Here is a 288,358-nt window from a genome sequence, read left to right as displayed (position 1 = left end):
AGTATAGCAATTCCTTCTTTCTATATTTCACTGACATCATGTGTTCCTTTGCTACTTTTTGTGGATCCGTCCCAAGGAGGGATAAATATGATAGAGTTTACTGAGGAGTTTATTGAGATTACTACAGAGTTTATTGAGATTACTACCAAGATTAATTTACAACATACTTCTCATGCCCTTTATCAGTTACAGGCTGAACTTGATTCTGTTTCTCATATGGTGATGGAAAATAGATTGGCATTAGATATTTTGACTGCTGCACAAGGTGGAGCTTGTGCTATCATAAATCAATCCTGTTGTTCTTATGTAAATTATTCAGGAGATATTATCAATGATGTTGAAGAATTACAAAAAATATTGAATAGTACCTTGGAAATAGCTCAGCATACTCATGTCCACCAGAGTACTATTTCCTGGTGGGATCCTTCTTCTTGGTTTTCATGGATAGCTTCATGGTTTAACATCAAAGGTTTATGGCAAGTTATTTTGAAATGGATTTTGATTATTTTGGGAATTCTTATTTTTTTTGAAAATATTTGTGCATTGCTGTGTTTCTTAATTTTCTAAATTTTTTAGGAGGTTCTGAGTATTCTCACTCTCTTATCTTGATTAAGTGCAAATCCTTGCTTTTATATATGATATTTGGACTCTTTTAGTATTGCCACTTCAGGGACCATAAAGGAATCATCCCCTGAGAAGACAGGATCCTTTGAAGCAGGCTTTGCTTCTACTGCCTTCAGTGATCCAGAATCTGCACCTGATGGACCTTCTACTTCCTCAGATGTTGTTGTGTGTGCCGTGAAGAACGAATGCAGAGTGTGCAAGCAAGAAACCAGTCGAAGAGTATCTGGAATAGTGTGCTGTCATAATTGTTATGTCTTTTATAGAGAAGTTATGATATCAGCTCAAGTGAGGGGATGTATAACCAATTATCCTTGCCACACTTATGGTAGATGTGAGGATTTGAATTTATTACGTGGGTGCAGATCTTGTAGATATAAAAAATGTGTTCAGGTTGGCTTACGATTGAAACCTAACACTCTTTTAATACATCAATATAAACTTAGGAGTGATTATGGTCCTCCATGCAGAAAGTGTTCTAATCCTTCATTCTATGGCCCTATTGATTCTCCTTGTTGTCCTCGCTGCTATTTCTCTAGTGCTGAGTTTTAGTATTTTTATATATGTTTGTAACTTTAGATTAACTTAAATCAATGTTCCCTTATTAACATTATTAACATTAATATTATGTTTGTAAATTTTGCGCCTCAGTAGGGGAGTGCCCCCTCTGGAATTTTGCGCCTCAGTAGGGGAGTGCCCCCTCTGGAATTTTGCGTCGCCCATAGAGGACTGCCCTCTATGCATTGAATTGTATCCATCTTTTAGATTGTTAATGATCCAAAGGACAAATTTTAGTATTTGTCTTTGGATCAAAGGAGGGATAATGTGAGTGACATTTTCCCCATCCCTTAGTTATAAGAGATTTACTATAGTTTTAAGTGCTTTAATTAAAATAATATTCAATATATTAACAAAAAATAATTGTGCTTCATATAGATTGCATAAGGTTAGTAGGTCAAGTCCTTTTTCCATGTTTCTCAATTTTCCTATGACATAGTGTAGTACATCTTGTGATATCCGCCCTAGGAAATGTCACAGGGTCTGTAGGTGGTCAGTAATATTGTTCACGCCGCTTTACACTGGCCTACTGTTCATGCCGCTTTACACTGGCCTAACAATGATCCACCCTATTGATATCATAGTGCTGATCCCTTGTTATTACTCAAGACTATGTCCTAATTTTAGATAATGCCCCCCCGGGGTATATAAACCTATGTAGTTTGTACTTCTGGGTCTTTCAGGCCCAAAGCCTGGATGACCAGTTTTGTTGAGGGACTGGCCTTCTCTTAATAAACCTATTTGCTTCAGCCTGGAAACTTTGTTATTTTCATTCTTCTGTCGGACTTAAAATTTTTTCTGCGACAAATCTGAGTTTCCTCAATAGTTAAATGCATATGAGGCTCTGATTATTGGAACTTACTAGTTAAGACATTATGGGAGTGGGGCAGCTAGGTGGTGCAATGGATAGAGTACCGGCCCGGGAGTCAGGAGGACTTAAGTTCAAATCCTGCCTCAGACACTTGACACTTACTAGCTGTGTGACCCTGGGCAAGTCACTTAACCCCAATTGCCTCACCCCCTCCCCCAAAAAAAAGACATTATGGGAGTGTTAATTAATATTATTCTGAGTCTGACTACCAGGGTTTTTTGGCTTGTGTTTGGTCAATATTACAGTACTCTTGAACTAGTGAATAGCAGGTGGTGGACTGCCATGGGAAAGGCTGGGAGAATGACACTTTGGCAAGGTCTGAGGTAGGATTCTCCTGACATCCCACCTAGCTGACTGTGAGCCTGACTCACTACAACTGGCTGTCTGCTGAATTTCTGCCTAGAATGAAGTTCTGGGAGCTTGGTCCTTCTTCTTTTTTTTTTTTTTTTTGGTGAGGCAATTGTGGTTAAGTGACTTGCCCAGGGTCACACAGCTAGTAAGTGTTAAGTGTCTGAGGCCGGATTTGAACTCAGGTACCCCTGAATCCAGGGCTGGTGCTCTTTCTACTGCACCACCTAGCTGCCCCTGTCTCTCTTCTTTTGTGGTAAATTCCTATAATCATGTCATTTGATCAGCTGGAATATAATATTGGATATTAGGTTGGTACGGCAAATGAGTTACTATAGTGAGATGCAGCCTTTTATATTCTAACAACTAAAGTGTATAAGAATATGGCTTTGTCATATGTCTGCTGTTAGTTATGCATTTTAAAACTGAATCAGAAAAACCTTAAGAACAACTTATTTGACATGTACTCTTGTCACCTTAAGTCCTTTTGATTTGGGGGTTTCTTTAACCTCTTGTTAAAGTGTGTTCCATCCAGGCTCAAGGCTTCAACATCATGGCAGCTACAGCAAGTGCCTATACATCTCCTCCTACTCTCTGGACCTCACATCTCCTCTCATTCTCCAGACCAGGCCCTTTCCCCTTCACTGTGATTTTTTCGACCCTAGTAAGCTTGAAGCAGTTACAGATTCTTCATCTTCACCCTTTTTCCTTACATATAGAGAAGTGGAAAATGTTATGGGGTTAGGAAACTGGCTAGCTAAAATAAAGGACATGGATCTAGGGTAACTCTCCTTGAGAAAACAGACATAGGGGACAGATAATTCCAGAAGTCAGGACCTCCTCCCCTCATTCCAGTTTCCCCCACACCCCCAAAGGGAATTTTCCACAGTCAAGCGATCACCCCATTTATCCCTCCACCATCCATCCTCTATTTAAAAAAAAAAAAAAAGCTTTTGTCTTTCTCGTGTTTGAGGAGAAGGTATCTCAGAGATGCCTTTCTCCTACTCAAAAGAACCATGTGTCTCTGTGCTATCTCCCCTTGAGAGAAGGTTGACTTCTGTCTCAGTTCCTTTCTCCAGCACCCAAATAGATTTTTTATTCTAATTGGATTTGTGTGCCAGAGGGTATAATTCTTTAAAGAGGAATACCAAAAGACCCCAAACCAACCATTTCCCCCACGGCAGGAACCTACAATGTTACTTGAAACTGGAGTAGCTATTTTAGGGAGAATTGCCCTGGAAGGTAACCATTGGGACCTATACTCATAGTATACTAATAAATACTAGTAAAAATACTAGTAAAAAATACTAGTAAAAATCACATTATGTAGGTAAGAAAATTAAAAGTCAAGAAAAGAAATAAATTTGTTAATAGAAGTAGAGTTATAAAAGAATTGAGATTAAAAAAACCCCCAAGCCCCAAGATCCAGATGAAGACAATTGATCTTTTGATCTTTCTGCATGAACTGATGTGTCAAAGGCAACAAATAAATATTAGCCACAGAAATTGAGTTTTCTACTAAGGAGAACCTAAAGGCATTAAAATGTGGCTCTGAATAGATTTAGAGCATAGAACAAGCCCTGGGTTTGTTTAAATACACGTAAGCAAGGAAAGATATACTTTATTCATTACTATATCATATCTGTAGTCTTCTGCATCTGTTTCCTGCTACACATTTGGTAACAATTTATTTTAAATAGTTATCAGATGGATGCAATAGCAACATTCAATTTACCCCTTATAAAGATAGCTGCATGAATTTATCCTTCTCAATATTTTCTCTTGTTCCCTTAGGAAAATGTCAGTTATTTAACTTCAAATTAACACATTAAATAAAGGCATCGTTCTTCCAAATTATATCTGATCTTTCCTAACAGTTTCTGTTGGAATTAATTGACTGAAATTCCTTTCCCTTTTGATGAGAAATTCACATTTTTATAAGGAAGAAATTATTTTTATTTACCTTCTTGACTTTCTCCTAGGTTTCTTTGGTTTCTATTATAGTTTGAATATTTTGCATTTATGTTGAACTTAATTTGGAAAAATGTCACAAGTATATTTTCCTCATATTACTGACTCTCTGAACCAAGATGAGAGACATAGTTTTTACTTATCAAGCTAAAAAACCCAACAGTTTACAACCTGTTGTTTATGTAATTCCAGCTATCACTCACTCACCACATAAAATTCTCAGAAACAATCATTTTTAACACCAAGACAGTATAGGAAATTTGTGATGATTTTACATGTTGACATTTTATATATTAGGAAGCTCTATCCATAGAGCAAGATACATGATGGGTTGGCTTGTTTGAAATAATAAGACCATTTGAGAGTAAATTGATTAATTCTCCCAAAAAGTTATCATATCATTAACAACAATTAACTATAAAAGTTAGGAACAACCAAAGTCCTGGAATAAACTCCTAGATGGAAAAACATGGTTTGCTTAAGAGCTCAAGTAGATAGCTTGCTGTGAATAAATAAATTATTCATGGCATGAAGTGTAACACATTAGGCACTAATGTTCAGGAGTAGCTAAATTAGCATATGTCTTACCCTTCTTAAAGGAAAAAGGTTCATTTCAAACTTCTGTTTAGTTGGTTGGTTTTTGTTTGTTTATTTATTGATGGACCAACACAAGACAGATTCTGTCCTCAGATAAATTAATTCATTTCTGTCCCTCTGAAAATTCAAAGATTGATCAAGAATACCCTGAATTCAGGGTGGGGGAGTCCTATGGTAAATATGAAGCATTTTTATTTAACCTTTTTCTTAATCTAATTTTTCCATTTCTTGTGATTTCCTTTTTTTTTTTTTTCACCAATCACTTTTTTCTATGGTCTATTGCTTGTCACCCTAAACCCCTAGTGACATCTACTGGTTAATCACTTGTGGCTGGGCTGAATTTGACTTTCTTGCTCCACAAATTTTTGAAAGTCAAAACAAAAATTTAACAAATGCATGCCTTGCATTGAAAATGTAGCCACTAAGGGCAAATAATGTGGCTATTATACTGGGTAGTTTGGTGTGATTTAGGAGCATTACTTTTAATTTGTAGGGAGATTTTCTTGAAATGTTCCAAATGTAGCATTCAAATATTTTACATATTTTGTGTTTCCAATTTATTAAAAAATCCAGGGGCGGCTAGGTGGCGCAGTGGATAAAGCACCAGCCCTGGATTCAGGAGTAGCTGAGTTTAAATCCGGCCTCAGACACTTGACACTTACTAGCTGTGTGACCCTGGGCAAGTCACTTAACCCCCATTGCCCCTCAAAAAAAAATCCAATGTACATCTTATATAATGAACACATTATTAAGCTTTAAGAAATGTCCACGTTAATCACTCAAGAAATGCCAGCTTTCCTATCAGTCTTTATCAGGCTGTACTAATACTCCAAAGGTTTCAATGTGGCATTAGCTGAAGACAATAAAGACCCAAAGGAAATTCATTGTTTTAAGTTACTGATTTCAATCTTAGAAAGTGATGAATCGGGGCAGCTAGGTGGAGCAGTGGATAAAGCACTGGCCTTGGATTCAGGAGGACCTGAGTTCAAATCCAGCCTCAGACACTTGATACTTCCTAGCTGTGTGACCCTGGGCAAGTCACTTAACCCTCATTGCCCTGCAAAAAAAAAAAAGAAAGAAGAAAGTGATTAATCAAAGTTTTTCGGTTCAAGGCACCTGTCACTTCACAAGAATTTGTATCTAGTCTAGGTAATCTCCTTTTACTCTACTACCAGGGTGGGAAATCATGTTCACAAATATTTAACCATTGATTATTTTGGTATAGTAGATTTTGATGATGTTTCTCTTTTAAAAAGCAAAACTTTTTCTTGTTAGAAAGTCCAAGTTCCAAGATGGCAGAGGAAAGGCTGTGACTTGCCTAAGCTCTCCCCAAGACCTCTCCAAAAACCTTCAAATAATGCCATAAGATAATTCCTAGAGCAGCAGAATCCACAAAAGGATAGGGTGAAATATTTTTCCAGCCAAACACAACATAAAAGGTCGGCAGGAAAGGTCTGTTATACTGGGATGAGAGTGGAATAAAACCCAGCACAGGCTGAGCCAGCACAGCCATAGCCACAGCAAACCAAGAGCAGACCTCGGAGCCTCTGAATCAACAACTGCTTCTAGAAACTCAGCCACAGATGGTAAGGGAGTCAAACAATTGACCAGAAGGAGATTACAGGGGTCTCTTTGCTAGTACTGTGGCAGGACTCTGTTGTTTTGCCCATGATCCAGGTCACAGTTTTGGGTAATGGTCCCAGGTGGAGGAGGATCACAAGCACACAAGAGCTTGCAGCCACAGTGGAGCAGGATTCTGTTCATAGTTCCAGGACAGAAAAGAAGGCCTGTGCTTGCTTACAGACTAGAGCACAGGCCAGGAGAGTGGTGAACAAGCCTCTCCTCAAATCCTACCACCTTGGAAAAACTAGACTTACAAATTCCTAGAACTATCACTGAAAACAGTTGCTCAAACCCCCTGAAGCTTGGGACAGTGTGCCCTCCACCCTGGAAGCAGTGCCCCACTTTCACAAAGAGTTAAAAATCAAGAAATAAGCTGGGAAAATGAGCAAACAGAAAAAAAAAATTGCTAACCCTAGAAAGTTTCTATAGTGACAAGGAAGATCAAAATACACTCTCAGAAGAAGATAACAAAATCAAAGCTCCTACATCCAAAGCTTCCAAGAAAAATATGAATTGGTCTCAGGCCATAGAAAGGCTAAAAAAGGACTTTGAAAATAAAGTAAGAGGGTTAGAGAAAAAATTGAAAGAGAAATGAGAGTGATGCAAGAAAATCATGAAAAGAAAGTGAACAGCTTGGTAAAGGAGACACAAAAAATGCTGAAGAAAATAACACCTTAAAAAAACAGACTGGGCCAAATGGTAAAAGAGGTACAAAAATCCAGTAAGGAAAAGAATGCCTTGAAAAGCTGAACTGGCCAAATAGAAAAGGAGGTACAAAAGGCTTTCTGAAGAAACTAATTCCTTAAAAATTATGATTGAGCAAATGGAAGCTAATGACTTTATGAGAAATCAAGAAATAATAAAGCAAAACCAAAAGAATGAAAAAATAGAAGGCAATGTGAAATATCTCATTGGAAAAACAACTAACTTGGAAAATACATCGAGGAGAGATACTTTGAAAATTCTTGGACTACCTGAAAGCCATGATCAAAAAATGAGCCTAGACAGCATCTTCCAAGAAATTGTTAGGGGAAAATTGCGCTGATAATTCTAGAAGCAGAAGGTAAAATAGAAATTGAAAGGATCCACCAATCACCTCCTGAAAGAGATCCCAAAATGAAAACTCCCAGGAATATTAAAGCCAAATTGCAGAGCTCCCAGGTCAATGAGAAAATATTGCAAGCAGCCAGAAAGAAACAATTCGAGTATTGTGGAGCCATAGTTAGGATAACACAAGATTTAGCAGCTTCTACATTGAAGGGCATTCGTAGGGCTTGGAATATGATATTCCAGAAGGCAAAGGAACTGGGATTACAACCAAGAATCACCTACCCAGCAAAACTCAGTATAATCGTTCAGGGGGAAAATGGGAACTCAATGAAAGAGGACTTTCAGGCATTCTTGATGAAAAGACATGAGCTGAATAGAAAATTTGACTTTCAAATACAAGACTCAAGAGAAGCATAAAAAGGTAAACAGGAGAAAGAAATAAGGGATATTAAAAGGTTAAACTGTTACAATTCCTACATGGGAAGATGATAATTTTAACTCTAAACTTTCTCATTATAAGGGAAGCTGAATGGAGTATATTTAGACAGAGTGCACAGGTGTGAGTTAAATATGAAGGGATAATATCTTTTTTTTCTTTTTCTTTTTTTTTTTTTAGTGAGGCAATTGGGGTTAAGTGACTTGCCCAGGGTCTGAGGCCGAATTTGAACTCAGGTACTCCTGACTCCAAGGCCGGTGCTCTATCCACTGCGCCACCTAGCTGCCCCAGGATAATATCTTTTAAAAAATAAACTTGAGGGATTAGAGGAATGCACTAGGAGAAAGGGAAAGGAAGAGGTGGAATGGGGTAAATTATTTCACATAAACAAGAAAAAGCTTATATAGTGGAGGGGAAGATGGAGGAGGTGCTGGGGAGTGAGTGAACCTTCCTCTCATCAGAATTGGCTCAGAGGAAATATCATGCATACTCAGATGGGTATAGTAATCTATCTTACCCTGCAGGAAATAGGAGGGTAAGGGAATAAGGGGGGAGGGGTAATAGAAAGAAGGGCAGGTTGGGGGAGGGGCGGTCAGAAGCAAAACACTTTTGAGGAGGGACAGGGTGAAAGAAGGTAGAAAATAGAGTAAATGTCATGGGGAGGGAATACAATGGAGAGAAATACAGTTAGCAATAGTAACTGTGAAAAAATGAGAAGCAAGTTTGTGATAGGCCTCATTTTTCAAACACATAGAGAACTGATTCAAATTTTTTAAAATAAGAGCCATTCCAAAATCGATAGATGATCAAAAGAATCAAAGCTACCTATAGCCATATAAAAAAAAATGTTATAACTCACCATCAATTGGAGAGATACAGGTCAAAACAATTCTGGGGTACTAGCTCATACCTATTAGATTGCATAATAGGACAGCAGAGGAAAGTGACAAATGTTGTAGGGGATATGGGGAAAATGAGACATTAATACACTCTTGGTAAAGTTGTAAACTGATTCAAACATTCTGTAGAGCAATTTGGCACTGTGGCCAAAGGGCTATAAAACCATGCATACTCTTTGACCTAGTAATACCACCACTAGGTTGGTATCCAAAAAAAAAGATAAAAAACAAAAAGTTGGATTTGAAATTAAGGAGATGCCCATCACTTGGGGAGTGGCTGAAAAAATTGTGGAATGAGATTATGATATAGCACTATTGTGATATAGGAAATGATGAGCAGAATGCTATCAGAAGAACCTGGAAAGACTTACCTGAGCTGATGCAAAGTGAAATGTACTGTAACAACAAAATTTTAAGATGATCAGCTATAAATGACTTAGCTATTTTCAGCAATAAACTGATCCAAGACAACTCTGAAGAACTTATGAAAAATGTAATCCATCTCCAGAGAAAGAACTGATGGTGTCTGAATACAGATTGAAGCATAATTATTTTTAGTTCCTTTTTTAAAAGTTTTTTGGTCTGTTTTCTTTCACAACCGTCTGACTACTATGGAAATGTTTTGCATGACTACAAACGTATAACTTATATTGAATTGCTTGCATTCTTAATGGGTAGTGGGGAGGGAAGGAAGAAGAGAATTTGGGACACAGTTTTGAAAATCAATGTTAAAAATTGTTTTTACATATAATTTGGGGAAAAAATAAAATTCTAAATAAAATTTTTTAAAAAAAGAAAGTCCAAGTTCCAATAAAAAAACCAATGACAATAAATATTTAAGTTCAATCCATTCTTAGAAAATCTTTATACTCTTCATTTGAAGAAGAAATATTAGAAAAATTATCCATACATATATGCATATTTGGATCTATGGAATGTCCCTAAGGATTTATACCAATAAACGTGTGTAGAATAAAAAATGTTGGACTCCATCAAACTTATTCTCTGTTCTAAAAGCCAAGATTTCATTTTAGCATGACCATAGAAGAGGAGTGATACTTTTATGATTTCTTGGTGTTTAATAGAAGGAATGTTTTTATTTGAATTCAGATTTCATTTGGTTTATGGGAAGGATTTGGTAACATGTTCATATCAGTATTGCACTTATCCCAAATTTCCTGCTATGTTGGAAGAACACATGTTGAAACTCACCATTTGTTAAATGGAAAAGATTCAGTATACCAGAAGGTTCTGTTATAAACATCATGATTTTTCTGCAATTTACAAAATATTCTATTTTTATTAAACAATAAACCATTGATTGAACCAAGATTTCAGTTTTAGGTCTCTACTATTTGAGAAGATGAACATAATAGATGGTAATAATAGGTGAAAAGTTCAAGAAGTTAATAAAAATTATTTAAATTTTTTTTAGAGCATAGGCTTAAGGATTATTGTTATGCCTTGCCTTCTTTCTTGTGGAAACACTTCTTGGAACGATAAATGCTCTTCAGGTGGCAATCTTTTGAGATTGTTGGTACAAGTAGCATTTCTTCATTTTATAGATGAGGAAACTGAGGCTAGGTGACAAGGTTGCTCTTATTTAATGACTGATTCAGCCACGTACTGAATCAGAAGGCCTCTGCTTAAACAAATCTTTATGAATTTTAGAAGGAAAGATTTTTGGTAAAATGGAAAAACTTAATTTTGTTTTAAAATTTCTGATTTTCCATCAGAACCTGGGAAATTATATGAACTAATTTCCTGATGTATCATTTATTGCCTTTTATCAGTTTTGTCCTACATGATAATATTCTGCTTTATCACTTCCTTCTAGTAACCCTTTTAGGACCTCACCCTTCATTTATTTTGCTCATTCTTCTGTTTCATTAGAAATGATTTAATTTCAAATTAATTTAATTTCATTATAACTGCATGTGATAGGATAGGACATGTACTAAAGTAGTCCTTACTCTCTGATATGTGAGAATACTAGCTTATTCCCATGACTATATTAAGATATCAATTATGGGGGGCAGCTAGGTGGCACAGTGGATAAAGCACTGGCCCTGGATTCAGGAGGACCTGAGTTCAAATCTCACCTCAGACACTTGACACTGTAATGATTGGAATTACACCACCTGCTGGAGAGCTACTATAGGAAAGCTCCACCATGAGGAGAAGGCATCTGAGGGCAAGCCATGTGGTCAGTTCCTTGGTGTCAGGAAGTTATGTTTGCTCATGGGTACTATCTATCAAAGCTACCAGCCAATCAACTTGAGGAGCCTCCCATTTCTGGGAGGAGGACATGAAGTAGGAAGCAGACGCTGGCGGAGGGGTTCTTCCTTTTTTGGTTCCTGACCTCGCCATGGCAGGTCGGATGATGGGGTCTCTTAGAAATAGTTAGGTCTTTACCTTTCTCTCTGATCCTAATGCTCTTTAATAAATACTTAAACACTTAAATATTCTTGCTAAAGCTTAAAATTTATTGGCAACCACTCATTAGATTTTAGATAGTATAGCTAGAATTTTAACCCCTTACAACACTCACTAGCTGTGTGACCCTAGGCAAGTCACTTAACCCTTATTGCCCCCAAAAAAGGAAAAAAAGATATCAATTATGAAGTCAAAAGATATGAGACTTGTATGAATTGATGTATAGTGAAGTGAGCAGAACCAAGAGAACATTGTGCACAGTGATAGCAATATTGTTTGATGAAAAACTGTGAATGACAACTATTCTCAGCAATACGGTGATACAATCCCCAAAGGACTAATGATGATTAAATATACTATCCACCTCCAAAGAAAGGACTGATATTGATTGAAACCAGACTGAAGCATACTATTTTTCACTCTTTCATTTTTTCTTTTATTCAAGTTTTCTTGTATAAAATGACTAATATGCTAATGTTTTACATAAGTTCACATATATAACTCACATTTAATTGCTTACTGCCTCAGGGAAGAGGGAGGGGAAGGAGGGGAGGAGGGATAAAATTTGGAACTCAAAACTTTAGATAAAAATGTTTATTATTTGAAAAAAAAAGAATACAGAGTCTAAGCTGCAGTAAGCATAAATACCTGTAGCAATCTGAAGCTTCTTGAGCAGAATGAAAATGGGGACTAGAGAAACCTCCACATGAGAACCTTGAAAACACAGAGCTCCAATTAAGGATACGTTGTCAACAAAGGCTACAAATCCTATTTGTCTCTAATAGGAGATCATTCTAATCATACACAGAACTTTTCTGTATTTCTTAGAAGGATAGTTGGAGAAGTCAATTTTGGACTGCTCTGAATTCAAGCTTCACTTAGGCCTTCAAGATGCTGCTTTTTGGTTCAAAGCTATGCAACAATCTGATAAATGAATCTTATTTGGAATGAATCCAAAACACTTTTAAATTTCCCTGAAATATACATAAGTTTTTTTTTTATGAAGAAAAATGTGTTTAGGGCAAAGTTAATTTGTGGCTTTACTAAGTTCCAAATGTTTTTTGGGGAAAATAACTTTGAGATGTGCCAAATCACAAGTGCTTTGGGGCTCATATGTCCCAGATCTTCACTTGAGAATACTTTTTACACAACTATTTTCCCCAGGCAATTCTGCATAGGAAATGTATAATTGTCTTCTCCATAAATAAAAAGTATCTCTAAACAGCATATATTTCATGCCTCCATTAGAAAGCAAAAAGGGAACTTAAACGCAAGTCTTTTGGGCCTTGGTCTTCTCTATAGGACCACCACACAATGAGGTAATAAGTTGTCAAATTCTGACCTACATGGGACCCTTTCCGTTCAAATAAACAATTCTGATTTTCTTGTAAGGTTATACTTCACCATGAGCCCTTGAAACAATAACAATGTGGTAACCAGTCACATAATTTCTTAGTAAAATGTAAATAAACAGAATAAGCAATGAACATTACTGTGTTCTAGTCCCAAGCATAATATAAAGTATTACTTTTCTTCCTGAATAGTAGAGTAACTCAACTTGTCTGATGGAACACCTGTGGTAGGAAGAATAAGACAACTGAATTAAATTATATCAGAAGTTACAACATTCTCATTACATTTGTAAACTAAATATTTGTCCTTTCTTCAATGTAACATACTTGGAAATGCCTATAAAATAAATCAAATATTTGTTTCTAATGGAAAGATGGGGTTTGGGTAAAGTTTCCATTCAGTACACTCAGAACAGTCAGTATTTTGCAAATCTTTTCCAGACAGAGTTGTTTCTGGAGCAGAATTGGGTTCTTTCCATCTGTAGACTTGCTCACTAGCTGATGTGAGAAGTATTAGAACTTTCTTTCAATTTTAGGAAGTATGAAAGAAGACCATTCTTTGAGGTTTGTAGAATCTAATATTTAAGTCTACTTCATTTAGCTGTTAGAATTATCTTATGAATGTCAAACCATTTTTAAAGAAAGGTCTCTGTGTCATGGTATCTTTCATAGAACTCCCACAGTGGTAATGAGACAAAATCTCTTATAGGCCAGTGCATACAGGAAGTTTAAAGGTAATAAAGGGGTAATATAGGGGAAGGAAGGGGAGTCATCAGTGATGCATGTTAACTTGGAAGATGGTCTCTTGCAAATTGTCCCAAGGGTCTGTGCTTGATGTTATTATTTTTAATATTTCTATCAGTTACTTACATAAAAGTATAGATTTTTATGTATCATATTTGTAGATATGATAGGCTGTCTGACTAAAATAAAAAAGCTAAGCTATCTAACACATTGAATGACAGAATCAGGATCTAGGAAGATTTGGACAGACTGAAATATGGGACAGTTCTTAAAGAGATATAGAGATTCTGATGGGCCACAAACTTGATATGCATCAAGAGGATAAATTAGCCTTAAGAAATTAATTAAGATATTAAGAAAGTCAGTGTCTTGGTCTAGGAAGGGGAGAAACCACACTGTACTCTGATTCTTGTCACATATATGAAATATATTCAGTTCTGGGTGCCACAATTTAGAAATGGCATTAATAACCCAGAGTTTATCCAGAATCTTCATAAGAGTATCCAGGCAGGCTTTGAAATGTCATAGTAGTTTAAGGAATTGGGGGGTTTAGAACAAGAATCTAGAGCTGGAAGTGACTTCAGAGGTCAACTAGTACTAACCTTCCATTTACAAATGAAGATACTGGAGACTGTGAAGTTAAAAACATACATAAATAATATGTATTAAAGACAGGGCAGCTAAATGGTGCAGTGGATAGAGTGCTGGGTGTGGAGTCAGGAAGACTCATTTTACCAAGTTCAAATCTGGTCTCAGATTAGACAACAGGGTCTATGATCCTGGGCAAATCACTTAATCCTGTTTGTCTCAGTCTTCTTATTGGTATATTGATCTGGAGAAGAAAATGGCAAACAACTCCAGTATCTTTGCCAAGAAAAAATGAAATGTGGTCATGAAGAATGGAAACTGAAGAACAAAAGAAAATTTAAAGAGAGAATTTGAATCCATGTCCTTTGACTCAAGAGTTAATGCTTTTTCCACTGTACCATGCTATTTAGAATGGAGAAGAGAAGAGGTATAAAGGATATAATAGCTATCTTCAAGTTCTTAAAGAGTTCATATAAAGAAGTGAGATTAGATTTCTATTGAACCCAAAATGACAGTAGTAGGGACAATTGGTAGAAGTTTCAAATAAGCAAATTTAGACTTCAATTTCTAAAACTTAGAGTTAATCTAAAATGCAATGTGCTGCTTTGAAAGGTAGTAGGATCAGGGCAACTAGGTAGCACAGTGGATAAAGCACTGGCCCTGGATTCAGAAGAACCTGAGTTCAAATCTAGCCTCAGCCACTTACTAACTGTGTGACCCTGCGCAGGTAACATTACCCTCATTGCCCCACAAATCAAAAAAAAAAAGTAGTAGGTTCTTCCTAACTGAAAATTTTAAAGCAAAGGTTGGATGACTTTGTTAGGTATGTTAATCAATTAATCCAGCTCCTAGAGGTGATGAAATCAGATGGTACTGAGGACACAAGCCATGATTTCCGTCTTGGGAACAAGGATCACCTCTTTCTCATATCCAGTCAAAAGTCATGAAGGAATTTCAATATTTAATAATTCCTTTATTTTTTTGTTTTTAATGTATAATACCAAAGCAGCATACACAGTATATATAGGAAATTAATTTATATTATGTGTGAAAAATCAAGTCTCATAAGGAGCAAAAAATGAAGAAAAAATAATTTTCAAAAAGTTATTAAAACATAGTGAAGATATAGATGAGTTTGAAAGTTTGTAGTAGGGAGGATAAGAAAACTGACCAAAACTGGTCTTGATTTTCTCATTAAAGGAATAGGTGAAAATATCTGAGAATGAAACCCAAATGTCTCATGGTAATTGCGTGGTGTTTTTATAAATTTTTCCATTGTTATAAATTATATTTGTTTCTATAAAACACCAATAAAATAAAATAATAAAAAATAAAACAACAGTGCTCTCATTTTGGGACAGATCTCCCTCAGACCAATTCGGATATGCATGAAATACCTAACATTTAACCAAAAGGAAGTTTACTTAACAGTAGCATAGAAAGAATAGTCAGCAAGGCTGCAGCACTCATTCAGGTAGGTACAGCCTTCCCCCACTCCAAATCTCCAGATAGAAATTCATCTGGTCAGTAGTGTGTATTTACTTACATGGCAGTAGATCCATAAGGTCTGAAGAATCCCAGCTCCTCGTGGCCTGGGCTTTTTATGCCTTAGGCTCCTGGGAAACCACATACATTTCTTGAGTCCCAGTTTCCTAGAGCAGTCAAATGTGAAGGATGACTGTTGCTTTTTAGGGAAAAAAACAGTCCAGGTTATATGGTAGGGTTATTAGAAACCAAAATCCAACAATGCATTATTTACAAGAAACCTACTTGAAATGAAAAGATACACACAGTGTTAAATAATGTGCTGAAGGAGGATTTAGTATGCTTCTGCTAAGGTTAAAAAAAAAGGAGGCTAGCAACCATGATAATAACACAAAAACAAAAATAAACATAATTAAAATAAATAATCAGGGAAACTATATATTATTATAAAATGCACCATGGACAACAAATTAAAATCAGTACTGAACACAAATGGCATAACATCCAAAGTCTTGATGGAAAATATGGTAGTAGATGTTGTTCTTATCACACTTCTTCATGATTTATTTTTGGTAAGATTTGATTCTTTATATAAGGTAACAATGTAAGATAAAAACACTTCAGATAACTTAGAATTTCAGTCTAATATTATGGAGTTATATTAGTGAGTAAGGGGTTGATCCTTCAGTAAGAAAGACCTGGTTTGATTTCCAGTCTCTAAAGGCAGAATAGACACCTGCAAGTGATTACTTAACCTCCCAGTGCCTCAGATAACTATAACCTTTAAATTATAGAAAGTTGCTATTGTGCATTAGTGGAAGCAGTTTCTGTATAAAAGAATCTCCTAGAATGATGAAACTATTAAACAGATTGCCCTTTTCCTGTATATCATTTCTCCCACCACCACCACCACCACCACCACAAAAAAATCTAAATGAATTTAGAAGTAGCTTTTATGACTTGATAGCAGTCTTATGTGGACAATGGGAAATTAAAAATCTAATTGCCAACTTCCCTTGTTTTGGTTACTGTGATGTTATTGATATATTCTCTACCCTTATACTATAGGAAAAAATACTTATAGCTTAGATTGTGACTCACGTCTAAGGTCTCCCCAAAATGGGGAAAATGAAAGGATTTCAACGTACAGGAAAAATCAGATAAGAGATAGGTATTTATTTCCTATACACAGAAAAGGATCTCTTACATAGACAGAAAGACTCAAAAAATGGTTTGATTAACTTATGAGTGCTGTTATACTCAGAAAACATTGACAGAAACTTAAATAATCCGTGGTAAAATTACTATTATACTCTACTAGAAGATTACTAATCTTAAACATTGGAACATAAAGTAATTTGCAGAATTACTATAAGTTTCAAACAAGAGATTCAGGATGTGGAGATCATCTTGAACTCATAAAGCTGTTCCCATCTCTGAATCATTGTTCATTCAACTAGGACATGTAAAGAAACATTCAACAGAAGAGTTATTCAGAGGCCCAGTCTCAAACTTGACTAGCTGAGACCATGTGCTCTAGCAAGATAATCACATGGTCTCAGTCTCGTTTTCTTTCACCTTTCCTTGAGACCTCACAGTGTCTCTCTGGGAAACCACATGGCTCTTTTGGGAGATTTTCTCCTGCTTGCACTAACTGGCATGCTGAAGCTCTCTTTCTGCTTTCTCTACCATGTGGCCAGAGACCAAGAGACATTAGGGAGACATGTGGTCAATACTTTACTTGTATAATATTGATATATTAATAATATGCTTACCCAAAACTGGTGCCCATAGTAATTATTTTAAACAACACACAAGAAACATTCTTAAAATGGAAATACACATACAGTTAAATAAGGGACTGAAGCAGAACTTACTATGTTTCTGCTAAAGTAAAAAAAAAACAACTTTTTTAAAAAGAGGCAGGTGTAGCAACCATGATCTCAGACAAAATAAAAGTAGACATAATTAAAAGAAATAATCAGGGAAGGTACATTTTGCTATAAAAAGGTAGCATAGACAACAAATTAAAATCAGTACTGAACATATATGCACTGTAATGATTGGAATGATGCCACCTACTGGAGACTTGCTGTGGGAAAACTCCACCATGAGGAAATGCCTCAGAGGCATTGTGGCTTTTCCTTGGCGTCAGGAAATGACGTTTGCTCATGGGTGCTGTCTATCAAGGCTACCAGCCAATCAACTTGAGGAGCCTCCTATTTTCTTGGAGGAGACAGGAAGGAGGAGAGGGAGCCTGCGTGGAGAGCTCTTGGGCTTTTTGGGTTCCTGACTTGATGGTGGTGGCGGCAGAGGACTTAACAGGAAATTTGAGGAAAGATAGGAATGCCAGGCTGTTGGAATTCTGTTCTCAATCTTTTTCTTTCTATTTTCCAATAAACCCTTAAAAACCTAAACTCGTTTTATCAGTGATTTTAGTCAGTTTCCCCCAAAACTGGGGGAACAGATTAGAATCCACATTTAGAATCTTAAATTACACAGAGGTATCTGCAATTCAATCAAGCCAGATCACCACACTGGGAGGTGAAGTCTTTCTTAATGTCTTCTCAGTTATCTTAGGCATAGCATCCAAAGTCTTCATGGAAAAGCTAAATGAGTTAAAGGTAGAAATAGTAAAACTAGGCTAAAGAATAGCTTCAGTTTATCCCTCTCTTACCTAGATAAGTCTAATCATAAAATAAGCACAAAAAAGTTAAGGAGATGAATGGATTTCTGGAAAAGTTAAATATGATAGACCTCAAGAATACTGAATGGGAATAAAAAGGAGCTTCCCTAATCTCAGAAGTACATAGTACCTTCAAAAAAAATTAACTATGAATTAGGACATGAAAACTTCACAAACAAATATGAAAAAGCAGAAATACTAAATGCACCTTAGTCTGAGCACAATGCAAAAAAAATACATTCAATAAAGAGTCTTTGAAGGATAAATTAAAAATTAATTGAAGGGGGCAGCTAGGTGGCACAGTGGATAAAGCACCAGTCCTGGATTCAGGAGGACCTGAGTTCAAATCTGACCTCAGACACTTAACACTTACTAGCTGTGTGACCCTGGGCAAGTGACTTAACCCTCATTGCCCCACAATAAAAAAAAAAAGAGAAGAAAAATTAATTGGAAACTAAATAAACTAATCCTAATTTGGGATGAAGGAACAAATTGTAGAAACAATCTATAATTTCATTAAATATAATTACAACAATTTGTGGGAGGCAACCAAAACAGTATGTAGAATGAAATTTTATATCTCTAAATGTTCGCTTTAATAAAAAAACAAAGGGGGCAGCTAGGTGGTGCAGTAGATAAAGCACCGGCCCTGGATTCAGGAGTACCTGAGTTCAAATCCCTCCTCAGACACTTGACACTTACTAGCTGTGTGACCCTGGGCAAGTCACTTAACCCCCATTGTTCCGCAAAAAATTAAATTAAACTAAATTAAAAAACAAAGAGCAATTCAATGAATTAGTCATGTAATTAAGAAAATTAAAAAAACAATAAATTTAAAATTCCAGATTTGGCAATAAGATAGAAATCTAAAAAGTAAAGAAACTAAAAGATTTTTTAAAAAACTACTGAAATAAAAAATGAAACTATGAACTAGTTCTATGAAGGGAAATTGATGTCATTTGGCCAATTTGATTTTTTTTTTCATTTTGAAATATTTTTATTTAAAGTTTTGAATACCAAATTCTATCCTTCTTTCTTTCTTCCTCCTCCTCCCTCCCTGAGCTGGTAAGGAATCAGATATAAGTTATAAAATTTTTCATAGAAGTAATTTTGTACAAGAAGATTTGAACAAAAAGAAAGAAAGCAAAAATAGCACGCTTCAGTTTGTATTCAAACAATATCAGTTCTTTCTCTGGAGGTGGATAGTATTAGTCCTTTGGGATTGTCTTGGGTCATTGTATTGCTGAAAATAGCTGAGTCATTCACAGTTCTTCATCAAAGAATATTGTTGTTACTGTGTACAATGTTCTAGGTCTGTTCCCTTCACTTTGCATCAGTTCATGTAAGTCTTTCCCGGTTTTTCTGAAATCATCCTGCTTGTCACTTCTTATAAATGTGGTAAAAAGTACGCCAGTTTTTGAAGGACCACCCTTTCGGGGAGGAGATCAATGGCCGTGCATGGGCTACACATGCCAGTCCGGCTGCTAAGCACTCCACTTCCAGGCTTAAAAGGCAAGGAGAGAATGGACGTGGATGCTTTTTTTCGGCTCTCCTTGTTCGCTGGCTGAAGTTTGACTCAGCCCAGCTCGCCGTAACAGCACGTGCTTGACACGGCTCTCCCCCCCAAAAGTGGCCTTGGGTCTTTTGGTGAGTTTTATACAGAATATAGAGTAAGCTTGGACTTAAGACTATTTGTTTTGTACTTCTACTTTCCTATCCCTCTAATCAACATCACCTTGTAATTTCCAAACAATAAAAGCTCAAACTAGAGACCAGAGGCTTCTTCCATTTACTAGTCTGGGAGATAAATATGGGAAACAGTTAAAAGGGGAGGTTAATGCTCTAGTATCCAATTTTAAATCTCACATAGCATAATAGTATTCCATTCCAATCATATACCACATCTTATTTAGCCATCCCCCAATTGATGGTCATTCCTTTGATTTCCAATTCTTAGTCATCACAAACAGATCTACTCTAAATATTTTTGTATGAATAGGTCCATTTTCCTTTTTTTTTTTTTATGTTTTTGGGATGGTTAATTTGATTTTTAAAAAGAAAGCCAAACTTGTTGTTCAATTGTTTCAGTAATACCTTACTCTTCCTGACTCCATTTGGGGTTTTCTTAGCAAAGATAGTGGAATGCTATTTCCTTCTCCAGCTCATTTACTATGACCAGGTGGTATTTATAACAGGAATGTAGAGTTGTTTCAATATTAGGAAAACTATAGGTATATTGACCATGTCAGTATCATAATCAACTATATCATAACAAAAATAAACCTTGATTATATCAATAGATACAGAAAAAGCTTTTGACAAAATACCCATTCCTATTAAAAACATTAGAAAACATAAGAATAAATGGAGCTTTTCTGTATATATGTATACATATATCAGTATACAATGTGTATACAATATGTATCTATGTATGTAATATGTATGTGTGTGTTATGTATATGTATGTGTATGTGTATAAAATCAAGACTAAGCATTATATGTAATAGGGACAAACTAGAAGCCTTCATAATAAGATGCCCCAAATCACTATTATTATACAGTATTGTACTAGAAATTCTAGGTATAGCAATAACAAAGGAAAAAGAAATCAAAGGAATAAGAATAGGCAATAAGAAACAAAACTATCTTTATTTTCTTTTTCTTTTTTTTTGCAGATGATATGATGGTATACTTTGAGAACTCTAGAGAGTCAACTGAAAAACAAATGGAAATAATTAACAACTTTACCGGTGTTGCAGGATACAAAATAAACTCACACAAATCATGAGCATTTCTATATATTATCAAGAAGTAGGAAGGAAGGAAGGAGGAAGAAGTATAAATAGAAGTTCTACTGAATATAATTGAAGACTGTATAAAATACTTTGTAGTCTACCTGCAAAGACACACAGAACTATATGAAAATACTTATAATGTGCTATTTTCTCAAAAACAAAAGAAGAAGAAAAAGAAAAAACTAAACTAGAAAAAAACTTGTTTGTGGGTAGGCCAAACCAATATAATAAAAATGAATATTCTACCTAAATTTGTTTATTTATTCAGTGCCATACCAATCAAATTACCAAAAGAATTACTTTATAGAAATTGAAAAACAATTTAAAAAAATCATTTGGATCAACAACTCAGGAATACCAAAGGAATAAATTTTTAAAATGTGAAAAAGGGTCTTGCAATATCAAATCTTAAATAATACTACAAAGCTATAATCATCAAAATAATTTGGAATTAGATAAGAAATAGAGTGGTTGATCAATGCACTAGTTATACATGTAACAAGCAGAAGCAAATGAGCACAGTAACTCAGTGTTTGATAAACTCAAAGATCCTAGCCATTAGACCAAGAATTCACTATTTAACAAAAATTCCTTGTAAAACAAAAAAGTAGTCTAGCACAAACCAACATTTACCATATACCAAAAAAAAAGCTCAAAATGTGAACACAATTTAGTTGTAAAAGGTGATTATAATTGGCAAATTTTTTATGAGAGCATACAAAAAATTACCTACCAAATCTATGAATAGTGGGAGAATAATCCCAAACATGAGATGGAGGTTGATGGGAGGTGAAAGGGATAATTTTGAATATATAAAATTAAAAAGGTTTTGAAGAAACAAAATAAATGCAGCTAAAATTAGAAGAAAGGGAGGAGGGGGCAGCTAGGTGGCACAGTGGATAAAGCACTGGCCCTGGATTCAGGAGGACCTGAGTTCAAATCCGGCCTCAGACACTCGACACTTACTAGCTGTGTGACCCTGGGCAAGTCACTTAACCCTCATTGCCCCGCAAGAAGAAGAAGAAGAGGAGGAGGAGGAGGAAATGGGAAAGAAATTTACAGTGTTTCTCTGAAAAAAGTTTAATTTCTCATATATGCAGCTGAGCCAAATTTATAAGAATAAGAGTGATTCTCTAATTGACAAAGGGTCAAGCAGTTTTCAGAGGAATGAAATCAAAGCTATTTATAGTCATATGAAAAAAGTCCTCCAAGTTACTATTAGAGAAATCTAATTAAAACAACTCTGAGGTACTACCTCATACCCATCAGATTAGCTAAAATGACAGAAAAAGAAAATAACAAATAATGGAGGGAATATAGAAAAATAGGCATACTAATGCACTGTGAATAGAACCTACTCCAACTATTCTGGATAGCAATTTGGAACTATACCCCCCAAAGCCATAAAATTGTGCATACCTTTTGATCTAGCAATACCATTACAAGGCCTAAACCCCAAAGAGATGAAAGAAAAAGGACACGTGTACAAAAATATTTGTAGCAGCTTTTTTCGTTGTGGCAAAAAAAAAAAATGGAAATTGAACTAAGCAATATACCATAACAGTATATGAATATGATGGAATAGTATTGTGCTAAATGATGAAGGGGATGGTTTCAGAATAACCTGGAAAGACATGATAACTGATTTTGAGAATTAGAACACCAAGTAGTAATTGGAACCATTCTTTAAAAATTTTTATTTTTAATTTATGGAATAAAAAAAGCATTTCCTTAACATACCACAATAAAAAAAGGTGATTGTATATGAAACTAAAAATCTATGTACAACTCACTATTCCTTTCAAATAAATAACAAAATTATTATTTAAATTTCTTTTTTACTTCCCTCCCTCCTGCCCTAGAGGTGGTTTTCATTAGACAAAATAGATAAGACAGATAGATATTTCTTTTACTGATGATTTTATATAAATGTCTTTTTATCAATTTAAGGAAAAATCCATTTATACCAATATTTTCAAGTGTTTTTTAATAAAAAAGAGTATTGCACTTTATCAAAAGCTTTTTCTACATCTATTCTTGGCTAATGAAGCAATATGTCCTACATGACTTTATATTTATAATGAGTATTGTATTCCTTGCCTTCTTTGGGGGAAACGTGAAGGGAGAGCAAGAATTTGGAACTGAAAAAGGTTTTTTTTTAATTAAAAAAAGAAATGCTGACATTTGGGGCAAGTAAGGCTAAGAATAAGAAAGACCTTTCGGGGCAATGAAGGGAACCTATCTGAAGCAGTAATATTTTGGTGAGGTTTTTTCCTGTTACTAAATTTTACTTATCCAACTAATAGAAGTCAAAAACATCCTCTTTGTTGATCACAATCATTAGGTCAGATTTGTTCTTTGTTCTTTAATTTATTGGAGAATGGATTTTGATGTGCACCTGTGTGTATCTGTAAGTTGTGTATAAATCCTGGAAAGAAATTATCAGAGAAAATTGATATAATTGTCTGATAAACTTGATATTGTTATGGGCCCAGAGCATCCCAGAAGTTCTCTGGGGTACATCAAAACACCTTCTCCTTGAGAAACTAAACCAAAAGACAGACACACCTAAAGAGATAAGTGGAACCTTGCTCCAGGACCATCACCCTTCATTCAAGTCTCCTCCACCCCTGGGGAAATAAGATTAGGTGTGGCTGCTGCCTTTGTGTGGTGAGGAGAGAGATCTGCAGCTACCCCTCACCCAACTCCTCCAGTCACCACCAGTGGAGGATGGTCCTCCCTCACTAAGGGAACTTTCCAGTCAGATGGTCACCCCCCTCAGTCCTCTATAAAAGTACCTGCCTAGATGGCAGAGAGGAAGCAGCAAGCTGCCTGAGCTCTCCTTCTGTTCCCTCAAAATGAACATTAATCTCTGGACAGATTCTGAAACTACAGCACTTGCAAAGAGACAGAGAGACACAGTCCTCCAACCAGAGATAATTTAGAAGACTTCAGGAAAAGGTCGGTCTGACTCGGGCAAAAGGGAGGCCCAGAGCAGGGCAACAACCCAGCGCTGAGGGGGTCAGGGCAAGTCAGCAGGAGCTGCGGGCCGCAGCCTAACAACTGAGGCCCATGGAACCTGGTTCAAAAATCTGGTGGCCAAGAAGGACAATGGAAAAACCTACCTGCACCGGCCAAGAGGGCCGCGAACCGGTCAGGCAGGATCAGACGCCGAGATCAGGCACCTGGCTGGCGGAGCGCAATCAGACAGGAAGTGCAGGGCTGGGGATCTCCACACACCATAAAGGCCTCAGAGTAAAAAGTCAGTCACACAGCACCTATACCCCTGCACAAGAAGCCCAAAACAGGGACCCTGGTGCCCCCAGAGCAGACCTCAACTTAAAAAATAAATAAATAAGCTGCGATAATGAGTAAGAAGCAAAAAAGAGCCCTCTCCATTGAGAGCTTCTGTATCAATAGGGAAGAAGCCAACACAAACTCAGATGAGGACAATAGCCTCAAATTGCCTATCTGTGAAGCCTCATGAGGGAAGGTGAATTGGTCGCAAGAACAAAAAGCCTTCCTGGAAGAGCTCAAAAAGGATTTCAAAAATCAATTGAGAGAGGTAGAAGAAAAAATGGGGAGAGAAATGAAAGCAAAACATGAAAACTATGAAAAAAGAATCAGCAGCTTGGAAAAGGAAGCACATAATTTCACTGCAGAAAACAATGCCTTAAAAAATTCATTTGGTCAAATGGAAAAAAAAAAGGTGCATAATCTCATTGAAGAAAACACTGCCTTAAAAAATTCACTTGGCCAAATGGAAAAAAAGGTGCATAATCTCACTGAAGAAAACAATGCCTTAAAAATTAAAGTGGGACAGTTGGAAGATAAGGAATCCATGAGACACCGGGAATTAGTCAAGCAGAATCAAAAGAATGAAAAAATAGAAGAAAATGTGAAATACCTCATTGGAAAGACAACTGATCTGGAAAACAGATCCAGGAGAGATAATTTGAGAATCATTGGACTGCCTGAAAGCCATGACTGGAAAAAGAATCTAGACACCATATTCCAGGAAATTATTAAGGAGAACTGCCCTGATATCATAGAATCAGAGGATAAAATCATCATTGAAAGAATCCACTGATCACCTCCTGAAAGAGACCCCAAAAGGAAAATTCCAAGGAATATTGTAGCCAAATTCCAGAATTATCAGGTGAAGGAGAAAATACTCCAAGCAGCCAGAAAGAAGCAATTTAAATATCATGGAGCCACAGTCAGGATTGCTCAGGACCTGGCAGCTTCAACATTAAAGGACTACAAGGCTTGGAATATGATATTCCGGAAGGCAAAGGAGCTTGGATTGCAGCCAAGAATCTATTACCCAGCAAAAATGTTCATTTTCTTTCAGGGGAAAAGAAGAAAATTTAATGACATTGGGGACTTTCAATCTTTCCTGGTGAAAAGACCAGAACTGAATAGAAAATTCAATCTCAACATACAAGACTCAAGAGAAGTTTAAAAAGGTAAACAGAGGGGGGAAAAAAAGGTTACCCTATTAGGTTAAACTGTTTATATCCCTACACAGGAAAATAATACTCATAACTCTTAAGAACTGTAAATGTATTTGGGCAGAGAGAAGGACTTTACATAGAGGGTATAAATATAAATTGTCTTTGATGTGATGATACAAAAAAGAATTAAGGGGTTAAAAAGGGAGTCTATGGGGAGGAGAGGAAAGGGGAGGTGGAATGGGATGAATTATATCATATGAAGAGGTGGAAAAAAAAAACCTATTACAATAGAGGGAAAGAAAGGAGGGGGGAACATTGTTTCAACCCTACACTCATTAGATTTGATTCAAAGAGGGAATAACATATATGTTCACTGGGATAAAGAAACTTAACTCATTCTTTAGGGAAGCAAAAGGGGAAGGGAAAGGGGAGGGGGACTGATAGAAGGGAGGACAAAAGCAAGGGAGAAAAGGGTAAAGAAAAGAGAGGGGGGTGATAAAAAGGGAGGGCAGATTGGGGGAGGCAGGGGTAAGAAGTAAAACATCAGTGAGGAGGAATAGGGTGAAAGAAGGGGGGGAAAGTACAAAGGGGGTAAATAGAATGGAGAGGAATAGACAGTCAGTAATAATAACTGTGAATGTGAATGGGATGAACTCTGCTATAAAACCGAAGCGAATTGCAGAGTGGATTAAAAACCAGAATCCTACAATATGCTGTTTACAAGAAACACATTTAAGCAGAGAGATACACACAGAGTAAAGGTAAAAGGCTGGAGCAGAATATATTATGCCTCAGCTAAAGTCAAAAAAGCAGGGGTAGCAATCCTTATCTCAGACAAAGCTCAGAATAAAATAGATCTCATTAAAAGAGATAAGGAAGGAAATTACATCTTGCTTAAAGGTACTATACATAAAGAAGTAATATCAATATTAAATATGTATGCGCCAAGTGGTATAGCATCCAAATTCTTAGAGGAGAAGTTAAATGAGTTACAAGAGAAATTACACAGTAATACTATACTAGTGGGAGATCTGAATCTCCCCCTGTCAGAATTAGATAAATCTAGCCAAAAAATAAATAAGAAAGAAGTGAAAGAGGTGAATAGATTACTAGAAAAGTTAGACATGATAGATGTCTGGAGAAAATTGAATGGGGATAGAAAGGAATATACCTTTTTCTCAGCAGTACATGGCACATTTTCAAAAATTGACCATGTATTAGGGCACAAAAACATCATAGTCAAATGTAGAAAGGCAGAAATAGTAAATGCATCCTTTTCAGATCATGATGCAATAAAAATGACATGTAAGAAAGAGCCAGGGAAAAGTAGAATGAAAATCAACTGGAAACTAAATAATTTCATTCTAAAGAATGAATGGGCCAAACAAGAAATCATAGAAACAAGCAATAACTATATTCAAGAGAATGACAATAATGAGACAACATACCAAAATCTATGGGATACAGCCAAAGCAATGCTTAGGGGAAAATTTATAGCTCTAAATGCTTACATGAACAAAAAAGAGAAAGAGGAGATTAATGAATTGGGCATGCAACTTAAAAAGCTAGAAAAAGAACAAATTAGAAATCCCCAATTAGACACTAAATTAGAGATCCTGAAAATTAAAGGAGAAATTAATAAGATTGAAAGCAAAAAAACTATAGAATTAATCAATAAAACTAAGAGCTGGTTTTATGAAAAAAAAACCAATAAAATAGATAAAATATTGGTTAATTTGATTAAAAAAAAGAAAGAAGAAAAACAAATTACCAGTATCAAAAATGAAAAGGGTGGTGTTACCACCAATGAAGTGGAAATTAAAGCAATAATTAGGAAATATTTTGCCCAACTGTATGCCAATAAATTTGACAATCTAAATGAAATGGATGAATATTTACAAAGATACAAACTGCCCAGGTTAACTGAAGAGGAAATAAAATCCTTAAATAAACCCATATTAGAAAAAGAAATTGAACAAGCTATTAATGAACTCCCTAAGAAAAAATCCCCAGGGCCAGATGGGTTTACGGGTGAATTTTACCAAACATTTAAAGAACAATTAATTCCAATATTATACAAATTATTTGGAAAAATAGGTGAAGAAGGAGTTCTACCAAAATCGTTTTATGACACAAATATGGTGGTGATACCAAAACCAGGCAAAGCAAAAACAGAGAAAGAAAATTATAGACCAATCTCCCTAATGAATATTGATGCTAAAATCTTAAATAAGATGTTAGCAAGGAGATTACAGCAAGTGATCACCAGGATAATACACTATGACCAGGTGGGATTTATACCAGGAATGCAGGGCTGGTTCAACATTAGGAAAACTATTAACATAATCAACCACATCAATAAGAAAACCAACCAAAATCATATGATTATCTCAATAGATGCAGAGAAAGCTTTTGACAAAGTACAGCACCCATTCCTAATAAAAACACTAGAGAGTTTAGGAATAGGGGGAGCTTTCCTTAGAATAATAAACAGTATCTACCTAAAGCCATCAGCAAGTATTATATGCAATGGAGATAAATTAGAGGCCTTCCCAATAAGATCAGGGGTGAAACAAGGATGTCCATTATCACCCCTATTATTTAATATTGTTCTAGAAATGTTAGCTTTAGCAATCAGCCTCTTTCAAAAACAAAACAGGATTATTAATGAGAACAAGTTTAAAATACTATCTGAATCACACAAGTGAGATTAATAGAACTAGAAACCATGTATAAACAGTGTATAAATATCTGGGGTAAAAAGGCCCTAGTCACCCAAACCTGCCTCCAGCCCAGCTAGCTCCAAAGAGCTTTACCTAAAAAAAACCAAACAAACAAACAAAAAAAACCCACACCTGAAACCTGCAACTTTAAGGAGAATCCTCTTGCAGTCTCTTCTGTTTTTGTCCAAAGGTCAAACACCAGCAGTTCCCCTAAAATGTCTGCCTTCCTTCCCCATTTCCCTCAGAACACTCTCTAACTAACTGCCTTTTTTTTTCTTCTTCTCCCTCTAACTGAATCTCAACTGTATCTCTAACTGTAACTCCCACAGGAAGGGGAGGGGGCAGTTCTTAGCCATGCTCAGTCTCTAATTGGCTCAGCACACCCACATGAGCTGTCCCCATTATAATCTGGCCAGACCCATGTGGGCATGGGGAAGCTATTAGAGAAGGCTTTAGCTACATAGTTTCAATAAATGTTCCCTGTGGTCAGAGTTCCTCTTGTTTGTTCAATTATCTCTCAAAGTATACGCCCATCCTCTCTTAAGCTTTTAAGCTTACATTTTTTTCATTCTGACCATAATAAAGCAAAGATAGGGCTTATGAATACCCCAAATCACAATTAATTCCTTACAGTATAAAACCATATTATTTTATACTTCTATTTATCAGTTTTTTCTTTGGAGATAGAAAGCCCTTTGCAGTTGATTTAGGCATTTGTAATACTCAAAGTAACTTATTTGTTCCCAGTTGTTCTTTGATGAATATTGCTGTTACTTTACCCAATGTCCTTTTAGTTCAGTAATAGCAATATTGTTAAGATGACCAACTGTAAAGGATTTAACTACCCTGACAATAAGACAACAATCCAAAATAATTCCAAAGGGCTCCTGATGAAAAATACTATCTGCCTCCAGAAGAACTGATGGACTCTGAGTGCAGATGGAATTATGCCTTTATTTTTCACTGACTTTTTTTTTTGCAAGATAGCCAATATGAAAATATGTTTTCCATGACTTCACATGTATAATTGATGTCATATTGCTTACCTTCTCAATGGGTGGGGGAAGAACTAGAGAAAAGGAAAGAATTTGGAATTCAAAATTTAAAAATATGAATGTCAAAATAAATAGTCATTTTTAAAAAGAAAAGAATTATAGTTCTCCAAGAAGAATTCAAATCAAATAATCTGAATGTCATAATGCATCAGCTAATACAAGAAAACTGTCTTGAACTACTTAAACATAAAATGAGGTGGCAATTAAAAGAATCTATAGATTTCTTCCATTTGAAAAAAACAAGACTATAAACTTGAAGACAGATAATAGTTAGAAGTCAAAAATTCAGTTTAGAAACATGTTCTGCAAGTGATCAGAAGAAAGATTTTCAAATTTGAAAGAAAAAAATTTTGAATAATATTAGATTATTCTTCATCCACAGGAAAATGAAAGACAGAGTAGAATAATGTATTCAGAAGGGCATTGGAGCTCAAAATGCAGTGAAAGGACTTATGAATGTTCAATAATAAAGAGGTGTTTGAAATATTATTTTAAAAGAAAACCAAACCAGACCTGAAGAGATTATTTGTTTTTCAAACACCACAGACAACAGAAATGGAAGGATGAATGAATGCTAGGACAGCAATAGCAACAGTGATAGCAGAGAGACCAGTAAGAAACTTTTTTCTAAATGTACACAAGAAGGGTAAAGGCAGAAGTCAGGAGAAAGAACCAGGAGAACATTGTACATAGTAACCAATAGTGTAATGATGATCAACTGTGAAAGACTCTGATTAAGACAATGCTCAAAGATAACTTCAAAGGACTCATGATGAAAAATGGTACTCCTCTCCAGAGAGAATACTGATGAGTGCTGAGTGCTATTTGAAGCATACTTTTTTCACTTTATGCTTTTTGCTTTTTATTGAGTTTATTTTGCAACATGGATTAAAATGAAAATATATTTTGCATGATGTATAGTTAATATCAATTACTTGTCTCCTCAATAGGTGGTAAAGGGATGAGAGGGAGTGAGGAAAGGAGGGAGAGAATTTAGAACTCAAAACATTTTTAAAAGAATGTTAAAAATGAATTATTTAAAAATAAATGTCACAAGTAAAATTCAACAAATATAGATTGAGACAAGTTTTCTCCAATCAAGATAATAGTTTATTAGCAGGGCAGCTACCTATTAAGAAAACAGGTCAGGGCAGCTAGATGGCGCAGTGGATAGAGCACTGGCCCTGGATTCAGGAGTACCTGAGTTCAAATCCGGCCTCAGACACTTAACACTTACTAGCTATGTGACCCTGGGCAAGTCACTTAACCCCAACTGCCTTACTAAAAAAAAAAAAAGAAGAAGAAAACAGGTCAGTGATTTCTTCGGTTTAGGCTATGATCCCGAGCGAAGGACAATTCTGCTTTTATAGTTTTGGGGGGGAGTACAAAACAAAGAACAGAACAGGGTAGGTGAGGAAATAATACAATTGGTTATAGGGTTGGTGACATCATGGGATTGAGGATAATATGATGGCAGAGACACGGTGAACAATATTATTGGTTGAAAGTTGGAAGTGAGGGGCTAACAACCACCTCCTCCTTCCCTCCTGTGACTAAGAAAAATTCATTGTTTGAGTCTACCCACAAGATTAGAGATAGTGAAACAGATTTCTTTGAATAGCAAACCAAACATCCTTGAAGGACAACTTGGTGGTGTAAAGATACTAGAACAGATACTCTTTTGTTCACCCAGATCCCTCAAGGGTAATATATTTCCTTGAGGCAAGAATAGAACAATGACTAGCAGGAGAACTGGATTTCTAAATTTAACTCATTACGGGCCAGCTGAATTTCTACACAAAATTTAGAGACAATGACTTACATAGTTAGAAGACAAAATCAATTATTTGTAAATAGGATTGCTCTTCCCTCTTCTGCAGACAGACCTGACAGAAATTTAAAATGGTTCAAGGTCTGACATATTGCCAAAAGTTGCCCTACAATAAAGCTTCCAACAAAACTCAGCTGTCATGAACCCCAGGTAACAGAATTGTTTACCTTTATACCAAGAAAGTTGGAAAAGCACCAAAATCATCCTGCGGTGTGGGCCCAGGAAGACTTTGAGGTGTTCATGCAGTGAGACCTAAAGTTCTTATGAAACTATCAAAGACCAAAAAGCATGTCAGCAGGGCTCATGGTGGCTCCATGTGTGCTAAATGTGTCCATGACAGGATCAAGTGTGCTTTCCTGATTAAGGAGCAGAAAATTGTTGTGAAGGTGTTGAAGGCACAGGCACAGTCAAAAAAATAAATAAAAAGGATATATTTTTGAATTAAAAAATTGTAAATAGGATAAAAAAAAAGAATCAATTTAATCTTCTAAATAAACCACATTTATAATAGCACTCTAGGATTTGCTGTTTACTTTCCTCATGTTAACCTTGTGACACAGGTACTACAAATCTCATTATCCCCATTTTACATATGAGGAATACTGAGATTCTCAGAGATTAAGTGATTATTAAGTATCTAACATATGATTGAAATCTGAGTCTCCTAACCTCAAATCCAGAATTCTATTATTCCACACTGTAATTCTCAGTTCCTCCTTCCTAAAATGGATAATCAATAGTCAATAAATATTTATTAGGAGCCTACTATGAGCCAGGCATATGCTAAGAGCTAGGGATACAAATATAAAAAGAGAGAGAATCCTTACCCTAAAGGAGCTTACAGTGTAATGGAGGAAGACAGCACACAGAAGGCTGAAACCAGAAAGACGTGAGGAAAGTATTCAATGAGGAGACATGGTGGAGAAAATCAGAAAAGTCTGAGTAGTGAATTCAGATGAGAAATGAGATGTCTGAGTTAAGTTCCCTCCTTAAATGGAGCTTTTGGCATTCAAAAAGACAGGCCTGGGGGCAGCTGGGGGAGTGGGGAGGGCAGCTAGATGGTGCAGAGAATAAAGCACCGGCCCTGGGTTCAGGAGGACCTGAGTTCAAATCCAGCCTCAGACACTTGACACTTACATTTAACTCTCACTGCCCCCACAAAAAAGACAGGCCTAAGCCTGAATAGAGTCTCATGAGACCTTATCTACATGTAAAACAATGTCTATTTTTATGGGACTATGTGACAAAAAGACAGTATGCATAGAAGGAAGATGGGAGGAAGAGATAGAGGGGAGTATATAATGAGCCCTGGTCAAGTTGATGGCTAGCAATGAGGGGAGGGTGACTCCAGTGGTTTTCCAAGAAGAGGGGGAAGGAATTGAAATGAGAGGAGGAAAGTGATATCCTTATTTTGGTGGTGGGAGGGAGGTCCCACTGCTGAATGTTTTTTGGGGTAAAAGTAATGTTCTATCAAGGGAGATGGGGAACTTGTGCTGGGTGTTGTCTGTAGGGATTTGGTCCTTAGACCATTATTATTAGCCTTGAGAAAGGTGGAGTCAACAGTGCCTAGAGGAATAGGAGATCAACCCAGAGAAGCAAAAAAACAATAACATTTTCAAAAAAAACATTCTCTGTATTCAAGCAAAACATATTGATTTCAAAGACAAAAAGTCTAGAGATATTATGGATATTACAGATTATGTCTCCCAGAAGAGCACAAGTTGAAAAAAACCTAAACACATTGGATAGAGCACCAGCCCTGGATTCAGGAAGACCTGAGTTCAAATCTGACCTCAGACACTTGACACTTACTAGCTGTGGGACCCTGGGCAAGTCACTTAACCCCAATTGCCTCACCAAAAAAAAGAAAGAAAGAAAGAAAGAAAAAACCTAAACACTATAATGCAAGAAATAATATAAGAAAACTGCTCAGAACTATTCAATACAGAAAACAAAGTGCCAATTGAAAGAATCACCTGCAGAGACTGGCATTTTTGGAAATAAGAAACAATTGAAAAGAGGAATGAGGGGCAAGCTCTACAAGGCAATGGAAAAAAACTGTTTAGAAGGAAGAATCTAGAATAGCTACCTCAGAAGTTTTTACTCCATGAGGAATTCAGAGAGTAGTGAGGTTATAGATAAGTATAGAGACTATGAACCAGAGAATGAGGGTCTAGAGTAGACAGAAAGGGAGAATGGATAATGAAGAGCATGATGGAGAGAAAACCTCTCCAGCAAAAAATGCAAAAATTAAAGCTTAAAAATTAATGAAAAGGACAGGCTAATAGGGAAGAAAGGGAAAACTACTTGACTAATTAAAAGGGGGGATTAAATAATCAAATAAAAACATGAAAGAAAAAGAAATAAGCAAAATCCCAACAAGAAATATATAAAAAAAAGAAAGGGGAAAGAGTTGGGAGGAGGGCAAAGAGGACTATTGGGAATACAGCCACCTTTTAAAAATGGGATTAGAGGCAGCTAGGTGGCATAGTGGATAAAGTAGTGACCCAGATTCAGGAGGACCTGAGTTCAAATCCAGCCTCAGACACTTGACACGTACTAGCTATGTGACCCTGGGCAAGTCACTTAACCCTCATTGCCTCCCCAAAAAAGGAGAGGTTTAAATAACTGAAATAACAGTGGAAAAGGGGGGAAATCAAAACTTGAAAAATATAAAAAACATATGGAGGAAAATATAAAGCCAACTCTCCTAATTTTAAGTGAGAATGGATTAAGCAATCCAATAAAATGAAAAAAGTGACAAACTGGATAAAAAAATAAAAGCCCAAACATACAGAATAAAAATGAAGGACTGGAAAAAGGTTAATATGCATTGGATGAATCCAGAAAATCAGGAATTCCAATCATGTTTTCAAACAAAGCAAAAACAAACATTCAAAAAATAAAAACAAAGAAACTACATTGTGCTGAAAAGACAACAAATCAATATCATTATGCTACTCTCTCAATGCCCATAGGTTTCTTGCTATCTTTTTGTATAGTCCTATGTTGGATGAATGGACTCACACTATGAATATTTTTTACCACTATTCAGTCAAGTAACCTCATTAAATCTTTTTGGATTATATGTTGGTAAATTAGGTTCATCTATTTCATACCATTGTCTTAATCAAAAGTCCCTCTCTATTGCTCTTTGTGTGATAGACACATAATGTTAATAATTAAAATCTCTTATGTTTCATGGCTTTCAGCATCATAGATTCACTGGAGAAATATTAATGTTAAGAACCCTAAAAATTCCTTCAGCAAATAACCTCAAATCATTCACTCTTCCTCTATTCTTTACTCCTAAACTGATTCTCCATCATCACCATGACCTCTAATCCCTATAGCCTTTAGTATGTCCTTAGGTCATCATCCCCACTTTATCAATCTTTATTATTAGTTTATTATTCAATTAATATTTCTTAAATGTGTACTACATGCCAGGCATCATGCTAAGTTCTGTAAATCCAAAAAGAGGGGGAAAAAAAATTTCCTGTCTTGAAGGAGCTCACAAATCTAATGAACAAACAAAACAAATATGTACAAACAAGATATATACAGGATAAAAGGAAAATAAGTAACAGAGGGAAGACATAGAATAAAGTGGGTTTGGGGAAAACTTCCCATAGGAGATAAGATTTTAGTTGTGATTTGAAGAAAACCAGGGAAGCCAGTAGGTGGAAATAAGGAGGAAGGGCCTTCCAGGCATTAGGAAGAGCCAGAGAAAATGCCTGGAGACAAGAGATGGAACAGCCAGAACATCAGTGTCACTAGATCAAAGAATAAGTGCGGAGGGAAAAGATGTGAAAAGACTGGAAAGATAAGAGGAGGCTAAGTTATGAGGGGCTTTTAAAGCCAAATCAAGAATTTGTATTTGTTCCTGGAGACAATACCAAACCAATGGAGTTTATTGAGTGACGTGATCAGACCTGTACATTAGGAAAATCACTTTGGAAGTTCAATGGAGGATGAATTAGAGTGAAGAGAGACTTGAGTAAGGCTATTGAAATAGTCCAAGGATGGCATGATTAGGGCCTGTATTCAGGTGATAGCAGTAACACAGAAGAGAAATCATTTTATTCAAGAGATATAGCAAAGGTGAATTCAACAGACCTTGGCAACAGATTGAATATGGAAGGCAGGAGAGGGGTAAAAAATAGTAAGTTGAGAATGACAGCTAATTTATGACCCTTAGGGAGTAGAAGGGTGTTTTTGTTCTTAATAATAATAGGGAAGTTAGGAAAGAGGGTAGGATTTAGGGGGAAAGATAATGAATTTGATTTTGTCTATTGTATTGTTTATCCAGTTCAAGGTTTCTGAAAGGCAGTTGGGCATGCAAAATTGGAAATCAGCAGAGAGGTTATGGCAGGATATGTAGACTTCAGAATCATCAGCAGAGAGATAGCAATTCAATACAGGGAAGCTGATGAGATCACTAAGTGAAATGATAAAGAGGAGGAGGAAATGAGATCAGATGTCCTAAGAGAACCCTGTGGGAGACCTAATTAATAGTTACTAATAGGGGCAGCTAGGTGGCGCAGTGGATAGAGCACTGGCCCTGGAGTCAGGAGTGCCTGAGTTCGGATCTGGCCTCGGACACTTAAACACTGAGTAGCTATGTGACCCTCGGCAAGTCACTTGGCCCCAATTGCCTCACTAAAAAAAAAAAAAAAAGTTACTAATAATTAATAAGTTCCACTCTATATTGTCCACATTCCTGAATCTCTTGCCACCTTGGAATATCATCCTCATTCAATGCTTTGCCAAATCCAAACACTGAATTACTCTCAACATGTGCCCCTTCTGCTTCTACTCCTTTGCTGTTGAAATCTCAAATTCCAACTTGACTGTCCACAACAAATTTGGTATCTACTGGTCCCTTGCAAGGCCATCATCATCATCATCATCATCATCTTCCTCCTCTTCCTCCCAGTTTTGAACCTTTAATGCGGAAAAAAATATATAACAGCGATCATACTGATGGATGAAATTTGGAGTCAAATTGATTGTGAGTCGTCCCAAAAGAATTACAAGACTCAGTGACTCAGTTTCCCAAGTTTTATTGCAATACTGTGACGGACCACAGGGAGAGAACCGGAAGAGTGGAAAGGTATCTCTCCAATAGTGAAAGAAAAGACAGTTATATTTATAGTATGCATAAATTGATTATCAGTCTCATTATAATAATCTCCACCTTGGGGAGGTACAAAGGAGGGCCTGTCCTACTCATTATAATATTCTCCACCTTAGGGAGGTATAGGGGAGGACTTATCCTAATTTGGAGTTCCTGGGGTCCTAAGCCAACCCCTGAGGTGGGCACCTTTTTCTATGGAAGTGTGGTTTTGGGGTTTACATGTCATAAGGTGAATCTGGGGACAAATTTGACCTTTTCTGCGCATGTCTTTCTGTTTCCCATGGCTAGTTTCAAAACACCTTCATTTTCCATTTATTCCTAGTCTGAGTTTCTATAGCCTGTCAATTTTGTCATTGTTATATTACCTGCCCCTTTTATGTTCCCGTTATGGGTACTGATTTCTATGGGTATGAGAACTTAGTATCCTGACTTGTAAGTTATCCATTACCTGGGGTCTGAATCCCTTTTAGAGCTTATATCTAAATTAGAGCTTGGGTCTTAGGTTTTTCTATTAACCCTTTTTTGCCTCCTATATCATTCCCCCCTTTTCATATGCCCCGGGAAAAAGGACGACGATCAATTCTTCTGTATCTACTTCCTGCTAAGTGGAGGTGAAGTATGGGCCCACAGTGGGGTTTGTGAATTGAGGGAGATCTAGGAACCAGATTTACAAATGCAAGGACCACAACACAAAATACATGATTTACAAACAGATCAAGGGACAACAGGGACTCCAATACAGAATAAATCTAAGAGTTCCATGAAAAAATGGACAAAGCAAACAGTTGTGAACAGTTTCAGCCATCCAGGTAATCTCTATATGTCAGCTCAACCTTCAGGAGGTGTTCTGAACCATATAGACTCTGCCTCAGGCCAGGACCACATTTGCCAGAGAATATGAACATTCTTCCAATTCCTATAACCCTAGTGCAATAGAATTAGAAACGTATTCTATTACCAATGTTAAATTTGTAAGCATAACCTCATGTTTGCTTACCCAACAAAAGGAATAGTGAGGGCAATAGTTTTCTGGACCCACCAAAGAAAATTATCCCATGTTCCTCTTCTAACTTTAATATGAGAAGAGGCAGTACCATTCTTACTCAGAGATCCAAATAGCCCAAGATAACATATGGGTTTAAGTAGTTGGTAGTTAACACTAAAGACTTATAATCTCCTCCTTGGTATAGGAAGGGGAAATACCTCTGGGACACAATAGAGTGCAAGGGGACCAGGACTAAGGTGGACCGGTGAATGGATCTGGCAACTAATCTAGCAGCAAGGTCTGCTCTGTGATTCCCTTGTACTATGGAGTTGGTAGCTTGGTGTCCTTGGCAACAACATAACAGAGATCTGACTGGGCAGATTTATGATAAAACCTAAAATGCATTACTATGTTCCCTAGTTACCATCCTCCCTCTCATCTACAATGAGGTGGAATTTCACTTTCTTCTAAACCAGAAAAATACCCTGTTAATTTAACCTTATCATAATACCATGTAAGCATTAGCAGGCAGATGGCAAACCTGAATATTAATATACCTTTTTGTTTGACATAAAAAGTGACCACACATTTAAACTGAAAATAGTAAGATCTTACATACTTGCATTGTGCTCATTTCTTCTACTGACTACTTGCTCTGATTATAGAAATCTGCTATAAAAGAAAAAGCAGGGATATGATTATAAGGCCAGGATAAAACATCCTTAGGTCTGTTTGATTTCACGTAAAAGTTACATAATAGCCAATTCAGGGATAGCCAGGTGGGGAAACATTACCTGTTCAGTAGGAACTCAATGAGCCAAAAGGAGCCTACCTCAGATTGAGTCTGAAATTGTCCTCTTGGCTTTTCCCCAGATACCTCCACCTGTAAGCAGCACATTCCCTCTTGTGTCATTAATTTGTGGCATTCTCTCCAGTACTTGGATTACTGGCTTAGCCATCCAAACAATTATACCTGAATTCAAAACTCAAAACAATATAAATTACTGTCCCAAAATATTTTATCTTAAATAGCAAACCTCTACTCTCATGAAATTGCAATGAGCAAAAAAAGATTTACCAGGACACACACACATGTTGCTTGGTTTTTCCTTCCTTCTTCTCAGGTTTAAACTTTATCCTGGTGTAAAGATCAATCATTAGAAATTACTTCTATACAATAAGCAGCTTTATAAATCCTCAACAAAACCATTCCTTGTAACAAGCTCTTTTCTGGCAAGTTTACAAATGTTTAAAAGTCTTGAAGTCCTTTTTCTGTAAAATGATTTACCAGCTTCCAATGCTGTCTTAGAGGAAACAACAACTATACCTGTTTTTGTTTAAAACCATCAATTACTTTGTTTCCAATAATTTTAACACTCATACACCAATTTAAAAGTAACTTTAAAGCTTTAACAGTCTTTTAGTTTTCCAATAAACTCAATTACTCTTTGGTTTCTTCCAGAATTCACAAACCTTGAAATGGCAGGTGAGCACTTAAAGTGGCAGTACACCTTAAATATATTCCCTCCCTTTTTTTTTTTCAAAATTCCAAATTCTTTACACTGTCAGTACAAAACAACACAGTTTTCTTTCTATCTGCTTTTACCAATTATTTAAAATACTCTGGACAGTTTCTTAAGATTTTCAAAACATTCTCACCCACCACTCCACTCTGGTGCTGCTGTGTAGCCAGCCAGCCAGCTGGCTGGGAGTGGGGAGGGGGGGAGAAAGCAGCAGTGCAACCACAAGTCACACTTGACTAGCTTTGAAACTTTTACACACTACAAATAGTTCCTGATTTTTTTTTTTTAGTGAGGCAATTGGGGTTAAGTGACTTGCCCAGGGTCACACAGCTAGTAAGTGTTAAGTGTCTGAGGCCGGATTTGAACTCAGGTATTCCTGAATCCAGGGCCGGTGCTCTATCCACTGCACCACCTAGCTGCCCCAAATAGTTCCTGATTTTTAACCATTCCACTACAAAAGATTTGAAAGTAGCAGCATTTTCAAACCAGCTTTTATAATGTTCGTCTAAGGCTATGAATGCCTAGCAAAGAAGTTACATCCCAATTCCAAATTCAAACTCTTAAATAGACATACACCTGTAAAGATATCCAGAAGCCAGAGACTTCCCTTCCCCCTATATTCAGAGCCTGGCCATCGCTCCAAAAGGCTATGGGGGTACAACCAAAAATTCCCCACAGATTGTACAACATAATTACAACATTTGACAGACACAAAGACATGAGACAACAAGCAGACTAGCAGCTGCATACAGACAAGCAAACAAACAGCCATAAAATATTAACTTCTTCCTGATCAGCCCACTCTGGTAGGGGCTAATCAGGAGGTCTGTTACCTTAAATCTTTCCCTTGCAAATAAGTCATTCCTTTTCACCCATGTCCAATTTTTTTCCCTTTTTTCCATACTTGTAAGGATACACCTGAGGGGTCATGCAGAATGTCTTCTCTCCCTGTCCCTTTAAGGTGGGTTAGGCTAATACTGCACCTGAGAAAAATCCTACCTCAGACCTTGGGGGCCCACCCAATGCGACTGAGGTTTCTGAGCCAAATGAGGGGGTTGCTGTGGCCAGACAGCATTGCAATAAAACATCACCAGTTTTCTTTTTCAGGTCAGTGCTTTCAGACTTGTCCCAATTTATACCTTAATTCTCCTTCTCTCTTTTCCTAATTTGTCAAAATGCACCCCAAACTACCCTAACTTCCTGACCTATCCGTAACCTCCCGGAGGTTACCAACACTACACCTGTGTCCGCGTGGGTGTCCATTAATTAACTGCAAAGAACCCAATCCAGGGCATCCCCCAGATTTCTGGGTCTTGCCAACAGGGCAATTCCCTTTTTCCCTTCTCAGAAAAAAGGCAAAATCCCTCAGGATAAATCACTTGATCCTAGATCAACAAGAAATACCCCCGCTCCATTTGACAAGCTGGCCGGACTCCCAAATGAGCCAAAACCGAAGTGTAGGAGTTAAAGGCAGACCCCAAATTTACCTTAACAAGATCTCACCCCACTGCTTTCAAAAAAGGAAAAAAGAGTTTGAGTCTGGTTGGGAGCCAGATGATGTAGGCAGAATTTGGGGTCTTAGGTTTTTCTATTAACCCTTTTTTGCCTCCTACATCAATACCATCCCCCAGGGCTCTGTGTGGTCTGGGGACAAGAGGTGGATGGGCTGGGTGGATGAGAACTCAGCCTGGATGATGGGGGGTGCGGGGCATTGGAGCTCCAAGGCCTGGGATGTGGCCTCTTCATCACTCAGCATCATGTTGGGGGTCCCTCAGTTGATGGGGAAGAGGCGTCCGGATTCTGGACACTGCAGGGTGCCCTCAACCACCTCTATCTCTAACAAGACATAGTGTACCTTCCTCTGAAACTCTTCACACCTCTGACAGCTACCAGGACAGCTCAGACAGGTGTCCCAGGCACTCAGCCATTTCCACCAGCACTGTCCACTCCATCTTGGGGATCATGCACGTCACAAAGTTCGAGTTGAAGTCCACAGAGCTCACACAGATCTAGGTGGCCTAGATATGCAGCAGGAAGCGCTGGGACCCCACCCCATGCACGTGGGAGCTCAGCAAGTTGTAGGTCATCAGCTTCAACCCGGTCTGTGTGTGCACCCACACCAGAACCAGAACCAGAACCAGAACTGGAACCAGGTTCCTTTTAATCTTCTCTAACTGATCCTCAATCTAACTCCCCATAGTGGCTGATCTAAACTTTATCTACTCTTCTCAAGCCTTACTTCTTAACTTCTTTGTAACATTTGACACTCTTTCCTCCTGAATATTCTCTATTTTCTGGATTTTTGATATTTTGTAACACTATTGTAACTCTTAGCTACCCTCATATCTGGCTGATTTCTTCTTCTCAGTCTCTTTTCCTGGATTGAGGCTGTGATCCATGTCCCATGTCTAACTGTGACTATATCCCAAGGCTCAATACTGGGTTCTCTTTGCTTCTTTCTATATACTTATCACTTGATAACATCATTAGTTCTCATGGATTTAATTATTGTCTCTATACAAAAGACTCTGGGATCCACTTCTCTCCTCAGCTCCAGTTACCAACTGCCTACTGGATATTTTGAAATTCATGTCCTATAGATATGCCAAATTAATATGTCAAGACTTTGGATCTCATTATCCCCCAAAACCAACCTCTTTTCCAAACTTCCCAATTTCTGTCAAGAGTAGCACAAACCTTCCAGTTACCCATCTTCTCAATCTGGGATTTACCCTTGAATCCTCACTCTATCTCACCCTTCATAACCAATCAATGCCATATCTTGTGTCTACCTCCACAAAATTTCTTGCATCCATCTCCTTCCCTCCACTGACAGGGCCACCACCCTAAAATAGACCTCATTACTACCCACCTGAACTGTTACAATAGCTTTCTTGAGATTTTCCTCCTTCAAATCCCTCCCCTTTCCATACCACTAACAAAAATATGTTCTAATGCACAGAATTTCAATAAATGCCACTGGTTCATTATTGACTATAGAATCAAATATAAATTCCTCCATTTGGCATTTAAAGTTCTTCACAACTAGGTCCCAACCCACCTTTCCAACTTTATAATATTTTTTTCCTGAGGTCTAGCTGAACTGATCTTGTTGTTTCTCCCAGATGACCCTCTCTCTCATCACCATTCCTTTTCACTAGTTGTTTTCACAAGCCTATAACACAATCTCACCACAACAACCATCACCTCTTAGAATGCCTTTTTTCCTCAGTTCAAATGCTACATTCCTGATCTCCCCAGTTCTTAGTACCTTCCCTGTTAAAATTAGTGTGCATTTATTTTTTATATTATGTTCCATATGAGAAACACAGAATTTTCAGTTTGTGTGTGTGTGTGTGTTTTCTTTTGTTCTCTTTCTTCTTTTACAACATGACTAATACATAAATGTTTTGCATGATTGCACATATATAATCTATATCAAATTGCTTACCATCCTAGGGATGGGGGAGGCAACAAAAGGAGGGAGAAAATTTGGAACTCAATTTTTTTTTTTAAATACGGAACGCTTCACGAATTTGCGTGTCATCCTTGCGCAGGGGCCATGCTAATCTTCTCTGTATCATTCCAATTTTAATATATGTGCTGCCGAAGTGAGCATGGAACTCAATTTTTAAAATAAATGTTAAAATTTTTCTTTGTGTATAAAATAATTAGTAAAAACAAAATTGTTAAAAAATAAAAAACTATTTTTAAAAAGAGAACCTTTCAAAATATATGCTGTTGATGACTCTCCTATACATCTGATCATGCTACCCAAAACAAAATGGAAAGGAGCATAGCATAGCAGCCCTGTTGCTCCATTCTTTTGTTTATAATTCATTTAAAGCATTCCTCAGTAGCTATAAGAACCTAAACCTAATATTTTCCAGGCAATATAAGTTGTAAATTCTCCTCTTGTAATGTAGATCACCAGTAAGACTAAGTTAAATAGAAACCTCCCAATTCATTTGTTACATCATGATTGACACAGAAAATACTCAGCCAGGTACTCAAGGTGGAGAGAGAGTTTATTACGTGCAGGCCCACAGGGGATCAGACCTCCAACAATGGGCTCCAAGTCTTGTAGCCCACTTGGTTATATACAAAAAGAGTAGACATGTTACCAGCAAGATACAGACAAGTGTATCAAACAAGGATGAGGACAGTGATTTCCTTACAAAGAATGCATAGTGGTATAGTCATCATTACATGAAAGCAAGATACATACAAATGTATCAAACAAGGAACAGGAAAGCAAGACACATACAAATGTAGCTATAGCTGGAACACAGCAAGCCAGGGCCCATCTGAGACAGACAAGTCCAGAGGCTACATGTTATTTTCCACATCACATGAAGTATGTTGTTTGTTCAATAGGATGGTTCTAATAAAGTATTTCAAACACCAAATAATTGCAAAATCATGCTTTGATTTAAAAATAAATTTAACCAATTGCCATAATTATATCATAGAATAATGCATATTTAAATACATGCCTTGCCTTGTGGATCCTAAATCCTTCCAGACACACTACTCCAAAGAAATAAGTATCTTGTCCTCTGGTAATTTTTTTTTCTTGTGTAAGCTCAGTAGTTAGTATTCATTGAAAGCGAGGTAATGCAGTGGATAAAGCAATGGCCCTGAAGTCAGGAAGATTTGAGTTCAAATCCATCCTCAGTCACTTACTTGCTGTGTGACTCTGGACACTTCCACTATATTTCCTTCAGTTTCCTCAATTGTACTCTCTCAGAGAGTGGTTATGAGAATCAAATGAGATAATATTTGTAAAGCACTTAGCATAATGCTGGGCATGTAGGAGTCACTATATAAATGCTTATTCCCTTCCTTTCCCCACCCCACTTTCATTGAAAGATGAATAAAGCTTAGTCCAAAGCTTCCAAGAAAAATATGAGTTTGTCTCAGGCCATAGAAGGACTTAAAAAGGACTTTGAAAATAAAGTAAGAGAGTTAGAGGAAAAAATGGAAAGAGAAATGAGAGTGTTGCAAGAAAATCTCAGAGTGGGGAGTCAACAGGTTGGTTAAGGAGCCACACAAAAAAAAATTTTGGGGGGCAGCTAGGTGGCACAGTGGATAAAGCACCAGCCCTGGATTCAGGAGTACCTGAGTTCAAATCTGGCCTCAGACACTTAACACTTATTAGCTGTGTGACTCTGGGAGAGTCACTTAACGCCAATTGCCATACCAAAAAAAAAAAAAGTGGGTGAATGACAAAAAAAATTCTTAAATAACATCTTAAAAACAGACTGTGCCAAATGGTAAAAGAAGTACAAAAAGCCAATGAGGAAAAGAATGCCTTGAAAAGCTGAATTGGCCAAATGGAAAAGGAGGTAGAAAAGCTCTCTGGAGAAAATAACTCCTTAAAAATTAGGACTGAGCAAATGAAAGCTAATGATTTAATGAAAAATCAAGAAACAATAAAGCAAAAGCAAATGAAAAACAGAAGGCAACGTGAAATATCTCACTGGAAAAACAACTGACTTAGAAAATACATCCAGGAGAGATAATTTGAAAATTATTGGACTATCTGAAAGCCATGATCAAAAAAAAAAAAAGAGCCTAGACAGCATCTTCCAAGAAATTGTCTGGGGAAATTGCCCTGATATTCTAGAACCAGAAGGTAAAATAGAAATTGAAAGAGCCTACCCATCACCTCCTGATAGAGATCCCAAAATGAAAACTCCCAGGAATATTATAGCCAAATTCCAGAGCAGAGAAAATATTGCAAGCAGCCAGAAAGAAACAGTTCAAGTATTGTGGAGCAACAATCAGGATAACACAAGATTTAGTAGCTTCTACGTTAAAGGATTATATATAGGGGTGGATAAAGCACCGGCCCTGGATTCAGGAGGACCTGAGTTCAAATCCAGTCTCAGACACTTGACACTTACTAGCTGTGTGATTCTGGGCAAGTCACTTAACCCTCATTGCCTCAACAAAAAAAAAAACAAAAAAACAAACAAAAAAAAAGGATTATAGGTCTTAGAATATGATATTCCACAGGGCAAAGGAACTGGGATTACAACCAAGAATCACCTACCCAGCAAAACTCAGTATAATCCTTCAGGGGAAAAATGGGAACTCAATGAAAGAGAAGACTTTCAGACATTCTTGATGAAAAGATCTGAGCTAAATAGAAAATTTGACTTTCAAATACAAGACTCATGAGAAGGATAAAAAGGTAAACAGGAAAAAGAAATCATAAGGGATATTAAAAGGTTAAACTATTTACATTCCTACATGGTGTGAGATTTAAAATTGGATATTAGATCATAAATCTCCCCTACTTAACTTTTCCCTAATTTATCTCCCAGACTAGTAAATGGAAGAAGCTTCTGGTTTTCTAGATAAAGCCTTTATTATATGATAGTCACAAGGTGATGTTGATTAGAAGGATAGGAAAATAGAAATACAATACAAATCGTCTTAAATCTAGGCTTAGTCTATATTCCTTATAAAAACTCACCAAACCGAAAAGGCCACCTTTGGAGAGAGAGAGACCGTCTGTGCCACGCCGTCAGGAGTCCCGCCAAGCAGGCAAAAGGCTTACTCTCGTTCTCTCCACCCCGGAAGTCAAAAACCCGGCAGGCAGTCTGACATGCGCAGCAGGCGGACTGTACCCAGCAGGCAGACTGACATGCGCAGCAGGCGGACTGTTCATCTCCTCCCCAAAAGGGTGGTCCTTGAAAAACTGGCGTCTTTCAGTTATCCTAACCGACTGTTAAAAAAACTTTCATATTTTACCACAATGGGAAGATGATATTTGTAACTCACAAGAACTTTCTCATTATTAGGGCAGGTGGGTGGTGTGTAAATTGAATATGAAGGGATATCTTTAAGAATAAAATTAAGGGGTGAGAGAGGAATGCACTGGGAGAAAGGAAAAGGAAAAGGTGGAATGGGGTAAATTATCTCACATAAAAGAAGCAAGAAAAAGCTTATACAGTGGAAGGGAATATGGGGGAGGTGAAGAGTAAGTGAACCTGACTCTAACCAGAATTGGTTCAAAGAGGTGTTGCAAAAATTTCTAAGTATGATGAAGGAAAGAAACAACAAAGTCTCCAAGGTGAAGAAAATAGGTTTATTGAGAGAGGTCGGTCTCACAATAAATCTGGTCTCAAGCAGGGATAGGTCCTGAGAGACCCTGCGGCTTAGAATCCAGGGGTATTTATACCTCTCCGGGGCTTACAAATTCTAGACAAACTTCTCTCAAATTTGAAATCATTGGTTGATTAGCCAAAATTTGCTCTCTAGCCACTAGCTTTGTCATTAGCGGAGAATACCACGATCTGCAGACTATGATGTAATAGATGTTGGCTAGAAGCTACAGATGATGGCTAGAGATGGTTTCTAGCAAGACTTGATGATCATACAGCATTTCTAATTATCCAACATTTGCTGATCATCCAACATTGCGATTAGCTCTATTATTCACTTAATCTACAAATAAAATATCTAGATATAGAAATCACAATTTTTAGTTAATATGCTGATTATTATCATAATTAAGGGGTGGGGAAAATCTCATTCACAGAGGGAATAACATACACACTCAACTGGGTATAGAAATCTATCTTACCCTGCAGGAAAGTAGGAGGGGAAGGGGAAAAGGGTGTGTGTGTGTGTGTGTGTGTGTGTGTGTGTGTGTGTGTGTGTGTGTGTGTGTGTGATAGCAGGGAGAGCAGTCAGAAGCAAGACACTTTTGAGGAGAGACAGGGTGAAAGGAAATAGAGAATAAAGATCACATGGAGGGAATGAGATGGAGGGAAATACAGTTAGCAATAACAACTGTGAAAAAATTTGGAAGCAAGTTTGTCTGATAAAGGCCTCATTTCTCAAATATATATAGAACTGAGTCAAATTTATTAAAATAGAAGCCATTTCTCAATTGATATATGATCAAAAAGATATGAACAGTTTTCAGATACAGTAATCAAAGCTATCTATAGTCATATAAAAAATACTCTAACTCACTATGGATTAGAAAAATGCAAGTCAAACAATTCTGCAGTACTAGCTCATACCTATGGGACTGGATAATAGGACAGCAGAGGAAAATGACAAATGTTGTAGGAGATATGGGGTAAATGAGGCATTAATGCACTGTTGGTAGAGTTGTAAACTTATTCAAACATTCTGTACAGCAATTTGGAACTATGGCCAAAGTGCTATAAAACTATGTATACTCTTTGACCTAGTAATACTACTACTAGATCAATATCCAAAAAGAAATAACAAATATTTATGGCAGCTCTTTTCTGGTGCAAAGAATTTGAAATTGAGGGAATGTCTATCAATTGGAAAATGGTTGAACAAATTGTGGGATGTGATTCTGATGGAACACTATTGTGCTGTAAGAAATGATGAGCAGGATACTCTCAGAAAAACCTGGAAAGACTTACATAAGCTGATGCAAAATGAAATGAACTGTATATAAAGTAATAGCAATATTGTAAGATGAACAGCTGCGAATGACTTTTCTATTCTCAGCAATACAATTATCCAAGACTACTCTAAAGGACTTATGATGAAAATGTGATCCCTCTCCAGAGAAAGAACCAATGGTGTCTGAATATAGATTGAAGCATATTTTAGCTTATTTTTCTTGAGGGTTTTTGTCTGTTTTCTTTCACAAGATGACTAATATACACAAGTATAACTTATATTGAATAGCTTGCCTTCTCAAGGGGGTGAGGGAGGGAGGGAGGAAGGAAGAGAATTTTGAGCACAAAGTTTTTTAAATGGACATTAAAAGTTGTTTTTACATGTAATTGTGGAAGAATAAAATTCTAAATAACTGAAAAAAAGAATAAGAATTAGGCAGATGGATGCTAATGACTCAATGAGACAACAGGAAGAAGTAAAGTAAAATCAAAAGAATATAAAAGTAGAAGAAAATATAAAATGCCTCTTCAGAAAAACAACAGACCTGGAAAATAGATCCAGGTGAGACAATTTAAAAATAATCGGACTACCTGAGGGCCATGATAAAAAAAAAAAAGAACCTAGACAGCATACTTCATGACATTATCAAGGAAAAATTGCTCCAATGTCTTAGATCCAGAGGAAAAAATAGTCATTGAAAGAATCCACCAATCACCTCCTGAAAGAGAACCCAAAAGGAAAACTCCAGGGAATATCATTGCCAAATTCCAAAATTATCAGGTAAAGGAGAAAATACCACTAAGCAGCCAGAAAGAAACAATTTACTTAACAAGGAACAATGATCAGGATTAGACAGGACCTGGTAGTCTCAACATTAAAATATCAGAGGTTTGGGAATATGATATTCTAGAAGGCAAAGGTACTTGGATTGCAACCAAGAATGTACCACCCCATAAAATTAAACATAATTTTTCAAGGGAAACAATAGGAATTCAACAAAATAGGGAACTTTAAAACTTTCTTAATGAAAAGCCCAGAACTGAACAGAAAATTCAAGCTAAAAATACAAGACTCAAGAGACGCATAAAAAGGTAAAAGGGGGGGATAAAAACATGTTATTCAATAAGATTAAAATGTTCATATCCCTATAACTCTTGAGAACTGTATCTCTATTAAAGCAGATAGGAGGAGTACACATAGACAGAGGGTGGGGGTATATGTTGATTTTGATGTGATGATATAAAAAAAACTTAAGGGGTGACAAAAAGGATTATACTGGGAGAAGAGGAAAGGGAGAGCAGAATGGGGTAAATCATATCACATGAGGAAGCACAAAAGACCTTTTACAATAGAGGGAAATAAGGAAGGAGTGAGCATTGTTTCAACTTTACTCTCATCTGATTTGACTCAAAGAAGGAATAACATACACACTCATTTGGGTATATAATTTTATCTTACCCTATAGGGAAGTAAGAGTGGAGAGGGGAAAGAAACAGGTGGGGTGCTTATAGAAGGGAGGGGAAAACCAGGAGGCAAAAGGGGAAAGAAAAGGGAGGTAGGGCTGAGAGGAGGACAAAACTAGGTGGCAAAAGGGGAAAGGGCAAAAGGAAGGTGGTGCTGATAGAAGAGAAGGTAGACTGAGGGAGGTGGTGGTCAGAAGCAAAACACTGGTGAGAAGGGACAAGGGAAAAGGAGAGAGAAAAATATAAACAAGGGGGAAAATATACAGTTAGTAATCATAACTGTGCATATATGATACAGAAGAAATTAAATTAGTTACAAGAAGAAATAGACTACAAAACTGTATTGGTGGGGGACCTCAACCTCTCAGACCTCTCAGAACTAGATAAATCTAACCACAAATATAAATAAGCAAGAAGTTAAGGAGGTGAATAGAATTTTAGAAAAATTAAGTATGATAGACCTCTGGAGAAAAATTAATGGGGATAAAAAGGAATATGCCTTTTTTCTCAGTGATATATGGCACCCACACAAAAATTGACCATGTATTAGGGCATAAAAACCTCATGGTCAAATGCAGAAAGGCAAAAATAGTAAATGCAACTTTTCCAGATAAAATTATGTGTAATAAAGGGTGTAAGGAATTAATTGTGATTTGTAGTTTTTAACAACCCCATCTTTGCTTCATCATGGTCAGACAGAAAAGATGCAAGCTCTAAAAGCCTAAGAGAAGATGGGTGTGTACTTTAAGAGATTATGGAACAAACAACACAAAGAACATTTATTGAATCAAAGTTTCAAACTAAAGTACCTAACCCCCACCTAGGAGTTCCCCCATATCCACATGGGCCTGGCCAAATTATAATGGGGACAGCCTAGGGGGTATGTTATACCAATTGGAGACTCAGCATTGCTATAGAATCACCCTGCCTGTGAGAGAGGCAGGAAGGGGGAGAGAGGTCTCACAGAGAGAGACGGTGTAGGAAGAGGGAGAGAGGAGCTGGTGTTTTTGATCTTCAAACCTAACCAGGAGACACTGCAAAGCTGATTCTCCTTGGAACTATAGATCCCAGGGGGTGGTGAGTTTATGTTGCTTCCAGTGAGGGTAGCTGAGGAAGCAGAGCTTACTCGAGGTATCTGGGGCCTTTTCACCTTAAAGATTTAGAGTCTAACTATCTCTATCCCCTTTCTCATGGTCCCCAGCTTTATTAACTCCATTTGTGTTGTAAATTTCATTATCATTAATAAAACCTGATTTGTTTGTGAAAAAGAGGCTGTTAATATCCTTTCTTATTAGTCTCGGAGACATAACTGGAAAAGACTCAGTTTGGAGAAGGGGAAACTCTGGACCTAGAGGTCCCCCATTATTTTCCAAACCCCAATATTATGGCAAGCTGCCCAATTAACTCCCCATACTAAATTTGGCCTGTACAAGGGCCATGGAAAGATAGACCAAAACTTAATTGGAAACCAAATAATCTCATCCTAAAGAATGAGTGGGTCAAACAAGAAATCATAGAAACAATTTATTACAAGTGTTTCTGATAAAGGTCTCATTTCTAAAATAAGTGAATGAAATATATAAGAATACAAGTCATTCCTCAATTGAGAAGTGGTCAAAGGATACGAATATGAAATTTTCAGATGAAGAAATCAAAACTATCTCTTACCATATGAAAAAATATTCTAAATCAATATTGATTAGAGAAATGCAAATTAAAACTACTCTGAGGTACTACCTCACACCAATCCAATTGGCTAAAGGGAAATGATAAATGTTGGAGATGTGGGAAAATTGGAACACTGATGCACTGTTGGTGGAGCAATTTAGAACCATGCCCAAAGGGTTATAGAACTGTGCATACCCTTTGATCCGGCAATACCACTGCTAGGTTTATATCCCAAAGACATCCCAAAAATAAGAAAAAAAAACCTATTTGTATAGGTTGGGAGGGTGGAAGAAAAATTTGGAACTCAAAATTGTACAGGGAGCAGCTAGGTGGCACAGTGGATAAAGCACCGGCCCTGGATTCAGGAGGACCTGAGTTCAAATCCGGACTCAGACACTTGACATTTACTAGCTGTGTGACCCTGGGCAAGTCACTTAACCTCCATTGCCCCACAAAAACAAAAAACAAAACAAAAAATCTTTACAAAAATGAAGAATGTTTAAAACTATCTTTACATGTAATGGAAAAAAATTAAATAAAATACTATTGAGCAGGAAAAAATCTTCCTACGTTTTTCTTTCCCACAAAAAGAAAGGAACATACTAGAAAGATATAGAATTTGTGGTGTTTAGAGTCAAAATATTGAGATTTGAATTTTTAGGTCTTCCAATTACTTCTTTGTGTGACTTTGGAGAATTCACTTAACCTTTCTTTGCCTCGATTTCCTTTAGCTATATAATAAGGACATTGTTCTAGATGACATTAATTTATTTTCTAATTCCTATGGTGTTGTGTTAAGACCAAATACCACTCTCAGACCTGAGCTTCAGATCTACCAAGTCCCATTTTCCCTTCAAGCATCCATTAAAGGGCTCTACTTAGTGAGTAAATTAGTGAAGGAATAAGGCCTTATCCCAATTTAATAGATTATTTACTTTTATTTTCTTTTGCTCATCATTCCTTCATATCTGGCAGGAACATAAGTACATATTATGCAATATGGGAATATTTCTATAATCATTTTGTAAGTAAAATTGGTTCATATTGTGAGAGTTGGAATGACACCCCCTGCTGGGAGGAACATTGTGAGCTCTGGCCTGAGGGCAAGCCATGTGGCTTTAGTGTCCAGAAGTGACCTTTTCTGGGATTTCAAAGGTCAGCTCAGTGTCCAGAAGTTACTTCTGTAGAGCCACCTGTTATACTTGTCCATCAGAGCTGCCAACCAATTAGCTTGGGGCTATGTGTGTGGACAGCCTTGTTTCTGGTTTCGCAGGAGGTTTCAGGAAGAAGCCCTGGAGGAGAGCTCTCTTGCACCCAGGACCTTGTGTGAAGTGGAGCAGAGATGCTGGCTCCCTTAGATAGATAGATGAATGAATCTTGGCCTCTTTCTCTCTGATCACTAGATTCTAATGCACCTTAATAAAATGCTTAAAAGTCTAAACTCTTGCTAAAGCTTCTAATTTGGGGCAACCATTCATTAGATTTTAGACATTCCAGCTAGAATTTTAGCCCCTTACAATATCAGTGTATCCAGTTTTGGTTTGTACATCTGCATTCTTACTCAGACTTTGATCTCCTTGGTAAAGCTGTACAAAAACTAAGAAGAAAAATACCCCTATTTTTCCTATATAGCATTCTTTTTTCTACTCCTTCAACTTGAGTTTGTACATAATTTAAGTTCCCAGAAGATGTCTGCTAGGGTCCACAATCCTAAAACCAAAGTTCATGAGCCCTTTTAAGTGTACTTCCAATAAATAATCAGCTAGTAGTCACAATTAGCTCTTTTTTTCCTTTTAAGAATTCTTTTTTTTGCAGGCAATGGGGGTTAAGTGACTTGCCCAGGTTCACACAGCTAGTAAGTGTCAAGTGTCTGAGGGCTGGTGCTTTAACCACTGAGCCATCTAGCTGCCCCAGAATTCTTCTTAAATAAATATAATATCTTTAATGGTTCACCCTTTTCCCTTCTTTCTTTAAAATAATAAATATTTTTATTTATAGTTTTGAGTTTCAAATTTTGGCCTTCCTTGCCTCCCTCCCCTACCCACTCCCTGAGAAAGCAAGCAATCATATATGCATTATACATTTGCAATTATGTAAAACATTACCATATTAGTCATTTTGTACAAGAAAACTTAAATAGAAAAAATTGAAAGAAATAAAGTGATGTAACAATTGGAATGACGCCACCTAAACTCAGTCTAAACTCTTGCTAAAGTTTATAATTTATTGGCGACCACTCATTAGATATTTTAGAAAGACTAGCTAGAATTTTAGGCCCTTACAGATGGTGACCACAAAGAGGAAAGCTGAATCTCTGTCTTCTGATCTTCTGGTTGGGTAAGATTTCCCCTACCCTGTCCTCTTAAGTTGGAAAGTACTGCTAAGTATCGGCTGTTTTCGCTTTAAATTTTCAAATAGTTCTTTTAAACTCCCTAAGTACACTGTTCCTGATTCTAGTCTGTTTAACCAAACAAATGGACAATGAGATCATGTTAGTGCTTTGTTTTTGCAGATTTTCTATTTTTATTTTTATTGTTGTTAGAAGAGACAGCAAGGTGCTCACACAAGGGAATATAAATATTCCCCCCTCTCCCAACCATGCCTTTTCAGAGAAACCTCTGACTCCTGCAGCTTTTCCAAATTCTAACACTAATTGTTGCTCTAATTTTGCATGCCTGGAGGCAACGGCCCAGCCTCTAAAAGCCTTTAATTCCCTAGAAGTGAGGGAAAGAGAACCCAGGCTTGAGTTTGAAACCAAGCCTGATTCAAATTGCCCTTCCCCTCCTTCCAGGACCCTACCTCCTCCCCCTCCTCTGGTGACACGTCCTACTCCTCCACTCTCCTCAGAGCATGCGCAGCTTTCTCTACCTACATTTGCAGCTTCTACTCAGTTACCAGAGCAGTCAGGCTCTTCCCCAGCCTGGCTGTGATTCTGACTCGACCTGCTATGGTTCTCCCAAACCAACCTTAGAAAACCCTTTAAATTCCAGATATGCTTGTTTTATTCATAATTTTGTTAACCTGCTTTTGTCTTTAATTAATAACCTTATAAAGCATTTGTATTATGAAAGGACCGACAGACAATATAAAGGGGTAAAAAAACAAGAGACACTAAAGCTGAATAAAGATGCACAAGACAAGCCTCATCATCATTGTTCAAGACTCTGCTTCTTTTGCCACGGAATAGTACATATTTTACAGAAATGTAGAAGTAAACAGCAAGGTATTAATGAGTATTGGGGACTTTAGATATCAGAATCAAAAGTGTTCTAAATTCACTCAGAGAATTAATGTCAGTTCAGAGGTTACATAGGATTTCTATGCTATTACATCCACATTTTTAACAGTATGGGTTTATTTTCATAGAAATTTTCATACTTTTGAGATTGTGTTTTATACTTAGCTTAAAAAAGGAGAATATTTTTAAAAGCTTTTTATAGTAATGTGATCAAGTTTATATTTTGTAATACTCTTATTAATGTTAAGTTCATATTCATTTAATATGGTTTAATATTATCAGTCATTTACATTCATTTGATTTCCCTAGTTTGAATTTCATTGTCTTTTATTCTTCCATGTGTATTTTGTTGTATTTGTTTATCTCTATTTTAAAACAATGCAAAATGGTTTTGATTTCATAATACAAGGTTAATTCTGGGAGTATTGTGCTCCCATATTCTGAGTTGTTTGATTTTGTTATTTTTTTTTCTCTCAACTGATTACTTGATTGAACTCTATAATGCATTTCCCTGGCAAATTGGTTGCCATGGCAAGTGTAAATTCATTCTAGAAGTATTATTTTTGATAATCATATTCAAAAAAAAGAGGGAAACATTTGTAAAAGTTTTCTTTTCTCAAAAAAAAAGTTTTCTTTAAGATTATGTTGTGTGTGTGTGTGTGTGTGTGTGTGTGTGTGTGTGTTTTGCGGGGGTATGGGGGTTAAGTGACTTGCCCAGGGTCACACAGCTAGTAAGTGTCAAGTGTCTGAGGCCAGATTTGAATTCAGGTACTCCTGAATCCAGGGCTGGTCCTTTATCCACTGTGCCACCTAGCTTCCCCAATTGTGTTGTGTTTTAACTTGTATTTAAATATGTTCTGATTTTTTTACAAAAGTAATTGTATACTTGGTTTTTAAAAAAAAGAGGTATTATTTGAGCAACAAACATTTATTTTATTTTCCAGTTATATGTAAGGGTAGTTTTCAACATTCATTTTCATAAGATTTAGAGTTCCAAATTTTTCTCCCTCCCTCCCTCCCTTTCCTCCCCCCTCCACAAGATTGCAACCAGGTTATATATGTATAATCCACAAGTGTTCTTTTTATAAGTTCTTTCTATAGGGGTACATAGCAAGCTTCCTCATTAGTTCCTTGGGATTGTTTTGGATCATTGCACTGCTGAGAGTAATTAAGTCATTCACAATACTGCTGTCACTATGCACAATGTCCTACCAGCTCTGCTCACTTCACTATACATCAATGTTCATTAGTATTTCCAGGTTTTGGGGGAATCATCCTGTTTGTCATTTCCTGTAGCACAAGACCATTCCACTACAATCATATAGCACAGCTTTTTCCATCATTCCTCAATTGATGGACATTCCCTTGATTCTCAATTCTTAGCCTCCACCAAGAGTTGCTATAAATATTTTTGTACAATTTCCCCCCCTTTTCTCTTTTTCATGATTACTATTGTTAACTGTTTCCCTTCCATCCTATTCCCTTCCCCATGATATTTATTCTATTATCCATCTTCTTTCATCCTATCACTCTTCAAAAGGGATTTGCTTCTATCTGTTCCCTCCCCCACTCTGCCCTTCCTTCTTTTGCCCCTCTCTCTTTATCCCCTTCCCCTCCTATTTTCCTGCAGGGTTAGAGAGATTACTCCACCCAATTGAGTGTGTACATTATTCCCTCCTTGAGCCAATTCTAATGAGATTGAGGTCTTTGAGCTAATTCTGATGAGTATTAGGCTCATTTACTGCCCAGATTAAACAGATTACTCCACCCAGTTGGGTGTGTGTGTTAGTCCCTCTTTGAGGCAGCTCTAATGAGTTTAAGGTCTTTGAGCCTTTTCTGATGAGTGTAAAATTCATTTACTGCCCTGCTCCTCTCCCATTTCTTCCCCCACTCCATAAGCCTTTTCCTGTTTCTTTCATGTAGGATTTCACTTCTGCCCTTCCCCCTCCACCAGTGAATTCCCTTCACCCCTCAATTTTACACCCCTTCTGAGAACCAGGAGGTAGGCTTGAGTAGCAGTGACCCAGGTGGGGGAGGGGCACAGCCTCATCAGAGCTAACAACCACAACACACAAAGCTAGTTGATTAGCAAGTTGGTCTGGGGTCCTCTAAGGACCAGGGAACAGGCCAGGCAAGTGAAGAACCTGATCCTCCTTAGATCATACCACCTGGGACTTCTTAAGCTTGGGATACTGCAGCCTGGAAACAGTTCCCCACTTTAAGGAGATTAAAGTCAAGTAAAAGAAAGGCAAGATGAGCAGACAGAGAAAGGTGAGGACCATAGAAAGTTTCTTCAGTAACAAGGAAGACCAAGGGGTACCCTCAGAGGAAGATGTCAACATCAGGGCCCCTATATCTAAAGCTTCCAAGAAAAATATGAATTAGTCTCAGGCCATAGAGGTGCTCTAAAAGGACTTTGAAGATAAAGTTAAAGAGATAAAGGAAAAAATGGAAAGAGATATGAGGGTGATGCAGGAAAGACATGAGAAAAAAGTCAACAGCTTGAAAAGTCAAATTGGCCAAATGGAAAAGGATGATGAAAATAATTGCCTAAGAATTAGGATTGAACAAATGGAAGCCAGTGACTTTATGAGAAACCAAGACACAATAAAGCAAATCCAAATGAATAAAAAAATAGAGGGCAATGTGAAATATCTTCTGGGGAAAACTGCTGACCTGGAAAATAGGTCCAGGAGAGATCATTTGAAAATTATTGGTCTACCTGAAAACCATGATCAAGGAAAGAGCTTAGACACCATCTTCCAAGATATCCTCAGGGAAAATTGCCCTGAAATTCTAGAAGGAGAAGCTAAAATAGAAATTGAAAGAATCCACCGATCACCTCCAGAAAGAGATCCCAAAAGGAAAACTCCTAGGAATATTATAGACAAATTCCAGAGCTCTCAGGTCAAGGGGAAAATATTGCAAGCTGCCAAAAAGAAAGAATTCAAGTACTGTGGAGCCCCAGTCAGGATAGCACAAGATCTAGCAGCTTCTACATTAAAGGACTGGAGGGCATGGAATATGATATTCCAAAGGGCAAAGGAAATGGGATTACAACCAAGAATCACCTACCCAGCAAAACTCAGCATTATCTTTCAGCAGAAAAAATGGAACTTTAATGAAAAAGAAGACTTTCATATATTTGTGATGAAAAGACCTGAACTGAATGACAAATTTGACTTTCAAATACAAGACCCTAGAGAACCATAAAAAATTGGAGCTGGGGGACATATCTGGGGTCATACAGTGGGCGACTGTCTTGTGTCTGAGGCTGGGTTTTGGCTGGGATCCCCTGGGTCCAGGTGTGGTGCTTTGTCCACTGTGTCACTTAGCTAGGTATTATTTGAAATTATTGCATAATTGTATATTATATTCTGAGTCAAGATACATTCATATTTTTGCAATCATTACTATACTCAATTTTTTAATCCATATGAGACTTGGATTATGGGAACTTATCATTTAAGACATTAATTGCCTTCATTCTGAGTTATCAGATGCCAGTTGGCCAAGATGCCAGCCAATAGAAAGAGGAATACATGCAAGAGCAGACACTGAACTGTCACATGAGCAGAGACATGCATGAAGTCAAGGTAAGGCCAAGGGACCAGCTTTTGACAAACGTTGAGGTTGGTTTCTCGTGGTTTAATTTTTTTCCCCACAATATTGTACAGATGGCTAGAAGTTTTCATCCCATCCATCTCATTCTACACCTGGCTTCTATGCCCCCTCCTATATGCCTGATGCCATGGATGTCTCAATCCCATGCATCTGATTAAGTCTGACTCAGTTTCCTCCAATATGTTTGGTGGCATGGACATATATCCCATCAACCTATTTTAAGCCTAGCATACTGCATGAGCAGTATATATTGCTCAAGTGTGGGAATGCTCATATCCCATCATTTCTCTGTTCTTTTATGGTAACCCCCATAATTATCTCAGGTGTCATGATAAATACAGTGTTGGATTTGGCCTTGACATCTGTTATCAATTATATTAGATTTTTAAATTTCTCATAATGGCATGAGGATAATTAGGCCAATGATGCAAAAAGTGATGAAACAAAGATAAAAATTATTTTTTAAAATTAGTATCGCAACAATTGTCTTCTCAATTTACCCTCCACAAGGGGGGACTTTAGTAATATTAAGTTTTAGAGAATGTTTCAATTTTTGTTTTATTATATGTTTCATGTGTAACAACTAAGATTCTGAATTCCCTTAGATATGTTTTTTTTTTATTTTATTTTATTTTGATGAGGCAATTGGGGTTAAGTGACTTGCCCAGGGTCACACAACTAGTAAGTGTCTGATGCCGGATCTGAACTCAAGTCCTCCTGAATCCAGGGCTGGTGCTTATCCACTGCGCCATCTAGCTGCCCCCTTAGATATGTTTTTAAGAACTCTCATTGTTTGATTTGATTATTGACAAACCTATTTTAAAGTTGTGTTAAACTCAATTTTGTAGGAAATTTTCCTGTCTGATTACCAGCATCCACACATCAACCCCTGAAGAGACTTCCATTCCATGACTACACCCAGAGGACATCCCAAGAATCATCTGACTTTGAAAGACTTTACATGAATAGTTTTGTTTTGTTATTACCATTTGTAATATGTATTCTCTGCAGAGGCCCTCCCTCTGCAGGCCCATGTCAAAGCGCCAGTTCATGAGGTACCGCCCCTCTGGACAAAATTTCCCCTTTCTCCCTTTTCTATATTTTTTGTTAGTATAGGGTATTATATTCTGTTATTTTTGACTGTTTCATCAAGGAAACACCCTGTGTTTCTTGACAAAAAAAGGGGGACTGTAACAATTGGAATGACGCCACCTGCTGGATATTTACTGTAGAAAAGCTCTGCCATAAGGAGAAGGCCTCTGAGGGCAAGGCCATGCAGCTTTTCTTTGGCGTCAGGAAGTGACGTTTGCTTGTGAGAGGAAGAGGAGGCGAGACTGGTGCTCTCGCTCTCTTTCATCTGGACTCTCAAAGAGAGTAGAGCTAAAATGTGCTCTCCCTTTGATAGATAGATGAATCTAGGCCTCTTTCTCTCCACCAAATTTTTATTCTCCTTAAGAAATGCTTAAAAGTCTAAACTCTTGCTAAAGCTTATAATTTATTGGCGACCACTCATTAGATATTTTAGACAGACTAGCTAGAATTTTAGCCCCTTACAGTGAAAAAAGAATACTTCAGTATACATTCAATCAATATCAGTTCTTTTTTTGGAGGTGGATATTATGCTTCATCATTTGTCCTTTGAGGTGGTCTTGGATCATTGTATTACTGAGAATACTTAAGTCATTTGCAGTTCTTTATCAAACAATATTGATTTCACTGTGTACAATGTTCTCCTGGCTCTGCTCACTTCATACAAGTCTATCCAGGCCTTTCTGAAATCATCCTACTTGCCATTTCTTAGACCACAATAATATTCCTTCACCATCATATACCACAGCTTGTTTAGCCATTCCCCAATTGATGTCCATTCCTTTGATTTCCAATTCTTAGTCACTACAAAAAGAGCTGCTATCAATATTTTTGTACAATTAGGTCTTTTTCTCTTTGTAGGGGGGTGGGGAGATGTCTTTGGGATATAAATCCAGAAGTGGTATTGTTGAATAAAAGGGTATACATAGTTCTATAGTCCTTTGGGCATAGTTCCAAATTGGTCTCTAGAATGGCTGGATCTTTTCACAACTCCACCAACAGTGGATTAGCATCCCAGTTATCCAACATCTAATATTTTCCTTTTTTGTTATATTTCCCACTCTGATAGGTGTGAGGTAATACATCAGAGTTGTTTTACACAATTAGCTCTTAACAAAAGCATTTATAAACATGATATTTTATATATATTTGTATATATATAATATGTTAAGAACAGTTGCTATGAAACATTTCTCCCCTAAACTTTGGGTGCCTTCTTCCAAAATTGTACATGATATCCATGGGAAGAGTGTACTTATTCTTAGAATACAATGGTAATGAAAAACATAAGGCCTGGAAGACCTTTCTCAAAGTCCTCATCCAACTCCTCATTGAATGGATCATCACTATTGGGTAGTTTGTTCCTTTGGAATTCCAAGATTTGCTCTTTACCATAGTCTGACTCCCTTCTCTGCTTCCAGGTTACGCTCCTTGAAACTATCTCCTCCCTCTGATTACTCTCTGATTAACTTTTATGAAGTAATTTTACTTCAAAGGTGTAAGAACAACCTAGGGACATAGTCCCTGACACTCAGGGCATAAAACCACACACATACCACCTCAGTCTCTGGAAAGGGGAGGAGATCAGTTACACAGCTTAATTTAGATCCTATAGTCCCACTTAATTTAGACTACTACAGTTCTGAAATACTCCCACCAAGTTCCAAGTCCAAAGCCTCCCTTGGGCTTAAGTCCCATGTACCCTGGCTTCTCAGAGCTTCCATACTGGGGTGGGAATATATCTGATTCACAATCCTACCTACAAGGCTGCCATGGCTTAAGTTGGACTCTGAGGACTCTACCACCTCTACCTAGAATTAAAAAAAAAAAAAAAGATAGATAAAAGAAACCAGAACAAAGCCCCAAGCCTGTTTCTCAAGGCCACATGGGCCTAAAAGGGGTTGGGATTGGGGGGAGGGGGGGCAGAGTGTAATGTAGTCCTTCCTTTCACCCACTTCAAATAATAATTGCCATTCTATGAGTGTACAGGACCTTTACCCTATTTGGACACAGATGGTGAGAGAACACAAAGTCTAGGTCTCCTGACCAGCCAAGTAATTAATGGATTGGGCTTTCTTCATCCTTTCAGCTGTAGCATCTTTTAGGCAACACAGTAATGTTGCAGCCTGTTCCAGCTCCATGACCAATGGAAAGTGGCTATTTCCCAACCATGTGATGGCGAAACACAGAATGTCTCCTCTGGTAACCAGGTCCCTGATTTCTCCCACATGGGTTCCCTCCATGCCAGGTGATACTGTTTGTTAAGTATCATTTAATCCTTAAAAAATTATGTATCATTTTGTATAACAAATAGTTCCTCAGTCTTTTTAAAGGAAAAAAAAATCCACATTCTATAAGGAGCCTTCCCCAATCCCTCTTAATTCCAGTACCTTCCCTCTGCTAATTAACTTCTATTTATCCCATAGATAGCTTGTTTTGTATATCTGTTTGCATGTTGTCTTTCTTTTAAAGGAAAAAAAAATTATGTATTACTTTAAAGTGAGAAAAAATTAAAAGAACATTTTAAAGTGTTTTTTTCTTTACTTATGGGCTGTGGAGAGGAAAAAATGCTATTTCAAAAATATATTATGTTACTAAAATGGAAACTTTTTTTCTCTTTCTGGTATGGGTTTTCTAGATAATAATCTTCAAGAACCCCAAGCCAGGACTCCAGCACTAACCCCCTTATTCAGTAAGCAAATGAAACAACAAACTTCTGAGGCTTCCATTACAAGAACTGTATTCTAATCACATATATATTTTGAATTTATTGTGGAACATGGTATAAAATGAGATGTGGGAAACTTATACAATATTGAAAGTGTTGACATATGTGGGGAATAATCCTAATTTTTGTCAGACTGATGCCCAGTCAACCTAGAAGTTATTATCAAATAAGGAGCTCTTTCCTAACTAATTTGTTATTTCAGGTTTATCAGATATGAGGTTATTGAGTGCCAATATTTGATTCTCTATTGATTATTCATCTCTTCCATTGATCTGTTCTTTTTCATATTGAAGCATTACCAAATTATTTTTATGACTACATTGTATAATATAGTTTGAGATCTGAAAAATAATTTCCCATTATATTTTAGATATTTTATTTCTTTATATTAATTTTCCTATTATTTTATCAAGTTCTTTAAAATACTCTTCATTTTATTGATATGACATTAAAATAATAAATTTGGGCAGTATTTTCTTATTATGTTGGCTTAGCTCAGCCATAAGAAGTGAATATTTCAATTATTCTTTATTTCTTTAAGTATAACTTTGTAATTGAATCTATATAAGTGTGGGGTGCACTTTGGTAGATTTATACTTTTTCTATTATTTTGAGTAGGATTTCTCTATTATTGTCTTTTTGTTATTTCATTATTATGTTTATTATTTTGTTATTATTATTCAAAAATCCTATTTATGCTTTGAGATTTATTTTTTAGACTATAAATTTGCTAATGCTAACAGTTGTCTCAATTTGTATAGATATAAATCTTTGTGGTTCCTTTATTTATCATTTTTTATTGAGTTATGATCTATAAAGTATGTTTTTACAGTTTCTGCCTTTTTACATTTATTGGTCAATTTTATAGTAAAAGTTCCATATGACATTTAGAAATATGCATATTGTTTATGAATCCAATTTAAATGATCTTATAAGTTTTTGAGCTCTAGTTTCTATAGCATTGTATTCACTTCTATTGCTTATTTATTTATCTTTCTGTTTAATATGTCTAAATCTAAAAGAGGAACATTAACATCTCTTACTATTATTTTGCTATTATCTATATCTTCTTGTAATTCAGTAAATGTAACATTCATATTGGTTTGTTTTTATGGTTTCTTTTATAATAATTAAATTTATTCATATATTCAAAAAGTCCACTGAAATGACAAGGAACTTTCAAATTAGCTGAGAAGAGCAAGCAAAGAATTATGTGAAAATATCCAAGAAATAAAAACAAATTAGAAAAATGAGTGTATTTAGAAAGGACAGTTATTCTCTATAACAGTAAATTGTCTGGAAAAAAAAGAGAATGATAGAAATGTAATGCAAAAATTAGTAACTTTCTATGGTCAGCATTTTTTTTCTGTTTGCTCATTTCCTCAGCCTATTTCTTAATTTTTAACTCTTTGTTCAAGTGGGGCACTGATTCCAGGGTGGAGTATAACCTTCAGGGAGCATTGTATAGCTATTTTCAGAGATATTTCTAGGATTTTGGAAGTTTTTAGCTCTTCCAAGGAGGTATGTTTACTACTCTCCTGGCCTGTGCTCTAATCTGTAACTGAAAGCATGCTTTTCTGCCCTGTAACTATGAACAGAATCTTGTTCCACTGTGGCTACAAGCTTTGATGTGCTTATGCTCTTCCCTGGCCTAGGACTGCCACCCAAGATTGTCAGTTGGATCTGAATATGGGCAAGACAACAGAGTCCTGTCTCAGTGCTAGCAAAAAGATCGCTGTAATCTGCTTCTGGCCAATTTTTTTACTCCCTTGCCATCTGTGGGCTAAGAGTTCCAGAAGCAGTTGCTGCTGCTGCTGATTCAGAGGCTCCCAAGGCCTGCTCCTGGTTTGCTGGGACTAGGGCTCAGTCTACACTAGCACAGCCTGCACTGAACTGTGTTGCACTCTTATCCTGGTATGACACACCTCCCCTACCATGCATCTAAGTTGTCTTTGGCTGGAAAAGTATTTCACCCTGTCCTTTTGTGGGTTCTGCTGCTCCAGAGATGGTCTTATGGGATTATTTGAAGGTATTTGGAGGGGTGTTGGGGAAAGCTCAGACAAATCACTGCCTTTCCTCCACCATCCCAACTGTGGCATGTAAAACTATATGTGGTCACCTTATTTCTGTCCCAAGTGTAGGGAAAAATTAACTGGGGTTTCTAATATAGTTGTAACTTATAAATCAGAAGTGTTAGCACCAATTCTGGATCATTTATTAAAGCATACCGAGTATTAGTATAAAGAGAACACCTGGCTCAGAAAGTTAAGAAGCCTTCTAGCCTAGAAGAAAAATAGAGCTCAGCCTGTCCTGCTTCTTCCTCCAAGTCCTCTGTCACCAAGAGCTTCTGAGAGAGTCTAACTCCAAGTAACTTCATGTGGAAGCTTTGTCTAGGTCCAGAGGAGAGGTGGTCCTTACACACTGCTTCAAGCTAATTGGCTAGCATCAACCAAATCCATTGCTTCACTTGTTGAGGTCAGAGTTCACACCCTCTAAGAACACACCCTCTTGAGGGTCAGGCAGGTGTAGTTTTAATTGAATTATCTTTAAGTGAGTTAATCAACTAAATCAATCAATCCAATCAACCTTAATCCAATCAACCCCCCCCCCCAGAGGGGGCCTTTGGGCATTCCCAAAACCCTATTATTTTCTCACACACACCCCACCCTCCTTTGGAATTAAGTTTTTAAAAGAAAAGCCAGGTGCACTGAAAAAAGATGTTGATGGTTTTACAATAAGATTAGGAGAGATCAGAAATAGTCTCCATAGTGATTCTATCTTCTGGCCACATATTCCTCTCTCCTAATAAATCTTTTTATTTTACAATATTCATGATGAGCCTCCAATTCTTTAGGTAAACTAGCTTCTCAATCCAGGTCACAAGTCTCCCCCCACATTTTGGTGCTGAAACCCAGGAATGACAGGTAAAAAGGGGGCTACTCATTTGGCCCTTGGATTCCCTGGGTGGGGTGTGCACTGTGCTCTCAACTCTGTCAGTAGCCTCAATTGTGTTGGTTGGGCCCCCACAGTCTGAGGTCAGACTCTACATCCACATCTTCATTTCTCTAGAGTCAGGAGACATCCTGACTTGAGTAACACTCTTCAGGTTTTCATTGGCACCCATTTGGATGCAAATGGGGTATTTCTTGGTGGGGTCTAGCCCAACCCACCATAGGGGACAAGGAGAAAGCATTACCCACTCCCCTTGGGGGTATCCTTTAAAAATGAGAGGAAATGAACTTAGGCAAAAAGAAGAAAGTGATTTTCTATTGTAACAACAGGAGAGAGGAGAATTGAAGTTATACAGGTCACCTGATCAGTCTCTACAACACCTAGAGTAGGCTCTGGTAAGGTAGACTGGAAGAAGTAACCTTCACTATCTCACAATTGTTGGTAGACTGACTACAGGATGGCTTTACATTGTGAACTTCTCAGAGTTTGAATTTGGCATTGGAATGTAAATTCTCTGCTAGGCGTTCATAGCCTTAAATGAACATAGTAAAAGGGGGGGGAGGGGTTAAGTAATTAATATTGGCAAAAGCTCTCTTTTTTATCATAAAAGTATTTTATTATTTTCCAGTGACATGTAAAGATATTTTTCAACATTTGTTTTCATTAGATTTTTAGTTTCAATTTTTCTCCCTCTCTCCCTTCCCTCCCCACTCCCCAAGACATAAAGCAATCTGATATAGGTTATATATTTCTGCATTAGTCATCTTGTGAAAGAAGAATCAGAACACAAGGGAAAAACTTCAAAATTCAGAATCCACAGTTCTTTTTTCTGGATGTGGAAAACATTTTCTATCATGAATTTTTTGGAATTGTCTTGAATCATTGAACTGCTGTGAAGAGACAAGTCTTTCAGAGTTGACCATCACAAAATGTTGCTGTTACTGTGCACAATGTTCCCCTGGTTCTGCTCCCTTCACTCAGCATCAGTCAATTTAAGACTTTCCAGGTTTTTCTGAAATCTGCCTGCTCATCATTTCTTACAGCACAAAATAGTATTCCATTATATTCATATACCACTACTTGTTCAGCCATTCCCCAATTGATGGGCATTCCCTCGATTTCCAATTCTTTGCCACAACAAAGAGAGCTGATATAAATATTTTTGTATATGTGGGTCCCTTTCCCTTTTCTAATCCACTCTTCTATCTGCTTCCATATTATAGGAGCATTCATCCCATTCACATCTACAGTTATGATTACTAACTCTGTATTTTCCTGCATCCTATTTTTTCCTTGTTTGTATTTTTCTCTTTATTTTCCCCTGTACCTTCTCACTAGTGTTTTGTTTCTGGCCTTCAGTCTACCCTCCCTTTCCTTTTCCCTTTTCTATGATCTCTTTGGGATATAGACCTAGTAATGGTATTAGTGGGTCAAAGGGTATGCCCTTTGCATATAGTCCCAAATTGCTCTCCAGAATGGTTGGATCAGTTCACAGCTCCACCAACAATGCATTAGTTAGTGTCCCAATTTTTCCACAGCTTCTCCAACATTTATTATTTTCCTTTTTTTGTCATATTAGCCAATCTGATAGGTGTGAGGTAGTACCTCAGAGTTGTTTTAATTTGCAGTTATCTAATGAATAGTGATTTAGAGCATTTTTTCATGTGGTAATAGATAGCTTTGATTTCTTCATCTGAAAACTGCCTGTTCATATCCTTTGACCATTTCTCAATTGGGGACAAAAGCTCTCTTAATTTGTAAATTAACCCTTCTAATCCTATAAGGTTGAGCTTCAAGACAACTAAAAGGGTGAGATATTATATAAAATCTTAAACATCTCCTTGTGCTATTCAAATTGAGAATTATTTCACTCCTGTAAAACATGCCACTCCCTGTCAGCATTAAGAGGGCTGCACATTTTAACCCCAACTTTTTCCGTGTAAAGTATAGAGCAAAGGCACATACAACTAAACTAAGAACACCCGATTGGTAATTAATCTGTTTTGTTCAAGTTTTTAAAATTCCTAATATTGTTTTAAGGTACTATACTTAAAATGTATAGATATGTGATGGGGAAAATAGGGTAGGGGGTTTGGAGTAAGGACTCTTAGAAATTCCTCTTTAAAGAATTACACCCTCTTGCACACAAATCCAATAGAATAAGATAATAGTTTATCTAGGGGCTGGGGAAGGGAAACCAAGAGAGAAATCCTTGGACCTCTTTTCATGGGGAGAAGGCATGGCACAGAGTGTGGCTCTGAGATACCAATCTCCTTGAGCAGGAGATAGATACTTTTATAGAGGACTGATGGGGGTGATCATCTGACTGTGGAAAGTTCCCCTATTGGGGGAGGACTATCCCACACTGGTGGTGGCTGGAGGAAGTTTGGTGAGAGGTGGCTCTGCATCTCTCAAGCCATCTCTCTGCTCCTCATGCCACAAAGGCAGCAGTCACACCTAATCTTATCTCCCCAAGGGGTGGGGGAGACTAGTTAGGTGTGTTTGTCCTTTGGTTTAGTTTCTCAAGGAGAAATTTCTTTTGATTTACCTCAGAAAACTTCTGGAGTATCCAGGGCCATTCAAATGAGGTACTCAGGCCCATAACAGAAGGAAGGAGGAATAAAAATTGGAACCCAAAACTAGAAATAAAAATGTTCATTACTTTAAAAAAAATTCTTTAAAAATTTTTTTTAAAAAAGAAATATGCTTATGGGTTTTGGGGGGGCAAATTTCTTAACCTTTTGTGATGTATGGCCTTGTGAAAGGTAATTTTGGTCAGAAAACTTTTGACTCTCCAAATTTCCTCCAGGAAAAAAAAAGATAGAACACTGCCTCAGAATAGCAAAAATAAATACAGGGTGAAGCAGATGTCCTCCTAAGACAATTTGGAAAAAACCCAGGAAAGACCTCTCCAGGAGCAGAGGTTTGACCTGAGTGAAGTACAAGCACCTCTGGTCTGACTGTAGAATCAACAACAAGCCCTGGAGGCAGCTGGGTTGAGAGGCAGCCTGAGCATTAAAAACTTTTATCTCATGATGTGGGAGGACAGTTGAGTAGGAGAAGATTGAAAGACTTTCCACTGTTTAGGGATGCCAAGCATAGCTGTGCTGGCCAGATGTGTCCCAGGTTGGGCTATAACAGCACAGAGATAGAGCTAGCACACACCTGGTAAGTTCAGTAGTGAGGGGTGGGTAACCTTTGGACTATGGGCACCTGCAGGAGAGCAGAGTCCCTGGTTTCAGTTCCAGGACAGAAAGGACAGCTATTGTTTGCAGCCACCAGAGAGACCACAAGGAACAAGATCATTTGTGGGACAGTGTGGATGAGGGTCTAGCTATGACTTAGGAGAGCCCAAGTTTGGGCCTGGAAACAGACCTCAGAAAAAACAAAACAAAAAATAAATTAAAATTTCTAAACAACAAAACAAAAAAAAATTTTAATAAAAATTAAAATTAAAATGAGCAAGCAAAGGAGATAGAACTTAAAAAGCCCCTCCTTTTTCAATAAGAAACATCAAATGGCCCCAAGCACAAAAAGAGTTCTTGGAAGAACTTTAAAAGAACTTTAAAAACCAAATAAGGGGGGCAGTTAAGCACTGGCCCTGGAGTCAGGAGGGCCTGAGTTCAAATCCGGCCTCAGACACTTAACACTTACTAGCTGTGTGACCCTAGGCAAGGCACTTAACCCCAATTGCCTCACCAAAAAACAAACAAAAAAAACCCCACCAAATAAGGGAAATTGAGGAAAAATGGGGTGGGGGGAGTAAAAGCATCTAAGAAAATTATGAAAAGAAAGTCAACTAATTTGAAATAGAGAACCAAAAACTTAAGGAAGAATACAATTCCTTGAAAACTAGAATTCAGCAATGGGAAGATAATGATATTCTAAGACAATAAGAAATCATAAAACAAAACCAAAAGGATGAAAAAATAGAAGAGAAAATGAAACATCTCCTCAGAAAGACAACTGATCTAGAGAACAGATCAAGGAGAATATAAGAATAAAGGGACTACCTAAAAATTATGGTAAAAAAAAAGAATCTTAATGCAATATTATAAGAAATTATCAAGGAAATTTGCTCTGGAGTTCTAGAACTCTTGGCAATGCAAAAATAGAAAAAAATTCACCAATCACCACCTGAAAGAGATCCCAGAAGAAATATCTACAGGAATATAATGGCCAAGTTTCAAAGCTCCCAAGTTAAGGACAAAATATTGCAAGTAGTAAGAAAAAAATTAAATATCATGGAACTACGTACAACAAGTATTACACAAAACCTAATAGCTACTGTGTTGAATGACCATAGGTTTTGGAATATTATATTCTGTAGAGCAAAAGAGCTGGGGTTATAGCCAAGAGTAACTTACCCAACAAAGTTAAGTATAATCCTGAATGGGGGAAAAAATGGACATTCAATGAATTGAAATACTTTCAGGTTTTTGTGATTTAAAAAAAACAAAAATTAAGGTAAAATTCAACATATAACATCTAGGAGAAATATAAGGTAAACATTGAAGACTCATAAAGGATTCAATAAGGACAGTGTTTGCTTCTTATATGTTAAAATATTAGTAGTACTCTTATGACCATCATTCATTTTTATTTGGGTAGTTCTATCAGAACTTTCTATCAGGAAGGCTTTGGCTGACCTGAGTATGTTAGAGTGATTCTTAAAAAAATAAAACTGTAGGTGAGATAAAAAGGAGTAATTATCTCATACAAATGAGGTACAAAAGGAAAAATTGATACAGAGGAAGCTAAGGGGAGTGAGGAGGTAGTAATGGAACCTAACTCATCAGAAATGGGTTAAAAGGGGATGGGGAGGGGAAAGAGATAAGGGAGTAACTCTTAGAGGGGTGGGTAGGGAAAGGAATAGGAGGACAAGGAATCAGGTAGAAGTAAAGCAGAAGAGTGAAGAGGGATAGGGCAAATAGGATGAGAAGGATAGTGAGGGAAAATCGGAAGAAGGAAAATACACAACAAGTAATTGTAGCTTAGAATGTGACTGGGATGGATTTACCCAAAAAATGGAAACAGTTTGAATTCAACAAAATGTTGCTTTCATGAAAGATTATAAAAATGAGAGATATACACAAAGATAAAATAAAGGGCAGGAGTAGAATTTATGTAAAAAAAAAAGCAGGGATAGTAATCATGATGTCAGGCAAAGTTAAAATAGATTTCATCAAAAGAGAAAAATAGAGAAACTATATTATGTGTTAGCAATAATATTCGATATTGTTTTAGACCATTTAAAATAACTAGACAGTATAAAATAACTGAGCATATATCTGTCAAAACAAACACAGAAACTATTCAAAGATATACATAAAACACTTTATTCAAATAAACTCAGATGCAAATATTTGAAGTAATATTGTTCATGGGGAGGTAAAGTCAATATACTTTTTTTAAATGATGATTTTACATAACTAATCTACTGACTCAATGTCATCTCACTTAAATTACTAAAAAATTACTTTTACTGAGTTAGAAAAAAATATCAAAGTTCATTTGGAAGGACAAAAGGTCAGGAACTTCAAAGAAACCAGGAAAAAAGATGTAAAGGAAAAAGTTTCAGGAGTACCAGACCTTAAACTATATTATAAGGTGAGAGCATTATTGAAGTGTAAAATGGATAATTTTGATTATTTTAAGTTAAATTTTCCTTGCATAAATAAAACCTATAAAGTCAAGAATAGAAGGAATGCAGAAAATTGTGGGAAACATTCATGGACAATCTCTCAGATAGGATGTGATTGGGTTAGAATATTGCTGTGGTGTAGGAGATGATGAGCTAATTGAACTTGTGAAGGAAGATGCTTATCCATCTTCAGAGAAACAGATGATGAGTGGAAATAAGCATATGTGTGTATGAGTGTATATGTGTATGTGTATAGGTATCTCTGTATAAGTATATCTGCACTTAAGTGCAGCCTTCTTGGAGGGAAGAAAGGGAAAAATAATAAAGTACACAGCAAAGAACAAAAGAAAACCAACAAGGAAGCAAAAAAAAAAATCTGGGCAGATTTGAAAACAATGTGTAGTATTTATTATATAGGTTTTCTTGAAATAGAAATGTATTGTTTTATATTGAATCCTCTCCTATTTTCTGCTGTGTACACGGCAACTTTTTTTCTGTTCTCATTTTGTATTAAAGTTTAAAATTTTTAAAAATTACAAGAAAAAGAAAAAGAAAGATAATGTTACAGAATTCATTCTCAATTTTGGCAAACCTTTTCATCCAGGGTTGTCCTGGAAACAGGTTTTACTGGTTTGTGAGAGCCTATTGTTAAATTTTCAGTCTAAGCATTTATACCTTGGAAATTGACAAATGCACAGGTGAGAGCTTGACTTATTGTTTTGCTGGCTGTCTAGGTTTTTTTAAAGTAATGAAGAAATTTTTAATAATGTAGATTAACCTTAAAAGTGTGCCATGCATTTTTAGAGTACCATTTAAACATTTACCAACCCCTGTTTTTATCCCTCCTCAAAACTCTCACAGCTCTTCTGCTCCACAACATCTCAGTGGAAAATGTTACCTCATATGTTATTGAAAAAATTGAGGTACTTCACAAAGATATCTTTTTTCTCCCTTTCTCCTCATCTCAAATCACTAAGATGCCTTCTGAGGAAGTGGCCTTATTGAGGCCATTTCATCCTGATGTAGGAGGCAAAAAGGAGTTAATAGAAAAACCTAAAACCCAAGCTTTAATTCAGATCTTAGCTCCAAAAGGGAGTCAGACCCTAGTTAATGGATAACTTACAAGTCAGGATGCTAGGTTATCATACCCACAGTGATCAGTACCCATAATGGGACCATAAAGGGTCAGGTTATATAACAATAAGACACAAGACAGGGTATAGAAATTCTAATGAAAAATGAAGATGTTTTGAAATTAAGCATGGGAATCAGAAAGAGACATGCACAGAAAAGGCCAAATTTGTCCCCAGATTCACCTTATGACCTGTAAATCCCAAAAACACACCTCCACTGAAAAAGGCACCTGCCTCAAGGGTTGGCTTAGGAACCCAGGAACTCCAAATTAGGATAAGCCCTCCCCTGTACCTCCCCAAGGTGGAGAATATGATAATGAATAGGACAGGCCCTCCCCTGTACCTCCCTAAGGTGGAGATTATTATAATGAAACTGATAATCAATTTATCCATTCTATAAATATAACTGTCTTTCCTTTCTTTATTCGAGATATACCTTTCCACTATTCTGGTTCTCTCCCTGTGGCCATCCATGGTATTGCAATAAAACTTGGGAAACTGAGTCACTGAGTCTTATAATTTTTGGGGGGATGACTCACAATCAATTTGACCCTAAATTCCATCCCAGATCACTGCCATCATCTCCAGAAGATAGCCCCCTCTAATATCCCACTCTCTCACATATCTTCAATCTCTCGCTTTCTAATGTCATTGTCTCCCCTAGCCTCAAAATTTTCTCTCTACATCCATCCATCCCTATGTCTCTTCTCCTTTTTTTTGGCTAAACTCCTTGACAAGGCTAACTGCCTCTACTTCCTTTCCTTCACTCACTTCTTAGGTCTCTGGTTTGGCTTCCAACCTCATCATTCAACTGAAACTGCTTTCTCCTGTCAAAACTTGACAAAGTGCCAGTGCCATGAATAACTCAGTCCAGTCAGGATGCACAATGCACAATTTTTATTGTAAAGGTAGGTATAGATGTCTAAGGCCAGGGATGGTGTTGGGCAAGACTAATGGAAGCTGTCTTCCAGGAGCTGTCTGTATGAGATGATTATGGATTTGAGTCAGATTAAACTCTGAGGATGGGGTCTGGAAGATACCCAGCCCCGCCCCAGTATAGTTAGTTTAAAAGTTTATTGCTTGTCAAATTCTCACTGTCTCCTTTAAGTTCTATTGCCTAGTGACAGTATTTTTACTTCTGCTCAGTCTCCCCACTTGTCAGCTACATATTAGTTTTGTCTGCAATCTATCATGTGTCAGAACCTCAGTCCCTGTTGAGTGGGTCAGGAAGTTTGCCCACCAATTCAATACTCGGGACTCAAGAAGAAAGGACAGGGTTCGGCACAGGATGCAGCAATTAAGTTGAGACCAGATGTTAAGTGACATGTCTCTTTTTCTCAGAGCAGAATCCCCTTGACCCTAGGGTCCCAACAATGGATTATTCTTTTATTCTTTATTCTATTTCTTTGATTTCCCAACATAGCCAAAGATAAATTTTAACCCTGTCATCCTTCTAAAATTAACACGACTACAAAACAATGCTGAAGCACCTGAGTGACTCTTCCTGTTATTCAAGTTGAATATCTTTAGAGATAGGGGCCGGGAGAGGAGAGTCAGTGGGAGCTGTGAGATCTGAAATATCTGACTGTCACTCCCCCGTTCCCTCTTCCTTCAGTTTGACCTTGTTCCCCCTCCCCTTTTCCCCCTTGTTCCTGGAACACGTATGCATGTCTCCATACGTTGATCATGAGCTAAACACGCACCCTGGGTGAGACAGGATTGGATGTTAGATTGTGAGCTCGCCCTAGTGTGCGTGGGGACTTCCCCTCTGACCAACATTCCTAAAAAAGGTCAAGGCATGTATTAGCAATTGCAACTCAGTCATTGAGTTTGCCCATTCCCATGGGAATGTAATAAATCTGTCTCTACTTGACTTGGTGGTCTCCTCGAATTATTTGGGTAAACTGAGGCAGTTTGCCCCAAACATGTCTATGTTAACATGGGTACAGGATCACTCCATTAAGGCTACTGGATCATGGTTACCTTGTGCTCCCACAATCCACTAGCAAATCACCCTTAGTGATCAAGGTGGCTAGTCTGCTCTGACTAAGGTTGGCTGATCAGTGGACAAAACCTTGAGGCTTTTTATACAGTTTTTAAAAGCGTGTAGTTGTACTTAAGAGGAGAGGCAGGAGCTTTATCTGGGGCACACACAGAGTATGAGCTCAGACAGTGTCTTAGGGCCTTTAAGCTTATCTATATTAAATTTATGCCCAGATGGTAACCAGTAGGAGTAACTATGACTATGCTAACATATGTTTCTTCTTAAATTTTAAAAATATTTGGTTTTTAGCAGTTATTTTCTAAGGTCAGCCTCAGGGACCAACCTTGGGTCTCCTCTTCACTCCTAATTTTTTTTTTTTTTTTTGCGGGGCAATGGGGGTTAAGTGACTTGCCCAGGGTCACACAGCTAGTAAGTGTCAAGTGTCTGAGGCCGGATTTGAACTCAGGTACTCCTGAATCCAGGGCCGGTGCTTTATCCACTGCGCCACCTAGCCGCCCCCTACTCCTAATTTTTAAAAATTTTATTTTTAGGGGCAGCTAGGTGGTGCAGTGGATAAAGCACCGGCCCTGGATTCAGGAGTACCTGAGTTCAAATCCGGCCTCAGACACTTAATACTTACTAGCTGTGTGACCCTGGGCAAGTCACTTAACCCCAATTGCCTCACTAAAAAAATAAAATAAAATAATTTTATTTTTGCTTGAGGTACTGAGGAAGGGGTACATGCCTTTCAGTTACATTCACATGTAATATGGTAGCTTTAGGAAGCCCCATAGATTTCACACTCCAAAGTTATAAATGATGTCTTAATTTCCAAATCAAATGACCTTTCATCATTCCTCATTCTTCTTGACTGTCTTTACAACTTTTGACACTGACAATCACCCTCTACTCCTTAATATTCTTTTCTCTCTAAGTTTTAGTAATATTATTATTTCCGGGTTCTCCTCCTATCTGTCTGAACACTCCTCAGTTTCCTTTGCTGGAGAAAAAGGAGAATGGATACTTTGTTTCAGCTCCTTCTTTTGTTTTCCTCTATCAGGGAATCAGCTGCAGGGATAACTCACCAAACAAACAGAGGACAATCCCTATCTGATGTCTACAATTGAACTGACTTTGCAAAAGTAAATCATTTCTATCCTCCCCCAGCTTTAGAACTCTGCAATTGACAAGTACTCTAAATAACCACCCCCTTTATTATGCTCTCATTAGCTATGGTTCTAATAATTCACTGGCCTGCTGTTTAAATCTCTCCAACAACACCTAAATATTTGATATAAAAAGATACTTACCTCTCACTTAACTCTATGAAGTTTGGCTTCCAACTTCATCATTCAACTGAAACTGAAAACTTGAAATGAAGTACCAGTGCCATGAATAACTTGGTCCATTCAGACCTAGGGCCAGGGATGGTGTTGGGCAAGACTAATGGAAGCTGTCTATGTTAACATGGGTACAGGATCACTCCATTAAGGCTATGGGATTGTGGTTACCTTTTGGTACATTATAATTACCCACAATCTGCTTATGATATTTATCATAGACTAAACTAATAAAAGCAAAATAATGTGTTATAAGTATAACTCATTTTGACCACTGCTTTTTGAAATTTCCTGATGAGAATTAATGACATTTAAACAAATGGCCACATTTTCTATAAGCACCTCATTTTTCTTGAGACTCATCTATTATCTGACTGAAATAGGTCATAGCTCATCAGCTGAATTCATTTTGACAAAGAAGCCTCGTGATGAGGTGTCATCAGTCTGGTGTCAGAACCAAAAGTATTTCTGACACTAATGTGATGGGAGGAAAGTAACCTTTTGCTACTCAGGACAGTGATCACTGAACTACAAAAATAGAACCTTAAATCGTCCTCCATTTAGGGAAGCAGCTATTCATTGCTAAAATGAAAGCAGGGCTCAGCTAGGTTTGTAGTTAGAATAAAACTCAATATTTTGATATTGTTAGGCATATCGACTCTAGTTATACAAAGATAAATCACCACAAAAAATATTTTGACCTAATAGCTAATAAGCCTATTAATGTTTTTGTTACTTAAAACCAAACCAAGCAAATTTAAAAAAAAAAAACTTTTCTCCCTTGAGTATTGAGTTTAAATACTTGAATCCCAGTAGTTAATAAATTGTACCTCTTCCTGAAGAGATAGGGATGAGTGTTGTGATTTTTTTTTAATCGAAGTATAAAAAAAAAATCTATTTTTATCTATAAGTTTAAGATATTTGGACCAAAAGATTTTCTACATAAATAACTACTTTAATTTTCATTAACTATTAAATAATTCATAATTAATTGATTGATCCATTTTAATTAACTATTTTAATATTCATAAAAATTATGTTTCAAAATATTAACAAGGATGGTTCTATGTATCTGTAAATAGTTTGAATAACTAAAGTAGACTATTGGTAAAGCTTGTCACCACAGTGCTCAATGTTTATCCTTTTTGTGGATAAAATAGTTGTTTTTATTAATTTAAAAATCATTCTTAGCTGAAAAGAAGGTGGTAATTTTTCCAAACTTTGTTATTCAACTAGTGCGGCATTGTTTCTGACTGGATAAAGGGTAAATCAATTCCCTGGGATGTATTTAACTTTATTAATCAGTTAGCAAACCAAACAAATTTTTTAAAAAAACAAAACTTTTCTCCCTTGAGTATTGAGTTTAAGTTCTTAAGTCACAGTATAGTCATTTCCTTTATTCTAGGAATTCTAGTTGAATTTCTGCTTATCCCTACCATAGCAAGGATATTCAAAGCATATAGTAGCAATGTTAACTTCAGTAATCACAGACCCTCTGGTCTCCATTTGGAAATGCATCTAGTCAGTATGTCATGGTGTGATGATTGATGTGGTCTCAGGTCATTCACCATGTCTAAAGGACTCAGAATGCTACCTGGCCAAGGGAATTTTTATTCCTTTGTGTAAATAGGAAATCACATCAATTGAGCCAGAGGCCAAATAGAAACAACTGCTAGGAAAAGACAACCTGACCCTTGCTCCATACCCCAGGCCAGTCAAGCCCTGGCTTTGTCATCTTTAAAGGAAGCAGAGAACTCTGGTCCTGTCAAGTATGCAATGTTTGAAATTCATTAACCCACCACCTATGAAAAGGAGTTGGGAGGGGTGGGATTTTTTTCATATTTCTTCTTTGAAGTTAATTATGTTTATCATAATTGAACAAGTTCTTTTTTATTAGTCACTGTAGTAGAGAAATGCATTTTAATTTTATTCTTTTGTGGGTCTTGTTCTTACCATTTATATTTTTGTAGTCATTGTATACGTTGTTCGGGAGGGATGGCTCAGATTATTTTCCTCTATCTTTTGTCATACCTCTGAAATCCTTTTGTTGGTTAAGATTTCATCTCTTAACTATAGCTATAAAAGGTGTTCAATATTCAGGTCATATACTAATTTTTAATTTATTGTGGAATATTATTTAATATATTGATATAAGCCTAATTTCTGCCAGTCTTCTTTCCAGTTTTCCTAGCAATTCTTATCAAATAGAGGGTTCTTTCCTAAATAATTTGTGTTTTCAGTTTTATTGAACACTGGGTTATTGAGTTTCATTATGTCTGGTCCTTCCTTTTCTAGTCTTTTCCATTGATCAACCCTTCTTTCTTTTAAATAGGACCAAATTATTTTGAAGATTACTGCTTTATAATATAGTTTGATGTGTGAAAGTATATTCCCCTATCATTACTATCATTACTACCCTTGATATTCTCAATGTTTTGTTCTCAAAATTTTATATTATTTTATCTAGCTCTGTAAAGTGTCTCTTTGATAGTTTGATTGGTAAAGCATTAAAACTGTAACTTAGCTTTGATAGTATTATCATTTTTGTTATATTGGCACAGCCTAATCATGAGTGTTGAATATTCCTACAACCATGTTTTTTTGTCTAATTATCTCATTTTCCCCTCTGCACTAAATAAAATCCTTCTTCCTCCTCCATTCCACTTCTTGTGCTTGTTAGATAACTTATTTCTGTACATTTTTCTTCCTTCTTAGATTTTTTTTTTATGTTTTCAGTCATATATTCCTTATATTCTCCTATTGCTCACTTTCTGGATCCTTTCTCTTTTTGTTTTTTGTTTTTTGCGGGGCAATGAGGGTTAAGTGACTTGCCCAGGGTCACACAGCTAGTAAGTGCCAAGTGTCTGAGGCCAGATATGAACTCGGGTCCTCCTAAATCCAGGGCCTGTACTTTATCCACTGCACCTCCTAGCTACCTGGTGGATCCCCCAAGGGCTCAACCTCAAAGCTGTTTCAGCTTCCTGCCATCCTGGAGAACTGATCTTTTGGGGTTGGCCCAATCCCTGCTCAGAGTGACTTTTGGGGGTACAGAACTGGCCCCAGCTAGATTGTAGTCCCCTTTTTATTGGGTCTTGTGGAGCCACTACACACACACACACACACACAAAGAAATTCCTTGTAGTTCCTTCTATCCATTAATAGTCTAGGTGAGAACTGCTGTAGCACAGTATTTTTGTTGCTCCAGGAAAAAAAAAAAAGATTCCACTTTCCTTTAAGAGCATTGGGAGCTAATGACAAAGTGGGCGCTGAGTGAAAATTAGCTTTCTCTGCTCTTAGTTCATCAAATTGTTACCTCTTTAGAATTTTGGGTGTCTTTGCCTAGGGAAGCCACTGCAGTTACTTTACCTCTTATACAAATTCTTATTTTGCAGAATTTTTAGAGGTCATGAGGATGAAATAAAATGTCTAGCGCTCCATCCTGTTGGTTCACATTAATGTGAAATAAGGACAAAGGAAGAAAGGGGAGCTCTTAGTGAATAGATATATTTTTCAGTGAAATATGAGGTAAAGTCCTCAATCAAAAGGAGGAACACCATGAGAAGCTTCAACAGAAATGAAAAGATTTGGAACAGCCACTGCAGAGAGTAGAATAGTGAATTAATAAGGGAGGAATGGAATGTTTGCCTTGCAGTTCAGTTTAGATAACATAAATCTGTTTTATAAAAATAATTTAGCAAACCCATTCTTTATAAAAAGTACAAAGATAAATTGTTGCAAAGATGCCCTTTAACAAAATGTAATTTCCCTATTTATCTCTATTGATTAGGTCTAGTTTTGCTTTTGCTTTGTTTGAGATCATAAATCCTAGCTTGACCTTTTTTGCTTCACCTGAAGTACAATAAAGTCTACTCCAACCTGTTATTTTAACTCTGTGTGTTTGTATCTTTCTGTTTCAAGCATGATTCTTGTAAATCACATATTGTTGGATTCTAGTTTCTAATGCATTCTGCTATCCTATACTATTCTATAGTTGTGTTCATCCCTTTTATATTTACAGTTATGTTCATTTCTCTACATACTGTTTTCTTGTATTGTGTTTACTTGTTTTTCTTGTTCTCTTTCTCCCCCACCTTCTCTTTAAGAATGTATTTTGTTTCTGACTCCCTCTTAATCTACCCTTCTTCTTATACATCCTTTTCTCGTAACTCTTTTCCTTCCCTTTCCTTTCTTGGAAAAGATATAATTCTTTACCCAACTTTATGTATATGTGTATTCTTTTATCCTTTAACTAGTTCATACAAGTGAGATTCCGGTGGCTGTTACTCTCCCTTCCTCCCCACACCTTGTATAAACTCCTTTTTATGCATTCCATTTATGTGAGAATTTTCCCAATTGTTTCTCTTTCTTTCCCAGGTCCCCAGTTCATTCCTCTTCCCAACATACACTGTTTTGTTTTGTTTTGGTTTTTTTGAGATTATCCAAACATAACAGAATCACACCCAAACCATCATGGGATGTGGTCATTTGGGGGAATTAATGAATATGCTGCAATTTAAACACAATCCACAACTCTCTTTAAAAGTAAAAATTAATCTCTTTAACACCTAGCTAAATTATTCACTGTTGAAGCTAATTTGAAGTAAAATTCATCAGTCCTCCCTCTTGTTGAAAATGTTTCAAGTTCCACATAGTGTCCATGAGGTGGCAGAAGTGTGCTTTGTTTTAGCCTATAGAGGATTCCCTACCAATACTCTTAACAATTTTTTGAGTTTGTATAGGAAATTTTTGTATAGGTAGACAGACCCACACAAAATAAGCATTTCTAGGCCATGCAAGATAGCAGATACATACTTGGTTGTATATAACACAACCTCAAAAGACAGAGGAAAAATTACTCCCAGAAAATAGAAAATTTTAAAGAAAAAGTACCCTTTGAAACATTGAAAGAGAATCATTATTTTCTAATTAAAAACTTTCATTACTCTGCCCATCTAATACTCATATTTACCCTAAAACAGACTCTGTAATTACTGTTTTTCTGCCTCCCATGAGAATTATTTGTTGTTTGTTTTTTTTTTTAGTGAGGCAATTGGGGTTAAGTGACTTGCCCAGGGTCACACAGCTAGTAAGTGTTAAGTTTCTGAGACCAGATTTGAACTCAGGTCCTCCTGACTCTAGGGCCAGTGCTCTATCCACTGAGTCACCTAGCTGCCCCTAATCTTTTTTTTTTTTTTTTTGGTGAGGCAATTGGGGTTAAGTGACTTGCCCAGGGTCACACAGCTAGTAAGTGTCAAGGGTCTGAGGCCGGATTTGAACTCAGGTACTCCTGAATCCAGGGCCAGTGCTCTATCCACTGCACCACCTAGATGCCCCCCATGAGAATTATTAATGTTATCCATTACAGGTTAGATGATTAAGTTTACAAAAGCTCTTGAGTCTCTCAGTTTCCTGTCCTACAAATGTAAAATATTAAAGTGAGAGTAAACTCCAGTCTTTTCAGGATTTTCTGGCTGTATTTACCTATGCCAAGTAGAAAATGAGCTTTCCCATAAGTCAAGCTTTGTCTTTTTACCTTTTCTCTGTCCACTCATCTACAAGAGAGAATAGGAGAAATTTGGTATTAAAAAAACCAACCATGATTCCAGAGAACTAATGATGAAACATGTTACCCGTCTCTCTCTCTCTCTCTCTCTCTCTTTTTTTTTTGTGGGGCAATGGGGGTTAAGTGACTTGCCCAGAGTCACACAGCTAGTAAGTGTTAAGTGTCTGAGGCCAGATTTGAACTCAGGCACTCCTGAATCCAGGGCCAGTGCTTTATCCACTGCGCCACCTAGCTGCCCCTACTATGCATATTTATTAACAGTGTTGGGGTTTTTTCCATTAAGTTCTCAAAGAGGGCAGAATTGGAGTAGAAGGATGAAATGACATATTTTTGCTGACTGGAAAAAATATATAGTTTAAATTTAAAAAGAAGGAGATAAAGGAGCCTAAGAAGGAAATCCAAGAAAGCTGTTTTCTGTGCTTTAGATGAAATAGCTTCTATTCCCTATCCAGAGAGCATTTTAATTTAATTTAATTTAATAAGACAAAATTGTTCATTTTCACTACCATCTTCTAGATGTTTCCTACCTCAGTCTTCGTTGCCCAATGATTTGACACCATGACAATTATTGCCAAGTTTAGGCAAGGTTATCCTACCATGAATTTGTGCTATGTGCCATGTTTCCATTTTTTTCTTTTAGAATTACATATGTCCCTATATTCTGAAGCCTAGCTAAGAAACTGAGGTGGTGGACCACAACTGTGGTTGTAGAGAGTCTGCTAGTCTGCAATTTGCATCCAAGTTGCTTCAGCTCTTGAGATGCAGGAAAATGTTGCTGTTATTTCCCAGCATGGAATTTGTACCAGGAAAGTTCTGGGCAGATGGAGAAAAGTAGGAAAACTCAATAGTTTTCTAACTCTTCCACAATGCAGCTTCATTGTTTTTCAGTTGTCTACTCTCCAACCACTGGGCACACCAATAGTTAAACATAAATGAAAAATTATAGTCCAAAGTCAGATACAAATGTAAAGACAGATTGTACCCTATTCTAAATGGACTGTTTCCTTCTGTCAGCATAAATAATAAAGAGATGATAGTAATGAGGAAAGTAGAAATAAAATCATTTACAGAAGAGAAAAATACTATTGGAAGATTATATGAACCTATGATGGATCTCCAAGAAATACTGTGTTCTAAACGTCAGACAAGCACTTTCCTCCAGAAATTTAAACTTAAAATGGAAAAATAGGTCGTTTCCACTGTTGTCCTCTAGATGTCTCTCCTACTCAAGGTCAATGTGAAGGAAGATTTATCTTGTTTTGTTTTTGGTTTTTTGTGGGGCAATGAGGGTTAAGTGACTTGCCCCAGGTCACACAGCTAGCTAATGTCAAGTGTCTGGGGCTGGATTTGAACTCGGGTCCTCCTGAATCCAGGGCCGGTGCTTTATCTACTGTGCTACCTAGCTGCCCAGAAGATTTATCTTTATAAGATAGTTATAAAGGATTTTTGGATAAAGGAATAAAATGGCTGTGTGGAATTCTGGTCCTTGGGGTAAACTCCCCAAAGTCATTTCTGCTTTTCACAGCTTCTTATCTTATTCTATGTACTATGTGTAGCCTATGTATAAACAAAGTGTTCAGTAGTTAGGACTTTTCTATATAACAATTATAAGAAGCAAGTATAAAAATGTCATCCTCATTGTCATATAGTATGATACTCTCTATAATAGCATTCACACCCTACAGTATTTACTATTGTCTATTGAAGTGTCCAATTCTGAAAGTTATACAAAGCTGTTCACATTAAGACAGTCTACATGAATAGTAATAAAAGTTGAAGCAGACATGCAATTTGTAAACTCCTCATATGAAACCTAATGTCCCCTCAGTAAATAAATAAAAGTAGTGACTTTGGTTATTTCAGTTCTCCAGAAAGACTGACAAACAAATCATGTTCGGAATTGTGTTGTTATGGATAGAGACAGAATGTATCATATAGTTTTGAATATAATGCTACTAATATAATTGTTGTGGGAATGTCTATTGACAGATCCCAGCCAGTTGTAGAAAAGTCACAAGAGCCTGAGACAAACCATAAAAAGTGTGACAACAGCCACCCACTCCACCCAATAGGACCGCAATTCATTGGTGCAACAATATCACAATGGGTCATTTCAGCCTGAAGGAATTATCTGCAAATCACATTTCTGAGAGAAAAAGCATTAGAGAGCTCATGTTTGGATTCATCTACTGAGGAACTCAGCCCTCTTCAATATCTAGTGGCTAGATATCACTTTTGCCAGAAAGTTCTGTATTTATTTCTGGGTCAGTTTCCTATGCACTGGTCCAAAGAAATTCGGTCTTTTATTACAGATGCCCAAGAGGCAGCATGGAATAGTGATTAGAAAATCAGAGTCTGCCTCTGACACAAATTAGTTATGTGACCTGAGGCAAGTCATTCTCAATGCCCCAGAAAGCCCTCTAATACTCTAAATTGCAGTACAGGTACTGATTGGTAGAACATATTTCCTCATCAAGGATTCTGTCTATCAATGAAACCACATTTAATCCAAAAATTTTTAAATTACACATTCCCAAGAAAGCAGTACCCCTCAAAGGTCATTATTTATATGTACCCATGTGGTGACAAGTCCAGAGTTATTCATATTGCTGGGATTCAGGAAATGCTGATGAGAATTGACCTTAGGCTCCATAGATTTATGCCTGAGAGTATTTTCTGAGGTTTCATAGACGTCTGGTCAGCAGAGAGATCAGTTAGGGAAGATACAATATATGTTATTTTACAAATGAGGATACTGAGGCCCAGGGAGGTCAGGTGACTTGTCCAAGGTAGGATCACAGAGACAGACATGGAAGGAACCATAGAGGCCATCTGGTCTAACTCCCTCATTTTACAGATAAGGAAACTGGGTCTCAAAGAAATTAAATGATTTTTGTCCAGAATCATACAGCTAGTAAGTATCCATGAAATGATTCAAACCCACATCTTCACTCCTCCAAGTTCATTTCTCTATGTATTGCCCTCCATAGTAAGCAGCAAAGCTCAGAATTGAATTTAGGTCCTCTGATTCCCAAATCGAATACATGCTGCCTCCCAAGCCCTCAACTAGCATTAGAAACCACAACCTAATATTTTTAAACTCAATTGAAAGGAACAAAATCTCAGCCAGCTGAATGTTCTGGCTGGTTATCACAGTTAACTAAAATTGGACTATTGAAAGGTCTTTTTAAAGAGTGAGAAGCAAACCACCAAAAAGAAAGTTGATACCAAGGGTTAATTTTTTTTAATGTCTTAATATCCAAGGACTTAGTACAGATTCTCCTACATGTTTTGTGATACTAAATAATGACAGTTAATATTCATAAGAATCACAATGAAGCACAAAATAATTAATTATTAAATCCCAATTACAATACCTTTTCATAGCATTTTTTTTTGTTGTTAGTGAGGCAATTGGGGTTAAGTGACTTGCCCAGGGTCACACAGCTAGTAAGTGTTAAGTGTCTGAGGCCGGATTTGAACTCAGGTACTCCTGACTCCAGGGCCGGTGCTCTATGCACTGCGCCACCTAGCTGCCCCTTTTCATAGCATTTTTAAACTGCTTTCACAAACTTTTATTTGGTCTTCACAACACTCCTGTGAAATTAAACAACACAAATTGTTGTTATGCTATCTTGAAGTTAAAGGTTCATTAAATGACTCCCTCAAGTTTCTGTAGTGAATTGTTCTTCTAGTTCAACCTGTCTACAATATTTTCCATGAACAACTGATAAAAACAGGTATCTCTGTCTTATGCTCTGTAATATTAGAAAAATACTTTGTGAAAGCATCTGTCATAAAATCATATAAGATTTAAACATATGTGTGGGAGACAGATAGTTTGAGAGGAATCTATTTGGTACATTCTGTTCTACTGAGCCAAAAGCCTTTTTGAAATGAATAGACAATAGAAACAATGGGATTTTATATTTTCTCCATCTCTCACACAGTCATATGACTGCAAATGTTGTCTGATGTAGAAAATCATGTGTGCATAGCCAGTGAGGCTTGCTTGCAGAATCTTAAGCATAACCTTACTGACATGTTAAATGAATGCAATTGTTCAGTTATTTGAACATTACCCTTCTTTAGTATTGGGACATACAATGATCTTTTCCAATCCAGTAGCCTCTGTTATGTTTTCCAAATTCGCTAGCATACTAAGTATAGTATTTTAACAGCATCATCTTTTAGGGGTTTATATAGCTCAATTGGAACTAAGGCCCACCTGACTTCATTATCCAGTACGTCCAACTCTAGATCAATAACCATACCATCATGGTTATCAGTGATGTTATGATCTTTCTTGTATAGTTCTTTTGTGTATTCTTCCCACCTCTTCTGCTTCTGTTAGGTACCGTAACAGAATTATTTTATAAGACAAATGTAGCCCTAGTAACTAAACCAGGAAAAGACAAAACACAGAAAGAAAACAATATGTCAATATCATTCATGAATATTGACGCAGAAATTTTAAACAAAATTCTAATGAACAGACAACAGAGATTTATACAAAAAAACCCCATTTCATGATCAAGTAGGATATTTACCAGGAATGCATTGATGATTCAATACAAGGAAAGCAATCCATCAAAACATTCAAAATGACATGATTATCTCAAGTAGTTTGACAAAGCACAACACTCTTTTAGGCTAAAACCTCTACAAAGTTTAAACAAAAACAAAAAGGGACCTTTTTAAAATACCATCAAAATCATCTATCTAAAACCAAAAGCAAGCACTATATGTAATGAGGGTACAATAGAATCCTTTCCAGGGGCAGCAAGGTGGCACAGTGAATAAAGTACAGGCCCTGGATTCAGGAGGACCTGAGTTCAAATCCAGCCTCAGACACTTGACACTTACTAGCTGTGTGACTCTGGGCAAGTCACTTAATCCTCATTGCCCCACCCAAAAAACAAAAACACCCAAACAAACAAAATCAATAGGATCCTTTGCAATAAATGCAAGAATGATACAAGAATGCCCATTCTTCTTACTATTATTTGATATTGTTCTGGATATGCTAGCAATAACAATAGATGAGAAAGAAATTAAAGGAATAAATATAAGGAGGAAACAAAACAATCCCTGGTTGCTGATGGTATGATGATTTACTTGAAAAATTCTAGGGCATCAGCAAAGATACTAGTTGAAAAAATTAATTGCTTCAACAAAGTTGAAGGCTACAAAATAAATCCCCCCAAATCAACTGCATAATATATAATATTATTCTTTGTAATAAAAACAAAACACAGGAGCAGCTAGGTGAAGCAGTGGATAAAGCACTGGCCCTGGATTCAGGAGGACCTGAGTTCAAAGCCAGCCTCAGACACTTGACACTAGCTGTGTGACCCTGGGCAAGTCACTTAACCCTCATTGCCCAGCAAAACAAAACAAAATGAATACAAAAAGCAATAATAGAAAGGGAAATCTGATTCCATATAACAACAAAATACATTAAATATCTGGGAATCAACTTCCTAAAGCACACAAAAGACTTGCATAGATTCAATTATAATGTGCTCCTTAAAAAACTATTTGAAATGGAGATTTCATTTAGGTTCACTTTTGTGTGTGTTCTGTTGTGTTTCAAAATGAAGTGGGCAGGAGCAAGAGAACATTGAACACAATAACAGCATTAGAGGTAAAGTACCTCTGGCACTACCAGATTCTAACCTATGAGGTAAGCTATAGAAATAGAGAGGAGGGGGGGAATCAGAATTTACAAATAATAGTAACTATGGAGAAAATGAAAACTACAGAAATATAAGAATAGTTATTCTGTTATATCTGGCAAGGGTTCTGTGCTAATTTTGAGAGAAGAGGACCATGATAAATACTGATAAATGTGGAAACTTTCAAAGTATACTGAATTACCATTTAAATTTTAATGCAATTTAGAAATCTTTCAAAACCAAGCACTTTTAAAATTTCCGAGCTTATTATGTTCTAACCACAATTCTGAAAAGGCCTAAAAACTAAAGTTAATCTTTAGCATTAGTTAATCATCAACATAAACACAGTTTTGCTTTAAATTGAGAATACAAAATAATGTATCATGTGTTTGAAGGTTACAGATTAATTAGGAAAAATCTCTGCTTTCTAACAAGTGATGGGGTCAAGACAAGCAAAAAGAGTATTAATATATGTGTAATAGGTGTTGGATTAGAGTATATCTCATAAAAAGCAGTAAGTCTGAGCCTTGGCCACTCATAGGGAAACCACTCAATAATAAAGGCCTCAGTGTTTTGGAATGATAGAACAATTCTCCTAACCAGATACTGAGCAGGTGGAGGTACTGAATGTATCTTTAAAATGGAGTGACTTGTTCATACTCTCTTTTCTCTTCCCTTCTGCCCAATATATCAGAAGTCTTCCAATCTCTCTCTGCATACATAGGGGGAGGAGAAATAGTGTAAAGTTGCTATCTAGCTATACTGTCTAAAAATCTAATGAGTGGTCACCAATAAATTAGAAGCTTTAGCAAGAGTTTTAGACTTTTAAGCATTTATTAAGGTGCATAAGAATTTGGTGAAGAAAGAGAAAGAGGCCTAGATGCCTACATCTATCTATCTCAGGGAGCATGCATTTTTGCTCCACCCTCCACAAGAGTCTGGACAAAAAAGAGAGAATCTTGCCCCTTCTTCGTCCCATAAGCCTCCTGTCTAAACCAGAAACATCAAACTTCACTTCCTGACGGCAAATAACTGACCTCCCAAGCCATATGGCTTGCCCTCAGACACCTTCTCCTCATGGCGGCGCTTTCCTAAAGTAACTCTCCAGCAGGTGGCGTCACTCCAATTGTTACAGTCCCCTCTGTGCTTCAAGTGAAGAAACACGGTTTCCTCACATGAAGCAATAACATCACAGATGCTTATGACTAACTAAGTAAAGGGAATGAAAAGAGAGAAAAAGAAATTGAGTGACACATTGACAAAGGCTAAAGGGGGCAATCCCCTATTAGAAGGTGGACATCACAAGCAGAAAAACTAGAGGGGGCGTACCCCTTTAGTAAGTGGACATTATAAACAGTGTATACAGTGTGGAAAAGAAAGATAGGGAAATATCCATTTAAGTCTTTGGAAGTCTTTTCTCGGATGATTCTTGGGATGTCCTCTGGGTGTAGTCATGGAATGGAAGTCTCTTCAGGGGTTGATATGTGGATGCTGGTAATCAGACAGGAAAATTTCCTACAAAATTGAGCTTAACACAACTTTAAAATAGGTTTGTCAATAATCAAATCGAACAATGAGAGTTCTCAGAAACATGTCTAAGGGAATTCAGAATCTTAGTTTTTACACATGAAACATATAATAAAACAAAAATTGAAACATCCTCCAAAACTTAATGTTATTATACTCCCCTAAAACTTAATATTACTACAGTCCCCCCTGTGGAGGGTAAATTGAGAAGACAATTATGATATAAATTTTTTTAAAATAATTTTTTATCTTTGTTTCATTACTTTTTGCATCATTGGCCTAATTACCCTCATGCCATTATAAGAAATTTTAAAATCTAATATAATTGGTAACAGATGTCAAGGCCAAATCCAACACTGTATTTATCATGACACCTGAGATAATTATGGGGGTTACCATAAAAGAACAGAGAAATGATGGGATATGAGCATTCCCACACTTGAGCATGCAGTATGCCAGGCTTAAAATAGGTGGATAGGATATACGTCCATGCCACCAAACATATTGGAGGAAACTGAGTCAGACTTAATCAGATGCATGGGATTGAGACATCCATGGCATCAGGCATATAGGAGGGGGCATAGAAGCCAAGTGTAGAATGAGATATATGGGATGAAAACTTCCAGCCATCTGTACAATATTGTGGGGAAAAAATTAAACCAAGAGAAACAAACTTCAACATTTGTCAATAGCTGTTCTCTCAGCCGTACCTTGACTTCATGCATATCTCCCCTCATGTGACAGTTCAGTGTCTGCTCTTGCATGTGAATCAGATCATGTGAATCTTGTGATCAGATGGCATCCTGGCCAACTGGCCTCTGATAACTCAGAATGAAAGCAATTAATGCCTTAAATGATAACTTCCCATAATACAAGTCTCATATGGATTTAAAAATTGAGGATAATAATGATCACAAAAATGTGAATGTACCTTGACTCAGAATATAATATACAATTATGTAATAATTCCAAATAATACCATTTTTTTACTAAGTATACAATTACTTTTGTGAAAAATAAGAACATATTTAAATACAAGTTAAAACCTAACACAATCTTAAAAGAATAAAAATCTTTACAAAAATAAGCCCATGTTATTGAATTCAAAATGTAGTTTCAATAGCATAAAAGAAACCCTTATGTAATATTTAAACTGACTCTTTTTAATTAAAATTTTTATATCTAAAATACGCAAATAGCATATTATTATATTATACAATATATCCCTATTTATGGCAATAATAAATTAGATTACATAAATATGAGAAAAGAAAAAAGAAAACTTTTGCAAATGTTACCCTCTTTTTAAAAAATATGCTTATCAAAAATAATACTTCTCTAATCAATTTACACTTGCCATGGCAACCAATTTGCCAGGGAAATGCTTTATAGAGTTTGATCAAATAATCAGTTGGAAAAAAAAACAATTTAGAATATAGGAGCACAATACTCCCAGAATTAACATTGTATTATGAAATCAAAACCATCTTGCATTGTTTCAAAAATAGAGATAAATAAATAAAATAAAATACATTTGGAAGAATAAAAGACAATGATATTCAAACTGGGAAAATCTAAATGAATATGAACTTAATATTAATAAGAGTAGTACAAAATACAAATTTGATCACATGAATATAAAAAGCTTTTCCAAGCATTCCCCCTTTTTTTAAACTAAGTATAAAACACAATCTCAAAAGCATGAAAACCCCTATGAAAATAAACCCATTCTGTTAATTTCAAAATGTAGGTGTAATAGCACAGAAATCCTATCTAACCTCTAAACTGACATTATTTCTCTGAGTGAAGTTAGAACACTTCTGATTCTGATATCTAAAATCCCCAACACTCATATCAATACCTTGATGTTTACTTCTACATTTCTGCAAAATATGTACTGTAATGATTGGAATGATGCCACCTACTGGAGACTTACTATAGGAAAGCTCCACCATGAGGAGAATGCCTCAGAGGGCAAGGCCATGTGGCTTTTCCTTGGCGTCAGGAAGTGACGTTTGCTTATGGGTGCTGTCTATCAAGGCTACCAGCCAATCAACTTGAGGAGCCTCCTATTTTCTGGGAGAGGACAGGAAGGAGAAAAGAGGACCTGCTCAGAGAGTTCTCTCTCTTTTTGATTCCTGACTTGATGGTGGTGGTGATGGCAGAGGACTTCACAGGAAATTTGAGGAAAGATAGGAATGCCAGGCTGTTGGAATTTTGTTCTCAATCTTTCTTTCTGTCTTTCAATAAACCCTTAAAAACCTAAACTCGTTTTATCAATGATTTTAGTCAGTTTCCCCCAAAACTGGGGGAACAGATTAGAACCCACATTTAGAATCTTAAATTACACAGTACCCCTCCATGGCAAAAGAAGCAGAACCTTGAAATATGAGGATGAGGATTGCCTTGTACAATTTTATTCAGCTTAAGTTGCTCTTGTTTATTTTCTCTGTTGGTTCTTTCATAATACAAATGCTTTATAAGGTTACTAATTAAAGACAAAAGCAGATTAACAAAATTATGAACAAAATGAACATATCTGGAATTTAAAGGGTTTTCTAAGGTATGTTTGGGAGAACCACAGCAGGTCAAGTCAGAATCACAGCTTAGCGGAGGTAGGGCTAAGGCTGACTGCTCCAGCAATTGAGTAGAGGCTGCAAATGCAGGTAGAGAAAGCTGTGCATGCTCAAGATCAGGACCTGAGGAGGGTGGATTAGATCTCTGGACTTCCCTGGTGGGAGGATCAAGGGACATGGCCATGGGAGGAGTAGGAAGTGGCGCTAGAGGAGGGGGAAGGGTCCCGAGAGGGGATGGGGGCAGTTCTACGTCTCCCACATGGTGCACAGTGGGGAAATCAGGCTTGGTTTTGAACTCAGGCCTAGGTTCCCCTTCTAGAGGCCGGGTCGTTGTCTCCAGGCATGCAAAAGGAGAGAAACACTTAGTGTTAGAATTTGGAAAAGCTGCCTTCTCCTATGTAAATTCCTGAATAAGCTTTCTGGCTTTATTCCACAGGTCCCAATAAATGAAATCTTTGGGGAACTCAAAGTGCAAGATTATTTACAAATTTTTCACTGTTAAGTAGTCAAAAGATCCATTCTCTAACCATTTGTTTTCCAGTAAGCTAGAATATTTTTTATGCCACATAAAATAGTTTGATAAGCCTTGCTTTTGTCATGCCTGGCTGAATTGGTAGCTCGTAAGAGTCCCATGCTGCAATTATTTTCTCAAGGGGGAAGTCCCGAATGATATAAAATGTACTATCTTCCATCCCCTTTCTGTAATTCGCCAATTTCTTAGTGTTCTTAATTTCTATAGTATCATCAGTCCCCTTTTTGTAAATCAAAAATCTCCTCACTATAACACAAAGGAAAGTAAGAAAAAAAAGAAAAATATAACATTTGAATTAAAAAGGACTGAACTTAAACACGAAGTCAATCTTGACCTGGTTGAAAAGCCAGGAGAAGAGGCTTAGAAGGGTAAAATTTAGAAGACTTTTTTGGTCCCACAGACCCTGGTCCATTTTGTAAAAGGGAGCAAGACTTGAAAATAGGAGTCTAAGAGTACTTAAGAGTTAAAGTATATACTTAACCTAGGTGCTTAGCTTTTAAGAGAAACCCAATTTAAAGAGACAGGCACATGTGGAAATAGGGGGAAAATTTTCTTACCAAACTGGAAGATCAGAAGATAGAGGTTCAGGTTTCCTCTTTGTGGTCAACCATCTGTAAAGTTGCTATCTAGCTATACTATCTAAAAATCTAATGAGTGGTCACCAATAAATTAGAAGCTTTAGCAAGAGTTTTAGACGTTCAAGCATTTATTATGGAGCATAAGAATTTGGTGAAGAAAGAGAAAGAGGCCTAGATGCCTACATCTATCTATCTCAGGGAGCATGCATTTTTGCTCCACTCTACACAAGAGTCCAGACGAAAAAGAGAGAATCTTGCCCCTTCATCCCATAAGCCTCCTGTCTAAACTGGAAACATCAAACGTCACTTCCTGATGCCAAAGAACTGACCTCCCAAGCCAAATAGCTTGCCCTTAGATGCCTTCTCCTCATGGCAGAGCTTTCCTATAGTAACTCTCCAGCAGGTTGCATCACTCCAATTGTTACAGTAATGTACTTCTACCACCTGGAAAAAATGGTGAATTTTGAGTTGTTATTATTGTTACAGTCTTTTTCAGTCATGTCCAACTCTTTGTGACCCCTTTGGTACGTTAAGGGGAGATTGTTCTTGGACAAGAGTGGTTTGCCATTTCCTTCTCATTTTACTGATTAGCAAAATGAAGCAAATAGAGTGCCAAAATTAGTGACTTGCCCTGGGTTACACAGCTAATAAGTGTCTGAGTCAGAATTTGGTCTTCCTGACTCCAGCCTGGCACTCTATCCACTGTGCCACCTAAGTACATGTATAAGTTTAGGTAAGTCTGTGTCTGGGCTTTGGTCACTTGGCTGTTGGTTCTGCTTTATTTCTTTCCTTAGTATGAATGACTGAACAGTGAATGATCCCAAGATAAATATGTCTACTCTTAGAGGAAATCTTATGAGTTCAAGAAGTCTAGAGACCCTGGTACCATCAGAGCTGACTGGTAAGAAGGAAAATTCCTGCATCAAAGTGTAGCAAACCTTGTGGGGCCACTCCCCAACTGGGCACTTGCCCTTACAGGTTGAGATCATCATAGGGTAGCTTAATATTCTCTCTCAGAATTCTAGGAATAACTGTGTGGGCTGAGTTTCTAGTTGTATGCACCTAAGTCCTCATCAGCATGTTCCCCATCAGTTAGACTGTTTGATTTAATTGTGCAAAGGAATTTGCTAAAGAGGCATAGTAAAAAAGAAAAAAGTTGGTACAAATGACCACAGAACTAGAGACACACTCTCTTTTTTGTACAAATAATTACCATGTGAGAGTGAGCCCAAATTTAAAGTACAAGGGGTAGAGAATACATATGGAATAGGTGTAACTTCTACTCCTAACCCGACATTCTTTTTGCCCTCATGGAAACCTCATGAAGTTCCCCATAGGCTCTGAGTCTTGCTTAGTGCCCTTTTAGAATCTATGACCTGTGAGGTCAGGTTTTCTAAAGCACATTCCTTGGGTGATTATCATTCTACACCCACTACTGCCACTATCCAGCTTCAGTCACTGTTGTAACTCAAAGATCTCCTGAATTCACAAGGTCATTTACTGAAAAAATCAACTTCAAAGTTGCTACTTGGTCACATACTCAAGTCAATACAAAAAAATTGAGTGTTACCATCTGCCTCTAGGGTGGGATAGATTGGAGACAGGACAGCCATCCTTCCTAGACCTGCTTGGAGGAGTCAACTCAAAGAGGCCTTTTTCACCCAAAGCCACAAAGGAAAGAAAGCAATTGTAAGAACTGATTTGGGCACCCCCATCTTTGGCTGAAGTTGGAAAGCCTCAGGCGCTCACCTCAAACGGCTCCCTGTCCCCCCAGGCAAGAAAGCCTCGTGCACCATGCCCTGCTCAGTGGGGATATGCCCCGGGTTCCTCTGCCCAGTAGGGTTAAGCACGGAAAACCTTGCACCCCACCCGGCTCCTGCTTCATGACCCAGCCGGCCTTGGGTGCTGCCAATGAATTAACTTGGGGGGTGCATGGTCACAGCCCAGCCCGAGGTAAACGGGAGAAAGGAAGGGTTTTAAAAGGAGGCAAGCTAGAGTGAAGGAGTACGTAGAAGACACAGGAGAAAGGAGGGGCACGGTCAGTAGAAGAAGATCGGGAGGAGACTCAGGGATGCTACAGAGAAAGAAGGACCAAGAGAGGACTGACTGAGAAGGGGGACGCTATGGTAGATGAGTGAGGGCAAGGCCAGTGTAGAAATATTTTGTTAACTAGGGCTAATTTTGGGGGGACTGATCTATGGAAGACTAATCTGGGGACTTTTGACTATTCGGCTATCTGACTGCTATTAACTTAGCATGGGCCGTTTATAAAGTTCCACCACACTGCTCCCAAATTGATAAGCACAGGATTAAGAAGGCTCTTAACTAAATAATCAAAGCAGAGTTTATTTATGAGATACTATTTAAAATTAAGAATCCAGGGCGGAGCCAAGATGGCGGAGGAGAGGCTGTGACTCCCACAAGCTCCAGATAAACCCGTCCATTCACACCCAAATAATGCGGTAAAAATCAAAACCCAGAACAGCCTAATGCACATAAGAACAGAGTGAGACTATTTCTCCACAAAAGAGGGCAATTCTGATCACCTACTGATCAGGCTGAACAGCTCAGTGCACGGTCCGGACTCAGCCAGGCACACTGCTTCCAGGGCATGTCAGAGTCTTCAGCACCAGCAGCTTCTGAGGCTCCGATCATGGACTGGTAAGGGGGTTCGGAGGTAGGCCGGGGTGAAGTGGAGGCAGTATCTACTGGAGTTGGGGCAAAGCGCCCTGGTTCAGAACCAGTGGGCTGAATCAAGTGGTAGTGGCCCAGTGGGGGAGGGGTAAAAGCACGCCAAGCTTCCGACCATAGAGAATCAGAGTTCAATCAGACTTCTGTTTCCCGGTCAAAGAGAAAGCGGCTGTGATTACTCACAAGCCAGGCAGGCTGAGAAGAAGCCCAATCACCCCCTGGGCCACACTGTAGCACGAACAGTATGTCCTGGAAGCAGTGCTACACTTTAAGGAGTAAAAAGCCAAGAAATAGTAAGCCAGGATGAGTAGGCAGAGAAAGCAGAAGACCATCGAAAACTTCTTTGGGGGAAAGGTATACCACAATACATCCAGACCCTGGAGAAGCATAAAAAGATAAACAGGAAAAAGACTTCATGAGGGATATTAAAAGATCAAACTATTTATATTCCTGCATGGGAAGATAATACTTCAAACTCATAAGAACTATCTCAGTAAGGATTTAACAGAGGACACAGGTCTGAACTAAATACGAAGGGATGTTATGTTTTGTTCTTTGTGGGGTGTCTTATGTCTGGGGCTGGATTTGGGCTTGGGGCCTCGTGGGTGCAGGGCTGGTGCATTGTCCACTGTGGCACCTAACTAGGCATAATGTCATAATGACATCCTTAAAATAGGGTTGAGGTGTAGGAGAAATAGACTGGGGGAGGGGGAAGGGGAGAGATGGTCTGGGGAGAGGTTGTTCACATGAAGGAAACAAGAAAAAAGCTTATGGAGGGCAGGGGAAGAGGGGGAAGGAATTGGGGAGTGAATGAACCTTAATATCACCAGAATTGACTCAAAGAAGGACTAACATACATACTCAAGTGGGTATAGTAATATATTTTTGCCCTGAGGAAGGGGAGGGTGATAAGGGGGGGCAGAGAGAGAGGGGAAGGAGGGAAGGACAGATTGGGGGAGAGAGCAGTAAAAAGCAAAACACTTTCGAGGAAGGTAAAGATGTTCTGCATAACGGCACAAGTATGACATATTGAATTGCTTGATTTCATAGGGAGGGTTGAGGAGAGAGGGAGGTTGGAACATAGAATTAGATCAAAGACCTTAAACTCATCAGAGTTGGCTCTTGGAGGGAATAATTCACACCCAGTTGGGAGGAGTAATCTATTTAACCCTACAGGAAAGTATGAGGGGAAGAGGATAAGGAAGGAAGGGTGGAAAAAAAAAGGAAGTGCAGAGTAGGGGAGGGGACAGTCAGAAGTAAAACACTTTTGAGGAGTTTAAAAGAAGATAGAAAATAGAGTAAATGTCATGGGAAGGGAATAGGATGGAGGGAAATAGTTATGATGATTGAATATAATGGCAAAACATATGGTACCTACTTTGCTGGGCTAATATGAAGAAAATTCTTTGTCAAGTTTAAGGTACTTTATTTAGGTTATAATGAACAGGATACTATCAGAAAAACCTGGAAAGACCTACATGAACTGAAGCAGAGTGAAATTGTACTGTATACAAAATAACAGCAATAGTGGGGGATGATCTGCTGGGAAGCATGTGGTTATTTTCAGCAAGGCAATGGTCTAATATAACCCTGAAGGACTTATGAAAATGGCAACCCATCTACAGAGAAAGAAATGATAGTATCTGAAAATAGATGGAAACACTTTTTTTTTCTTTTCTTTTCTTTTTCTTTTTTTTTGGTGAGGCAGTTGGGGTTGGGTGGCTCGCCCGGGGTAGGGTGGCTGGTGGGTGTTGGGTGTCTGAGGCCAGATTTGGGCTCGGGTGCTCCTGGTTCCAGGGCCAGTGCTCTGTCCACTGTGCCACCTAGATGCCCCTGGAAACACATTTTAATTTTTTTTTTCTCTTTGACAATTCCTCAGTCTAAAGTTTTGGGAGTTTTTTAGACTATTTTCTCTCACAACCTAGCTAATATGGGAATGTTTTCCATGACTACTCATGTATAATTTATTTTGAAATGCTTGAGTTCTAGTGGGTGGGGAGTGGGAATGGAGGAGGAAGAGAAGTTGGAACACAATTTTTTTTTTAAATTGATGTTAAAATTTGTTTTTACATATATTTTGGAAAATAAAATTCTATTCAATTAAAAAATAATTAAGAATACAGGGAAATAAAATGTACAACCTGACTGCTTTCCTGCAGTCTCTTTCCACTGCATCTCTTTCCCACCTGCTGCACTTTGATCTTCTTGAATACAATAAAGGCCTTAGCCCCAAGAGGCCTTAGGGCACTCAGGTCCTTTATTCTAACTCCTTTTAATCTTCACTTTCTCCAACCTGTACCCTGTGCTGACCGCTTCTGTGCTCTCCGCTGCCTCCTGTTCAGTCTGTCTTCTGCTGCCTTTGCTCCTAGTCCTGCGTTGCTGTTCGTCTCGTTCCCTGCCCCCCCCCTGCCCCCGCACCCTGTCTCCTTGTCCAAACCTCTTCTCAGCCTCTCTCGTCCGTCCTTGTCCAACCAAACCCCCTGCTATCTAACTCCCAGGTCTATATATACCTTTTCTTCTCTCCACTCAAATCTCAGAGCTTCCTGCACCCCCACAGACCAAGCTAATCTGCCAGTCAGGGCTGGGGCTGGGGCTAGGGGGGGATGCTCCAGCATCACGTGCCTCACCAGAGCCAGGCCTGGACAAGCCCAGTATCTCTCGGATCCCTCCGCTCAGGTCGGAGGGAGCTGGGGCTTTTTCCCCCCAGCTGTCTGACCTGGCGTCTTGTACAGCCCACGGGGCTTTTTGACTCAGCTGAAGCTGAGGAGGAGGGGAAGAGACCCTGAGGGCCTAAGGCTTTCTAATCTCAGCCTAAAAGTAGGGTCCCCAAATCAAAATAAATTTCCACATCAGAGAAAGGACCGAGACAGGGAGTGAAGGTGGTGGCAGCAGCCAGCCAGCCACACCCACAGGCGAGAGACGAGGGAGGAGATTTCACTCAGCAGGGAGAAAGTTAAACATAGTCAGGCCATATTATCTTACTTCTCTTCTATTCTTATTTCTTAATTGGTTCACCTCAATAAACCCTGTTTTTGTGTAATTGAAAAGAGGCTTCCTAATCTTTTTCTTATCAGTTTGGGAGAAGCAGTTGGGGAAGGGCAGGCCCTTATAGGTTGGGGGGCTTAATGAACCTGGGGGATTTTTTAAACCCCCAGGCAGACAGGCCCTTACAGATTAGCTTAGGCAGTTAATAGCCCCACAGAGAGCTAGCCAGCTAGCTAGCTAAAATTTTACAGAAATTTTACAGCCACTAGGAGTACTAACCTGGTAAATTTTAAAAAAACCCACTGACTGCCTCCCTTAATTTCAAAAGCCTCTCAAGCCTTAGCATTTTTTCTTGTTGTTTTTTGCTGATCTAAGAGGAAAAAAAGGCCAGTCCATTTTAAACTGTGCCATGACTGAATATTTTTTTTTACCTCTTGCCTTTTTTTGTTGGGGTGTTCTGAGACCACATAATGTCTATTTTCCCCACTGAGTCCATGGTTAATATTACTGGGAGTATTTTGACTAATTTTGAGCCTTATTATGGTAATATAATAATAGCTCTAGTGGTTATAATTTTTCTTCTCTCCATTACTAGTATTCTAGCATGGTATTTTCTCATACAATGCTGGAGAGAGGGAAAGGATTGTAGCCATAGTGGGCCATGTGTTCAGAGGGACACAGCTCCCTCTGCTAGAAATGACCTAAGTTCAAAAACAGATTTTGACCAGTCTTTTGTGTGTGTGTGTGTGTGTGTGTGTGTGTGTGTGTGTGTGTGTGTGTGTGTTTTTAAGAGGCAATCGGGGTTAAGGGCCTTGCCCAGGGTCACACAGCTAGTAAATAAATGTTAAGTGTCTGAGGCCGGATTTGAACTCAGGTACTCCTGACTCCAGGGCCCGTTCTCTATCCATTGCACCACCTGGCTGCCCCTTGACCAGTCTTTAAAATCAGGTCAGTAAAAGCACCCCATGCAGAATGCTATGAAATATACCCACAGAAGCATTCTAGCACCAGCGCTTTCAGCTCAGGCATTTAAAAGTCAGTACAAAACCCCTAAAATGTGTCAATACTGTGAGAGACAAGGACACTTGTTGAGAGAATGTAGAATTAGAAAGCAGGAACTTAGGCAAGTAATGACTGAGAGTCTTAAAGAACTTTTCAGGGGAAATAGGAATAATCATGGAAACTTTTACCAAAGAGGAAACAACTAAGGCAATTACAGGCCTTATTACAAGCAGAATCAAAATAGATATAGATCTTTTCAGGGGGATACAGAGAGGTGGAGTCAAAATAGTTATAGGACTTTTCAGAGAGATATAAAGGAGAAAAATGAGAAGTCATAGACCCTAACAGAGAGAAGGACAGAATCAGAATCAGGGTAACTCTAGAATCCCTTAGAGAGAGACACAGACAGTAATGATGGTGTACAGGGGAGGAATGGACAGTAGACACCGAAAGTTTTATTTTTCCAGATCCTGAATATATAAACCCTCTTATACCAATCCATTCTCCTCCCCAGAGTAACGAACCCCATGTAACCCTCAAAGTTGGGGACACATATTATGACTGTTTATGCAATGCTACTGGGTCTTTAAATATGGTAGGAGTCTCAAGTAAAGCCCAAAGAGTGACAGAATTAACTAAGAAGCAGCTAAGGGCCATTCTGGGAGCCACTGGGTATTGCAGAAAATGGATACCCTCTTTTGCTGAAATTACTAAGTCTTGTAGCTTTAATCAAAAATTCTGTCCAAGTATCTTTCCAGCTGGATTCCCAGCATCTTTCAGCTACAACAGAACTGAAGCAGTCATTAGCACCATGTTCCAGTAGTCTGACCCTCATGTTCCCCCGCAGCCCCAGTCCACTGGTGTTGCTACTCCTGCTTCTGCTTGGCCCCTTTTCAGTTCTCACCATCTCCTTCCATCTGCACCATTTGTAGGCGAAGAACTTCTCCACCAAGAGCATATGACTCTAACTTCTAGAAAGGGTTATTGAACCTTATTGCTTGATTTGTAAGGCAATTAATGAACATATTGAGTCTTGATGATGTTTTAGTTCCTTTTGATAAATTGTTTATCGCTTCAAGTATCTGTTATTGTCATTGTACTAGATAGAGAATTCATGAACAAGATGATGTGGTTTACTTGTCTACTGAAGATTTTGTAATAATGTTTAATATTATCAGCTATGTATATTCATTTATCATTTATATGTCATTGTGACTATGTATACTCTGGATATGGTTTGGGATTATTATATATATTACAAGTATGTCCTAAGTTATGCAGCATAACACGCATTTTTACCATCATATTGTCTTTGGTGAAATTAATATGAGATTTATGAACTATGGAAACTTACCATTTCAGAGACTAATTGCTCTTACACTGAGCTTGACAGAGATGGTTCAACTCCATAATGCAGGCCCTGGAGAGAATATATGTACAGGAGGAGAGACAGGTAAGATGCCCTGATGTGGCTGAGAAAACAGCCAAATACATTCAGGAAGTCCATGGTTTGCTGATGATAGAGGCTATGAAGAGTACAATTGCTGGACATAGTCCAGTTTCTTCCTCTCTCACTCCAAAAATTGGCCTGGTGTCATGGAAGCTCCAGCACATGCACCTGGTTTAACTTAACTTGGTTTTTTTCATTCAGTCTGGTGGCATGGTTAGAATCCATCCACCTGAGGCCTAGCATAATTACTGGATGTCTATGGAACCACAAGATATGGTATGGTAACCTTACCGTAACATTTTTGGGTGTCATCACGGACACATTACTAAATTTGGCCTTGATCCAGACATATAGTGGTAAAAAGTGTTATTGATACCACAACTGTCTCAACTCTGTATTGCATATGGGTATAAGTACGCTCAAAAAGGGGAATGCAATATGCTGTATGTATCAAGTTTAAAGTTGTTCTATATGAGTTATATTTTGAAGAACTTTCATTGTTTAATTTGAATGTTTTGACAATGCTATACTAAAGATTAGTGAAAATCCAGCAGTTCAATAGCTAAAGAAATAAGAGTCCAGAGACAACCAGAATCCAGACCAGAGTCCAGTCTTCCTGATGGCATGTTAACATTCCTTCAAAGACAAGATTTCAAGTACTTTAAATGGACATTTTTGTTTCTTCCTTTATACACCATCTGTAACATGTATTTTCTGCAGAGGCCTTCTCTCTGTCGACATTGTCAAAGCGCGAGTCCATGAGGAATTGCCCCTCTGGACAAAATTTTCCTTTCTTATTTTCCTATATTGTTATTAGCATATCGTTTGTTAGCCTAAGTTATGATATTCTGTTATTTTACTGCTTCATCAAGGAAACACTCTGTGTTTCTTGTTGAAGCAAAGGGGGGAATGTAAGAACTGATTTGGGGACCCCTGTCTTTGGCTGAAGTTGGAAAGCTTCAGAAGCTCACCTCAGATGGCTCCCTTGCCCCCCCCCCAGGCAAGAAAGCCTCATGTGCCACACCACACTCAGAGTGGGGATATACCCCGGGTTCCTCTGCCCAGCGGGAATAAGCACAGAAAACTTCGTGCCTGCCCGGCTCCCTCTGCTCAATGGGCATGCCCAACACAGGGGCTTTATGCCCCAGCCAGCCTTGGGTGCTGCCAATGAATTAGCTTGGGGGTGTAGGCATCAGCCGGCCTGTGGTTCCTGAGAAAGAAAGGTTTTATATTCAGGAGCAGGGGGGGTAGTGAGGAGGTAGTGAAGATGGAGTAAAGGAGGACTGAGAAAGGAGACTTAGGGGAATGCTACGGAGACAAGGGGGAAGCTGACAGTGAGGGAAAGGACTAAGAAAGGAGACGGGGAACAACAGAGCTACGGAGAGTTCACAGTGGCAAGCGAGAGATGCACAGGGAGATAGGAAGCAGTTAAGGTTTTAGGTTGTATATATTTCTTTTCTAAGTTTATTCCATGTCAATAAACCCCGTTTGTTGTTAAATTGAAAGAGACTTTTTAATCTTGTTTTCATTCAGTCTGAGAGGAGCAGTGGGGGAAGGAGTAGGCCCCTTCAGATTGACTAGGCAGTAGGCAGCTAAAAGCCTACAGATAGCCAGCCAACCAGGGGTTTTCTCAGAAAGTTTTCAGATATAATTTTTCAGATTAGCAAGCCAGATAGCTAGTTGTAATTTCTCAGATCAAACAGTTATAAAATTTAACACAATGAAAGTAGTCTTTTGGGTTTTTTTTTTTACTTTTATTTACACAATCAGTATTGGTTCTACAACCCTTAAATGATTAGTTTTAGCTCTGTTCTTGCCAATTAGAAGAGACATTATTACCAAAAATAGGAGTCCCTCAGTCACACATGCTCAGTATAGATAGGACCACTTCCTCTCTTTACCTAAAATGTGTTAGGTAAAGGTTTTATTCTTCCCTGAAAAGCACCAAAGCTGTGCCCCAGACTTGATTGACTTTACTTACCTATTGAGTCTCTCCCAAATCTCTCATAGTCAATCTCTCCTTTTCACTCCCATTCCCATTCCTGCTACTTTAGTTCAGACACTGAATATCTCCCACCTAGATTACTATTGCAATACCCTCCTAATAATTTTCCTGCCTAATAACTTTCCTGCTCTAATATATTATATACCATATTGTCAAAGTAAATATCAAAACTAAAATTTGAAAAGGTGATATTTAGCATAATTTAGAAAACAGTCGGCAAAGTCTGTGATGTGGGGCAGAATTGTGATATACAAATCACTTCAATGGCATTTCCAATAAAATGGGGTCAGTCCCTGCTTGAACTCCTCTAGTGACAGGTAACTCAGCTCAACTCATTTTTGGACAACTTTAGTTATTAGAAAGTTGTTTTTATGTAGAGTTAAAGTCTACTCCCCACACCTCAGTTGGGTCTTACTTCTTCCTCAAGACATAACAATCCTTTTTTTTCCATATGTCAGACCTTTAAATATCTGAAGACAATGAGTCAACAACTAAGTATTCTCTTAATCAAGCTAAACATTCCCGTTTCTTTCAACTATATTTATGTGACATGGTTTTGAGGCATCATTTTACAATTGTTCTAATTTGTCAATGTCCCTTCCAAAATATAATACCCAGAACAAAGCACAATGCTCCAGATGGAGTCTGACCATTACTAAATATACTAGCATTATCACTTCACCAATTCTGGTTTTTATTCCACTAATGCTATCTAAGATCTCATTAGCTTTTCTAGGCAGCTATTGCCATGTACTATTGGTTAACACCGAAAACCCTAAAGTCAACTAAAAATCTAAGGTCTTTCTTACGTGACATACTGTCAAGTTTTAGCTTTTCTACTCTGTATTTTTAATATTTCACTTTTTTTCTGTTCCAAATTCTCTCCAAGTTCTCACCTTCCCCTCTCTCACTCATTGAGAGAAAGCAAGAATAACAAAACTGTTATAAATATGTACAGTCAAGCAAAACAAATCTCCACATTAGCCCCCCCCCCCCCCCCCCCCCCGGCTTTAGCATTCAAAGCTCTTCATAACCTAGTTCCTTCCTACCTTTCCAGTCTTCTTACACACATTCTTCAATTCAGTGATTCTTCCACAAAGAAGACACTCCATCTCTTGGATCTGGGCATTTTCTCTGGCAGTTTCTCATAAAGTTGGAATGCTCTCCCTCCTCATCCCTGCCTCCTGGATTCCCCAACTTTCTTTAAGTCCCAACTAAAATTGCTTCTTCTACAGGAAGCTTTTCCCAACTCCTCTTAATTCTAAAATTCTGTTCAGTTCATTTCTTTTTTTGTTTATTTTTGGGTTAGATTTATCTGAGTGTAAGGGGCATATTGAGGCCCCCTATTATTATAGGTTATTTGGTTTATATGTGTTTTGTATTAATATTAATTCATCGTAATTTCCCTGCTTTATCTCTTTTAATTAGATCTAGTTTTGCTTTTACTTTGTCTGAGATCACAATTCCTTCCCTACTTTTTTTTTTTTTTGCTTCAGCTGAAGCATGATAGATTTTGCTCCAGACCCTTATTTTAACTGCATGCATAACTTTCTGTTTTAAGTATGTTTCTTGTAAACAACATACAGTTGAATTCTGGTTTCTACTCTATTTTACTATCCTATTTTGTTTTATGGGTGAGTTAATTTCCTTTCAAATTCACAGTTATGATTGCTAATTGTTTCCACATTATTCTCTTTTACTTTTCCTTCTCTTTTTCCTCACTCTTTCTTTCAATGTTTTACTTCTACTCTGTCCCTTAAAAAATATCCTTCTTACTCCCTCCTTTTCTGTCAGTCCCTTTCTCTCCAGTTTCCTCAATGGGTGAAATGGGGTTCTGTGCATGTGTATATGTGGATTCTTCCTCCTTTGATCAATTTATATAATATTGTTTAGAATTCTTTTTATTTATCCCATTTGTGAGATAATTTTCCCCATTCTTCCTCTCCCTTCCCCCATCTCCTGGTGTATTCCTCTTCCCTAACTTTTACATTATTTTTTTAAGATCCATAAAATATAATAGAATTATGTTTGGGCCCTCTAATTATACTCCTTCCAACCTTCTATGACCCCTTATGATAATAGATTTCTAAAGAGCTACCTCCCCATATAAGAATATAAATAGTTTATCATTGTTTAGTCCTTTACAGTTGTTTATGTTTTATCTTTTCCCCCCCTTCTCTACCCTATGTTTGTATATCCAATTTTCTACTCAGCTTTGGTTTCTTCATCAGGAATTCTTGGAAGTTTTTTATTTTGTTAATGGGCCATTCCACCCTTCCCCCACCATGGTATTATATACCATTTTTCTGGATAAGCATATTCTTTAAGATTAGATTTTTTGGGGGCAGCTAGGTGGCACAGTTGATAGAGCACCAGCACTGGATTCAGGAGGACCTGAGTTCAAATCCAGCCTTAGACACTTAACAATTACTAGCTGTGTGTCCCTAGACAAGTCACTTAACCCCAATTGCCTCACCAAAAAAAAAAAAAGATTAGATTTTTTTTGACTTCTGGAATATCATATTCCAAGTGCCCCAAATCTTTATATAGTTGTTATTGTTGTTGAGTTATTTTTCAGTTGTATCAAACTCTTTGTGACACCATTTGGGGTTTCTTAGCAAAGCTACTGGAGCAGTTTGCTATTTCCCTCTACAGCTCATTTTTCCTGATGAGAAAACTGAGGAAACCAGGGTTAAGTGATTTTCCTGAGGTCCCACAGCTAGTAAGTGTCTGAAGCTGGATTTGAATGCAGATCATCTTGACTACAGGCTGAGCGTTCTATCCACTGAGCCACCTAGCTACCCAGTAGTAGTGGTTGCTAAATCTTGTGCCATCTAGACTGTGGTTCCTTGGTACATGAATTCTTTCTTTCTGGTGACTTCCAGTATTTTTTCTTTGACCCAGGAGTTCTGGATTGTGACTACAAAATTCCTGGGAACTCTTGTTTTTAGGTTTCTTTGAGGAAGAGACAAGTGAATTCTTTACATTTCTATTTTGCCTTTTGATTTCAAGAAATCTGGAAAGAATGTGTCTAGGCTCTTTTTTTCATAGTTTTCAGGTAGTCCAATGGTTGTATCTCCTCAATTTGTTTTGTATATCAGTTGTCTCTGCTATGATATGTATGTGAGATCACATATTCTTTTTTTCTTCATTCTTTTGACTTTGTATAGTCTTTTATGATATTTTATGGAGTAATTAACTTCTATTTCATCAATTCTAATTTTAAAGGATGGTTTTGTGTGTGTGTCTATAAAATTTTGTACCTCTTGTTCCAAAATTCTAATTCTCTTTTCAACTTTTTCTTTCCTAGAACTTTTTTCTTTTCCTATTTTTTCCTCTACTGTTTTCATTTGTTTTTTCTTTGACCTTTTTAATTAAAAAAAAATGTCTTAAGTTTTGATTTCCAAATTCTATCCCTCTTTCCCTCTTCCCCAAGAAAGCCAAGAGAGCCAGCATGAGAGATAGAGACCATGTGGTCCCTGAGAGCCCCCAACATGGCTACCTGTCCAGGTTTTTTATCCCTTCTGATTTGGGGGTGGGGGGGGCAATGTGGGTTAAGTGACTTGCCCTGGGTCACACAGCTAGTGAGTGTCAAGTGTCTGAGGCAGGATTTGAACTCAGGTATTCCTAAATCCAGAGCCAGTGCTTTATCCACTGTGCCACCTAGCTGCCCCTATTCCTTCTGATAAGAGTTGGGTTATTATACCTCAAACAAATCTAATTGGTTAGCATTATCCAAATCTATTGGTTGACATGACTTGAAGGTGGTCTATATTATAATGAACTCTAGAGATAACTTCAGGGAAAGAAATGCAAAACCCTTCACTCAAGTTGTTTAGGGCAAAGTCCATTATTTAGGTATGGTTTAGTCCTTCAGCACTTTGACAAAAGAATCTGTCTTCAATTCCTTTTGTTACCTTGGGTTTGTCCCAAATGAGATTTGATGAAATCTCTCAAGGACATTGGACTTTCTGGAATAGGGGTGGAGAAAGAAGTGATCCCTGGGTCCACCAAGAAATAGATTATTAATAATTTTTTTCTCAGCCTGGAAAGACTTGTATGAACTGATGTTTATTGAAGTGAGCAGAACCAGGAGAATGTTGTGCACAGTGACAGCAATATTTTTTGATGCAGAACTGTGAATGACTTGACTATTCTCTCTATCTCTTTTTTTTTTTTGTGAGGCAATTGGGGTTAAGTGACTTGCCCAGGGTCACACAGCTAGTAAGTGTTAAGGATCTGAGGTCGAATTTGAACTCAGGTCCTCCTGAATCCAGGGTCGGTGCTCTATACACTGTGCCACCTAGCTGCCCCATGACTTAACTATTCTCAATCTAAAACAATCTCAAAGGATTAGTCATGAAGCATACTATCCACCTCCAAAGACAGTACTAATATTGATTGAACACAGACTGAAGCATGCTATTTTTTACTTTCTTTTTTCTTTTATTCATGTTTTATTATACAAAATTACTAATATGGTCATATTTTACATAATTGCATGTTTATAACTTAAATCTGATTGTTTACCACCTCAGGGAGGAGGGAGGGAGGGAAAGAAGGAGGGATATGATTTAAAACTCAAAACTTTACCCCTTAAAAAAAAAAGGCTCAACCTGCAAAATTCCTTAGGGCCAGCTAGGCAACACAGTGGATAGAGCACTGGCCCTGGAATTAGAAGGATTTGAGTTCAAATCCAGTTTCAGACACTTGACACTTTACTAGCTGTGTGACCCTGAGCAAGTCACTTAATCCCAATTGCCTCACCAAAAAACAAAACAAAACAAAAAAACCTCAAAACTTTAAATAAAAATGTTTATTATTAAAAATAATATTTTTCTCACATTGTTCATCTTCATGCATATTTCCCACAACACTCAGTACAGTACCTTGTACATAGTATATACTCAATAAATGTTGAGTTGAATTTAATGGAGCTGGAAAATTGTAGAACTCAAGTGAGAATCTTAAGAGTTGGAAATGCCCTTAAGTGATCTAGTTTGGATGTGCTCATCATTACCAACGAATATTGAATATCCATTGTATGTAAGACTGCACTAAATTCTGAAGACAAAGACTGAATTAGAGATACCTTGGACCATTTAGTCCAATTCATATCTGAATAGGGATTTCCTCTGCAAAATACCAGGGAGCTCTGGGCCCTCTTCTTCTCCCTCTATACTAATTCACTTGGTGATCTCATCAGCTCCAACAAATTTAATCATCATCTCTATTGCTGATGATTTTCAATCTACCCATAGCACTTTAAACTTCCTGCTAAACCTGCCAAACCTCCAGTCTTACATATCTACTTTCCAGACATCTCAAACTGGATATTCGGTAGAAATCTTAAACTCAACATATCCAAAACAAAACTCTATCTTTCCACCTAAATCCTCCCATTTTCCAAACGTCCTTATTACTGTTGAGGGCACCACCATCTTTCTAATTCCTCAGGTTCACAATCTAGATGTCATCCTCAGCTCCTATCTCTCATATCCCATATCCAATCTGCTTCCAAGGCAACATCTCTCTAATACACCCCCTTCTTTCCTCTGACACTACTGTCTTGGTTTGAGCCCTCACCACCTCATCCCTGGACTACAAGAAATTGCTGATAGATGTACCTGCTACAAGTCTCTCTTTATACTCTAATCCATTCTCTGTTCAGCTTCCAAAGTGATTTTCCTAAAGTGCAGCTCCAACCATGACAACCCCCTCACTCCTTCAGTCAATAAACTCTTGTGGCACCCCATCACCTCTAGGATCAAATACAAAATCCTCTGTTTACAGTTCAAAGCCCTTCATAACCAAGCACCCCCCCCCCATCTTTTCTTTTCTTTTTCTTTTTTTTGCAGGGCAATGAGGGTTAAGTGACTTGCCCAGGGTCATACAGCTAGTGAGGTCAGATTTGAATTCAGGTTCTCCTGAATCCAGGGCTGGTGCTTTATCCACTGCACCCCCTAGCTGCTCCCCAAGCTCCCCATCTTTTCAGTCTTTTTACACTTTAACCCTGGTCAATTGGCAATTTAATTGAGGTACAGCATCCACCTGAACAGAGGGAATGGAGGCACAGTTCAAGTGCAAAATCCAGAAGTGTTTATTGGTGAGTACAGCAGAACCTAATCTGACTGCTTCAAAAATTGGGGGTTTAGAAAGTGGTTTAAGGGGCAGCTAGGTGGCACCACCCCTGGATTCAGGAGGACCTGAGTTCAAATCTGAACTCAGACACTTTATACTTACTAGCTATGTGACCCTAGACAAGTCACTTAACCCCAATTGCCTCACACACAAAAAAATAGTATAAAAGTAAATAGTAGAAAGTGTTTTTATATGGTTTTACAAAAAAAGGGAGGCAGGAGAATAGGAGGAATACAGAATACCAGAACCAGGATGTTTGTGCAAGCTCTCTCCATTTGGGGTCTGTTATGAACCAGTTTGAGCCTACCCTGTGGTTGCTGGCATAGCAGAGGTGTTCTGGGTTCACCAAAAAGGATCACTGGTATATAATACTCCAGTAACACTCATTCCACCTCCTAATTGGCTGATTTTGATTCCCGGTTTATTTCAGCCTCTCCTGGATAATAAGGGAGCTCCCACAAACCATTTCTACATCCCCCTCCCACTCAAAGTACTCTTTAATCCAATGACACCGGCTTCTTTGTTCCACAAACTTGTCACTCCTCTTGGCTTTTGGAAGTCCACTATGCCTGCAATGCTCTTCTTCATCTTCATTTCTGGCTTCCCTGACTTCCTTCTAATGCCAACTAAAATCCTCTCTTCCACCAGGAGCCTTTCCCAACCCCACCGAATTTTAGTGTCTTCCCTCTTTTATTCATTTCCTATTTATGCTGTAAATAGCTTGTTTGAACTTGTTTTGCTTGTTGTCTCCTCCATTAGGCTGAGAGCTCCTCAAGTGCAGGATTATCTTTCTCCTTTCTTTGTATCACCACTGCATAGCACTGTGCTTGGTATATAGTGGGCACTTAATAATGCTCTTTGACTGACATCCCTGGCAAGTGGTCATTCAGCCTACACTTTTATACCAACATGATCAGGAACTCACAAAGCTGTCCACTTTTAGACATTCTGTACTGTGAGTGAGATTTTCCCCACCCCTTAGTTATAAGAGATTTAAAGTGATTTAATTATGATAATAATCAGCATATTAACTAAAATTATATTTATTATATTTAGATATCTTATTTTAATTGTATTAGTAGATTGTCTCTCTCCTTACTACTTAATAATGTCAGATGATACTTTCCAATGTCAAGCATTAAGTAATATCACAAGATACAATATACTGCAATACTATATTTTAGAAACCACGAGTATTATGCTTGACTCAAGGGGGTCATGCAGCTCACCAGTGATATGCTTGATTAGAAGGGGTCATGCAGCAGAATTATGACTCTGTTGCCACAAGAAGGATGATATGAGTACTGGAAAATGCTGACATTTGTCATGTAGGCAGTTTTGATATTTCCTAAGAAGATGCTTTAATTTTAGATACTTTTAATTAGTATTGTACAGAAGCATTCAAGCTCTGGAGGGGTATAAAAATCCGTTGATTTTGTAACTCAAGATCTTTCAGGTCCAACCCCTGAATGACCGGCTTTATTGTGAGGCCTTCTTTCAATAAATTTATTTTCTATGGCTTGGAGACTTTGTTGTTTCTGTTCCTCCGTGGGACATAGAAATTTTCCCAACAGTACTTAAAGAGGTTGTTATCTTAATTGGGAGAGATAGCATACATACATTAAAAATAAATAACTTCGAAAGGCAATATGTTGAAGGAATTATGAAACAAATGGTGAAAAGGACTAGTTTTAAATCTGGTTTTGGAAATGAAGTGAATTCTAAGGGCAGGGAGAGAGAACAGCAGAGCCAAGTTAAAAAGATTCAGGTAGAGTGTCCTCGTGTGGGAAGTGGGTATGCAATCTATCTCTAGAAACAGGAATCAAATGGTTTGTTCCTTACAAGGCCAATCTTATTTCATCCTGAGCCACAGCGAGCTAACAAAGTTCAGTTCTTTCTGCAATACCGCTTCCTTCACCATTTAGGATAAAGGTCTCTGAGGGGGCAGGGAGAAGAGTGAAGGAAACAAGGCCTTGGTGACGAGGAGAAAGGAAGATAGGGTGGCGTTGGTAGTCATGGCGACTAATCAGGCCAGGGGAGGACTAGACCCAGCAAAACCGAGCCCGCCCGCCCCGCAAGTAGAGGCGGAGCTTCTGGAGCCTTCGGTGGGGGCGGGAGCCTTGTTAGAGCACCTCCTCCACGACGTGGTCTGCGTGATAATGGGGCGTCGGATGGAAACGTGGCCTCTGCTGCCTCCGCCGCTGCGGGGCTCGGAGAAACGGAGCTGTTTGTGTATTTTGGACTAGGATTTCAGAATTTTAAAATTCCTGGTGGGAAGGGCGTTGGTGTTAGCTTTGAATGTGTCAGGGGAGCGTTGGGAGTCGGGGCGTAGTGTAAGGTGAGAAAGACGACAGTCGGCACCATGAATTATTCTGGCCAAGGGTCCCCACTGAGCCCGGAGCCTAACGGCCGGGGCGGCGGAAGCGCATGGGAATTGAGTTCCGAAGCGGTTTATAGTAGTGTATGCTGCTACGAGCACCTTTCCGGAGGGAACCCGACGGATGCCGAGGTGACCTTGGCCCTGCTGGGCGGGGATCCGGGGCTGCCCCTGGCGCAGGGCTTGGAAGAGCATAGCCATCACTTGACTCTGGACTCCTGCCTCAGCGATGAGACCTACGACTTCAGTTCGGCAGAGTCGGGCTCCTCCCTGCGCTACTACAGCGAGGGCGACAGCTGCGGCGGCGGTGGTGGCGGCGGCGGCGGCGGCAGTTCCTCTTCCCTGCTGATTCCCCAGCCGACTCAGCAGTCGTCTCTGCACTCGTCGATCTCCGGCGGTGCGGTGGCGGCGACTGCGGGTCCGGGAGAGAGGAAGCGAACCCGCTCGGGCTGCTCAGCTTCCCGGCATCGTTATGAAGTGGTGGCGGAGTTGGGCCCGGAAGAAGTCCGCTGGTTTTACAAGGAAGATAAGAAGACCTGGAAGCCCTTCATTGGCTATGACTCTCTCCGCATTGAGCTCGCCTTCCGGAACCTGATTCAGGTCACTGACAACAGGCCGCGGGCCCTGCGAGGGGAGCCCGCCCCAGCCTCGAGCTCTGGGGAGGAGGACGAGGACAGCGCCTGTGGCTACTGCCGGAGCGCGGTCCTGAGCGAGCCTGAGCTGGAGGAGCTGATCCGCATCGAGCCGGTGTGCGTCCGAGGCGGCCTCTACGAGGTTGATGTCGCCCAGGGAGAGTGCTACCCGGTCTACTGGAATCGTGAGTTCGGGTGCAGGGGAAAGGGAAAGGGGAAAGGGGCGCAATCATTATTTCCAGTCTAACAGGCGTGTATTAAAAAGGTTCGAGCCTCTGAGGATACAGTAACAAAAGGATTTCTACTTATCTTCCCAATCATTCCAACCAGATAAAAGTAGAGGGCGCTGCTTATGCTTTGAAGGGAAAGACTGTGGAACAGGGATATTAAGTTTTAACTTTGATTCCCTTGTGAGGAGAAAAGATAGAAGTGCAGGTTTTATTATCAAGATACCAGGATAAGGTGTGTTTTCTCTATGTGGGAAGGAAAGGCCGATGAAAAAAGACCCTGCTAAGATATAACGACACCTGTGTACCTATTCTCCTTAGCTTCTCACTTGGGGGTAATAATGTTTAACAGATTTTACCATCAACACGTTTAATTCTTTGATCTTGACTGCTTTTTCTGCTTGATCTGATTTGGTCTTATTACTTTGTTTTTGAGGAGCAGTGGGGGTTAAGTGACTTACCCAGGGTCACACAGCTAGTAAGTGTCAAGTGTCTGAGGTCGGATTTGAACTCAGTTCCTCCTGAATCCGGGGCCGGTGCTTTATCCACTGCGCCACCTAGCCGCCCCTTATTACTTTGAATAACAGTGATTTAGCAATATGTTTTAGAGAGTGGGAGGATTTCAGAGATGTGTAAGATGCTCTTCAGCAATAGTGTATTCTAAGAAAGTAAATTTGTGGTGTTGGGTAATTCAATTTAATATACTTTTATTAAGGGCCTTATGTGTGCCAGGCGATATGTAAGCACCAGAGATACAAAGGGGCAAGAGACAGTCTTTGCAGCTCAAGGATCTTACAATCTAATGGGAGAGACAACATGCAAACCTACATAAAGAAAGCTATTCAGGATAAATGTGAAATAATTAAAAAAGAGAATTGAGAAGGGCTAGTGAAGGCTTCCAACACAGTGGGTGAGTAGTCAAGAGTTGAGGAGGATGAGCATCCCAGAATAGCTAAAGAAAATGTCTAGACGGAGGTCTTGTTCCAGTTTTAGGAAAATCACTTTAGTTGCTCAATGGAGAATGAATTGAAGTGGAGAGAGACTTGAGGCAGGTGGACCCACGAACAGACTTGCAGTAATCAAGGCATAAGCTGACGAGGGCTTGGACTAGAGTGGTAGTAGTGTCAGATAAGAGAAGGGGGCAGATTGGAGAAGAGATGTTGCAAAGGTGAAATCAACAGGTGTTAGCAACAGCTTGAATAGAGGGTTGAGAGATATCCAGGATGACTCTTAGGTTGTGAGTCTGGGACTCTAGCAGGATGTTATTACCATCTATAGTATAAGTATAGAGACGGTGATTGGGGTGGGGAAGAATTTAGAGGGAAAGAATGAGTTCTACTTTGGATATATTGAGTTAAGAGTCTACAGGACATCAGTTTGAAATGTCTGAAAGGCAGTTGGAGATTTGAAATTACAGAAGAAAAGATTGGGGCAAAAAGGTAATTTGAAAATCATCAGCAATTAAATCTATGGAAGTTGATGAGATTACCAAGTGAAGTAGTATAGAGGGAGAAGAGAAAAGTACCCAGGATTTAGGACCTATAGGGACACCTGGGGTTAGAGGACACGATCTGGAAGAGGAATTCAGCAAAGGAGACAAAAAGGAGTCAAATAGTCAAAGGAGAAAACCCAGGGGAGAATGGGGTCCTGAAAACCTAGGAGAGAACTAGGATTGAGAAAAGGCCATTAGATTTAACAATTAGGAGATCATGAGTAACTTTGGAGGGAGCAGTGTCAGAATGATAAGATCAGAATTTAAGAGTGAGAAGGCAAATTTTAAGAGTTTAAGAAGAGAGTGAATGGAGAGTATGTCTTTTTTGAGGAGTTCTGCTACAAAGGGAAGAGAAATAGATGCATATGTTAGGGATGGAAGGATCAAGTGAGGTTTTTTAAAGGATGTAGGAGACATGGGCGTGTTTGTGTATACAGTAGGAAATAAACTAATGGAGAGGGAGAAATTGAAAATAATTGGAAGAGTGGGAATATGTTAGAATAAATAAGTTGCTTCCCATTGCATTGGAAATAAAGGGGGGGGAATGTGTGTGTATATGTGTGTAAGTGTATACACACACACACACACACACACACACACACACACACCAATTTTCAAGCAAGTATATTCCAACAAGTTTGGGGAATTGATTTTTTAACACCCTAAAAATTGCATTGCTTAGATAACAAACCTTCTGTCTTTTGAGTTTTTTTCTTAGCACAATGTCTGGCACATAGTAGGTGCTTAATAAATATTTATTGATTGATTGACTTGTGAGTATGCTTGCTCCACTCCAGCTGATCTAACTGCCTTTATTTTTTCTTTGTTGTCATTTCTACTACTCTCATACTGTATATTAGGATGTACTCTGTATAATGGGATGTTAGATTCCATATGTGTTGGCCACATAATTGATGGGAAATGTGAAAAATGATTGTTTGTGACTATTGTCTTAGGGAAATTCACATCTTCCCCCCTTCTTACTATGCTTTACTTTTTTTCTGAGGAGTTTGGACTTCATTCCTGCACCATATCACACCTAGGTGGAAGCTGTGCTGTTCAGCTTAGGTGGGGTCTATGTTCTTTGAATAGATGATCTTATATAGAAATATTTTCCCTAATACAGGGGACCCGCAGTCCTTCATTTCAGTGTAATCCACCTCCAATTATGCTAACCAATTAGATTTGATTGCTGTTTAATGAACCACTTCTTGTCCAAAAGGCATAAAAACCTGAAGTAGCTATGGGGTCTGATGAGAGAATAAGGAGGCCATTTTTGTCAATCTCTTACCAGTCATGATTAATGATAATATACCCAGAATTTTGTCTCTCATAATTTTTTTTATTCACCACAAGAGAATGGTTGTTTGGGTAATCTCATTTTCCGCTATTTTGTCTCTTGTCCTCCTTCCTTTATCATCCTTAAATATTCCCAGGATGGTTGGAGTTTTAGCATAATTGGATATCTTGCCAAGCTTGATGGTTTTTTCCCCCTTTCTACCTCTTACTGTGTATAAAGCAATACTGTTTATAATTTTCCATGATCATAATCAGTTTATTTCTAAGTGTTGTCCTTGGCTGTCATATTTTGTCATTTGGAAGGAAGATATATTTAAAACTGTTCTGAGAAATGGTAATAGTCTATCTATGGTCTATTCTTTTTTCCATTCTGAATTTGAGGATCAGCAGATTGTTTAAGTAAATCAGGTTGGAGTTATAATTGTACACCATTCTTTTTCCCCATTTTTATTCTAATTTGATACTAAATTTGATCTTTGTTTTAACAGTATGATGGTCTGGTATACAGAACTGATTAGAAAATAACTCATATGTGTAGGCAGTCATGTTAATGTATCTTTGGGGGGGGTTGTGTGTTTTTTTGGGGAAGTAGTATTCCATATTTGTCATATCTGAGTCACAGTGGATAAAGTGCCTGGCCAGGAGTCGGGAAGACCTGAGTTCAAATTTGTACTCAGTCATTTACTTATGTGACCCTTTAACCCTGTTTGCCTCAGTTTCCTCGATGGGAAAAATGAGCTGGAGCAGGAAATGGTAAACCATTCCAATAGCTTTGCCAAGAAAACCCCAGATGGGGTCATGTGGAGTTGGACAAGCCTGAAATGACTCAGCAACAATAACATATCAAATGCCTCCAGACTTTAAGAAAGTTAATCAAGGAAATCACATAACCAATCCAACTGGATCCACTACAGATTTCTTATCTAGTTTTATATAGGCTTTTGCCTAAGCTAGACAATCTACACTGCTTTTTTGTTTCTCCTCCTACCTGTCTAACCTCTCCTGAGTATCCTTTGCTAGTTTATCTTGAAGGAAACAAAAAGAGGAAACCCAGAGAGAAGATAATGTCCCAGAGGAGAAGAGGGTAGTCAACTATGTCAAATGCAGCAGAAAGGTAAAACAGGATGAGAGCCAAGAAAAGAACAGTAGATTTGGCTATTTAGAGATCATTGATAACTTGCAGTTTCAATTGAGTTACTAGTGAATTTACTCCGTTGGTTACCTCTAATTTATCTGGTATATATCTTTTATACATAGTTGTTTTCATGTTGTCACCCCTATTAAACTGAGCTCCTTGAAAGCAGGCACTATTTTTTTGCCTTTCTTTGTGTCCCAAGTGCTTAGTACATTCCTTGGTGCATTGAAGAAGCTTAATAAATTGTTTGCTGGCTGTCATATTGCAAGGGGTTTAATTAGAATTTCTATGCATATGACCCCTAAAATCTATATATCTATCTCCCTACCCCCCACTCCATTCTTTTCTCCTGACATCTCCTGGGTGTCCTAAAGGAATTCCAAATGGAGTGTGTCTAGAACTCAAGTATCTTCCCACCCATCCCACTCCTGAATTGGCCTTGAGGGCACCAGCCATCTTAGTCCATGTTTACAACCTTTGTCTTTAATCCATAGTCCCTTCATACTCACACTTCATTTATATCCAGTCACATCTTTTGCCCTATGAAATCCTTTGCATCTGTTTGTTGTTGTCAGGCATGTCCAACTTTTCTTGACCCATTTGGAATTTTCTTGGCAAAGATAGCTGGAATGGGTTTACCGTTTCTTTCTTGAGCTCATTTTACAGATGAAGAAACTGAGGCAAGGAGGGTTAAGGGGACTGAGCCATAGTCACACAGCTAGTAAAGTCGGAAGCCAGATGTGAATCAGAAAGGTGAGTCTTCCTGACTCCAGCCCAGCATTCTACCAACTGGGCCACCTGGCTCCTTGTATTTTTTCCCTTTTCTCCATTTACACAGCCACTTATTCTAGTTAAGACCCTTCTTATCTCCTGCCTGGATTTTTGAATTTTCCTTCTAATTGGTTTTTCCTGTCTCAAGTCCTCTCCTCTAGTCTCCAGTCCATACAACTGCCAAGGTGATTTTATTTAGAGGGCTTATCGTGTCAAAAACTGGAATGCTCCCCTATTGCCCTCAGATCAAACATAAGCTTCTTTGTTTAGCTCTTTTTGGGGTGGGTGGGGGGGAGGGAAGTCAGGTTAAGTGACTTGCCAGGGTCACACAGCTAGTAAGTGTCAAGTGTCCTGAGTCAGATTTGAACTTGGGTCCTCCAGAAACGAAAGCTGGTGCTTTTATCCACTGTGCCACCTAGCTGTTCCCCCCTCCCCCTAGCTGCCCCGTATTAGCTCTTTTAGCCCTTTACAACCTGACCCCAGTATACCCTTTCAACTATAGTTAGAAATTACTTCCCATTCCCACACTCCATGGTCTAGCTAAATTGTCCTTGTTCCTCACACAGGATATGGCCTCCATCTCTATGCTTTATACCCGGAATGTTTCTCTCCTCTCACCTTCACCTCTTAGAACTCCTTGTTTGTTTCAAAACTCTGAATAAGCAACCTTATATGTGAAAGTCTGTAATGATTGGAATGACACCACCTGCTGGAGACTTACTGTAGGAGGGCTCCACCATGAGTAGAAAGGCACCTGAAGGCAAGACATGTGGCTTTTCTTTGGTGTCAGGAAGTGACATTTGCTTGTGGGAGGAAGAGGGGGCGAGGCTGGTTGCTCTCACTCTCTTTTGCCAGGATTCTCATGGAGAGCAGAGCAGAACTGTAGCTTCCCGAGATAGATAGATGAATCTAGGCCTTTCTCTTTCTCTTCACCAAATTCTTATTCCCCATAATAAATGCTTAAAAGTTTAAACTCTTGCTAAAGCTTATAATTTATTTAGCGACCACTCATTAGATATTTTAGACAGACTAACTAGAATTTTAGCCCCTTACAAGTCTATATTGACCCTAATCTTCACCACCTAGATGTCACCCATCCCCCAAAATTTGCTTTGGCTTTATTTGTATAGATCTTGTGTATACATTTATTTCTGAACATTTTATCCCTTCTGAGATAATATCCCTTGAAAGCAGGGACAGTTTCATTTTTGTCTCTATATTCCAATTGCCTAAAACAAGGCTCTTAATAAATATTTGTTAATTGGTAGTCATAATATGAGGCATCTCTGTTGTCTATACAGGTTTTTGGGGTTTTGTTCCTTGAGCTATCATTTACAACTTTTTTTGGTCATGTTTTCCTAAGCTCACTTTTACATGGAAGTCCCCAAATTTCAAATAATGCTGATTTAATTTTCAGCTTCTTATGGGGTTTTTCATAGAATTTCTCTACCTCTTCATCCTCTAAAATATGTAGTGCACAAGTTGCAATTAAGTTCCTTTGTGGCTATCCTTATTCAAGTACTTGTCATTAATAGTGCAATATAATATACTAAGCACCACATGAAATATTTCTTTTTGCCTTTAAGGCCATTTTTTCATTAGCTACAACCTCCTCTTCCTGGTTTCATTCCACGAGAAAGTCAATATTTATCTTATTCAGTTCTTCTAAGAGTATGGAAGTGGTCACCAGACTAGGGTCCCACATATAAAGCATCCTCAGTTAAGTATAGGCTATATAACCAGTACAAAGGCACAGATAGTGTTAGAGGTAGGATTTGAACCTACTACTTGGAGTCAAGAAGACTCCAAGACTCCGAAGCCCAGCATTCCGCTACAACCACATTGCTGTTCATATAGAAAGTATATTTTTAGTAGTCAATAAATGTTCATTAAGTGCCTGCTATGTGCAGGGCACCGTTCTAAGCAGTAAGAATACAAATATGATAAAGTTTCCTGTCTTCTCAAGAGGTTTTCAATTTAATGGGGAAAGATGCATACAAAAGGAAGCTGAAAATGGAGAAGTGGGATAGAGAGTGGGAAGAAGGGGAAAGTTGAGGGGAAGAAGCCATAGGATTATGGGGAAATTGGAATAGGAGGTAGAGTAGGAGGGAAGGTACCTATGCCAGGTGAAGATACAGGGCTAGTGGGATACTTGCATTATTTTAGGTTCACGTGTGGACTGGCAGCTTACGATTTATTTACCCAGCCTGTTAGTCTTCTTTATTCTACATATTGGGAAACATTGGTTTAGATAAATTGGTTTCTGATAGCTCTACAAGGAATTACTGCAAGAAACTTTGTCTTTAAACTTTTGAGTCTGATGAGGAAAGAAAACCATATTTTCCCCAAAATGATCCTTTGTGCCATTATCAGAGTGTTGATGTGGAAGTACTAAAAATTTGAGCCAAAATGACTTTTGTTTTGTGTCAAGTTTGCAGTATTCAGCTCCTTAAGGATAGCTGAGGTGATGAAGGAAGGCAAAGCTTTAGAGCTCAGCTATCCAATCAGATTATAGTGTAAAATATTGGATAGGTAAAATGGCACAATTATATAGAATCTGGAATATGAGGAGTTATTTGGCAATGAAGGCAAAAAAAAAGCCATAGTAAAACTCTTTTAATTGCATAGACAAAATCGGATAAAAGGGACCGAAGAGGGATACAATAGGAGTTTTGTTTCCACCTTGTTAAATTTAGTGGTTGCAAGTGTAACATAAACTTGTGTAAGATTATAGGAAGTTTCCCCAGTTTATCATAAAAGTATTTTTTCTTTGTGTATTGAAATTTTCACCAATAAAAATTTTAAATATAAACCAGTTTAGACAACCACCCTATTACTGAAGGTAGAGCTAATTTATGGCCTATTCTGGCCCCTACCATAATCAAGTGGTCAGCTCTTCAAGTACTAAGGCAGGGTATTCTGTTTGTTTTTTAATCTAGGATACAAGAATTTGGATGGAAAAAAAATTGCATCTTTAATTTCATTAACCTCTAACCTGAAATTTAGCATTTTCATCAATATACATGAAAGACAACCACAGTATTCTGAGAAGGGGTCTATAAATTGCAAGGGCTCATGACATAGAAAAGGTAAAGAATCCCCTGAGACAAGGAGTGTTACTTCTCTGTGCTGTGATTGGGGGAGAGGGGAGGGGGGGAGAAAGCATGGTAGTGTTTGGGGATCCTCAGCAAATCATTCAATCTTTAGTGGCAACATCCTAAAATACTGTAAGATGGGGTGTTTTTCCATGAGAATATATGTCATAATTGTCCCACTCATGCTGCTTTTATTTTCCTGTGTATTACCTTTCTTTATGACTCTATGCTTATGTATGTATGTATGTATCTGTAATTGTGTTGGTCTCTGTTTCACCTTCATTTTCTCCTAAAATCTCATCATTCAAATGTTCTCTCCCGAGTTACTACTGATCTTTTATTTGACAAATTTGATGGCCTTTTTTTCAGTCCTCATTCTTCTTGACTTTTCTATTCAATTTGACACTAGTGAATACCTTCCCCTCTATACTCTTATCTCTAGATAATTGTGATTCTATTCTGCCTGGTTCTCTTTATTCTCTGACTTTACCTTTTCAGTTGTCTTTATTAGATTATCATCCTTGTCATACTATCAACTGTGTATACCCCAAGACTCTCCTCTTCTTGGATCTCCATATGTAGTCCCAATTTTTCCCCTAAGCTCTGATTCTCTATCAACAACTGGGGACTAGACATCTCACCCCTCTTCCCAAACTTGTCTCTGTCAAGTCTTCTAGTTTGTAACCATGGGATTATTTTTCACTTCTCCAAGGCCACGTAAACATACATGCATATACAACATGTACATATATGTATGTTGCCAAATCTTGGTATCTTTCTTCCTCCATATCTCGTGCATCCATCCCCTTCTCTCTATTCAAACAGCCACCTCCTTAGTTTAGGGCTTCATTATCTTTCTCACAGGACTATTGCAACAATTTCCTACTTGGGTCCTGTCCCAAACCTCTACCCCTTCCCATCTGTCCTCAACAAATGCAGATCTGGCTTTCTTTAAAGCCTTTCCCAATCTGACCTCATCTTATCTTTCCAACCTTGTTGCACATACTCCCCTAACTGCATTCTATAGACTGGCCTTCTTTCAGTTTTCACCCCAATCTTCCAGCTCCTATCTCTGTGTCTATGTACTGGCTATCCTCATACCTGAAATGTGCTCTCTTGTCTCTTCTACCTTAGAATCCCTCATGTCCTTCAATGTGCAGCTTGAGCACAACCTTTTTCACAAGCATTTCTTGATTCCCATTCTTCTCCCAATTGTTAATATTCTCTCTCCCTAAAACTACCTTGTATTTATTTTTCTATGAATACTTTATATGGTACCTCACCCAACAAAATAGAACCTGACTGCTTGATTCTTTTTGTTTGCTTGTTGTTTCCCCCATTTGATTATGGTTTCCTTGAAAGCAGGTTCTGTCTCTTGCTTCTTTTTATTTCTCCAGTGCTTAGAATAGTGCCTGATACATAGGTGCTTAAAAAAATGCTTATTGACCAACTGTGTTTTTCTTATACACTATACTCCATCTCCCAACTGTTTTCACTGGCTGTTTCCATATCTGAAACACTCTTTCCTTATCTCTTCCTCCTAGCTTTCTTGCCTGCCTTCAAGTCTCAGCTAAAGTCCTCTTCAAGAAACCTATCCCAGTCCCCCTTAATTTTTGTACCATTCTATTTTATGTTGGTTTGTTTTGCCTTTGTATCCCCAGCATTTGACACATTGCCTAGCATGCATATTCAAAAGAGCTCTACGCCGTCTGTAAAATTGGGATAGGAAAGAGCACCTACCTCCAGAGTTGTTGAGAGGATGCTAAAGATATTTGTTAAACAATTACCACAGGGCATGGCACGTAATAGGCAGTATAAAAATTTAAGCTTATGGTGGTAGTATTAGCAGCAGGAGCAGGAGCAGGAGCAGCTGCCTCAGCAACTTGTAGCATTTAGTTTGTATCCTCAGCTCAGCATCTCCATAAGTACAGTGCATAGCACATAATATAGATGCTTGATAAAGACTTGTTGATTGAGTTGACCTGGAACCTACAGGGCATCTAGTTCAATCTGGTCCTGAATAAGAATCTTTTTTTAATAATACTGCTGACACATGGTTTATCTGGATAGTACTTAAAAACCTCCACTGAAAGGGAAACTTAGTGTATTCTGACATATCCCATTACACTGTTAGGGCTTTTCCTTATATCAAGAATAAATAGCCCACCTCCGCAGTGCCTGCCTTTTGCTTCTAGTTCTGTCTGGGCCAATAGAAGAGTAATAGACATATAGAAGACCTAGGTATGAGTTATGGTTGTGCTAATTACTTAGTATGTAACCTTAGGGGGAAATTACTTTCTCTCTCAAGGACATAGTTTTACCATCTCTAAAATAAGCGGTTTGGATTAAATAATTACTTAGGTCCCTCACAACTTTCCAGTAGAAAGTGCTGCATTGCCATCAAAGGATTTGAGTTCATATACTGTCTCTAGTACTACTAACTGAGTGTCCTTAGACAAGTGGCTGAACTTCTCTTGGCCTAGTTTCCTCATCTGTGAAATGAACAGGTTAGATAAAATGACCTCCATTATTCCTTCCAGTTCATTGCTCCAACTTGTACTTATTGAAGTTTGTTTTTGACCTTAAGTGTTAAGACTTTATTTATCCCTATTAAATTTCATCTTTATAGATTCATTCTACTGTTTTATATTTTTCAGGATGTTTTGGATCTTGTTTCTGTCATCTGATCTATATACCTTTATCTACATTGTTGATTAAAACACACACACACACACACACACACACACACACAATGATAAAATGCACAGGGCAAAACAAAAGTTCCTTAGAGCAAAGCTCTTAAACTGTGGGTCTCTGCCCCATATGGGACTGCGTGACAGAATGTGGAGGTTGTGAAAAATTTAGAAACAGTAAAAGGTTATGTATACCTTTTATGTAACCCATATACTAGGGATTGAATAAAAATTTCTCAAGCAAACGGGTTGGAGTGAAAAAGTTTAAGAAGCCTTACCCTAGAGTACTGCAGACCTTGTCTTCTAAGCTGACATTGAAACATTATAGTGACTTTTGGTGCCAAGATGGAGGAGTGAGAAAGGAACCCTCTGGAGCTCTCCCAAATTTCCCTCCAAAACAATAGAAAATTTCCTCTGAGTTGTTCCAGTAACAGGGAGGCAACTGTACTAGCCTGTCCTGAAAGGTCTGTTTTACCTGGGTGGGAGGGAAAAGTGAGGTCCAAGAGCAGCAGCAGCAGCTTCTGGACTCACAGCAGAGTGCCTGAAGCAGGGCTTGAGCCTAGGGCAATCCACCAGTGAGGCTCTACCCTCCTGCAAACCAGCAGGCCCCCTAGGCAAGTGAGCAGTCTGAATAGCAGGTTGTCCTTGCTGGCCATCCCAGCCCCAGTGAAAACAACCAGGAAAGTTTTGACTCCACTGCTGACCAGTAGTGAAGCCCTGACCAAGGCTGAGCAAACAGTAGGTTCCTGCCCCTGGGGCCTACCAGCAGAGAGATTCTTTTTCCATAGCAAACTAGCAGCAGGAGCTCCAGTCCTCAGGCAGATCTACAACAAAATTACTCCTCCAGGGCCTGCTAACAAAGAGGCCCTGTTAACAGAGCAACCCAATAGCAGGGTACCACCCCTGGGGCAGACCAGCAACAAGATCCCTTCTCTAGGACCAGCCACCACAAAGACTCTGTTAACAGCAGTACGACACCACCCCTGGAGAAGGCCAGCTCACATCTGGGGAAGCCAAAAGGGAGGAACAACCCTCCAATACCAGTCAGAAGGGAAGCTTACTCTACAGAGAAAGCAAGCAGTGAAGCCCAGGGAAAGCCACCAGTAAGACCCAGAGCCTCAGCACAAAAACTTGTGACAGTGCAGGAATAGAGCCCAGTTCTCCCATAAAAACACAAAGTCACAATAAAGGCATAAAATGAGCCCAAAAAGCCCCCAAAAGCTTGACTATAGAAAGTTGCTATGGTGATACGGAAAATCAAGGCTTAAACTTTGAGGAGGACAATAATAACAAAATAACTATAGGTGAAGCTTCAAAGAAAAATGTAAGTCGGTCTTTGATCCAAAAAGAATTTCTGGAAGAACTTTAAAAAGCAAATTAGAGAAATAGAAGAAAATTTGGGAAAAGAAATGAAAGTAATGCAAGAGAACCATGAAAAAAGAGTCAATAGCATGGGAAAAGAGATACAAAAATTTTCAGAGGAAAATAGCTCCCTAAAAGACAAAATTAAACAAATGGAAAAGGAAGTACAAAAGGTTACTGAAGAAAATAATTCTATAAAAATTAAAAGTGAATAAATGGAAACTCAGACATCAAGATAAGATAAAACAAAATCAAAAAAGTAAAAAAAAAAAGTAAAATTTCTCATTGGAAAAACAACTGACCTAGAAAATAGATCCAGGAGAGATAATGTAAGAATTATTGGACTGTCTAAAAGCCATGATCAAAAAAAAAGGGGGTGGGGCCTGGACAATATTATGAAAGAAGACTGCGCTGCTCTATTAGAACCAGAGGGCAAATAGAAATTGAAAGAATCCATTGATCACCACCTGAAAGAGATCCCAAAATGAAAACTCCAGGAACTTCATAGCCAGATTTCAAAGCTTACAGATCAAGGAGAAAGTACTGCAAGCAGCCAAAAGTGAAACATTCAAATACTGTGAAGCTCGCAGTCAGAATTACACAGGATTTGGCAGCTTCCACATTAAAGAATCACAGTGCTTGGAATATAATATACTGGAAGACAAAGGGTTAGGATACAACCAAGAATCATCTATCCAGCAAAATGTATATAATCTTTCAGTGGAAAAATTGATATTTAATGAAATAGAGGACTTTCAAGCATTTCTGATTAAAAAGCCATAGTTGAATAAAAAATTTGACCTCCAAATAAAAGACTCAGGGGAAACATAAAAAGGTAAAAAAGAAGCAAAAATCTTTACATGTAATGGAAAAAAAATAAAATACTTTATTAATTAAAATTTTTTTTTTAAAAAGAAATGGAAAAAAAAGAAGCAAAAAAGAAAACGTAATAAATTTCAATAAGGTTAAACTTTATATTTCGAGGTGACAAGCTAATATTTGTAAATCTTCATATAAGAGCAGTTAGAAGGAGTGTATATAGACAGAGGGTGTGGTTATAAAGGTGACATTGGTAGGACAACATCCCACAAAATAAAATAAAGGATTAAGAAAGAAATTGCATGGAAGAAGGAGGGGGAAATTGAATGGGGTAAATTGTCCCACAAAAAAGAGGCATGAAAGAACTATAATAATGGAAGGGAAGATGGGGGTGGGGTGGAGTGGACAAAGATTAAACCTCACTCTCATTAAGGTTGGCTCAAAGAGCCAACTCATACATACTCAGTTGGGTATAGAAATCTATTTTACCCTATAAGGTAGTAAAAGAGGGACAGGGATAATAAAAGGAGGTGGGAGACTGATACAAGGGAGAGGGACTATTGGGGAAGTAAAGCACTTGTGAGTAGGGAAAGGGTAAGGGGATAACAGTGGGAGATAAACAGGCAAAAAAATAGCATGGAGGGGAAATAAACAGTTATAAACTATAAGTATGAATGGGATGAACTCATCCAATAACAGAAGTGGATTGGGACAGCTAGGTGGCGCAGTGGATAGAGCACCCAACCCTGGATTCAGGAGGACTGAGTTCAAATCCAGCCTCAGACACTTGACACTTACTAGCTGTGTGACCCTGGGCAAATTACTTAACCTCAGTTGCCTCACCAAAAACAAACAAACAACAGAAGTGGATAGCAGAATGAATTAAAAACCAAAATACTACAATATGTTGTTTACAAGAAACACATTTGAAGCAGAGACAATGTAAATGCCTGGAACAGCTGAAGCAAAGTAAGCTAGCAGTTATGATTTCAGGCAAAGGAAAAGCAAAAATAGATCTAGTTAAGAGACAAAAAAGGAAACTATATCTTGTTCAAAGGTACCATAGACAATGAAGTCATATGTATGAACCAAATGGTATAGTATCTAAATTTTTGAAGAAGTTAAATGAGTTACAGGAGGAAATAGATACTAGTGAGGGACCTTAACCTTCCTCTCTCAGAACTGGAAAAATGTAACCAAAAAATAGACAGGAAAGAAGTTAAACGCAATGAATAAAATTCTGGAAGTTAGATGTGATAGATCTCTGGAGACAACGTGGAATGGGAATATAAAGGAATATACCCTCTTCTCAGCAGTACACAAAAATGGACCATGTATTAGGGCAATAAAAACCTCACACCAGATGCAGAAAAGCAGACATAATAAACACATCCTTTTGGGTCATAATGCAATGAAAATTACATTTCAGTAGTGGACAATTGAAAGAGAAATTAAAAATCAATTGGAAATAAATAATTTGATCTCTAAAAAACAAGTGAGTCAAAGAATAAATCATAGAAACAATGATTTCATTAAAGAAAATGACAGTGGTGAGACATCATATCAAAATTTATGGGATGCAGTCAAAGTGGTACTTAGGGGGGAAAACTTATTTCCTTAAGCTGTTATATTATATTAATAAAATTGAGAAAAAGCAGATCAATGAATTGGGCATGCAACTAAAAAAAACTAGAAAATGAACAAATTTAAAACCCCCAGTTAAATCCTGTATGTAAATGTAAATCCTGAAATTCAAAGGTGAGATTAATAAAATTGAAAGTAGAAAACCATTGAATTAATGAATAAAGCTAGAAGCTGGTTTTATGGGGGAAAAAAACAATAAAATAGATAAAACATTGGTTAATTTGATCAAAAAGAAAAGAAAGAAAGCCAAATTAATAGTATCAAAAATGAAAGGGGTCTTCATGCAAATCACAACTTCCATATTACCCATTCTAGGCTCTCTACTTTAGATGGTTTCTTCCACTGCTTTGTAGAGCTTGTCATGGATTCCCCCTTTCCATGTATCTCCTTCTAGAACCAATATCAGTTATTGCAGGGGCCATAGTAGACATTGCCCTATGGACCCCTCTGAAATCTCCTCACTGGGTTCATGCTCTCCCCATTCTCCAGGTACCCACAGGTAGACTTTGAAAGCCCAAATCCTGTAGACTACACCTTCCACAAGGTGCCTATCTTTTTTCATAGACTATCTCTTATCACCATAGGGAGTATTCTTTAGTGGAACCACCTCCCACCACTACCAAAGTAAGGTCTCCTTCCTTTTCTTCACTTTTCAGTCTTTTCTTCTTACCTACTTGTAGGATCTCTTTTTGAGACCACAGGGATCACCTTCCCCTCACTGCTAGCCCTTTAATTTGACCCCCAGAATACCATACATTCCTCTACCCTCTTGCTCTTCTTCCCCACTTTCATGTGCCCTCCCATGTTGTAATGCAGTCCCATTAAAAAAACAAAACAAAAAACATTGATTTCTTCTAGGCAAGGTGTCATCAGATTCTGTTCATAAATCCCTCTCTTCAGTGTTAACCTCCACTACTTCTGCCTTCACCTCAGTATCCTTTTGTATATTTAGGAAAAAAAGGTCTCTTAGCTGAACTTTGCTATATTCTGTCTCTGTTTCTGTCTGTGACTGATGTATTCACTCTCCTGCATATCTGTTGTTTGGTGTGTGGGAGAAGTAAATAATCTCTTCAGTTCTGTTTTTCTTTCTAAAAATGTTTCACATACCTCTCTATCATTGAATGTTCCTCTTCTTTTGTACATCGTTAAGCTCAGATTTGCAGGCTGTATCACCCAGGCTGTATCTTGCACTCTATTAATCATCTGAACATGTGGTTCTATTCCCTCCTACTACTGGGTGCAGAATAGTCTTAATGTTATTTGAATTTCCTTTCCTTTGGATTTGAAGGTCTTTCTCCTGATTGCTTTGGAGAACCTGTGTGTGTGTATTTTCTGAATTGAATTGTTAATCACTATGTGTTTTGTAGTTTGCAGCCTTGTATTTATTTATTTGTTTGTTTATTTCTTGAGGAGATCTATGAATTCTTTCAGTTGGTATTTCATTTTCTATGTTCAGAAGTTCTGGGCAGTTCTCTTGTATCATTTCTTGCCTTATATTGTTAAGGGTTTTTGTCTTGTGTTTCTTTCATAGACTTGTTTGTGTGTATCCTGTCTTGGAGTTCAAAAAGTTTAGTTTGGATAGTGGCCATATTTTCTTTTACATCACTGGTTTTTGTTTCTCTTTTTCTAGATCTTCCCAACTGTATATTTGCATAAACAACATATTTTAAATTTTTTGTCTTGGTGAGATGGTAATATTTGTTTTCCTTTTTTTTTAACCTTTTCATTTTACCTGTTTGCTCTTTTTCTTCCTCTGATCCCCAGCCCCAAGGTGATTTCCTTGGGAGCTAGATCTTGGGAGCCTCTCTGCCTCCTCGCATGCTAGACAATCCGTGGTTCACCGTCCTGGATCTCTGTCCCAAGTGAATTTTGGGTGGCCTTAGTTGGGCCCCCAAACTAGCCTCAGCTGGATACTGAACTTTTACCTGCAGATTTAGTGGAATGCTACTCTTTCCCTTTGTTCCTTAGTTCTCTGCTCTTATACTAGCAGCTGAGCTAGTGCTTCTGGGTTGTTCACACTGTCATTGGCAATTCAGAACTTTGTAGGACTAGTACTTTGGGACCATAGCAGCCTTTTCCTTTTGAAGGTCTGCCCCTATGTTGTCTGTTGCAGCAGAGCAAACTAATCTTTTATCAGCTATAATCATTAGGATGAGAAATAACTGTGATTTATAGTTTGAACATAGTGCCAGGGAAACTCCTGTGTTAGTTAACCTTAGAAGTGTAACTAAATCATTATAAAGTATGTGTCTTCAGTAATGTAAAGTACTGATTGAGACATCATGGAAAGCATAAAGTTAGTACATAGTGACCTGTAAAATGCTGTCTTGCATGAATCAGCTTCTAGAGGAAAATTATTGCATCATACATGAATGGAGAAAACTATAAATACTGTGAATTTTGTATCTTGGAGGTCTCAGACTGTAATGGGTGGACTGTAGCTCCTACCTGGACCCACCTTTGTTTCTCATATTTTCATCAGAGAGCTTTTGTACCTCCTTTTCCATTTGACCAATTTGACTTTTCAAGCTGTTGACTTTTTTCTCATGTCTTTCCTGTATCACCCTCATTTCTCTTTCCATTTTTTCCTCTACCTCTCTAACTTTATCTTCAAAGTCTTTTTTGAGCACCTCAATGGCCTGAGACCAATTCATATTTTTCTTGGAAGCTTTAGATATAGGGGCCCTGACATTGACATCTTTCTCTGAGGGTGTACCTTGATCTTCCTTTTCACTGAAGAAACTTTCTATGGTCTTCACCTTTCTCTGTCTGCTCATCTTGCCTTTCTTTTACTAGACTTTTAGCTCCTTAAAGTGGGGCACTGTTTCCAGGCTGCAGTATCCCAAGCTTAAGAAGTCCCAGGTGGTATGATTTAGGGAGGATCAGGTTCTTCACTTGCCTGGCCTGTTCCCTGGTCCTTAGATGACCCCAGACCAACTTGCTAATCAACCAGCTTTGTGTGTTATGGTTGTTAACTCCGATGAGCTTGTGCCCTTCCCCCCACCTGGGCCACTGCTACTCAAGCCTGCCTCCTGGTTCCCAGCAGGGGTGTAAAATCCAAGTTCTGCCTTAGCACCAGCATAGACCCCTGTAGTCTCCCCCCTGCCCAGGGCTCAGGCCTCTCACCAGACTGTGAGCTTAGTTCCAGATGACACTGGTGCTTCAGCTGATTCGGAGGCTCTGGGGGGTCTGCTTTTCTGGTGAGGCCTTCCTGGGACTGGATCTGTGTCAGGGTGACTGTGGGGTTGGGCTTGACTCCTGCTGTATCAGCACAGTAGCTCCCTCCTTCTGACCTTCCAAGCTGTTCTTGGTTAGAAGATGATTTCAGCACATTCTTCTGTGAGTTTTGCTGCTCCAGGCATTTTCCTGTGGCGTTATTTGGATGTTTTTTGGAGTGATCATGTCATGAGTTCGAGAGCTCACTGCCTTTCCTCTGCCCTGGAAGTCCTGTTTCTCTTAATAAAGGTTGGTTTCTTTGCCCAGAGAGGCTTCCCAGTGTCATTTTTATAGATTGGCACCCCTATTTTAGGAAAATCTCCCACAGGGCTTAACAGATCCTTATTTAATTGCTTGTACTGTATATGTATTATCTTTTTTTTTTTAATTAATAAAGTATTTTTTTTCCCATTACATGTAAAGATAGTTCTCAACTTTTGTTTATACAAGCTTTCCAATTTCAGATTTTTCTCCTTCCCTCACCCCTCTCCTAGACAGCAGGTAATCTGATATACGTTACATATATACACACACACGTATATGTATTATCTTAATGTGTTGTTTTGATGAGAATTTTTGTTAATACTTCTGTTATTCTTTAACTATTCAAACCCTAAATTGGTTAAAAGGAATAGCTGGGTCAACTTCTTTTCTCTTTCTTAATTCTTTGTAATTCTCTTTCTTAATACTTTATACATTAAGAAACTTTTTAGATTAGTTGTTTAAGCTATAGATAGATTAGAAATTTTTTTCTACCTAGAAACATTTAGGTTAGTTACTTGAGCAATAAGCATTTTAAAAATAATTATTAACTCTATTCTCTTTTCTTCTTGGGTGATTTGTGATCACAGTGATCAACTTTTTGTTCTGTTGTGGTTGCAGGATGTCTGAGGAAACTGAACCTATCATCTCTTTCTTCTATTTGCATGTTAGAGAATTGCTTGGACTAGCTATATCCAAGCCATAGATTTATTAGAATTAGTAAGTTTTCTTCTCAAGTAATGAGTGAACTTTCTCCTCAATGCATTAAAAATAAGGAAGCTACATTTAACTCTCCTCTACACTCCAAAACTACATAACTAAGACAGGAAACAATGACTGGGGAAAGACAGCCAACCTGGGGGGACTGCCTATCACTTCCCTTTGTATACAATATCCAGATCCACAAATTTGAGGGAAATATGGACCCTAAACTTCCTACAAATGAGGATACACTAGTTCAATCAAAAGAAGCTCTGAATAGAATTTTAGCAAGTTTCTGGAAATAAGCAAAAAAAAAAAAAGCCCTTGAATCAGTTCTAAGACCGTCTCTGCAAAGGAACTATGAGTGAGATTTTCCCCATCCCTTAGTTATAAGAGATTCACCATAGTTATGAGTGATTGGATTAAGATAATAATCAATATATTAACTAAAAATTGTGATTTATTTTATATAGATTATATAAGGTCAAAAGGTTAAGTCTTTCCTCATATTTCCTAATTTTCCAATGTCAAGCATTAGGTAATATCACAAGATCTAGTAGTCAGCAATGCTATATTTTAATAATCACGAGTGACATACTTTTCTATAAAGAGTTCACGCTGCTGACCAGTGGCCTAACAATGACCCACCCTATTGTTATCATAATGCTGTCATATTTTCTAAGAATATGTTTTAATTTTAGAAGCACAACTAATGATATAATGCTGTACAAGTATAACTTTGGAAGGGTATATAAAGCCATGGATTGTGTAATTCTGGGTCTTTCAGGTCCAACGCCTGGATGACCGGCTTTATTGGGAGGTTAAAACCCTCTCAATAAACCTATTTGCTTTGTTGGGGGACTAACCCTCTCTCAATAAACCTATTTGCTTCAGCCTGGAAACTTTGTTGTTTTCGTTCTTCTGTCGGCCTTAAAAATTTTCCCGACAGAACTAAAAGTTATGTAGGACTTGACCCTGCTAACCCGAAGGATGCCAAAATCATTAATACAGCTTTTGTAAATCAGACATTCTCAGAAATCAAAGAGTTTTTCATGAATAATTGCCCTGGGTGGCATGAGAGAAATATTAGTGATACAGCCAAACTACTTTACTCTTATTGATCATTCTCAGCCTTTTTCAGTTTTCCATCAGTGAATCTGTCCAATACCTGTTTGCATTCACTTGGAAGGGAACTCGACACAGCCTGAATGAAGACAAAGAAAGAACTCCAAACCATACTTGGAGTTAAAAGTTAATGTGGACAACATATTCCATCCTTTGGTGAGATTGTTAAACCCTTAACTGCTCTAACTAAAGACTCTATTCCAGAACTTCTCTCTGCTGTCTGAACATCTGGTGGCAGCTTTAAAGCTCTCTCTTCTTGGCACCAACTCTGAGTCTTCCAGATTAAAATAAGCCTTCTTCCTCCGTGATCTAAAGGGTGTGATATCTCAAGTGTTTGTCCATTATCTCAGACCATCCCTTTAGCCCATTGTCTATGACACCTGATACCTGTCAGCTAGCTGCTATTTACTCAGGAGTACCTCCATGCCCTCGAGTCATAGCAGCTGCTGTATTCTCTTAGAAGATAATCTTTATGGTCTGATTCTTGGCTTCTAGCACATGAGATAATAAACTTCCACTTGTTAGACGTTAGAAAATGTTACTTATCAAGAAACAGTGACAACTGTGAGAAAGAAGTGAAGTCCCCTGAGAAGTGCAGTGCAAAACAGGCATCTGGGGTACAGATGGAACTAGGATGAATCACTGAAACTGGTAAGCTATTAAGAGATTTTACCATTAAACTTGCCCCCCCCTTTTTTTTTTAAAGTGAGGCATTTGGGGCTAAGTGACTTGCCCAGGGTCACACAGCTAGTAAGTGTTAAGTGTCTGAGGCCGGATTTGAACTCAGGTACTCCTGAATCCAGGACCAGTGCTTTATCCACTGTGCCACCTAGCTGCCCCACTTTTTTTTTTTTAACTTGCCTTTTAACTCACAAAGAGGGGCATTTGAGTAATGAACACAATCAACTGAATATGGGGACAGAGGGGGAAGGCGTCTTCTTATAGCCAATCTATATATATTTCGTGATGCTTAAAAAATCTGTGATGTCTAAAATCTAATGTGTGGTCACCTTAAATTAGAAACTCATAGCACCAGTCTTTGGGCTTTAAGTATTTATTAAAGTATATTAGGAGTTATTAAAGAGAAACACGTGGGGAAAGAAAGAGATCTCTACTCTGTCTACTCTGCCTGCCCCTGTCTCCACCAGTGGATTCCTGAATGAAAAGGGTGCTCCTCTGTACATTCCAGTGGAAGTTTTCTGCAGGACCGGAAGAGGGGTGGTCCCCACACACAGCTCCTAGCTGACTGGCTGGTCCATTGATTGACATGACTTACAGGTGGTCTATGAATAGATGTATTCCACCTAGCTGCCTCCAGACTCAATCTTTTTTTTTTTTTTTTTTTTGGGTGAGGCAATTAGGTTAAGTGACTTGCCCAGGGTCACACAGCCAGTAGGTGATCAGACTCAATCTTAACTAAGATTTATTTCCATTTTGGTGTTAAACTGTACAACCACACCCTATTTCACACCCAAAATTCAGGCCAGGTTGAAAGGGAGCTTAAAACTGATTGGGAGATTTACCTGGGTCAAGAGGTGAATTAGGGGAATCTATCTAAAATTTTATATATATCTATCAAAATTTAACTATATCTACTTAAATTTTTGTATCTAAAAATTTTAACTACTAAATTTATTGATTAGAATATCATCATATTTGTAAATTTAAAATCTGAAATTTTAAAGAATTATGAATTTGAAGAGACAGTTTGCATATGTATCACCCTTTGATAAATTTAAATGAAATGAAATTTGAATTATGTACTGTACAAATTTGAAAATTTGATAATTTTGAAATTGAAATTAATTGAATTTTATGTAAAATTTGAAATCATTGCTTTTTAAAATTTAAAGAAATTTGAATGTACAATTGAAATACTTTTGGGAGGGGGGCAGGGCAATGAGGGTTAAATGACTTGCCCAGGGTCACACAGCTAGTAAGTGTCAAGTATCTGAGGTCGAATTTGAACTCAGGTCCTCCTGAATCCAGGGCCAGTGCTTTTTCTACTCTGCCACCTAGCTGCCCCTGAAATACTTTTTGAAATGCTTTAGAAAGCTAGCTTGGAAGAGAATATAACCCATTGAATATTTATTAATTTTTTTCAATAATCTCACTATCTTTTAGTAGCCCAGTTCCTAAGCTACTAAATTTATTTTAAGCAAATGACATCAGTGTAGTCACTTTAATAACTCAATAGCAAAATAACCTCTGTCAGCATTTTGTAATATCTGAGAAATTTCACATAGCAGTATATTTTTAAATCATCCTTGTTATTATCTTGGATATATTATTTAGCCCCAAACAACTACAATGTAGTTTACAAATTCTCAGCTCCATCAATTTTTGATTCACTTGTGGCAATAACTAAACTTCGTTTTTCTTACACTAGGAAAGGTTAAGTGACTTGGCAGAATCACACAACCGAGAATGGTTCTTTATTTTGATTCATTTTTGCTTTATTTTCATTCTTTTTCCTTTTCATGACTTTAAATGTACTACTTTTGCACTTATTTTGAAATTATTGTGTTTATTTTTAGCTGCATGTTCACTTCATTTGACTACAGTTTATGTTCAGAGAAATAAATTTCTTTTTCTTTTCTTTTTCCTTTCTTTCTTTTTTTTTTGTGGGGTAATGAGGGTTAAGTGACTTGCCCAAGGTCACACAGCTAGTAAGTGTCAAATGTCTGAGGCCAGATTTGAACTCAGGTCCTCCTGAATCTAGGGCTGGTGCTTTATCCACTACGCTACCTAGCAGCCCCCAGAAATAAGTTTCTTTAGCTGGTTTAGTTTCATACTACAAATGTTCATGTACTGAATTGTTATTATAATTTTGTTTAATACTTATCCTTCATGTATTCCTATTGCTTATATTTCCCTAGTGATTCAACACTGAGAAGTAGTTACCATCCTTCAGATACTCATTCAACAACTGCTAAAAATTCATCTTTATTGGGGCAGTTAGGTGGCACAGTGGATAAAGCACCAGCCCTGGATTCAGGAAGACCTGAATTCAAATGACCTCAGACACTGGAAACTTACTAGTTATGTGACCTTGGGCAAGTTGGGTTAACCCTCATTTCCCTGTTTTAAAAAAATCATCTTAATTTTTTAACATTTTATTCATATCAATACTATATGTTGATTTTTCTCTTAGGTTTGTCTGAAGGAAATTAGAATCATAATTACTGTCAAAGTATCTAAGTTGCTTTTTAAAAAATTAGCCTTTAATGACTATAATAATTGCCTTTCGTAACATCTACATTTAATCTTGATATTATTCCATTATCTATTGCACCTTTGAGCATAAAAGTTTCCTTATTTTTCTCTTTTGAACAATTTAATTTTACTATTGTCTCACCTGAGATTATCGTTAATCCTTTAATTGAATCACCCTAGAAACAAATCAAATCCTTTTACTTTTCTAATGAACCTGACCACTTGTTTCCTGTTGATGACCCATCTTCCATCTAATCCTCATGTTCCAGCATCTTAGCTCATTCAGAATCACCTGAGCTATAAGCCACCCATCCATTTTTTCAGAAGAAAACTTTATGTAATCTTGTACCTCTGTAGGGAATTGCAGTTTTGTGTCACCTATAGAGAATTGCCCTCTATAGAACTGTATGCTATGCTTAGCCTGTAATGGATCCAATTCTCAATAAATTGAGAAAATGATTTAAAGGGGGATTTGAAAGAAAAAAGATCAGTAATCAATGACTTGAGTGCTTTGCTCTGTATTACCATGCTAATCTTTTATCAGCTGTAATCATTAGGATAAGAAATAACTGTAATTTACAGTTTGAACATAGTCCCAGGGAAATTCCTTAGAAGTGTAACTAAATCATTATAAAGTATCTTAAGTATGTGACCATAATAATGATACCTATATATTAATCTTTATGTAAAATGATTAAAACAAGAAAGTCCTGTAAAGGGTTGATTGAGACATCATGGAAAGTACAAAGTTAGGACATAGTGACCTATAAAATGCAGTCTTGCATGAATTAGCTTCTAGAGGACATTGTTGCACCATACATGAATGGAGAAACCTATAAATTTTGTATCTTAGGGGTCTCAGACTGTACTGGGTTAACTGTAGGGCCCGCCTTTGTTTCTCTTAAAGGTTGGTTTATTTGCCCAGAGAGGCTTCCTGGTTTCTTTTTCATATGAGGTTTTGTTTTGTATTCTTGGTCAGCTAGTGCAGCCTTGCTTCCAATAGTATGGGAAATGGAGAAAGGGTGCTGAATAAATCTCAGGTTTAATAAGCATCAGTTCATGGTGTGGGTTTTTTTTTTCTTCTCAACCTTTTTTAGATTCTGGGTATCCATGGAGAGAGCTGAAATTGCTTTATCTTTGGTGTACAGTTTCTGTTTTTGAGAGGTTTGAAAGGTGTAGGATTAGAGAAAATGTCTAATCTTCCATCCTGTTGCTCACATGGCCCAAATCTCTTTGGAGATTTTCAAGTAGAGTTTGGATCACCATTTATTAGGCGTGTTATAATGGGTATTCATTTTACATATGAGTTTGTCTAAATGGCTTTTGAGACCACTTTCAGCTTTAAATCTTTGACTATAAATAGTGATTTGGCCTTCCCTTGTTGAAGAACTTTTGATTGCAACCTTTGCTGACAGATGGTATTGGTTCAAAAAATTCAAAACTGATTATTTTTAAAAATTAAGTCGTTATTTTATTGTCATAGCAAGAAAGACAAATCCCCTATTACAATAATAAAAAAAACCAAAATTTCTCTTTTGGCCATGTCTTAAAAAATGTTTCAGTTTCAACACCTGTGAGGAGGCACATAGCATGTTTCATCATGAGTCCTCAGGAATTGTGACCAGTTTTTGCGTTCATCATCATTCCTTGTCTTTCTGTTTTGTTTTGATCCATCTTTGATCAAAATCCATCTTCTCACTCTGTCACCCTCCCCTCATGGAGAAGACAAGAATAAACAAAAAGCATTACAATGAGGTAGTAATCCAAAACAAATTTCTACTTTTGCTCCAGAAAATTTTTTTTTTTGTTATTCTGTATTGTGAATTCTTAGTAGCATGTTTCATCATTATTTATCTTGGTCATTAAGCTGATAAGAGTTCAGCACAATAGTGTTTCATTATATTTATATACCATAACTTGCTAATCCATTCCCCAACTTATGGACACCTCCTCAGATTCCTATTCTTTGCCACTTCAAAAAGATATAAATATTTTTTGTATATCCTTAGAAATTTGTTTTGCTTCGGGGTGATCTTTTTCATGACTTACCTTTCCTCTAATTCCCCTACCCCCTCTCTCCTCTCCCTCTTATTTCACTGTTGAGTGAAATGAATGTATTTCTGAACCCAATTCTGTGTGTATGTATGCATGTGTAGCGTCAGCTGCTCCTCCCTACCCCTTCCTTTTTTTTTTTTAATTTAAAATTTTATTTATTTATTTATTTTTGCTGGGCAATTGGGGTTGTGACTTGCCCAGGGTCACACAGCTAGTAAGTGTTAAGTATCTGAGGCCGGATTTGAACTCAGGTCCTCCTGAATTCAGGGCCGGTGCTCTATCCACTGCGTCACCTAGCTGCCCTCTTCATTTTTGTTTGTATAAATATCTATTTGTCCTCCCTCGTTATGTGTGATAATTTACCCTCCCCTTCCTTCCCCTCTTCCTCTCTGTTTCCCTTCTTAGGATCATTAAGATATAACAGAACCAGGCCTTATCTAATTGTATACCTTCTGTGAACCCTGGTGATGAAACGAATCAGAAGGGATATATGTATCATCTCATATTTATGTGTATGCAGTTCATCCTTTATTCGTCCTTCATTATTGTTTATTCATATGTATTTACCTTTTTGTGTTTCTCTTCACTTCTTTTTTTTTTTTTTTTTGTAGGGCAATTGGGGTTAAGTGACTTGCCCAGGATCACACAGCTAGCAAGTGTTAAGTGTCTGAGGTCGGATTTGAACTCAGGTACTCCTGAATCCAGGGCCAGTGCTTTATCCACTGTGCCACCTAGCTGCCCCTTCTCTTCACTTCAGTGTTTGCATTTAAGAGTTTCTCCATAGCTCCAGCCTTTTTATTAGAAATGCTTGGGGGGCAGCTAGGTGGCTCAGTGGATAGAGCACTGGCCCTGGATTCAGGAGGACCTGATTTCAAATCCGCCAGCAGACATTTGACACTTACTAGCTGTGTGACCCTGGGCAAGTCACTTAACCCCAACTGCCTCACCAAAAAAAAAAAAAAAAAAAAGAAATGCTTGGAAGAGCTCTGTTTCATTAAAGGTCCATTTTCCTGGGTAACATTATTTACAGTTTTGCTGGGTAAGTTATTCTTGGCTCTTACCCTTTGCCTTCTGGAATATCACATTCAAAATTGTCTACTCCTTTATAGTAATGCCTGCTAAATTGGGTGTGATCCTGACTGACCCTTCAGTACTTAAATTCTTTCTTTCTGATTGTTTGCATTATTTTTACTTTGATCTGGAAGCTCTGATTTTTTTTTTTTGCAGGGTCACACAGCTTTTAGTTAAGTGTCAAGTGTCTGAGGCTGGATTTGAACTCAGGTCCTCCTAAATCCAAGGCCAGTGCTTTATTCACTGCGCCACCTAGCCACCCCCAACTCTGAATTTTTTACTGTGATATTTCCTAGGAATTTTCATTATGGGGTATCTTTCAGGCAGTAACTGTTGGGTTCAATTTGCCTTCTGTTTCTAAAATAACTGAGCAATTTTCTTTTAAGATTTCTTGAAATATGATATCTAGGCCCTTTTTTTGGTCATGTGTTCAGATGCTTCTTAAATTTTTTTCTCTTTCATCTATTTTCCAGCTCAGTTGTTTTTGCTATTAAATGCCTTCCATTTTCTGCTGGTTTTTTCAGCCTTTTAACTTTGTTTTAATATGTCTTGTATCATAGAGTTATTGGTTTCTATTTAGTCTTTTTGAATTTTTAGGGAGTTTGTTGCTTGGGCAACTTTTCATGCCTGTTTGTCCCATGTTGTTAATTCTCTTTCCAATTCTTTTGTTCATAGCAGTCATTTCTTTTCCAATTTCTTCCTGAGGTGCTCTTATTCCATTTATAAAAACATTTTTTACCTTTAGAAAAAAAACCAAAAAAAACTTTTGTTTCATCTCTTCCAGGAAATTCTAGTTTAGTTTGATCCCAGGTTCTCTTTTTCTCTGAGGAAATATTTGTTGATGTTTTGGAGTCATTCTCATCTTACAGACATGTCTTGAGCATCTCTGTTTCTGTAATTGCTCATTATGGTGGGGTTCTTTTTTTGTTGTTTACCCTTTCTTCCAGCCCACTTCCTGACTTCAGACTTGAGACTGGGCACTTTTGTAAGAAAGGTGTGTGGTGGTCCTTTTACTGCTTACTTGGCATTTTAATTGTTGTATTATTCCAGGATCTCATATATGCTGTGGACCTTCAGTCTTTCAGTGCTCTCAAAGTTGTCTGATCTTTGGCCAAATTTCAGCCTCCTTGGTCTGAATTCTGTAAATTCCTGACTAGGGTTTGGGTGTGAGCAAGAGTAGGCTACTTCTAACTCTGCCCTTATCCACCAGCTAGAAAGCTCTGTTGGCTCATTTAGAGTGGCCAAATTGTGGGTAACCCTTGGGTTTGGTATTCTTTTTGCCTTGTATATTCTTCTGCAGACAGGGCTAGACTTTGAAAGTGAGACACTCTGCTTTGGACATGAAGTCTGAGCCATGCTGCCACTGCTCCTGCTTCTGCTGTTACTGGCTTCCATACTTCTTATTTCTCCATATACCTCCCAGGGCCTTCCTACCCACCAAAGCCACTGCCCTTCTCACTTCATCACTCACTTGAATCTGTGACCCAGGGTTTATACATAGGGAATGACAAAGCTGCCATTTGGTACCCCATCGTAGTGCCCCCCCAGTGTAGTGCCTCAGTGTGAATCTGGGAGTATCCCTGTATAGGTCTTAGATCTCCTCTTGTCCTGGTATCCAGCTTTTCTCTGGGCATTCACGTAATCCAAATGCTGGGTGCTCCTGGCCCAACCCAATTTCTAGGATATGGAGATCTGCTTGCCTGCCTGCCTGCCTGCCTGCCTGCCTGCCTACCTATGTTGAGCTTGGATAAACTTTGACTCTTTCTGGATTTCTCCATCAGATCTCAGGCTAGTACATTCCTCCCCCTCCCCCCCCTTTAGCATTTAATTTTTTTCCCCAATTACACGCAAAAATAATTTTCATTACCGGTCTTCAAAATTTCAAGTTACAAATTCCCTCCCTCTCATTGAGAAGGCAAACAACTTGATATAGATTATATATGCGTAGCCATGCAAAACACATTTCTACACTAGTTATGCTGTAAAAGAAAACAAGCCACTCTCCGCAAAAAAAAAAAAGGTATGCTTTGATCTTTATTCACACTCCATCAGTTCTTTCTCTGGGGATGGATAATGTTTTTTTGTCTTAAGTCCTTCAGAGTTGTCTTAAATCACTGTGTTCACAATTGATCATCTTACAATATTGCTGTTACTGTGTACAATGTTCTTTTGGTTCTACTGTTTCACTTTGCATCAGTTCATTGTGGTAAAAATTATTTGTGGTAAAAAATTATTGGAGTTTTAGCTGACTCATTTGGGAGGGGCCACACCTGGCCCACCCTAAAGTTACTATGCTACTGAGGTCAGAAGGAGAACTCTCCATAGGCAGTTTTGAAGGACCCCCCCTTTTGGGGGAGGGAGATTGAATGCTTGTTAAGAGGAGGCAAAGAGCCGTTTCCAGAACACATGCGCTCGGCTGTACTCTCTCTCTTCTCGGTTTCCTGGTGATGCAAGATAGCTAGCAGACTTTCCAGGTTTTGGTGAGTGAACACAGAAAACCCTGCATTCCTTTGAATTAGCTCAATTGGAAACAATCTGGGGATTGTATAGATTTTAGGTTAGAGTTGAGAGGATTTATCTGTATTTCTTTTTCCCTATTTCCTTATCTTTGATTTTTTGTTAATTTCACCTTTGTTGTTTAATTCCCAAGTAATAAAATCTGATCCTTTTGTGGGAAAGAAGCTGTAAGGCTCCTTTCTTATTGGCCTGGGAGAAATATCTAAAAGGGCAGTTCAGAGGGGAAGGAGCTTTGAATCTAAAGGTCCCTCATATTTCCGGGACCCCAATATTTTGGCTAGTCACCCAATTAACGCTCCATATATTAAATATCAGCCCTCACATCATGTAAGTCTTTCCAGGTTTTCCTGAAATTATCCTGTTTGTTATTTTTTATAGCACAGTGGTATTTCTGTTGCACTTTCTAAATGTTAGGAAGAGTTTGTGGAGATGCCCAATTATTTTATATTGGCCACAGTTATTTTAAATGGAATTTCTCTTTCTGTATGTTGTTGTTGGACTTTATTGGTATTATATAGAAATGCTGATGATTTCTGTGGGTTTATTTTGTGTCCTGCAACTTTGCTAAAGTTGTTAATCGTTTGAAAAGCTTTTTAGTTGATTCTCTAGGATTTTCTAAGTATAAGATCTGCAAAGAGTGATACTTTTATTTCCTCATTACCTATTCTAATTCCTTTCATTTCTTTTTTTCTCCTATTGCTATAGCTAACATTTCGAGTACAGTATTAAATAATAAAGATGATAATGGGCATCCTTGCTTCACCCCTGATCGTATTGGGAAGGCTTTTAGCTTATCCCCTTTACAGATAATGCCTGCTGATGGTTTTAGATAAATAGTACTTATTATTTTTGTCAGATAGTGAGTTCTTATCCTAGAGACTAGAGTCTTTGGGTTTATCAAAAAGTAGATTACTATAGTCATTTTCTACTGTGTTTCCTGTGCCTAACCTATTTCACTGATCAACCACTCTATTTCTTATCCAGTATCAAATAGTTTTGTAGTATAGTTTTAGATTTGATATGGCTAGCCCACCTTCCTGTGCATTTTTTTTTTCATTAGTTCCCTTGATGTTCTTGACCTTTTGTTCTTCCTGATGAATTTTGTTATTATTTTTTCTAGCTCTATAAAATAATGTTAGGTAGTTTTATTAGTATGGAACTGAATAAATAAATTAATTTAGGTAGAACTGTCATTTTTATTATATTAGCTTGGCCTATCCATGAGCAAGTGATATTTTACCAATTTCCTTGATAATTTCTTGAAAAATTATGTCCCCCTCTTTTTTTTTTTATCATGGCTTTCAGGTAGTCCAGTAATTCTTAAATTATCTCTTGGCAATCTGTTTTCCAGGGGAGTTGTTTATCCAATGAGATAGTTCTCAATTTCTTTTACTTTTTCATTCTTTTCATTTTGTTTGTTTCTTGATGTCTCATAAAATTCACTTGCCCAGTTCTAATTTTTAAGGAATTATTTTCTTCAGTGAGCTTTTGTATCTCCTTTTCAATTTGTCCAATTCTGCTCTTTAAGAAATTCTTCTCTTCATTGGATTTTTGTCTTTTTACCTTTTCTGTTTTTTAAGGTGTTAATTTTCCGCAGTATTTTTTTGTGCTTCCTTTACCAACTGTTGACTCTTTTTTCATGATTTTCTTGCATTACTCTTATTTCTTCATCCCAATTTTTCATCTATCTCTTTTACTTGATTTTAAAAATCATTTTTGAGATCTTACATGGCCTGAGGCCAATTCATATTTTTCTTTGAGCCTTTGGATGTAGGAGTTTTAATTATTGGCCCTGTCACCAGTAACTTTCTGTAGTCGGGATTTTTTTCTGCTCTTTGCTTTTTTCCCAGCCTATTTCTCAACTTTTAACTATACTAAAGTGGGGCTCTGCTTCTGGAATGGAGGGAGCACTATCTTGAGCTTCCAGTCTTTTATGTAGCTGTTTTCAGAATTAATTCTGGGGATCTATAAGTTTTTGGCTCTTCCAAGGTGGTATAATCTAGGGAGAGGTGTGTTTACTAATTTCCTATACTGTGCACGGGTCTGTGAGCAACCACAGTCACTCTTTTCCAACCTGGAACTGTGACCAGATACATGTTCCCTTGCAGTTGCAAGCTCTAGTGTGCTAGTGCTCCTCCTTACCCTGTGATTGAGGTCCAGGATTGCAACCCAGCTCCACATATAGGCAATGCAAGAGTCCTGCCCCTGGTGCTAGCAAAGGGACCCCTGTAAATCTCCTTTTGACCAGTTGTCCAACCCCCTTAACTTCTGTGGTCTTAGAGGTCCAGAAATAGCCACTGCTGCCATTGATTCAGTTGCTCCAAGGCCTGCTTTCCAGTTTGCTGGGGCCAGGTCTGCAATGCTATGGCCTGTCCTGGACCGAGCTCCACTCTTATTCTGATGCAATAGACCTTTCCTGCCAACCTTCTAAGTTGTTTTGGGCGGCTGGAAAATCGTTTCACTCCATCTTTTTTGTGGGTTATTCGGCTCTAGAATTTGTTTAAAGTCATTATTTAAAGGTATTTATAGGGATTTCCCTTTACGCTGTTACCTTGGCTCCGTCATCCCTGAAATAACCCTTAAGCTTGTCCTTCTTAGCTGAAGATATAACAATTGGAATTGTGTTTAAATTTACATCAAGGGTTCTTTTAAAGGTAAAGGAAAAGGTGCTTGACTATAAGAGTTGTAGCACTAGAATAGTTACAGAGAGGTATTATGGAATCTACAGAGAGCAAGTAAGTGGCCAGGAGCCAAAGAATTATACCAGGCAATCTCTTCTGGTTTTATCTGCTCTGATACTTAACTTGCTATATGACCATTGGCAAGTCCCTTAATCTCTCTCAATCTCAATTCCCTCATTTAAAAAATGGGGATGATAATATTTGTATTACCTGACTCATAGGATTGTATTGAGGAAAGCAGTATGTAAATCTTTAAGCGTTATAGGAAGACTATTGCTATGATTCACTTCATTCCCTTTGAGCTTTCTTTGTGGCACCCTAGAGCCGTGTTTGTGCTGATTTTCTATTGGTTACAGAGAACTATTGTACTTATATTAATTTTCCTTTTAGCCCTGGTGTTTTTAGTTAGGAACAATGGTAGCAGAGGAGTTATAAGTAGATCTGGATCCTGATATTATAAAGTCTGTACTTGTTAAATGGGGAAAAGCAAAAGGTGATTAAAAGGTTTACATTTAGAATTTACATTCATTAATGTAGAGGTTTAGATTTGGGAGCTTTGGTTTGGGTCTCCAATCTGAGTTCATCTTATCTCCCTTAAAAAGTTGTAGATACCTATAGTTCCTTTGCTGCCAAGTATCCCAACAATCCCTTAAAGAACTGAGAAAAATAATAAAATATTTAGAATATAGAGAATCATTAGGGTAAGAATAGAGGACTTAGTTCCTTTTCAGCAGAGGCAGGGGACTAGGACAAAAGACATTATACTGTGTTTGTTAAATGTTCTGTAAGGCAAGCTCTCTTATCTCTAAAAGTGAACCTGATTGATATCTTTTTTTTTTTTTGGTGAGGCAATTGGGGTTAAGTGACTTGCCCAGGGTCACACAGCTAGTAAATGTCAAGTGTCTGAGGCCAGATTTGAACCCAGGTCCTCCTGAATCCAGGGCCGGTGCTCTATCCACTGCACCACCTAGCTGCCCCGATTGATATCTTTTTTTTTTCTTTTTTTTTTTAGTGAGGCAATTGGGGTTAAGTGACTTGCCCAGGGTCACACACCTAGTAAGTATCAAGTGTCTGAGGCTGAATTTGAACTCAGGTACTCCTGACTCCAGGGCCGGTGCTCTATCCACTGCGCCACCCAGCTGCCCCTGATATCTTTATTAAGACACAAGGAATTTGTTATGGAAGCTGCTGCTACTTGTTGAAGGGAAAGGAAAGGTTCATATGGTTGTGGGGAGGATCATTTAAGGAAAGCATTTTATTAATTTTTTGAATGTGAAATAGGGAAAATATATAATATAGGGAAGAAAATATATAGTATAGGGAAGAAATATAGTATTTAAAGATATTAGTTGCTTCCATGCTAAGACCTGAAAGCTCCAAAAGCATAATGGGCAAGTATGCTGTTGCTGAAATTATGTAGGATAGTGCTGATTCAATTACCAAGGGCACAGTGACCCTAGGTAGGTCATTTAACTTCTCAGTGCCAGTCTACATTGGTAGAACTAGTTCCTCACCAAGAGTTCCCCATGCTATTGTAATTATAGGTCCAGTGAAGTACATGGTGTTGAAAGTGTACATATTGTTCTAGATTAAAATATCTGCTTGGAACCTTAAACTTTTTTAAAAGTTATTTTGATGTCCATGGATTCTAAACATGTATTTGATGTATAGGAATAACACATTAAATTGTAGTTACTTTGTTTATTCTTACTAAGAAGTAGAATGCTAAAATGATATATTCTTTGATTTATTATGTTTCTAGAAAGTGACAAAATACCAGTAATGCGTGGACAGTGGTTCATTGATGGTACTTGGCAGCCACTAGAAGAGGAAGAAAGCAATTTAATTGAACAAGAACACCTTAAGTGTTTTAAGGGTCAACAGATGCAAGAAAATTTTGATATTGAAATGTCAAGACCCATAGATGGCAAAGATGGTAAGACCAATTCAGTTTCTTTACCTATAACATATGTTCTGTGATCCAAATAAAATCATGAAATGAGGGTTTAGCATGTTCTATTATAACCACTTTGTGATTTAGGAGACATAGTATTTATTTTTATAATAATTTCTTATTTAAATATATTTTCTTATTTGCTACAAACTGCTGTGAATTAAAATTTAAACTTACTACTTATATAATAATGGAATTTCTATAACATATTGCAATATGAAATTTGATATAATATGGGCCTTGTTTTAGTACTTTTATCAAGGAGAATTTTTAGTAGAAATACAGAAGGACCTTATTACAGCACAGTATAATCTATCTAATGGCATTATATAGGTTTGGTTTTCTTTTCCTTCAACTGAGCAGGCTTTTTACTCTACTAGTATAGAATATGGTAGACAACTTTTTAATAATCGAAATAGTTTTATTACTTCTATTGAGCTAACTTAATATTTGAATATGTTTGCAAAGTAGAGTGTTTATAATATGATAAGAATTTGTAACATTTGATAACTATTTTGTAACCCAGATTATCATAGCTTGGATAAAAATTTTGGTAATTTAGCAAAATACAACTCTTTCTTTATATTAGTGTTTAAAATACTTCTATTCTATCATTACTGCAGGCAGTGGAATCAGCTATGCTGGTAAGTATACAAGAACAGGTAGATTTAGTATCTTGTAGATTTCTTTAATATTGTTTTCTTGAAGTGTTTCTTCATCCATGCTTGCCTTTCTTTGGGAGGTTCCCTTATAAAACCTACACTGTAAATATAAAATATACTCATACCAATAAAATATCTCTCAAAAATCAACAAAAAGCCCCAGTATATTGGTCAAGCAAAAATTAACCTTGTAATTGGGTTATTAAAATTAATAATTAAAATCAGTGACACTCAAATATTAAAACCACAGTTGGTTTTGACTTGTTTTCCTTGCCCCAAAGCTGTTCTAAGAATCATCCCTTGTGTGTGTGCTTGCCTCGGTATGTGAGGGTATAAGTGTGTGCCTACGGGGTCAAGAGGGGGAAGGAAAGTAGCTTGATCTACAATTTAATGTTAAACACCATTACTACCAACTTCATAGTAGTTTTTCTGTAACTATATAGAAGTTGATTTTTGTCATATTTTAGCTTCATTGGTTAGCTAATGTATTGCATTTGCCTTATTTTCATTTATCTTAAGTTAGAGTTGAAGAAAAGTAATTTATACCCTCTGGAGTTTCTGCTTACTCCATATTGGCAGTGTTATGATTGCAATATTAAGTTTTGAGAATTAAGTGGAAGATTGATGTACCTTTGTTTCAATGTGGGGGGAATATAGGTTAAATCTCAGTAAATGCTATTACAAGGATGAGTTCTTTGTGTAGCAGCCATTTCTGTGTTCCAGCAGATGGGCCATAAAAATAATGCTTTATTGACCTGGATACAGCTTGTCATATGCCATTATCTTCTACAATAAACACTTTTCTTTGGTACTGCTTAATTGTAGTCAATCTGGAATTATAAAAGCCAACTTTTTTTCTTTTTGATGTTTTATTAATATATTTTATTCTATAATAATTTTCCAAAACTCCTCTCCAAAATAATTTTCTTAATGAAATAAAAACCTGTTAGGTAAAGCCCCCTGAAACAGAGATCCCATCGTTTCTCTACCAAGAAGAAAGAAAAATATTCAGCATCAGTTGTCTGTAATCAATATTGATAATTTTATCATTTCTGGTTTTTTGTAGTGTTGTCTTCACTGAATGTATGTCAATTTTTATTCATTTAAACAATATATTATCAACACTCAAGCCACCCAACAAAATAACACAAAATTCAAAAAGATCCAGGAACTTAGAGGAGGAAAGGGATAAGCCTGAAAGCATATATTACCTTCTTTTTTCTCCTCTGTTGAAATCCTTTTTTTTTTTTAACTTGGTAATTCATTATAAGAAGGGTGGATATCAGCTTTCTTTTATTTTTAGTTCTTTCAAATTAGGAATGTGAACATTATAATATATCTCAGTTATAGCCACCAGTGTTTAAAAAGTTAACCCAAACTTAATCACACTTAGAACTTTAAAAAATTTGTTAGTCTTTTGATTATTGTGCTGATTACCTCTAGGCATTTGAATTTTCATTTTTCATTAGTTTGGGCAAAGTCAAACTTTTATTTCCTTCATTGAGAGTCCAATATAGTTTCACTTTAACATGGCAATAAATGATCCCTTTAAATGCATTACAACTGATTTATTTGCCTTTACAACTTTAGAACATTTTAACTAAACAGTTACCTGCTTTAAGAGAGAAAGTATTTGTGGCTTTAAACATTTATTAGATCTCAAAATTCAAATTGACCCTGTTTGGCATCACCATCTGTTGCTTTTGTTTTCTATGGTAACATTGCCTGCCCCAAGTGCATGAATTTCCCATCAATACTATATATATAATATGTAGTATATATTGAATTTAAAGATATATAGTATACAGTGACTATGTTCTTTGTACACTTTCTGGAGTAAAAAACATTTTCTGCCTAAGTTTTTTTTTAAATTTGTAATCCATATTGAAGGCGAAATGAAACTATTTATGTCTATGATTAAGATATAACCGTTGCTTTTATAAAAAGCATCTGAGTATCTAGTGTGTTAAACATGGAGAGAGGGATGAAGTTGACAAAAGAAATAATAGACAATTCATACATACGTGAATTAGCTTCAGAAAATTTTGAAACAACGTGAATGTAAAATAATATAGAATAAACTGAATACATAATTTATGAGTCAGCATCATATAATAGAAAGAGTACTAGATTTGAAAGTCAGAAAACCTAGGTTCAAATCCCAGTTCTTATTCTCAGTGGTGTAACGATTAGAATGATGCCACCTGCTGGAGAGCTACTGTAGGAAAGCTCCGCCATGAGGAGAAGGTGTCTGAGGGCAAGCCATGTGGTCAAGGTCTTTGGTGTCAGGAAGTGATGTTTGCTCGTGGGTACTGTCAAGCAAGGCTACCAGCTAATCAACTTGAGGAGCCTCCCATTTCTGGGAGGAGGACACGAAGTAGGAAGCAGATGCGGGCGGAGGGGTTATTTCTCTTTTGGTTCCTGACCTCGCCATGGCGGGTCAGATGATAAGGGTCTCTTAGAAATAGTTAGATTTTTACCTTTCTCTCTGATCCTAATGCTCTTTAATAAATACTTAAACACTTAAATACTCTTGCTAAAGCTTATAATTTATTGACAACCACTTGTTAGATTTTAGATAGTATAGCTAAAATTTTAGACTTTCCACTGGCTGTCATCTTTGGCAAGTCATTTGATATATATGAGCCTCATATTTCTCATCAGTGAAATTGGTATAGTAATATTTGTACTATCTACCTCAGGATTGTTGTGAGGAAAGTACTTTGTAAACTGTATGTGAACTATTTTAAACTTTCTCTCTCTTTCCCTCCCTCCCTCTCTCCCTCCCTCCCTTTCTCTCTGAAGGGATATGAAATAAAGAGTAGTCGTGGTGGAATTGAATTAAAATCAGTGAAGTTTTCTGGAAGCAGCCTTAGAGACATTTTATTATGTTTTCTTTTTTGGCAGTCTGTATAAGTATCTCAGAACCAGTTGTCACTCTGTCAGATGGGTATAATAATACTTATACCACATTCCTCAGAGGACTGTTCTGAGAAAAATACTTTGTTAACTGTAGTAAAGCACTATTTGAGTAAGCTTTTTTTTTTAAATCCTGAAGAGAGATATGATAAAAAGAGTAATCATAGTAGAATGTTTTTAAATGAAAGTGGTTTACTGGAGAGATCTTAGTGACATTTTTGTTTGTTCTCTGTCAGTCTAAAAAAGTATCTCAAAATCTGTTGTCAAGAGTCTATCTGGTGATCCTTCTATTCAAAATGTCTTATTAGGTGCTATGAGTGTGTATGTGTATATGTACACATATATACATATACATGTATATGTAGCTTTAAATATCTATATAGATTTGCATGCATACACACATAAATAAATGCATAGTTCCTTTCCTCAGATATCTTGAAATAAAATACTATCATTTATGTTTCCTTTAGGCCTTTTCTCTGCTTTGGTTATTCAGGTTCACTTTTGCCCCCAAAGAAATTAGATTCTCTGCCCCCACTCCCACCCCCAATTACCACAGATTTTCTTAATAGTTTCAGGGTAGAGTGAGCAATATGAAGAGTGCATTCATGAAGGAATTAATTGAATAAAAGTAAAACTTGCATTCATATTTAAATAAGATGCTTCATTAAATATAATTCTCTATGAAAGGGAATAGTATTTGATTTGTTTTCATTTTTTGTTATCAAGACCAGAAAATGTTTACTTAGATTTCATGTAAATAAAAACCTAGAAATATGGAGAAATATTTTCTTACTGTCTTGAGGCCTTTGTGATAAAGTAATTAATATATGCTTAATATTTAAGTATTTCAATGATTCATTATTTCATCAAGGTAAACATTCCCTTCTACCAATAAAATCTGAACCCCTTTCTGTTTTATCATCTTTGTGAGTGTTTATTACTAGAAAACCTCATGACCTGGTGGCCAAGCTTTTGGTAGCAAACCTCTCTGATTGTAGTTACACTAGTCTTTTATTACCAAGTAATCAGTCTTTCCAGCTGTCAGATATTATGGTCCATTGATATAGTCTTTAAGGACTTAGAGTAACCTCTGCATCATGATGAGGAATGTAAAAAATAGATGGCTAATTGGAATGATTACTTTCCTCCTTCATCCACGTTCTGATTATTATTACAGGTTCTTGATGTTTTATTCTGTAAGAAATATGTCTCTTCATACCCACTTTTCTAGGTATATGTAATTCTTTTCATGCCAGTTTTCTCTTTCTCATACATGAGAGTGTTGAATCTAGGAACAGGTAAAGGGTTTTTTTTTGTTTGTTTGTTTGTTATGTTTTTTATTTTCACCTCTGAGACCAGGGCTTAACTTGTTCATAATAAGTGGCAGGCTTAAAACGAACAAATTTGCTGTATCTAGTGGTTGGAGTAAGTTAGGTTGTTGGTTTGAAGTGGGAAAGGAGAGGGAGGGGAATTCTTTTTTTTTTTTTAGTGAGGCAATTGGGGGTTAAGTGACTTGCCCAGGGTCACACAACTAGTAAGTGTTAAGTGTCTGAGGCTGGATTTGAATTCGGGTCCTCCTGAATCCAGGACTGGTGCTCTATCCACTGTGCCACCTAGCTGCCCCAGAGGGAGGGGAATTCTTTTGATCAAATAACTGGTACTTTTTTAGTGTCCTCTTTTCCTTTGCTTTGCTTTGCTTTACTTTACAAGAGATAAACTCCTGAAACAGGAGTTGGGAAAACTTGATTTTAGCCATACCACCTTAGACTGCTGAAAGCAGCTTTGTAGAAATCCTGAAACATACTGTGGCTTGCTAATGGCTGTCTTCTAAATGAAAGATAATTATTGTAGATATTTTAAATGAAAGCCTGTTTTACTTTTAGTTCACAAAAAATTACAGAGTTTTAGAGATTGAAGAGATTTTGACAGCTTTTAATCTAACCTATAGCTGAAAAAGTACCCATCAAGGGGTTATACAACTTCTTGAAGAACTCTAGTGAGAGGGAGCTACATTTCAAGGCAGTCCCTTTTACTTTTTAATTGTTCTAATTCCTAAGAAGTTTTCCCTGACATAAAAACAAAATTTTCCTCTCTGCATCTTGTTTCTATTTCTGGCCTTGCCCATAATATCCCTGGTGTCACCCCCAAGGCTTTTCCTAGGTCAAACATGCCCAGTTACTTCAATTAGTTCTAGTATGGCATGGTGCCAAGACTCTTCACTATTCTTATTGCTCTTCTTTGGACTCTCTTCCACTTATCAAGGTCCTTCCAAAAGAAGGGCCTAGAATGAAAGATAGTGTGATATTATGCTAAAGGTGGTCTTACCAGGTGACAGGAGGAATATCACCTTTTTAATCTGAGAAGCTGAGCCTCTTTTAAGGCAATTCAAAATTTTATGTCTTTTGGCTAATCATGCCACTGACTCATGTTGTGCTTGGGGTACATTAAAACACACAAGTCTCTTTCCAACAAACTTTCCAACAAACTCTTTCCAACAGTCTAACCAAACCTCCACATATTGTATTTGTGAAATTAATATTTTGAAACCAAGGACCTACATTTATCCCTTACTACATTTTATCTTAATATCTTTAGTCCAGTATTCTAGCTTGTCAAGATTTTTTTCGGTCATGTCATTCTCTGTGTTAGCCATCCATTCCAGGTTTATGTCAACTGTCTGCAATATGACAAGCATACTTTTATTCAAATAATTGATAAAAAAATTCAACCACATATGGTTAAGACTAGGTAGAGGGGCAGCTCAGTGGCGCAGTGGCTAAAGCACCGGCGCTGAATTCAGAAGAACCTGAGTTCAAATTCAGTCTCAGACACTAGACACTTACTAGCTGTATGACCCTGGGCAAGTCACTTAACCCCCATTGCCCAGCCCCCCTTCCTCCCCCAAAAAAAGACTAGGTAGAAATCTGTCAAGTTTACACTAAATCATTAATGACTTCTCTTTTGACTCTAGTTGAAAAGCCTAAATATTTAGCCTTCATCTTTCCATCTTTTCCATAAGAACATTATGAGATAGCTTGTTAAATGCTTTGCTAAAATCTAAGTGGCCTAATGTATACAGTATTCTCCCCCAGATTACCGGTTTAGTATCATTGACCAAAAAGGAAAGGAAGAAAGTTAGTCTGTGCTAGCCCATTCTCAGCAAATCCATGTTGACTATGATCACTGCTCTTCCCCCTTTTAAAAAAGATAATCATTAAGTATTTCTTCAATCATACATTCTAGAATTATCCCAGGATTCAAAGTCAAACTTACTGAATTAAAATTATTTCTTTTAAACAATTTATATTGATTTCCCTTTTTGGTTTGAATGCAAAACATTTTTCTCTACAGGCATTTATACTATTACAGTGGAGGGAAGGGGAAAATTCATGAGCTAATTATTTAGAATGAAATTATCCTAAATGAAGCACTCTAACCATAATGAAGGTATGAGGGAAGTAAAACAAATAATTTTGAAGTGAAATTTGGAGTGGGAAGGAACAACACGAAATGGCTCCAATACTGAATATTTAGAAAATTGTTGAAATTTATAAAGTATATGTGCTTAATATATCTTCTTCCACTCTCCCTGCTAACTTGGACTCCCCACCAAAACCATATGTTTGAAAAGGCCAGGGGCTAAGAGAGGATAGGATATGAAATATTTGCTTTTGGTTTGTTTGTTTGTTTAATTAATCACCATGGCTGTGCAGGCATACTGAAAATTAGTTTTTGTTATATTTTTGTTAGTTACATTATCTGGATATTTCCCATTAGTTTTCTTAAAATAAATAATGAAAATTAAAATGTGGATGTAGTACTGTTTGTAGATTGAAATTTTTTTTAGTTGCGTATTTTCAGGTTTGCCTTGGAGAGACTTAAATTTGATCTACCTTGACCACTTATCAAATTTTTTCAATGGATTTTTTTAAAGATAGCAACTTATTGACAATAGCCCAGTCATAAGTGATAGATCTTTCTCAATAACTGACCAGAAGGCACATGAAAGAAGAAACATTTTTAATGGTAAAACTTAATTTCACTTGCATGTTTTCTCTTCCCTATTGTGATCAGTGTTATTCTTGTATTATTAATGCATTATTTTTAGCATTTAGCATTTTTAGCATTTTTGTCATGGCTTTTAGCTTTCGTGCTTCTTCAAAATACTGTAGTTAGTTATCTTAGGCTTCATAAGTTTCTACTTCTTTTTAATGACCAAAAAGTTTGAGTAAAATTCAAGAATATATTTTATATGTATAATATTGCACAATAGAATACTATCAGTTTTCTTTTTTTTTTTTGAGCTGTATTTAACTTTTCTTTAATGTTACTTTTAGATAGAAGGGAGTAAGGTTAAAAATCTAACACCTAAACACAAATGTAAATTAAATTCTACATACTCTATATAGTTCATTAACTGAATATGTCAGAAGTTACATAAGGTCAGACTTCAAATGAATTTTAAAATATTTATCTTTTGGTAATTATGTCCAAAAAAACTTTATTAATGGTTGCCTTTAAGGTTTATTTACTGTTTACCAAATATGATGCATCTTTTTGTTGTTTGATTCATGTTTATATGATGTCATTCTTGCCAACATCTTTCATTATGGTAATGATTACATAGTTTGCAGTTTTGTTTTCCATTCTTTCTTATATCCTTTTGCTTATGTAATTGAAATACATAAAAATCTTTGAACAACTTAACTAGTCTTGTGACAAATAAGACTGTCCTTATCTACCATAGAAGGGCTCCCATAGAAGTACTTCAGTCATGCAAAGGTCATCCTAACAAAATGCACCTAGAAGCATCTTACTTTTCTTAGTAAAGCTTTTCTTCATATGTTAAAAATGTACCTGTTGAATTTATAACTTGTTCATCAGCTTTCTACTGGATCATTTATACATATTTGGTAAATGTAAATAACCTTAGTGGGTGGGAAAACATTTAAATCTCTTACAAGAGAATTTTGAACTATACATGAACAAAAAATGACATTCTTTTGTATATGTTATACAAAGCTTCCAAATGCAATAGTCACATGGTTGTTTCTGGCTAAAGATTTTAGATTCCATGTTTACTTTTTGTTTTCTCAATGAAAGCAGATGATATATTTGATAAACATTATGAAGATGTTCTTTTACTTATATAATTATAATTAGATATTATATAAATTAAGCATTTAAATAATGTTTGTCCAATATAACTCATCATTTCTGTCGCCACTACAACAAAAAGACAAAATTAACACCCTCGTTTAAAATTTACTTTGAAGCTCAGTGTTTTTACTTTCTTAGTTGTCTACCACCTCCCTCCCTTCTCCCTCCCTTTGTTCAAATGGAGAGGATATAAGGAGAGTACAGATGCTGCATGTCTTAAACGAAAGCGTTCCCAAGGTACAGTAATTGTAGTTTGTTGCTTTTTTCCTCCATGTAGTTATATTCCTGGCTTTTGGCATTCAGTTGTTTGTTTTGGTAAAGTATGAAAGATTTGTTGATTTGCTTTTTAGGCAAGTAATGTGTGTTTAAATTGTTAGGAACTAGTAGGTGTCGTGTCCTTTATGATTTTTTTAAATCTATAGTTAATTACCTGTAGAAATATTCTCATACATTTGTAAATAAGATGTATGTGATCTAATAAGGGTTAACAGAGTGTTGAAGTTATTGAGACATTTGGGTCAAAGCTACCTAAAGAGAAGCCAATTTTCATCATCCCCCTAACAGTGCTAAACATATCGTTCTTGCATTTTCAAAATTGTAAGTATCAAAATATTTGCTACTAGAGACATTTTGTGGAAACATTTTGATTAGATTAGAAAGTAATTTATGTATTTCGTTTGTTAAATCATTTTCTAAATGATTTTAAAACAAAACTTTTAGAACAAAATATTTGAAAGTTTTCCTTTATATACAGAAATCTCAGTTTGTCTACCTATACTTTTCTTACAAATAAAAATATTCCTAATACAGTTGTTTATGTTAATTTAAATTTTGTCTCATGCACATTGTTAATAATAGCATCATTCGACAAATTTTGTAAGGCAAATGGAAGAAACTGACTTCCACATATGAATTTTATTTTTAAAAATTCATCTGTAACAGGCATACCTAAGGATCTTGTGTTTCCCCAGGAATTCTTTGGAATGTGACATACTAAAAATAAAGACTTTTCTGGTAGCAAATATTGATTCAGGTTGTCTCTTTAAGACTCAGATTGTCTCTTTAAAGCTACTTAATGAACAAGAAATCAACTTTTAAGTCTTAATTGTTTTTGGTTTTTGTTTTTGTTTTTTGGAGACTGGGTCTCCAAATAAGCTAGAAGTGCATTGGCCACTACTGGGCCCAATACCACTGTGGATCAACATGTGAACTTTGACCTACTATGTTTTCAACCTTGGCCAGTTTGTTCCTCCATAGTCTGTCCGCTCTGAATCTCACCATGTTGATGCCAGACTTAATGTAGACACTAGATTGGTTTCAGCATACTGCAGCTCTTAACTGTTGAGCTCATTTAATCCACCAGCTTCAATGGCAGGAATTACAGTTGTGAACTACCATGTCTGGTCATATATTTTTTCTATTGGAAATTCCATTCATAAGACACTGAAGAGCTTAGCCCTGCCACCAAAAAAAAAAAAAAAATCTGCGTGGCAAGTCATTTAACCTCTTTCTGCCTTTGTTTCCTTCTCTATAAAATTGAATTATATACTGCTTCACAAGAATTTTGTGAGAGAAAAAAAGTGTTACCTAGATTAGGTATAAAGAGATCGCAAATACATGGGCACTGCTCCCCTTGGTTACCCCAAAGTATGCAGATTTTTCCTGCTAACATGTCTGAGAATGGAAAATTTTTTAGTCATTCAGAAGATAAGAACTGTAAAATTGCTAAGTGGTAGTATTGTTATAGTCAGTATCTGGAGTTATATGGTGTTTCTTTAGTGCTTATATTGAGCCCTGATGTGGTAAAATAAAGCAATATTTCTTGTGTTTTTCCCCCTATAACAAATATTTAGGTAAATTTAAAATTCTTTGTTCAGTCAAACGTAAATGTTTTTGATGGGACAAGAATTAACATCTGAATTAAATTAAACATCTAAAAATCAGTCTGCCAGAAAGTCACTTTTTTGCTGATAAATAGTAAAAAGAGGGGCAGCTAGGTGGTGCAGGGGATAGAGCACCGGCCCAGGAGTCAGGAGTACCTGAGTTCAAATCCGGCCTCAAACATTTAACACTTACTAGCTGTGTGACCCTGGGCAAGTCACTTAACCCCAATCGCCTCACTAAAAAAAAAAAATAGTAAAAAGAACAAAAATGTTTTGATTTTACTTATTTTTTTTTAAACTTACCTTGTTAGAGGGATCAGACTGGTAGTTAGAGACCAGTGAATCATTGGTACTCATCTCTCAGACTGATAGCTACCTAAAAATGGCTTGTTGAAATATATTTTAATTACTTAATTAACTGCCTCCCAAAAATAGAATTAACTTTCTTCAGTTAGAGAATACAACCTAATAACAAAAAAGTTCCTAAATGTGTAATTCCAATAGGGTAAAACTGTTCTAAATCTGAAATTCAAATCAAAACCTTGCCTTTTCTGGTTATTGTACCACATTTTTTCTTGTCCCATTTTTACTGTATCTACTAAGACAGAAGCTTAAATTACAGAAGAAAATCTATAACATACATTAAAATCCAAGAATAAATTATAAAGATCAAGTTATCATGCCATTAACTTGAATCTTTGCAGGCCTAAGATACGACAATAAAAATGAGATGGGAAGAAATATATGGTACATTGCCTTTGGATTCCCTGAAGGTTAAGAACTTTAAATAATTAACTAATTATTTGTTTATTTGTTTATTTGTTTATTTATTTATTTGTTTGTTTGCTGGGCAATGGGGGTTAAGTTCAGGGTCACACAGCTAAAAAGTGTCAAGGCTGGATTTGAACTCAGGTCCTCCCGAATCCAGGACCAGTGCCTTATCCATTGTACCACCTAGCTGCCCCAGGTTAAGAATTTTATATTTACATAATCAAAGGGGTGAAATTCAGAGAGTGATCCAATTAAATGATGTATCCAATAGTCACCCATTCGGAATACGTGCTAATGAGACAAAATCTTGAGTTTTATGAACTTTTTATTATTTTCCATATAAATATAGTTTATCCTAGTAGGCTTAATGTAAAGGTTGTTCTTTTTCTTTGCAACAGCTATTCATAGTTTCAAGTTGAGTCGCAACCACGTGGACTGGCATAGTGTGGATGAGGTATATCTTTACAGTGATGCAACAACATCTAAAATTGCAAGAACAGTTACACAAAAGCTGGGTTTTTCTAAAGGTAATAGATTTTTTTTCCACTCAACAAATGGAGAGTGTTGTTTTTCCCATTCTTAGAAAACATTTAATGAAGAATTCACATTTTTCATTTATGATAGAGTACTAATATTTATAATTGTTTTCATCCTGTTTTGTTTATTAGTGATTTAGCTGACCTGCAACATAATCTAATATTAAATATTTAAAGAAATATAGCTGAACTAATAACTTTAATACTTTTTTAAATGGTCAAAAGATAATTTTTGTAGAGCTATATGTGGAAACAATATTGTTGGCAAAAGCAGAAAGTTAAATTTTTTTACAATTCATTTAAGAGGTCATTCTTCACAACAATCCTTTCAGGTATGTACTGTAAATATCCCATTTTTTGTGTGAGGAAACAGGTTCAGGGAGGTAAAAAAAAATTCTAAGTAAGTTGAATATGTGCATAGATTTTGCACATGAATCAAGGTACCCAAATTTTAAAAAATTAAATTTGTCCCTCACTGAAATTTTATTCGAGTCAGGTTGTAGTTTTTGTTAAAATTTTCAAACATATGTGAAAAATGTCACCTGTTATAGGTTAAAATATTGAACTTAAGAGTCATGACTTTTCCACAGCTTCAAGTAGTGGGACCAGACTCCATCGAGGCTATGTAGAAGAAGCTACCTTAGAAGACAAGCCTTCACAGACAACTCATATTGTGTTTGTTGTGCATGGCATTGGGCAGAAAATGGACCAAGGAAGAATAATAAAAAATACAGCCATGTGAGTTTTTATGCACATATATCATAATTTCTGTGGTATTCTAAATCTATACCTGATCTCTTAGACTCAAGAGCTATTCAGATATTAATAGAGAGTGTTCCTTCTTGTTTCAAGGTTCTTCAGTACCAATTATGAAAAACAGCTACCTTTGATTCTTAAGGTGATGGAAGGCAGGCAGGGAGGGGCTGTACTTTTATTCTGATTATTAAAGGTAAAACATAAGGCCTAAGACGAAAATAGATTTTAAAAATCAAAGCCTAGAGTCTTTCTTACTGTTTAGGCTGGTATAAATTGAGATGGTAATGAAGGTTTTTTAACTGTAAGAATCAGAAGATTTTTTTCAATCACTATTAAGTTGTATCTAGCTAATTCATTGAAATGTTATAATGGAACTATAATCTCATTGATCTAATTATTTCCTCCACTTCTGTATATCAGAATCATGCCTTCTTATCTTACTAGATTCTTGTTCTCCCTTCCAAAGATCCTTCACAGAGGAATCCACTCAGTATTCTGGAGTCCTTCCTTATAAAGTCTTTTTATATTTCTTGGTACCAGTTCAGCACTCTGGTTGTCCACATGGTATCCTTCTCTCTTGACCTTTTCTATTCATACATTATCGTCTATCCCTTATGCTACCTCTTGTACATAGATCATTTTTGGATTTATGTTGCAGCCAACTTTGTCCTGCACCATACCTATTGTTTATGTTGGAACTTACTTTGTCCTGTCTTACACTTTCCCTCAAATGTCAATTCTGGGGATGATGACTACTTGCCAGTATCCTAGGAAGAATATGTAATGTTATGTTGTGGGGGGGGGGGGGAAGTAAATTTTTTTTTACAATGCTAGAATTAATGTCTAGAGTAAAAATTATTTATTATAACTCCATTTTGAGTTGCCTTTTGCATAATTTTATTACAGAGGAGGAGAGGAAGCATATCCTAAATTCTAATTGTCTTTACATGCTACCCTTATGCCACATATTATTCATTTTAGAGATTTTAAAGCTGTAATTTTGTGTAATAGTGAATGAATTTTGTATGTGTATTCATGCCAAAAGTCTATACATTTTGCCATAGTAATTTTAGGGTAGCATTGATGTCCAACTCTTATTGGTCATCCACTGAAACTTTTTTCAAGAAGGCGACTGAAGTTTTGGGGATGAACATCAAGTTCTTGTCTAGACACCATCTCCATGCCTCCTTTAAGATTTTGGCTTTGGTTTAGATGGTTTGACTTTCGTTTGGAAAGTTTTGAATAGGCAAATTTTTGTTGTGTAATACAGTATGCTATTTATATATTTTGTGTTGGAACAGTCTTTTGAATGTTATACATTAAGAGCATATAGACAAGTGAATAGGACTTGGAATTTTACTCCTAAAATCTAATCTTTTGGCTGTTTTTTATTAACACAACAACCTGTTTTGTCCACCAATTTTTATCTGAAATGAAACTTGAATTTTAGCTCGTTGATGGACTTTTGAAATCATCTGGACTATCCCTTTCACTTTGAGGATAGAACTGAGGACCAGAGAGGTTAAATAATTTGACCTAGATAATAAGATTTAGATATTGATAGAATCCTCATCTTTTGGACCCAGAAAAATTAAATTACTTAGCCAGACTTTTCTAGCTAATTTTGACTGACCTGGGGCTAGAATTTACGTCTTTTCATTCCTAGTGCATTTATCTCTCAACATTATTTTTATTTGTAGCCTTATGTCTAAAAATAATTTCTGCATAATCCCAATATAGATAATTCACAAGAAATTACATGAATGACAATAGTGCCTCTAAGAAAATTCTGAATTTAAGGTTAATTAGTAGGTATTATATTGAATTACATATGTTGTTCAGTCGTTTTCAGTTGTGTCTGACTCTTTGTGACCCCATTTGGGGTTTTCTTGGCAAAGACACTGGAATGGTTTGCCATTTCTTTCTTCAGCTCATTTTACAGATGAGGAAACTGAAGCAAATAGGGATTAAAGTGATTTGCCCTGAGTTACACAGTGTCTGAAGCCAGATTTGAACCCAGGTAGAACACTCTTCCAGACTTCAGACTTGACACTCTATCCACTGTACCACCTACCTGCTCCAATTATAGATGAACATTCCATAAAATCAAAGAATGAAATGGTTATTCTCTCTGGTTTAAACTCTAGTAACTTTAATACTAATATGACAATAAGATAGTAATATCTTATTGCCTTAAGTAAAGGGAAATTTTACTTGTGGATGTGAAAGATCAATTGTGATTTTTAAGAATAAAAATTAGATAAATTCTTGCTTTTAGTACCTTCCCAATCATTGTAACTAAATATTGCTTGCTACTTATTCCCAGTTGATTATTATATAGCATTTGTTTTTACTGTGTTTAGAATAAAAAAGTTAAAAACTTAATATATAGCTATATGCTTTGTCACACTCTGGTTGGACAGTGTGTTAAGTGAGGGTGATAAGGAAATATTGCTGCTTGGGTGATTTGATTTGGAAGATAAAGAATATGCAAATGATGAAGCAACAGAACTAATATTCATATATTAGGTTCATGCTACTAAATATTATGGAAGATAAACAGAAAAATGAGCACTTTCACGTTTATTAAATGGAGGAGATGTTGAGCGATTTTCCTTTTCCTTATTTTTTCTCTTTTCTTAAATTTAAATATATAGGATCATAGAACTAGAGTTCATCTTGTTAAATTATATTACAAATGAGGGAAACTGAGATCCAGGGGGGTTAAATGACTTGCCCAAGGCTGTACTATGAGTGTCAAAAGTAGGAATTTGAACCCAGGTCCTCCTAACTTTAGATACAGTACTATCCTATCTCCCTTTTTTTGGGGGGGGGGGTGAGGCATTTGGGGTTAAGTGACTTGCCCGGGGTCACACAGCTAGTAAATGTTAAGTGTCTGAGGCCAGATTTGAACCCAGGTACTCCTGACTCCAGGGCTGGTGCTCTATCTACTGCGCCACCTAGCTGCCCCACTCACTCTACTTTATTCTAATAAAATATATCCATTTCTTATTAAGAAGTAGTTTCTTGGGGCAGCTAGGTGGCTCAGTGGATAGAGCACCGGCCCTGGATTCAGGAGGACCTGAGTTTAAATCCGGCCTCATACACTTGACACTTACTAGCTGTGTGACCTCAGGCAAGTCACTTAGCCCCAACTGCCTCACCAAAAGGAAAAAAAAAAGGTAGTCTATTGCTATACTTATAGATAACTGAAAATTATTGCCCAGAAGTATAGGAATAGGTAGACTGTGTTATTTTGCTGAACTATCTCTGAAGTAGAAACATAAAAGATTTTTTAATTTCTCCTCTCGGCCGCATAGATTCTAAATAGTATTCCTTGGGTTGTGCTAACTAAAAAAAATAATAGGTAAGTATATTATCTTTAACTCCTTCTACCCTTTATCATTTCCCCAAAAGACTTTGTCATTTTTAAAACGCCATAGATTTCCTCTTATATAATTCAGTCTGAAAGTGGCGAAATGTATGGCATTTTACATGTTTACATTTTTTTTGTCTGAAGTCTTTACAATATACTGTTAAACTCATTTCAAATATACTTTGCCTAATTAAAATTTATTTAATTACCTAATTAAAATTTATTTTAAATATTAAAGATGAATTTTCATTACTATTATAAAATTCATTTAATATCATTTTATGTAATTGAAATCTAATGTGTATTTTTCTCCTTCATTACTGAGGTTTTTATAGCTTTGCAAGACATGTATAACAAGCATTGTTAACATTTTTAAATCATCATAAAAGGAATTATCAGAATAATACATGATTTGTCATTTTAATTTTTGTTTCTACCATAGTTCTAGTTTCATTTTTAATGGTCTATTGTTTGTATGTATATAGAGACATATATTTGTGTTCTGTTTTCTTTTATGATTTTAGTCTAGGGCAACAAGCTAAAATTACCATAGCTTAACCAGCTGAAAACAAACACAACGACTTCTGGGGAATTTTGTCTGTGTGTGCGTGTGTGTGTGTGTGTCTGTGTCTGTGTCTGTGTGTCTGTGTATGTGTGTACATATACCTACAGATATAGAAGTATATATCTAAAAATCATATACCCAAAGAGCAAAGCACAATCACAGACCTTTAGGTGCAATACTGAAATTAAAGGTCTGAAACATTATAAAACAGTTAAAAAAAAAAAACCAATTCATTACATGAACTCTCAATCATCCTCCCCTATCCAGTTCCCTAACAGTTCTACTTTGGGGAGAGTTTGGATTCAAGCATAGTGCTTTCATGTAAAAAGTTTCCATGCAAATTGTTTTATATTTATGTACTTTTATTACATCTAGATAATCTATTATATAGATAGATATATTTATATCTAGTCATCTACATATGTAAAAATATCTAGTAGTCTACAGTAATAAACTTAAATATTGATTAATTTTTAAGTTGTCATATATTATTTTTTCATTATTTTGAGATTACTTTTTTATTCTGCTTTGATTTGACTGTGATCCAAAGGAAGACAATTGTTTTTTAACTTTAAAAATTAATAATCATTTGTTTTCTTCTTCCTTCCACTTCTCCCCAGCCTACTGAAAAACAAAACAAAATCCTTGTAACAAATTTGCATGATTAAGCAAAACAAGTCCTACATTTCCATAACCTAAAAATGTCTCATTCTACATACTGTATCCATCACCTCTCTCTCAGAAGATGGGTAGTATACTTCAAAACTGGTACTCTGAAATTGTGATTAGTTATTACTCGGATTGGAATTCTTAAGTCTTTTACAATTATTTGCCCTTACCTGCTATTGTTATTATATAAATTGTTCTCCTACTTACTTAATTCTGCATTATTTCATTCAAGTTATAACCTGAAATTGTCCATTTCATCCTTTCTTATGGTATAACAGTATTTTGTTATTCAAATACCATATATTGTTCAGCCATTCCCCAGTTGATGGACAACTAATGTATCTTAGTTTCTAATTTTTAATCATATTTAGAAAAAGTACTTGTATAACACTTAAAAGGTTTTTAAAGCACCTTACAAATATCTTATTTACTCCTTAAGACAACCCTTTCAGGTTATTCCCATTTTACAAAAAGAACTACGATAAATATTCCTCCCCCCCCCCACCCCTTTACATATGGATCTTTTTCTTCTCTCTTTGATCTCTTTGGTATATAAGCCTAATAGTGGTATCACAGAGTCAGAGATAAGTACAGTTTAGTAATTCTGAAGTATAGTTCCAAACTGCTTTCCAGAGTAATGATACTAATTCACAGTGTATCCCCCAATAAAAGGCCGAACTCAAGGTCTTCCATCAGTCACTTACATCTGTACTAGTACAAGGCATTTTCCATTTCCTTCTGTCAGTCCAGTTTACCAAATGGAATATAGAGAGCCTCCAGTGCAAAGAAGAGCAACCCTCTCTTCAATTTCAGGTCATCTGCTGCCCCTGTCCTTTTAGGATAGGTGCCTTCCACTCAGTGATAAACATTCTCACACCTGGTCATACCCTTCCTATCCCAATGACTCTGGACTTCTGTAGATCATCATCCAAACCCCTTACCATGTGATTCAAGTCCTCATTCTCATCCCTTTCACCCCAAAGTTTCATCCTAACTCTACCCAGTCCTTCCATTGTGTCCTTTGGAATGCCTATTCCTTAGGCAACAAACTTCCCTTCATCTTAAATCTAGTCCTCTCTTACTCCTTCTATCTACTACCTCTTACTGAACCCTAGCTTCCCCTTAATGACAGACTCCCTGGCCACCCTTTTCAGTACTTCACTCATTCTCCATGGCTCACTGGTCAAGGCAGGGGAGTTGGAATACTCCTTGTTCCCTATTGCCACTTCCAGGTCCTCCCTTTTCACTCTCTTCATTTGAAATTCATGCTATTCATATCTACCACCCAATCAAAATCCTGGTAGCTATTGTCTACAGACTCCTCACCCCTCAGTTTAGGCCATTCCCCTTCCCTGCTCAGTGAATTTTATACCTGACTTAACAATTTTCCTCTCCTCCCCAATTCCTGCCTTCATACTAGAGGACTTCAACATACATATTGATTTTCCCCTCATATATTCAGTTCTTCAGCCTACTCACCTTCCATGACCTACTCCTCCACCATAACCACACAACAATGATAATACTCTTGATCTTGCCATTACCCACAAATGTACCACCTCTGTATTCAAGATTTATGAAATCTCCTTATCTAACCATTATTGACTTTTCACCTCTCCCTCTGCATTCTTTTACATAACTCTACTCTTTGTCTACACCATGACCTCCATTTCCTTGATCCCTCACTTCTCGCCCAGGCCAACTTCCTTGTACTGACTACTCCTATTCTCCCCAACTTGACTCTTCAATGAACCAATTCAAATCAACACTGTTCTCCTCTTTTCAATTCCCCCCCACCCCTATCATCATATCACTGATTACTCCCAGTCAAGCCTCACCTTTGGATCCTACCCATCACCTTCACTTCAGTGAAGATGGAGAAAAATCATGTAGCAAGTTTATGTTACATAACCTCACTTGGGCCTTTACCGCTGCTAGGCAGTCCTACTATACTTACTATGCTCACTGTCCCACTCTCCATAAAAGCCCTTCCAAACTTTTTTATCCTTCTTCAAACTTCCTATTCCTTCCCTTCTCCCCACTCTCTTAGCTGAGAACTTTGCCTCATATTTTACAGAAAAAAAATTGAGGCATTTACTGTGAATTCCCATTTCTCTCCTCTTCCTCATGTATCATTCATGTGCCTTCTGCCACTGTCTCTTCTTTCACCCCTTTCTCACATGATGAAGTGGCTTTTTTCCTTACCAAGTCCAACCCCACTACTTGTTCAAGTAATCATAAGATTTTGAGTTCCTTATTTTTCTCCTTCCCCATCCTCCTCCCCAAGACAGCAAGCAATCTGATATAGCCACTAGAGTGATTTTCCCAAAGTACAGTCCAATGACCTACCCACCTCCCCTAGCCACCGCTCAGCAAATTCCAGTGGAGCCTGGAGGAACAAATACAAAATGCTCAGTTTGGCATTTGAAGACTTTCATAATCTAGCTCTTTTCTGCCTTTTTCAGTCTTCTTGCATCTTATTCTGTATTCATTTGTTCAGTCGGGTCCAACTCTTTGTTTTGTTTTGTTGTTTTGTGGGACAATGGAGGTTAAGTGACTTAACCAGGGTCACATAGCTAGTGTCAAGTGTCTGAAGCTGGATTTGAACTCAGGTCCTCCTAAATCCAGGGCCAGTGCTTTATCCACTGCATCACCTAGCTGCTCCACTGTCCAACTCTTTGGGACCATAATATACCAGGCCTTTCTGTTCTCCATGGAGTTTTCTTGGCAAAGATGCTTCCTTCTCCAGTGGATCACCATTATGACCTGTCTGTCTTTGGTGACCCTAAATGGCATAGCTCATAGTTTCACTGAGTTATACAAGTCCCTCCACCATAAGAAGGTGTGATTCAATCAAGGTTCAAATCACAACAATCAGGGGCAGCCTGGTGGCACAGTGGATAAAGCACCAACCCTGGATTCAGGAGGACCTGAGTTCAAATCCAGCCTCAAACACTTGGCACTTACTAGCTGTGTGACCCTAGGAAATTCACTTAACCCTCATTGCCATTCAAAAACAAAAAAAACAAATCACAGCAACCCAGGAGAGTTTTTTAGACCTTATTCCCCCTACATTATACTCTTCCATCCAGTGATACTGACTTCCTGACTAATCCACCAAGACACTCTATCTTACCTCCAGGCATTTTCTCTGGTTGTCCCCCATGCCTGGAACACTATCTTTCCTCCATTCTGAGTACTGGCCTTCTTTTTTCCCCTCAAGTCTCAATAAAATCCTACTTTCTGTCTTCCCCATTAAGTGTTAGCTTTTTGAGGGCTGGGATTATCTTTTTCCTCTTGTTGTGTTTCCAGTGCTTAGCATAGTGCCTGGCACATAGTAGGTGATTAATAAATGTTTATTGATTTTTGGACTGAGTTGTTGAGTTCCATTGTTTCTGATTGTCTCTGTTTCATTGAAACTTCTCTCTTCCCCCTTCCTCTTTTTTACCACTACCAAATGGTTTTGTTGACTGCTGTTTTATTTTATTTTATTTTAATTTTTTGTGGGACAATGAAAGGTAAGTGACTTGCCCATTGGTCACACAGCTAGTAAGAGTCAAGTGTCTGCGCTGGATTTTGAACTCAGGTTTTCCTGAAATCCAGGGCCAGTGCTTTTTCCACTGCCACCATCTAGCTTCCCCCCCGACTGCTGTTTTATAATATAGTTTGAGTCTGCAAGTCTACATTCCATATTGTCTTACCACTTTTCATCATTTCTCTTGGATAATCTAGATCTTCCTGTTCTCCTAAACAAATTTTGATAGATTGGTATAAGCATTAAAACTGTAAATTTAGTAAGTGTCATTTTTATTTTATTGGCAATGAGCACTGAATATTCCTTTAGCTATTAAGTTGTTCCTCATTTTTAAAGAGCATTTTGTGATTAAATCTGCATATATATTTTATATGCTTTTGTATATATAAATCTGAATATTTTGTAGCTTTTTGAGTACTTCTTAGATTTTTTTACTCATAGAGAAATGCTATTGATTTTTGAGGGTTTATTTTGTTACCTGCAATTTTGCTGAAACTTTTGTTTCAATTAGAATTTTCTGATTCCCTAGGATTTTTTAAAATAAGCCATCATGTCAGCTGTAAGTAAGAGATAGTTTGTCTTCTTTACCTAATTTTTATGCCTTCATGAAATTTCTTAATCTTATCTTATTGCTGTTAGTAGCATTTCCAGACTTATATCAAATAACAGTAGGGAGAGTGGGCATTTTGGTTATAGATAGATGCCTTTTTATGATTTTTTAAAAGCTCTTTCTATGCCTATACTTTATAGAGTTTTTAAGCATAATGAATCTTCTGCTTTCTTAAAGACCTTTCTGTAGCTATCGTGGTAATCATGTGAGTTTTGGTTGTTTCGGTTTTTTATATAGTCAATTATCATAATTGGTTTTTTTATGTTGAACTATTCTTGCATCCTGGTTATAACTCTAGGCCTTGATAAATAATTTCTTGAAAAAATTGCTGTAGGGGGCAGCTAGGTGGCACAGTAGATAAAGCACTGGCCCTGGATTCAAGAGGACCTGAGTTCAAATGCGGCCTCAGGCGCTTGACACTTACTAGCTGTGTGACCCTGGGCAAGCCACTTTAACTTTCATTGTCCCACCCCACCCCCAAAAAAAAGATTGCAGTAGTCTTTTAGACAGGATTATATTTTACTTTTTAAAAACTGAGACAGTAGGACTATATTTGTCTCATAAAATAGGAATCTGCCAGAATACTTTTTCTTGATTTTTCAGAGTAATTTGTGTACTATAGGTACTGATTATTTCTTAGAAGTTGTGAATCCATGAGGACCAGGATTTTTTTTTTTTCTTTGATAATTCATTTATAGTTAGGTCCAAATTAGTGTGAATAATCAATCTGGTGGAATGCTCCCATTATTTGAATTCAGTCTGTTTGTTTCCATTGCTCTTTGGACCATTTTACCATGTTATACATAATTATAACTTTGAATAGTGCAATTTCAAATATGTGCAACTACTCCAGGGGATTGAATTATTTGCACTAGTCAGAACTTCACTGTAGTTCAATTTCCTTTTCTGAGTCTATTATTCAAGATTTCTATTTGATCTTTTATTACTTTAGGTATTTTATGTTTTTTAAAAGTATTCCATTTATATTCTGTTCTAAGTTCTGCTAGCAGGGTAACTGTTCGTGATGTGTTCCTGATCATGCTTTTTAATCTTGTTTTTTGTGATTTCACCTTTTTCAATTTCCTGTTAATTCTTAACTCTTTTTTAATCAGATTGGTTAAGGTTATCTATTTTGTTATATTTTTCAAGAACTAGAATTAACTCTATCAGCTTTTTATTTCCATATCCATTTATTCTCATTTTTTTTAGCATTTTCCCTTTTGCATTTATCTTGTTTGATTATTTTGTTTGATTTGATAATTTTTTGTAATGTATGTTCAGAAAAACTGTATATTCAGTTCATTATATTCTTCTATTATATTTTGCAGCATATATTTTTAGGGAGATAATTTTCCCCTGATGATACTTTAGATGTACTCCTATAAATATGATTTCATCATTATTATTTTTCTCCACATTATTTCTTCTGTGATTTACCCTTTGAAACTACTAGTATCCATTTTTTTTATTTTTTCCATTAAATTTATCCAAAGTGAAGAGAGGAACATTTAAAATCTATTATTTCTAATACTGCCTATATCTTCTTGTATTAAAGTTATTTTTCCTTTATGAATTTAGTTGCTTAAGGTGTCTTGGACATGTAAGATTATATTGATATTGGTTTGTTATCTATCTCCTTTCAATATAATGTAGTATCTTGGTTTATTCCGCTATTTAAGGCAACTAGATGGCACAGTGGATAAAGTGCTGGACCTGGAATTAGGAAGACCTGAGTTAAAATCTAACCTAATCTAGCCACTTAGTAGGCTGGGTTACCCTAGGCAAGTAACTTAAAGCCTATTTGCCTCACTTTCCTCACCTGTAAAAATGGGGATAATAATAGCACCTACTTCACAAGGTGGTTGCAAGGATTAAAAAATAATTATGTACTTTTTTTCTTTTTTTTTTTCTTAAGTGAGGCATTTGGGGTTAAGTGATTTGCCCAGGGTCACACAGCTAGTAAGTGTTTAAGTGTCTGAGTCCGGATTTTGAACTCAGGTACTCCTGACTCCAGGGCCGGTGCCTATCACTGCGCCACTTAGCGGCACCATAATGTACTTTTATTATTATTTTTTATACTTAGGTACTGAATTTTTGTTTTTGCTCTGATACCATGCCTACAATTCTTGCTTTTTAAAAAATTTACCTGATGCATAGTAAATTTTGTTCTAGCCTCTCATTTTCATTCTGTATATGTCTTTGGTTTTTAAATATTTTTCTTGCAAGCAACAGATATGGGTTTGTGTGTGTGTGTGTGTGTTCATGAATTGGGATTTTACCTACTTCCTTCCCCTTTTACTTAAGTACTTAAAAAGCCTTCCCCTTCAACAGCTTTATTTTTATCTTTTTTTCCTTTTTCTAAAAAGGATTTCTTTCCCTCAATCTCTTCATTAATTTACTTCCATTCTCTCTGTTATAGAGTTTTATTCTTTGATTTATTTATTTCATCTTTAGTGTCTGTTATTCCTCATGGAGTTAAAACTGCTAATCTCTGTAATTCGAATTTCTTCTTTAAATCAGTTTCTGTGGTATTACCTTGGGGATGCTGCCCCTTCTCTCCCTTTTTTTCTGTTTTACTTCACTCTTTGAAGTATAAATTCCTTCAAGAGATAGAGATGATAACAAATATTTTGTGATGGTTGGACTTTTCCAGGATCCATGATTATGCAGTCTATTACTTTCCTCACCTTCCCTATGATCATTTTTTTCTTCTTTTCTTCTATGATCATTTTTTTTTTCTTATTTGCCATGAAATCTCCTGAGTTAATGCCCTACCAACCTAGGTGATCTTAGTTGCCCACAGGAGCTCTGATTCCTTTCAACACAAAATGCTACCCCAGAAGTGGTCTTTCTAAGCCCTTAATTCCTATTGATTTTATCTATTCTAAGGACCCCATCTCCCATAATAGAATATAATTCCCCCATTGAAGTGTTCTTCAGTGGGTCTTCCTCCCACCAAAAAAACTGAGACCTCTCCCTTTCTTTTTCCCTTTTCCAGTTCCTCTCGTTGCCACTTTACCCACTTTCTTCTTCCTGAAAGACAAGAGGAACTGTTTTCCTGTTATTGTATATCATTGACTTCATTAGGGTACATCAGACCTTACTCTGTATTTTGTTTCTCCCTTTTTAAGCACCCTCCCATTCCTTATTGTACCCAAAAAAAAGAAAGAAAAGAAAAGAAATTCATCTGTAGATGGAGTCTTGTGAGGCTTAGTCCATGGTATTCCAGGTCTGTTCTTCCACTATAATTTCCATTTTAGGTTCTGCTTTCACCCTTGTCTCCTTGTGTACTTTTTGAAATAAAAATGACCCCTGGTTGTTGGGTTTTTCCCACCTCATGTGTCCTTTCTAGGTTTTTTCTCTTTTTTTCTAGGATAATTGTCTTATTTCGTTAGTTATTGTATTTGTTTGCCTTTATATTGTCTGAGATATTTGCAAAGCATATTATGCATATCTTTTTCCACATTTCTCTTTGTATCAGCTCAAGTAAGTCCAGGTTTTTCAGAAAGCATCCTGCTCATCATTTCTTATAGCACAATAGCATTCCATCTAGTCACACACCCTACTTGTTCAGCCATTCCCCAATTGATAGGCATCCCTCAATTTTCAATTCTTTGCCACTAGAAAAGAGCTGCTATAAATATTTTTATACGCTATAGTTCCTCTTCCTTTTTCTTTTTTGTCTTTTTGGATACAGACCTAGTAGTGTATTGCTAGGTCAAAAGAATATATGTGGTTTTATAGCCCTTTGGGCATAGTTCCAAATTGCTCTACAGAATGGTTGAATCAGTTTACAACTCCACTAACAGTGCATTAATGTCTCATTTTTCCCAAATTCCCTCCAATATTTGTCATTTTCCTCTTCTGTCCTATTAGCCAATTTAATAAATATGAGGTAGTAACCCAGAATTGTTTTGATTTGCATCTCTCCAATCAATAGTGAGTTAGAGCGTTTTGTTCACATGGCTATAAATTTAACCTTTTAAAATCCCTTATGATTTCCTAATTACTTTTGGGGGGGAGGGGGTTGGGGCAATGAGGGTTAAGTGACTTGCCCAGGGTCACACAGCTAGTGTCAGTCCTATTTACTTTTTTATGCTTTTCTTGAGTCTTATATTTGAAAGTCAGATTTTCTATTCAGCTTTGGTCTTTTCATCAATAATGGCCTGAAAGACCTCTCTTTTGTTGAATGCCCATTTTCCCCCTTAGTTTTGCTAGGATGGTGATTGTTGATTGTGGCAAAGATTGGCAAAGATTCAAAAAACAAAAATGTTAATTTTTGAAGATATATTCAGAGGACAGGCAGATTAATGAATGTCATTTTAGAATGTACCCAAAAGTCATTAAAATGTACATATATCCTACTGCTCTTGGCCCAGAAGTATCAAAGACAGGGAATGGACTGATTTTGTACAAAAATATCTATAGTAACATGTTTTGTTGTAACTGAGAACTAGAAACAAAGTAAATGCCTATCATTTGGGGGGAGGCTGAACAAATTGTGGTATGCAAATATAATAGAATACTGTTATGCACCTAGAAATGTCAAACTGAGAAAACCTAGGAAAACTTGTATGAACTGATGCGTAGTGAAATGAGCAAAAAAAGGAAAATAACTTATACAATGCTTAGAGCACCATAAGGTCAAATAATAACTGTGAAAAACTTTAAGAACTTAAGTCACTATGACCTTGAAGTGACCTGAGGTTGATCTTGAATCCCTTTATCACTTTTCATCTCATGACTTCATTGACACATTTCTTACCTTTCTTCTTTTATACTATCAGCCTACCCCACACTGGGCTATAATAGTATTACCCAGTACCAGTAATGTAATCAAAAAAGTTTTCAAACCACATTCCTCTTCTTGAAGCGTATAAGGAGATAGGTGAAGAGGGACAGCATTCTAGGCATGGAAGACAACCAGTTATATGACACAAAAACATGCCATGTATGCTAAACACCAAGAAGGCCATTGTCACTGAATTATAGAGTTCATCACTTGCATAACATTTTTTCTAGGTGGCATAGTAGATAAAGCACTGGCCCTGGAGTCAGGAAGACTTGGGTTTAAATGTCACCTCAGAAACTTACTAGCTGTGTGACTCTGGGCAAGTCACTTAATCCAGGGCCATCTCCAGTCATCCTGATGTATATCTTGTCAATGGACCCAGAAGGCTCTGGAGGAGAGAGTGAGGTTGGTGACCTTGCACAGCCCTCCCTCACTTAAATCCAAGTTCAGTGCAAGTCATGACATCACCCCAACGTCATGGTCCTCTTACAGAATGAAGGAAAAACAAGAGTACATGGAGGAAGGGAGTAAAGTGTAAGAAGATTGAAAGAGGTAAGGAGACCAATCTAAGTATGAGGTGTGGTAGCTGTGTGAGTGAAGTTTCTCGAAACAAGATGTTTTGAAGATAAAAGCTTGTGTGGCTTTTCACCCAGTGCTCCTCTATGCCTGAAATGTACTCTGTCTTTCAACGTGTCCTGTCTTCAAAATCAGCCCAACTGCTACTTCTTACAAGAAGCCTGTCTTGACTCCTCCAATTGCTGGTTCTTCCCCTCTTCCTCTAAAATTACTTTGTATTTGTTGTAACCTACAAGAAGCATCATGATTTGGTAGAGTTAATAAAATGCTTGTTAAATTAATTCTAATAAATGCTTCTTTTGGGGTGGGGCAGGACAATGAGGGTTAAGTGACTTGCCCAGAGTCACACAGCTAGTAAGTGTCAAGTGTCTGAGACTGGATTTGAACTCAGGTCCTCCTGAATCCAGGGCCAGTGCTTTATCCACTACACCACCTAGCTGCCCATAAATGCTGCTTCTTGTTGTTGTTGTTGTTGTTGTTGTTGTTGTTGTTGTTGTTGTTGAGGCAATTGGGGTTAAGTGACTTACCCAGGGTCACACAGCTAGCAAGTGTCAAGTGTCTGAGGCCGGATTTGAACTCAGGTCCTCCTGACTCCAGGGCTGGTGCTCTATCCACTGTGCCATCTGGCTGCCCTCATAAGTGCTTCTTAAATGAACAGAGGAATGACTACGAAATGCCAGGAAGATTACACCTGAAAGACTTCATGAGGAGATGATTTTTTACTAGAGTTTTGAAGAAGAGAAAAACAGTTCAGGTAAAAGAGAATAGTTGAATTAGATCAGTGATAGGTGATAACAATTTATGAATAGAATAGTGAACATTCCTTAGATTGGAGCACAGATTTAATGGGACATAACTGAAAATACCAATTAGCAAACACTTTTTAAACAAGAGGTTGTTTATAACACTGGGTATTAGAGAAGTAATGTATGAGATGGACACTATCCTCATTGCTGTCTAGGTAAGAAATAAAATGGACATAAGTAATTTGGAGAACAGTTGAGTACTAAGTTTTATGGTATTCACTTTAAGTACATTTAATATTTAGAGAAGACAGTTGAATCAAAGCTTTATGAATAAAAGTAGAATTTGAAGGATGAATAATAGTATTTTGAAAGCATTCCAGGTATAGAGAACAACACAAGCAAAAACATAAGATAGGTGTGTATAAATATGTCAATAAGAATAGGTAAAGCAAGAAATGTAATTTCATAGTTTTAAAGTCCAAAGTTGGGTGCTTTTATATAATTGCAAGTAAAATTATAGGAAGAAATTGACAGAACTGTATTACATAGAGCAGTGAAACAACATACCAGAATTCTGGAGATACAATTGAATAGCTCTTGAGAAAATTTATCTTAAAAATTCTATAATTGATAATAGTAAAAGAGAATAAATTAAATGTAAGTTAAGAACACTAGAAAATAAGTAAGCCTAAAATAAATACAAAAAGAAATCTCAACTACAGGAGAAATATCAAAACTTTAAAGTATTAGACTAATAGAACTGATAAAATTTATTAAGAACTAGTTTCTTAAAAAGATGAACAAACTCCACAAAACATTTGCTAAACTGGTCAAGAAAGAAGAAAGGAAAAATCAAATTGCTGAAATAAAAAAATGAAAAAATAAGTAAAATAAGACATAAAAAGAATGACCAGAAACTACTTACAGTTATGTTCTCAAACATAACTTAAACTTTATTTATAACTTTTAACTTAAATTAATTTAATTAAAGCACAGAGGGTATCTCGTTGGGGCAAAAAACACAGAAAGTTGCAAAAAGGGTATAGAGGCTAACAGCATAGAGACAAGGGATCACCCTGGTTATAAAGGCAGGTAGTCTGAGCCAGCAAGGGGCATGAGTCACTTACATAAATTGGAGCTGGGAGCACTCATACAGCATGGACCTTTAGAAGATGAGAGAGTGCTTGGGGTAGGAGTGGGGCAGGGGTTGAAGTTTCTATTTTTTTCATGTTTCTGGGAAAAACAGATTAACTCTTATCCAAATCATTCAGAGTTGTCAGTAAAACTTTAACATCTTCTCAAGATCTCAAAATTATCAACACCATTTGGCGTTCTGTTGGTCTTACTATGGATGTCTAGAATTTATCTGAGATTTATATATCATAGGACCAAAAGGCCCTGACAGCAGTGCCTAGATGTTTTCTATTGATTCAACATATGTTAGGATGTGAATTTTGGTTAATATGTGATACAGTTCATAAATTATGTTCCTTTGATCTTTGGGATGGTTTGTACGTGACTTCTAGGTTCACCTTTGCTGTCTTATTTCCTGCTATTCCCTTTATACTGGCTACTTAAAAACTTAATTACTATACTGACTAAAAGGGGAAGGGAGTAGTCAGGGGGATCAGAACAAGATACAAAAATACAAAATAACTAAAGATTGATAAAATAAAAATTTTAAATCTTAATTCAAGCTCAGAAGAATAAATAAGCTATACATGAACAGTCCAAGGAGAGAGAACCTCCAGTTCAAATGTATTTACAAGTGAATTCTGTCAGAAATTAAAGAATAGTTAATACCTATGTTGTAAAAATTGTTGCCCCCAAAAAAGAGAGAAACCATTCTACCAAACAGCTTCTACAAAAATATGGGCCTGGCATCCAAACCAGAAAGGAAGAGATCTATAGAACAATCTCACTGATTAATAACTATTTTAAGGTAAAATTCTCACCAGAAGCCTATGGCATATCCAGAAAATAATTCACTATAACCAAGTGATGATACAAGAATAGTTCAATATTAAGACATTTTCTATGATTATATGAATAACTAAGCTAACAAAAGCTGTAAGATTATTTCAAAAGATACATAAAAAGTCTTTAACAAAATATAGTGCTCATTCATATTTATATGCCTTAAAAAGAGGCATAGGCCTAGAAAGGACATTTTTATGTGGTAAAAGAATTAGTTTTTATTGGAAGACCACTAGAACCTTTTCCGTAGGAAAAAGGTAAAAGCAAGGTATCTGACAAAAGCATGAAATTCAAATTATAAACATTGGCAAAGAGGAAACAAAATTGTCCCTGTTTGTAGATGAATTAGAGAAGAAATTAAGAAAATAGCTTTAGGTGGCAGAATACAAATATTTTTACAGGATCACTCAACAAACATTTTTTAAGCACTTTTTTACTGGCTGAGTGCTGTCCTAGGTGCTGTAGATAAAAGACAGAACTTAAGGAGTCCTTGCTCTCAAGGAATTTATATTCTGTCAAGGAACACAGCTATCTGGGGGCACTAGAAGACAGGGACATAATGAAAAGCATCATGTAAAAAAGTGGTGCTTGAGCTGAATTTTGAAGTAGTCAAGGTGTTCTGAGAGGTGGGTAAAGTGCTCTTTACCTTTTACCTTGGTTGAAGCACAAGCAACAGCCAATGCTCTTGAGAGCCCAAAAATAAAATAAAGTTAGAAAGCCAGTTTGGCTGATCCATAAAATGAAGGAAGAAGAGCCCAGACTATATTCATAACTCTGCTATTTCTCTGTGAGGAGAGTACCTTCATCTTCCCTCCTCCTTCTTCCTGTTATGCATTATCTTTCCCCATTAAAATATAAGTTCCTTGGGGGCAGCTAGATGGCTCAGTGGATAAAGCACCGGCCCTGGATTCAGGAGTACCTGAGTTCAAATCCGGCCTCAAACACTTAACACTTACTAGCTGTGTGACCCTGGGCAAGTCACTTAACCCCCAGTACCCCGCAAAAACAAACAAAAAAAAAAACCCAACCAAACAAAAAAATATAAGTTCCTTGAGAGTAGGTACAATTTTTATTTCTGCTTGTATTTGTGTTCCCAGCCCTAGCATAATGCCTGGCAAATAGCCTTAATAAATTCTTATTGTTAACTTTAAATGACAAACAAAAGGCATTCACATTTGATAAATAGAGATGATAGGAAGCTGTTGGGATTTATTGAGTAAGTAGATGATATAGCACAGGTCTGACCAGGTCGTGTTCTGTTCTTCCCCCATGCCCATCCGGTTCCCCTTATTCAGTAAACTACTGAAGCTCCCTATTATCTCCCAAGATTAAATACAAAATACCCTATTTTTCTTAAACCCTTCATAACTGATATTGATTGAACACAGACTGAAGCATACTATTTTTCACTTTAATTTTTTTCCTTTTATTGAAGTTTTCTTTTACAAAATGACCAGTATGGTAATGTTTTACTTAATTGCACATGTATAACCTATATCTGATTGCTTGCTGCCTCAGGGAGGGAGATGGGGAAGGGAGTTAAGGAGGGATAGAATTTGGAACTCAACTTTAAATAAAAATGTTTATTATTTATAAAAGACTAAAAATACCCCTTCTTAATTTGGCACTTGCCTGCTTTTTCAATCTTCTATCACTTTAATCTCCATGTCCTCTACAATCAAGTGACACTGGCCTTACAAAATAATCCATTTTTTAATTTATTGCATTTTTACTGGCTCTCTTCCATGTTTTACCCTTACCTCCTGGGTTCCCTGACTTCCTTCAGGACTCAGTTCAAATCTTACCTCCGATTCCGTTAACTAATGCTAAGATTACCTTTCGTCTATCTACCATGTCTATATTTTGTATGTACATAATTGTTTGCATATTTGAAGGCAGTGATTATTTTTGCTTTCTTTGCGACACCAGTGCTTAGGACAGTGCCTTGAATGATATTGTTTAGGAAATTGCTTGTTGAATGACTTACTATTATATAGAGTTACTTTAGCAACTTTATGGATGCTGGATTAGAGAGGAGGGAGAAATTTGAGGCAGGGAAACTAATTAGGAAGGTATTGCAGTAGTCCAGATAGAGTCATCTGAGCCTGAACTAATGAGAGAACAGAGATTGAATGTGACAAATGTTGTGTGGAGGTAGAAACAAGATTTGGCAATTTACTGAATATGTAAGATGAAAGGGGAGGAATCAACAAGGACTCAGAGGTCTCATCTATTATTGAATTAACTAGAAGGATGGTGTTGTCCTTAACAGTAATAGAGGGGGCAGCTAGGTGGCACAGTGGATAAAGCACCGGCCCTGGATTCAAGAGGACCTGAGTTCAAATTTGGCCTCAGACACTTGACACTTACTAGCTGTGTGACCCTAGGCAAGTCACTTAACCCTCATTGCCCTGCCAAAAAAAGAGTAATCGAGAAATTAGGATGGAGGGTTGTGTTTATTTCTGCAAAGAACTCCCTGTGAGGAAATGGTTTCTGCCAGTGAAGATCAAATGATCTTACAGGAATTGTTCAGACAATATGTATTTGTAAGTAACAGAACTTGGACCTAAGTCTTCCTGATTCTGAGGCCAACTCTTGAGAGTACAAAATAAATCTACAAAAATCATTAGCATTTCTAACACAGTATTAACAAAAAAGAAAAAAAAAGATAAATTCCATTTTTTTTTTAACTAAAAAGGAAGATGTGGGAGTTAACCAATCAAGACAAAACACATAAACAAGAAAGAGAAGTAGTTGTAAACAGCAACTCAATATTTGATAAACCCCAAAATATAAATTTTGGGGGAAAAACTTCCCTTTTTAGAAGAACAGCTAGAGAAACAGTTAAAAGAGGAACCTTATACCAAGTACCACACGAGTGCTTAATGGATAGGCAATCTGAATGTAAAATGTCATATCATTTCAAAGGTAGAAGATAACTAGTTCAGAACAGTATAGCTAGAGGAAAAATTTTTTGACAGAAAAGACTTGTGAAAAATAAAATCAACATTTTTGATTATATAAAATTAAAAACATCTTACACAAACTATATCAATGGCAGAATTAGAAATTACATATATGGGGGAAAAAACATTTGTGTGGAATATCACCCATAAAAAGCTGATACTGAAATTTATGGGAAATTGAAAGAAATGCATACTGCCAATAGTCATTCCTTAGTAGAGAAATGGTCAAAGGAAATGAATTTTTTTGAAAAGTAGGATTTTAAACTATAAATGATCATATGAAAGCATCCTTCAAAAATAGTAAGAAAAATGCAAATTAAAGTAACTCCAGGGTTTCACCTTAAAGCATATCAGTTGGCAAAGATGATGAAAGATGACTGTTGGTATTGGTAGCCTATAGGAAGAAGATAGAAGATTTGGTGGAGCTCTGAGCTGATCTAGCCACTCTTCATTTCATTTTGGAATTAAGCAAGACCATTAAATTTAACTGTCAATACCCTTTGACTCAGCAACCTTATTATTTTGCTAATTACTATTCCTAAGAAAATCCAAGAAGTCAATATGTGGTTATACCAGTTATATGTACTCTTTGTAGTAAATCTGAAAACAAGAAGAGTACCCTGTCAATTGGGAAATAGCTGCTATAGTATATGTAAATGACAATCATAGGGAATCAAATTTGAGGAAATAAGCAGAATCAAAAGAACCCAATTTATCACAATGTAAATGGTAAAATTACTAAAAGGAAGTTGACCTGGGCAATTGAAAAATTATTAATAGTCCCAGCAAATAGATAGTGGTAAATATATATTCTCCCTCATAGCAAAGATGGAAAACTACCAGGACAGAATATTGTATACATTGTTACATTCATTTACCCTGTCTTTGTTTTTCATTGTTTTGTGTTATCATATGGGAACTTTCAGTCTAGAGGGTACAGCAGGTTGAAATTGTTGTGGGGAAAATGGGGTAGGGGGTTTGGGGTCCTTAGGAATTCCTCTTTAAAGAATTATACCATCTTGCACACAAAAGCAATTAGAGTAAGATAGTAGTTTATTTAGGGGCAAGGGAAGGGAAGGGAAACCATGAAAGAAATCCTTGGACTTCTCATGGCGAAAAAGGCATGGCACAGAGCATAGCTCTGAGATACCAATCTCCTCAAGCAGGAGGCAGGTAAATACTTTTATAGAGGACTGATGGGAGTGATCATCTGACTGTGGAAAGTTCCTTTAGTGAGGGAGGACCATCCCCCACTGGTGGTGGCTGGAGGAGTTGGGTGAGGGGTGGCTACAGATCTCTCAAGCCATCTTCTCAGGACACAAAGGCAGCAGCAGCCACACCTAATCTTATCTCCCCAGTGTTGAGGGAGACTAGAATGAAGAGTGGAGGTCCCAGAGCTAGCTCAGTCCTGATCTGGTTCCACTTATCTCTTTAGGTGTATCTGTCCTTTGGATTAGCTTCTCAAGAAGAAGGTTCTTTGATGTGCCCCAGAGAACTTCTGGGATGCTCTGGACCTATAACAAAATGATTTTGAGATAAAGCTGAAAGGCATTATTAAAACATATTCTTTTTTAAGAGCAGCCTTGGGGCTCAGAAATCACAAGGGGAATAAGTAGTAAAGCTGGTATTTAAAACCAGATCCTTTGACTCTAAATTCAGTGTTCTTTCTATTATAGTATGCTGCCTCTAACTTGAGAATACAAAAAATATTCCCATGTACAGGGCAACCCTACATTTGGAAAGGAATGTCACTGTTAATGGAAGCTCTTATTCAGTAAAAATTCCTATAGGGCAAGTATTGTTTCATTTCTGTCTTTATGTGCCCAGTTCTTATCACAATGCCTGGCAAGTACTAGATATTTAATAAATGTTTGCTTGCCTACATAATTGATTTTTCCAATGCAATAAGTAAGCTAAATGTACACTTGCAGAATTTTTAGAATAAATCATCTCTGATTAAATTTGTCCTCTTTCCACATTAGGCATTGAATCATTTTTTCCATTGCTTTAATCAAAATATATTAATCCCTGAAATTTAATTAAATCACATTTAATTCAGGAAGCATTTTGCCTTAGTCATTTTATATAGTTTATGTATATTGCAGTTTTCCCACACAACCTATAAAAGAGTTATTAAAATGGAAAACCTATCCACATGTTTTTACATATGTTCATTAAAATTACATGTTAAAGTATTCTACAACATGTGACTGCGTGAAACTTCAGCACTGCTGCTACTTAAAACATTAGTACTACAGTTTCAGGACGTCTGTAGCTTTCCTTTTTAGAAGTAACCACATTGAACCATACCAGTTTCGTAACATCATATAGCAGTAATTTATGTATGTTTGAAGTATTGTGTCAAGTGTAAATGGGTACCACCTCTTTAAAATTATGATTAATAACCACAAAATTAATGTACCCCTTACATCAAGCTTCCTACTTAGTGACAGAAAACATTTATAGATACTATTGAGAACTTGGTTGTGCCATTTCTTTTGAATTTATTTTAGCCCTAGGAAAATTTGTATAAGCCACATGTAAAAGACCTAGGCTCATAGGATCATTGCTTTAGTATTGGAAGGGACCCTGGAGTTCATCGGGGAAAATTAGAACTTCTATTTCTGTATTTTTTTTATCTAAAAGCAAAAGAAACTAAGCTTTAACTATCTTTAATAAGTAGCCCTGGTGCCCTCATTTTGTATGTTATAAGGTCATGTATCACAATATCTGAAAGTTGGAAATGTCAGAGTTGAGGGATTGAACTCTCAAATTGTTCATTTGCTTTTAGCTTATTACAAAGCACTACAAGTTATATGTGCAGAATTAAATTAATTTAAAGATTATGAAATAGGCAAGTAGCCTAAAAAGATTGCTATAAAGAGAGCACACATTAAAAATAATTCTAATAGTGTCAACACAAGCAAACCAACCAGAAAATGACAGAGATAATAGTTCTACTTCTACAGTACAGAACTCTGCATTAGCCACATTATGATGCAAAAACAATACTGGAATAAACAGATCTGACAAGAAGTCAGCCCAAAATATTCATTTATCAAGATTACTTGAAAAATGGATTTACATCTATTCTTATTAATGAATTTCACCCTAATTACATGCTCTGCCTTCAGATAATAGCTAATGTGGTAGTATGAAGCCTTCATGATTAGTAAGACATTTAAAAACTACTTTTGTTGCCAGATGTCCCTTGCCAGAATTCTCATATAATTTTTAAACTTTAAACAGAATTTTCCAGCATGTTTAAAAGTGTTCCAGATAATTACAGTGGGTTTTGTAGTCATTTGTTGAAAAATACAACCATTTCACATTAGTCTGCAAATTCAATTTACTGACATAAGAGAAAATATAAATATACTAGCTGAATTTCAACAAAAACCTTTGAATAGATGCAGCCACTGATGTACTTCTTCCATTCGGATATGCTTAACTTTGTGAGATATCTTTTCTGTCAATGACAGTCACTAAAACCAAATATTGAAATACAATCTGAACATAGAATCAGGACTTTGAATTCATGTATTTCAAAGTTTTCTAAACCAACAGTTTTGAAAATAATGAAACTTTCAATCACAAATAATATTATTTTGTGAGCTAAAATACTTGTACTATTAAAAAGCAAAATAAAAATTATTTAAATTTTTTATATCATCTTCTTTAATTTCTATTTTGCATGATGGTCAAGCTGTCCATGGTACATAATTCATAAATATGCATATATTAAGGGTACTCAACAGTTGTTAATAATAAAAGAAAATAAACATAATAATAATATATAGCCTTCCATGTCTGTAATTATTAGACTTACTCATTTTGTTCTTTAATTTTAACATTATAGTAACTTTTCACCACAAATAATCTAGGGATTTAGATAGATAAGCCCTTAAGATGCACCTATTTTTGGTATATATCAAAAAGCTATGGCATAGTCCCAAGCATTTTTCTTTCTGGAACTTCAAAGGTGGGACCAATCTTTCAGAAGTATTGTGGAGATGTAGTCAAGTGCCTTGTGTAGAATTGGAATAAAAATACAATTTAGATGTCTAAACATAAATATAACATAGAACTTAATAGTTATTCATGTAAAATTTTAAGTCTTTGAAGGAGAGAAATACATTGTTGCTAAAATCTAGGTCCCATTGGCAATATTGCCAATTCAAATTTATTCTTAACCCAAGTTGCAAAATTTCCTCTGTGGGTTCCATTTACAATTTAAAACTAGTATTTGTTACTAAAATGTGATGATTATAAAGTTAAACAAATATATTTATAGAAATTTGCATATAATGTGTTTTCATTAAATCACTATATTCTTATCTCCCCTTCGCCTCTGCCCACTCTTAGTATTTATGATTTGGTGATCCTGATTTCCTGATATATTTTTCTCCAGTGGTCATTGAGCATTAATGACTTTTTAAATTAATAAAATTACTTTTATTACCCAAATAAATTAAGAATATGGTGCTGACATGTGGAATATAGCACAAAACAAAACACCATAGTCTTAAAATACTAAAATGGTTTTAGGAGGTTGTGAGGAATTAAAAATATGTATTTGATTTAGAGTATTTTAAGGAGATTATAATGTCCAGCCTGCACTATTAACACAACAAAATCTTGTTTTTCTAAGATTCCTGAAATGTGATCATGAAAGTAACATTTCATTTATAAAGATAATGCTTCTGACCATCTTAGTGATTCCAAAATTAAATATTGGTCAGTGTCTATGAAAAACTTACAAATGATGTGGAAGGATTTGATGTATTATTCATAAACAATTTCCTTCAAATATAGCTGTGTAAATGTGAATTGAAGATTAGCTAATAGGAAATCTTCTTCACCCATCATCATTTTGGCCAAAGGTGGTTTTAGTAATCTGCAAAAAACCTTCCAAACAGGAATAGAATCCTCTCCACGGCTTGGTCCCCTGGGAACTCAGTATTCCATGATGTGAAGGTTCCAATTTACCTTGATTATACCCCATTGCTTCTGAAAAGAAAGAAGAGCTCTGCGGATTCATGAGATGAGATTGACTTTAATGGCCCTAAACTTCTCCAGGCTTTGGGTGAATTTTGTCAAAACAACCATGCATCTTTAAAAATCAGCAAAGGTTAGTAAATTTATTGATCAAAAGAAGGCAGCAGTATGTGAAGACTGGCATCTCAGTTCTACAAGGACTGACATTATTTTCATTAAAGGCATTTGAATCTTGTATTTGTATTGTTTTTTGGTGTTTGACCATCACTATTGTGAAATCTTTTTTCTCTGTCCATAAGATATTTAGGAAGGAAATTAAGCTCTCTTACTTTGTTGTCCTAATATTAAATAGGGTATACATATCTGAGATTTGTGCTTTGTTTACAGTTCTCTGAGACAAAAAGTTGAATAAAACATATCCAAAACATGTTAGCATTTTTGAAGTCTTTATACAGTTATGTTTCATGACATTACCATACATGGGAAAGGTCATGACTATCTTTTAGAGCAGGAGTTCTTAACCTCTGATCCATGGGTACATTTCAGGGGGTCTATGAACTTGGATAGGAAAACAAAATTGCATCTCTATTTTCACAGACCTATAAATGGAACTTTGCACTTCTTTTGATCTATGAATTTTAAAAAGAACATTTTGTGGAGTCTGTTGCCTTTGCCAAACTGCCAGAATGGCCCATAACATAAAAAAAAGGTTAAGAACCTCTGTTTTAGAGGGGGGAAAAGCTTGCTTAAGATATGGTTCTGGAGAATATCTCTGATTTCTAGAAATATTTAATGCATTTACTTTCCTTTGTTTTGCTTTAATTTAACCAAGCTTTCATATACTTTTAAAATGTGTTAAGTGGCTTAAGAACATTTTACAGAAATGCTTACCTAGCTTACCAGTCTGTTTTTTCCTGCATTATCATCTCTATTATTTAAAAGATGGAAGGTTGTAGAAGTAGAAATTATAAGTGATTTTGTTTAGTGAGTATTTTTAAGTGAAGAAAGTGTTTCATTTCATTGTTTATGGAGTACTTGTACCTGTAAGATGCATGTATGTATGTGTATTTTCATATGTGTATAGACATTATATATACTTCTGGTTTCCCCTTCTCCCTGTGGAATTCTTAGAAGATAGTTCCATTATTTCTTCCTTTTCAGGCCACTCATTTAGAGCCATTCCATTGAAGAGAACTAAAGAAGTGTATTTAGCAACAAATAATCACAGCAGAATTCCAAGTGTAAGAATCCTGATTTAGAAATGCCAACTTTGTTCTTATCCCAACTCTGACTCTTAAGGAGTATAGCCTTGGGCAAATCTTTTAACATTTCTGGGCCTTGGTTTCTTCATCTCTAAAGTAACAAATTTTAACTACATCACCTCTAAAGTTTTCTTACATTTTTCAAATTCTTTCCTTTTCCAAATTAAGGATTTAGCATGTGTTACATAGCGACATATAAGTTTCATGAGCAGTAAGATATACTGCATTATTGTTTATACATGGCAATATAAGCTATTAAACAACTCTATTAGCCACAAGATAACATTTAAATTTTTATCTTCTTTACCAGGTGAAAATTATATTTTTATATGAATATATACAACTTATATGATATATAATGTGTTATTTTGTCTCATTTATAGACATAGAATTAATGATGTTTTCTCAACCATCACTGTAGTTTCCAATTATGAAGACCCAAAGCTTTGAAAATAATAAGATGTGTTGTGGATTAGACATATTTTTAGTATATATTTATGCCTGTTTATCTTATGTGACCATATCAGAAATTATTATAATTGCCATATAGTTTGTGGAATAAGATCAGTTTATTAGAAAGAAAGGTGTGAGTATACACAGTACTAATGATTTTATTCATTGAAATGGAACCCCAATTGTGCTTCAAAGAAAGGTAAATGAAACCAATAATTATATTACTTCCAAATTCAAGGTTGTTGTGTGTTATGTGTGTGTGTGTTTAACATGTTGTCGTATCACAATAAAATATGAAAGTATAACTTTCATGAATAATTGAGAAAAAATTATTTGAAAATCTTAACATTTAATAGTAGGAATCAGTTCCAAGTTTCTTTTCTTCAAGCATCCTACTTTTGAGTACTGGTGTTTATCTTCTTTCATTATGTACTCATACTTTTTAAGAATAAAATCTTTGAAAACACAGCAACTGTTAATCTTGAATACAAATAAGGGAATAATTAATTTACTTGGACATATGCTCATTTTCTTTAAGGTAGCAAACATTGGGTGACTAAATTATCAATGAAATCTAATTGAATACCTTTTCAAATAACTTTTAGAAGTAAGATACAAAAAAAACCTTTGGGCAGCAATCACAAATAAATGGGTTTGGAAATTGGTGCTGAGTAATAATGAGCAACTAAAGTAACTAAAATTTAATTAATAGCTTAATGACATATTTTGAAGGAAATATAAATTTGCTGTGTTTTAATGTTCCATTTGTAACTTAACCTCATGAGTTCCTTTTTCTTAATAGGATGAGAGATGCTGCAAGAAAAATAGAAGAAAAGCACTTTTCTAATCACGCAACACATGTTGAATTTCTGCCTGTTGAGTGGAGATCAAAACTTGCTCTTGATGGAGGTACATTCAGTCTGTTGCCTTCAAGAACCAATTTAGGTGTATCTGCTCTCTGATTTTCCTACCTGGAAATGAATGAGGTCTCCTTCCTTGAATCTCTCAAAGTACTTTTCAACCTCTACATTGCTTTGATCATATTCAAAACATATTCTGGTTATTTGTGAACATGTTTTATTTTACCTGAAAGATTATAATCTCCTTGAGGACAGGGTCTGTGGAGCTTTTTTGCATTTTATTTATGTACACGTATTTATTACCTTCCATTCCCCACCAATTGAACAATAAAAATTAAAAATAAAACTTATAACTAATATGTATAGCTCAGCAATAGACATTGCCCAAAAATTTAGGCAATGGACATGTCCAAAACTATGTCTTATTCAATTTCTCTGGCAGAAAGTAGATTGCATGTTTCATTTTCAGTCATCTGGCTAAGGACTTGATCAGAGTTCTACAACCTTTCAGAGTTGGTTTTTTTTTATAATGATATTATTATGTAAATTGTTCTTCCAGTTTTGTTTAGTTTGTTGCATTAATTCACAGGCTATAAGTGCATGGAGAGTATGGACTATTTATCGAGAACAAATGAGGGAAAGACCACCACTTGGATAAGGAGGGCAAGAAAAATTTCATGGAGGAAAATCATTTGAAATGAGTGTTGAAGGATGGGTAGTATTTTAGTAGGCAGGGTATGTCTTCCCATTTTCCCCTGAAACTGTTTCATTATTTTTCTTATATTTTGTTATATTCCTGTACTGTAATTTGTTTAGCCATTCCCCAGTAGTGGTTGTACTTTAGTTTCTAGTTTTGAGCTACTAGTACAAAAAGAGCTGCTATAAATATTTTTGTACATATAGATCCTTTGGTCTAGTAGTGGTATAGCTGGGTCAAAGGATAAGAACAATTTAGTGATTTGCGGGGGAGGGTGCGGTGTGGTTCAGAATTGCTTTCCAAAAGTCTATAGATTTTAGTTAATCTTTTGAATCTCTTAATACCTAGCATTGCCATTTTCACCATATTGTGCTGAAGAAATGCTTGAATTGAATTGAACCCAGGAGCTGAATAATATTAAACCAAGCATATTTTTTGTTTGTTTTTTAAATAGAAGATAGGAAGGGGGTGGAATTTGAGTTGAGATTTAATGAATGGATAAAAATCAAGGAAGTTGAAGCGATGACCTTTGAAGCATAGAGAATATAAGCAAAAAAAGGGAAAATAATTTGAGGATGATAGAACAGTTTATCTGGTAGGTCACTGATGTGGAAGTTAAGTTCTGTTTTCCCCATTGATGAAGAAATATTTCTTCACATTACCATACCACTGTGATGGTCTTTGGTGGCAGTTAGAGAGAAGTGTGGCCATATAACATTTTCAGTCACAGACAAATAAGTTTATAGCGATAATTTGTATTTATGCGACCAAGTGTGATTGGGACCAGACAGTGGTTCTAGAAATGGTTTATCATAATTAAACACTTTTTTGAGTATAGTTCTAGATGTGACAATCTAAATTTTAATATTATATAGCAGTGTGCCCTCTTCTTAGATCATTGGTCCCAGGAACCATGGCAATATCTATTTCCTTGCAAAATGCAGTGAATTCACTATCACGAGACTTGATGAAGTTAAACTGTCTTATATTCCTAAAATAAGAACATAATAACATGTTAACTTCCTAAGAACTTTATCATTATTAGTTTACATAGACAGAGGGCATGAATGTGAGTCTATGATGTTGAAATGATCTCCAAAAAAAAAATAAAGGGGGGAGAAAGGGGAAGGGAGAGGTATAATGGGGAAGTTTTTCTCATATAAAAGAGGTAGACATGGAAGAGCTTTTACAGTAAAGGGGAAAATGGGGCTGGGGGGCAATGCGTTTGAACTCTCTTCAGAATTGTTTTAATGAGGGAAGAATACATATATATTTATTCAATCGTGTATAGAAATGCAACTTAGCCAGTAGGGAAATGAGAGGGGAAGAGGAAAGAAAGGGAAGGAATGTTGAATGTCAGATTAAGGGGAGGCAGTGATTAGAAGCAAAATAGGCTTTTTTTTACATGACAATTTTATTACATATTTAAAAGGAATAGCAAGTTGTATATAATAGATTTGCAGTTTCATGTACAATTATCCTTTATTCTACTATGTTATGGAAATGCTTCTCTTATTTCTTTTTTTTTTTTTTTTTTTAGTGAGGCAATTGGGGTTAAGTGACTTGCCCAGGGTCACACAACTAGTAAGTGTTAAGTGTCTGAGGCCGGATTTGAACTCAGGTACTCCTGACTCCAGGGCCGGTGCTCCATTCACTGCGCCACCTAGCTGCCCCCAGAATCTTAACATATAATTACTCTTTTGCTCTCAGCAGGCTAAGGGACTGAGGAAGAAGGGTACTTACATTTTATCTTGGTTCTGCTCTGACTCTTCAACATCTATGTCCTCTACCTAGGCAGGCCAGGGCTTTGGCTCCTCATCTTGTCTGTGATTATCTTTTCCAATTCACAACCTCTTCTTGCAGCTCCAACCAAGCTAACTAAGATCTTTCAACTTCTGCAACTCATAAGGTCACCTCCAAGACTGGATTTTATCTTGAGATGGATGCTTAGTCCCCCTAAATCCAGGAAAGAAAAGCACAAAACAGAAGAGGCAGCCAAGACTTTGAATCCTCAGGCTTACCTATTCAGGACATATGCTTTAGCTGCCATGTACTCTTGGTTGTTGGGTAGCCAAGGAAGAGAAAAGGGTAAGTTGTCCAGGAAGACTCAGGTGCCACCTGGAGGATCAAAAGAAGAGAACCAGATAAAGAATCATGCCCTTTTTATAGTCCCACTGAGTCATTATCTCTTCCTGTTCAGTGGCCAATGGTTTCTTCATGCTCAGATCACTCTAAGGACCTAAGTAACACACATAGTTGATAGAAAAGAGCCAGAGAATTTCTGCACATGTTGTTTTCAAGCCGTGGTTTGCCTTCTATTTTAGAACAGAGGGTCAGAGGATTTTAATTTGAGTCTCAACCTAATCACCAAATAACCATTTGTATGATCAAAGATGAGTGACTTTGCTTCAGTTTCTTCATCTGTAAAATGAGGATAGCTATATTTGCATTTTCTATATAAAAGAAAGTTATAAACAGAAAGAGTTCAAGAAAGGACTTTCATCTGGAAAGTGACTAGGAAAGTCTTGATTGGATGATATCACCTGAGTTCAGCCTTGAAAAAGGGAAGGACCTCAAAAGATTAAGATGTGGGGTTGTGATGGGAAAAAGATAGAAGTCATTCTAGAAATAATGTACATGATGAGTAAGAAACTGGGAATGAATGATTAACAGTCTGAAGAATAGTCCAATAAGCTGGAGAGTTGTGTGAGATGAAGATGAAAGATAAAGGTGGAGTAGATTATGAAGGGCTTGAATAACAAGATTAGGAAATATGTGATTGGAGCTTTATAAATCAGGAAAATTGTGGCAAATTCACAGTGGTACATTAGAAATGTTATTTGATTAGCAGGGTTGATGGAGGAGGCTAAAAAGGGTTAACAACCTAAGATCTGAGTTCATAGCAATAGTAGCTAAAAAGCATTAACAGAGAAACTAAGGTTTGAGATCTTATCAACAATACAGTAACCATACGGTTTGAGTCCCTATCAACCAACACTATCAACAGAAGCTTAAACGGTAGCCAGGGACCATAAACCATTAATAGCCATTAACGTTCTTAGATGACAGGAAATAGAAACTGCACCTAGGAACCAGATCTTAAATCAAAGAGATATCCTAAACAGAGAGATCCTTGACAAGTTTAAACATGTCTTTAGAAATGTGTGCAGAAGGACCAAATGTGTCCTTAAAGTTTACCTTATGACGTTTAAACCCCCAAAACCCGCCCCTGGGGAAAAACATACCTATCTTGGAGGATGTCTTAGTGATGGATGAAGCTAAAAGGGTTAACAGATAACCTAAGACTTGATCAATAATAGCTAAAAGGGTTAATAAAGAAACTTATGGTTTGTGGGTTGTTGGTTTTTTACATCATTTTTTTTAAACTTTGTGTTCATCAGTTCTTTCTCTGTAGATGGACTGCAATTTTCATAAGTTCTTCAGAGTTATATTGGATCATTGCCTTGCTGAAAATAACCACGTGCTTCCCAGCAGATCATCTTACACTAATGCTCTTATTTTGTATAAGTGCATTTCTCTCTGCATCAGTTCATGTGGGTCTTTCCAGGTTTTTCTGATAGCATCCTGTTCATCATAATTTTTATATAGTACCTTGAACTTGACAGAGAATTTTCTTCACAATAGCCCAGCAGAGTAGGTACCATATGTTTTGCCATTGTAGTCAATCATCATAACTATTTCCCTGCATCCCATTCTCTTCCAATGATATTTACTCTATTGTCTATGTTATTTTGCCCTATTCCTCCTCAAAAATGTTTTGCTACTGTAATGATTGGAATGACGCCACCTGCTGGAGACTTACTGTAGGAAAGCTCCACCATGAGGAGAAGGCCTCTGAGGACAAGGCCATGCAGCTTTTCTTTGGCATCAGGAAGTAATGTTTGCTCGTGGGTACTGTCTGTCAAGGCTACCAGCCAATCAACTTGAGGAGCCTCCCATTTCTGGGAGGAGGACACAAAGTAGGAAGCAGACGCTGGTGGAGGGGCTCGCTCTCTTTTGCTGATTCCTGACCTCGCCATGGTGGGTCAGATGATAGGGTCTCTTAGAAATAGTTAGATTTTTACCTTTCTCTCTGATCCTAATGTCCTTTAATAAATACTTAAACTCTTAAATACTCTTTGATTTTGGGGGTTTTTTTTGCAGGGCAATGAGGGTTAAGTGACTTGCCTAGGGTCACACAGCTAGTTAAGTGTCAAGTGTCTGAGGCCGGATTTGAACTTAGGGAGTCCTGAATCCAGGGCTGGTGCTTTATCCACTGCACCACCTAGCTGCCCCCAAATATTCTTGCTAAAGCGTATAATGTATTGGTGATCACTCATTAGATTTTAGATGGTATAGCTAGAATTTTAGCCCCTTACACTACTGACTTCCCCCTCCCCCGCTCTACCCTCCCGTCATTCACCCTTCCCTCCTTATCCTCTTCCCCTCCTACTTTCCTGTAGGGTTGAAAAGATTACTCTTCCCAATTGGGTGGGTGGGTGTGTGTGTTATTCCCTCCTTGAGCCCACTCTGATAAGGTTAAGATCTTTGAACTAATTCTGTTTTCTAATTTTTTCTTCCTCCCTCCCTCCTCAACTCTCCCTATGAAATCAAGCAATTCAATATATATCATACATGTGGTGTTATGCAGTACATCTTCACCTTCCTCAAAAGTGTTTTGCTTTTAACAGCTCCCTCCCCCACACTTCCCTTCCTTTTTTCCCCTCTTCTCCCCACCACCCCCATCTCCTTTTCCTCCCACTTTTCCTCAGGGCAAAAATATATTACTATACCCACTTGAGTACATATGTTATTCCCTCTGAGCCAATTCTGATGATAGTGAGCTTCACTTACTTCCCCATTCCTTCCCCCTCTTCCCCTCCATAAGCTTTTTTCTTGCTTTCTTCATGGGAGCTACCCCTCCCCTTCCCCTTCCCCCAGTCTATTCCTCCTACCCCTCAACCCTATTTTAAAGATGTCATCATGGGTTAGCTAGGTGGCACAATGGACAAAAAGCACCAGCCCTGGGCCCAGGAGGCCCAGAGTCCAAATCCGGCCCCAGACACTAGACAACCCACCCTGTTTGCTCCACAAAGAACAAGGATACACAAAAAATAAATGCTTTACAAATACCATCACTTCATATTCAGTTCAGACCTGTGTCCTCTGTGTATTCCTTACTGAAAAAAAGTTCTTATGAGTTGAAAGTATTATTTTCTCATGTATGACTAAACAGTTTAACCTTTTAATGTCCCTCATGATTTCTTTTCCCTGTTTACCTTTTTATAATTCTCCAGGGTCTTGTATTTGAAAGTCAAATTTTCTATTCAGTTCAGGTCTTTTCATCACTAATGCCTGAAAGTCCTCTTTTTCATTGAAGTCCCATTTTTTTCCTCTGAAAGATCATACTCAGTTTTGCTGGGTACATGATTTTTGGCTGTAGTCCCTGTTCCTTTGCCCTCTGGAATATAATATTCCATGCCCTCCAGTTCTTTAATATAGATGCTGCTAGATCTTGCTTTATCCTTATTGGAGCTCCACAGTATTTGAATTCCTTTTTTCTAGCTGCTTGCAATATTTTCTCCTTGACCTGGGAGTTCTAGAATTTGGCTATAATATTTCTGGAGATTTTCCTTTTGGAATCTCTTTCAGGTGATTGGTTGATTCTTTCAATTTCTATTTTACCTTCTGCTTCTAGAATATCAGGGCAGTTTTCCCTGACAATCTCTTGGAGGATGGTGTCTAAGCTCTTGTTTTGGTCATGGTTTTCAGGTAGTCCAATGATTTTCAAATTATCTCTCTTGGATTTATTTTCCAAGTCAGCTGTTTTCCCAAGGAGCTATTTCACATTGCCCTCTATTTTTATTCAATTGGATTTGCTTTACTGTGTCTTGGTTTCTCATAAGGTCACTAGCTTCCATTTGTTCAATCCTAATTCTTAGGCAATTATTTTCATCAGACAGTTTTTTTTATCTCCTTTTCTGTTTGACTTTTCAAACTGTTGACTTTTTTCTCATGACTTTCCTACATCATTCTCATTTCTCTTTCCATTCTTTACTCCCTCTTTCTACATCTTCCTTTTATCTCTCCTACTTTCTCTTCAAAGTCCCTTTTGAGAGCTTCCATGGCCTGAGATCTTACAAGTTCATATTTTTCTTGGAAGCTTTAGATATAGGGGCCCTGTGGTTGATTTCCTCTTCTGAGGGTGTACCTTGATCTTCCTTTTCAGTGAAGAAACTTTCTATAGTTCTGAACTTTCTTTGCTTGTTCATCTTTTACTTGACTTTAAACTCTCCACTGGGGGGCCCTGCTTTTCAGTTCCACTACTGTTCCCACCTTCAGAGGGTCCCAGGTGTTTTGGTTTGAGGGAGGGCAGGTTTTATTCTCACCTGGCCTGTTCTCTGGTCCGAAGATAAACTCAAGCCTACTTACTAAACAACCAACCAGCAAAGCTTTCTGTTGTGTGGTTCTTAGCTTTGAAGAGCCTGTTCCCCTCGCCCACCTGGGCCTTGCCACTCAGGATTTCTTCCTGTTTCCCTGCTGGGGTGGGACAGCCAAATTCCTCCCTAGGTCCCACTAATGCCCCTGCACTTTCCCCCCTGGCCAGCCGTTCAGCCCTCTCACCCAACCACATGCTCAGTTCCAGAAGATGCTGATGCTGTAGCTGATTCAGAGGCTCTGGGGTAAATTCCTCACATACGCTGTGCCTGGGGTCTCTGTCGGCACGATCGCGGGGTTAGACTTTACTCGTAACCCAGCAAAGCCCCCTGTAATCTATCTATAGCTCAAAAATAATCTCAGCCCTTTTTTGGTTTTTGTTTTTGTTTCTTTTGTGAGGCATTTGGGGTTAAGTGACTTGCCCAGGGTCACACAGCTAGTAAGTGTTAAGTGTCTAAGGTCAGATTTGAACTCAGGTCCTCCTGAATCCAGGGCTGGTGCTCTATCCACTGCGCCACCTAGCTGCCCCCTCAGCCTGTATTTTTGTGGGGTTTTCTGCTCCAGGGGTTCTTTTATTGCTGTTTTGGGGGTAATTGTTTCAGGAGCTCTGTGCACTTAATGTCTTTCCTCCACCATCTTGGCTCCACCCCCCAAAATAGACTTTTATGGGGAGCAGGAAGAAAAAAGATCAAAATGGGATGGAGGGGAATACACAGTCATGCGCTCACCTGTAAAATGGAAGTAGATAGCAGAATGGATTAGAAACCAGAATCCAACAATATGCTTACAAGAGACACACTTGAAACTGAAAGACACAGAGTTCAAACAAAGGGCTGGAGCAGCATCTAATGGTTCAGGTAAATTTTTTAAACAGTGGTAATCATGGCTGACTGTTACATGGTTGGGTATATGGTGGCTACATTTGAGCATTGTTAGCCAGGCTGGCAGTGCATGGTATACCCAGCAGGGCTTGGCCGCCAGCCCCTCTGGCTATGGGCCCCTCGCTGAGCTGACAGACTGGTCCTCTCCAGATGGTAGATGTCCTCCCCCAGTGAAAGGGCAACTCCAGTGGAAAGCATAGAGGGAAAAGTTTGCGAGAAGAGTCATGCTGCTATCCCAGGAAATGGATGTAGGATTGAAGATGTGGGAGCAAAAGCAGCAGGAAAAAAGGCAGGAGGAAGAAAAGAAACTGCAAAATTTGCCCAAGCCCAAAGAGGCTTTAATGAAGGGCCCATGAATCAATAAAGCAAACCTTCTCCTCCAAAAAAAATAAGTGGTAATCACCATCTCAGACAAAACAAAAGCAAAAAGAGACCTAATTAAAAGGGATAAGCAGGAAAAGTACATTTTGCTAAAACATACCATAGAATGAAGTGATATCAGAAAAATTTTACAGCAAGTTTCCCTGTTAAAGGCCTCATCTCTACCATGTATAGAACTGAATCAGATTTATAGAAACAAGAGCCATTCTCAGTAGGTAAATGGTCAAAGGATATAAACAGGCAATTTTCAGAAGCAATCAAAGCTATCTATAGTCATGAAAAAAATGCTTCAAATCACTATAAGGTAAATTAAGATAACTCTGAGGTATCATTCACACATCAGAAATGACAAATGCTAGAGGGGATGAGGGAAAATTGGTACAATAATAAATTATTGGTGGAGTAGTGAACTAGTCCAGCTGTTCCAATTTTAAACTATGCCCCCAAAGGACTATAAAACTATGTATATCCTAAACCCAGCAATATCAACTAGGTCTGTATCCCAAAGAGATCCTAAAAAATGTAAAAGAACCCACATGTACAAAAATATTTATAGCAGCTCTTTTTGTGGTGGCAAGGAATTGGAAATTGAGGGGATGCCCATCCATTGGGGAATGGCTGAACCAGTTGTAGTATGTAAATGTAATGGAGTACTATTATGCTATAAGAAATTATGAGCAGGCAGATTTCAGAAAAATTTGGAAACACTCAGATGAACTGATGCTGACTGAAGTGAGCAGAATCAGGAGAACATTGTACATAGTAACACCAGCATTGTGTGATGATGAACTGATATACAGCTTTTCTCAGCAATACAATGATTCAAGACAGTTCCAAAAGACTCACGATGGAAAATGCTCTCCACATCCAGAAAAAGAACTGTGGAATCTGACTGCAGATTGAAACATACTGTTTTCCCTTTTTTTTTTTTTAATTTTTTCTTGTAGTTTTTTCCCCTTCTTTTCCTGATTTTTCTTTCACAACATAACAACATGTGAAAATATGTTTAACACGATTGTACATATATAACCTATATCAGATTGCTTGCTTTCTTGGAGAGGGAAGGAAGGGAGGGAGAAAAATTTGGAACTCAAAATCTTACAAAAATAAATTTTGAAAACTATCTTTACATATAATAGGAAAAAATAAAATACTAAATTAAAAGGAAAAGGACTTAAAAGAATTGGAAATAGATGGGCTGCTTGTCAGTTTAGGAATGATTGAACAGTTTGTGGCAAATGATTGTGCTATGGGAATTGATGAGAGGGTTGGTTTCAGAAACACATGGAAAGACCTAGATTGTTGTGTACAGTAACAGCAATTGTAATGATGATCAACTATAAAAGGCTTTTCTACTCTGATCAATACATTCATCCAAGATAATTCCAAAGGGCTCATGATGAAAAAATGCTATCCATCTCCAGGGAGAGAACTGAAGAACTCTGAGTGCAAATTGGAGTATATCTTTCTCACATTATTTTTCTTGCCTCTAAAAATATGGTGAATATGGAAATATTTTGTATGATTTCACATGTATGATTGACATTTCCCTTTCCTACTTTGTGGTTGAGGAAGGGTTGGAAAGGAGTTAGAGAATTTGGAACTCAATTTAAAAATTAAAAAAAAATTTTTTAAATAATGAATCAAAAATTTGCCCCGTGAAAGTCAGCAGAAGCAAGAGATACAAATCAGAGTCAAAGAAGGTACTGGCATTCCCACAAATTTGATCAGAGCCCTAACACAACATCCCATTTTGGGAAATAAGGTTGGAAGAATGAGTAAACAAACAAAAATATTCCCACATAAGGTGCCAATGCTAATCCAAGACACAAACCCAGAAGAAAAGAACAATTCTAAAACATCTCTAAGCAAAACCTCAAAGAAATTAATTCCTGAAAGAAATTATTGAAGCAAGAGGGTTTTGTTGTTGTTGTTGTTATTTAAATTATTGCAATTATAAAAGGGGTAGGATCACTGGGTCAAATTGGATAGAAAGATAGAAGAAAGAAATCCTCAACTCTTAATTTTGTTTTTGTTCTCTCTGCCAAGGATAATGATCTTTGGGTTAGAAAGGACAGACTGAAAATGCCAAATGGGGAGTTGAATCCCAAAATAATTAATGAACCTAAGAAGAAAGCACTTTAGTTCAAGTCATTAAGAACAGATTCACTGCATCCCAAGATACTGGCAAATAAATAAGCCAGTCTTGGTGATCTTTAAAAGACCAGAGACAACAAGAGAAATTCTGCAGGCCTAGAAAAGGGGAGGTGGTGTTTCAGTTTTCAAAAATGAGAAGAGAATTGTATCTGCAAACTGTAATGAGCTGGTCTTTGATTCCTGGCAAATTCAAGAATATTATTAAAGGGATTGTAATCAGCATTTAGAAAAAGGAAGTAGTAGATCAGAATAATGCTTTATATAGTTTACCTAAGGAGACTTTCAGCATTTGAAATAGTTTTTAATAACTTTGTGGACAAAGATGGATGAGATGGAGAGAGATGTAGGGCTGGGTCATAGATAGAATTAGGTGGATTTGGAACCAATTCAATGGCTAAATCCAAAGTATTGTTATTAAGGGGTCAGTATCAACATTGAGAGAGATCTCTAGAAATATGTGTTTGCCCCTTTTGACATGTAACATTTTTCTTACAGTGGCCTGGCACATAGTAGATGCTTAATAAATGCTTGTTAATTCATTGATTATTCTTTACCTGGAATAAAGCAGCTTACTTATCGCATTTGCAGATGACTCGAAGCTGAGAGGAATAGTCAACATGTTAGTGGCATGAATCACCATGCTCTTGAATCTAATAATTTAATGGGGATAGTTATAAATTCCTGGGCAGCTAGGTGGCACAGTTGATAGAGTTCTTGCCTGGAGTCAAGAAGACTCATCTTCCTGAGTTCAAATCTGGCCTCAGACTCTGGGCCAAACAACTGTATAACTCTGGGCAAGTCACTTATGCCTATTTGCCTCCGTTTCCTCATCTGTAAAATGGGTTAGAGAAGTAAATGCAAACCACTCTGTATCTTTGCCAAGAAATCCCCAAATAGGGTCATGAAGTATAGTACACTACTGACACAACTGAACAATGACATATGAGTTCAATACATATGGGTTCAATAAATCATCTTAACAGATACAAAATGAGAAAAAGATATGGTCAAATCATTAAAGGTTCATCTTCATCAGTGTAATTAGGGGGAAGCTACAAGCTCAAGTCAGGAGAATGATTTAGCACCTGAAAAAATTAATGCATTAATAGAGACCCCATGTCCAGAACAAGTGAAGGAATAATTCCACTTATAATAGATTGTTTTGTCACATGTCTAGATTTTTATGTTTGGTCCTAGGTAACATTTTAGCAAAATATGACAAGCTGATGTATGCTTAGAGTAGGGTGACTAAAATGGGGAAGCCCTCAAGATCATCACAAATAAGTATTGGTTGAAGGAACTAGACATGTTTAACTTAGAAAAAAATAAAGAGGGGGACTTCAGAAGTGGATGAGATATCTTAGAGGTCACCTCGTCTAATCTCATATTACAGATGAAGAAACAGGGGCCCAAAGTCGTTAACTGACTTCCTTAAAGTAATAAGTAGCAGAGCTTGGATATGATAAATAACCAAGTTCTCTGACTCAAATGAGCAACAAGATGATTATCTGGACATTTTCTTCAACCCCATTTTCTCCAATACCTCACAAACTTCCCGAAAATAGAAATTATGTGCCAAAGATAAAGCAACTACAGCTCTTTTCAAGGACACCTAGAATCCAAAGGAATTTTTTCAATCCCTCAAACCCAGGAACTGATACTCATTGACTTTTAGCTCACTCAGCACCCCTTCCCCACCTCTCACACAACCAGCAGCAAAGCTGAACTAGCACATCCAAGTATACAACTTAGACTTCAATCAAAAACCAACCCTACACCCCAGTTCCTCCTCCCATTTTCCAGTACTGTGAGGTTCTTGGCTCTAAGCTGAGGAAATTTGCTCAGATCTCAGCTTGGCCACAACCCTTCAAGAATAAAAACCTGCTGTGACTGCAGCCCAGAAGCACCAGCATCAGAAAGCTCTGAACAGGTGATGCCAGAGGAAAAACTGAGCTGTCAGTGCTGGGCCGAAGAACTGAGGAAAAGGAATCAACAGGTCACAAGGACAGGATAGCATGGAATTGGGGGACTGTGCAGCATTCCATCAAGCCTGAGTGAAAGCACAGCACTCAAGTGGGGCCTGCTCTGACCACCCAAAAGTCAGCTGGGGCAGAGACCTAGGCTGGTGAACCATGAATTAAGTATGACTAAATTAGGGAGAGTGGAGGTTGAGATGCTTTGAGATCCAGCCACCTCAAAAAACATCAGAGGGAAGAGAGTCAGAAAGTAAGTGATATGAAAAATAAGAAAGGAAAAAAAGACTTAAAGTACCAAAGAATTTAGGAAGAAGAAAACAAAGACCTTGACCATAAACAGATAAATCAACAGGAAAAACAGTAACAATGGAAAGAAGTATGGCCTCCAGATCTAATAAATGAATACAGGCCTTTGAATAAATATGACAAAATAAAGGAAAATAGTCCAACAGTTGATGAGATTAAGGACCTGGTAGCATTGGAGGAGAACTTGTTTCCACAATATATGTTCCTGAGTGATTTAAAAGAAAAATGAGAATTATTAGAGCAGAATTTGTGTACTGCACAGCAAAAATAATTAGCAGACCAGAGCAATTTGAAGCTGCAATGGCAAACCTCACCAAAGAAATAGAACAGTAGGTTGAGAATGCAAATACACAAAAGTGAAGGACGACCTAGAAGAAGAGAAGCAAAAAAAAATAACTTTAAAATAAAATATTTTCCCTATGCAAGCAAAACAAAGATTTCAATGACAGCATGCAAACAGACAACCTAATGAGTATAGGATCTCCCAGAAGAACATGCTTAGGCAAAAACTCAACATCATCATGAAGGAAATAATATAAAAGAACTGCCCAGAACCTTTAAACATAGAAAATAAAATTCCAATCAAAAGAATTCACAAATCTCCATCAGACAAAAACCCAGGGCTGAGAACTCCAAGACACATAGTTCAATTTAACAATTCAATTCTGAAAGTAGAAGTTCTACAAGCCGTCAATAGAAAAACTTTAAAATAAAAAGGAAAGGAAATTTGAATGCTGGAAGACTGTTTCACAAGAAGGGAATGGAATAATGGGTTCCAAAGAGCAATGAAGTTCAGGATGCAGCCTGGGGTGACCTATCCTGCAAATCTGACCTTAAGCATACAGGAAAAAAGATGGACATTCAATAATAAAACAGTTTGAAACATTTTTAGAAAGAAAACCAGAACCAAAGAAATTACTTGTTTCTTGAACACTCCAAACAGCAGAAATGGAAGAATGAATTAGATACATTGAGCAAGGACAAGTAAGGGCCTTCTTTTCAAGTGTGTACAAGGAGATGTACAGGCCAAATTTAGTATGGGAAGTTAATTGGGTGGCTTGCCATAATATTGGGGTTCAGAAAATAATGGGGGACCTCTAGGTCCAGACTTTCCCCTTCTCCAAACTGCCTCCTTTCCAGTTATGTCTCCCAGACTAATAAGAAAGGAGATTAACAGCCTCTTTTTCACAAACAAATCAGGTTTTATTAATGGTAACAAAATTTCAACACAAGTGGAGTTAATAAAGCTAGGGACAGTGAGAAAGGGGATAGAGAAAGTTAGAATCTAATCTCTAGGGTAAAAAGGCCCCAGGTACCTCGAGTAAACTCTACTTCTTCAGGTACTCAGAACAACTTGGGTCTGGCAAAAACTAACTCAAACACTAAACTTGTTTCCAGCTCAGCTGGCTTAATGAGTCAGCCTCACTGGAAGGAACACAAACTCCACCACCTGGAAACTGCAGTTCTAAAGAGAATTAGCTTCACACTGTCTCCTGGTTAGATCCGAAGTTAAAAAACACACCAGTTCTCTCAAAACTAGCTAATAGGGGAATTTTTCCATGACTACTCATGTATAACTTATTTTGAATTGCTTGAGTTCTTATGGGTTGGGGGTGCGAATGGAGGGGGGAAGAGAAATTGGAACACAAAGTTTTTTAAAAATTGATGTTAAAATTTTGTTTTTACATATATTTTGGAAAATAAAATTATCTCTAAAAAAAACACGCCAGTTCCTCTCTCAACCTTCCTCCTCTGTCCCTGAGAGTCCTCTCCCCCTTCCTGCTGAGTCTCCAATTGGTTTAACATACCCCTTGGGCTGTTCCCATTATAATTTGGCCAGGCCCATGTGGGCGTGGGGAAACTTCAGATGGGGTTTAGGTACTTAGTTTTGATACTTTGATTCAATAAATGTTCTTTGTGGTGTTTGTTCTATAATCTCTTAAAGTACACGCCCATCTTCTCTGAGGCTTTTAAAGCTTGCATCTTTTCTGTCTGACCATGATGAAGCAAAGATGGAGTTATGAAAACTCCAAATCACAATTAATTCCTTACAGAGACAAAGTGGAGGGAAAAATCTGATAGAGACAGAAAAGGGATTATGGACAGAACCTGGTGGCAACCTCCCTATGGGTCTACATTACAATATGGGGAAGGATAAAAAAGAAGGGGTTGGGGAACCAAGGAAAAAGTGTGTTATAATACCCTTCTAGTATTTAAAGACTACAATGGGAAGAAGAATTAAACGTTCTTTTTGGCCACAGAAGTTGCAACTAGGAGTAACAGATCAAAGGTGCAGAGGAGTTATTTGGGAAATAGACCCCCATAGAGGTCTTCAGGTGAAGGCTGGATAATCAGTTATTTTGAGAAGGTACCCTCATTCAGGTATGGGTTGAACTGAGCAGCCTCTGAGGTCCATTCAAATTGGTGATTCTGTAGTGTCAAGGAAACTAATTAAGAGATTATTACAATACTCCAAGGGAAAGGGGCTGAAGACAGGAATTAACTAGGGTTTTGATAGTTTATATATGGAATGTATATGAGAGGTCAAGAAGATGTAATCAACAGAATCTGTCAAAGACTGTTTCTTCCTTTCCCACACAGCATCATTGCTGCTTGAAGACTTTCCTGATCTTTCCAGTTGTTAATGCCTTACATTTTAAACTACCTAATTTTTAACTATTCTAAATATATTTGTATTTATTCACTTTATGGCTTTGAGATATATAGATATAAATAGATACAGATATATTTGTGTCTCCCAATTAGAATATGTTTCTTGCTAAGTAGTGATTATTTCAGTTTTTGAACGTTTTTCTCCAGTGTCTAGCACAGTACATGGTACATAGTAGACACTCAGTACTTACTGATTGAAGACATAAAGATGGAATGCACAAAATGAGACAGAAAAAAGGCTGGGAGAGGGTAGGTTGAAATCAAGTTATAAAGGACTTTAAATGCCAAACAGTGAAGAATTCTATTTTATCATAGATGCATTTGGGCACCACTAGAACTAATTAAGCAGAGAAGTGACATGGCCAGACCTTTCTTTAGGACTGTTCACTTTGACATTTGTTGTATGTTAGAGGCTTGGGCCAGGAGAACTAATCAGAAGGCTGTTGCAGTACAAAAATGAGGTGATATGGATTTAAACAAAGGAGGTGGCCTTGTGAGTAAAATGTTGTCTACCTTGATGGAATAGAAGTTCTTTGAGTGCTGGGTATATAAATGCTTATTAATAAGTATTTGTTGTTTAATTGATATAAGAAATTGTAGGCATAGGATTGGCACAATTTGGCCATTGGATTTGGGGAGGGTGGTGAAAGTGAGGAAGAATCAAGAATGAACCTTGGTAATTAGGAGAACACTGGTGAAGACATCCACTATTAACAGAAACAGGAGTTTGTAAGAGGGATGGGTTTTGGGGAAAAGATTATATAATGAGTTCTGTTTTGGACCTGTTAGGTTAGAAATGCCTATGGACTATTCAGTTTGAAATATATAATGAACAATTTGTGATATGGGACTGAAGTTCATGAGAGACCAGGACTGGATTGGTATGTCTGAGAGTCACCTGAAAGGAGGTGATTATTGATTTCATGGGAGTAAATTAGAACCCTAAAGGAGAAAATGTTTAAAAACAAAAGAAGAGAGTCCAGAGCAAAACAACTGCTGCTTATTTGAACACAAAGCAATATGTATTAGATTTGATTGCCATTGATATAGTCCTAAGCAATGCCCATGAATATCGGAGTCCAAAGTAAAAAGTACAGGAAATAAAAATAAGGAAAGAAGAGCGATGAGGAAAAAAGTATGTATATGGTGAAGAGTAGCGTACCATCTGCATTTATCCAAGTTGCCACTTACTTTACTTTTTTTTTTTTTTTGGTGGAGCAATGGGGTTAAGTGACTTGCCCAGGGTCACACAGCTAGCAAGTGTCTGAGGCCAGATTTGAACTCAGGCCCTCCTGAATCCAAGGCCAGTGCTTTATCCACTGTACCACCTAACTGCCCCCAAGTTGCCACTTAATAATACCCAAAGCAGTGAACTGCCTACCTCCACTCTATGTGCCTACCAAATACCAAAGCAAAAGCCAGAGTAATTCACTGACTGGTTAGGTTTTTCTAATAGTGTTTGATTTATGACAGTATTCTTTAACTGTGTGGTTTTGTTTTAACGACATACATGTTTTATTTCTATATATTAAGGTTTTTGAATGTTTAACTTGGTCTTTATCTTTATTTACAGACACTGTTGATTCTATTACTCCTGATAAAGTACGAGGCTTAAGGGATATGTTGAACAGCAGTGCAATGGACATAATGTATTATACTAGTCCACTTTATAGAGATGAAGTAAGTATTTTGATATATTGTTCTTTGCTGTTACCGAATAGTGACAAACCATTATTGAGAATTTTAATGCAGGTTTAACACTTAAAAGAGAGGGATTCACCTATTAATAAGTTACCCTTAATGTGGTGATGCACTTTATCCTTTACCTTAGAATCCATATTTTTCAAGTACTCTCAGCTTGTTCTGTATATAAATCTCTCTTGAAAAATAAGGAACTAAAGAAAAAAATCAGAGGGTTATGAATTTAGAACTGAATGGGGTCTTGGAGACCATTTAATCTAACACCCTCATTTTATAGTTGAGGAAATTGAGGTATCAGAGGCAAAATTTGAACCCAGATCTTCCTACCTTACAAAGTTCTAGCACTGACTATGATGCCACTAGTTGCTCTTATAATCTAATTGTATCTCTAATTAGAATTGAAAAATATGGTCTTGAGTATTTGAAACCTGACCTCCATCTTTATACATAGCATTCTTTTTTTGTTTGTTTTTGGGTTTTTGTGAGGCAATTGGGGTTAAGTGACTTGCCCAGGGTCACACAGCTAGTAAATGTCAAGTGTCTGAGGTCAGATTTGAACTCAGGTCCTTCTGAATCCAAGGCTGGTGCTTTATCCATTGCGCCACCTAGCTGCCCCTTTCCCCAAACTGAAAAAATATATTTATTCAGAGAGGAGGGAGAAGACCAAGAATGTTGCTTCTTTGTGCTATTTACTGACTTTGGAAAGCAATTTTAATCTCTTTGGGCTTCATTTCCTTAATCTATAAAATATGAAGATTGTTCTATACAATCCCTAAAGTCCCTTCTGTTGCAAAAATTTCTAAGTCGCAGGGTTAGATGAAGAAAAACCAAAGTCTCCAAGCTGAAGAAAATAGGTTTATTGAGAGAGGTCTCCTGTCTCACAATAAAGCTGGTCTCCGGTCTAGGACCCGTCTTTGGGTCCTAGAACAGAACCAGAATCTGGTATTTATATGACATACAAGGCTTAAGAGTATGTATACAAAAAGAGTCCCCAAGAGGTTAAAGCAGCATAAATACTATTAATTATAGTATTGTCTTCTCATCTATTGATTCCCCATATCACCATTGCTAGGCTACATAACCTCATAACTTCACATTGTGGCAGTAGGAAACTCACCCAGAAAATTTAGAGGAGGCCATCTTGGGCCTAGTTATTACACATTTATGCCACTTGTAAGTCATTTGGTCAACTTTGCAGATTGTTATCAGGGTTTTGCTTTTACTTCTTATTCTACCAGTACTGATTGGTCCAGAGCATTCCAGTGTAGCTATTTTGGGAGCTCTGACCTTGACCCTGATTGGTCCATCCTAACCACAGACTTTAGGAGAATGCTTAATGTATGAAAAGACAAAGTAGTTACAATCTATTCCATATGAGAGCATTTACAGTCTATCCTGTGTGAGAGGAAAGACTGATTCAAGCCTTTACAATCTGTAACTGTAAAGAAGTTATATATCTATCTAAAAGGTGGGGTATATCTCACTTCCAAACTCCAAATATTATGATCTTAAATCTTACAATTTTTTTGTTTTGTTAAATGCTTGTTTGTTTGAGGGGTTTTCTCCCCTTTTTTGGCCACTTAATTACAACTAAACAGAGAAACTAAAAGGAGATAAAGTTCAGTATAGTCAGCCAAACTACATGTAAGTAAAATTAAGTTCCTAGTTTAAGTGAACTCCATAGAACCTCTTAGTTAATTTTATTTAATACAGAGGTTCTCAATCTTTTTTGTGTCACGGACCTCTTTGACAATCTGGTAAAGCCTGTGAACTCCTTTTTAGAATGTATTTTACTGATCTATAAAATGAAGGAATCGCACTAAATCTCTTCTAGTTTTAAAATCTATAAAACCATGAAAGTATCTAATCTATATTGTTGCTACTTTTTCTGTTGATATGAAGCCTCTTTAAAAACTGCCTAAAAATAGTACAATGACTAATGATAGTATATGTCACAAGATATATTTTTTCTTTTCAAACCTTAAAATGCTTTATAAATATGAGTTGTTAACTATTATTAATATGCCTCTATGGTATACTGCCCCTTTCATGAGAGAAAGAAAAATTCAATACTTCTGGGGCTTGGGGGCTCCTTTTTTTTTACCTATCCAGCAGTAACATAGATGTCACTTAATTCTAATCAAGTTTTTTGTCTAATTATTAAAAACTGGTCAAAAATAAAAGTACTAACATCCTTAAACTTCAGCTCCATATCCAAAAGAAATTAAAATATTTAAGGCAACTTTGGTTTGTACATTTGTAATTGCATAAATCATACTTTAAAATTAATATAAGCATGATTTTATATATAAAGTAATAAATTATTATCTCAGGTAAGAGAGCAGAATCTACAAAATGTAAGTTAGTGAGCTCACCTTTAACTCCTAGGAATTTCCTAGAGCATTTTAATAAAGAATGATTAGTGAGCATTTTCAAGAAAGAGAGAGAGAGAGAGAAGAAAACACTGATCCTTTATAGACCATCATGACTACATTAAGAACATATAACAATAATCTATACCTTTTGTTTGGATAGGGTTACCAGACAATTCAAAGGAATACTGTAAATATATTTCCATAGATTTTAGCAAAGAATTTCAGTTTCTCATAACTGTTACTAGGGACAAGATGTGGGGTGGACAATAATATATTTCAGTGGATTTGGAGTTAGAAAACATGGATACAAGCTTTACTTAGAAAACTTCCTAGCTATGTGACCCTGGGAAGCTATTTAACCTCTTAGTCACAGTTCAGTTCCTGGGACTTAATAAATGTCTTAGACATTTTTGTATCTGTTGAAGGAAATCCCACCCTGGTGAAATTTCATTGGTGAAATGGAATAAATTGATGAACATCCAGAGCATTGGTGCTCATGGCATATAAGGATTGGTAGAAGGAACTAAGGTTATTTAGCTTTGAAAAGATTTAAGGAGAATATAATTGTCTTTAATTTTGTGAAAGGATTTGACTTTGCTGAAGTCAAATCAGCAAGTATTATAAAGTACTTGCTAGGAACTGTGAATAACACCCCCCCCCCAAAAAAAAAAGGCAAAAAGCAGCCTCTGCTCTCAAGCTTGCAGTGTAATAAGGGATAAACATTTTTATATGCCACCTCCTACATGACAGGCATTGTGCTGAGCACTTTACAGATCTCTTATTTGATCTCCACCACAACTCAAGAGCTAAGTTAAGGAGATGCTGTTATTATCCCCATTTTACATTTGAAGAAACTTAGGCAGAGGTTAAATGATATGCCCAGAGTCCAGGTTCATACAGCTGGTATCTGAGGTCAAATTTGAGCTCTATATTTGAGGAATAGCAGAGAGGCCAGTGTCACTGGATCACAAAGTCTGTTGAGGAGCATAAGTTGTAAGAATCTTGGAAAAGCGAGAAAGGGACACGTTTCAAGAAGAGCTTCAAATCCTGAAGGAGATGTGTTCAATTGGAAGATCACTTTGATAACTGAGTGGAATGTGGACTAGAGTGAGGAGAGATTTTAGGCAGGTAAACTAGCTAGCAAGCTATTTGAGTACAGAAAGATTTTATTTTTTGCCCAATGTTGCAAAAATAGAATTTGACATAATATGGCAATAGATTGGATATGGGATGTTGAATGAAGGATTGAAGATGGTACCTAGGTTTCAAGCCTGGGTGATTTTACTAATGGTAGTGCCCTTGGCAACAATAAATAATTTGGAAGAGGGAAGGGTTTTGGGGGGAAATGAATTCAGTTTTGGACATTTTGAATTTCAGATATTTGTGGGATATCTAGTTCAAGAAGTTAAATAAATAGGCATCGCATCAGGACTGTGGTTCAGAAGAGAGGTTGGACAAATAGATCTAAGATTCACTGAAGCACTGCTAGGTCATGAGATCAGCAGATGAATCAGTATAAGGGAAAAGAGGAAAAGTACCTAGGACAGAGCCTTGGCGGTCACCCCTGGGTCTATGACCCAGATAAAAATTAAGCAAAGGAAACTGAAGAGTGGTCAGATAGATAGGAGGAAAACCCGGAAAAGAGCAGTGTCATGAAAACCTTGAGAGAAAAGGAGAAGAGGGTGATCAATAGTGTCAAAGGCTACAGAGAGGTCAAGAAAGATGAGAAGTGAAAATAGACCATTAGAATTGGAGATTAAGAAAGCATTGGTCATTTGAGAGAGAGAGCAGTTCCACTTGAATGATTTCAGAAGCCAGACTGCCAGTCTGCAGAGTTGGAAAGAGAGTTAGAGGCATTAATTATAAACATTCTTTTCACTTTAGTGACAAAAGAGATAAGAACTGTAGGAAGATAGGTAGTGATAGGTAGTGGATCAATTTTTTTTTTTTTTAGGATACAGGAAATATGGAATGTTTTCAGGCAGTAGGGAAGCAGCTAGGAGACAAAGAGACTGAAGACAAACAAGGGCATCAGGATGATAGAAGGGACAATTTGCTGGAGCAGTGGGATGAAAATCCTGAAAAATGGATTAGACATTTTGCTTGATCCCAGGATTAATAGGTGGAAGCTGCTTGCACTTTGGTTTAATATAAGGAAAAACATCCTAACCTACAGCTATCCAGAAGTGGAATGGGCTTTCTTGGGAGGTAGGCAGTTCCGCCTTCCTGGGGGACTTCTGAGAAATGCTAGATGACCATTTATCTATGTATGTTGTAGAAACAGTTGTTGTTTAAGTATGTATGAGTTGAAATAGATGCCCTCTCGGTGTCTTTAACTCTTAGATTCTATATTTTATATTTCTAAAGTAAGAGACTGACTTAAAAAGTAAATTTTTAAGGAAGTGAAATGAGGAAAAACTTACTACTCTCTCCTTTCACAAATGGCTGCAAATCTCTAGAAATGTTTCCTTTCTGTAATATTAACAACTCACATTTTATATAGTACTTTCAAGTATGCACAGTACTTACATCACAACAACCTGTGAAGTAAATACTGTAAGAATTATCTTTCCTATTAGCTCTAGTATGCTACCTTGCTTGGGGTCACACAGTATACATCAAAGCCAGGATTTGAACCCTTGTCTCCAGCACTCTTGTTACTATACCATATTGCCTTTCAGGCAGTTAGGAAACATTTATTCAACACCAGCTTTGTGCCAGGCACTGTGCTAAACTCTGGGCTTACAAAATGAGACCAAAGATAATCCCTGACCTCAAGCAACTCATGGAGGGAGTAGGGAGGGAGACACGCAAATAAAATCATTAAAAGAGGGAAGACACCTGAATTAAGAGGGCTTAGGAAAGTTTTCCTGTAGAAGATGGAATTTTAGCTGGGACTTGAACAAAGCAGAGGAAGCGAGGAGGAAGGAGAGCATTCCAGACGTGAGAGACAGCCAGGGAAAATACCTGGAGCCAAGAGATGAAGTGTCTTGTCTGTAGAACAACATTAAGTGATGGACTATATTCTTCTCACCAATGCAATGGTACAGAAGAGTTCCAGGGAACTCATGATAGAAGAGGATCTCCAAATCCAAGAAGAAAAAAAAAGAACTGTGGAGTATAGATGCTGATTGAACCATACTATTTCTTTTGTTTTGGGTGCTGTTGTTTTTTTTTTCTATTTTGAGGTTTTTGCATCACTGCTCTGATTTTTTCTCTTGTAACAGGATTAATGCAGAAATAGGATTAATGTTGTTATGTGTACATATATATATGTGTATGTATATATCTATCTATCTATATGTATATGATATATAGATATAACCTATATCAGATTACCTGCTGTCTAGGGGAGGGGAGAGGGAGGGGAGGGAGGGAGAAAAATCTGAAATTGTAAAGCTTGTATAAACAAAAGTTGAGAACTATCTTTACATGTAACGGAAAAAATAAAATACCTTATATGTAAAAAAAAAAAAAGAACAACATTAAGGAGGTCACTGTCACTGGATCGAAGAGGATTTGCTGGGGAGGGGGCAGTTAGGTGTAAGGTGACTGATGTGGGAGCAAAGCAGAGTAAATTTATGAAGGGCTTTGAATACCAAACAGAAGATTTTGTATTTGGTCCTGTAGACAGTAGGTAGCTGTTGGTGTCTGAATAAGGGTTTGACATGACGTCAGACCTACATTTGAAGATCATTTTGGCAGCTGAGTGGGAGATGAATTGGAGTGGGGAATTTGTGTGTTGTCTCATTAGATTGTGAGCTCCTCAAGAGTAGGGATTGTCTTTTTGCCTTTCTTGTATCCCCAGGAATTACTACAAGCATTTAATAAATGCTTATTGACAGACTGACTTTACCCCCATTGGGAGATCTAATCCAAGTGACCAGAGCCATCACAGGCTGGGAGAGTCCTAGATAATAGAAGTAAGATGGGGAGATGTGATCTTGGCATCTTGAAATGGAATTTTGAATACATATTCTCCTTAGAAATGTTTTTATGCATATGGATAGGTTCTATAGTAGTTTTACAGTAGTTATATTGTGTTTCTTTGGGGAAAATGCATAAAATATAACCTAGAATAAGTTGCCTTGATTGATGAAGGGTAACAAAGAAAAGAAATCAGTGAAATTAATTAGTGGTTTGTTTTTTAATTGCTAGCTTAAATAAAAAGGGTTTTTTTTCCTTATTACTAGACCTATCAGGAACTTCCTCTTACCAATGTAGAATAGCACATGCTCTTGCAAATTATAGTTACATGGGATATTTAGCTAACTGCTCGTTCAGTTACCCTCATTATTATCCCTCTTTCTAGTCTTCAATTTCCTCCCAATTACTACTTGCTTCTTTTACAAACACGCCTAAGTCTTCCTTACTAAAGAGTACCCTGATAACTGTTATGCTATATTTCTACTCCCTTTCTCAGCTGAACTTTTTGAAATAGCCATCTGCAATAGGGGCCTCCACAGCTTCTCCCTTTGCAGTCTGGATTCCAAACTCATCACTTAACTGGAACTTCTTTCTCCAAAGTTGCAGGAGATCTCTTAATTGCCACATCTGATAGTCTTTTTATTAATCTTTCCTCTGAATTTTTGCGACATCATCTCATGCTTTTCTTCCTGACTATTTCTCAATCTCTTTTGCTGGATGATTATTCATATCATGCCCACTAATTGGTTGTATATCCCAAGGTTCTACTTTCTTACTCTTGCCATTCTCTTTCCTATCTTTGGTTCCCTGATGCTCAGGTCCAGAGCTGGGCTATTTTCCATATGTCTTTATATAATTTTCCTCAGACATAACAGTCTTACTTGTATTCTAGTATTCCATTATTTTACTATATCACACTGGCTAATCATTCCTCTATGGGTGGGACTTTTTTGCAAAGACATATAATGATACTATGGAAAACTTCTAATATTTTTTCCAGTTTTCACATTTCTCTACCTATCTGCTTCATTTGACACCATTTTATTCTCCAGATTGTTCTCTCTATTCTGGAATTTTGTGACCTTACTCTCTCCCAATTGTCTTCCTGCCTATCTGATCAATCCTTTTCAGTCTCCTTTGCTGTTTCATCATCCATATCCCGCTCCCCATCTGTGAGTGTTATCAGAGGTTTTTTCCTAGGCTTTTTTTTCTTCCCCCTATATACTCTTTTGGTAACCTCATCAGCTCCCATGGATTTAGTTATCATTTCTATGCATTTAATTCACATGCATTCCCTTGAACTTCGGTTGCACATTATCTTTTGCCATTTGAACATTTCAAACTTGTTGACCTGGAAACATCTCAACGTGCCCAAAACAAAACATATTATCTTTACTTCCAGACATCTTCTCTCTCCCTGCCGCCTTTTTCTTACTTTTCTTAAAGGTGCCACTATTATTCCAGTCCTCCCAGATTTGTAACCTTGACATTATTTCTTTTTTATTATTATTATTATTTTTTTTTTTTTAGTGAGGCAATTGGGGTTAAGTGACTTGCCCAGGGTCACACAGCTAGTAAGTGTTAAGTGTCTGAGGCTGGATTTGAACTCAGGTACTCCTGACTCCAGGACCGGTGCTCTATCCACTGCACCACCTAGCTGCCCCCTTGACATTATTTCCAACTTCTTATTCTCTTTCACTCTAACACACTCCTAACTTGGCACATTTTACTATTTCAACCTCTATAGTATATTTTGTGTCCTACCCCTAAGTACAGATCTGACCTCTCCTCTACTCATTCAACTCCTGTAGCTTCCTGTTACCTCTAGGATCAAATATAAACACCTCAGCTAAGAATCAGAAGTCAGAAAGGGATGCTCATCAATTGGGGAATGGCTAAACAAGTTGTAATATATGGTTGTAATGGAATATTATTGTGCTATAAGAAATGACAAGCAGGATGATTTCAGAAAGACCTAGAAAGACTTATATGAACTAATGTATAGTGAAATAAGCAGAATCAGGAGAATGTTGTGCACAATAACAGCAATATTGTTCAGTGAATGACTTAACTACTCTCAGCAATACAATGATCCAAGACAATCCCAGAGGACTAATGAGGAAGCATACTATCCACCTCCAAAGAAAGCACTGGTATTGATTGAACATAGACTGAAGCATGCTGTTTTTCACTTTCTTTCATTTTTTTTTTGTATTCAAGTCTTTTTATACAAAATGACTAATATGGTAATGATTTACATAATTGTACATGTATAGCCTGTATCTGATTGCTTACCACCTTAAGGAGGGGAAGAGGGATAGAATTTGGAATTCAACACTTTTTTTAAAATGTTACTAAAATGGGGCAGCTAGGTGGTGCAGTGGATAAAGCACCAGCCCTAGAATCAGAAGGACCTGAGTTCAAACCCAGACTCAGACACTTGGCTCTTACTAGCTGTGTGACCCTGGGCAAGTCACTTAACCCCAATTGCCTCACCAAAAAAAAAATTTTACTAAAATAAAAAATATATAAACACCTCTGTTTCCATTTAAAGTACTTCGTAATATGGCCCCACCCTATCCCTCCATTTTTATTGTAGATTACTCTCTACTCTCATATCACATGATGTCCCCAGACTGGATTTTTTCCTATTCCTCTATACATGAGATTCTGTCTCCTATTCCTATGCCTTTACATTGACCATTTTCTATGCCTGGAATGCTTTTCTTTTTTTATCGTTACTTAATAATCTATTTTATTTTGGTGTTTTTTTTTTCACTTGAGAAATACTGTGTAATCTAAAGGAAGAAAGAAATAAATTGATATCACACTGTCTTATTTTTAAGTGCATCATAGACTACTCAGTCTTTCATTATAAATCTGTCATGAACAAAAAATGAAGGGTCTGAGTAGTAAATTAGAAGGAATATGAGAGGTGTTATATTGTAGCTATATTTCCTACTGTGCCAAGGAACGCCTTGTGGAAGGATTTCAAAGCTAGTAAGGACCTTTGAAAGACAAGATATCAAAAGTAGTTTCCCCCCTATTTAAAGTGAACTCATTTGATGTTTGTGAGATAGCGACACTGGCTAACTTTCTATTTTTCTGTTCTTTCTTTAATAATAATGCTGGAATGCTCTTCTTACTCACCCCCATGTCATATAATTCTTTTCCTTGAAGATGCAGCTCAAGTACTACCTTCTACATGTAATTTTTCCTGATCCCCTCAAATTCTAGTACCCTCCTTCTCAAGCTATCTTCTGTTTGACTACTTTGTATTTACTAATATTTATTCTATGTGTTCGTTTATTTGTACTTGTTTACCCATTAAAATGTAATCTCCTTGCCTTGGGATTATTTCATTCATTTTATTTGTGTATCCAGTGCCTGATATATAGTAAAGGTACTTATTCCTTGTTTGTTTATTGATAAGTATGTACCACCAGTGTTCTACAGAAAGATTCAATGCTTTTGCAGTTTTACCAGTAATAAATACATTTACACATATTCATACTACAGTTTTACCAGTATGGATTTTTGTTGTTTCTAATTATTTTTTCCAACTTGGTGGATATGATAGGGTAATCAAAATATGAGAGTTTCAGCAAAATTCATTTTAGAAGAAGAAAAAGAACATCTCTCTGCATCTAAACTGCCCAGTGACCAGGAAGAAGTCCCAGAGTCAATGATAATTGATAGAGTTGTAGAGATAATTCTCCTTTTCTGTTGTATTATTTTGTAGAAAGAGAGATAAGTGTTATTAAAATCATTTGTAATGTATGCACAATCCTAAAATAAGTCAGAAATTAAATTTTCCCTTCCTGGAAAGTTTATTGGCATGTAAACTTAGGTGGCCTCAGATTCAGGAAACTCTGAGATAGTCACTTATCAATTAACTCTTTAAGACAGTAAGTTAGAAGTTACTGATCTATATTAGGAGAGGAATTTCCTTTCTTGTGAGTTTTCAAGAACAGCGGGGGGCTGGGGGGGGAGATGGAATACAAGCAGAAAGTCAGTTCCTCTGTGATAAGGGCATAATCTCAGAAGTCCATTGCTTTCAAAATAGGATTTGGGGAGAAAAAAACAACAGCACCTTACCCTAATTAAATATTACAGAAGTTGTGAGGGAAAGTTTTATTACCACAGAGATTAATGAAGCATTTGTACACGTAAATATTTTTTGCACTTTTCCATGAATGAAAGTAGAGTTCTGCCAACTATGAAGTGTTTCCTCTACTAACTTCATATATGAAAATTTTAAAAACGCTTATTAGTTAGACCAGCCCTCCATTATGACTACATTAAGAGCTTCCTCTCCTGTCACACCATGGCATGGAGTTGACTTTGAAATCTTGAAGGCTATGCCAGTATAATTCAAGGTCTGGCAGATCTACCATAAAAATCTTCAAGTATAAGAGTCAGACTATATATGTTAGCTCAGCTAAGTTCAGATGGGCTGGTTGCTGGGTGAATTTTTTTATATAGGAACTCTTGAAAACCATGTAGAAAGACAACTCAAATAGAAACAGAGAAAACGACAAAATAACATTTTCTTTGCTGTATTTTTACTTATTTTGCTAAACATTTTCTAATTACATTTTTTTTGTGGGGCAATGAGGGTTAAATGACTTGCCCAGGGTCACACAGCTAGTAAGTGTCAAGTGTCTGACGATGGATTTGAACTCAGGTCTTCCTGAATCCAGGGCCAGTGCTTTATCCACTGTGCCACCTAGCTGCCCCCCAATTAAATTTTTTTTTTTTTGGTGAGGCAATTGCCCAGGGTCACACAGCTAGTAAGTGTCTGAAGTCGGATTTGAACTCAGGTACTCCTGAATCCAGGGCCGGTGCTTATCCACTGCGCCATCTAGCTGCCCCCCCCCATTACATTTTAATCTGGTTCAAGCACACTGGGGAGTTTGACATTTTCCATATGAAGAAGTGGACAAAATCATAGATCCTTGGGGGCAGCTAGGTGGCGCAGTGGATAAAGCACTGGCCCTGGATTCAGGAGTACCTGAGTTCAAATCCGGCCTCAGACATTTGACACTTACTAGTTGTGTGACCTTGGGCAAGTCACTTAACCCCCATTGCCCCACAAAAAAGAAAAAAACAAAACAAAACAAAAATCATAGATCCTCAACATATGGATGGTGAAAAGGAATAGTATATCTAAGAATTTAATCTTTCAAGTTTTTTTTTAAATCTACTTTTCAGAAATAATATACAATTTTCCCCCCTCATTTTTATGCTCCCAAACCTTAAGTAGCCTAAACCAAAACCAAAACCAAAACCAATAGGTTTTTGCATGATATCAGTGTTTTCAAAAACTCAAAAAGTAACTCAATTTAGATGTATTACTTTTAACACTGTGGTTTTTTAACTACAGCCTTTTTTAAAACTTTTTTGTTGTATATTTTAAGCTTCTTCAATATCCTTGAAGGCAAGGATGATTTCATTTTTGTCTTTGTATTTTCATTATAGCACCTTGCACATAATAGGCATTTAGTAAATATTTGAATTGAAATTGGAATTAAAGTTTCAGGGGGAAAAATTATAATTAGGGATACATATAAGAGTTTTCCTTCTGACAGTAAATAAAAACAATGTGGAATTATTACTGGAATATAGATAAAATTATTTTGAAAAGCTGTAATACTCCAGATAGCCTGATTATGATTTCTAAGTTTTATTATCTTCCTTTGCATTAAAGAATATCAGCTTTGATACCACAGTGTAAAGCATGATATCATTTTAATTGGCTTTATAATGGTATTTTGTTTTCTTTTTATTTTATTTATTTATTTTTTTTTTGGTGAGGTAATTGGGGTTAAGTGACTTGCCCAGGGTCACACAGCTAGTAAGAGCCAAGTGTCTGAGGCCGGATTTGAACTCGGGTCCTCCCAAATCCAGGGCCGGTGCTCTATCCACTGTGCCACCTAGTTGCCCCCTCTTTTTAATTTTTAAAATTGAATTTATGTTGGAGATAATTGTCATTAGTCTCATGTGTTTGGATGGCATTATGTTCTTGATGTTTGTTCGTTATTTTCTTATTACAAAGAAGATTAAAAACAAAAATTAAAATCAGTGTTAAAACTAACATAGGATTTCTTTCTTATTTCAAACAGCTAGTTAAAGGCCTTCAACAGGAGCTGAATCGATTATATTCACTTTTCTGTTCTCGGAATCCAGACTTTGAAGAAAAGGGGGGTAAAGTCTCAATAGTGTCACATTCTTTAGGATGTGTAATCACCTATGACATAATGACTGGCTGGAATCCTGTTCGACTTTATGAACAGCTGATGCAGAAGGAAAGTGAGCTACCTGATGAACGATGGATGAGCTATGAAGAACGGCATCTCCTGAATGAATTCTATCTAACTAAGCAGCGGTAAAGTAATAATAATAATAGCATTTCTTTAGAACCTGCTAAAGCACTCATTGAAGAGTAGCTATTCTCTTTGAGGAATTTTTTTCCAAAAATTACTCAACTTGAAATTGGCATTGTAAAGATAATTACAATTAAATTTTACGTATATAAAATATCAATTTCTTTATGTTTATAATAAATTCATTTGTCATCACCCTACTTTTTCTTCCTTGGTTTTTACCTTAATGTTTTACTGAGTTAGTTTCTAGTTTCTATGTAGGAACTTTAATGGCATAGGTTTTAAATTTGAAACCTTTTAATGAAAATATGAGTGTTTAAGGAGTGTTTAGAGTAGTACTTCTTAAACTTTTTCCACTAGTGACTTCATTTTGCCCCAAGAAATTTTTACACAACCCCAGATATATAGGTATATAAAATAGGTATACATAACCTTTTACTGTTGCCAATTTTTTTTGCTACCCTCACATTCGGTTATGCAACTTCATATGGAGTTGTGATGCATAGTTTAAGAAGCTAGAATTTAGAAACAATAAATTTTTAAGTTAAGAAATTATATAGAGTAGTAAGACCAAATCTTGTTCATGAATTATAAACAAATGTATCATATTACATTTGTGAAGGTTTTAAAATGTATGTCATATAAAATTTCATAGGTTGAAAGAAATAGAAGAAAGATTGCAAGGATTGAAGACATCAACTATAACACAAACACCTGCCTTAAAATTTAAGGTATGTAAAGAAATATAAAATTTGTATTGTTCATTTTAGTGTGGTTTTTTAAATATCATTTCACATGTAACAAAATTAGAGCTGAGAATATATAGTCAGTTCTACTTCAACTCAGTTATTTATGGCAAAGTCACTCATCTTGGGTTCTGTTAATGCTAATGCTTCGGGGTTATTTATGCCCACCATCATCATATGTTCTGAAGGACTACAAACTAATCTTTTTTTTTCATTCAATAAACATTTTTTAGAGTACCTCCTATATGCCATTGTGTTAGGTATATTGGGTGGAAAGGAATAAAAAAATTATAAGACACTGTTGTACCTGTATAGATTTACCTAAGGTAGATATAACTTCCCTCCACAAAGTCCTGCTATGGAACCCTCTGAATGTGGGGATAACCTTGGATTTTCCATATCCTGGAACTTCCCTCAACTTGACTTTATCCTTATTCCCCTTGCTAAGTTCTTTCTGAAACCTCCATCTTTGAGAGGGGCCTAGGCTGACCATCCTTCATTCCCCTCTTCGCTCTGCTTCTTACTCTGAACTTGATCACCATGTCTTTACAGGTGCTATTCTCCCTCTTCCTGTGCCTAGCACAGGAAGCAGGTTGCCTGCCTTAAATTTCTACAAAACTGAAAATGTTACAAGTATGAGCCAGGCAGTAAACCATCCACTTTCTGAGGACCACTTGAAATAAAGAAGGAAGGGGCAGAAGATCACATCGTTTTTAGATCATGTCTAATTTTTTTTTTTTGCGGGGCAATGGGGGTTAAGTGACTTGCCCGGGGTCACACAGCTAGTAAGTGTCAAGTGTCTGAGGCTAGATTTGAACTCAGGTATTCCTGAATCCAGGGCCAGTGCTTTATCCACTGCGCCGCCTAGCTGCCCCTAGATCATGTTTAAACGTGAATTCTGAATGTGATATCTGTGACCAGTAACCAACAAATGGACATACCACTGAAGGAACTGAATCTTAACAGTCTTGACATTCTCTCTTTAAATGAAGCCAGAACAAAACCAAAGAAACAAACAAAAAGAACTAGCAGCTAGAGATGATCCACAATTCATTCTCAGAGAGAGAAATAAAGGAGTTGGCAGAGTTGATTTTATTGTGTAATGCAGAAGTACTTGCCAAAAGGCCACTGTCAGATAATACAACAATATATCGATTGCAGAGAATGAAGAGGTTTTTGTTTTATGAAAAGTCTGATAATGACCTGCCAAATTTATCAACATAGACTTTAATAGTAGATAGCTTGAATACAAAAATGAGACATATTTTAGAGGATGTGGATCAACTAAAAAGAGAGACCCAAAACTTAGAGATTAATCAATTTCACATCTTTATGTGGTAAATACTTTTTTGAGAAGAGAAGCATTGGACATGACAAGCACTGACGGCTGAGCACTGGACAATGACAATGCTATTGCATTACCTAAAAAAATAAAATTTATACATATTAACTGATACTGATAGAATCATTCCTAAATTAGTTTTCTGTATGTAGTCAGACTACCAACTTGTTAGAACAAAAATAAAAATTAATACAAAGATAGAAGAATAAAAATGAGAAAAATATATCCCCTGGAACTGAAACAATTCAAACCTAACCTAATCAGAACAGTTGGTATATTCAAATGGATCTGTAACCTCATCAGTTTGGTAGTTCCAGGAATGAAGATTCAACCTTCATTCCTTCCCATCTTATGTGACTTTCTTCCTCCCCTAAATTTATTAGAGAAATTCTTCCCCAACATCCTGGAGGCCTTGTTACTTTCTCCTGATATTGTAAGGCTATCAGTGAAACACTCTACATATCAACCTACCATCCTATCTTCTGTGCCTATCATATTTTCCTGATTACATCTTTTACTCCTTTTCTTTAAAAATTCTTCATTGGTTCGATGGTATAGTCTGCTCACCCCACACACCCCCACATACCTCCCCATTGTTCTCTGTATGATACTTGTTTCCAGTTCCTCAGATACTATTTTGTTTCAGTGATAGAATGTTCATATTAAACTGATGGTTTCTGTGGTAAAAACCAATTTCAAAAAAGCTTGGTGGGAAAAGCCATATAAAGGCAGTTAAAGATGAAATGGAAGGAAAATAACAAACAACAAAAGCAGAAAAGATCTGAAAGATTTATATGATAAAGTTTTTTTATTATACAAGAAGAGTATAGCCATCTCACTTGGACTCAATATCCAAAAGTTATCAAAGATGAGAAAAACAGGCGGATTAGACCAAATATATGAGAGGCCTCTGGTGGAATTGACACCATAGTGAGGGCATTGAGGAATAGATTTACAAAGTATCTGAATGGAAGATATCAAAGAAATGTTGGAAAAAATCTTAGACTTTGTGAATACAGAAAAAAAAGAACCAAGAAAATAGCAGCAACTACTGACCTATTCTTCTATTTTCCCATCTTAATAATTTTCTATTAGTAGAAGTAGCCTTTTGCAAATTATATTCCACAGTGGACCATATCTTTACAATCCCATAATTGTCTAAAAGATCTAATGAAGACTGGATCCTGCTGTGCTTATTATTTATTTGTTCATTATAGAAAAGCATTTGATTCAGTGGAGCAAAATGTTGCCTAAAAACTTTCTTCCAACAAAGTATCTCCCATTCTACACCAAAATCATTTTAAATTATATAAAAACAAAGGCAGCCTCTTCTAGCTACCCAATGAGTATAAATATCAAGTGAGGGGCAGCTAGATGGCTCAGTGGATAAAGCACAGGCCCTGGATTCAGGAGTACCTGGGTTCAAATCTGGCCTCAGACACTTAACACTTACTAGCTGTGTGACCTTGGGCAAGTCATAACCCCAATTGCCTCACCACCACCAACAACAACAACAAAAATATCAAGTGAGGCATGTAGGAGATGTGTATTCACCTCAGGTAGATGTTTCCCGTTGTCATAGAGGAATTCCAGTGCATAAAATTGAAAAGGAATTTCCTGTTAATAAGGTCCACTAGACGGGGCAGCTAGGTGGAGGGGGCAGCTAGGTGGCACAGTGGATAGAGCACTGGCCCTGGAGTCAGGAGTACCTGAGTTCAAATCCGGCCTCAGACACTTAACACTTACTAGCTGTGTGACCCTGGGCAAGTCACTTAACCCCAATTGCCTCACTAAAAAAAAAAAATAAGGTCCACTAGATGCTCTTGTTTGCAGATAACATTTTACTTATTACATCAAGGTCCAAAACATTGCAGAACTTCCTTGACAAAATCTATAACCATGCAAAAGAATTTAACCATTCACATGGGAAAAAAACAAGTGGTTAAAGAAGACATGTTTTCCATCAGTTGGATGGACAGACATTTGTGTGTAAGAGGTGGGGCTTAAATCTAGTTCTCCCTAACTTCAAGTCTGTCTCTCTCTCCACTGTGTGACTACTCTTATTTTTTATGAGTTCATACACAGATACATGTACCATAAATGATTTATGTAACTAAATCAAATTGAACTAAATTTTACAAGTGTAGGAAAATTACAAGTAAAAGAAGAAAGACTAAACTATCCAAAAGAGAATACTATTCATCTCGGCTCTCTAAGTATATACCCCATTATTTCAAACTTGGGCTGTAATTTTTTCCCCAAAATCTGGTTTATAAAAACCTGAGAACAACTTAGAATTCTTGTTATTCTCCATGTCCTTTTTTTGGCAGGGGCAGGCAATGGGGGTTAAGCGACTTGCCCAGAGTCACACAGCTAGTAAGTGTCAAGTGTCTGAGGCCAGATTTGAACTCAGGTACTCCTGAATCCAGGGCCGGTGCTTTAACCACTGCGCCATCTAGCTGCCCCCTTCTCCATGTCCTTTTAAAGGAAAACAGTGCATCTTTATATTCAGCATAAAATAGCTTTAAGTAACACAAAGGCCCCAAAATCCTACAATAATTCTATACCAATGACACTTAGACCTAAGCATGAAATAGTATGTAATAGTATATAAGCCACTCATAGGAAAGTTATTTTACTATTCTAATGGAGTGACCATTTTTTCATAGCATTCTAGTAACTTAGGATTTAGAAATAGAAAGAGTCTTTGAGAGCACATTGTCAACTTCCTCAGTTTACATAGATGAAGAAGCTATGGTCAAGATTGGACAAGTCACTTAACCTAAATTTCACAAGTTATCAGTAGCAGAAGTATGGATTCAGACTCAGGTCCTCTTGATTCCAAACCCTTGTTCTTTTCATTACATCCAAACCCTTGTTCTTTCCATTACATCATGTTGCCACCCTCTACTCAACATCTTCTTGTCAATCAATGCTCAATCGTGGATGCCTCCTCATTCTTATTTGAGCATCACTATTACCATACACTCAGAAGCTTCCCTGGGGGTAAAATCTTTTTGATACCTGCATAGAAGCAGTCCCCCAGAAGCAGGTTTTTTCATGTACATAGGCTGACACAAAACCTCTCCACTGTAACTTGCTCTTATCTGCTCATTTATGGACATTTGCATGTAAGGGATAATATGCTCTTGACTAATGAGTTAGAATGGCCTATGCATCATGCCTGCTTCTTTTTTATCCTTTCAAGCCCTCCTTGGAATAAGGGAGGTATTCTTCCCCAAAAGTTATATATTATAGCTCCCCAAGGGCTAGTCATCCAACTGAGTTGGTCTTCAGCTCACTCTCCTGAAGCACATAGAAAAATCACCTGTACATGAAATTAGGAGCTCTCCCATCAACTTTATACTTGTTTGTGTAATAAATGATGTATAGCTTACATGTCATTATCACATGTTATTAATTTCTTACAATAATCCTGTGAGATAGAACAAGATCATTCTCATTTTACAGCTCTGGAAACTAGAATTCAGACAAGTTAAATAACAAGCTAAGTTCATATGACTAGTAAGTGGTAGAACTGGATAAAACCTATGTCTTTGGACTTATAGTCCAATTTGTTTTCTGCTGTGCTATCAAAAATTATATGTGAGGGGCAGCTAGGTGGCACAGGAGATAGAGCACTGACCCTGGAGTCAGGAGGACCTGAGTTCAAATCCGGCCTCTAACACTTTTGACACTTACTAGCTGTGTGACCCGGGGCAAGTCACTTAACCCCAATTGCCTTACCCCCCCCCCAAAAAAAAGTTAGATCTTTCAAAGGACTCCTGTGATATATCCTTTAATTTAAAAAGAATTTCTAATTTGATTTGGGGGGGGGTATATCAAGTTTTTTTGCAGAATTTGCTAAAAGGTATCTATGGTCATATGAAAAAATGCTCTAAATCACTATTGATTAGAGAGGTGCAAATTAAAATAACTCTGAGGTACCACCTGACACCTGTCAGATTGGCTGATATGACAAAAAAGGAAAATGTTAGGTGTGGGAGAAACTGTGGAAAATATGAAACACTAATGCATTGTTGGTGGAGCTGTGAACTGATCCAACCATTCTGGAGAGCAATTTGGAACTATGCCCAAAGGGCTGTGAGGCTATGCATACCCTTTGACCCAGCAATGCCACTATTAGGTCTTTTTCCCAAGGAGATCATGGTGGGGGGAAAAAGACCCATATGTACAAAAATATAACTGCTCTTTTTGTGGTGGCAAGGAATTTGAGATTGAGGGGATGCCCATCAATTGGGGAATGGCTGAACAAGTTGTGGTATATGAATGTAATGGAATACTATTGTGCTATAAGAAACAATGAGCAGACTGACTTCAGAGAAACTTGGAAGGACTTACGTGAACTGATGCTGAGTGAGATGAGCAGAACCAGGGAAACATTGTACATAGTATCAACAATATTGTGTGTTGATCAACTGTGATAGACTTGGCTCTTCTCAGCAATACTATGGTCCAGGATAGTTCCAAAGGACTCATGATGGAAAATGCTCTCCAAATCCAGTAAAAGAAAAAAAAAGAACTGTAAAATCTAGATGCAGAATGAACCATACTATCTCTATTTTTTTGTTGTTTTCTTTTTTGAGGTTTTTCCTTTTTTCTCTGATTCTTCTAGCACAGCATGACTAATGAAGAAATATGTTTAATGTGATTGTACATATATAACCTATATCAGGTTGCTTGCTGTCTTGGGAAGGGAGGGGAGGGAGGGAGAAAAAATTGAAACTAGAAATCTTACAAAAACAAATGTTGCAAACTATCTCTACATGTAACTGGAAAATAATAAAATACTTTTATGGAAAAAAAGAATTTGCTAAAAGATACATGTGTAATTTACTAAAAAGCATATACAGAAATAAACTTCATGAACTTCATACTTCTTTGCTATGAACATTAGCTGAGAAATCTTGTTCTCAGCAGCAGAAATCTCCATGCTAGTTATAGCTCCCAAAGAGGTTATAAACAGGAAGAAAGAAAGCACATTTGTGGTATCACAGACCTACAAAGTCGATGCCTATGCTTTGGCAAATGGCTAAATAAACTGTTGTGTATACATTTAATGGAATATTACTGTCTGGTTAAAAATGATGAATGAAGAATTCAGAGTAACATGGAAAAATTTTAATAAACTGACAAAGAATCAGTTAAGCAGGAATCTAAACAACAATATCACAACAATGGAAGTGAAAAGGAAAAAAAACAGGCAAAAAGAAACTGAATGCTATGTAATTTTAATAACCAAAATTAGGACATAGAAGAACTGAGAAAATGCATTGTTCTGTCTTCCATCCAGAAGTGATGAACCATGAGAGTGGAATATTACATATATTGTCTGGTTTAGTTGATGTGTAGGTTGTTTTTCCTGAAGTTTTTCCTCCCCTTTTTTATTCTTTGATTCAAGGCATGGCTTACTGGGTAGAAGAATGGGATATGGTATGCTTAAAAATTAAGATTAATGTGGAAACAATATATAGGGACAATTTTAATGAAAAACACTATAACAGAATCTCAATGTGGTGGGCTACTCAGATTCCACAATATACAGAAAGATTTTTTTTAACTCTTCTTTTGGAATACTACTCTTTAGTGTTAATGAAGAAAGCAATGAACATGGAATCAGAAGATATGGGTTAGAGTTCTAGCCCTGACACACACAAGCTTTATGTAAGTCAGTAAATCACAGAATTTGAGAGTTGGAAGGAATGTCAGCACCTCATCGATTCTGACCAGTCCACACAAAAGGAATCCTCATTATAAGATACCTGCTAGCCTTTGCTCAAAGATCTCCATGGAGTGAGAACTACCTCTCAAGTCAGGTCATCACACTTTTAAAAAACTTTAATTGTTAGAAATTTTTCCTGATATCAAGTCTAAATTTGACTCTTTGCAACTTCTAATTATTGCTCCAGGCATTCTGGCATTCTAGGGCCAAATAGATCAAGTCTAGCTCCTATTCCTCATGACAGACCTGAAGACAGCTATCAGGTCTCCTATCTTATCTTCTCCAGGGTAAACATGATTAGTCCCTTAAATCAATTCTCACATGTCATGGACTTAAAAGCCTTCACCATCCTGATTCTCTTCCTTTGGACACTTTCCAGTTTATCAGTATCCCTAATCCATGGTAGCAGAACTGAAACCATATTCCAAGATAAAGCACAAAGAAGGAAGAATACAGTGACAGTCAGTCTCCTATTCTGGAAGCTGTGCTTCTCTACTCCTTAATGCAGCTGAAGATTACATTAGCCTTTTTAGCTACTACCTCACATTGCTGGTTCATATTGAGCTTATAGTCCACTAAAACTTCCAGATCTTTTTAAGAATAATTGCTGTTGGGGGCAGCTAGGTGTCACAGTGGATAAAGCACCGGCCCTGGATTCAGGAAGACCTGAGTTCAAATCTGGCCTCAGACACTTGACAGTTACTAGCTGTGTGACCTGGGCAAGTCACTTAACCCTCATTGCCCTGCCAAAAAAAAAAAAAAAAAGAATAATTGCTGTTTAGGGGCAGCTAGGTGGCGTGGTGGACAAAGTACCAGCTTTGGATTCAGGAGGACCTGAGTTCAAATCTGGCCTCAGACACTTGACACTTACTAGCTGTGTGACTCTGGGCAAGTCACTTAACTTCCATTGCCCTACAAAAACAAAAACCAAACAAACAAAAAGAATAATTGCTGTTTGTATATGCCTACTCTTATACTTACAAAGTTAATTTTTTTGAGCCCAATTACAAGATGACTCTGTTATATTTCATTTTATTAGATTCAGGCCAATGCACTAGTCTGTCAGGATCATTTTGAATCCTGTTTCTGCTATGCAGTGTGTTAGCTATCTTTCCCAGCTTGGTATCATCTACAAGTTTATAGCATCTATGCCTTTATCTAAGTCACTGATAAGTAGTCCACTAGGCACCTCCAGCCACCGTGACATTGAGCGATTCACTCTGACCATCCAACCAGTTCTGAATCCATTTGATTGTATTATTATCTAATCCATATTATCTGGTATGAAATAGTATGAAATATCAGAAAGTTTGTGAAAAACTAGGCCCTCGTAGTTTTCCTCATCTCTATTAAAAAATGTCTGGCATGATCTGGCTTAATGAAGTCATGCCCTGGCTCTTTATAATCACTGCTTTTCTTTCTAGGTATTTAACAACTATGTCTTATAATGTTTCATTCTAGAAATTTTCTGGAAAATTCTCTTCTTTTTTTGAAAATTAAGACACTGCCCTTTCCTAATCTTATAGTATTTTCAGTTTTCAGTAATATTACTGATATCATTGATAGTAGCTCAGCAGTTTTATCTGCTAGATTGGCTTTTTTTTCCAACAACCCAAGGATATAGTTCATCTGGACCTTATGACTTGAATTTATGAAAGAAAGCTTGCTTTATCTTGGGTATCAACTCCCTTTTAAGTCATTTTTGATCTGTCATTTCATTGTAAAGATCATTCTCTGTTGCAGAGAAAACAAAATTATATTTGAGGGACATTTTCAATTATCAAGTTATCATGTTCCTATTTACCCCAATAAAGGTATTTTTCCTTCCTTGATCTTCTCTTAATATAATACTTTTTTTAAATTTAAAAATAAAATTTTTTTGTTGCCCTTAGCATTTCTGGACAGCCTCAGCTTATTCTTTTTTTTTTTTTTAGTGAGGCAATTGGGGTTAAGTGACTTGCCCAGGGTCACACAGCTAGTAAGTGTTAAGTGTCTGAGGTCAGATTTGAACTCAGGTACTCCTTACTCCAGGGCCAGTGCTCTATCCACTGCGCCACCTAGCTGCCCCAGCCTCAGCTTATTCCGCACTTTACTATTCTTCACACATTTTTTATAGAACCATACATACTAGGCCATTACTTGCCCATACTTCCATTTTTTTTTTATCTCAGTTTTGAAAACTCAGTGAGTTCCCAGTGCATCCATATTGGTCTTTTCAAATAAATCCTATTTTTCCTCCTCATTGAAACTTTCCCATTGTGTCTTCAGATGTTCATTCTTGAGCTCCCATCACTCCTGGGTTGATTTTACCCTGAAGCATTTTAGTGTACCTATATTTCTTCTCAGCTTTTTGAAGTCAGCTTTAGCAAAATCTCAGTTGCAAATCAGAGTACCCAAATTTCTTCTCCATTTCTGTCTCAAACTCAAGGATGGAACAGTTCCATCCCTCAAACTTTCCATCTTCTTCACTATTTAGCAAAAAGTTCCTTCCTATTAGTAGGAATCAGATCCAAAATACAATTTCCCCTTACTAATTTCTCTTCCTTTGGAAGGATGAAGTATCACTCCCAGATAAATTACTAGCTGCTTTGGTTTGGCAGAAACTCCCAAATACCTGGATAATTGCAGTCCTCCATCATGTACCTCTGTGCTAGGCTTAAAGGTTTTTTCCTAAAATTCTTAGATATCTCCTCTTTCAGTCCACATGCTCTACAGTATATTACAATGGCAGAGTCATTTCTGTTTCTCCTTCCTTTTGCCTTCTTTAAAATATTCTTGTCATATTTCAGAATTTTCTTGTGTGAGTATATCTTTTTTGTTTGGTTTGGTGTTTTTTTTAGTGAGGCAATTGGGTTTAAGTGACTTGCCCAGGGTCACACAGCTAGTAAGTGTTAAGTGTCTGAGGCCAGATTTGAACTCAGGTACTCCTGACTCCAGGGCCAGTGCTCTATCTACTGCACCACCTAGCTGCCCCGAGTATATCTTTTTAATATACAATACTATCTTCTTTTTCCCCATGCACACTTCTCTTTTGCTTATCCTGTTTGTTTTAAATAAGGTACACCCAACTAGAGCCATAATCCAGTCATAGATTTCATTCCACCAAGTCTCAGTGATACTTATGCAGTGAAATTTACCTTCTCCAATTCCTCGTTCATTGCCTAAACTCTGTACATTTCCATTTCAACATTTGATGCAATGGGTTTCTCTCCTTGTATTTCTTTGTGCCATGACTACTTTCTTATTCCTTCTTTCTGTCTAATCCATGGAATCTAACTTGGGGGTTAGACATAAGCAATCACTCATCCTTTTTAGTTTAAAACTTTTAAAATTAGATTTGCAAGATACCTAGCAAATATTTCCAGTGTATTCCATCTCTGACTAGAAATCTGTCAGTACTGTATTATGAGAAATGATCCAAAACCCATTCTCAAATACTTCCCAAATCAATTTTTCTCTTATGTAGCCTTTGTTGTTGTTGTTTGTCCTTCATTCTCAAAGAGGACCATAACATCAGGATGGTGTCATGACTTACAGTGAATTGGATTTAAGTGAGGGAGGGCAGTACAAGGTCACCAACCTCACTTTCTCACCCAGAGCCATTTAAGTCCAGTGGCAAGATATACATCAGGACAATTGGAGATGGCTCCGGATGTTTTAAGGCAATTGGGGTTAAGTGACTTGCCCAGGATCACACAGTTAGTAAGTGTCTGAGGTAACATTTGAACTCAGGTCCTCCCAACTTCAGGGCCAGTGCTTTATCCACTGTGCCACCTAGCTGCCCCTTGTAGCCTTTACTTTCAAAAAGCAACCAACAGTGAAGAAAACACAACATGTACCCTCGGGATTTTTACTTTCTTGTCTAAGGATTATGATTCTTGGTTTTCTTCTGGAAATGTCATTTGTGCCCATGGAAATCACTAAAAATGGGTAGTTGTCATCCATTTGGAAATTTCTCTATAATGTCTTAGGTGATTGTTGTCAAGTCATTTTTTAGTTGTGTCTTACCCTTTGTGACCCCATTTAGGGTTTTCTTGGCAAAGATATTGAAGTGGTTTGTCATTTCCTTTTCCAGCTCATTTTACAGATGAGGAAATTTGAGGCAGACAGGATGAAGTGACTTGCCCAGGGTCATCCAGTTACGAAGTGTCTAGATCCGAATTTGAACTCAGGTCTTTCTGACTCCAGACTCGGCACTCTATCTACTATACCACTTGGCTACCTATATCTTATTACATGCCCCCAAAGACAACAGAACTCTATTGTTTGGGGGTTAAGGTCCTGCAATCAGGAAACTTTAAGTTCAAATCCCATCTCAGACACTTAATTACAAGTTATGTGACCCTGGGTAAGTCTTTTTTTTGGCGGGCGCAGGGGGGGGGGTGCAGGGAGGAAACAATGAGGGTTAAGTGACTTGCCCCCAGGGTCACACAGCTAGTAAGTGTCAAGTGTCTGAGGGTGGATTTGAGCTCAAGTCCTCCTGAATCCGGGCTTGTGCTTTATCCACTGTGCCACCTAGCTGTCCCCAGACAAATCATTTAACCTCTGTCGTAATTGCTTCATCTGTAAAGTGGGAATAATAATTGCACCTACCCCCCAGGGTTGTTGTGACTATCAAATAATACTATATAACACTTTGCAAACTTTAAAGTACTGTAACTATTATTATTTTGTCATTGTTATTCTCTCTGTATCCCTGAGCAGGGAATCATGAATTACTACTACTACTACATTTCTCCTCTGTTCTGAACCTTACTAGATGATCTCTCCCTGGATAACTGTATCATGTTTGAAAGACAAGTGACTTCCCCCTCAGAGCATCCCATTTCCTCTTAATGAAGAACTTCAAATTTATTTTTTTTTTCAATTATCAAGCATTTTTTCCTTCCTCCCTTAAAAGAAATTGTGTGTGGGCAATCCATTAGAAGAGTGGAGTAGCCCTCATAGTCAATAAAAGGGTGAGAAAAGCAGTGATTAGGATATGATCTCAAAAATGACAGAATGGTAGCTATTCAAATCCACAGAAAACCATTCAACATCACAATAATACATGTCTATTCACTAACCACTGATGTAAAATAGGCCAAAGCTGATAAATTCTATGAAGACCTAGGACATACAGAAAAAAACACCAAAAAGCAATGTCACGTTCATCATAGGGAACTGGAATGTGAAAGAAGGAAATCGAAAGATAATTGGAATAACAGGCAAGTTTGGCCTTGAAGTATAAGGTGAAACAGGGCAGAGACTAAGAGTTTTGTCAAGAGAACTTGCTGGTCATAGCAGACACTCTTCTTCAACAACCTAAAAAAATTACTCTACACATGGACATCTCCAGATAATCAGTATAGAAATCGGATTGATAATATACTTTTCAGGCAAAGGTGAAGCTCTATACTGTCAGTTAAAGCAAAACCTGGAACTGTCTGTGGCTTAGATCATTGAAGAAAGTAGGGAAAACCATCAAACCGTATAGGTATGACCTAAGTAACATCCCTTATATGAAGTAAAAGTGATGAATGGAGGCAGCTAGGTGGCGCAGTGGATAGAGCACCGGCCCTGGAGTCAGGAGGACCTGAGTTCAAATCCGGCCTCAGACACTTGACACTTACTAACTGTGTGACCCTGGGCAAGTCACTTAACCCCAATTGCCTCACCAAAAAAAAAAAGATGAATAGATTTAAGAGATTAGATGTGGTAGATATAGAGCCTAAAGAACTATAGATAAAATACTTTTAAGATTGGGGGAGGGGTAGAACTATGGACAAAAGTTTGCATTGTTATATAGGAGGCAATAACAAAAAGCGTGCCAAAGAAAAAGAAGAGCAAGAAATCAAAATTATTGTCTGTTGAGACTTTACAAATAGCTGAGGAAAGAAGGAAAGCAAAAAGGAAAGATATAGCCAACTGAATGCGGAATTCCAGAGAATAGCAAGGAGGGAGGTTTTCTTAAATGAGCAATGCAGAGAAATAGAAGAAAACAATACAAGAGATCTCCTCAAGAAAGTTAGAGCTATTAAATATCAGAGATGAACTGATGCGGAGCATAATACTTCCTACCAGAAAACAGCATGTTTAAAATGCACATGAATATCTTACCCAGTGCCATTAATTGATTTCACAAAAATACAACTTCAGTTGAACCATTGTTGCTGGGGGCAGTTGGACTACTAAGACTGTATATGAGGAGGGCAGAATTGTTTGGTGGCATCAGAGGGTTCCTTGACATTTTCTTCTGCCAGGCAGCAGAATTGAGAGAAGGGAAACCAGGGGGAAGGAGAAGTCTGGCTCAGATCAAAGCATTTAATAACATTCAGGAAGGAAACATGCAGTGAAGAACTAACACAATCATCTGTATCCTGATTTAAAATCTATTTTGGTAAGAAATTTTAGATCCTTGGGTAACATTTCTCAGTATCATTTATGTTAAGTGCTTTACATTTCCCTTTGCCACTTAATAGTCTAAAAGAACACAGGCGTTTTCTTAGTACTATTATTGAGATGGGGGGATCTCTAGAAATTGGCTGAAGGATGTCCTACCAAGACTTACTTTAGGGGAAAATTTGGTTATAATTTATTAACGGTATTTTTGTTCATTGAAACTGGTTAGAGCAGCTTCATATATAGACTGTGTTTTAGTCTTGAAGGTGGCTTTTAAAAAATAATATACTAAAAAAATAAAAATAAAAAATATATACTTATCAATTTTTTTTTTTAGTGAGGCAACTGGGGTTAAGTGACTTGCCCAGGGTCACACAGCTAGTAAGTGTTAAGTGTCTGAAGCCAGATTTGAACTCAGGGACTCCTGACTCCAGGGCCGCTGCTCTACCCACTGCGCCACCTAGCTGCCCTCGTTTCTTAATAGTATTTTTTTCCAAGTTACACGTAAGGGTAGTTTTCAACTTTTTTTAATTTTTCAACATTAGTTTTTATAAGATTTTGAGTTCCAAATTTTTCTCCCTTCTCTCTCCCCTCCCCAAGACAGAAAGCAATCTGATATAGGCTATGTATAGACAGTCACATTAAACATATTTCTACATTAGTCATGTCGTGAAAGAAGAATCAGAACAAGACGGAAAAACCTAAAAAAAAAGTAGAAATAGTATGTTTCAGTCTGCAGTCAGATCCCACAGTTCTTTTGTCTGGATGTGGAGGCCATTTTCCATCATGAATCCTTTGGAATTGTCTTGGATCACTGTATTGCTGAGAAGAGCTAAGTCTCTCACAGCTGATCATCACACAGTGTTGTTGTTACTGTGTACAGTGTTCTCCTGCTTCTGCTCATTTCGCTCAGCATCAGTCACTTAAGCCTTTCCAGTTCTTCATTTACTCTTTATTCATTTCTATGAGCCCTTGTACAACTCTTTGCTATTGAGTCTTCTGTTCCTAGGTCAGCTCAGTTGAACCTCTTCAAACAAAAGTCTTGATGCTGGTATGGCCAGTGTCTATAAGAATTATTGAGGTGGGCCAGCCAAGATCGAGGCATAGTTTTAGAGACAGAGGGCATAGGAATGAGGTAATACAGTGGGTTGGGAGTGTAGCAATAGGCTTGGGGGTTTGAAACCAGAAGCGCCAAGGAGGAGCAGGGCAGTAGAGAAATGGAATTTGGAGCAGTACTGACCAGGGGACAGGGTAAGAACCTTTATATTTGACCCTTACCAGAAGTATTCTAGCTCATATCCAAGAATTGATTTGTTAGGGGGCAAAATAGACACAGTTCTACTATTTTTTTAATATTAGTACTGGACTTTTAATATTGTAACATATTTAGAAGTAGCTATTTAACAGATGACCCTTGATTTACTTTCCACAAGTTAAAAACTTGCCCTCTAGTTATAGTCTTCCCACTTCCATGCATCCATTTAGACAGTTTTATTCTTGAACGTGGTGGTTCCAGGGTTCATTTGTATGTATACTTAGAGCTCTTTGTCTAATTATGTGAGGAATCCTATTCAGCTATATAGGCAGTCTCCAACTCAGGAACAGTTTGTGTTCCTAAAGTTTCTTTTTTTTAAAATTATGCTGAATTTAACAAATACTTCAAAAAGAGAATATTTCTATATTTAAAATATAACCCAGAAAGAGGATTAATATGTGAAACTGTAAATTTCTGTTATGCACCAGCTTGATTTTTTTAAAAACAGTCTAGGGGGCAGCTAGGTGGCGCAGTAGATAAAGCCCCGGCCCTGGATTCAGAAGTACTTGAGTTCAAATCCAGCCTCAGACACTTGACACTTACTAGCTGTGTGACCCTGGGCAAGTCACTTAACCCTCATTGCCCTGCAAAAAAAAAAAAAGAAAGAAAATTGTTTTAAAAACACAGTCTATAATAAATGAAACCTGTTACTTTCAAAAAAGTTATACCTATCAAGGGAACATTATATGCAAAAATGGGTATGATAGACAAAAATGGTGGGGAGATTAAGAAGAGGTAACAAATACACAAAAGAACTATACAAGAAAGATCTCAATATCTCATCCATGAGGGTGTGGTTACCTATCTAGAGCTATACACTCTGTAGAATGAAGTCAAGTGGGCCTTAAGAAACGTTGCTAACAATAAGGCTAGTGGAATGATGGAATTCCAGCTGAGTTATTTAAAACCCTAAAAGATGATGCTATTAAAGCACTACACTTTAATATGCCAGCAAATGTGGAAAACATAACAGTAGCCACTTATTTCAAAAAGATCAGTTTACATCTCATTCATAAAGAAGGGCAATGCCAAGGAATGTTCAAATTACCAAACAGTTGCATTTATTTCACATTCCATTAAGGTTATGCGTAAGATTCTGCAAGCTAGGTTTCACCAATATATGAATTGAGAATTACCAGAAGAGTAGGCTGGTTTTCAAGAAGGCAGAGGAAATAGAGAACAAACTCCTGACATTCACTGGATTATGGAGAAAGCAAGGGAGTTCCAGAAAAAAAACATCTACTTCTGCCTCATTGACTACACTAAACCCTTTGACTGTGTGGATCACAACAAAATGTGGCAAGTCCTCAAAGATATGGGAGTATCAGATCATCTTACTCATCTCCTGAGGAACTTGTATGTAGGTCAAGAAGTAACAGAACTGGGGCAGCTAGGTGGTGCAGTGAATTCAGGAGAACCTGAGTTCAAATCCAGCCTCAGACACTTGACACTTAATAGCTGTGTAACCCTGGGCAAGTTACTTAACCCCAATTGCCTCACCAAAAAAAAAAAAAAAAAAAAAAGATGTAACAGAGCCAAAATCAGAACAACTGATTGGTTTAATATTGTATATAGAATATAACAAAGCTGCATGTTGTTACCTTATTTGTTTAACTTATATGCAGAGTACATTATACAAAACAAACCAGAAGCTGGAATTAAGGGTGTCAGGAGAAATATCAACAATCTCAGATATTCAGATGATACCACTCTGATGGCAGAAAATGAAGAATTAAGAAGTCCCTTGATATAGGTGAAAGAGAAGAATGTAAAAGCTGCCTTGAAGCTGAACATTAAAAAAATAAGATCTTGGCAACTGGTCCCATCACTTCCTGGTAAATAGATGGAGAAAAAAATGAAAGCAGTGTCAGATTTTATATTTTGGGGCTCAAAGACCAATGCAGGCAGCAACTGCAGCCATGAAATTTAAAAGATGCTTGTTCCTTGGAAGGAGAGCTATGGCAAATCTGGACAGCATACTAAAAAGCAGAGATATCACCTTGCTGACAAAAGTCAGTATAATCAAAGCTTTGGTCAAACATAAAGAAGTTGGTATTAGGCTGACGGGTATGTAGGTGTCTGCAGAGTTAAGTCTGTTTGACCAGTTTGTTCCCTCCAAAATTGCCAGTGATTTTCATGGCCAGATCTAATGGCCTTTTTCTCAGTCTTAATTCTTGATTTCTCTGTTTTTCCTCAAATGGCAGAGCCATCTCCTGATTCCATGTCTTTTCACTGGCTAGCTCACCTCTCCAAAGTGCTCTCATTACTCACCTTCAAGAATCAACTGAAATCAGGGGGCAGCTAGGTGGCGCAGTGGATAGAGCACCGGCCCTGGAGTCAGGAGGACCTGAGTTCAGATATGGCTTCAGACATTTGACACTTACTAGCTGTGTGACCCTGGTCAAGTCACTTAACCCCCATTGCCTCACCCAAAAAAAGAGAATAAAGAATCAACTGAAATCCTATCTTCTGGAAAAAAGAGAATATTTCCTATCTCTGTTCCTCCCCCCTTTTTTTATGTGATTAATTTCTAATTAATGATGCATTGTATTTATGTTATTTGCATGTTGTTTTCACCATTAAGAATTCCTTGAGAATCCTCTTTCTATCCCTAACACTTTGCCACATAATTTGTACTTTAATAGGAATGCTTGTTGAATGTTTTTAGAATGAGGAAGATTTGGCAATTTATTGGATATGTCGAATGAATTGAGAATGAAGAATTGAAGATGGCACATAGGTTTACCTGAGTGACTGAAAGGATGGTGGTTCTCCTTAGACAAATTGAAATGTTCACAAGAGGGATGGGTTTAGAAAATGTTTTGTTTTCTATTTGAGTTTGAAATGTCTTTGGGATATTCAGTTAAAAATGTATCATAGCACATACCCAGCAAAACAGGTGGGAAAATGGGAATTCAGTGGAAGAGAAGACGTTCAAGCATTCTTAATGAAAAGACCTCATCTGAATAGAAAATTTAACTTTCAAATATAAGACTCAAGAGAAGCATAAAAAGGTAAACAGGAAAAAGAAATCATAAGGGATATTAAAAGTGAAACTATATGGGAAGATGATACTTATAACTCATAAGAACTTTCTCATTGTTAGGGCAGCTGGATGAAGTATTTTTAGACAGAGGGCACAGGTATGAGTTGAATATGAAGGCATGATATCTTTTAAAAAATTGAGGGGTGAGATAGGAATGCACTGGGAGAAAGGGAAGGGGAGAGGTGGAATGGAGAAAGTATCTCACATAAAAGAAGCAAGAGAAGCTTATACAGTGGAGGGTAAGATGGAATGAGTGATTGGGGCGGAAGGGATCAAGGTTAGGGACTGTGTACAAAATATGCTGAGAGGTATGGAAAAGTTTAGAACACCTACTATTTTCAGTGGGATAGCAAATGGTTAGGGCGGTATAAAAAGATGTTTTTACTACAATGAAAGCATATTTTATATTAGGTAACATAATAACATTAAATTTGTATTAGACCCAGTCAACATGGTTTCATGATTTTTTCAGGTTGTGTTCAGTTTCATGTGAATAGGAATGAAGGGGGCAAATAGTGGGAGTAATCCAAGGTTGAGTTTTGGTGAGGCATGATTGGAGTAGGACAGGGGGGGCAAGAGATTGGAGTGTTCAGGAGGATAGAGTGGAATTGAACTGACACCAATGTGTCAAGGTAAGAAAGAGAGTATAGCCAATGCAAGAGTAATAGCCTAAAAACAAACTGAAGAGTGAAGGGATCAAAGGTAACAGTAAAAAAGAAAAAGGTGAAGGGTTTGTAACTTTCTATATGAGAAAGATAATAATACTTCCACATTATATCTCATACCCAACCCCTTCTTTCTCTTCACACAGTCTTCACCTTAATGTCTAATCACATGTTGTTTGGACTATTGCAGTAGCTTCCTAATTGTTCTCACTGCTTCAAGTCTTTCACCTCTCTAAACCATTCTTTACAGAGCTGCCAAAGTGATTTTCTAAAACTCCAAGTCATTCTCCATTATTTACTATTAATTTTTCAGTTGCTAAATATAATGGCCTTTTCTTAGTCCTCATCTTTCTTAGCTTTTCCTATCCTTTAACACTAGAGGTTGATCTACCTCTTTTCTCTAGGTTTTTGAGACATTACTCTCTCATGGTTCTACTCATCCCTGTCAGTCTCTTTCGCTGAATCTTCATCTAGGTCATGCCCACCAACTTTGAGTGAGTCACGGAGTTCTGCCCTAAGCTTTCTTTTTTCTCTTTCTTTTTTTTCCTCTATCCTCTCACTTGGTGATCTAATCAGCTCCCATGGATTCAGTTATCATCTCATTAAGAATCTAATGATTAGGGGGGCAGCTAGGTGGCACAGTGGATAGAGCACTGGCCCTGGATTCAGGAGTACCTGAGTTCAAATCCGGCCTCAGACACTTGACACTTACTAGCTGTGTGACCCTGGGCAAGTCACTTAACCCCCATTGCCCCACCAAAAAAAAAAAAAAGAATCTAATGATTAAAAAAAAAACCTAATGATTCTCATATCTATTTATCTAGCTAAAGCTCCATTCTTACATCCCCAGCTGCCTGTTGTCTTGTAGACATCCTAAACTCAGTATGGCCAATTTTTTTTTTTTTTTTTTTTTTTTGGTGAGGCAGTTGGGATTAAGTGACTTGCCCAGGGTCACACAGCTAGTAAGTGTCATGGGTTTGAGGCCGGATTTGAACTCAGGTCCTCCTGAATCCAGGGCTGGTGCCTTATCCACTGTGCTACCTAGCTGCCCCAATATGGCCAAAAATTTGAACTCATCTTTTCGTCTGAACCTTTACCCTTCCATACCTCTTTACTATTGTCAAGGGCACCTATCCCCGCAGCCATCCAGGCTGACAATATATATGTCATCATTCATTCCTCATCCTTTCCCACTTATAAGTTGCTAATACCTGTTAGTTTTATCTTTGTAACTTCTCATACATATGCCCCCATCTGACTCTGCTGCCATCTTCATGCGGGCCCTCATCTCCTCACACTCAGACCATTATAGCTGGCTGACTTGTTTCTTGCCACAAGTCTCTCCTTACTTCTCCAGTCAGCTGTCAAAGTGATCTTTTTAAAGAGAAGGCCTATGTCACCACTCCCCAAATCATTAAACTCCAATAGTTTCCCACAGTATAAAATATATAAAATCATGCTTGGCAATCAAAACTCTTCATAACCTGTCCCCTCCTCCTCTTTCCCCACCTTTCTGGTCATTTTATATACCTTACAACCTCTATGTCCAGTGTTCCAATGACACTGACCTCCTTACTTCTTCTGGGGGAGGCGATTGGGATTAAGTGATTTGCCCAGGGTCACACAGCTAGTGTCAAGTGTCTGAGGCCAGATTTGAACTCAGGTCCTCCTGAATCCAGGGCTGGTACTCTATCCACTGTACCATCTAGCTGCCCCCTCCTTGCTGTTTCTTAAACGAGACACTCCATTTTTTAACTTCATGCATTTTCATCCTAGAATTCTCTCCTTTTTCATTTCTGTTTTTTGGTTTCCTTCAAGTCACATCCAGAATCATCTCTTCTACAGAGAAGCCTTTCCTAATTCTCAATTTATTGCCTGCCTTGTTTTAATACATACATTCTAATTTGAATAGATGAGATTTATGCCAGCTTTAATATTCTTTGATTCTGTAAATAGGATCAAGAGCTCAGTCTGTCTTGAAGATTTCTTTTTGTCGAATTCATACTTAGTTTCTATTCTCAAACTGAATTTTATTTGAAAATGAGAGATAACAAATCCAACCAACAGTATCATACCTTTGAAAAATTCTGTGTACAATAAATTTCTTACCTAATTGTAGTTGAGTCAAGAGTCTTGGATTCTGGTACCAGTTCTTCCAATAAATCTTTGTGTGACCTAGAACAAGATGTTTATCATATGTCTCCAAGTTTCAGTTTCTTTATCTGGAAAAGAAGATGGATTAAATTATTTTTCTTTGTTTTCTTCAAATATGATTTATGTAGGATTAATTTTTTTTCTTTTAGGTTGAGAATTTTTTCTGCATGGGATCCCCACTAGCAGTTTTTTTGGCATTACGTGGCATCCGTCCAGGAAACAGTGGAAGTCAAGACCACATTTTGCCTAGAATCATATGTAACCGGTTACTAAATATTTTTCATCCCACAGATCCAGTTGTGAGTTGGAGTTACAAACTTTTTCTCTCTGTAAAATTATTATTGAATAATTGGGACACTTTGAAAGAGACTCTAACTTTACCTAAAATTATATTTGTAGCAATTTTGCAGAAAAGGATTCTTCATAGAATGTATTTAGTTTATTAGATGTAAAGATATTTAGGCCAGAATAGAGCAGCAATATGTTAGAATTTGCAGATTTATGCTATATTTTCAAAATTGAAATTAAAGTTGGTCTCAAGAATGGTAATCCAGCAGTTGTGCGTCATTGACCCCAATTTTTAAATTTGTTGTATTTTTCTTATCATTAACTGAAATATGGATAATAATGGCAGTAAAGACACACAGAAATTCAGAGCTGATGAAATCCAATAAAGGATCTAGCAATAAAATCCATGGCCTGAGAAGCCTATAAAGGCACAACCCACAGTACAGAAAGAACTGGAAGATGGTATTGCTTTTGGTGATCTTGGAATGATCAGGGAGTACAGGATACGTATAGTGCAGGACCAGATATAGCCATGTGCCCTAGGTGTTTTTTAAAAGTGGAAAAGAGAATAGAGTCCAAAAACTATAGGACAATTGAGCTTGACTGTGATTCCTGGGCAAAAAAAAAAAGGATGGTTTATGAAAAGGAAGCAGTGATTACAAAAAGGCAAAATTACTTCATCAGGAATAGGATACACAAGACTAATTTCATTTCCCTTTTTTTGTCATTTTTTAAATGCAGTCTTGTATTCTATTATGCAAAAGATGGGGAGGCATAAACTGAATAGCTAGACAAAATTAGATGAATTCAGAAATTGTTTGATGGCTATATCCAAAGAGTAGTCACTAGTAGTTTAACGTCAGCTTGGAAGAAAATCTGTAGTGAAATACCACAGGGATCTGTGCTTGGACCTGTGATATTTTGACATTTTTTTTCCAGTGAGTTATATAAAGGCATAGATGGCTTGCTTATCAAATTGAGAGATGACCCAAAGCTGGGAGCAGAAATAGTTATCATGTTTTGTGAAATGAATTAAGGATACATGTAAACTTGGGTTCAAAACTTGGGCCTCATACTTGAACTCAAAAATTCACCATCATAAACATAAGATAGTGGAAGCATGGCTAGACAATTTCTCCTGGAAAAATATGTGGTTTTTAGTGTACTGCAAGCTCAGTTTCAGTCACCATGTAATACAGTGCCACAAAGAGCTAATACTTATTTGGCCTGTTTAAAAGTGTTCAACTCTAGGAATTTGATGATAATTAATATTTATTAAGCACCTACTCTGTGCCAGGCACTGTGCTAAATTGGGGGGAAAAGATAATCCTTGCCTTTAGAGAGTTTACATTCTAATGAGGGGAGTTGGTCAGGGATTGGTGGAGAAGCCAAAGTAGAAAATGTAGCCCAAATGAGGGGACCCAGGTGAGAATTAAAGAGATGTATCTCCTGTCTCCCCTCCTTAAATGAATGGAGATTGAAGAGGTCATGGCTCCACCCTCCAATCAGAGTTGCAGCAGGTACTAATGATGTGTAAGTTCCAAGGCCACTTGGATCTTATAAAATGATAAAATTCCCCAATGATGACTTTACTGGTGGATTGATCAAAGAAGTTTAGTGGGAAATGAGGAAATGTCTGATAATCCCACTTGATAATACCACTATACTCTGCCTTGATCAACCCAGATCTTGAGTATTGTGTCCAGCTCTAGTTAACACATTTTAGGAAGAACTTTGACAAACTGGAGGACAACCAGGATGGTGACAGGCCTAAAGATCATTCTGTATAAGGATCCTTTTAAACACTGGAAATGTTCAGCACAGAAAAGGCAAGACTTATAGAGAGGACATGAAAGCTGCCTTCAGGTATTTGGAAAGCTATTTTATGGAAGAAGGTTTAGATTTACTGTGCTTGGAATCTAGAGAACAGAATTAAGAGCCTTTGGTAAAAACTGCAAAAAGGCAAATTAAAGAGATAAGGAAAAACTGACAAACAGCCTTCCAAAAATGGAATAAACTAGTTTGGGGATATTGGGGGTAGGGTATTTACTGGAAGTCTTTAAGCAAAAACTGAATGACCACTTGTCAAGTATATTTTAGAGAAGTTTTTGTTTATATACTGGTTAGAATAGATGTCCTCTGAGATTCTTTTACAGTCTACTGTAACAGAGGCCCAAAGGGTGGGACCTTTGGATGACAGACGCACAGATTCATTTGTATGTCTAGCTATTTGGTAAATCCATCATCCAAGAAATTAGCTACCGGGCAGCTAGGTGGCACAGTGGATAGAGCACCGGCCCTGGAGTCAGGAGTACCTGAGTTCAAATCCGGCCTCAGACACTTAACACTTACTAGCTGTGTGACCCTGGGCAAGTCACTTAACCCCAATTACCTTACCAAAAAAAAAAGAAAGAAAGAAAGAAATTAGCTACCAAGTCATGAATTTTTTTGACCATAGCAACTCATTAAGCTCACAAGTAAAGCATTACCAGTGAAATATTGGATCTTTGAAGTAATGAACTAACAATAATAATAAGATATTGACTAAAGAAAAATTTTAGAAAATTATTTCTGTTGTAAAAAAAAAAGATCTAATACATTTATGGTTAAGAAATGACACAGTAATTCCCCCATGCCCTCACTTTTTCATTTTTACTTCTGTGGTTCACAAATACATTTAATCATGTCCCAGGAGGTAAGAACATTAGAAAACTACAATGGGCTTTGTCCCAAAATTGAAAGAAATGAGAAAATACATTACCCTTCTTTGAAGAGGGAGGGGACTGTCAGAAGCAGCTAATATGTTGATAGCTTGTGCTGAACTTTTTTTTTCTTTTTAATATTCTTTGTTATAAAGTATACTTTGCTGGAGAGGAAGGGTGGAAAGAGATATTCAGAAATAATGTGATATGAAATGAACAGTGTAAAACTTAGAAAAAGAAATTACATGAGATTTTTTTGCCTTTTACAAGTCTGTTTTAGTATACTATTGAATAAAGAACAGTTTCTGTACTAAAAAATTAAATCTTACTGTTATTTATGATACCTTCTAAAATCTTTTTTTTTTAATTTTCTATCAAGGCTTATAGATTAGAGCCATTAATTTTGAAACACTACAGCAACATTTCACCTGTCCAGATCCATTGGTATAATACTACAAATCCTCTACCTTATGAGCATATGAAGCCAAGTTTTCTCAACCCTGCAAAAGAACCTACCTCAGCATCAGAGAATGAAAATTTGTCAGCAGTATCAAGCCCAGTGACTTCACCTGTCATGTCTCGACGACACTATGGGGAATCTATAACAAATATAGGCAAAGCCAGCATATTAGGTATGAATGAATCTTCTCATTCCCTAATTTGAGTTATATTTTCTATAGTGGTTAGGTTTTAAGGCACATGCTATCAAGTGTGCTCTACTTAAGTACTTATGAAAACATATGTTATCCTATTTTCTGTGGCCAGAGTTAATAGTTTATATTGAGCGGCCTCTAGTTAGGTTTTATAGTCATTGCTTCGAAGAATTAATAAAGGTTATCTTCAGAGTTAAAGTTCTGCGACTCTGTTTTACATGTAATCCCTTATGTTTAGGTATGAAATCAAGCATGTCATTTTGTTATAGAAATGAAGCTTTTACATGATCACATTTTAAAGTGACTTGATATACATCACAAATTCAGACTTGCATATTGCTTAATACCAAAATTTTAATGGCACATGCATATATTGCAACAAGTATAATAGCTTCACATAAAACATTTTGAGAAATATTCTCATCTCAGATATAATTTAGTTAGTGGATACTTAAATGAATATGTAAATAAAACAATTACTATATTTCTTTATCTTAAGAACAGTACTTTAGAACACGTTAAACTTTTCATCTTATGCAATAGTAATTGTTTAGAAACACAGTAAGAATTATATTTTTTGAATGTTTATTACCACTTTGGGGAAAAAAATGACTAATATTCCTATCTTCCAGCAGACTGTAATTGATGGGTGGAGCTCTTAACTATTTTGGTGTAGGGTATGATTCAGCATACAGGATGACTGTCTTATTTTTGTGAAATGCAGGAGCTGCTAGCATTGGGAAAGGGCTTGGAGGAATGTTGTTTTCAAGATTTGGACGTTCTAGTAGTTCATCCACATCACAGCCATCTGACACATCAAAAGAAGTAACAGAGGAAGAAAAGAAGCCTGTCACCCCACCAGTCAGCACCACTATGGCCACACAGACCTTTCCACATAGCACTTCTGGCTTTCTCGATTCTACATGTTAGTGCACACTGTACTTTCCTTATTTTTTTTTTTTCAGGGGCAATGGGGGTTAAGTGACTTGCTCAGGGTCACACAGCTAGTAAGTGTCAAGTGTCTGAGGCCAGATTTGCACTCAGGTACTCCTGAATCCAGGGCCGGTGCTTTATCCACTGCGCCACCTAGCCGCCCCCTCCTTATTCTTTTTAAGTAACTTCTTAAATTATTTTTGGGGTAAAATTGAAACTTTAATACTAACAGTTATATTTATGATCTAATGATCATACAGTTACAGTTTAAAAACAATGAATATTTTTTGGTCAATTTGATCAACAAACATTTATTTTCTGTCTTCTTTATACTTGGCATTATGCAATGCACTGCAGATTCAAAGACAAAAATAAAACAGCCCCTGCCCTTAAACAAGCTTGCATTTTCCTAGGGAAAACAACATTTTGAGGAAAATAAAAAACTATGAGGCGAGATGGTAGGACATGGGAGAAGGGCAGGACTGCAATCCATTTCAGTCAGAGACAGATGGGAAATGGCATGTCGTGTGAGACAAGTTTGGCTAGACCATAGAGTATAAAGTAATATATAAAAAGGCTGAAAAAGTAGGTAGGGGGCCAAACAGAGGAGTTTACATTTTACCCTTGAGACAATAGGAAATCACTGGAATTTATTGAGAAAGTCAGACCTTCCCTTTAGTAAAAAAAAAAAAATTCTAGATAGGTTAATTTTATGCTATTTTCCTTTGTAGTTGTAATGTCAAATAGTTGAGAACTTTAGATTAATGGGGTCTCATTGCACATTTCCAATAATAGTAATGTCTAATTGAACCTCATATCATACAGTAGATGGTTTTTAAGGATATGTACAATGGTACTAACAATTCTGCAGTCTATTATAATTGCTTCAATATATGGCATATCTCATCTTGGGTTGTGTTTCACTTCCAATCCAGTCCCCAAGTCTGTTAGTTTCTGTTATTGGTTTAATCTTTTTTTTTTTTTAAGTGAGGCAATTGGGGTTAAGCGACTTGCCCAGGGTCACACAGCTAGTTAAGTGTTAAGTGTCTGAGGTCGGATTTGAACTCAGGTACTCCTGACTCCAGGGCTGGTGCTCTATCCACTGCGCCACCTAGCTGCCTCTATTGGTTTAATCTTACGCAGCCTGACTTTAAGACCTTTAAATCTAAAAATTGAATCTATTCAAAGCCAGGCTTGGAAATGACAGAGCAAGATTTGGTAAGTAGTACTCTTAACTGCATATCAATAAAAGTTGGTTATAGTCATTAGACTATGGATATAGCATAAGATCTAATCTAACTTTACTAAATTAAAGACCCTAACTTTTTCATAGCTGAATTAAACATCAGTTTATAATGAAACTTTAATGTTTTTATCTAATTTATCATTGTCATGTCAACAGTGATTCTGAAGCTTAGCACATGCTTAGCCGTTACTTTTACATGACCAGAATTCTGAACTTGTTTTGGGGGGAGATGGAAAGATTTTGGACCTGTGATCTTCTCAGTATAAGACAGCCCCTTATACTAATGCAAATTAGCAATTGTTCTGAAACTTAAGAGAGTTGCCTTGGATACCAAGGTGAAATGACTTGCATACGGTCCCACTGCTAGAATGTATGAGGGGCAAGACTTGAACCCAGGTCTTTTGGACTCTGAGGTTGATGATTATTATACTACATTGTCTCTGAACATAAACATATAGAAGAGGTGTTCCTCAGTGTACAAATTTGATAAATATTTTAACTTTTAAAATTATGTAATTAAAGTTCTCTTTTTTCCATTGTCCTTTTAAATAAGGAGGGATGGATTCTGAAACTTTGTACCCTGTTATAGTTACAGCAAAAGGGCAAGAAGAGAAAGGACTGCTTTCTTCCTCTAAATTCAATACAAATAGAATTGTTGACTCATAGTTTACAGTATGGGCAACATTTATTGCTATACTTAGGAGCAATAATACAAGATCAGATAATACAATCAGACTTGGAAATGGTTGAATGGTGAGGATTTTCCAAAGGATGTACAATAAGGCCCTATAGTTCCAAAGTCATGAGTTTATTTGACCACATGTATTCCCTACATATATGCCTCACTATAAGGTACTGTAAGCTTATGCTCATCTTTTCTTCTAGGTTTTACCATTAGTTTTAGAGAAAAATGCTTTGTAACCATTGTTATTGTTATGCTATTTGATCAGGGGTTTTTTTGACACATTTTTTATATATTCAGTTTCTATCATTCTTTGGCGGGGGGCGGGGTGAAGCAATTGGGGTTAAGTGACTTGCCCACGGTCACACAGCTAGTAAGTGTCAAGGGTTTGAGGCCGGATTTGAACTCAGGTCCTCCTGAATTCAGGGCCGGTGCTCTATCCACTGCACCACCTAGCTGCCCCCATTGCTATGCCATTTGAATAAATACACTGCTAAAGGAAAAAAGAAAAAAGAAAAAAAAAACTGGTTGGATGTCCAGACTCAGAGAGTAGTTGTTAGTGGTTCATTGTCTACCTGGCAGGAAGTCTCTGGTGGACTTTTTCAAGGATCTCCGCTTAGATTTGGTTTAATATTTTAATCAATTAATTAAAGAAAGGCATAAATGGTATGTTTATCAGATTTAGAACTATGAAGTAGGGGAGTTTAAAATAACACACTACATGACAGAGTCCAGATCCCAAAGGATTTTGCCAGGCTAGAGAATGGGACTACGCATCTAATAAAAAGAATTCAGTAGCGGTAAGCATAAAGTCTTGCACTTTGGTACAAAAAGTCTCTTTCACCAATTATAAGATGAAGGTGACATGGATAGATAACAATTTGAAAAAAATTCTGATTATAGGCTCAATTTGAGTCACCAACATGCTATGACATCCAAAAAAATTTTTTTTTTATCTCGGGCCGCATTAATGAGGGAATTAGCTTCCATGAATCAGGAGGTAATAGTCCCACTCTACTTTGTCCCCCCCCGCGCCCCTTCCAACCCTCAACTTTACCTGGAGCATTATGTTCAATGCTGAAAATCATATTAAGAATATAAATAAGATGGAAAGTATTCAAAGTAGGATGACAGTGATTTTGAAGAACCTTTAGTGAGTCTATGACATAGGAAGATCAGTTAAAGAAACAAGGCATATTTAGCCTTAAGAAAAGAGTCATGCGGGGCAGCCAGATGGTGCAGTGGATAGAGCACCGGCCCTGGAGTCAGGAGTACCTGAGTTCAAATCCTACCTCAGACACTTAACACTTACTAGCTGTGTGACCCTGGGCAAGTCACTTAACCCCAATTGCCTCACTAAAAAAAAAAAAAAAAAGACTCATGACGGGGCAGCTAGGTGGTGCAGTAGAAAAAGCACCAGCCCTGGATTCAGGAGGACCTGAGTTCAAATCTGACCTCAGACACTTGGCACTTATTAGCTGTGTGACCCTGGGCAAGTCACTTAACCCTCATTGCTCCACCAAAAAAAAGAAATAAAGAAAAGACTCATGAGGGATACATCATGTGGAGGAGGAATTAGACTTTATATTTTTGGCCCCAGAAGGCAGAACCAGAAGCAATGGGTAGAAGTTACAAAGAGGAAAATTTAGGCTTGATATTAGGAAAATTGTCCTAACAACCAAAGCTATCCTAAAGTGTGATGGGTTGTCCTGAGGAGTGATAGGCTCCTCCTTGGAAGTCTTCAAGAAGATGCCAGGTGACCTCTAGTTGGGTATCATGAGGATTTCTTTGATATGTGCATTGAACTAAATGGCCACCGAAATCCCTTCTGATGCTCAAATTCTGTGGATCAAATGACATAATGTTTAAATGCTTTACAAACCTTGAAATGTGAATGTTTTATTATTGTTATTCTTACTGTTGTTACATAAAATAACAACAAACTCATTGGTGCAGATCCTAGAGCTAGGACCTTGCCTTAGTTAGCCCCTGTCCAACACTGCCCTGAAGCTAGCTATGGTTAATATTTCTATTTGTCCAGCACTGCTATTTTTAGGGTGTACCTACCTATGTCAGTGTGGCAAAGGAATACCTCAGTTTTGTGACTAATAGCGGGTCTTCAGGTAATTTCTAGGCAATTTATTCCACAATTATGAATTGCAGTACAGCAAATTTTCATAATACTTACAGTATTTGTATAGTTCAGTGAATTAAACTGCTAGTTTTCTTTCACTGGAAATATGAACCCTAGCAGCAAATGTGAAAGAACAAGTTGCTGTTATATCTTTCAAGTGACATCATCATTTTATTCAAAACTATAGTGACCTCTAAAATAGTTATAGCATTTAAAATGGTACTTTACTGTTTGCAAAGTACTTCACATTATATGTATTTAATTCTCACAGCAATCTTGGGGGGTAGATGCTTTTATTATCCCCACTTTACAGATAAGGACATGAGGCAAACAGAGGTTTAGTAACTTGCCTAGGATCATACAAGCTAATAATTGTCAGAGGCCAAATTTGGACTCATCTTCCTTACTCTGGGCCTAGCACTCTCTATACTGCACCATACTGGAATGTTGTGGTAACTTGCCTAGTAAAAAATAGGTAAGCCCCTGCTTCCTAGATAGAAACTCTAAAATGGTATGATGAAACTGAAAGCTGCCTCCAATTAACCTTGGTTTTTCTATAGCAATAATGAACAGTGGTGAATGAAAAGTGTTTTTGTTGTTCATTCATTTCAGTCATGTCCAAGTCTTTGTAAACTCATTGGGGTTTTCTTGGTAAAAATACTATGGTGGTTTGCTATTTCCTTCTCTCGCTCATTTTACAGATGAGGAAACTGAGGCAAACAGTTAAGTGACTTGCCCAGGATCACCCAGCTAACTAAGTATCTGAAGCTGGATTTGAACACAGGTCTTCCTGACTCCAGGTCCAGTGTTCTATCCACTGTGCCATCTACTTATCCCCTTCAAGAATATAATTATATTTTAACAACTTCATACATTCTTCAGTGATCTTGCTTTTAAATTCTTTTAATTGTGCTGCTTTGTCAAGCTATTTGTAACATATTCTTTTCAACATATTTACTATTGTAGTTTTTTGTTTCTAGCCTTCTGGCTGAAGCTAAATTTTTTTCTTCAAACAAACCCTTCAGAGTTGCCATAGTTAACTCTTTGGTTTGCTTAAAGATATATTCATCATATCTTCAGTAGATATTTTATTATTTTCTCTCTTAGGCACTCTTATAAATCGTTTAACACATCTAGATATTCTTGATCTACTTTAGAAGATTGTTTGCTTCTTTCCAATGACTTGGTCACTTCAAATCTTGCATTCTGCTTGATTAGTAATATTCTGTGAAGAAAGATAACTGTTTTCTATAATTCTACCCTTATCTCCCCACCAGCTATGATATAGCTAATGTTTGGGGACTTGTAGATGTATCCTGACATTTTTCCATTTTAATACTTTATTATACACTCTACAGTGAAGGATGTTCCACAGTAATAAAACTCATACGCCTGGATGTATTGTCACATGCATTTTCTAACCAATTCTATCTAAAGCCAGAACAAATCAGGAAACAGATTTTATTAGAATCAGGATGTGGCATTCTCCACCAGCAATTCATTCATAATTCAGCAAGCAATATTTATACATTATATGAAATGAAGAAGAAGAAAGATGGCTGTTCATTAAAATGCAGGTTGCCATACAGAGAAAAATAGTATACTTATTGAAAGAAAAAATGTATTTAATTTCCTACAGGGCATAAGGGAGTTATTTTCTTAATATAGTTAGTTTTGCTGAATCAATGAAAACTGCCTGTCAGGCCAGACAAGGGAGAAGGACATTCCAAGGACTCTGGAATCCTCAACCTTCAGCAACTAAGTCTTTTTGTAGTGGAAAGAAGAGAAAAGAAGACACAAAAAATACCAGCTGCTACAGCTGGTTTTACAGTTCATGAAGGGTCACATACAGCAAAATGGCTGATACAGAACAAGAAGGAGTCAGTTACATTCTCAAAAAAAATTTACTTCCAGCAGTATGCCCGGCAATCATACATAATTTGAATCACTGCCTTAACTTTCAGTCTCCAAGTCTGTGACTGCCATTTTAACAGGCAACACTTTGCAATGCTTTGTGGGGTTTTTTTTCTACCTGCAAATTTTAGACTACAGGAATCATTCTTTAATCTCCCATAACTTCTTTCTCCTAGATATTTAATGCAGAGTAAAGACAATTCCCTGTACGGTGTATATCCGGAATAGCATTCAAAATAATCTGAAAATGACCCACTTGAGCATTCTGCTATTGATAACTAGATTAATACTTTCCTATAAACTTGTATGTTTTTATATATGCTTCTTTAATGGTAATTGCATGAACTCTTTTTTTAAATTTTTCAAAAAGCTGCCAATTTTTTTATTTAGTTGTGAAAATTATTTTCTTTATTCCTCATGAATGCAACTGTTCAGGGATGAAAATGACCCTCAAGTTGAACTCTTTAATAATTAATTACTTTTAATGGACTAAAATTATGAATTTTCTTATGTTCCCCAGTAAGAGAGGTGCCTTTAAGTTTAAGAAAGTCAAAATTTTATTCCCTTTTCCTCCTTTTCTATTTTCCTGAAAGCTTCCAAAATCTTGTTTTTTAACTTAACACATGTAGACAAAATACATTATATAAAAAGAGATGTACACAAAGCTGCTTGGTGTTACTTATGTAACATTGATGACTGATATTTTCATTATGATTGTTCCTTAAATACATTAAAAGGAAGTATATAGTAGTAAAGAAGTATTGTAGCAAAATAAATTTAGAAGCTCTTGATTTTTTCAGCATATTCTAAGATTTAAATCTTCTTATGTAGTTGATGTCTCAATTTTTTTTCTTCTTTTTTCTCCCATCCTCTCTCTTCTCTTTTCTTCCTTAGGTTTTACCTCACACAATAACAACAGAGTCCAGTTTGTTTTCCCTTTGATTATTATGACCTCTAGTTTAACTTTACACTATCATCATTTAATTGTTATGTTGTTTGTTGTGTTGGATTGTTATATTGTTTGAGAATTCTGTTTTTAATTTTCTATACACCCCCTTCTTCATCCCTTGACATAGATGAGACCATTTTATAATAGCAATCATTATTATAAGGGATTTTACACAACAAAAAGATTTCTCCATGCCAATAATGTTGGGAGTTTTTTGGTTTGGTTTGGTTTTTTTTGCGGGACAGTGACGGTTAAGTGACTTGCTGAGGGTCGCAGAGCTAGTAAGTATTAAGTGTCTGGTGCAGGATTTGAACTCAGGTCCTCCTGAATCCAGGGCCGGTGCTTTATCCACTGTGTCACCTAGCTGCCCCGAATAATGCTGCTTTGATGTAGTTACTAGGAAATCTATACAAAGAATGAACCTCTAAAGTATTTCTCCCTTGTTCTTATGAGTCAATTACTTCAATAAGGAATTAACTTGATTGTTGCTATTTCTGTTGTAGGTGATAAAAGGAGTATTGAGTCTGTATACATGTTTGTCTTGCCATCAAGTAGCAGCTGTCTCTCTGCTCCCTCCCTTCAACCATCTCAGCTACTTAAGTAGCTCCCAAACTGACCTAGGAGCTCAAAGAAGGAAAAATTGTGTGTTCATAACATTTCCCTTCTTCCTTAATAAGCTCAATCCATTTTCATTTAGTAGAGAAGATGAATTTTACATTCTGTAGGTTTTTTACAGTGATTTTTTAAAATATAAATTCCACTGAAACAAACAGTGGAATTCATTAAAGATGTATTCCAACTGAACCTTTATGCAATGGATTTGTGTCCAGTGATGTCAAATACTTCTATGTTGGTCTGAATAAAAGTTGCCTCTTAGAGATGAAAATCTCTTTAGGGAAGACTGTGTTTGTGTGTGCACATATTCACTTAAAGGCCACACTTTGATTTTATACAAACTCAATTTCCAGTGAAAATTATAACCTGTTTCCAGATCAATACATTATGGGTTTGAATACACTTCAAGTTATATGGGACCAGAAAATGTCTTTCAGACAAACAAATTGTCAAAATACTTAATTTCCAAATGGAGTAGGTTTAAAAACAAAAGGTGGCTAAGGGGAAGAGAATATTTCATAAATATCTTCATAATGATAAGATCTTGGAAAACAAAGATTCTTAGGGAGAAAATATTTGCCCAACTGAAATGTATTCATTTTATCAAACTATCAGGAAAACCAAAAATAGCAAAGAATAAAAGTAGTATTTAAGTATATGGATGAATATGTATTCTCCTAGTTTCATTTGAAGATCATCAGTCAGTGTGTGTTAGTTTTTTGAGGTTCCCTATTGCCTTGATAATAGAAACTCCTCTTTTCATCTTTTAAATCCAAAATTCACAACTTGGCCCCAACCTACCTTTCCATCTTAATTATACATTATTCCCTTTTGTCTACTCTACAATCTTCTTGTTCCTCATATTTGGCATTTCCGTCTCCTCTCTGAAGACAGAAGCACTGACCCTTTGCTATGCCTGGAATTCATTCCCCTCCTAAACTGTACTTCATATAATCTCTTTAAAGCACTTTACTAATTCCTTTAACTGCCACTCTAAACTATCTTGTATTTATTTATAATTATTCTGTATATATCTATATGTGTATATGGCATTTCCACTAATAGTCTATAATTTGCATTTTGTCCGTCCAAGTGTCTGTGTAAATGCTACTTATGCCACATGATGGAAATACAAAATGAAAACCCTTCCTGTTAAGAAATTTAGAAGAGGGAAAACAGCATGCATGTATATAAGTATATACAAAACAGATACAAGACAATCTTGGGGAGAAGGTAAGGGAGAAAGCAATAGCCTCTGGAAATATTTCTTGCAGAAGTTAGTTCTTGAACTGAGTCTTAAAGGAAACTAAGGATTTTAAAAGCGATCTACCAGTAAAAAAGTGCAATGACTAGATCGATACCTAGAATACAGAGTAGTCCAATTATGCTGATCTGTTTTCATGGTTAATTAGTTGAATGAAAAATTTTACCACAGAAAATATATTATGTATAATAAATACTGTATGTTATTAAATACATCAAGTGAACTTGATTAAGATAATAATCTTACACTTAAAATACGCTAATCTTTCTTTGTCAGATATTAAACATTTGAATCATTTCTTATTCTCCTGATAATATATGAACAACACTTGCTCAACTTTTTCTAACATAAGTATTCACTGATAAAACGTGTGTGTGTGTGTATGTGTGTGTAATGTAGTAAGAGAACTTTATTTTTTGAGAAGAAAAAGCAGTTGCCAGAGTGGTAAAAATTCATATTTATATGGCCACATACACATACAAATATTTTTCATAATTTAAAGCAGCACAAGTAATTTTAGTGTTTCTGAATGGTCAACTTGGATATTTACAAAGTCTCTCTGCAGGGGCAGCTAGGTGGCGTAGTGGATAGAGCACAGGTCCTGGAGTCAGGAGGACATAAGTTCAAATCCAGCCTAAGACACTTGACAAGAACTGTGTGGCCCTGGGCAAGTCACTTAACCCCAATTGCCTCACCAAAAAACAAACAAAAAAAGTCTCTCTGCTTAAGATCATTATCGTTGCAGTTTCCAGTCATGTCAGATTCTTCATGACTCTATTTGGGGTTTTCTTGGCAAAGATACTGTGGTGATTTGCCATTTCCTTCTCCAGCTCATTTTACAGATGAGGAAACTGAGGCAAACAGGGTTAAGTGACTTGCCCAGGATCACACAGCTACTAACTATCTAAAGCCAAATTTGAACTCAGATCTTTCTGATTCCAGTCTCACACCCTCTATCTGCCAGACCACCTAGCTGTCTTTTAAGATCATTAATCCATTCTTACTAACAACAACAATAATAACAGTAGAATTTATTTAGTTCCTACTATGTTCTAGGCACTGTACTAAACACGTTACAGATATTAATCTCATTTGACCCTCACAACCCTGGGAGATAAGTGCTATTATTACCCCTATTTTACAGTTGATGAAGCTGAGACAAACCTGTGTAAATTGTAAATAATGTTATCACACAGCTAGTGCCTGAGACAGGATTTGAACTCATATCTTTCTGACTCCAGTGCCAGTGCTCTATCCACTACACAACTTAGCTGTCTCCCAGTGATGAGTTTTAATACACAGAACAATGACAGGCAAAAAAGGATTTTCTGCTAGCTCTCTGTCTCCCCATTTATACTATTGTAACCACAGAACTTGTAGCAAAAAGCATTGCTATATGATGTATCTCGAGGCTTATAGGCACTGCAGTGTAAGTTCAGGGATCCCATTTACTTCATATCCATGCTAATATATTCAGGTCAAGACCTCCCCCATAATTTGACTGAGAAGAGAGCTCAGCTCAGCATCCCATTTTTCACTGGGCTGCACTAGTTTGAGGCTGTTCTGACTTCCCACTATGCCTCTTCATTAAGTACAATCTCATCCTTCTCTGTCCCCCACTTTTCAGTTTCCTATTGTGACTTTGCCATTTGATTATAGGCTCCTTGAGGGCAGGGACTGGTTTTTGTTGTTGTTTGTATCCTCTGTTCTTGGCATATAGTAGACACTTAATAAACATTGATTGAGGGGCAGCTAGGTGGTGCGGGGGATAAAGCACCATCCTTGGATTCAGGAGGACCTGAGTCCAAATCAGCCTCAGACACTTACTAGCTGTGTGACCCTGGGCAAGTCACTTAACCCTCATTGCCCAGCAAGAATGAATGAATGAATGAATGAATATTGATTGATTGGCAGCCAGAGCATGGACTTTTTAATGATGGTGCTGAACAACAAGAAATAGTTATCTAGGTGCAAACATATCCATTCTGGTTCCCTATCTGATTTCTCCTTTGGTGATGACATCCTGGAAAAGTTAGCCCAAAAGTTACTAACAATGCTTTGAAGGAAATCCGTGATACATGATAATTAAAGCAAGACAGCATAGTTAGACAAGAGGGGTTATAAGAGCGAGGTAAAGTTAAATAAAACTTAAAGTAAGGGCAAAAAAAAATCCCTTTCATTAACAGTAAAATGGAAATACTTAAACCCAAAGTTTAGGGAATTGGAAAGATACATTGTACAAGTGAGATTTTAAAATGAGAATTCCTAAAGCAATGTTTTTCCTTACTAAGATTTCATTGATGAATCTCCTGTATCTCCAGCTTCTCATTCCATCTTTTGTTTCCTCCCACTTACCCCAGTGGTGCACTTTGTCTAGCCCTCTGTTTTTATTAATTGGTTTGGTGTGCACACATCATCCACTCTCCCTTTTTTTTATTGACCTTCCCTTTTTGTTTTCCTAAAGCATATTTATTTCCAAGAAAATGATAAAGATTGAGGAAAAACTAGCCTCACAGAACCTCACATTCCTATATGTGAATTTATACTGTTTAAATATATTACACCTTGAGAACTTCTTGGTTTTACTTAGGCAGAAGCAAATCACAGATTCATAATTTTTTAAATAATAAACATTTTTATTTAAAGTTTTGAGTTCCAACTTTTATCCCTCCCTCCTCCTCCCTGAGGTGGTAATCAGATATAGGTTATACATGTGCAGTTATGTAAATCATTACCTTATTAGTCATTTTGTAAAAATGAAAACTTGAATAAAGGAAAAAAATGAAAGTAAAAAAATAGCATGCTTCAGTCTGTGTTCAGTCAATATCAGTTCTTTATTTGGAGGTGGATAGTTATGCTTCATCATTACTCCTTTGGGATTGTCTTGGATCATTGTATTGCTAAGAATAGTTAAGTTTTTCACATTTCTTCATCAAACAATAGTGCTGTCATTGTGCATGCTTTCTTGGTTCTGCTCACTTCACTATATATCAGTTCATACAAGTCTTTCCAGGCCTTTCTGAAATCATCCTGCTTGTCATTTCTTATAGCACAATAATATCGCATCGCCATCATATACCACAGGTTTTTTTTTTTTAGCCATTCCCCAATTGATAGGCATTCCTTTGATTTCTAATTCTTAGCCACCACAAAAAGAGCTGCTATAAATATTTTTGTACAAGTAGGTCTTTTTGCAGGGAGATGTCTTTGGGATCTAAACCTAGCAGTGGTAGCCCTTTGGTCATAGTTCCACATTGCTTTCCAGAATGATTGGATCAGATCACAACTCCACTAATAGTAGGCAAATCAAAGATTTAAAGATAGACCCTAGTCTCGAAGTACTTGGTCTGGTTTTTTACATACAGATATCCTCTAGAAAAAAAAAATGCTGCTCTTTTATGTTCATATTGATGTCATCTTAAAAGGTTGTGGTAATATTTCCTGCTTTTTAAGCTACTGACCTATGAGTCATATGCCTTCCTAGCTCCCTATCCCTGAAAAGAAACAAAAGATAAAATGTAAAATCATAAGGTGGCTTAATCACATCATAAATAAGTGTGTAGATATATATTAGATAAACCATTCATAGCACATCACATATTTTTCCAAAACTGTTCATTGAATTTTGAAGCAAAAATTTAATGATGACCAGGCTGTAACTTAGCATCTACATAAACTTTACTTTCTCAGATGCACTACTAAACTTCTAGTGTGAAGCAAAGCCAATGCTTTTCTCAAAATTTCACGCTTTTCCTTCGTAGTCTCTACCACTTTGTGGGGTTTTTTAAAAACATGTTTTACAGCTCTAAACCAAGAACAAAATTGAATTGGTTGGATAGTCTGAGTTTTTGTTATTATTGATCTTTTAAAAATATTGGGGGCAGCTAGGTGGCACAGTGGATAGAGCACCGGCCCTGGAGTCAGGAGGACCTGAGTTCAAATCCGGCCTCAGACACTTGACACTTACTAGCTGTGTGACCCTGGGCAAGTCACTTAACCCCAATTGCCTCACTAAAATATATATATATATATTGTACAAATCAGAAAGAGGTGCTAAAGACCAGAATTCCATTAGCCAAGTTTTCCTTCCATGAAGTTTTATTAAATCAATGAATAAACAATTACTAAGTTGTCTACTTTGTGCCAGGCATTGTTCTATATCTTGATGTTAGAAAGACAGTATAGGGGCAGCTAGGTGGCACAGTGGATAAAGCACTGGCCCTGGATTCAGGAGGACTTGAGTTCAAATCCAGCTTCAGACACTTGACACTTACTAGCTGTGTGACCCTGGGCAAGTCACTTAACCTTCATTGCCCTGCCCCCCCCCAAAAAAAAGTAAATTAGAAAGACAGTATAAAAGAGTCCCCCTCTCAAGGATTTTACAAGTGTAATAAGCCTTGACTAATTGAATTCTCATAAAGCCTCAGTTTAAGCATCTGTCCAAATCAGAATTAAAGATGGAAATTTGACTGGGCAATAAACAATCAGCTGACAAATAGAATAATGAGCAAAGTTTCTGTCTGAGCCTCATGCCTGCTCTCATATTTATTTCACTATTCCACCCATTATTCATTTCAAGTGAATTTGCAGTAGTTTTTGTTGCATTCTCCTCTATCATTTTCTGTTGACTAAGAAAAAGATACCTTGCTCATTTTAACAGTATGAAATTTTTCGTGGTTGTTTTTTTTTTTTTCATTTTCTTTGGGTATGTGGGGATGGGAGAGAAATATAGAAACCTCAAATTAAAAGTTTTAAGATCCACTTCAATTAGCTACTTTATTTTCTTTTGCTATTTATTTAATAAGATCTATTTCGTAAAATTGTGACTTTTACTTTTTTTTTTCCTAGTGGAACTGGATCACAGGATTGACTTTGAACTCAGAGAAGGCCTTGTGGAAAGCCGATACTGGTCAGCTGTAACATCACATACTGCATATTGGTCATCCTTGGATATTGCCCTTTTTCTTTTAACTTTCATGTACAAACATGAACAAGACAATGATGCAAAGCCAAAGTTAGATCCAATCTGAACTTTTGAAGGAACTTTAATGGCACAGAATTGATGCTTGTTAAAATTCAATATGTTTAAGACAAGGAGGTTTCAGGTTTAAGTATGTTTCAATTTTATTTGGAGCAAAAAATATTTGTATTTAAAAAGCACCTTATTTTTTAAAAATATTCAGTCCTGACCAAAATAAGTTAATTTCAAATTTTCACACAAAAATCATCGGTAAGGAAGGGTTGATAAGGAAGATTTGAGAGGCCACTATGGTAACAATCAAAACTATTATGTTTATTTAAGTATAAAGATTAATTATCCAGTGGAATCCAATTAGTTAAACTAAATCTATGCACCTAAAAGTGCAAGATCTTGTTTATTTTATGTAAGAGTAAAAAACAAAAAGGGGTATTTTAAATTAAAATCTATGTTTTCCACAGTAGCATTGAGGCTACTCTACATATTTAGATTTTGTTGAATTTAACTTAGATAATAACTAATGCTTAAAAAGAAACAAATGTCTAACTACTGTATTTATAATTTATTACTTCTATTTTATTCTAATGTTTGAGGCATTACTTAAGAAAAAAAACTTCATTGAGCATAATTTAAGCAGCACATTTCTTTTCTACAGTTTTTTTTCCAGAAAAAAAATACATTTTTACTCTTCAGATGAATATATAAACACTGTGGCAAATTTCCAGGTTGTTTTTTTTTTTTCATTAAAAAAACTCTGTAGCTTCATTCAAATATTCTAGTTCAGGTTCTCTGAAAAATTCTCAGATTCTTTAAGGTTATATATGTAGCATGAGAGAACTTTTAAAAAATAATTTGTTAAAAGCTATAAGTTAAAAAAAAAAGTTTCCACAGTGCTTTTCATTTGGGGAGCTCAAAGTACTTTAAAAGCCATTCAGTAATCCTCAATAGTTCCCAGAGGTAAATAAATGAAAATTGTTCTTATTTTCCAGATGAGTTAACTGAGGCACCAAGATGTTTTTAAGTGCCTTGAACCAGATTACATAACAAATTAGAAAATAGATTGCAGCCAAATTTCTCTCTTCTGTTTTATTAGCAAGATTAGTTCATATTCTGATTTCTAACCTGTTAGAGGTCTGCAAATGATAATAATTTATCATTTATATACAAATTTACAATTCAGTTTACACAAAAATAGCCACGCAACCCTATTCCATTGTAAATCCGTCACATGAGAATGGGGTGTTTAAAAGAGAATTGCCAGAAAAGAATCTTTCTGCCTTACCTTCCATAGCATCACACACACACACATACACACTCATCTACATGCGTACAAATGTGAGTCATATTTTCTGTTCTGGCCTTTCCATAAATTTATATAAATAAAGTAAACCAATTATTTGAAGGTTCAAAAAAAATGAGACCATATTACCTAGCATTTGATTCAACTCAGAAACCTTTGCTGTAAAAAAGCTATTAATGAGATCCTAGCAGTGCAAAAGCAGTTCTCTTTCAAGTCTAGAAATTCTCATGAACTCGGGTCATTTCCTTTGCCTGTTTATTTCTTTGGGCCCAATTCAGTTCTCAGGAAAAACAAACATATCTCAAACAACCGACTGAATCATTCGTAGCCTGAACTGTTTTTAGTGTTTTTCTTCATATTTGGAATGTGAAGCATTCTTTTTACCTGAAGAAAGAGTGAAAGACTATAATGTACATTTGATTTGATGTTTTTACAATGAAAGGAAAACATTCCTCTGAAGAGGTTTGTCTTATTTTGTTTTGTTCCTTATCAAGAAAGTCACATGAAGTTCAGCTGCTTTGATGCTTTGGGGTTCTGTACATGAGAAAGATCAGGTTGTTTATTCTGTTTTATCTTTAAAAAAGACCTTCTAACCACCATAAGCTTCTTTTCTTTTTAATATGAAAGGATTATGTGTACTGATAGACATTACAGTTTTGATTTAATAGGACTGTATTTGTTTCTATATCTCTGCATGTGTTCATGGGATGTACCTGTACATACTCAAGTAACACACAGTATGTGTAGTTCAGGTTTGCTTTAGCTGTCAGTTAATGGGTAACATTTTTTTATCCTTATTTGGGCAGCTATGAAATTGGCCATAAATTTATTTGTTGTTTTATGTTATTCTATGGTGATTATCCTGGGTACTGTTCAGATAATTCCATCTTATAGTTTCCCCAAAGCTATTGAAGTGGAGAAACATCTTGTTTGGAAATTGTGCCATTAAAGAATATTTTAACCATTTCTCTAAAATTAATTTTTATTATTTTTTTGTTTTTAACCTGTAAAATATAGTTACTTGCTAAGCTATTTCAGTTAAAGTAAATTGTCGTTGAGTTTTTCTGTGTTTATAAATCTTAATTGTAAATCCTACTTAATTTTTATAAGCTCTTCTTCCATGGAGAGGCTTAGGAAGCTTATATTTTCTTTGCTTATATTGGACACCAACTAGAACCTTTACCCTGTCATGGGTTTCCTAACAGGGATTTTTTTTTAATTAGTTAAAAAAAATCACTGGAGAAAAGTTCAAATTTTTTTTTTCCCCTCAAAAAAGAAATATTCCCAGAGGCAGCTAGGTGACGCAGTGGATAAAGCACCAGCCCTGGATTCAGGAGGACCTGAGTTCAGAGATGGCCTCAGACACTTACTAGCTGTGTGACCCTGGGCAAGTCACTCAACCCTCATTGCCCTGCCAAAAAAAAAATTTTTTGTTTAAAACCCTGAAACAAAAAGAAAAGAAAAGAAATATTCCCCTTGTAGATTATAGTGGGAAAAACATGAGCTTTTTCTTTACCTTTGCTTTTGGATGGAGGAGTTTCATTCATTTATGCTTTCTTTCCTCCCTCTAATTAATGTTCAAAATGTTAAATATTTTTCATACAGGAAATTTAGAATCTTTTGAACATTGTTTCTCACCATTTTAGCAGCGAACAAAGCAATGTCTAACTCCTTTTTGGACTTTCTTTATTTTCTGTGTTATAGCATACTTTTCTTTTGTAATACTCATTTTCAGTATCATCTGTGCTTAATCTCCAGAAATATGGATTGATTTTGTGCCTTTTTGGAGAATTCCCATGAGAGGAAAGAAATACATATTTCTAATCCTCAGAGTGTCATGGTAATAATCCAGAATTGTCATATTTTTCTTTGAGAGTTTGTGGAATTCTTTTGCCTCTTGGTTTTTAATTGTGCATTTCTCAAAAGCAACTAGCAGTGGAATACTATGGTTCCCCTGAGACATGCAGCTTACTTCCATTCAGGTTTTATATCCCTATTAACTCAGCTTTTTTTATCATGCTAGATGAAATATTTGGTTACAGTGATAACTAAAGTTATATTTTTTTCCCTTTTCTCTATAGGGATATATGAATATGATGGGATATAGAGGTAGATGCAAGGCTACAGAGCTAAAGGATATGCTTGATATCCCCACATCCATTCAGGTTCATCTCCTGCTCTCTCTCAGGTTCATAGGCAATCTAGTAGGTATGTTTTAGAATATCCTCAGAAATTACAGGGGCCCCCCCAAAATAATAATTCAGAACTCTCACTCCTTTTGGTCTTGTCCTCTTAGTCTCCAGTTAGTTTAAGGATCCCCTCCTCCCTTACCATTTTTCCCATGACAATACTTCCCACCTCAATCACGGTCTTCCAAATTCTCAGAAGTATTTGATGATTCACTATTGATGATTCACTATTAATTGCCATGTTATTTGTTAGTATCAAAAAAATACATCTAGACATTAACATAATGCACGCTGTTACAGTAATATTGCCTCTAGGTTGATTTATTTCCCTCCTACCTTCTGGTCAGAGAAGGACAGAAAAGAAAGGTGATGGGACAAATAAAGTAAGCAGAAACTTCCCCTAGTGCAGCTTTCCAGGGAAACATGGAGAGAAAGATTGTAGACTGTACTCTGCTTGCTCTCACTAGCTAAAGCTACCAACTAATTCAAGACAATCTGGTCTCAGTATCTTTGCTAGGCTCAACTGTTCTTCACCTCTACCTATATCCAGTCCATCCCTACTATTTATCTGAACTTGTTTTGCTCTCATCTTCCCCTCCCCACCTCTACTCTATACACACATTCTGCAAATTCTCTTGCTTTCAGTTGCAAGCAGCAGTACACCAATCCTCCACTCACTTCCTGTGCCTAAAACCCTGGGTAAAAGTCCCTTTCTCTCTTATACCACTTGTCATCACCTTGGTCCAGGCCCTCCAAACTTCATGCTGGGACTACTACAATAACCTTCATCTCCCTGCCTCACATCTCTTCCCACTTCAGTCCATATTCTACCCAGCTGTTAAACTGATTTTCCTAAAGCTCAGGTCTAACCCATGTAACCTTTTCAATTATCTCCAGTAGCTTATATCACCTCCAGGGTGAAATATAAAATCCTCTGTTTGGCTTTCAAAGACCTTCAAAACCTATCCCCTCCCCTTTACAGTTTTGTTACACCTCCACGTACTCTGCAATCTGGCCTCCTTGCTATTCTTCCTGCAAGTCACTCCATCTCCCAATTCCTTGCATTTTCATTGACTATTCCCCATTCCTGGAATTCATCTTCTCTCCCTAGCTTTCTTAACTCCCTTCAGATCTCAGCTAAAAATCCTACCTTCTGAAAGAAGCTTTTCCTAACCCCTTTTAATGCCATTAGGCTTCCCCCTATCACTTCCAATTTATCTTGTCTATCTTATTTGTAAATAGTTGTTTGCATCTGTTCACCATTAGACTAGGAGATCCTTGAAAAAAGTGAACGTTTTGGCTTTCTTTCTATCCCCAGCACTTAGCATAGTACCTGGCACATGCTTTATTATTGCTTATGATATGTTATTGTTAGGAATATTTTACAACCTACTTATACACACCATCTTTTCATGGCTTTAAAAAAAAAAAGTGCCAAGTGGTAACTTTAAATATTCAGCCAACTAACAGCATATCCAAAGAAAGAGATCCATTCAGCACCTATTGCGATATGTTACAGAATGCTACAACCCCTTTAAACAAAATGAGGAATTTGGTCCAACATACTCACTTGTAGTCACAACTAGACCAGATGAATGGACCTTCATCAGGGAAATATGTTTAACATGATAGTAATGTATAACCCATATCAAATTGCTTGCTGACCTCAGGAAGGGGGAGGAAAGGGAGGGTGGGAGAAAAATTTGGAACTCAAAAATATTTTTATATGTAATTGAGAAAAATTAAAAGGAAAAAAGAAAAGAAAAATAAAATATAGTGCCTGTTTTTTTAAAAAAAGCAAATTAGAGAAGTAGAAGAAAAATTGGGGAAAGTAATGAGAATAATGTAAGAGAATCATCAAAAAGGAGTCAATAGAATGGGGAAAGATATACAACAATTTACTAGGGAAAATAACTCCCAAAAAAACAGAATTAGTCAGATGGAAGAGGAAGTACAAAGGGTTACTGAAGAAAATAATTCTTTAAAAATTAGAATTGAGGGGCAGCTAGGTAGCGCAGTAGATAGAGCACCGGCCCTGGATTCAGGAGGACTTGAGTTCAAATCCGGCCTCAGACACTTAACACTTACTAGTTGTGTGACCCTGGGCAAGTCACTTAACCCCAATTGCCTCACCCAAAAAAAAAAAATTAGAATTGAAAAAATGGAAACTAATGACTGTATAAGACATCAAGATACAATAAAACAAAAGCAAAAGAAGAAGAAGAAAATGTGAAATTTTGACCTAGAAAATAGATCCAGGAAAGATAATAATTGGACTACCTAAAAGCCATGATCCAAAAAAAAAAAAAAAAAAAGCCTGGACAATATCTTTCAAGAAATTATCAAAGAAAACTGCCCTGATAAATTAGAACCAGAGGGAAAGACAAAAATGAAAAGAATTCACTGATCACCATCTGAATGACATCCCAAAAGGAGAATTTCCAGGAACATCATAACCAAATTTCAAAGCTCACAGATCAAGGAGAAAGTATTGTAAGCAGCTAAAAAGAAACAAGTCAAATATTGTGGAGCTACAGTTAGAATTACACAGAATTTGGCAATTATACATCAAAGAATCATAAGGCTTGGAATATAACATATTGGAAGGAAGGTTTACAACCAAGAATAACCTACCCAGCAAAATTGAATATAATTTTTCAGGGGGATATTTAATGAAATAGAAGACTTTCAAGCATTTCTGATTAAAAGGCTAGAGTTGAATAAAAAATTTGACCTCCAAATACAAGACTCAAAGGAAACATAAAAGAAAAAAAAGAAACAAAGAAAAAATGTAAGAAATTCAGTCAGGTTAAACTTTATATTTCTATATGACAAGATAATATTTGTAAGTAGACAGTATGGTTATAAGGTGGCACTGATGGGACAAAAATAGCAAAAACAAAAATAGATTTAGAGAAAGAAGTAAACTATATCTTACTAAATGGTACCATAGACAATGAAGTCATAGCGATAGTTAACCATATATGCACCAAATGGTATAGCATCTAAATTTTTTAAGAAGTTGAATGAGTTACAGGAGGAAATAGATAATAAAACCATACTAGTGGGGGACCTTAACCTTCCCCCCCCCCCAGAACTAGATAAATCTAACCAAAAAATAAACAAGAAAGAAGTTAAGGAAATGAATAAAATTCTGGAACAGTTTTATATGATATATCTCAGGAGAAAATTGAATGGGAATAGAAAGAAATATATCTTCTTCTCAGCAGTACATGGGACCTACACAAAAACTGACTGTTAGAGCATAAAAACCACACAACCAGGTGCAGAAAAGCAGAAATAGTATACACATCCTTTGTAGATCATAATGCAATATAAATTGCATTCAGTAATGGGCAATTGAAAGATAGATTAAAAATCAATTGGGAATTAAATAATCTGACCCTAAAAAATAAGTGGATCAAAGAAAAATCATAGAAATTATTTCATTAAAGAAAATGATAATGATAAGACAACATATCAAAATTTATGGGATGGGGGCAGCTAGGTTGCGCAGTGGATAGAGCATGGGCCCTGGATTCAGGAGTACCTAAGTTCAAATCCAACCTCAGACACTTAACACTTACTAGCTGTGTGACCCTGGGCAAGTCACTTAACCCCAATTGCCTCACCAAAAAAAAAAAAATTATGGGATGCAGCCAAAGTGCTACTTAGGAGAAAACATAGCCCCAACTGCTTACATCAATAAAATAGAGAAAAGGCAGAGTGATGAATTGGGCATACAACAACAACAACAAAAAAAAAAAACTAGAAAATAAACATTTAAAATCCCCAATTAAACACCAAATTGGAAATCCTGACAGTCAAAGGAGAGATTAATAAAATTTAAAGGAAGAAAATCATTGAATAAATAAAACCAGAAGCTGATTTTATTTTTAAAAAAATAGATAAACCATTGGTTAATTTAACCAAAAAAGAAAACCAAATTACTAGTATCAAAAATGAAAGGGGTGGGGCGGCTAGGTGGCACAGTGGATAAGCACCGGCCCTGGATTCAGGAGTACCTGAGTTCAAATCCGGCCTCAGACACTTGACAATTACTAGCTGTGTGACCCTGGGCAAGTCACGTAACCCCCATTGCCCTGCCAAAAAAAACAAAAAACCAAAACAAAACAAAAATGAAAGGGGTGTGGGGCAGCTAGGTGGCGCAGTGGATAGAGCACCGGCCCTGGAGTCAGGAGAACCTGAGTTCAAATCCGGCCTCAGACACTTAACACTTACTAGCTGTGTGACCCTGGGCAAGTCACTTAACCCCAATTGCCTCACTAAAAAAAAAAAAAAATGAAAGGGGTGAACTCACCACCAGTAAAGAGGAAATTCAGACAATTGGTAGGAACTATTTTGCCCAATTATATGCCAATAAATTTGAGAATCTAAATGAAATGGATGAATATCTACAAAAATAAATTATGCAGACTAGTAGAAGAAGAAATAAAATATATAAGCCCACTTTCAAAAAAAAAAATTTGAACAAGCCATCAATGAACTTTTTTTTTCTTGCAGGGCAATGAGGGTTAAGTGACTTGCCCAGGGCCACATAGCTAAGTAGCTATAAGTGTCAAGTGTCTGAGGCCAGATTTTAACTCAGGTCCTCCTGACTCCAGGGCCAGTGCTCTATACACTGTGCCACCTAGCTGCCCCCATCAGTTAACTTCTAAGAAAAAATCCCCAGGGACAAGATGGATTTAAAAGTGAATTCTACCAAACATTTAAAGAACAGTCCCAATATTATATAAATTATTTGAGAAAATAAGTGGAGTCCTACCCAGTTCCTTTCATGAGACAAATATGGTGTTGCTACCCAAACCAGGAAGAGCCAAAACAGAAAAAATTATAGACCAATCTTGCTAATGAATACTGATGCAAAAGTTTTAAATAAAATACTAGCAAAAAGATTACAGTAATGTATCACAAGAATTATACAATATAACCAGGTAGGATTTATACCAGGAATGCAGAGCTAATTCAATATTAGGAAAACTATCAGCATAACTGACCATGCCAATAGCAAAACCATCAGAAATCATGATTATCTCAATAGATATAGAAAAACCCTTTGACAAAATACAGCACCCATTCCTATTAAAAACACTAGAGAGCATAGGAATAAATGGAGAACACCATAAAATGATAAGTAATATTTATCTAAAACAATCAGCAAGCATTATTTCTAATGGGGATAAGCTAGAAGCCTTCCCATACTATTGGGGATAAAGAGAATCATAGAAATTATTTCATAAAGAAAATGACAGATGATAAGACAACATATCAAGAATTTGTATGGGATGCAACCAAAGTGCTACTTAGGGAGAAAACATCCCCAACTGCTTACATCAATAAATAGAGAAAAAACAGAGTGATGAATTGGGGGCATAAAACAACAAAAAAACACCTTAGAAAATTAAACAAATTTTAGGGGGTAGCTCGGTGGTGCAGTGGATAGAGCACCGGCCCCAGATTCAGACGCTTAACAATTACTAGCTGTGTGACCCTAGGCAAGTCACTTAACACCAATTTCCTCACAAAAAAAAAAAAAAAAAGCTATCAGAAAATAAACAAATTGGAAATACTGACAATCAAAGGAGAGATTAATAAAATTGAAAGGAAGAAAATCATTGAATTAATATTAATCATTATCATCATCACGCTCTATTATGTGATATTGTACTAGAAAATGTTAGGCTAGTAGCAATAAAGAATAGAAAAGAAATTAAAGGGGAATTAGAACAGGTAATGAGAATCATCAGGATTACTCTTTTTTTTTTATTTATTTTTTTTACATATAATGGTATTTTATTTTTTTCCGTTACATGTAAAGATAGTTTCTCAACTTTTGTTTATACAAGCTTTACAATTTCATATTTTCTCCCATCCCTCCCCCCTCCCCTAGACAGCAGGTAATCTGATATAGGTTATATCTCTATATACTAAATACATATACATATATATATATAGACACACACATATAGTATATATCCATAATAACATTAACCCTATTTCTGCATTAATCCTGTTAGTATTACTCTTTGCAGAGTGATAGAGATTTTATGGTTAGAAAATCCTATGCAAAAAAAAGTATGCTTAATAAATGCTTAATGACCCCCCCAAAAAAAAATAAGATCTAAGTTCTAAGTATTATGAAAAAAAAAATCCTACAGAGGGGACAGCCTAGGTGGCACAATGGATAAAGCACCGGCCCTGGATTCAGGAAGACTTGAGTTCAAATCTGGCCTCAGACACTTGACACTTACTAGCTGTGTGACCCTGGGCAAGTCACTTAACCTTCATTGCCCCACAAAAAAAAAAGAGAAGAAAGGAAAATCCTAGAGAATCAACTAAAATACTACTTGAAATCATTCACAACTTTAGCAAAGTTGCAGGATACAAAATAAATCTACATAAATCACCATTTCTGTATATTACCAACAAAGTCCATCAGGAACAGATAGAGAAGTTCCATTTAAAATAACTAGACAATATAAAATACTTGAGCGTCTACCTTCCAGGAACTATATGACCAGATCTATAAAACACTTTTTCACACAAAGTTAGATCTAAACAATTAGAAAAACAATTGCTCATTGGTAGACTGAATAATTTAAAAAATGGCAATCTTGCCTAAGTTAATTTGATTGGTAACTATCAAAAAATATTTTATAGAACTGAAAAAAATAATAATTCATCTGGAAGAACAAAAGCTCAAGGATATCAAAGGAATCAATGAAAAAAAGCCAAAGAAGGTGGTCTAGCAGGACCAGATCTCAAACTGTATTATAAACTGGTAATTGTTAAAACAATCTGGTACTGGCTAAGAAATAGAGAGGTTGATCAGTGGAATAGAATATGTACAAATAACACTAAAGTCAATGACTATAGTATTCTAGTATATGATAAACCCAAAGACCAAAGCTTTTGCAACAAAAATTTATTATTTGACAAAAACTGCTGGGAAAACTGGAAAACAGTATGGTAGAAACTAGGTATAGACCAACATCTCACACCATATACTAAAATAAAGTCAAAATGGGTACATAATTTACACATAAATGGTGATACCATAAGCAAATTAAGAGAATATGGAATAGTTTAACTGTCAAGCAGGATGATTTCATAAAGGCCTGGAAAGACTTGTATGAACTGTTGTATAGTGAAGTGAGCAGAACCAAGAGAATGTTGTGCACAAAGACAGCAATATTGTTTGATGAAGAACTGTGAATGATTTAAGTTCTCAGCAATACAATGATCTAAGACAATCCCAAAGGACTAATGATGAAGCATACTATCTTCCTCCAAAAAAAGAACTAATATTGATTCAACACAAACTGAAACATGCTGTTTTTCACTTTCTTTCAGTTTTTTCTTTTATTCAAGTTTTCTTATACAAAATGACTAATATGGAGGCAGCTAGATGGCACAATGGATAAAGCACTGGCCTTGGATTCAGGAGGACCTGAGTTCAAATCCAGCTCAGACACTTGACACTTACTAGCTGTGTGACCCTGGGCAAGTCACTTAACCCTCATTGGCCCACAAAAGAAAAGAAAAAGAAAAAATAACTAATAATAAAATAATGTTTTACATAATTGCACATGTGTAACCTATATCTGATTGCTTACCAACCTCAGAGAGGAGGGAGGGGAGTGGAAAGGAAGGATAAAATTTGGAATTCAAAACTTTAGATAAAAATGTTTATTTAAAAAAAAAGATAAAACCATTAGCTAACTTTATTTTTTAAAAAGAGGAAAGCCATATGAATACTATGAAAAGTGAAAAAGTAAATTACAAAAAAGAAATAAAGGAAATTATTAGAAACTATTTTGCCCAATAAATGCTAATGAAATTGACAACCTGAATTAAATAGACAGTATAAATGAAAATATAAAATGCCCATATTAACAGCACAAGAATGCAATCACCTAGGGGCAGCTAGGTGGCGCATTGGATAAAGCATCAGCCCTGGATTCAGGAGGACCTGAGGTCAAATCCAACCTCAGACACTTGACACTTACTAGCTGTGTGACCCTAGGCAAGTCACGACCCTCATTGCTCCACCAAAAAAGAATGCAATCACCATAAAAGAGTTCCCTGAGAGAAAAAAAACAACAAAACAACCCTATGAATTTAAAAGTGAATTCTATCAAACATTTTAAGAATAATTAATTATATTATTACATAAACAGTTTGATAAAATAGGAAAAGGACAATTCAGCAACAATGTAAACATTTAACTAAATGGGAAATGGGTATTTGAAGGAGAAACTACAAATTCTTCCGGCCTAATATTACAAATTTTACCTTCAGTCAAGTGACCAAGACAAGACCTGTGGGTCTTGTAGGGGTGGGCTAGCATCATAGACTCCATGTCCTAAAGCAGCAGTGCAAGAATTCCAACAGCAGACCCCTAGCCCAAGCCAAGAACTCAAAACAAGAAGCAAGGATTCAGGATACATTGCTCATCCTGTCCACAGCCTGTCACCCAGATACATCAGCAGCTCAAGCCAGATGAGGAAGGAGTAGCTCCTCATCTGACTAGGCTTCCGAAACTCAGAGCTTAGCCAGCAGTCTGAGATTCTGGGAACTGATCAGACTTTACCCCTGGTCTTAAGCAACAGCTTAGGATCTCCCAGAGGAGCCAGAAGCCTGAACTAAACATCAAGAGCTCTGGGCTAGGAGGCCAGAAATAATCTTCAGCTCAGCCCCAGCCCAGAATGGTATCTCAGGCCCTGAGGCACCTATTCAGGATCCAGGTGAGTTCTCCACTTAAGTAGGGTCAAGATCATCTCCCAGAGAGTCCAAGATCACACAAATCCCCAGAAGAGTTTCTAACTAGAAAGCCAATAATGCCAAGTTGCCTAGATTGCAAGAATGACTTAACAAAATAAAAATAAATATAAGAACCTTTGGTGAGGCCTGAAATATTCAAGACATAAATTCAGAAGAAAAAAATAATGCCAAAATACAATACAATACAAATACAATACAAGCAAAGACCCAGGGAAAAATACAACTTGCTCACAGGCCAGTTAGAATTCCTAGAAAAGTTATGAGTTTTTAAAGAGTTTAAGTGACATAAATTAAATTGTAAGTGAAAAGAGGATGGAAGACTAGATATCTTCTCTGATCCCTTCCAACCCTCTCCAAAACAAATTATGTATAAAAGATAAACCAGTTGTCTCCACAATTTAGGATACATGGAACAATTTTTTTAATTAAACAGACTTACAGAAGTTATAACAGACATATTCAGCTTACTCAATCTTCCTCTACATCCCACACTACTGGCTTTGAGGCTGCACTAAATGACCCACAGTGGATGGCAACAAAATTTAACCCTACAACCTGGTGGCCCCTCCCTTTTTCCAGCCGAGTAGTCTGCCAGACTAAGGAAGCTGACTGAGACCACATAGCTGATTCTGTGGCTGGCATGCTTCAAAAGATATTTGCAGGAAAGCCAGGAACAGATGAAAAGAGGTAGGACTCAGGTCTGGGCTGGAAATCGAATTCACTACAACATCCCACCACTCCTTCTCCCAGAACCTGATAGACTCAAACTACAAAAAGCAATGCCATAGCCTTAGCATGGCAGCTCTCTAAACTGCTGATTCCAGTTCAGAGAACAGAGGGAACAGAACAGGCCACTGGGACTGTGTGTGTGTGTATGTGTGTGTCTGTGTGTGTTGGGGTTTGGGATAGTGTTGCTTTATAGCACTCCAGTTCTTTACACCCATAAGACCTTGACTGCTATACCATGAATTGTCCAACATGGGAAGAAACTGAGACTCTTTGACATTCATCCCTCAAGTAAACCACCATTAGAGGGGAAAGTCAGAAGGTAAGCAAGAGAAACAAATGGCAGGGGGTGGGGGCTGAAATTATGAAAGATCTCAGGAAAAAGAACACTCAAAGACTTTTGATATAAATAGGTAAATCAAAAGTGATGGAAGTGAGGTATAGAGCCAAGATAGCAAAGTACACAAAGATAGGAAAGTACTCAGCCTATTTCTCCCAACATTCCCCTCTAAACAACTTTAAAATAATGCCTTGAATCAAATTCTAAAGTGGTAGAGCCAATAAAAAGTCAGGATGAGACATTCTTCCAAACCAAGACATTTTAGGAGATTGGAAGGAGATATCTGTGACATGGGGATGGAGTCTGGCCAAAGTCCACATTGAGCAGTGGTGGACAGAAGCGAAGCAGCTTCAGGAGTACTCAAACCACAGATGAGAATTGGAAGCTGGCAAATGATCAAAAGAGATTACAAGGGACGCATGTGCTAGCACTGGACACAAGACCTGAAACTGTTCCATTGCCTATACCCACTTCATGGTCACTGTTCAAGGGTAGAGAGGAGCACTTTTGGTCAAGAGGGAGCAGGGGGCCTAAGTAGTATCATTTTCTTTCCCAAGGAAGCCAGGAACCCTGAAGAATCTTCCTAAGAACCAGAGTGCAGACCAGGAGAGCAATAACCACACCTTTTTCCAGATCACACCACCATGAAAGAATCAAAAACTTCCAGACCCTCAGAAATAGTGCTAAAAATATCAATACCCCCCCAAAAAAAGGCCTGAAGCTTGAGACAGTGCTCCCTTCCCTCTATTCACTAGTCCAAGAACCCAACTTTAACAAATTCAAGGTCAAGGCTGGAAAAATGACAAACCAAAAAAAGAATTGACCATAAAAAACTATTATGGTAACAAGGAAGATCAAGACACAAATGCCACATAAGACAATGAAGTCAAAATAGTTACAAGCAAAGCCTTAAAGGGGGAAAAATGTAAATTGGACACAAGCCCAACAAGAATTCCTGAAAGAAATTTTAAAACACTTTTGAAAATCAAATAGTGGTAGAGGAAAAATAGGTAAAGATATAAAAACAAGTGAAGAAAATTATGAGATGTCAATTAACAGCCTGGTAAAAGAGGCACAAAACAAAAAATGCTGAAGAAAATAACTTTAAAAATCAAAATTAGCCAAAATGGAAGAAAAGGTACAAAAGCTCATTGGTGAAAATTATTCCTTAAAAATTAGAATAGGGGCAGCTAGGTGACACCGTAGATAAAGCACTGGCCTTGGATTCAGGAGGACCTGAGTTCAAATCCGGTCTCGGACACTTGACACTAACTAGCTGTGTGACCCTGGGCAAGTCACTTAACCCCCATTGCCCTGCCAAAAAAAAAAAAATAGAATTGAGCAATTGGAAGCTAACAATTCCATGAGATATCAGGAAACAATAAAACAAAGCCAAAAGAATGAAACAAATAGAAGAAAATGTAAAATATCTTATTAGAAAAACAACTTACCTGGAAAATAAATCAAGGAGAGATCATTTAAGAATTATTTGAAAAAAAAATTATTTGACAACCAGAAGCCATGATCAAAAGAAAAAAAAAAGAAAACTAGATATATTTCAAGAAATTATCAAAGGAAAATTGCTCTGATGTCCTAGAAACAGAGGGCAAAAATAGAAATTGAAAAAAATCTGCCCATCACCAACTGAGAGCTATCCTAAAATGAAAACTTCCAGGAATATTGTAGTCAAATTCCAGAACTCCCAGGTAAAAAAGAAAATACTTCAAGTAGCCAGAAACAACCCATTCAAATATCATGGAACCACAGTCAGAATCACCCCACACAAGATTTAGCAGCTACTTCGTTAAAGTACCATAAGGCTTAGAATATGATATTCTGGAGGGCAAAGGGGTTAGGATTACAACCAAGAATAACCTATCCAGCAAAACTGAATATTATTGGGGCAGCTAGGTGGCGCAGTGGATAAAGCACCAGCCCTGGAGTCAGGAGTACCTGAGTTCAAATCCGGTCTCAGACACTTAACACTTACTAGCTGTGTGACCCTGGGCAAGTCACTTAACCCCAATTGCCTCACTAAAAAAAAAACAAAAAAAACCCTGAATTTTATTATAATCCTTCAAGGGGAAAAATGAATATTTAATGAAATAGAAGACTTTTAAGCATTCCTGAGGAAAAGACTAGAGATGAATATAAAATTTGACTTTCAAATACAAGACTCAAGAGAAACATAAAAAGATAGACAGGAATTTATTAGCTGTGTGACCTTGGGCAAGTCACTTAACCCCAATTGCCTCACCAAAAACAAACAAACAAAAAACAAAAAAAGTAGACAGGAAAGAAAAATCATAAGAGAATCAATAAGATTAAACTATTTACATTCCTGTGTGGGAAGGTGATACATTCTAAAGGTGAATTTCTAAGAACATTATCACTATTAGCTCAGTTGGAAGAATCTGCAATAGAGAGTGCAGGAATGAGTCAATAATGTTGGAATGATGTAATAAAGAAAAAAAGGATGGGCAAGAAAGATGTTCAGGGAAAAATGAAGAGGGAGAGGAAGAAAGGAGGAAATGTATCATATAAAAGAAGTGATCAAAAAAAGCTTTTACAGTGGACAGGGAAATGGAGGGGGCAGACAATACTTGAGCCCCACATCTGAATTGGTTCAAAGAAGAAAGAAAAAATGTGCGCGCGTGTGTGTGTGTGTGTGTGTGTGTGTGTGTGTGTTGTGAACATCTCAATTGGTTATAGAAATCTATCTTACCCATCAAAGAAATAGAAGGGAAAGGATAAGAAAAAGAGGAAAGTGATGATGTAACGATTGGAATGACACCACCTGCTGGAGACTTACTGTAGAAAAGCTCTGCCATGAAGTGAAGGTCTTTGAGGGCAAAACCAGGAGTCTTTCCTTTGGCGTCAGGAAGTGATGTCTTCTTGTGGGAGGAAGAAGGGGGGAGCCTGGCGCTCTGATTGGGGCTCTTTCCTGAGGATGCTGGTGGAGAAGGGAGCTAGAAATGCGCTCTCCCTTTAATAGATAGATGAATGTAGGCCTTTCTCTCTCTCTTTACCAAATTCTTATTCTCCTTAATAAATGCTTAAAAGCCTAACTCTTGCTAAAGCTTATAATTTATTGGCGACCACTCATTAGATATTTTAGACAGACTAACTAGAATTTTAGCCCTTAACAATGAAAAGGAAGGTGCTTGAAGGAAGGCAGTAGTCAAAAGCAAAAAAAGACTTTAAGGAAGGGACAGGATAAAGAGAGAGAAAAAAAGTTTAAACAAAAGAAAGTGTGATGTAGGGAAATGCACAATTAGTAATCATAACTGTGAAGGTGAATGAGATGAACTCACCCTTAAAATAGAAGTGGATAGTGGATTGGATTAGAAACAGAATCCAACAATATGTTGTTTACAAAAAACACACTTGAAACAGTAAAGTAAGTAGCTGAAAGAGAATCTATTATACTTTATTTGAAGTGAAAAAAAGGCAGGGGGCAGAAATGATGGAAAAAGCAAAAGCAAAAATAGATCTAAATAAAAGAAGCAGGGAGACCACATCTTAAGTTACCATAGACAATGAATATCAATAATATATATACATATATGTATATATGTGTATACACATACATTTATATGCACCAAACAATATGGCATCTTAAAGGAAAAATTAGTTGCAGGAGGAAAGTATACTAGTAAGGGAACTCAACTTTCCCCTCTCAGAGGTAGGTAAATCAAACCAAAAAATAAATAAGAAAGAACTTAAAGAGATGAATAGAATATTGGAAGAGCTAGATATGATAGACCTCTGGAGAAAATTGAATGGGAATTGAAAAAAAGTATATCTTGGGGCAGCTAGGTGGCGCAGTGGATAAAGCACCGGCCCTAGATCCAGGAGGACCTGAGTTCAAATTTGGTTTCAGACACTTGACACTTACTAGCAGTGTGACCCTGGGCAAGTCACTTAACCCCAATTGCCTCACAAAACAAAAAACAAAAACAAAAACAAAGTAACCATGTATTAGGACATAAAACCTCACAACGAAATGAAGAAAAGCAAAAATGTTAAATACATCCTTTTCACACCATAATGCAGTAAAAACTACATTCGATAAAGGACTGTGGAAGCATATATTAAAAATTAATTGGAAAGTAAATAATCTAACTCTAAAGTATGAATGGGTCAAAGAACAAATCATTTTCTTCTGTATGGTTAAGCTCAAATTTACAGGATGGGTTGCCCTGGGCTGTATTCTGAGTTCCACTGCTATTCAGAACACATTATGATCAACTGTGAAAAATTTAGCTACTCTCATCAAGATGAAGATCCAAGACAGTCCCAAAGACCCATAATAAAATGTTACCTCCAAAGAGAGAACTTATGATTGAAATGCAGACTGAAGCATACTTTTTTTTTTTTTTGTGGGCCAATGGGGGTTAAGTGACTTGCCCAGGGTTACACAGCTAGTAAGTGTCAAGAGTCTGAGGTTGGATTTGAACTCAGGTTCTCCTGAATCCAGGGCCAGTGCTTTGTCCACTGCGCCACCTAGCTGCCCCCTGAAGCATACTCTTATGATTTTATTTTTCTTGTTATGTATGCGTGTTTTCTTCTGCAACATGGTTAATAAGGAAATTTTTGAAAAGAAGAAATACAAGCTATCAATGACTATGTGAAAGAATGCTCTAAATACCTAATGTTAAGAAAAATGTTAACTAATTTTATCTAAAAAAAAATCAAAAGGGACAACAGCAGAAAGAAATATGGCCTCCAGATCTAGTAAAAAAAATTAGGTATTCATGAATAAAATTGTGTACAAAGGAAAATGATCCAATACTTGGTGAGGACAGTGAACCCTGTGGAATTTGAGGAAAACATGGAGCCACAGCACACTGTTTCTGAGTGGTTTACAAAGGAAATGAAAATTATGAGAGCAGAATTTAGGTCCTGCACAACAAAAATAATTAGTATAATAGAAAACTTGAAATCTGCAAAGGCAAGCTCACCAAAGAAATAAAAAGAACAATAGATTGGGAATGTAAATACACAGAACTGAAGAACAATATAGAAAAGGAGAAGTAAAACACAATAACATATAAAAGAAAATGTACTCACTATGAAGATAAAACATACTGATCTCAAAGACAGGTTGCACAGAGACAATCTAAGGATTATAGGTCTCCAAAAAAAAACATGTCAGGACAAAAAACACCTTTACATCATGATGAAGGAAATAATAGAAGAGAACTGCCCAGAACTTCTGAATGTGAAAAATGATGTCCAATTAGAAAAATTCATAGATAAGGGCAGCTAGGTGGCACAGTGGATAAAGCCCGGCCTGGATTCAGGAGTACCTGAGTTCAAATCCGGCCTCAGACACCTAACACTTACTAGCTGTGTGACCCTGGGCAAGTCACTTAACCCCCACTGCCCCACAAAAAAAAAAAGATTACAAACTCCAAGACTCATAGTGGTTAAATTTAACAACTCAATTGAGAAACAACAAATTCTGCAAGCCATAAGGAGAAAGAATAGGATTTTTATATAACATAAGATTTCCACAGAACACAGAAAAAGGAGGAACAAAATAATGTGTTCTGAACAGCAATGGAGCTCAGAATGAAGCCCAGGGCAACCCATCCTGTAAATCTGAGCTTAACCATACAGAAAAAAATATATATATGAACACTCAATAATAAAGAAGAATCTGAAACATTTTTAGAAAACAAACAAAAAAAGACCTGGATGGGAGCTCTGGTACTTGAAAAGTCTACTGGTTCTGCATTGGAGTAGGAACCTCTGGGGGCAACTGGCACCTGGAGAAGTGAAAGAGAATGGACACAAGAAGAAGATTTGCTGGCAAATGCATACCAGAAATGTCAGAGAAGGTATAGATCGGCAGTAGGCCGCATAAACAGGTATGGGAGTGGGATGCTTACTATGGGGACAGTGTATTCTCTGATATCTGCAATAATTAGAAGTGTTCTGGAATAAGACACATAGAAAAGGGGAATCCATGGAACAATCCCTATAAGGCATTGGTAAAGAGCATGTAGAGGGGAGGACCTAGAATGGATACCTAGGAAGTTTTGATTGTATGAAGAATACAGAGGAAAGAGGGAATCATAGAGTTCATGAATCAGAGAATAAGCATCCAGAGTAAGCAGAAAGAGAAGATGGATAGTGAAGAGAATGAAAGAAATTCTCTTTGGAAAAGGGTAGAAAATAAATGAAATTTTTAAAACTAATGAAGAGGCCTAGCTCAAGGGGAGGAGAGAAAAGGATTGAGAGGAAAAGAGAAGGAAAAAGAAAGATATAGCCATATAAAAGCAGGAAATAAAAAAGGAACTAATAAACATAAACCTAAGGGAAAGGGGGTAACAAGTAAGAAGAAGGGATCAGAGATAGATATCCAGTGGGAACAGGATAATATATTAAAATATTAAAATAATGTACCTGGAGGAACATAATGCTGTATTTACAGTAGAAGGAAGGGGGAATCATAACTTGACAAGAACCAATAATTTTAGAGACAAATGTAGGAAAATATAGATCTAACTGATAACTTCAAATGTGAATAAATTAAATAAACCAATACAATGAAAAAGATTGGCATAGTGGATAAGAAACAAAATCCTAAGATCTGTTTCTTACATGAAACAAGTTTTTTTAAAAAGTACATACTCAATCTAAACAGAAAAAGAAAAGAAAAGAAAATTTTAAATACACAAAATAAATTGAGGAGATGGAAAACAATTTACTATGCATTAAATGAATCAAAAAACCAGGAATTCCCATCATGCTATTAGACAAAGCAAGCAGGGAAAATTTTTAATATTATACTGGAAAGAGCCAAAATAATATACATATTTCTCTGCACCATGTGGATCTCTATGAACTGATTCAGAGTAAAGTAAGAAGAGCTTAAGAAAACAATACACACAGTAATTATAACTATGTAAATGGAAAGAATAACACACCAAAACATCAAAAGTAAATGTAACAAAATCAAAAATATCTAACAACTCAAAATGAAGAGATATAAGAAGGCACCACCAACAGATACTACTGTAGAGGTAGGAGTTCCATTGCTTTACACATTAAACATATTTTTGGACTTTTTCAATTTATTTGTCAAGTGTACTGACTTTTCCCCCCCTCTCTAAAAAAATACAATTTGTCATATAGGATGGTTTTCTGGGAAGAACTGAAGGAGGAATACATGGGATACTATGGTGAGATAAGAAACAGAAAATATAAATAAAAATCATTTTTTAAAACCCCACGGAGAGAGAAGTGAAGGTAGAAGTCTGCTGGAAGTTAACAGTGAAGAGGCTGGCACCATGGAGAGAACCTGGTGATATCCTGACTACAAGTGAATCAATATTTACTGTAGGACTACATCATAGAATGGGAAGGTGAATAAAGAGGAAGGATGAGATCAGGGAAGAGAGGGGATTTGTATGATGCATACAAATCTAATCAAGGGTTAACAATGAGGAGAAAGTGTACTTGGTTGTCTCAGGAAGAAAAAAACCTGGAAGGTAGTGGATGAGGAGGTAGATAGAAAGAGTAAAAGAAGAAATGCTGTTCTTTGGTAGTAGGGAGGCAATTCCATTGATAAAGCTTTCTCTGGGTAAAAAGAGATGTTCTCTGAAGAGAGATGAGGACCTTGTGCTGGGTGTGATCTGCAGAATTTGGTGCTTAAAAAAGGCCATTTGTCCCACCTCCAGGGAGAGAGAGCAATTGGCATGTGGAAGAATAGGAGGACATGGACCCAAGAAGGTTATTTTGAGGTAAATAGAGAAAAGAAGGTAATCAAGGGGAGGGCATAAATCAGAGGTGGACTACATAAAGACAATGATATGGGGCAGCTAGGTGGCGCAGTGGATGGAGCACCGGCCCTGGAGTCAGGAGTACCTGAGTTCAAATCCGGCCTCAGACACTTAACACTTACTAGCTGTGTGACCCTGGGCAAGTCACACATTTAAAAAAAAAAAAATGACAGTGATATGTTGCAGGGATGGGGTGGGCATCCTACCATGGAGTAGTATTGTTTCTGTCACCTTCAGGAATTGCCATTGCTCTGGGAATGAGATAATGTAAAAGAGGAATCTTCAGGGAAAGCTCTAAAAGAAGTAGAAACATCAAAGATAAGAGATTCTAAAATGGATACTTTGGAAGTTACGATTCCATGAAGAATACAGAGAATAGAGAGAGAGACTAGATAATCATATGGGCCAAAAAACCAGAAAATGAGAGTATAGAATATATCAAAAAAGAAGGTGGATAATGAAGAGAGTGAGAGAGACCCACTCTGGAAAGGGGCACAAAAAAATGAAATTCAAAAAATTAATAAACAGGACTAGGTGAAGGATAGGAGAGGCAGGAGAAATCTACTTGAATGAGAAGAAAAAATGAGGGGAAGAATCAAATGAACAGATAAAAGCAGGAATGAAAAAACCTAAGAAAAATCTCAAAGGGTAAGAAGGTAACTAATGATAGGAGGTGATGGGGGAGGGGGGGTTGAAGGGAAGAGAGATATTGAGAATAGGGCCACCTTAAAAACGAATAAGCTAAATTAACCAGAGGAACATAATACTATGTTTAGAGCAGGAAAGCATCATAACTTGAAAAAAACTAATATTAGAGGGAAATGGAGGAAACTATAAATACAACTCTCATAACTTTAAATGTGACTGGATTAAACAATTCAATAAAATTTTAAAATTTATATATTGTATAAGAAAAATCCTACAATCTTTGCTTACAAAAAACATTTAAAAAACAAAGACATGCAAAAAATAAATTGAGTAGATGAGGGAAATTTCACTATGCATCAAGTAAATAAAAAATCAAGTTTCTAGGGCAGCTAGGTGGCGGAGTGGATAAAGCAATGGCCCTGGAGTCAGGAGTACCTGAGTTCAAATCCAGCCTCAGACACTTAACACTTACTAGCTGTGTGACCCTGGGCAAGTCACTTAACCCCAACTGCCTCACTAAAAAAAAAGTTTCTATCGTGCTATTAGACAAAGCAAAAACAAACATTTAAAAGGGTTATCAATTTTTATTTCCTTGTTTATACAAGGAAACTATAAAATGTGGGGAAAAGCATAGAAAACAAATCAATATCAGTAATAAACTTATTCCAAGTACTTCAGCACATAAATTCATAAAAGAAACTTTCATTCTCTAGCATCATGAAGACATAATAGTGACTTGTTTGTTTAGTCATTTTTCAGTCGTGTTCAACTCTGTCAGCCATTTGGAGTTTTTCTTGGCAAAGATAGTAGAGTAGGTTGCCATTTCCTTCTCCAGCTCATTTTATAGATGAGGAAACTGGCAAACAGTGACTTGTCCAGGGTCACACTGCTAGTAAATGTCTGAGGCCAGATTTGAACTCAGGAAAAAAAGTTTTCGTGACTCCAGAGCTGGCACTCTATACACTGTGGTAGCTAGCTGACAGGATATTTCAAAATCTCTCTCAATCTTAGATAAGTCAAACGAAGATATAGAACTGAACAACTTTCTGGAAAAATTAAAGTTAAAATACTTAGGGCAGGGGCAGCTAGGTGGCGCAGTGGATAGAGCACTGGAGTCAGGAGTACCTCAGTTCAAATCCGGCCTCAGACACTTAACACTTACTAGCTGTGTGACCCTGGGTAAATCACTTAACCCCAATTGCCTCACTAAAAAAAAAAATACTGCCCTCTGAATATCTTCTAAATGGGAATGCAAAAAAATATGCAAATTTCTCACCACAATATGCACCTTTTTAAATAATATTTTTAATTATATGTAAAAACAATTTTAACATTCTTTTTTAAAAAATTTGAGTTTCAAATTTTCTTCCTCCCTCCCTTCTCTTATCTCTCCATGGCATAGTAAGCAATTTGACCTGTGCTATCATGAAAAACATATTTCCATATTAGTCATACAACATGAAACTTTTACAAAAGAAGTGGCCATATATTAGCACACACAGATATTGCAAACAAAAAATTTTAATTTATTTTTATTCTGAACTTAAGAAATAAAATAAATAAAGCATTTCATAACATAGTAGAATAGGAAGAAACCCAAAATTTCAAAATTTCAGAAGACAGAAAATAGTTAATACATCTTTTATATATCATAATGTAATAAAAATAGTCATTGGTTCAGAGGCCATAAACAGAAAACAAAAACAAAAAATTAATTGAGACTCAAATGGAGACTGAACAATGAAATTCTAAATAATGACTGTTAAAAAAAGTCAAAGAAACAATACTTTTGTGAAAGAAAATTATAATAATAAAGCAATGTACCAAAATTTCTGAGATGTAACTAAAATAGTCCTCCCAAAAAATCATATTTCTATAAACATACATGAATAAAATAGAAAAAGAGGAATAATAAACTTAATAAGCATTAAAAAAATTAGAAAGCCACCAAATAAACCTAAATAAGCATGAAAGAGGAGATATTAAAAATTGAAGAGGAAATAGATTAGCTAGAAACAAAAAAACCATAGTAATGACAAATAAAATTAAAATCTGGTTCTTTGAAAAGACAAATAAAATTTATAAACTTTTAATTAATCTGATTAAAAAGAGGGCAAAAGTAAAATTAATACAATATCAAATAAAATAATAATCAGAACATATTATGCACAATTATATGCCAACAAGACTGATAACATAAAAGAAACAACAACAATAATAAAGATAGCTAGCATTTATAAGTATTTTACAAATACCAGCTTATTTGATCTTCACAATAACTTTGAGGGATAGGTGCCATTATTGTCCCTATTTTATAGTTGAGGAAATAAAGATAAATAAATAAAGATAAACCTCTGTTTGTCTTGTGCAAGGTCACACAACTAGTTACTGTCTGAAACCAGATTTAAACTCATCTCTTTCTGACTATCTATCGACCATTGAGCAACCTACTTGCCTAAAATGTTTTGGTAGTGGTCTTGCTAATTTTTGTTTAAAATTTTATGTCAATGTTCAGTAGAGATATTTTTTATAGTTTTCTTTGTTCTGACTATCTCTGATTTAGATATCAAGACCATAGTTCTATCAATTGAAAAAAATTGGTAAGTCCCCTGCTTTTCCTAATTTTCTTTTTTATGTAAACATTAGTAAGCATCTCCCCTGTTTTGTTTCTGGCAACTGCATCTTTTAACCCACCCCACTTTTTTCTTATCCCCTTCCCCTCCTGTTTTCCTGTTGGGTAAGTTAAATTTCTATACCTAGCTGAATATGTGTGTGTGTGTGTGTGTGTGTGCGCGCGCGCGCACGTGCATGTGGGTGTGTGTGTTCTATATATATTCTTCACTCTTTGAACCAGTTTAGAAAAGAGTGAGTTTCAAGTATTGGCCACCCCCTTTCTCCCTCCACAATAAAAGTTCTTCCTTGCTTGCCACTTTTATGTGAGATATTTCCCCTAATTATTCCTCTCCCCACTTCTCCAAGGGCATCACTCTCAATCCTTCATTTTTTTTTATATCATCCCAACATAATCAGCTCACACCCATGCCCTCTAAATATGTAGAATCTTTCTAACTGTCCTAGCAATTATAAAGTTCTTAGGAGTTAACATGTATCATCTTCCCATAGAGGTATGTAAAGAGTTTAACCTTGCTGAGTCTCTTATGAGTCTCTTCATATTCACCTTTTTATGTTTCTCTTGAATATTGTTTATGAATGTCATATTTTGTATTCATATCCCATCTTTTCATCAAAATGCTTGAAAGTCATCTATTTCATTAAATAATCATTTTTCCTTGAAAGATTATACTCAGAAACAGAGGCCAAAATGGCGGAGTAGAAGTTAGGAAAGTGTCTGAGGTCTCCTCAGTTTCCCTCAAAAACAATGTTAAATCAAGCCTCAAAATAATTATGGAGCTACAGAACCTACAAAAAGATGGAGTGAAACAATTTTATAATTCCTAGCCCCTGTCAAACCTGAACATATTAGTAGCACTCAACAAATACTTATCAATTGACTCAGATAATTTTCAAAGGTATTTTGTGGGATAAATTTAAATTAGGGTTCAAAAAAATTTCCAAAATGCTGTGATTAAAATTCAAATCAAGGGAAATACTAAATAAAAGACTAAATAAAAGACTCAACTTATATTTAACTTTTCTGTATGAAAATGCACCTCTTGAGGTATACAACATCAAAACCAAGTGAACTTAACTCTTTCTCTATGATTTTATTAATTCCCATGTACTCAACTGTCATCTGTATATAGATAACTCTTGGATACACTAGTCCCAAGAGTTAGTCCCAAATCACCAATTGCCTATTAGAAATATCCAACTGGATATCCCATAGCCATTTCAAATTCTACATGTCCAAAACAGAATTCAAGGCACCACCATTCTTTGAGTCACCCAGATTTACAATCTAGAAGTCATCCTTGATTCTTCATACTCCATTACCCTACTGTAACGATTGGAATGACGCCACCTGCTGGAGACTTACTGTAGAAGAGTTCTGCCCATGAAGCAAAGGTCTTTGAGGGCAAGACCAGGCTTCAGGAAGTGACGCGGACTAGTGGGAGGAGGAAGGAAGAGACTGGCGCTCGGTCTCGCTCTCTTTCCTCTGGACTCTGGCGGAGAAGGGAGCTAGAAATGTGCTCTCCCTTTAATAGATAGGAATCTAGGCCTTTTTCTCTCTCTTTACCAAATTCTTATTCTCCTTAATAAATGCTTAAAAGTCTAACTCTTGCTAAAGCTTATAATTTATTGGCGACCACTCATTAGATATTTTAGACAGTTTAGCTAGAATTTTAGCCTTAACACTACACATCCAATCGGTTGCCAAGGTTCATTGATTCTACCTCCAAGACATCTCTTGAATCTATTCCCCTCCCTGGTCTTTTGTAATAGCTTCCTAACTGATTCCCCAGCATCCAGGCTCTCCCTTCTCTTATCTATTATCCACATAACTGATAAATTGATGTTCCTAAAGCACATGTCTGACCACAGCATTCCACTATTCAAGAAGCATAAGTGGTTCCTTAATGCCATTAGGTTAAAATATAAGCTTTCGGACAGCTAGGTGGCACAGTGGATAGAGCACCGGCCCTGGAGTCAGGAGGAGCTGAGTTCAAATCTGGCCTCAGACACTTAACACTAGCTGTGTGACCCTAGGCAAGTCACTTAACCCCAATTGCCTCGCCAAAAAAAAAAAATATATATATATATATATATATAAACTTTCTTTGTCACTTAAAGCCCTTAATAACCTGGCTCCAGTCTGTCTTTACACTCTTACCTACAACCTGGAGATGCGTGTTGTTCACCATACAAAATTCTGACTCCTGCCTCTGACTTTTGTGAAAATTGTACCCCATCCCTGAGATGTTTCTTCACTTGGACCTCTTAGAATTCCTAGCTCCCTCTAGGGCTCATTTTAAATGCTGCTTCCTTCATGATTCTACCAGCTGTCAGTGTCTCATAGTGAGGGGTCAATGTGGTTTTGGGGATACATACCTTGCATTTATTTGTGAACATACTGTATCCTCGAAGCTGAATGTAAGTTGTCTTGTATCCCCGGTGCCCTACCAGAGTTCTTGGCCTTAGTAGTTTCTTTAAAATGCTTGTTGATTTTGAAATGTTACTTCAGAATTTTACTTCCTGCACTACTTTTTAGCCTTTCTTTTTTTAAAGTATTGCTTCACTTAGCCCATAATGGCTAAGACATTTGCTGCTCCTTGTCCTATTTGATCCTTGTCCAGCTATTTGATTTACACTGGTTCAGTCCTGGGTAGCCTGGCCTCTGGTGGAGAGGAAGGTTCCCTCTTTTCACATTCATTAAGTCCTTTCTCCCTGGCTACTGTAGGGAAGATCTTAATTATGGTATATTAGATTATGACACACAAGTACAGGGATTCCCTCAAAGGGAGGGTAGTAAAAGAGGTACTCAGTGCACAATATGAATCAAGTCAAATAATTTATTCTTATACACACAAAATAATCTTAAAGATAAAAGAATCACAATTTGAATTAACAGGATCAGAATAGAATTCAGTAATTTAATTTATATTGTTATAGTCTTCCAGGAAGCTAATATTTAAACCTCATCATAATATAAAGCAATTTACAGAACTGCTAATTAGATACTTTTCATTTCACCTTGTTTGGGCATTATCCTTCAGCTCTCTTGGTAAAAGGGCTAGGTTTGGGCTAGTTTTCTTGTCAGTAACCAGACTCACTGAGGCAGAAGATTCCTTTCCTGCCAGCCAGTTCCAGCCCAATGTGATCCATAGCCTCTTTGAACTTCACAAGGGTCATGTCTAGTTCTGCACATCTACCATGTAACACTCATCCAGTTTACATAAGGAGGGAACAAATACATGAGCAAAAGGCAGGCAGAGGCCTGGGACTTGTGCTTACAGTTGCATGGAAGTTGGGTAGAAGAGAGAAGCACACATGCCAGAAAGGAAAAGAGAGGCACTTACATTTATTAAATCTTCAGCTCTTCTGGGTCTTCATCATCTCCCATTTCAAACTCCTTAGTGATGACTCATATATGGTTGGAAATTGCTCTACAAATGTCTACTTGGTCCCCAGGAATGGCAACTGAGAATGCTCATTTTGGGGGTATGAGATGAGGAAGGGTTGCTACACTCAATTCTTCACATCTCCTTTCCGACTAATGACTAGTGCTACTATATACCTCTACTACTAGTAAAGTGGCCTTCCATCCTTTTCTGTCCCTATCATCTCCTTCCCTTCATGCGAAAGTCATGAGAGTAGATAGAATTCTTGTCCTGTGTTGAAAAGAAATAATTACCTTCTCTAATTGGCAGCTGACTAGCTTTTAATCAGGTTGTCTAAAATGCTGTACATACATAGAGACACACACAAAACACAAACTTTGTGAATGCTATAGATATTTTCTATTTATTTTGAAAAGAAAGTGTATAGCACAATTTAAGTAGACTCAGAGAAAAATCAGAAGGCAGCCAAGATTCTCAGTTTCAATAGCTAAACTGAAGGCAGATTTGTTAGGTATAGTGTGATCTAAGTCCATTGTTTAGTACCTTATTTGGATATTGCTCCATATAAAGCTTAAGCTGTTTTTCCAAACACTGGGAAGACTTTTGAGCTACTTTGCAAGATGATGTAAGCATTGTAATTCTTGCTTTGCCTTTCAGTTCCTGTTAGAGAGTTTTATATGTCTGAATTTGAATACATTGGGTAATGCTAAGTGGAAATAAAAATTTGGGAAAATCCTGTACAGTCACACTTGAAAAACGGCAGAAAAATCACAGAGTTCAGAGTTTGTCACCTCAACCTCAAAAGCAAGGAACAGATTAGATCACTATTAGGAAAGTATAGAAGAGATCAGATGCTCTTGTCTTTATTCAATTACTGCTAATAATGATAGTTAACTTTAAAACAGTGCCTTCTTGAGTTATTATTCCTGAAGTATAAACTTCTGACATTAAAATAAAATGTACAAAACTATAATTCAGTCACTACAAATTTAAAGTAATAAAATAACGCAATTATTTTTTAAAATAACCTTTTTTCCTTTCAATCACTTGATATAGGCAACATTCTTTTTTGTGTGTGTGTGTGTGGGAGGGAAATCTGTGATTTCATTGATGTGGATCTATTTTGCAATTTGTAGTCTTTAAAGAGTTTCCTGGGACACTGAGAGGTTGTATTATGACCTATTCACACACACCTACTGTCTAATTAGGGAGCAGCTAGATGGTAAAGTGGATAGAGTACTGGGCCTCAGACACTAGCTGTGTGACCCAGGGCAAGTCACTTAACACTGTTTGCCTCAGTTTCCTCATCTGTAAAATGAGTTAGAGAAGGACACAGCAAACCACTCCAGTATCTTTGCCAAGAAAACCCCAAATAGGATCATGAGGAGTCAGACACAACTAAAATGACTAAACAGCAACCTTCTAATTATGAATGGGTTCACCACATAGATACAATACACATCAATATCTGAAGTTATTGCATCTACAGTAATCTATAGAGTTTAGAGACTGCCTTAGGAGAGTTAAGAATTAAATCTGTAATTTGGGCCATGAACAAACTTTGGCACCTTTCTTAGTTTTTTTTATTTTTTAAATGCCTGGAGGTTATGAGTTTGTGACCACCAGCATGAAGGATATGTTCCTGGACCCTAGAAAATCTACTCAGAGTTTTGCTAAGGCTAAAAAGATCAGGTTCATATCTTTTTTTGTTTTTTTAAGTGAGGCAATTGGGGTTAAGTGACTTGCCCAGGGTCACACAGCTAGTAAGTGTTAAGTGTCTGAGGCTGGATTTGAACTCAGGTACTCCTGACTCCAGGGCTGGTGCTCTATCCACTGCACCACCTAGCTGCCCCAGGTTCATATCTTTATGAGAATAGGCCCAAAGACAGGACATAGGATATATTAGATATTCCCAAAGCATAGAACTTGGAGTCAACACTCCAAGAGAAACATTTTGCTTTCCCATCATTAACTGTCCTCCAGACCTCTGCAAAGCGAGGAAAAACTGAACATCTCATAATAGACATAAGGGCCTTTCCTGCACAAAAGGAAAAAGATGAAAAGCCATTTGTGTGAGCTAAAATTCTCTCTATCTCCCACCCCACAATCCTACCTCATTGTATGTAGACATAGAGGTTTGTAGCATCCCTCTCTTCAGTCTTCCTGAAATCTTTGATAGGCTATTAAAATATTCTTCAATAAATTTAATTTCAACAGGTAAGTTTTTCTTCTTTTCTCTCTTTGGTCACCAAATGTTAGAATTGAAATAGATCAGTGAACCTCACCAATTCTTTATTTTTGCAAGAAAAATCTTATAAACAAAGTAAAATAGCATTAATTCAAATTGGTGGCAGACACAAGGTTAATTCAGAAGTTAAGTAACTTTTCCAGAGTCACACAGCCTGTGTGTTAGAAAAAAAACTTTAGGCCAACTTTTTCCACTCGGGACCCCCTTTTTGCCCGAAAAGTTTTTTACATGACCTAGGGTATATAAGTACATAAAATAGGTATACATAACCTTTTACTGTTGCCACTTTTTCTCAACTCCCTACCCCCAATGAGTTACGTGACCCCATATGGGTTCACAACCTGCAATTTAAGAAGCTTTGTACTATGCCATGCTGTTTTGGCTTGGGTGAGAGGAAAAAGGGAATGTGTTCCAGGAAGATGGAATGACCTGTACAAAAGCATCAAGGCAGAAACAAGTAATCATCTTTACATGGGATATTCATGAGATCTGGAAGAGAGTCTCATTTCTAAACTCTAAAGCTTTGGAATTTAAATGGAACAAGAAATAAAGAGCCACTTAGAGCCTTGAAAAAAAGTTTTTTACATAATAAAATAGTGCTTGAAGAAAAGAATTTTAACTGCTGTATTGTGGAATGTATTGGAGAAAATAAAGGATTCTAGAAGGCTACTAAAATCTAGGTCCAAAGTTTTTACCTGTTATTTATGTAGTACTTTTGAGGTTTGCATTTTCCCAGTTGACTTTCATAGCAATCAAGTAAAGTAGGAAGAAAGGACTGACTTAACTAGTGCTGGATTGAGTCAGGAAGACCAGAATTCAAATTCTGTTTCAGACGCTTACTGGTTGTATGACCCATGGCAAGTCATTTAACCTCTCTCAGACTCAGTGCCCATATCAATAAAATGGGGGAACCTAAGAGGGCTGTTAATGAGTTTTGTTTTTGTTTTTTTTTGCAGGGCAATGGGGGTTAAGTGACTTGCCCAGGGTCACACAGCTAGTAAGTGTCAAGTGTCTGAGGCTGGATTTGAACTCAGGTACTCCTGAATCCAGGGCCGGTGCTTTATCCACTGTGCCACCTAGCCGCCCCCTGTTAATGAGTTTTAAATGAGATATAAATGATATTATAAACTTTGTTCAGTTGTTTTTTGGTCATGTCTAATTCTTCATGACCCCATTTAGAGTTTCCTTAGCAAAGATACTGGAGTAGTTGGTCATTTTCTTCTCCAGCTCATTTTACAGGCAAGGAAATTGAGGCAAACAGGGTTAAGTGACTTGCCCAGGGTCACACAGCTAGTAACTGTCTGAGGTTGGATTTGAGGTAGTCTATGTACTATGCTGCCTATCTGCTCTTTACAAATTTTAAAGCACTAAATAAATGCTAACTATTGTTATGTCTTATGATCTTTCTTGTTATTCCTCACGTGACATTCCACTTGTGGTTGCAAGAGACTAGGGCCCCTACCTGGGTAAGGACTAGAATGCAGACCAGGAGAGCAGTGACCTCACCTTTCCCCAGATCATACCACATTGGAAGCACTGAAAATATAATATTTCACCCCAGAACTGGCTGTGAAAATAGTAGGTTGAAAAAGCCCAAAGCTTAGGATAATTATTTTCCTCAACCTCCCATCCCTCTGGGAAGCACAGTCCAAATCTAACTAAGCTCAAAGTCAAGAAATAGGCTGGAAAAATAAGCAAATAACAACAGCAAAAAAGAACCCAACCACAGAGAGTTATTATGGTGGAATAAAAGTGCAAGACAGGGGCAGCTAAGTAGTACAGTGGATAGAGCACCAGCCCTGGAGTCAGGAGTACCTGAGTTCAAATCTGGTCTCAGACACTTGACACTTACTAGTTGTGTGACCCTGGGCAAGTCACTTAACCCCAATTGCCTCACACCCCCCTCCAAAAAAAAAAGAAAAAAAAAACAAGAAAGTGCAAGACAAACTCAGAAGACAATGTGAAAATATCTATGGAAAAAAAAAAAGAATGGACACAAGCCCAATAAGAATTCCTGGAAGAGCATAAGAAAGAGATTTTTTAAAAGAACTTAAAAAAATAAAGGATTTAAAAAATCAAATAAGAGAGGTTAAGAAAAAATGGGAAAAAATGAGAGCAATAAAGGAAAATTACAAAAAGAGAATAAACAGCTTGGTTAAAGAAGCACAAAAATACTTAAGAAAAGAACATTTTAATAAATGGAACAGGCCAAATGATAAGAGAGGTATAAAACTTCACTGATGAAAACAACTCCTTAAAAAACAGAATTGTCCAAATATAAAAAGAGGTACAAATCTCATTGAAGAAAATAATTCCTTAAAAATTAAAATTGGGCAAGTTGAAGCTAATAACTCCATGATACATCAAGAAATAATAAAACAAAGTCAAAAGAATAAAAAAGTAGAAGAAAATGTAAAATATCTCATCAAAAAACTAGATCAAGGAAAAATAATTTAAGAATTACTAGACTAGGTGGCACAGTGGATAGAATACTGGGCCTAGAGTCAGGAGGACCTGAGTTCAAATATGGCCTGAGACACTTGACACTTACTAGCTGTGTGACCCTAGGCAAGTCACTTAACCCTAATTGCCTCACCAAAAAAAAAAAAAAGAATTACTAGACTACTGAAAAGCCATGATCCCCAAAAGACCCTACATATCATATTTCAAGAAATTATAAAGAAACCTTCTAATATCTTAGGACTAGAGGGAAAAATAGAAATTGAAAAATTTTCTCCTGAAAGAGATCTCAAAATAAAACTCCCAGAAATATCATAGTCAAATTCCAGAGCTCCCAGGTCAAGGATAAAATATTTCAGGCAGCCAGAAATATTGTGGAGCCATAGTCAAGATAATATGAGATTAATAATAATATATTAAGGGCTTGAAATATAATATTCTAGAAAGCAAAAGAGCTAGGATTACAAAAAAAGAATAATTTATGTAGCATCATCATCATAATCCTTCAGGAGAAAAATTGATATTTAATGAAATAAAGGATTTTCAAGATGAACTCTACTGATGAAAAGACTAAAGCTAAGTAGAAAAAATGACATTAAAACACAAGACTCAAGAGAAGCATAAAAAGGTAAACAGAAAACATAAGGAACTTAATAAGGTTAAACTGTTTACATTCCTATGTGGGAAGATGATACATCTAACTCCTAAGAACTTTATCATTATTAGGGCAGTTACACAAATAGAAGGTTCAGGTATAAATTGATCATGTTGAGATGATCTCAAAAAAATGGAGGCATGAGAAAGAGGAATGCACTGGGAGAAGATGGAAAGGAGAGGAAGAATGGGGAAAATTTTTTCACATAAAAGAAGTATTCAAGGAAGAATTTTGACAGTGGAGGGAAATATGGCGGTGGGGTGGGGTATACAAAGCTTGAACATTCTCATTTGAACTGGTCAAATGAAAGGATACACACACGTATGTATATATACATACACAGACATTCTCAAGTATAAAAATAAAAATTCTTTTGCCCAACATGGAAATAGGAGGGGAAGAGGATAAGAAAAAGGGAGAACATTCCAGGTATGGAGGACAGCTAGTGAAAATGTCTGGAATCAGGGGATAAAGTATCTTATTTGAGGAAGAGCAAGGAGACCAGTGTCACTGAATTGTTGAACCCAGAGACAGATGAGTATAAGGTATAAAAGAGGTGGGGGCGGGGGGAGGTTATGAAAGGTTTTGAACACTAAACAGAGGATTTTGTATTTAATTCTGGAAGTAATAGGGAATCACTGGAGTTTATTGAATAGAGGGGTATTATAGTCAGAACTGCACTTTAGGAAGATCACTTTGACGGCTAAGTAGAGGATATACTGGAGTGCAGAGTAACTTGTTGCAGGAAGAATAGGCAGCAGACTATTACAATAGTGTAAGTATAAGGTGATAAGGGCCTGTATCAGAGAGATAGCATTGAATTGGATATGGGAGGTAAGAGAGTGAGTACTTAGGTTGTAAAACTGGAGGAGAGTGATGAAAGTAATGGAAATTTGGAAAGGGGGAGGCTTTTGGTGGAAAGATTATGGGTTCAGTTTTGAACATATTGAATCTAAGATGTTTGCAAGACATCCAATTCAAGATATCCAATAGGCAGTTGGAAATTTGAGTCTGGAGACTCAACAGAGAGGTTAGAGCTGGATACTTAGATTTGAGAATTATCAGCATAGAGAAGATAATTGAATCCATGGGAACTGATGAGATCATCAAGTGAGATAATATAGAGGGAGAAAACAAGGAATCCTAGGACAGAGTTCTTAGTGGGAGGGTATGACCTAGATGAAAATCCAGCAAAACTGAGGAGTGGTAGACATATAAGAGGAAAGAATAGAGTCATGTAAACATAGAAGAGAATCAAGGAGATGACTGACAGTGTCAAAACCTGAAGAGAAGGCTGAGGATTAAGAAAAACCTATTTGATTTGGTAATGGAGTGTTAGTAACTTTGGAGAGAGAAATTCTGTGATAAATATGAATGATAGAATCTGAAGCCAGACTAAAGAGAATTAGTGAGAGAGTAAGAGGAAAGGAAGTGGAGGTACCTTCTCAAGGAGTTTAGTTAGACATAAATGACAGGAGATATATCAAACTGTAACTGGTGGGGATGGATGGATCAAATGAGGGTTTTTTTGAGGTGGGGGGAAATGGAGCATTAAGGCAGTAAGAAAGCAGCCAGTAGACAGGGGGAAATTGAAAATAAGAATGGAGATGATACATGGGAGAGAGAGGGAATGGAATGGTATTATTTGTGAATGTAGAGGGATTTGCCTTGGCCAGGAGAAGGCTTCTTCTTGTGAGACTGGGATGAAGGACATAATGAAAGAAGGTATCTAGGTGATATGAGATGAGGAGGGGAGAAAATTCACTCTCAGCAAATGGCCTCAATTTTTTCAGTAAAATATGAGACAAAGTTCTCAACTGAGAGAGTAGGAGAAAGACCTTTGAAAGTAGTTTAGAAATAGTAAGGGGGATAGTGAGTTAATTATGGAGATGTAAAAGGATTGTCTTGCAGCCATGAGGTCCCAGCTGAGGTTATGTAACATAAAATCATAGCAGTTTTGTGATTTTCTACAGTTTCATTCAGTAGCACATGTGTAGGAGTAAAGGTAGCAGATGGAGGGAGTAACCTAAATTTGAGGCTTGGCAGGGCAATATCATGATATAAGAATGCCTATCCAATAGGTATTCAAGAAAAGAGGATAATGTGAAGTTGAACTTGTTCACTGAGGAGTCAAGATGGGTAAAGAAGGAAAGTGTAACTAGTTCAGGGGTGAGAATATGGGAGAGATTTGAGGTGTTGAGAAATTGGAGGTTACCATGTGGACAAAAACAGGATTGGTCACAGAAGGTAGAGGGGGAGGTGGAATTACAATAGATTATTAGTGAAGGGAATTTCAGAGGCCATGAACAAATGGAGCATTTGTTGGTGATGGAAAGATC

General features: G+C 36.9%; 1 protein-coding gene, 1 non-coding gene and 2 pseudogenes across 5 annotated transcripts; 2 read left to right on the top strand and 2 right to left on the bottom strand.

The window, feature by feature from the left end:
• Window positions 1–31,197: 31,197 nt before the first annotated feature.
• On the top strand, window positions 31,198–31,545 carry LOC122743959 (annotated as a pseudogene).
• A 4,456-nt stretch (window positions 31,546–36,001) lies between these two features.
• On the bottom strand, window positions 36,002–98,934 carry LOC122738700 (annotated as a pseudogene).
• Window positions 42,287–42,393, bottom strand: LOC122744804. The gene has a single exon (XR_006355148.1). It is a non-coding gene; the product is annotated as a U6 spliceosomal RNA (small nuclear RNA).
• Window positions 98,935–108,892: 9,958 nt separating the features above from the next.
• On the top strand, window positions 108,893–255,110 carry DDHD1 (DDHD domain containing 1). 4 transcript variants are annotated; one of them, XM_043983518.1, is made up of 14 exons: window positions 108,894–109,962; window positions 142,921–143,094; window positions 143,736–143,756; window positions 151,995–152,093; window positions 154,909–155,037; window positions 155,637–155,784; window positions 183,130–183,236; window positions 200,270–200,376; window positions 212,825–213,087; window positions 213,741–213,816; window positions 234,627–234,776; window positions 237,847–238,099; window positions 238,845–239,045; window positions 252,706–255,110. In XM_043983518.1, the coding sequence occupies exons 1-14, from the start codon at window positions 109,131–109,133 to the stop codon at window positions 252,885–252,887; spliced, it is 2,742 nt and encodes a 913-aa protein (XP_043839453.1). In that variant the 5' UTR covers window positions 108,894–109,130; the 3' UTR covers window positions 252,888–255,110. The 4 variants fall into 4 exon arrangements, with proteins under 4 accessions (XP_043839457.1, XP_043839453.1, XP_043839454.1 ...); XM_043983522.1 differs by lacking the exon at window positions 234,627–234,776 and having other exon boundaries at window positions 108,893–109,962; XM_043983519.1 differs by lacking the exon at window positions 151,995–152,093.
• Window positions 255,111–288,358: the final 33,248 nt, after the last annotated feature.

The sequence above is a fragment of the Dromiciops gliroides genome, chromosome 2 (assembly GCF_019393635.1).
Source record: "Dromiciops gliroides isolate mDroGli1 chromosome 2, mDroGli1.pri, whole genome shotgun sequence".
Classification (NCBI taxonomy): domain Eukaryota; kingdom Metazoa; phylum Chordata; class Mammalia; order Microbiotheria; family Microbiotheriidae; genus Dromiciops; species Dromiciops gliroides.
Note: the sequence above shows the minus strand (reverse complement) of the source record. Positions and strands in the feature narration are given on the sequence as shown.

Bases quoted from the DNA above. Each gene is read 5' to 3' on its own strand.
- DDHD1 (XM_043983518.1), top strand. From the start codon at position 109,131: ATGAATTATTCTGGCCAAGGGTCCCCACTGAGCCCGGAGCCTAACGGC. The intron at 152,094-154,908 runs GTACAGTAATTG...TCTTTGCAACAG, and splicing joins TAAACGAAAGCGTTCCCAAG to CTATTCATAGTTTCAAGTTG. The intron at 200,377-212,824 runs GTAAGTATTTTG...TATTTCAAACAG, and splicing joins GTCCACTTTATAGAGATGAA to CTAGTTAAAGGCCTTCAACA.